Source organism: Strigops habroptila, chromosome 14 (genome assembly GCF_004027225.2).
Source record: "Strigops habroptila isolate Jane chromosome 14, bStrHab1.2.pri, whole genome shotgun sequence".
In the NCBI taxonomy this organism is placed as follows: Eukaryota; Metazoa; Chordata; class Aves; order Psittaciformes; family Psittacidae; genus Strigops; species Strigops habroptila.
In genome coordinates, this window is record NC_044290.2 from 1,237,867 (window position 1) to 1,503,385 (window position 265,519).

General features: G+C 45.8%; 1 protein-coding gene across 3 annotated transcripts; it reads left to right on the forward strand.

Annotated features, from left to right (window-relative positions):
- Positions 1-8,487: 8,487 nt before the first annotated feature.
- Positions 8,488-242,828, forward strand: SHISA6 (shisa family member 6). 3 transcript variants are annotated; one of them, XM_030506509.1, is made up of 7 exons: positions 8,501-8,573; positions 8,652-9,568; positions 24,194-24,354; positions 67,699-67,794; positions 217,464-217,526; positions 229,437-229,589; positions 236,629-242,828. In XM_030506509.1, the coding sequence occupies exons 2-7, from the start codon at positions 8,889-8,891 to the stop codon at positions 237,177-237,179; spliced, it is 1,704 nt and encodes a 567-aa protein (XP_030362369.1). In that variant the 5' UTR covers positions 8,501-8,573; positions 8,652-8,888; the 3' UTR covers positions 237,180-242,828. The 3 variants fall into 3 exon arrangements, with proteins under 3 accessions (XP_030362370.1, XP_030362371.1, XP_030362369.1); XM_030506510.1 differs by having other exon boundaries at positions 8,488-9,568; positions 229,437-229,562; XM_030506511.1 differs by lacking the exon at positions 217,464-217,526 and having other exon boundaries at positions 8,488-9,568.
- Positions 242,829-265,519: the final 22,691 nt, after the last annotated feature.

Consider the following 265,519-nt stretch of genomic DNA (forward strand, 5'->3'; position numbering starts at 1 on the left):
CTGAGACACGAGGAGAAGCAGCACATGGATCCCATAGAAGGGCTCTACGCTCTGAACCAGAGAGCTGCTGCAGTTATTATTTCTAGGTGTCTCAGGATGATCCCATCTACATACAGCACTGCAAAAACCAACCTTAACAGAGCATGGGTTTCTTGGCCCTGAATATGTGGATGTCAACTGGTCTCACAGCTGCACCTCCTTTGCATATTATAGTCTGCTTATTGTGCTGCAAAGGTGAGATGTGCCCATGGATTCATCAGAGCAATGGACTTCTACAAATCAGATGCAAACGTGGCTTGGTATCCTGGTGATGTCTCTTTACCCCTTCAGGGCTCCTGGACTTGCATGGTTTTTTGTACCCAAGCTAGACTTCGGACAAGGCCCTGTAGGGACAGGACAAGGGAAATGGTTTTAGCCTGCCAGAGGGGAGATTGAGATGAGCTCTGAGGCAGAAGCTCTTCCCTGTGAGGGTGCTGAGGCGCTGGCACAGGGTGCCCAGAGAAGCTGTGGCTGCCCCATCCCTGGCAGTGTTCAAGGCCAAGTTGGACACAGGGGCTTGGAGCAACCTGCTCTAGTGGAAGATGTCTATTTTCTATTACCCATTTCTAGCCATCGGGTTTCTGTCTCTCAACCCTCTCTTCTAACACTGGCCAGGTGGGTTCAGAGGACTAACTGTAGCCCAAGCTCATAACTCTCCGTAATGATGCAGCTCTGAATGATGCTCACTAAATCTGTGCACCCTGTGGTGAGTTCTCACAGCTGCATAGCCACGTTAAAGTGAAACAGAACTTGGCAAATAATGCCCTTGAACCATATGAGTATTCCTGCAAACACTGGCTTGGTGCAGGTCTTGGATTTGTCCTCGTTTCTACAGGCACACATCCTGCAAAACATGCTGGGAGAGAAAAGGGAATGTCAAACAAGACCCTCTTAAGTTTGCGCTGCACATCCCATCCTGAGCAATACAGCAAATCCACTTTTCCTTTCATTCCCAGTCCTTCCCAGACACCATTTCTGGTGGAGTCAACCGTTTTCTGAAGCCCACAGGACGAGCAGTCCCTGCACAGGGGGAACGATGCCTGCCCTCTCCTGGGCTGCTCTGAGAGCTGTTGCACTGGCTGCCGGCAGCAGCAATTGGACTGTTCGTGGGTGCTTTTCGCCGGTGAGAAGAGGGAAGTGGCAGGAGCACAGAGATTTAAGGAACAGAGTTCCAAAGGGATGTAGAGGAGGCTCCCTGCCCAAGCAGCAGTGCCTGCCCTCAGCACTTCAGCCTCTTCAGTGTCCCTTTGGGCCAGGTCTTCTCGTATTCTCTGTTACTGCCACCTCTCAATGTGCCCCACGGTACTTCCTCACCTGAGCTGCTTCACCCACTGGAACAAAGAGGAAGGCTTGTGGTCATGCTCCTCTTTGTATCTGGGTTCATGCTGGTGCTCTGAGAGCAGGGTACAAGGGGAAAATGTTGTGGCAGGCATGTGGTACTGCCCCCCCAGAGATGTGGTGGCATGGGTATCTCTTAGGCTGACCAGCCGGGTAGGAAGGTGACCATGGATCATGCTTCCCAGCTAGGCTGGAGGCTGAAAATCATGGAAATATGAAGATCACGGACCAAAGACCGTGGAAATAGAAGTCCTTCTCAAAGAGCACAGTTACTGTTAGGTCAGGAAAAGTCTCTGTAGGTCCTGAGGTTTGGAGGCATCTCAGCCTCTGCTCCTCCCATGGTCTCACTACACTTACCCCCTTCAGAGGCAGCAATGAGAAGATCCCAGCTGAAGCCCTGCCGGGGAAGGTACAATATTACAGCTCGTATGAAAGCTGGGTCACGTCATACCAACAGCAGTGTGGGAGCACAGGGAACTCACCAAGGCAGAGTGTTCGTTAATGGTGAGGAACCAAGCAGGGGCTGTCTCCAGCAGGCAGCCAAAAGAGGATGATGGATGCCCACACCTAAAGCAGACAGACCAAAGGTCCTTCAGCTTTCCCAGCATGTGCTGCCTCCAGGAATGGCTCCAGGGAAGCTCCAGTGGCTTGGATACAGCTGCTTTCTCTTGACACCATATTTCAGCTCTCTGCTTGTAAGCTGGACAGCAGGAACTGCCTGTAGCTACAGCACAGGGAATGAGAGATGATCCTCCAGCATGAGTCCCACTGCTGCAGCCACAGAATGACGGAGTCCGGGCCAATATTCCTGCCCTTCTCCTCCTGTGGGCTCTGACTCAGCCGCGGGGCTCAGCGGGATGGGAACAGCCCCAGCACTCACCATCCATGTGACACCCACTGTAACTGCCTCATACTTTGTTTTTCACCCAGGACTTGAGTTTCTCCTTAAAGAGCTATTGCAAATCCATACAGCACAGCCTCCCCCGTCTCTGCATGCTGACTGCAAAGCGAGCCTGATAGTCTAGGCATAAAATACAGCAATCCAATTGTTTTGACAAGCTGCAGACTCCATTTTAGCATCCTTCTAGTCCCACAATACCTCTAGCCTGGCCTACTTCTGCTCAACAGCTCTGTTTTCCCTCCTGCCCCATCCCTCTCTGTAGGACCTCACACTGTGCCCATAATGATGACTTCTGTGCATCCTTCAGCCGTACGTAAGCAGAACCTCTGTCCCCTTTTCAGAACTACTCATGCAGTTCAGAAGTGCATTTGGTACATTCTGTTTTTGTCTTCTGTGTTTATGTTAATGAGAACCCTGGAGCAGTAGAAAGGGGGCAATGATCTTCCACTGCTGGGAGGTGGCCACTCTGGACAACTGTCTGTACATGTTATCTGCTGAGAGAGAGAAGAAAGACTCGTCACCTATTAGAAGTGATGGAAGATCTGAACTGTGACCTCTGCAGTAGAAAAACTAAAGCAAGCAGAGAATGCTATGGCAACTCCAACCTAATGAAGGTGCTCCAAGCCCCTGTGTCCAACCTGGCCTTGAACACTGTCAGGGATGGGACAGCCACAGCTTCTCTGGGCACCCTGTGCCAGCACCTCAGCACCCTCACAGGGAAGAACTTCTGCCTAAGATCTAAATCTAGATCTTTTGGAGAAAAGACAAATGCCTGTTCAAGGTTGTCTGAGCGTGGGTTGTCCTTGGCAGGCTGGATGGAGTGGGTGTGGAGACAGGGCTCACTGAGTTACAGAGCCAGGAGGCCATCTCAACAGAGGAAGCCACCTGAGTGCCTCATCAAATTGCTGCACTTGGAAGCAGGCCTGTGATCGTCAACATCAATGTTAATATCTCTCATTTCATGTTATCATCTGCATCCAGTCCGTGGCTAGATAATGACTGTGCAAGGTGTTAGAGGCATGCAATCTGGTTCTTTCCATCTGCTTCTCTGCTGACTTGGACAGTTTCTCCTGGCTCAGACTGGTTGGTGATAAAGTGCCTTGAGTGGTAAGACAATCTGAATGGAAGAGTGACTGCTGGGTTTGCCAGGTCCCATGGGAAAGTCAGAGCTGTTGGGCACTGATGGAGCGGTGCCTGGCTAGGTGCTGGGAAGAGGTCTGCCCTTGTGTTAGTGAGACTGGTTGGTACCATAGTGGTAACAGAAACAACAACGGTGGCAGTAATGATATGTAAAAGAAAAGCTCTCACTAGTTTCCCTTCTATGCACATACAGCAAGATAAAGGAAACTAACCACCAGCATCCAATACAGGGGCAACATACCGGCATCAGTCATATGCTACATTTAACCTGCATATTGTCCTTCACGGACTGAGAGAGACTCAACCCATTGCAAAGTCCCAGTTTCAGTGACAAAGGTAGAAAGCCAAAGCAGTTTAAAATGTGTTTCTCAAACTGGTGGGTAGCCCTGGAGTCACCACTACACCAGCAAAGGAGAAGTCCATGCTGAGCTCTCTGTATTCCCTGCTCTCTGCCTGGATCCCCAGGGAATGACACATACTGCAGTGAGTAGCTGGAGGGTTTCCCCTGTGCTGGATTTTCTGTTCCTAACAAGAAGGCATCATAAGATTCGCAAAGTGCAGAGACACAACCAAGTGAAGCAAGTCTTTTTGGGTGAAACAAGTCTCTATCAGCTAAGGAGGGACCACAAAAGAAGTGACCCTAGAGCTGGCTTTCTACATGCAGATCTTCTTCCATGCGTGAAGGAAGGAGCAAAATACCTCTGGTACCCCCACACCAGTGTTTGCTGTGTATTTTAGAGGAGTTCAAACCAGGAGGAAAGGGAAAAGCAGTAATAAACAAATGTGTGAGCTATGCAGGCATCAGCACTGTCCCCTGACACACCACAGAGCATTACTGGAGGAACTTTGTGGGTCTGGCTGTTCAGTTTTGTGTCACAGCTTCTTGCACCAAGAGAAGATGCTGAACTTATGTCCATCCACCTGTTGGGACCTTTGGGTTTGCAGAGGTGCAGTGGTAAAAGCACTTTCCGAAGCCTTCTCTGTAAGCAGACCTAGATAAAAGAACAAGGAATCAATCATTTGCTGGTGAAGTTTCTTTGTCTTCCATTTACAGATGGCCCACACGGACATTTCCAGCCTCCTCCTCCTCCTCTCCCCCTTACTGGGAATGGGCAGAGGCTCAAGTGCTGAGAATGCCCCAAAGACAGACACACATGTCACTGCTGTAGGACATCACGAGCCTGTGACACTGACTGCCAAAGTGGCTGGATGGATAGGAAGAGTGAGAAAGAAACAAGATGTTCCTATGGGTGAAGATAATCACAGTTCCTCAAAGCACACAAACCCATATAAACCACAGAATTCTCTCAGGCACTGGAGAACAAACCAGCCACTAAAAGCTGATGAAATGTTCCTTTTCTGAACTAGGTTCTTGTCCCTTCCTTTGAAGCAGCTGCTCAGGAAGCTGCGTAAGAAGCTGCTCACATCTGGCACTGCTCGTGTTGCTGGGTGCAAGTGCCCTGACGTCCCAGGGCCTGTGGTCACTGCACAGTTTCCCCTTGCATTTCCCTGTCTGGTTTCCATTCCCTGTCTCTCTCGTACCTGGGAGTAAGCAGCCTTCTGCTTGTAACAGCCTCAGAATCCATCCTGTACCTGCACCACATTTATGAGCAAGCACATAGCTAGTCAAGCAGGAAGGAATTCAGCTTTACAGAAATAATCCCCCAAACTATTATTAGCTTTTTGTAGCTACATTAATTTTAGAAGAAAAATTAGGTCCAAAGTGCTGGGCTCATTTTAATAAAGATTCACGGTCACAGTTTAATCCCTGGAGCTTTGGAGCACATCAGACTCATTACCAACTCCTCACAAAGTCACCAGAACCCGACAAGTGGTGCCGGGGAAAGGGGACTAAAGGTGAATGGTTCCGAGCACCAATTAGATGAAATCCAAGTTCCTGAACCTGCACTTCCCTTCGCTGCCAGCAGCCGCGGCGCTTCCAGGGAGATGAAAGCGCCCAGCACAGCAGATAAACAAGAGAACAGCTCTGAAGCAGGCGCGCTGCTAAAAACAACCTGGGGAGGATGAGGCTTGAGATGAAAGAGAAAGGGCTGGAGGTGCTGTAGTGACTTCCAGAGGCATGAAGCCCGGGAGCGGAGCTGGCGTCAGCGCGGCCGTTCCGAGCACCCTGAAGTGCGGAGCACAGTTACAGCATCCCAGCTATTGTCCCTGCTGCAGCCAGGAGCGCACTGCAAGCCCCAGGGAAGTCCCAGGACTCTGACACTGCTCCTTGGTGACTGTTTCCTTCTTTCCGCATCTCCTTTAGCGCTTCCCATCCCCTTGGTTCAGCTCTGGGCAGTACAACGGGACTACACAGGAGACCCGTGGAGACTTTGTCCTTCTTTAGAATGCTCTTGGTATTGGTAAGTTGAGCAGGAGGATGCAGAGGCATCTGGGTGTTTCCTCATTACCTTGGTCTGATGCAGCCATAGCAGTATCACAGCGGCATGTGGAGCCCAAGTCTCAGCCAGTGCTGGAGGCTGCGCAGGCACACTAGAAAAAGACAAATCTCAAACTTCAGATATTCTGTTGGGCAGAGTATGCAACACTCGGTGCTGTTCTCCAGGGATGGAGTGTTTTCCTAGACATTTTCTGTGCCCTTGTAACATCTGGCATAAAGACAGAGGAGTTTATGTCTAAAGAACTACAGATCTTGTCCCTGCAGATTGTCTCTATCAGCAGGTAGCTTTCCCCATGTGGGAGAGGATGGTGGGTTTTCTCTAGTGATAGTCCCCCTCTGCAGAGACCTCAGCTCCTGTAAGTGTGCAGGGAACAACCAGATGAGGGGAAGGTGCAGATGATTACATCCTGATGACTCCTACAGTTTTCCTTGGAGAAGCAGGGACAGCGTTTCAAGGCAGCTCAGGGCTGAAGATGCTTGCTGTGGTGATTTTGATGAAGCCATGTTTGAAGATGGCCTCCCAACATCAGCCAAATCTGCTTTACAACCTTTGACACAAGGTTTTGGAGGACACCTGTAAGGGGAGCCTAATCCCTGAAGGGAGGACAGTTCAGCTGGGCTCACAGTAGTCAGGGCTCGGAAGGGTACATGGATTAAACCACTCAAACACTCATCTGTGTGATCTCATGCCACACTGGTCTCAGGCTATTTTCTTCTGCCTCACTTTTGAGTTTGGGGCCGGGGCGGGCGTGAGGAACCCATAGTGTTGATTTACCAGTGAGATCTGGGCACATCCCTTAAACCCAGACTCCTACAGTCTCCCAGGGACACTGCAGAGAGGGTCTTCTTGAGGAATGAAGCCATTGTCTTGTTTCCCCATGTGTCCCCCATCATCAGAGCAGCTTTAGATGATGAGGTAGTTTGAGGAGATGATTCACAGGGTGTGAGGTACAGGGACGGGATTTTTCAGGGGTGGTTTCCTCTTTCTCTCCATTGCTCTTTTCCCCTTTCAGCACCCTCCTACTCTCCGGAAAGCTGCCTGCCTATAGCTACAGGGCATCACTTCAGTTCCTGCCTCTTTGCTGTGATTCCTCCCTGTCCTCTGTGTGTCCTTACAGCTGGCAACGCCGTGTATGTCTTGAGGAAATGTTTGCAAAGGCTTTAATTTGGTTTGCAATGGGACACTGGGAAAGCACCAGAACTTTGAGGAAATTCTAGCATGGGGGCCCAGTGGCTCAGAGAAATCTTCTTCGCTCACAGCTTGCTCAAACTGCCTTCAAGAAGCATGTGGTGGCTGTGCCTGGGCCACTGGGTATGCCCAGGGCATTGCAAGCACATTCCTGCAGCATCCCAGAACTGCCCTGGAGAGGAACCAGTGTGAAGAGGTGGGGAGTGTGTCAGCCAGGTTGGGGTGGGGGATGCCGTCTCCTGCACCCCCGAGCACAATAGCTGAGCCCTTGCAGCAGGGACCTGGGTTGCAGCTGGACTCAGTGCACCTTCCCAGAGAGGCTTCATTCACCCTGGTAAACCTCATGGGTCTCTGGGGTCCCCGTCTCAAACAACTTGTGTGCATTCATAGGGCCTGCTCATACACATCCATGGGGATCTTGGGCGTGTTCAGCCCGGAGAAGAGAAGGCTCCTGAAGGGGACACCTTAGAGCAGCTCCCCGTGCCTAAAGGGGCTACAAGAAACCTGGAGAGGGGCTTTGGACAAGGGCCTGTAGGGACAGGCCAAGGGGAATGGCTTTAACCTGCCAGAGGGGAGATTGAGATGAGCTCTGAGGCAGAAGCTCTTCCCTGTGAGGGTGCTGAGGCGCTGGCACAGGGTGCCCAGAGAAGCTGTGGCTGCCCCATCCCTGGCAGTGTTCAAGGCCAGGTTGGACACAGGGGCTTGGAGCAACCTGCTCTAGTGGAAGGTGTTGGAACTGGAGGAGCTTTAAGGTCCCTTCCAACACAAACCATTGTGATTCTATGATCATACCTTCCCCAAGCTGTGGCAGGGAACACACCGCTGCATATGTCCAGAGGGTCCCTAATGCTCATGCACACCTGTAGGGTTATGTAGCCCTCAAACATCCACAGGGACCATATTCCCTGCACACATCAATCCAGAAACTAGTGCACTTACAGGAACAATACCCAGTGCACATGCTATTAGGGACCATGTCGCCTGCCTGTCCCTGTAGGGACCATCTCCCTATAGACACATGTGCAGACCATATAGCACACACACTCCTATAGACACTACACCCCTGCCCTCTCTTGCGGGGACTATAACCGCACACACCGCACCTCGCTCCCACCAGCAGGGAGCATGCCCCCTGCATGGGCCTATAGAGACCCTGCCCACTGTCACCCCTGCAAGGACCCTTCTCCTGCACCCCTATAGGACCTATCCCACGCTTACCCCTACAAAGACCCTTCCCCTGCACCTCTACAGGACCCTTCCCACGCTCACCCCTGCAAGGACCCTCTTCCCCTGCACCCCTACAGGACCGTTCCCGCGCTCTCCGCCGGCCCCATCCCCAGCAGCCCCGCCGGGCGGGCGGTGCCGGTGTCCCGGTGTGTGTCTGTGTCTGTGTGTGTATGGGGGGGGGGTGCCGGTCCCCGCGGTCCCGCCGCGCGCCGCCGCGGTCCCGGTGCTGTCGGGGGCGGTCCCGCCGGCGGTGGGCGGCGCTTCCGCGAGCTGCCGGTGCCCGGCCCCCGCGAGGCGCGCGGAGCCCGCCGGCTCCGCCGCAGTCCCGCTCCGGCGTGGTAAGGCCGAGTGCGGGCGGGGCCGGGCCGGGGGTGCCGGAGCACGGCGCGTTCTCACCCTCTCCCCGTCTCTCGCAGCCCCTCGCCGGAGCAGCCGCTCACCGGGTACCGGGACCCCGCCGCCTCCAGCCCCGCGCCGCCGGCATGAAGCGCCCGGCGCCGGGCAGCCGCCACTGAGGAGCAGCGGGACAACTCCCCCCCTTTCCTTACCCCACAACCACCACCCTCCCCGCCGCACCCCCTCAACCGCCACCACCTCCATGGGGCAGCGCCGCGGCCGCTGAGCCTCGCGCCGCCCGCCCGCCTCGCCCCGCCATGGGGCCGCGGCACCTGCTGCTGCCGCTGCTCCTGCTGCTGTCCCTGCAGCTCCTGGCCCTGCTGCTGGCCGCGCAGGCGGCCGGGCCCCCCCGCGCCAAGGGCAACCGGACCCAGGGGGCGGCGACGCCGCGGCGGACCCCGAAGCCGGGCAAGGAGCTGCTGAACCAGACGCTGGCGGGTCCCGGGGCTGCGGCCCCGACGGCGCTGCCCGGCCGCGGCAAGGGCGTGGGGAGCGGCAGGACGCCCTCCGGCGGCGGGGCAGGTGGCGGAGGCTCGGCCCCGGCGTACGAGACGTGCTGGGGGTACTACGACGTGAGCGGGCAGTGGGACAAGGAGTTCGAGTGCAACAACAGCCTCACGGGCTTCCGCTACTGCTGCGGCACCTGCTTCTACCGCTTCTGCTGCAACAAGCGTGCCGAGAAGCTCGACCAGAGCCTGTGCCGCAACTACAAGAGCCCCGAGTGGGCCCACCCCACCACCGCCAGCGGCGTGCTGCCTGCCGACGGCAGCGACGGCGCCGATGGGGACGCCAACAAATACGACCCGGACAAGGACAGCACCAACGCCACCGTCTACATCTCGTGCGGGGCCATCGCATTTGTGCTCATCGCCGGCGTCTTCGCCAAGGTGGCCTACGACAAGGCACGGCGTCCACCCCGGGAGATGAACATACACAGGTGCGACCCTCTCCCTGCTCCTGGCGCCCCTTCTGTCTAGGGACACCCTCCTCTCCCAAGGTTCCTCCGTTATACTGCCTCTCCAAGTGTTTCCCCTTTGCACTGTCTGTCCAAAGGCTTCCCTAGCTCACAACTCATTCAAGGCATCCTCCTTTCAACCACCCACCCGAGGGCTTCCCCTTGTGTGCAGCCTGTCCAAGAGTTTCCCCCTGGCGTGACCCCTCCGAGAATTCCACCTTTGAACAGGCTGCCCCAGGGTCCTGCTTTTGTCCCACTGTCTGAAGGTTCTCCCCCTGCACGACCTGTCCGAGGGGTCCCCCGGGAGCTGCCTGCTCAAGTCTTCATCCTCTGCACTGTCTGACCACGCGTTTTCCCCTTGCGCTGCCCTCCCGAGTGTTTCCCCTATCCAGCGGCTGCCCAAGGGCTTCCCTTTCGTGCTGCCGGTCCAAAAGAGCTTCCACTCGCTACCGCTTCGAGAGGTCCCCCCGTGAATCGCTCATCAGAGGGGTTTCTCCTTTGTGAGGGCTGTCTCAGCCTTCCCTCTCCGCACCACCCACAGCTTTTCCCCTTTTCAGCCTCTATCCAGGAGTTCCTCCTCAGCACTGCCCAGGGACAGCCCCACCCCGCACCCCCATCCTGATCCCCCCTCCCCGTCCCTCTTGGGAAGTCCCGTCCTGTGCCCGCTCCTGGCCCCGGGGTGGCACCGTGGGACACCCCGGCCTCCCCCGGTCCCGTTCAGCACCGCGGCCGCGGACAGCTCCGCACTGCCCCCCTCTCCCCTCCCGATCCTCTCATTGACCCCTCTATCGCCTCTCGGCTCCCCCATCGCCCCCTGATGCCCCCCATCATCAACCAGCCCCTCCATCGCTTCTTTGACCCCATCACTCCCCAAGTCCCCTGTTTCCCTCCAGTCCTCCCCACTTCTCCCATTGCCCTTTGGTCCCCCCCATTGTCCTCCAGACAGCAGAGACCCCCTGAGCCCCGCGGGTCCTGCCATGCCTGGCCTGGCTCGAGGGAGAAGTTCAGAAAGTGTGAAGGCAGTTGCTCCTCTTGGCCTTTGCAAGGGGAGTTCAGGAAAGCAGTGGCATCAGGGAGTGTTCTTTCTCTTTTTCCTTTCCTCTCTAAATCAGGATAACTCCAGCTAGTGGTCTGTCCTCTCCGGCTGGCTGCTTGGGAAGTGCTTTGGCATCCTTTTCTCTGTGGTTTTACACATTGCTGTGACAAGAGAGAACACTCTGGACGTGTCAGGGAAAATCCTGTTTAAAAGCGAAAGCTCAGGCTTTTCCATAACAGTTCTCCTCTTGGACAAATGCATGTACTCTCTCGGTTCCTATTTAGTTTTTGGTTTACTTTGTGCGTGCTATGAATCTAGGAGGTTTCTATGTTTGGACATAAAAATTACTGAGGAGCTTCTGTATAAGAGCAGTTGTGAGCATGAGTAGGGAGAGCCCTTATCTCTAGCAGATAATGCTTCATAAGAGAAAAGTAAGGAAGAAATTTTAGTCAAAACCATTAAAATCATTGACCATATTTTTAAGGCTGAACTTCAGTCACAGCCAACAGAGCCTGAGGGGAGAAATTGTAGCTTTATACAAAGAAAAAGAGATAAGTGACGCAGGTTTTATGTATTTGGGAAGATGTGTTTTATCTAGATTCCTCCCTTTGTAAGTGATGCTGGCTGGTGTGAATTGCTGTGTGTTCAGTGAGGACAGTAAGTAATGCAGGTTTATGCTTGCTGAGGGTCTTGGCCGTGTGTTCCATCACAAACCTGCTCTGCCTTTGTGAGAAAATAACTTCACAGTGTTAAAAACATTCTAATACCTTTTAGGTCCCTTGCGCCTGTGCAGTCAGGAGTCCTGAAAGTAGCTTAGAAAACAGGTTCTTTTAAGTGTTTTCGTAACCAGCGGCTCAGTTTCCCAACAACTGAGCTCTTTTGGCTTCAAGGCAACTTTTTCTGGGCCTTCTCTTCACACTGGATTTGGAAATCTGACTTGGGTGCCTGTATGTTGCTTCTCCTCTGGCTCCAGGGTTGGATCCAACACCCTGTGAAAGCAGAGACAGTGTTGCCAGACTCATCTGAATTATTCCTGATGCTTTAATTTCTTTGATGCTTGCTGTTCTTTATTTAGATAAGTTCTGGTAAAATGATTCACCTGTGTGTAGAAGTATGAATGGCAGATTGAGTGCTTGGAAACCTTGGCTTTCAGAGCATTATAAGGAGTTGATTGACTTCTATAATATGGTAGCTGGTAAAAGATTATACCTTTCAGAGCTGTGTTACCTGAACCTGATCAACATCGCACGATGGTTTAAATATTGTGAAGGGCATCTCTATCAGACAGGGGCTGCATCAGTCAGAGGTAAAATGCTCTCAGCGCCCGAAGCAGAATGTAAATATGAGGAGAGGAATGGTTTATCTTTGTCTGAGAACTGCTGCTGAGTAACAGGGAAGGAGAGAATCAGAATGTAGTCAGGTATTTGTATCTGTTTGAGGTTGTGTCACTTGGAGTTAAGTGTAACACCCAGAATAATTCACTGTGGTGATGGCAAGTGCATTAAATCTCAGCGTGCATCCCAGCAAAACCTCTGGGATGAGGAGAACGACAAGTATAAACAGAAATCATTGCAATGGGCTAGAAACAGCCCAGAGTGAACAGTATCCCATGCCCAGGGAAGATGAAGCAAGACTTCCGTGCTCTTCCCGTAAGCAAGATCACACTTTAAATTTTATGTTATCATAAATGGTCGGTTAGCAGTACTCTGTGTAGATTTTATTTCTCTGCTAAGTTCTCATCCAGCTTTTACAGAAGACCCTTTTTAACTCAGAAATAAGGTTTTGATGGAGGCAAGGGCTCATTTTATGTCCTTTGATCGAAAGGAGGGTTTGCAAATTCACAGGAGAACTGTCGCTCTCATGTGAAGCGGAAGGATGTCTGTGCATGGAGATATGCGTGTGCGTTTCCGAGCTGAAAAGCTGGTCTTGTTTTCAGGCACAACCACGTCCCTTTAAAGCAGAGGCACTGCTGTGATTCTGGGCTGAGCAGTGACAGTAACTGATCCTTAAGTTCCTTTCTAAGAGCAGTGAGTGGAAGTACTTTGAAAAACAGGAGCTAAAATATTCATATTTTACAGAAGCACTTGTAATGCTTTAAACTTGGTTGATTTTTTAATGGTTACAGGATCTTCTAGCCTGACTGTGTATGACTACCTCTTGTCTGGATCTTGCTTTGGAGTTACGCTGTCGGAACTAACACATGCTGGGCTCCACGTAGAAACTGGGGCTGATTTCTGAGAGCTATACCCAGCAATGCTTTGCCTGCTGATGCTCTTTGACTGCATTTGTGAGGAGGGTTTGGTTTTGTCAGTTTGTCAGAGCTTTTTCTTTTCTCAAGCCCTGAAGTATTTGCTTTACTTTCAGGATGGGAGTGAGTTAGGAAACCTCTGACGGTGAACGAGCTGTTTGTTTTCAATACCGAGTATGTTTTTCTGTAGCAAGGAAGGGTGACCCAGAATATTCTCTTTCTGTGGCCATGACCCTAAATCCCCACACTACAGTACATAAATAATTCCCTGCTAGTAGTACCGCTCTGTAACCCCTGTTTAACCCTTAGCAGCAGTCACCATTGTGCTCTCTGCTGAGTTAGGAATGAACAAATTGGAAACTGCTTATAGTTTGCAGCTAGGATTTGAAATGTTCCCAGTTCCTTGCTGCCTGGGAGCTGGAGGGAGGCAGTGGTGGTGGTGGCAGTGGGGAAGCTCAGCTGTTCTGTAGCTGCTGAGAAGCAGAGCTGGGATTTTTCCCTAGCAAACCAGCTCTGTATCTGCTAAAAGGCCATCTTCTGTGTCTGTCCTTGCATGGAGTGTGTCCAATGAGTATTTTGGCTTTTGAAAGGGAGAAGGGAAACAAGCACCTTCTGCTCAGAGGGCTTCACATCACCCTGCTCCTTAGGGCATCTCTGTTGTTACAAAGAAGAAAGATATTTGTGCTACTCTGGTCTCTGCCTATGCATCCTCTGCGCTGTGAATAATAGCAGTGACTGTTTTTATAAATTAACTTCCTTTTCCTATGTAGAGACCACAGTTTAAATCGATCCATTTCTTGCCATTTTTCCTTTGCAGCTCTGAATTTCAACACAAATTGGAGGCAGTGGATCTGTCTGTCCACAGACGCGGGAAGGCTGCTGTTGGGCGATGCTAACTGAAAACATGGGAGGCTTTCTCTTCCTGCAGGCTGCCCATCACCACGGCCCCTGGGCTCTGTGGCTTCCAAACTGTGGTCACCGCTGGCCCCTTCAGTTCTGCTCTGTGCTGGTGTGTGGTGCTTGAGCCAAACAACCAAACTTCACACCTCCCCAGAGCAGGGAGAGGGGGCTGTGAACACCAGCCTGGCCTTTGAGGATTTTCTTTCTTGGGTGCTGTCACTTCTTTCTTTCTCCTTCTCTTTGTTTTTATGCTCTGCTTCTTATTTTACTCCGCTCTGTCTCATTTATCTGACACACTCACGTGCCTTCCATCTGCTCTTTGCCCTGCTTTGAATTGCTTATTCCTGGTGTCTTCCGAGGCTCATCTCTGATGTGCCCTGTCCCTCTCCCAGGCACAGAATATAGGTCCACAAGCATGTGTCAGACTTGATTAAGGTAAAACGGAAAAAGGCATAATCTTGTGGCCTTAGGGAAGTTCCTCATGACTAGTTCTTCTGTTTCAAGCCAATTCTGCACCTTAGCGTAGTTGGGGTAACTCCTGTGCAGGGAGAAGACCTGAATCTTGTCCTGTTTGCACTGACTTGCTACTCTCAGAACCATCCTGCCTTCACCAAATCAGTTCAGTGTCTCCAATTCCCATTTATTTGCTATTTTTCTGCTTTCTAATTAACTTTTTCTATTAGTAACCCTCCATCATAAGGTGTCAAGGGAATCCAGTCAAACTCTGAACGTCTATTTCTTTTAGTTTTGTCATCTCTTATATCCTTAATTAACAGTTGATCTGTGTGCCTTTGGAGATCACACGCCTTTTAAAAACTTCTGCTTTACATAAGAAGATCTGAACCTTATCAGGAAAATGAGATCATGGTGCTTCTTTGCTTGCCTTTGCCCCTACTTACATGGGCAATCTGTATTTCCTTAGATCTGTGTGCGCTGCATTGCAGGAGGGTCTCAAATGTCTCATTACCCAGGCAGATAAGCCTGGAATTCTCTCACAATAAATATCTTGCTGTAGTTTAGCTCTTGCCCCAACCTCCTTTGTTGCAGTGGAAGAGCTTCTCAGAGGAAGAACAGTTTTCTTCAATGAGTTTAAAGTCCCGTAATTGTGCTTACAAAATAGGGTTTCGTGCAAAACCAGATACCCTGTGCATGAAACTTCTGTGTGCACTGCGGTGTTTCTCAAAGCACTGTGTATCCAGTGGGTGCTGTTAATCATAGAATCATAGAATGGTTTGGGTTGGAAGGGACCTTAAAACTCATCCAGTTCCAACCTGCTGCCGTGGGCAGGGACGCCTCACACTAGACTACAACACTGGCTTTGTGCATGCAGGTATCAAGCACAAACACTAACAGAGTAAAACACTGTACTGGCTGAGCTCTCTGCATAATTCCTGCAGATTTTCATGCCTGTGAAAAACCTGTCAAGACCAGCTGGTTTTATGTCTCTTTCCATGAGCACAACCAGTGCTTAGCTCCTTTTCCATATACGAACACTGCTCCCAGCTCTCCCCAGCACCCGTGCTTTCCTTACTGGGTGCATCTCTTCTACAGTCTCCCTTTTGCTCTCTGGAGCCTTGGACCACGCAGCCAGATTGGTGATGGGGCCGGAGCTGGGAGGGTGGAAGGTGGATGCCTGAAGGACCCATCCCCAGCACGGCAGTGGGTCTCTGCTCTGTGCCCTCAATGGTGCTGGGACGTGACTCTGGGAGGCACCAGCTTCTCATGCCACCCACTATCCCTGAGCAGCCCAGCGATGGTTTACAGGTAGACCTTGACCCTTGCTGGCCCTGGCTGCTTTCTGCTCACTGTAACAGCTCTCTGTGGAGAAACTACAGTACAGGACAAGGGGGAATGGCTTTAACCTGCCAGAGGAGAGATTGAGATGAGCTCTTAGGCAGAAGTTCTTCCCTGTGAGGGTGCTGAGGCGCTGGCACAGGGTGCCCAGAGAAGCTGTGGCTGCCCCATCCCTGGCAGTGTTCAAGGCCAGGTTGGACACAGGGGCTTGGAGCAACCTGCTCTAGTGGAAGGTGTCCCTGCCTGTGGCAGGGGTTGGAACTGGATGAGCTTTAAGGTCCCTTCCAACCCAAACCAGTCTGGGATTCTATGAAATATCAGCTCTAAGATTTATCTTAACTTTTTAATTACAAAGTCTTCACATAACCATTTCTTTCTCCTTGGACCTGCTGTGTAACTGTTCAAAGGAACTGGTATTACCCGTTTAAACCCGTGAGTTTAGTGACTGCAGTAAATTCCTTGCCTCCATCACAGCAATAGTAGGAAACTTATTCAATTTGTATATTAGTGTTAGATGTGTAAAGTACTTGCGTGAGATGTGCAGTCTAAGCACTGCTGATATTTACTACTTGATATATAGCCTCCGGAACCTTTACCTAAGGCAAGAGCTTTACTTTCCATTTGCTGATTTCACCTCATGTTATAGAGACAGGAGAGATGAGAGCTCACAGCGAGGGTTCTTTTCTCATTGATTCATCAGTGTAATTCCTATACTACTTCTATGTCAGGTGAAATGTATTTTCACATACATGCATTCATACACCGGGTGTGTATCTGTAACATAGTTATGTCACCTATGCATTAGTTTTGAGTTCACCAAGAAGACGAGTCAGAAAAACTGCCAGCCTCATTCTATTATCATCTGCTGTGATGGTATGGTCCTTTGTACATCCCTAAATAAGTTTTCGCTGAAAATTGTCATTAAAGCTGGTATAAATTCCAGGAGCTTCACAAATATATCTTGCATTTAGCAGAAAGGTTTGTTTCAAAAGACATCTGACTTTATTTTTAACAAATAATATTTCCTCACTTATGCTAGGTGCAGGTGCACAACTGCTTCGCTCTTGGAAAGGTGTCCTAATGCGTAGCCTTTTTCACTTCTTAACTCCATGGGTGCATTCACCTCTTCATATACACACATATATAAGTATCCACCACATAGAATCTTAGAATGGTTTGGGTTGGAAGGGACCTTCAAAACTCATCGAGTCCAATCCCCTGCAATGAGCAGGGACATCTTCAACTAGGTCAGGTTGTCCAGCACCACATCCAGCCTGGCCTGGAATGTCTCCAGGGATGGGGCACATGCATGCTCAGGTGAAAAACCATTTCCAGTGTTCCCCCCAATAAACCCTGCTCTGAAGCACCAGCTCCTTTTGTTCCTGGCAGCTTAGAGACCAGTTTTCTCTCTTGCTGACCTGGCGCACGCTGCTGAGCCCCTGCACTTTCAGAAGCAAGATCTACTTTGGCAGAGTTGCTTTCACGTGAAGGAGGCTGCTTCCCACAGGGGTTTGCTGGCAGCAGCATCCCCATCCCAGTGCTTTCCTCCACGGATCAGTTTGCAGAGGTGTTTGTGTAATCAATTAAAGCCCCGTCCCTCTTGTAGTAAGATCAGAGAGTGTGGCCAGACACATGCCCTGGGGGTGATGCCAAGGAGGCAGCAGGGATGGAGAGCCGATGAGAGGCAGTGTGCACTTGCCTTCCTCTCTGCTGCTTCACAACTAGCATGGGGGAGTGACATGGAAAGAAGCACTCAGCTGGCAGAAGCTGCAGTGTGGGAGCCCATCTCGTAGCATAGCACAGGTCAAGGGCAGCACTTGGCTTTGTGTGGTCAGCACTTGAAGCTTGACAAGGTGTGCAGCAGACCTGGGGACAGGCACGAACACAAGCCATGAATAATGCATGGCTGTGCTCTGTGCCACTTGCTGGTGATGGGAATCTCCTTTGGAGAGACCTGTCCCTTCCAGGTGAGCTGGACAAATCACCTCATTCTGCTGGGTTAGCAGGAGAGCATAGGGGAGTCTTTAACCTCACTCTTATTTTAAGGACTTGTAGTGAAATCCTGGCTGTGCTGAAGTCCATTGGATTTCTGCCACAAACTCCATCACAGCTATGCTTTTAGCAGGCATTCAGCTCAGCCAGACACTGCTCTTTTTATTGTGCTCTGCCAGATCCGTTTGGTCATTCTTTTTCCATTCTTCCCCAAATTCATAGGGGCTTGGAACAGGCAATTCTGTTTTCTGACACCCCATACGTGAGGTCTCCAAGAGAGGTTTTCGGAAGGAGAGATTTTCAGAGGGCAATAGAGTGAAATTCTGCATAGGTACAACCAGCACTGGAGGAAGTGGTCAGCTCTTCCCATCACCTTTTCCTGTCCAGCATCTGCAGACATCTCTACTCTTACTTCCCACAGGCCACAACTGTTGGAGCTGTCACCAAAGCTCTCCCTGCCCACACTAGAAGGCATACCTGTGCCCACACTATACGATCAATTAGTGCTGAAAATCTGTGGATATTGGGAAAACAGGACACTACTTTCAAAAAGGATGTGGTGAAGGACCTGAGAGCTGTTACCTCGTTGGTAATTAGCACAGCAGGTTAACTCTGGTAGCTGGGTTGGTGAGTTGGTCCTTCACAGCCTCTGCAATGTCACGTTCTCTCTGGCTACGAGGTCCCTTCAGCCTCTGCGGGTGGATATTACTGCTGCACTGTAGTCCCCCCGTCACACTATCTGATGTGTCTCAGAGCTCATTGCAGAAGCAAATGCAAACTCACTTCTTACGCCAGATACTCCTCTCTGTTTTAACTCTTTGCTTCTCCCTGTCTTCCCAGGATCTGTGTGTTTTCTTTCTCTCTAACCCAAGAGGAGAGGGTCATGTGTGGACTGGAGATAGCACCATCAGATACAGTCCATAAAGTCCTCGCCAGCTCTTGGGCACTGACATGAGTTCTGCATTTCCCCAGATAGCTCCTGAAAAAAACCCTGACAAATATCCAGGAATACCTGGGATGGGTTTATTCAGATGGAGCTTCCTTGGCCAGTGAAGGGGGCATGAGGCAGGGCATTAGGCTGGGAGCTCTGCCTCAACCTTTTTCGGTGATATCAGGCAAATCCTTCCTTCTTCAGTCCACAGAGCACTTAAGAGAAAGGAATTTCTCTACATGGGTACAGGGGACAAGCAAATCACCATACTGGAATTGCCAAAGTCAGGAAGCTAAGGCACTGATAGTGGCTGTGGAAGATGGGAGTGTCTCACAGTGTGAGTGTTACTACAGGAAAAGCCTGGGTCTGCAGTCAGTGACATTGCTGAGCCTGAAGAAACCCCACTGGAGTCCTTGCTTTAGTCTGGATCTAGAAGGATCTGGGTCAGGTTCCTAGTGGGGTTCTCTCTGCTGTGTTTTGAGCCTATTTCCTTATGGTGCTTGGGGCTGGACCCTCTAGTGGTACAGTCTGGTTTGGCTACACAACCTTTATGGAGTCACTGAATTGCTGAGGTTGGAGGTACCTCTGAGGATCCATCAGTCCAAGCAGAGTCACTCGGAGCAGGTTGCCCAGGACTGTGGCCAGTTGGGTTTGGAACGTCACCAAGGATGGCGGCTCTGCAACCTGCGGGGACACTGCGTCAATGTTCAAGCACTCTTAGTGTAGAATAGTTTCTTCTTGTGCTTAAGCGGCATTTCCTTTCAGCTTATACCCATCGCCTCTTGTCCTGTCACTGAACATCTCTGAGAAGGGTCTGGCTCCGTCTGCTTTACACCCTCCTATCATTTATCGACACACATTGATAAGATCCTCCTGAGCTTTCTGTTCTCTAGGCTGAACAGTCCCAGTTGTCTCAGCCTCTCCCCCATATATGAGATGCTCTAAGCCCTTAAGAACTTCTGTGACTCTTGACTGGACCCGTGGTGTGCATGAGGAGCCCAGCACTGGACACAGCACCCCAGATGTGCTGTAGCACTCCACTAGTGCTACCTAGAGAGGAAGGATCACTTCCCTCGAGCCTGAAAAATCACTCATGATGATTTACTTCCCTATTGCACAAAGAAGCTCCTCTCTCCCCTCCCACATCACCATGCTGGACTGAGACATGAATACCCTCCACACAGCTGCTGGGCTTCACGATCTGCCTCGTGTTTGCTGCAGTTTGTTCCTGCCCATTTCCTCCATTTTGTACTTCCTGCCCACTTTCTCCTTCTGTTCTGGTTTTCTGCCATTGCCCCTCTTCCAGCTTGCCTTCACTTTCTTTTCTCTTTTGCAATCTATTGATTTTATCTTTCAACATCAGGGTCACAGTTGATGCCTGACCTTGCTACCCTACTGCTTATACCCATCCCTTGTGGCCTTTTGTATTTCTAAATATTGGCCTCTTTGCATTCGGATCCCTGTGTTCATCCCACTGTGTTTCTTCCCAAAGTACTCACTTAGTGCAGAGTTGCAGGAGAGCCTTTGCTGCTGACATACCTGAGAGCAGGAGCTGACCTGCTCTGCCTTGGGCTGTCCTGCCATGCAAGACGTCAGTGGGTTTTTCTCCCATGCTGCTGGTCCAGCACTGGTGTGGAACAACATCCCTGCTGTCTCTATTTATACTCTGGGTTTACGTGGAAAGCAGTGTTAGTGTTCTCACAGGAATGACATGACTGAAAACGCTGTCACAAATCATTATCTCAGGATATGATGCACAGTTACGCAGCTCTGGCTACTCCACGCGGTGCCACAGGTAACGTGTTGCAGCGAGTGAGGTTTGTTTTCCTGATATAAGAGATGTGTTGTCATAGAGAGATGTTTGAAGTGTCTCACAGCCTCGTGCAGGTGATTAAGGTGCTGTTGACATCAGTGGGACTAAATGTACCCAAATGGCTGCACACACAAGGCCCAAAAGTGATTCTGTTACTGTTTTGTTGTTGAAGTTTTTGCAACAGACAATTAGCCGTACCTGAGAGACTCATACTGACCAAATCCTTCCCTAAGTGTGACTGACCTTCCACCAGCATGGGACTCACTCCTCTGTGCTTTATGGAAATAAACTGGATCCCACACAACAATGTGATTGAATTGGCAAGGAACTAACCAGTTTGATCCAAGTTTGACTTTCTTCTCCACCTATAATGTTTTGTTCTGCTGGTGCTGAACAGTCTTTTTTTTTCTCTCCGTTAGACATTAAAGAAGAGGACAAAGAGGGAGTACTCAGGACACACAGTTTGATGTGTTTAGGGCATAAGAAGATTACACCTTCAGTACTGCTGAACTCATGTTGGTTTAGTCCCATACGCTTATAATCTAGGTCCGCTTTTGATAGTTATGTTCACCTCATGTGTAGCCTGACATGTCAGACATCACTTTCCTGAGCATCACCTGTGATACCTTCAGTCCATCTGAGGATAGCAGTCTCCTTTCTTCCATGTGGCTGGCACCTGACTGGTGCCAGGAATCATTTCCTTATTATGCTGTAACCAGCAGCTAACCCAGAGAGCTGCTTTTATTACTAGTCCTTCAGGATGAAAAACAAAGAAGGGATTAAATTTGGTTTTATCACCTGAGCTGTATTGTTGTCTGTGGCCAGGATCAGTGAGTCCAGGTCCTGGCTGTAACCAAGGAACAACCAACCATAGTCTTACAAGAAACTGCTCACAAACTGAAGTATCAGCCTGGTTTTGTCCTTGTGGAGGGCAGAAGGCTAAGGGTCGGCTCTCAGATAGATCATGTCTGAGAGGATAAGGCTGCAATTGTTCCAGAGTGTATTCACTTCAATTGCCTCAATTCTTTTTAGTGAATGGAGGTGAACTGTCCATCCGGGAGGTAAGGAAGCTGCCTTCTTAGGACTCTATCAGTGCCTTTTCAGAGAGTGGTATCACTAGGAGAAAGGGTAACAGTATCAGGAGACACAAGCTGACTTGCAGTGTGAGGTGGTCCTAGACTCAGAATGGTAGCAGAATTTAGGTTGGAAGGGACCTCTGGAGGTCACTTGTCCTGCCATCTGCTTAAATCAAGGGCAACTCCAATGGTAGATTAGGTTGTTGGGACCTTTATCCAGCTGCATTTGAAGGCCTCCAAGCATGAAGATCCCTCAGCCTCTCTGGGTCTCTGTTTCAGTATTTTGCTATCTCACTGTGGCTTTTTTGGTCTTCTATAACCAAGTGGAATTGCCCTTACTACAATATGTGCCTTTTGTCTCCTTTGCCTTATACCTCCAAGAACAGCCTTGCTCTGTCTCCCTTGCAGCTCCCCATTAATGGGGTGTAAGTCCTCTCTTGGCCTCTCTTTGTCAGGTTAAAGAAATTCAGCTTCAGGGAGAACTGGTTTGTACTCTTCCATTTCCATCCCGCCAGTATCTCCAGCTCCACTTCCTCATTTTTGAGTTTCTCTACTGCCTTTCTCTACCTCATCCCGCACAGCCCTTTCTGAGTGTACACAAGTCCCTGACCTGACCTTTCCTGCCCAGCTGGTTCTATTATATTACGCGGTATATAGTCTTTTAGTGTTATCCGTGTTGTCATCTTCCTCTGTACTCTTGAGTGATTGCACTCTTGACACTAAGAGTGTCTTCTACAAGTGTTCAAAATGAGCCCAAGCCACTATGGGCTAGTAGATAATGGTCCTAATACAATCTCTGTGATTGAAAAATGACTCTTAGCATTTCTGTACTGCAGCTACCATTAAATGGTCATCTGATGCTTAATGTATCTTGGAAATATGTACTAAGGGCTCAGTTCTGCCAACCTGCTGTCTTTAGAAAACGTGTTGTCTCCAACAGGATGTACTGGATGCTGGTGCCAATAGAGACCTCATTAGTTTCCCACATCCTCCCCAATCAGCAAGATCTGTAATGCAGTGGGGAGCTATTTGTCTGGAAAAGCATCAGGATTACTGGTGGCTGAACGAATCCTCTCCTCAGGAGGGAACCGTGCAGTGTCACATAGGGCAGGGACCTCAGGGACCTCAGGCCCCAGCTTCTGGTCCTTGTCTTCCCACTCGGGTTCTGTATAACCTTGGGCAAGGGGCCAGGATTTCAAACATGTCCTTAAGTTGGTGCCCAGTTCGAGATACCTCAGGCATGAGTGTAAAAGATGGTGAACACCCGCAGATCTGTGTCAGTCCATGGGAATTCAGCGTCTTTTGGAGAACACCAAATACCACTTCCTTTTCTTCAGTGAGGAATAACCGGAGGGGCAAATAAAAGGAGCCCTGATCTGGGACAGGGCTAAGTTTCCATCTTCATCTTCATCTTCACCTCTCTCTGAGCCTATCTTAGCACAAAAACCCCTGTGCTCTCATGTCTCTGCATGTTACAACCCCTTTACTCCATATGTACCAGTATGTGTCACGTACACATATGATTGGTCATAATCTTTATGCCTGCTCCCTCTGCGAACAATAAATAATCAAATAAGGTTTTAAATATTCTTATTCTGTACAGGGTGGTTGTAAACTCATCTAATCCTCTTTTGGAGCCTCTGAGAACTGAGTTTCTTCTGTAGAGCACGTTAGTGTTGCAATTGATTATGCACAGGAACAGCAGTGTGCAGAGGAAACGAGCTGGAAAATGGAAGAGACTCAGGTCCCAAACTGTTTCTCATATGAAAGACCAGAAATATGGCATTTAAGGAATGCTAGTAGATATAAGCAACACCAGCATCATTCTCATCAATATGTAATGGAGGAATTTCTCCTCCTTACATCTCTCTTGATACCCAAGGTGACATTAGCCATATTCCCTCTGCTGAGAGAAAAGAACCTTTAAACTCTATCCCCTTGAAAATGCCACCCTCTCTTACAACCCACACAAGCCACCTCCTTCCTCCTTTTCCTGTGGCTCCAGAGATAACTTGTGGCTGCACTGAGAAAATCAGTGCGTTTCACGCTATAGTTGTTCCACTGTGTCCATGATATTCACAGAGGAAGAAATTTCTTAGAGTATCCACTCATCCAAGGGGAAAACAACTGTGACATTTCTTTTTCTTGGGGAATAGCAGAGACCTCAGTACCATTAAAGAAATCCCTAATGGACAAAAAGCTAAAGGTAGGCTAATAGCTGTATTAACCCATGGAAATTGCTTAATCCTTTTTTTCTGGTTCTCCTTTAAGAATCCCACTCCCACCACTGTGGTGTAGTGAGCTTCCTGCAGAAAAAACCCAAAGATTTAAGGAGTGTGGGAACCTGACTCTTAATCTGATTCAGTCTTAAAGAAGTCTGGTTTAGGCAGCGCAGTTTTGGTGTATCCTTTAGGAAATCAGAGTGCTGGAGTCTTAGGGCTCTGGCATGTTCAGTGGTGGCTCTGTCTGAAGGCTTTATGCTATGGAGAACAGTTCATCTGCACTGTCACTGACAGCAAGGAGAATGATGGAAAGATAACACAACCCTGGGGTGAAGTGAATTAGTGGAAGCATATGAGAAACTAAACAATAGCCAGGCCAGCCTATAAATACATGCAGCAGACACACAAAAAGAAATTGAGCTTTAAGCCATAGCTTTTATTTTGTTATTTTTGCCTTTTTTTTTTTTTTTTCTGTTTATGGGAGAAATCCAGCTCCTGCTGTTTCACAGTGACTGTGGAAGTGAAAATGCTGAATGCCATTCCAAGCACTGTGTGAAAATAACATTCCCCCCCCCCTCCATTTCTCTCTCCCCAGGGCTCTGGCTGACATCTTAAGGCAGCAGGGACCAATCCCAATAGCACACTGTGAAAGAGAGACTATCTCGGCCATAGATACCTCCCCCAAAGAAAACACCCCAGTCAGGACATCTTCCAAAAACCATTACACCCCCGTGCGCACCTCCAAGAGTAACCCAGGTAAGTGCTGCTTTCCTGCTCTCTCTCTTTTCAGAGGTGGTTGTACCAGGGGTATGTTAGAAGTCAGCAGAACATCGTGCTTTACAACAGTGGATTTTGTAAACCTGAAATTAGGGTAATAAATGGCTTTCAGAGGCAATCGGATGGAGCAGAGGAGTGCAAGGATCAGTGGTGATGGTTCTTCAAGGTTTTTGCTGAACAGAATGGCTCTTCTCTCCAGGCATTTTAAAAATTCAGAATCACTGAGGTATAAATTCAGTTTATACCAAAATGCTTGTATCCAGCTTTGAACATTTAGTATTGCCAACAAAACACATGTGCTGTAGAGCGCAATCGGGCTGCCTGCACACAGCAGCTGAGAAGAAAGAAATCCACAGAATTGGGGCCACCTCATTCATTCAGATGAATTATAGGCATGTGCTCAGAGTGTGGGAGGTGACCAGGAGCTTAAAGACACTGGCCTGAGGTTCTCCAGGAGCACTGCTCTGGGAATTTTGACACACAATGGTTTTTTCCTGCTTCTGCCAGCTGAGTAAATTTGGTCGAATCCTTTGACTGCTTTTTGCCTCTATTTCCCCAGTGGCACAAGGATGCAGCCTCTTAGTTCACAATTTTCTGGGGTTTTTTTAATGCTTCACATACTGAGAATTGTCAAAAGAACATCTCAGTGGTTGCTGATCACCTCTGCTGATTGGGATGTGGTAGACTTGCCATCACTTGCCACCTCTCAGTTGTGACTGGATGTGTGCCTCATAGGTGTGCCCTCATTCACTCACGAGCTATTCAGCTTCACAGAGGAGGGTGGCATTCCCTGCTCTGGGTCACCTGACAATCAGAGGAGGTTTTGCTAATGGTCCCTGCTGGGAAAGCTTCTGAAAGAAGTTGGCGGGAGCTCAGACTGCTCCAGAACCTGCGGGGTTTGATGTGCTCCTCTTTATGGAAGGGGCCCATGACAGAGGGCAGTGACTGTTTGGTTTCCACTGCCATTAGAAGGGTTTTGCTGCAATGTGCATAACCCCATGGAGACAGGACCAGGTGACTGTGTGCAGAAGGATTTCTTTGCTCTTCACTTTTCACTCAGAGGCCAGTGAACCCTGTAATTTAGCATGCCCGAGAGTTATAACTGTGAAATAAAATGTTGGGCTGGAGAACAGTACGTGAGGTGGTTTGTCTGGAAAAGGAAGGTGCTTTTGCATATGTAGGGCTTGTGACTGGCTCTTGAGAAGATACGTGATTCTGCCCTGGGTAGAAACACAAGAAATAAGGGTTTGTGGCTAGAGAACAGGTATAGGCACCATCAGAGAGCAACTCTGATGTAAGCCTTAAGATGAGATGATCCTTTTCTGAAGACACCTTCTCTCTTCCTGTTGACTCCTCTTGGTCTGTTAGGGCAGGCAAATGCTGAACGAAGATGCAGAAGAAATGCTTTGCTTGCAGCAGAAGATATCAGTTGGATACTGGGAGTTTGAATTAGGTGCCATGTTTAGGCACTGTCAAGTCTGAGAAGAGTCAAATGGGAAGGTTTGTGAGGGGGACTGCAGATTGCACTGTTCTTCTCTGGTGTTGGCAGCTGATGGCTCCAAAGGACATTTTAAATACTTACTGCTACATTAGTGGAGGCACACAAGGACCAGAGCATAGGAATCATGAGTGGGGTGCTCAATGCTCACGCTACAAAGTGGCAGCACCCATTAAGGAGTCTACTTGGTGCTTGCTGAGGACTGGGACATGAGATGAGCAAGGCAAAATGGCTGGAAGGAAAGGGCATGATGCTAAAGATGATGATCTCTTCATTCAGCCTCTGCTTGTCTGTGTGTTTGCCCTTATCATGTGAAGGAGAAAAGCCATCACAGTTCAGTCAGGGCTGAAACAGGCAAGCCACAGGCAACAAGAGCCCACTGAAAGAAGATATTCTGAAACCCAGCTACAAAGGAGAGGAACTTTACTTCCAGCAGAGCCCTCCAAAGCCATTGGCAGCTATAGGGGTAATGGATCACTTTGGCCTCAGGTAGCCAGTTGGACCAAATGTCACACTGAGCCCTTGCCAAAGCTGGGAAGGGAAAACTTGCTCTTGTACCTTGCCCAAAAGAACTTGTTCCTGGCTCAGTTGTGTCTGTTATTAACGTGTCCTCATATATCATGTGAGACAGAAAACTAATCACTTACAAAAGATCATAAGCTCATAAACCAGCTATACAGTTAATGATATTTTATATTGTTTCAGTTGCAGAATAGGGCAATGCTCCCTTATAACTATTCTCTGTTACACAGCTAATCTTCAGATTATTGTTGTAATCAGAAAATTGTAGAAGTGAATGCTAAAATGTTTTAGGTTAGGAGGAAAGTGAAAGTGGGAAAACAAGAATTGGTTATAGCATGTTAAGTTAGAATAAAACTGGTAAACCCCAGGATGGAAGTAGAGAGGGGTCACCATCAATACAGGCTTTTTGGGAAAGAAGGGAAGAAATAAAAAGGAGGGAATGAAGGATAGTTGCGGGGGGGGGAGGGAAAGGGAATAGAGGCAGCGATATGCAGTAGCAGGCTCCAGGCAAAGCGCAAGTCACTGGTGCTGCACATTGACCACAAGTGTAGCGTTTTGCTGCGGGATCTGAAAAGCATCAGGTCTGTTGGCTCTGGTTTGTCTCAGGACTCCAGAGTATGAGAGGTTAATCAAGCAGAAAGGACTATAGTTGTTACCTACAGGCTGAGATTGATTGAGTTTGAGATTAGTTTTACTTGGAACTTTTATTTTCAAACTTAAAATGAGAAGGGAGCCCTTAAGTCTTGCTAAATAAACCATAGCTTCATTTTTCCATTAGACTTGTTTGGTGTCAGTGAACAAAGTGATTGTGGGTGACAATGACAAATGGAGGTGGTCTGTGTCTGAGGGAGCAGAGGCCAAACAAAGCAGCGTCTGCAGGTGCTGCTGAGGCACTCAACTTGCTGAGTGGTGCCTGGTGTTCCCTGCTGCAGGTATGGAGAAGAGTCCATGTCCCATGGGCCGTCCTGCAAGCACCCAGGCAGCCCTCGGGTGGTCACAGCAGGAGATCACAGGATAGGAATGTGCAGCTTCCTCTGGTAGTCCACCAAGCCATGGGCACTGACTCTGACTGTCAAAGAGAGTTCAAGACCAAGCCAAAGTCCTCAGTGTATTTACCCAGGCACTTCACAGCAGGTAGTTTCAGAACTCTAAACTCTGCAGCAGGACAGGACCTTGGTGTTAGGTCTGGTCTGTACTACTCTGTTGAGCTTTGAGATAGAATAACCCAGAGTGATGAATGCTTGTTTAACGGAAAAAGAGAAGTAGGTCTCTTTATCCTAGACATAGAGACAATTGTCTCTTCAGACAAAGCAGCTGGTTTCAAGAAGGCTTCAGCCTACGATTTTACAGAGGCCACCTTCCCCAGGTGGTGTGGGAGCTGACTGTTCATCAGAACTCAACTGTCTAAAGAGCATCTCTCCATTGCCATTTTTGCTTCCCTCTGAGAATCAAGCTCATGCCCTTTTCGGATGCCAGGGGGACAGTTCAGCTCCCCTTCTACCCACCCTCACTTCCACTGACATTTCTATTCATAGCTTTTATTCAGTGCTGCTGTTTTGGCAGTGGTAGGCTCTTTGCAGATAAGAAAAGCTGGACGCTGTGCCTACAGATTGCTTGGGTCAGAGCACACCTCTCCAGCTGTGTGCCGCCTCATTAGTATGAGCTACAGCACTCGCTGTAGACAGGAATGCTCCTCCAGCCCACACAGACCACTTGTTAGTTCAGTGTTTGCTATTGTAACAGGTAAAATATGATGAATCTGAGATTACAGGAAATCCATCTCATCTCGCTATCTATTGGCATTTTTAATGTCTCTATTGCAGTAGCACATTTAGGAGTGTTGGAAGGAAAACTCTAGCAACATTTCCCCTGTCTTCTCTCCTTGGTCACTTTATCTGTCCTGATGTCTGCTGTGAAGGTCAGTGCCATTCATTTGTTCAGCGGATGGCCAGCAAACATAGACAAGTACAAGGAGAGATGGGAGGAAGGTCAATAGTTCCTGTGGGCTTGGAAAACGTCAAACCCAAGCAGCAAGATGCTCCCACAGAGGAAGGTGCTGCATTTGGCACAAGAGACAGAATTCGAGCCAAAGGCAACCCTCCTCCAATGGCCAGTCAACTGATGTGTCAGAAAAGATGAGGGAGTTCCTGTGACAGTGATGCTGATGGTCATTAGCATTAGTGGAAAAATTAAGACTAGATTCTCGGCTTAGATGACTGCCTCCAATACCACCATTGGATGTTTGAAGGCCTTCTGAAAATCAGATGCTAAGCAAAGCACCTGCAAGATTCAACCCCTGAAGAAGTCATCAGGTGGGAGTTTTGTGAGTGCCTTGGTGATGGAGAGAGCCAGCTCAGGGCTAGCAGGGAGCAGTCTCACTACTGCTTTCCAAACTGAGGCCAGTTGTGACTGGTCCAGAGGCTCCATGCATCCTTGGCATAGACTATCTCAGGAGAGGGTACTTCAAAGACCCAAAAGGGTACTGATGGTACTTTTGGTATCGCTGCCTCGGAGACAGAGGAAATTAAGCAGCTGTCCACGTTGCCTGGTCTCTCAGAGGATCCTTCTGTCGTGGGGTTCTGGAGAATGCACATCCCAAATTGCAATCTGATTGTAAGCCCTCTCTATCACAAAAGACTCCACATAAGGACTTGAAGCAGATCTTTGACTGCTGTAAGTCAGTGTCGATGGGACATGAGCCTGGTTTAAGTCAATCCTTATGGGTCAGGGAGGCTTATGTCCCAGGCTCGCAGCTGGTACAAATCTGTGCTGCTCCAGTACAGCAGATGATTGGAATTGATCTTTTACTCTTTCAGTCTCATTCTGGCTCATTTTCATACAATTCACCTTGATAGTATTGCCATAGTATTGCCATTGTGTGAGAGAGAGGACACTCAGGACCATCAAACTGATGTGGGAAGCTTATGGGAGGGGCATCTCTCCAAATATGTTCAGGACAAGGATGTTCTTGCTGCCACTGTGCAATGCTTTCAGCAGTGAAGGGTCCTCAGATGTCATCTACTTGAGCATGAAGCAGGTAGGTAAAATCTGTGCCTGGAATTATGCTGCTTCGGACTACCTCCAGGATGAGGAGGCTGGAAGAGCAATGACAAGACTTTTTTTGTACTTGCTGAAGAAAAGACTCTGGCCTAGTTTTATATTCTTTTGGCCTCTTAATTCTCAGAATATCAAATTGCCTCACCAACAGAATACGCTGGTCTGAAACCAGCTCCAGATGTGCCAGCAAAGAGCTGGCTGCAAGGATGAATTCACATAGTTTTCCAGTGTGAGAAATCTGCTATTCACTTGCACTAGGGACAGGGGTACCTGCAGGTGTGAAGAACAGCTTATTGACAGGATTCCCAGCTCGGATGCAGCAAACAACACAGGCTAGCACTCTGATTAGCCTGATATATCTGGGGAAGGCTTTTAATAAGCCATTTGAGTCAGGATGTTCCAGCGATGTACATATTCAAAGTGCTGTTTTCAGCAGTGCCTTCCACCCAGAGGCATATTCTGAGCTTGTTCTGAATGTGAACGAATGCAGGAGAGGCTTTTAATCTTTATGGAAATTGTAGCTAACATCTCTAGCCAAATAGAGGCAGAGCAGCATGAGGAATACTTCCGTCCCAAGCATCGGGTAGGGGAGGAGAGCACTTGGCCCTGCTGTCCCTGGGCTGTGGGCTCAGCACAGGCTCTGGCCCTTTCCTAAAGACCAGGCTCATCGACTCCATAGGTTTCCTCCCGGTTGTACCTGCCTTCTCTTGTCCATCCTTCTCCCTTTCCCCTCTCTCCCTTCCCCCAGGTTTCCAGCTGGTCTCTGCTTCAAATTTGCTTCCTTTATTCATTCATTGAATTCTCCAGCTTCTCCCCCAAATCCCCAGCAACTCTTTGAATTAATTTACTGAGGATCAGTGTAGAAATGTATGTCGAAGGCGTTCAAATTCCCTGCTGCTTCACAGTTTGTGTTGTCATTTACAGCTGTTCAGGGGAATACAAAGCAGGTTAAAATGATCCCCTGGTCCCCACAGTGGCATTTCAGAGCCCCTGAGCTCTATTGTAAGAAACTAGTTAAGGTGCAGGTGGGTGAAGAATTAGGGAAACCACTTGGAAAACACCCAGAGAGTTCCAGGAACAGGGTTTTTTTTTACTCCATGCTCCTGTTGCTGTTCACTGACATTAGAAAAGAAAGAAACAGGACCAGCTTTGAAACCTCTAGGATCTGTAGAAGATAAGGCAATTCAATGCCACGCCACCTGGTTTTTCCTCCATCACACCCCTGTTACGGTAAGCCCGCTTCTTCCCACAGTTCTCTCTCACAGGAAAATCCCAAATGGGTTAATGCATTTTCTGAGCCAACAGAAAATGTTGGATTTTTCTGTCTCAGAACGTTTTGAGGGTACGAGTTACTCAGTGTTTTGGCATGCAAAATACCATGGCCAAAAGGGAGAGGATCAGTCCAGCAGAGAGTGGGGAGAGGTGGATGCTGCTGGAATTGATGCAGGGTAGCAAAGATGTGACACTATCTGCTGTCTTCTTTGGTGTGAAGGACCTGGGTTCCTCAGTTATTTAGGACCTAAGTTACCCATACAGTGTTAGACATCACAGGTATTCACTCACCCCTTGTACCAGAGCAGCTGATGCCCTTTAACTCCCACTGTCTGCCATTGCCAGTCTCCATTTGACAGATGCAGAGATGGAGCACAGAGAGGCAAGGGACGTACTTTGAAAGGTGCTTGGGTACCAGCTTCTCTTGACTTCCAAATAAATGCCTAAGGCCTTGGAAGGATCTGTTCCTGAGTAACTGATGCCCTTGCCCAGGCGTGGAGAAAGCAGTTTTGCCCTGAGACCAACACTGTCCCTTCAGGCCAACACCTCTTAGAGGGAATGTGTGCTGTAGTGTGTGCTCCAGTCCTCTGAATCCACAGGGATGCTTCCTCTTGCATCTCCACAAGGACACAGACCTGACTCCTTCAATCCCATATCCTAATAGCAAGAGGGAGCTTTTACATTTACATTGGAAAGCAAATACTTTGTCCCAAAGTACTTGAAATCCAAGAAACACGGGAGAAAGAATGGGTTGGGGAGTCAGGTCAATGAGCTACAGTGCTATGAGCTTAACTGCCCTGATTCCAAACGGATCTGCTTATCCTTTCTTAATCTTACTGATTTGGACTCCCAGCCTCCCTCTTTTGTTGCTGCCAGAGGTTAGGACCAGCTGCTGTGGGGGTATTCAATCACGAGCAGCTGTAGGGAGCCAGGCTGAGAGAGCTGGGCTGGGTCAGCCTGGAGAACAGAAGGCTCCTGAAGGGGAGACCTTAGAGCAGCTCCAGTGCCTAAAGGGGCTCCTGGAGCTAAAAGGAAACCTGGAGAGGGGCTTTGGACAAGGGCCTGTAGGGACAGGACAAGGCCCTGTAGGGACAGGCCAAGGGGAATGGCTTTAACCTGCCAGAGGGGAGATTGAGATGAGCTCTGAGGCAGAAGCTCTTCCCTGTGAGGGTGCTGAGGCGCTGGCACAGGGTGCGCAGAGAAGCTGTGGCTGCCCCATCCCTGGCAGTGTTCAAGGCCAGGTTGGACACAGGGGCTTGGAGCAACCTGCTCTAGTGGAAGGTGTCCCTGCCCGTGGCAGGGGTTGGAAATGGGTGAGCTTTAAGGTCCCTTCAACCCAAACCAGTCTGGGATTCTATGATTCTATAACATGTGTTGCCCACTAATACTGACAAGTGCAGCCTGTGGTCCCCAGCACTCTCCTGAGTCCACTGCCTCCTCTTTCCCTTGGTGAGACTGGGGCTGCACCTACTCTGCCTCTAGTTATTGATTTATTCTGGTCTCTGGAGTATTTTACTGAGCTGTAAAGTTGTAGTGTAATGTGTGAAAAAGAACCTTTGGGAAAACTGTGACCTGCTAACAAGACACATGAGACAACACAACATCCCCACTGCAAATGTATTTACCAGTGAACTTACTGGAGAATAAAAAGCAACAACATTTGCAACAGTTTCTTGTGTGTCACTTCCAAACATCTCCCATGACTGATATCAAGGTTTTCCTGCATCAAAACAAGTGACAAATTAGGGAAAAGTCTAACTGTTGAGGAGGAAAAACAGGTAGGAGGAGTGTGTGTGTATATAGACACGTATAATGTCTTGATAAGCACATGAACCCACAGCCACAACAGAACGGTGACATCCAGAGCTACAGGATAAATAGGTGCCTGTTCAAAGTGTTTTGGTGAATTTTAGCATTCACTCAACTGAGTGCAGACCCAGAGCCACGAGGCTGGGCACAGCAGCACTTATCATCCACAGTGATATCTGGAAACGGTGGGTTCCTATGGTAACAGCATCTTTTTTAAGTGAGACTAATGCAAGTTGTGAGCAGCAGAGAGGATTAAGCATATAGATTTGCTCTGAAACAAAGGCTGACAGTGAGTTTCTACCTGCTGAAAACAATACAGCAGAACACAGGGATAATGCAGGAATTAATTGAAGCGGGCTCTTCTGGCACCATGCTCCGGTGGAGGAGAGGCATTGATGTGGAAAAAGTCTGTGAGTCTAACGTAGGTGTGTAACCAGCCAAGGACCTGCACGTTGCAGGGGACAGAGTGGCTGCAGACACATGCTGCTGTGTGCTGAGTGATGCCCCGCATCGCACCGTGCGGCATCAGCAGCTCCCCGTGCCCTGTGCCGCCTGCTTCCCATGGGCCTCCTTCCCAGAACCAGGCTGTGATATCAGGGACATGGAACTGATGGAGCAAGTCCAGAGGAGGCCACAAGGATGCTCAGGGGTTGGAGCACCTCCTGTATGAAGACAGGCTGAGAACATTGGGGCTGTTCAACATGGAGAAGAGAAGCTGTGTGGAGACCTCAGAGCAGCTTCCAGTGTCTGAAGGGGGCTACAAGGATGCTGGAGAGGGACCTTCATCAGGGACTGTGGTGATAGGACAAGGGGTGATGGGTTCAAACTGAAACAGGGGAAGTTCAGGTTAGACATAAGGAAGAAGTTCTTCCCTGTGAGGGTGCTGAGGCGCTGGCACAGGGTGCCCAGAGAAGCTGTGGCTGCCCCATCCCTGGCAGTGTTCAAGGCCAGGTTGGACACAGGGGCTTGGAGCAACCTGCTCTAGTGGAAGGTGTCCCTGCCCGTGGCAGGGGTTGGAACTGGATGAGCTTTAAGGTCCCTTCAACCCAAACCAGGCTGGGATTCTATGATTTGTAACAGCTGCTGGGTTTAAGAGCAAATCCTAGGGCTGATGGGATTGTAGAGTCCTGGGAGGTGGGACTGATGAATGCAGGAGAGTCACAGTAACACTGACTGGGAGCTGTGAGAAGGAGTTACAGAGGATGGAGACTGTGTGTGCATGTAGGAGGTCCAACCTGACACATTTGGATGCTTTCCAAATTCCTGAATCTGTACAGCTGGTTTGGGAATGGTAAAGAAACACTGTTCTCAAAACATACAAAAGCAGAGATGGTAACCAAATGGAAAAGAGGCCAGATTGTAAGGGGCTTGGAGCAACCTGGTCTAGTGGAAGGTGTCCCTGCCCATGGCAGGGGGTTAGAACTGGATGAGCTTGAAGGTCCCTTCAACCCAAACCACTCTGTGATTCTATGAAACAGTTTTGGAGCATAACTCCTAAGGGGGGAGGCCAGTTCATGCTCTCACACTGCAAAATCTGCGTGGTGAGTGGCAGGAAGGTACGATGTTTGAGCCAGGTTGTTCCTCTCATCCTGTGCTCTGTCCTCCCCCTCCAGGTCTGGTAAAGGATTGGGAGCAGATACCTGGCATAGGTGATCTGGAGGCTGTGTAGTGCCACGAAATGGGCAGGACTGGATGATGCTCCTTTCCCTGGAGAGCACTGTGTGCCTGAGCTGAAGCTGCTGCCATCTCAGCACTCACCAACTCCTCAGGCTCAGGTCCTCTGGGACCACCAGGGCTCGGGGGCTGGAGGGGGCAACACAAAGCTGAGCCTCAGCCCCAGCAGTGGGAGGGCAGCGGGTTGAGGATGCAGTCGGCAATGGGAGTCATGCTTCTTGGTAGGTTTTGTTTTGAGCCCTGACATTTGAATTTGAGCCTTGATTTGAATCCACAAGCTTGCCCATTCTTCCTCTGAAGCTCCAGTTTCACAGGCAGTTGACTCAGCCTGGTGGCTCTGCTGCCATCAAAGCAGAGGTCTCAATCCTCCTCTCCTCGCATCATCTGCCGTGGCCACTGCCCTCCGCACTGACTGGTGCTGTCACATCAGCTGGTTTAGCTCATTAACCCAGCAAAGGCAGCTCAGGAAGAGGTAACAGGATACAACACAGGAGTGCAGCCAGGAACAGGGCTGAGAGTGGTCCCGCTGTGTGGGTAGTGCTAGATTTGGAAACGCTGTGTCCATGTAACCATACACTTGAGTAGGATTTTAGAGGTTGCCTGTGAGCAAGCGTGCAGGAGAACCTGTGCTTGGATGCTCTGGGAACTTGATGTCCAGCTGGGATTGACTGTCAGCTCCGTCAAGGCTACAGGCACTTTGAGATAAAGTGGGCTGAGATTCAGGACAGCAGGTTTGGATCTTACAGGATTCATCTCTAACACCATGATGGCAGTTTATAGTCAAAATAACTGCCTACACTGAAAGTATTTTCCTTTTAAGCTGCTCGGGAGTTTTCTTGGGGAATGAACAGCTATGCCCACTGTCTAACCAGCTCTTCTACCCTGTGCCATCCTGCAGCTCTTGTGGAAGGGTAATACTGTTTCTTTAGCAGGTTTGCTTTTCCCTGTTTGCCTCAGTGCGTCTTGTTAGATCGATTATGGTTGTAAAATGCATTAGATCTTCAGATGAAAGGCAGAAACAGTGTGTTAGGGTTTTTTTTTTTTTCCATTAATCAGAGCAGTTTACAGAAAACATCAATTTAAAATGTTAAAGCCAATTTGCAACTGGTATCGACAACAATTAAATTGGTCTCAGAAAGTAATGCAACCAGTTGCTTCTGACACTGTGAAGAATGAAATCTTTATAAGGACATCCTATGCATTGAGCTTCTCCTATTCCGTGATTGCTGATCGTATCACACTCGATAGAAGCATAAACAGAGGTGAGGAGCTGGAGCAATACTCTATTAAGAATATGCCATAATCAGTAAACTTTCCTTCCCCTCTTGTTGGACCCTTGCCCAAATGTTGCAACTCAATCTCTGCTCTGCTATCATCACTCTCAGCTTCCTTGCTTTGCTTTCCAGCTGACTTTGCTGGCTTTAAAATGATGCAAAAATGTACTGAAACAAAGGTTCACTGCTTCATTCCTGGCATTATTACCGGGAGCAGTAAACTCCACCAGAACATGGCCACAGCCTCCATGAAGAGCAGTGGCATCCAGGCTTGCCAAAGCTGTAAGTACCTTTTGCAACCTTGTCATGGAAAACTACCAGCTCAGTTTCCAGGTATGTGAGAATGAAGGGGAATTCATGGTTAACTTCTCATGAATCAGTCCTTGAGTATGTCTTGAGTCTGACACCCAGATGTGTAGCTTTCAGGGACCTTGCAAGGCCCTGCTTAGGAGAAGTGGGAGCATTTACCAGCAGAAGATAGAGCTCAAGTCTCTGAAAACCTAGCTGATGAGCATTCTGGTTTAGGCATCTAAATCCTAAGAGGCTTAGCCAGTTGCCTCATTGCTTTGTCTCAAGCTCTGCTTGGCCAGAGCAAAGGGTTGAGGAAGAGTCTGCAGGGCTGCCTTCTCATTTCTGCCTCCAGTGTTTCTCTACATGGGACAGCTTGGATTCTCCTTCACAATGCTCATCTCTCCAGGGTGTTTCCCTGGGGTATGCCAGGGGTGTTTTCTGGTGGCTTTCAGGAGGATGCTTTTTCTAGTTTGAAAAGGTCCCGTTGAAGATCTGAAGACACCTTTTACTGTGGCTGCAAACAGCTTTTATCAGTGGTGCAGTCCCTCTTGCTTCTGGCACATGAGCTGTGTGTGTGTGGCTTGGGAATTTTTAGTGTGTCTTGCCTCACTTTACTCTTCTCAAGCTTTATTACCCTAAGACCATCTTACTTGTTGCAGGTATCTGGAAAGAGTCCCATGTGGCTATTTATATGAGCATAGCTAAGAAGGAACGATGCCCTCCTCTGTAAAAGGACAGATCTGACTACTCAGTTTCATTTCAAATGTTTGAGGAGGAAGGAAAAGGGAGTACATCTGTCTCAATCTTACTTACAATCAGAGAAGTTAATGGAAAGATTCCTTCTTGACTCTACTGGGCTTTGGACCAGGCTCTGTATTGCAACAGTAGCAAATAATGAAGTTCACATCTCATCAAATGCTTCTCAGGAAAATAATTCTAATATATGTGGGTGGCCTTTTGCAGCTCTTTCCCCAAATCTGTCCCCAGTTTGCCAGCTGTGCCGACACCTCTATCTTCTAATGTCGAATCACTTTTGTGGATAACTGTTGCTCTCTAAAACAAGCTCCATCCATTGCAGAGCAGTGCCCCAATGCTCAAATGACCCCTCTGAAAAGGCAGCAAGATAAATATTAACTCTTGAGTCTGTGGCTTTCTTCCTGATGTCTCCCAACTGCAGTAACGCAGCCTCTGTGGTGCTCCCTTTCATTCCACACTTCTCCTGCTTGGATCCACACCTTTTAACTACTGAGAAAGCATTTCCCAGCAAGCTCCACAGGCTGGGTGCAGTTATTCTGTCTACATCATGCTTGCCAGAGGGACCTGAAGTCCCAGTTGTTCCTAGGGCCATGTGCCAGGAACATCCCCGCACTGTTCACATAGGCTGCCTGCACTCAGAATTCATGTACCTATTCATCCCACCTTTCTGGTAGCAAGCAGTGCTGTGGCCCTTATAGGAAGGGTATTTGGGGAACTCTGCAAGGAATTAGCCTTTGTGATGGCTGGAGGGTGCAAGAAAGGTGTGAAGATGTGTCCATGCTGTGGGTTAAGTGCAGCATTAAGTGAACTGAAGTGCTGCAGGCTGCCCAGGGTCACAGGGGCGGTGATCCAGGTTGCACAGCTCAGCAGAACAAGTTTCTTTATTAAGTCCTACTTAAATATTAATATATTCTTGGTTCAGGAAGCAGGGTGGAGGAGGGGAAGTGGAAAGGGCTTTTGATGTGCAGGCTACAGTCAGATAGCTCCAACTACGACCATTTCCCAGTGCTGCCTTGAAGCTGGTCATTGTGATATCAGAGGTTTTCATCCCAGGTTTCCAGGGTTCTGACTACCCTTGTTGCATCACTTCAGTGCCAGGCACTGGCAGAACCCTGCAGCACAGAGTTGGCTGACGTCCTCTCTCTTCTAGGGCTAATTGCTGTGTGGGGGTCCTCCTCTTTGATGAGTATCTAAGAGGTACAGAAATCCCCACTGCTTCTGTCTGGAGATACGAGGGAAGGCAGCAGCAAACATCGCTCAAGAGTCTTGTACAAATACAGCTACAGCTTCCCAACCAAAAAGCAGTTGCTTCTCCAAGGCTCCTAGACCTGTTTATGAGGCAAAGTCACACATCTAAAATAGGGACAAACATTGATTTTGGAGGGTATCATTGGATATTTACAAGGGCCTATAGGGACAGGACAAGGGGAATGGCTTTAACCTGCCAGAGGGGAGATTGAGACGAGCTCTTGGCAGAAGTTCTTCCCTGTGAGGGTGCTGAGGCGCTGGCACAGGGTGCCCAGAGAAGCTGTGGCTGCCCCATCCCTGGCAGTGTTCAAGGCCGGGTTGGACACAGGGGCTTGGAGCAACCTGCTCTAGTGGAAGGTGTCCCTGCCCGTGGCAGGGGATTGGGACTGGATGAGCTTTAAGGTCCCTTCCAACACAAACCGTTCAGTGAGCCTGTGATATTTGTCACAGCCAAGACATTCAGTTTGGTGTGGTTTGATGCTTTTAGCCTCAAGATTTCAGGAAATTCCAGGTTTGCCAACATTCAAATTTTGAGTCCTTAAGTCCATCGGTGTCTGAGACCATCTCCCTCATTTATCTTTCTTTTTGTCCTCTGAAGTCAAGTTACACCTCGGTTCTAGCTGTGGTCTTTTTAGAAGGTCTGCATGATGCACCTATCCCCAGCCCCAGGCAGCGTGGCCACTGGTGGGCCTCCTGACTGATGGAGTTGTTCTATGTACAAATAACTGGGCTTCCCTATTAGCAGTGGGTTTATTTCTTTGGTCTGGAGGCGCAAGTTAAACTCTCCCACAATGACGCACTTTCTCAGTGGTATGTGATTGAGCATTGCAAAGATTTCTATTGAAATCTGTGTCCCACTGTTTGCAGCAAGCAGCAAGCTTCAGGTTCTATGGTAACCTCCTTTCTAACACCTTCTCCATGACTATTTGTGCAGAGCTGTTGGGTTTGTTTGGGTTTATTTTAATTCTGGGCTAGCATTTATTATTGCTTTGATTTGTTCTGTCCAAGTTGTCAACTGAATTTTCCTTTCCCATCTGGCACCTAGTGCCACTTACACCTTCCTTTCTGCCCCTCCTGAAGAGCACACAGCTTCTTGTGCTTCATAGCCCAGTGCTATGTTAGTGCTGCAGACACATGCAGTGTTCAGTTGCACACCCCATACCTGAATTCAAGTTCTGCTTGCTTTTAGCCTGGAATCCTGGCAAAACCACTTCTGTCAACCACTTCTAACTATACCTCATGGATTTTCAGCCCTGGCGCACTTGTTCGTTATAGTGCTTATCTAATGAAGTTTCTTCCACATGCCTCTTCTTCCTCTTTTTGTGCATTCTACATGTCACTATTACTGCCTTATATACTGTTGTGTCAGCTCCTCTGCCTGTCTCTGTTTCTCGAGATGTGTTTTGGATGGATGCAATGCAAAAAATGGACATTTTGTACAGGATCCCCAGAATCTCCAGCCAGGATCTTGGTGCAGGTGAGCATCATGATGAGTACCTGAGTTCAGGGTCAATATGACTTGGAGAACAAGGAATACAAGTGCCCAAGGCAGGGCAAGTAATGAACAACAGTGCTAGTGATTAGCATGGTTGAATCTAGAGGAGTGAGTAGCTGAGAAAATGATCAGGGCCCTCCTCCTTTCAAGTTGTGCAGTTTAGTAGCCAGAAAAGCAAGGGTTCTGCACTGTAAATCTAATTCCTTCTCTGTAGGAGAACCCAATGGTCTTGACACATTCGGTCCTCCCATGCTTGGACTTCCTTAGTGTTCGTGAGTTCAGTGTGAAGAGCTGCTTTCCTGCTGCTTTTGGAACTCCTGTTCTCACTTTTCCATGGTCATGCCATGCACACACACACATCCACACGTGTCCAGGCTCACAGGAGCTGACAGATCCCCACTGCCCAGTTGCTCAATGGAGATTTAGTTCTGCTTGCGCAGACATGGTGCCAGCGTTGTATGGAGTTGCCGGGTGACACCTCTGAGCATCGGTTGAACATCATTGTCAGAGTGATACTTGGTGGAGCTGATGAAATATTTACCTTTGAGCAGCTGTAAGATCATTAATGTTTCACTGTCTGCTGCCAGCCAGCCCTGGCCTGGTTTGCATCCTTGAATTGTTCACGAGGCTAATGGCACTGCCCTTCATCAGGCAGGGACTTCCAGTTAGCAACAACTCCTCTGCCCTGCTGGTGAAGGCATCCATGGCAAGAAACTCGGAGATGGAGGCTGCCACAAGAACTGACATTCCATGAGCACTCCCAGATTGCCCCCATCCCACCCCCATGGTGTGTGCTGCGGTCTCTAATGACCCCATGCTGCACAACAGACTCTCAGAGCACTGGGATATTATGCTAAGGCCAAGCTGAAAACACCTTCTGGACTCTCCATGCATCTTGGAGACACTGCTTGCATTCCAAGGGTGACTCCTTTCATACCAGCACTGATATCTTAGCACTTTTGGTATTGGCATGTGGGTGTCTAACTGAGGGATGTTGGCTTAGCTCAGGGGTAGTCAGGAGACACAGGGCAAGGACCACACATTACTATGCATTTGGAAAAGGTGAATCCCCCGAAAAAAAAGATCAAATGAGGAGGGAGGATGGGTCTTCCTCTTGAGGCAACATCCATGTTCTTTTCAGCAAGGCATTAAAAGCCACAGCTAAATTCAATTTGGGCTTGCATGTGTTGTTCTTCTCGCCCAGGAGGAAGCACAGTGAAATGTCTGCCTGTGTTAGGTTTGGGGATTCTTTTTGCTTCTGCTCTTGGTTTTCTGTTGGTGAGTTGTCAATTCCTCTATCAGAGCTGAAGAAATAGATTAAAATACCCCAAACAAATAAATTCCTTCCTACTGTCAGAGTTGCTCAAATCTGGAATTGCTTTTAGTTCTGAGGACAAAGCTAAGCTTGAGGTAGCTCTCTCTTCCAAACATGTGCTATGTGCACTTCAGGAATCTCCCGTGCTAAAGGAAAGGAGATTTTGCAACAGGAAGATGTTACCTTTTTTCTTGTGTCATCTGATGTCTTGATTTAAAGGAGGGAAAATTTCTAGGCAGAGATTTCTAGAAAATGATGGCAATGTGTGCCTTCAGAATAGGAGGGTACTCAAGGAAGACAAAGCCAGTGACATCTTAATCTCTGCACTGTTAGTCTGTAGCAGGAGAGGACAGGAGATTTCCCCATGCAGCATAGGGGCTGTTTCTGACGATCTCCCTAGTACTGAAGAATCGATGCAGTTTGGCATAAAACCTCATCCATGAGCTGGTAACAGGTCATCTGGACCAGAGAATATTCACTCAAGGGATTTTAAAGGAAAGCTGCTGAGTTACCCTGAAGTTAATCAGCCTTTGTGCCAGATGAGTGGAAGGTGGCAATGTTCATCCTTAGAGAGGCTTGTATGATGATAAGGGGGCTCGAGCACCTCCCGTATGAAGACAGGCTGAGGAAGTTGGGGCTGTTCAGCCCGGAGAAGAGAAGCTGCGTGGAGACCTCAGAGCAGCTTCCAGTATCTGAAGAACACCAGGGCTGTGCTCTACAGAGTCATAGAATCACAGAGTGGTTTGGGTTGGGAGGGACCTTAAAGCTCACCCAGTTCCAACCCCCTGCCACGGGCAGGGACACCTTCCACCAGAGCAGGTTGCTCCAAGCCCTGTCCAACCTGGTCCTCCTAGATGTGTACTGCAGCATCGCTGCTACAGCACCCAAAAGGGCAGCCTTGGATGGACTGTTCACGCTTCAAGCCTGCCTTGGACCACAGCCCTCTCCCTACCCTAGGCCTCACCGATGGTCCCTCAAGGCAGCCAGCTCTGCAGATGCTCAGGGAAGCAGCTCCTGCTTATAAGGCACATTGCTCTCCTTGACCTATTTGCTCATTACCTCCACAAATGTGATTTTGATTAAGGAATTTTCCTAAGTAATTACTACAGAGTTAGCAATTCAGCCAAACAGAAAACAGTCCAAAAAGCAACGTGGCATGGTATCTGCCCTGAATGCCAGCTTGCTGACTGCCAGGGATGGAGAGTGAACGCCAGCAGCGTAAGGCAGATGGAAAAAGCTTTGTCCTGCCCACCAGGACACAGGGTCCTCCAGGCCATGTACCAGGTCTGTGTGTGGCTTCTGCTACTCATCATTGTGCTCACCTGGAGTTAGGGAAATATTCTGACACCAACTGCAGATACACAGGTTAAAACCACTCTTGCTTCCAGTTGTCTTGATTCAAGCAGTAGAAGAGAAATATGAAACACCCCTTACAAAGAACAGGCTAAACCCAAGGAGCTGGTTCGGTGGTGGCGGTTGCACATCCCAGCCTGGTTCACAAGGGACAGACTCGTGTGTCCCATCCCTGACGGTACACCCTGCCCAGGGGCAGAGGGCAGCACACAGACCGAGCTGCTGAGCGGAGCCCGGCTCAAAGAGATGCTAAAGCAGCCCCCACTTTGCAAGCTGACCTTGGCATCCTTCCACATGCGCCATTGCGATGATGTTACTGACTCACCGCATACTTTTTGGTTAAGAGTTTGCCACCAGGGAACTCTGACAGAGCTTTTCCTGATGTGAGAGAACCAAAATCATGTGCAAGTCTCACCCAGGACTAGAAAAAGACAGGCTGAGAGTGACTCAGCCCAAGAAAATTGTCCCCAAGTAAAACTGCTTGAAAACAGGGCCAAAGCTTGAGCTCACACTCAAGAAAGGCAGGAAGATAATGGTGTCACCTCTAAGATCAAAGCAACTGGCTGGATCCTCTCTGTGAGAGGAACTACCTAGTAACAAAGCAGCACTCGCCTTCTGCAAGCATCTGCCTTTTTACCCTCAGCAGCTTTCCATGCAGTTCTGGGGTAGTGCTGGCCAAACACAAAGGGACTCATTCCAAGGCTTCGGCAGTGAAAATGTAAATATACTTGTTTGCTAATTTTGGGTACCATAATCCATCAGTGGCTGTCTTGTGCAGTTTAGGCTCCATGACATCTCCTGACAACATAGGCAGTAAAAGCATTCCCGTGCTAATGTAAAATAGCAGGTGCTGGGGCATTTTGTTTTCAGCTGCCCATCCATTAAGATGGAGGGGTGGGATGCAGGGGTGGGATGCAGGGATGGGATGCAGGGATGGCTGGATGTGTGACCATGGCCATTTAGGAGACAGATTTACCTGGTGCAGCCACTGCTGCGGCTGATGGGGTGTGACCAAAGGTGCAAACAGAGAAGGGCACAGTACACCAAGAGCTATAGGGCAGGCAGAGTCTGGCCAGCATGGCCTGATGGCTGGGCACAGTGGTCCAGAAAAGGGTTGGTCACTGGCTTACACTGTGCCATATGTTGTCCTCAAGTAAATCCTGCAGAAGATTCATTTAACACTGCACTAAGTGGTTTTCAACTGTGATGCCATTCTCATAGAGATTGGTGTCACATGGAGCAGGCTGGCACATCCTGCTGCACTGCAAAGGGAGGAAGCAGGCCAGTGAGAAAGGGACTACACTATGTAGAGAGCTTGCAGTGAAGAGCTGGCTTGCTCAAGGCAAAGGCAAAGCTGTGCTGTTGCTCACAGCAACTTATATAATTGGGCTTATGACAGTGCGGGTATAGAACAACTCCTCTCAGACCTGGAGGGAGCTCAGAGCAGAAACCTAGTGCTGCAGTCCTGTGTTCCCACTTGACTTAATGGTTATGAGCCCTTCTGTGTCCATACTCTAGGGCTGCAGCTCAGTAATGGCAAGAGAAGCAAAGATATAATAGCTGTGGCATGTAACTCTTCCTAAAAGATTCTTGTAGATCCCTGGAGGAAGAGCACCTATGACACCCTAGGATAAGCATCCAGGTGCCTGTCCTCCAACAACTCACCAATGTTAATACCTGTTCTTGGCATCAACAGCAGAAGGCTCAGCGTTTTGGCCAGGCAGGAACCCCTCAGGCTTTGCCTCCCTTAAACATCCTGAAGTGCCACACTCCTCCAGTTGTCCACACATACTGATTTAGTAGTGTTAGTTTAGCAGAGATGCTCATCTGTCAGTTCTCTCCAGTGTCTTCATTCAGCGCCAGCATGCATTAAAACACCTTTAGGAAGCTTTCCCAATTCTTTCTCATCTTCTCAGTATCCTTTTAACTTACACTGGTTTTCCTCTTTGTTTTTCACTAAAATTTTATTTATACCACCACGCTTGTCTTTTAGGCTTGGTTGTAGAACCGCGTTCCCTTTGTTCCTGTTCACTTCCAGCCCAGTCTGGACTGCTGTGCTTACACCTCTAAACCCTGTTGGAGCAACCAATGTCAAGCACGAAGTGTTTACAAAACAGTGGTGTCCATTCATGGAATCATAGAATAGTTAGGGTTGGAAAGGACCTTAAGATCATCCAGTTCCAACCCCCTGCCATAGGCAGGGACTCCTCATCCTAGGCCATGTTGCCCAAGCCTCTGTCCAACCTGGCCTTGAACACTGACAGGGATGGGGCATTTGCCATTCTCTGGGCAGCCTGTGCCAGGGCTTCACCCCCATGGTAAAGAACTTCTTCCTTATATCCCACCTGAACTTCCCCTGTTTCAGTTTGAACCCATCACCCCTTGTCCTGTTGCTACAGTCCCTGATGAAGGTCCCTCTTCAGCATCCTTGTAGCCCCCTTCAGACACTGGAAGCTGCTCTGAGGTCTCCACGCAGCTTCTCTTCTCCAGTCTGAACAGCCCCAATGTTCTCAGCCTGCCTTCATACTTACTATTCAACTTGAGATCTCCAGTGTGTTACCGTTGGGATACACACTGCACATTCACATTAGCAATTAAAATACACAGCAGGCCTTCAGCAAGCTGCTTTATGAAAACCACCTCCCACGCTTGTGGAGTAAGGGATTCTTTAGGGATCTCTGCTTTGGGATCCTGGAAGGATCCCTCTGCTAAAAAGCATCTTGGCTACTGTAGTCTGTGCAGTGTGTGTCAATGCATGGCTATGCCATGATCATTCCCTGCTTGTCAGTACAAGCTCATATAGTAAAGGATGGGGCTGTCTTCAAGGGCCAGCTGCAGAACAGTCCAAATCCAGGATTTCAGAGAGGCATGAAAATATAATCAGCTAATAATCAATAGAAGAATCTCTGATAATCGTGTGGGACCAGCACATCTCTTATTCCAAAGCCATTTTTAGAGCACTGACGTTCCCTTCAGAACAACCCTCCCTTGCTTTTAAGTAATATTTTTAATGTGTTTCCAAATACTTAATGATGAAAAGAATTAACATCCACAATTTACGGGAAACTGAGTCAGGAGGAGATATGAAGCATTTCCCCAAAGTCAACTAGCCACCATGGAGGCAAGCCAGAAACAGGAGACGGGCCCAGGTCTTCTGAGCCGTGGTGTTGATGTCTGTCTTGTAGGAGACAGTGTGTTCAGAAGCAACATGCTTGGATCCAGAGCTTGCATGACGTGGGTTATTGCAGATGAGTGAGTGTTTGAGTGAACAGGATACTGAAAACACTGCTCAGGTCAGCTCCTGTCAAAGAAGAGTTAGTATTTAGTTCCTATGAAACAGTAATAGCTTTGATGGAGGCCCAGTAGAAGTCTAGTGGAAGGTGTCCCTGCTCATTGGAGGGGGGTTGGACTAGGTGAGCTTTGAAGGCCCCTTCCAACCCAAACCATTCTATGATTCTATGACAGCTGCTGATCAGGACAAAGGAGGATGGGAAGATGTGAGAAGACAGCTTAGGGGGGATTGCCAGAAGGTCCCCAAAGGAACCTACTGCAGATGTCACAGGAAAATGAGTGGGTGATAAGATCCCAAATGCTTTTGAGTATCTGAGCATGATGTCCCCTGTCAAATTGATTTAAGAAAGGATCTAGACACTTTAGCATAAACACTTCCATAAACATTAGCAGGCATCTGTCTACATCTTTCGGCACATAATGTACCACAAGAGCTTTTCCCAGTCTTTCCCAATGTCAGCAGGATTTGCCTCCTGAGTACTGACTCTTTTTTCCTAACTGGGGCTCAGTTTGAGATGTAAGTTTGAGAAATCACTGTTCCTAACTTCTTTGCTTCCAAATGAGAGCAGGAACCATAAATGAGTACATTTCTGTGTGTGAAACACAACAGCTTCCATCCCGAGACTGTCAGTTCCACAGACCCATTTATTTATGTACAATTATAAACAGAGCACTTAATAAATATTTATAACGAAGCTCCCAAAGCCCAGCAGAGAAAATAAGTATTATCACCACTTACCAGTTGTCAAACTGAAGCACAGGCAGAGACAAGGCTTGTCCAAAGAGACCAGGCAGGCTGACATCACAACCAGGTGCAGGCTGTCAGCTTCCCTTCCATCACAGCCATCACTGCTGCATCCCCTTCCATCGTACTCCCCACATGTAGCAGTGCCTCCACCCCCCCGGCTCACACAGGTGAACAGTCAAACGCTTTCTTCATAGCACTGACTTTAGGCTTCTCCCTTGTAGGAAAAGGTTGAAGTATCCAGATTTGATAGCAAGTAAGGATGAGGAGCGTTTCAGTTACGTTTATTCTAGCTAACTGAGGAAAGTTAAATGAGTAAAGTTTTCCTAATCAGGTCTCAGAGCAACTGACAGCCATCAAATCCCCATGGGTCATCAGGCAAAGGTCTATTGCCTTCAGAGACTTACATCCAAGAACCTCCTCTTTGACAGACAAATTCAGAGCTCTAAGTCCAAACAGGTCACGAGGGTTCCTGGTGAAACGAAGTGTGCAACCATTGAGATGATTTCATCTGAGCTACATGGAAACGAGGATGTTCATTTGGAACAGGCTGCCCAGAGAAGATCTTAGGGGAGACCATAAAGCAGCTTCCAGTGCCTAAAGGGGCTACAAGAAACCTGGAGAGGGGCTTTTGACAAGGGCCTGTAGGGACAGGACGAGGGGAATGGCTTTAACCTGCCAGAGGGGAGATGAGATGAGCTCTTAGGCAGAAGCTCTTCCCTGTGAGGGTGCTGAGGCGCTGGCACAGACTTTTCCCAGAGAAGCTGTGGCTGCCCCATCCCTGGCAGTGTTCAAGGCCAGGTTGGACACAGGGGCTTGGAGCAACCTGCTCTAGTGGAAGGTGTCCCTGCCCGTGGCAGGGGGTGGGAACTGGATGAGCTTTAAGGTCCCTTCCAGCCAAACCAGTCTGGGATTCTATGATAGTTTTTTCCCACTGAATGTAGAAAGGAGTGGCCAGATGAAGACTTATGTATGTTGATGGCCAACTTAAGGTACATGAATGCCTTCTGTACCAGACTGAACCTTCTTTATCTGACAGTAAATATAGTGGCAGGTTTAATTCTTCAGCTAAGAGTGCTGAGCTGAGCACTTCCTTGCTCCCTCCTGTGCCAGGCACACCAAGGCATTGCATAGCTCGGTCTACGAGAGGCTCCAGGTTGGATGGTATAACCGATTTCGCACCACTCTCGAAAGAGTTGTACCATGCCCTGAAAGCATCCCAGCTTCTTGCCATCCAACTACTCCTGTTTAACTCAACCTGAGTATTTTCTCCAGCTCAGAAGAACAAAGGACTTCTCTCACTTGATACCTTCCCCCAGTTCAGCAGGGCAGGCACTGCTGTACCATGTAGCAACAGGGAAAATCCCTGAGGACAAGCAGCCCGGTCACGGTCAGGGAGCTGGGCAATGCCATGAGGCTTTCCTCGCAAGGCACAGCAGGGTGTGCAGAGAGAGGTTTCCACCCAGGCACATCTGGAGCTTCTAACAGCAAATGCATCTCACCACAGGCACCCATAGCAGCTGGCATCTGTCAGGCTATGGTGTTCATTTGGGAATGATAAACTGTTCCTGCTTTCCTTGAGGGCTAGATCTTCAGCATACAGATGGCTGGTTAGAGGGCTCACTTGCTTCACATATAGTCCCTTCTGAGCTGGGTTAGATCACTCATCCCAGCAGGTGACATTACACTGCACAGGCAAGACCTGGTTAAAGTATAATATCCTTTGCCCTTTCTTAATGCTTGGGTGCAGTGTGAGCATCCCATCAGAAGTGCAATGGAAACTGTGGCTCTTTCTTTCTGAGGACATTTTGGGACTCTTTGGAAATTGTCGGGTGTCTTTCTGGACTTTCAAAGAGAGCTGTGTTGAATTTTAAGCAGCTTGAACAATAGCCCGGAAGATCCAGAGGCAGATGATGTGACTCAGCCAGTGTTCCATTACCGCAGGTATGAGGCACCTATGGAGTTCTGTGTGCCAGCTTCTTAGAGGGCTGAAAGGAATAAATACTGCAAACAGAGCTTGTGAAACTGAGAGGAATGCAGTGCCAGGATGGATTGCTAGGAGAAACTGCCAGTGCCCTATAAAGAAGTCTGTTCTTTCCTAAAGACAGAAGGAAAGATGATTGCTGTATCTGAGATGTAATAGTATCAGTCCAAACATCTATCCCAAAGTGGTGCAGGCCTGCCATGGTCCTTAAAAAAGCCCAATGTGTTAGACATTGGCATTGAATCGATTGACTGCTGGAACAACACCTACTCCTATCTTGCTCCTACCAGCATGAAAAAAGACATCTCTGGCAGCCTGATCTGACCAACCCAAACCACTTACACACCACAAAGCTCAGTATAAGAAAGGGAAGGTTTGTGTTTCAGTTTGTGACACTTACTATAGCCTATCACCTTCACCCAGTTCTGTTAATGGTGCACTTTCACATCTGTGAACTGTAAGATGTCCCTTTCCCATGCCCTGTTCTCTTCAGGAACTGCCCAGGACAGTCTGTAACCTGGTTTGTGTGGACAGAGGTGCTCCTCTTAGGCGGCTTGGGTTACATCACAACCATCTCCTTCTCACCTTCATCTTTTCTTCACCTTCCTCCTTTCTCACGTTCTTCCTTTGTCTCCCCATGCCCTCTATCCTGTGTTTCCTACTGCTCCCTGGCTGTACGCTAGGAGGGGGAGGAGGGAATTACCCAGATCAGCTTGTTGATCTGCTGAGATCAAGTCTGAAAAGTCACTGAAACTCCCTGACATTTTTCACGATCCAGGTCCGAAAGTGAGGACAGGGAGAAGGGAGGGGTTAGGAGAGAATAGAACAGAAACACCCAGTCTCAGGAGAGGCCGGGGGGGCACCGTATGTCACCCCCATTGCACTCCAAGCCTAGGGACAGTGACACTGCAGTAACCCCCCCCCCAGCACCAGTAATTCACCTCTCCAGCAGCATCCAGCTTTCCTTGTTGGGTCCGTGTTGATCAGTTCATTGCCTATCATGAAATGAGCTGATGACTGGAAGCAGAGTGCCTGAGGACCAGGAGAAGCTTTGTCCCTGGGAAGGGAACAGTTTCTCATTAGTGTATCTGAAGAGCACACTTTGTTACTGGCTGGTTTTCATTAAGGGACTGAGGCTCCCCAAGGACTCATTTACGTCCTCCTGCAGCAGCAGAGGTGGAGAGCGTGCTGGGGCTGGAGGGATCACCGCACAGCGTGTGGCGGTGGCTGCAGCAGTGGCAGGGCAGGAAGCTGCCCACAGCTCTCAGCTGCTTCCGTGCTTTTCACACACACAATTGTTGCATGGCAATGACCATATCCACAGCTCTAATTATGTCAGGCTTTGGGGGTTAATCAAGTGGCTGCACCAACTGCATATCAGCATCGCAGGGTCTGATCCTATGAAGCTTTTGTGGTGTGTGTAAGCCAGGCTCTGTCCCTGCTCTCTTGTCACTCACAGCCGAGCAGTATTTGCATATAAGGCCTGGATTACTCACTTCCATGTCTTTCCTCTCCTTCAAGTAGCATACAGAAATTGAGGAACAAATACAAGCAGTTCAGAAACACAAAAAACTCCACCGGGAAGCGTGCGGATCGAGGATCTCCTGCAGTGCACAGCTTGTGATCCCCCACTAGCTATTGCCTTGGATTTAGAGCAGTGCAGCCTTTTAGAGTCAGCACAAGAGGCAGTCATCCTCCACCCTGCCATGTCCTGGACATGAGCAGGTGTATTTTCCAGGCGTACAGCTCACAACGTGATTAACTACCATTTGTACCCATTTTACAGCAGTTAGAGAACAACCCCAGATATGGGTGTACCTGGTGATCTTCCTCCTGAGACACCCGTACAGTCACAGAATTCTAGTGAAGAGTCTATGACAGAACCACAGATCAAATTAGGTTTACCTGTCTGTATTTCCAAAGCACAACAGGACCATTTGCACCACCAGTCTGCTCAGACCTGCTCTCCAGTCTCACATTTGACTCTTTCAATGGCCAGCTTCATAAGAAGATGTAAAACCAGCTAGTAGCAGACAGATGATAGTCTGCCCTTTTAGGAAGATCATCCCACTGTCCCAGAGTCAAAGTTTATACAGCACAAGTTTTTATAACAGTCTTCCAGTGCTTAAAGGGGCTACAAGAAACCTGGAGAGGGGCTTTGGACAAGGGCCTGGAGGGACAGGCCAAGGGGAATGGCTTTAACCTGCCAGAGGGGAGATTGAGATGAGCTCTGAGGCAGAAGCTCTTCCCTGTGAGGGTGCTGAGGCGCTGGCACAGGGTGCCCAGAGAAGCTGTGGCTGCCCCATCCCTGGCAGTGTTCAAGGCCAGGTTGGACACAGGGGCTTGGAGCAACCTGCTCTAGTGGAAGGTGTCCCTGCCCGTGGCAGGGGGTTGGAACTGGGTGAGGTTTAAAGTCCCTTCAACCCAAACCAGCCTGGCATTCTATATGTCTAAAATCTTTGGTTAGTATCCGGTATTATCAGGACACTCTGGGACCCCAAGGACAGTTTTCCTCAACATTTTAGGCTTCTTGTGCTCTCCAAATCCCAGCTGTGGAGCACTGTGGCATGGCTCTGCTGGCTCCTGCCCTTAGGGTTGGACCAGAAGGTGACAATCTCTCTAAAAGCAGCAGGCAGCTTTGTTACATTTCTCAGTGTGTTTTCTTTCTTGAGTTTCCTTCTCAATGCACTGATGCATTTAATGTTGACTTGCTCTGAATGAAAAAGGCAAGGTTTCCTGCTCAAAACAAGTGGTGGCTTCAATATGCTCTCACCTAAAAATAGCATAAAAATAATAGAAGTCCAGAATGAAGTGTTTGATGGCTTTGAGAGAGTCTTTCGTTTTCTTTCTAATGATCAGGCAATTCACTTTCTGTGCAATTTCAGCCCTGGTTTCAGCCAGCTTTGCCTGAGATCTCCAAGCTCAAAGCCTGTGCTGAATTAAACAGCTGGGGCTTCTTGATGTCTTCTGGTTCCTTTTTCCTTGTGGCTGAGGCACAAAGAGACAAACCCAGATACATTCAGCAGCTTAATGTCACTTTAACCCAAAATAGATGCAGAAACATTAGTTTCCAAATACCCTGTGTTTTATTTTGCTCACGCTGCCAGTTCTCCGAGCACGGAAGGGATGTTGATCTGGGATGACACAGCCTGGGTGTAGTTCCACCATACCCTGTGCTTGGATTTATGTTTGTTCCTAGTGCTGTTTATGGGGGAAGGTTGCCATACTTAAACAGGGGAAGTTCAGGTTAGATCTAAGGCAGAAGTTCTTCCCTGTGAGGGTGCTGAGGCGCTGGCACAGGGTGCCCAGAGAAGCTGTGGCTGCCCCATCCCTGGCAGTGTTCAAGGCCAGGTTGGACACAGGGGCTTGGAGCAACCTGCTCTAGTGGAAGGTGTCCCTGCCCGTGACAGGGGTTGGAACTGGAGGAGCTTTGAGGTCCTTTCTAACCCAAACCATTCTATGATTCTATACTGGGCTGTGTATCCTCCAAGCAGGCTGCCTGGCTGCATACAACTTCTCTCCTGCTCTACGAGTCCAAGTTCAAGCTATAAAATGGGAGGAATTGCATTTGGTGTGTGGGCTGCAGGAGCACGGAAGAGCCATAAAGACTAGTGACAGGACACAAATGGCCATAAGACACCTGAGAAATCTTTGGTTTTCTCCTAAAACATGCAATAACACTAGTGAAAACATTTCCCAACCCAAACTCGAATCTGAATTGCTTTTCCTTCCAAACCTTGTTCCTCTTTTTCACAACACACTCACTACGCTCCCCTTTCTAAAAGATACTCAGCAATACAGGCCAGGCACAAGCATGCTGGTGGACTGCTGAATTGGAAGAGGTCATTATTGGACATTAATGTCACCACTGTCAGAGTTGTGTCAGAGTTATCCATGTTTATGAGATCAAGGCCAGGTTGGACAGAGCCTTGGGTGACATGGTCTAGTGTGAGGTGTCCCTGCCCATGGCAGGGGGTTGGAACTAGATGATGTTAAGGTCCTTTCCAACCCTAACTATTCTATGAGTCTATGGTAACAGCCATGAAACTGTAAAACCAGCCCAATGGAAAACCAAGAAACTGGGAAGCAGGAAAACAGATCCACAGCTCTGCCTGGGACGGTTATTGTACCGTTAACAAGCATTATCCAATCCAGCTCTGTTTAATTAGTGTGTGATCTCTTTGTTTTGAATCTGTTCAGTGTTCTTTCTTCTCAGGCTTCCCAATTTGGTGCATTCTTCCTACTTCACACCGCTCTCCCTGGATAGCAAGTTGGTTACATTAAAATCTTGTGCACACATCTAAAATCCTTTCAAATACTGGGAAAAGGCCAAACTGGTGTGTGCTGCTGGGTAAAATCAGAGGCCATTTCCATGTGAAGGAAAAGCCAATGAACTAGGCTTTGACTCAGTGAAAAAACACCATAAGGATTCAGTTTTCTAGCAGGAAATTGGTGCCCAGGTCGTCCTGAGACCTGTCACAGTTTGTCAATTTATGCAGTTGTGTCTTCCTTTAGTTCTTGTTTCTCATTGTGATATTCAAATGGAACCAAGCTCTTAGAGAGCATCTCATTTTGCTCTCGAGCTCCGGAAGGACTCACTCGTGCCATCCTCCATGCTGGCAGAACCAGTTTCTGCAGCAGCCAAACCTCCCAGTCCAAAGTGCCCAGTGCCTCTGAGCAGACCCAGCAGCTTAGTGCATCAGGCGGCAGGGTAATCCCCGGCACATCCACCCGTGCAGACTGTCTGGGAGCCACCAGCCACTGCAGACAGAGGTGGTGAGTTGTGAAGCACCTCATTGCATTGCTGTTTTCATAGCAGCTTCTAGTTCTCTCTCATACAAACCTGAGAACATTTACTGCAGGCTCTTCTGGACCATGTGGCTGTGCTTTATTAGCTCTGCAAGTAGGGTAGCTTTGACCTCTCTGTTGGTTAAGAGGTGATATTTGTGGGGGAGCATGCAGACCTGGATATGCCTTGGCTTGCCACCTTCAGCTCAGAAGTAGGATCGCAGCTCCTCTTGCAGTGTCCAGCTGGTTGGGCTAAGAGCAGCAGTGTGGCTGCAGCAGCATAAAGCTCCTGAAAGCTTGTGGGAGAGATACTTTATTGATAAATCACAGGTTGTTTGGGGAGATGGGCCTCTGTTTTGCATCGGGAGGGGCTCTGAGTGACCCCCATCAGCTCCTCAATCAGGCAGACGTTATCACTGACAGTCAGAGGCAGCCTGACAGGAGTGGTATTTGTGAGACAAATGACTCAGGCAGGAATGTGTTTGCTGCACACTACGGAAGTGCTGATGTTCTACTCAGGGGTCCTCACTCAGCAGGGAAGTACTTTTTCTCTACTGCTGCCCTAAGGTGCTTGTTAGCACAAGGACTCTTCTCAACCAGCTACTGCTAATCAGGACAGCGACGGGATGCTCCACCATGGCAGATGTAGTCTCAAAATGTTAAGCATAATGCTATAAGCTTCCTTATCACTGTCCCTAGGTCTAGTGTCTCCTGTGGCACCAGAAAAATTGCTGGCAACAAAGCCAGCTTCTGCACTGCTTTCCATGACTCCTTGCTGCTGAATTCCCACCTGAGGATGTGTTTCTTAAGCAGAACAAGGCTTGTGTGTTGGGTCTGAAAAGATCTTCCGTAGTACGTGGCAGGCTGCTGAGTACCAGTGCTTCAACCAGCTTGTTTAAGGCAAAATCGTTGGACACAATTTTCTTCCATTTCCAGTTGGTTTAGAACTTAACCTGTTTGGTGACATTAGGGTAAGAATGCACAGCCTGGAAAACCCCCTCCAGGAAAGCCCTGTACATGCACCTCTTCCCCATTCCCAGTGTACCTTCACAAGAGGATCCTGCCGGTCTGGGAGTAGAGACACATTCCCTGTCACTGACTTTCCTTTACAGCCACTGTTTCTTCCCTTAGCCAGCCTTTTATGCAATTCCACAACTTTTCCCTGAGTAAGAGTTTTTCCTATGCCATGGAGTAGCGATTGGCATAGCTGTGGAGGTCAGACACTGGTGGAATTGTGCAATTTTGCACAGTTTCTGTTGAAATTTAGCCTAAGAGCCCTCACTCCTGCATCCCCTTCACATTTAACATCTGGGTAACTCAGTTCTCCTGCTGAGAACTGGGATATGTGGTCCAGGGGTCAAGGTAGCCCTGGAAAATGCCTTTCTGTTCAGCTCCTTGGTGGATCCTTTGCTTAAGAGATCTTTAAAGGATTAAAGAGCATCAGAATCGGGATCTGCCGCACAAGACCATGGGTGATGTGCAGACCTAATTTCACTGGAATGGTATCTGAGACAGATCTGAACAGCTCTAGTAATACACATCTGACCCTTGCAAAGGCATCCAGATATCAAAGAATGTTCATCTCGAACCTTAAAGTTCCTGCTGGAGACAGTCACTCCTTGGTGTCCCCCCTCCAACTGAGAAGAAGTAGCCTTCACCTTCCCTTCTGCTAATACCCTTGAAGACGCGTGTGGTGTGATCAGCCCTCCCTTTGCCCTTAATCACTTTCCCCTAGCCTATATAATTAAATTCCATTAGGTATTGCATCTAATTTTTGAGGAGCTCCCAAAGAACAAAAGGCAGTTCAGTTGCAGGCTAACAGAACAAATTAATTAGAAGGGGAATATTAGGCCCTCTCTAAATGAGATCAGCAAATCTTCAGCAGAAACAGCATAGCTTGGCTGACTGTGATGCTGTTCCCTTCCTGAGCAGCTGTTCGGATCCAGAGATCACATACAGCATTCAGAGGCACAGCATTGCTAGGGACGGGATTAGGCTTTGAGCAACCTATGCTAAAAGGCACTCCAGGGCACAATTTCGAAGTACAACACAGGGAGTTGCTGGCCTTGTGTCTCTCATTAACAGCAGTACAAGTTATGCCATTAGATTGCTTCACTGTACTTTGGGAATGTCTCCCTGTCATATTCCTGCATATCCAACCCCAATAAAAGTGGATGTTACATGAGTGTAGAGCTCTGCATAGTGCTATTTACCAACATTCCTCTAAGCTGTGGAGATCTTTGTGAGTAAGCACTGGAATTATCATATAAAACCAGATCAAATACCCAGAAGCCACTCTTTATAAGCATTTAAACAAGTAAACAGATGGCACCAGTGCAACTTAGATCTACCTCTAGGAATATGCAGTCTTGGGGAATTGTTAATGCTGCCTCCCCTTACGCACTGAAATGAGCATGGAGATTGTGCTGGAAGCTATAGAAAGGCACTCCACGCAGATAGCTGTGCATGTCCCAGGCTCCTGGTCCACCATGGAGAGCACCAGCATAGAACATCCATTCTCAAGTAACACACTGTTTTCACCATGTGGTGCAGGACCAAGAAGAGGAAACAAAAACCCAACAGAGATAAGCAGGAGCCTGGGGGGAGGAGGGGCAGATATAGGCTGCTGAAGCAAGTAATAGAACCCTAGAATGGTTTGGGTTGGAAGGGGTTTAAAGCTCATCCAGTTCCAACCCAGGGACACCTTCCACTAGAGCAGGTTGCTCCAAGCCCCTGTGTCCAACCTGGCCTTGAACACTGCCAGGGATGGGGCAGCCACAGCTTCTCTGGGCACCCTGTGCCAGCGCCTCAGCACCCTCACAGGGAAGAGCTTGTTGTTAATTCAGTACAAAGAAGAGGTTTTAAACCAAAACCAGTCTCATGTATCCTGCCCTCACTCATGCAGAAATGTCTGGTTGTTAATGCACCTGCAGCACTACCAAACACTCACTTCTCCCCATTTTCCCTGCTGGAAGGCACCTGCTGAGCTTACGAGCTTTCTACATGTGTCTGTATTAGGAAGCTCAGGATGTGCTGCTGAATGCTAGAGACATGTCCAAGTGGCCCCCTCCTGTGCTCCTGGACATAGCCGTGGTCCTGCAGCATCCGTGCAGCATTGCTGATGACAGGAGCACAGCAGGAGGCGTGAGAACCAGCAGTGGTGAGCGTATTAAAGAGGCAACTGCTAATGATTACTGTATTGAATCCTCTGGCGCTCTCACCTTCTGTTTGAAGAAAAGAAAGCAGCAACAGGAGAGTTTCAGGACAGAACCGAGTTAGACCAGGAGCCTAGAGGCTCAACGAGAGCTGTTCTCATTGAGTGTAATGTACTGTACCATTTGCCATTCTCCTTTTTCTCCAGCTGGTTTTCTCTATAACTTTCAAAGTGTGTTTGAATTCAGAAAAGATCCAGGACAAATAAAGAGTTGATCTCTCTGTAGCCATAGCCTGAATGGACAGGAACAGACTAAGGGTCATTTGTGGGGATTGTGTAATACCAGTGAGGAAATCAGCTCTGGAGCTCCACATGAGAAGACAGGATGGGGATAGAGAGTGGAACATCTTTGAGTCTCCATGCATATTTATTTACACCTGAGACAGGCCCTAGCATTTGAGAGTAGGAGCGTTCACAGCCTGCTGTGAATTCACAGGCTCAGCACATGAGCAGAGAGTACTTGAAGCCTTTTCTCCTGTACCTGGGGAGAATGGAGTGCTCCATCACTCATGCCACTTGGTCAACCCCTTTGTCTCCCCTCATAAATTCTCATTGCTTCCATTTCCAGTAATGTTCCTTAGTAAGCTGTGCGCTATCAAATCTTTCAAATGAAGGTTTTCCCCCACCTTAACAAGAAAAAACCCCACACATTTTAATAACAAAATCTCATTTTTTAATGACAAACCTGTGTTTTTACCTCCTCTGCCCTTTCTATTCCTAGTGATAGGACCAAGCCCTTCAGAGGATGGCTGAGGCTAAGATATGCATACAGTTACTTCCTCTCCTTTTAGCCCCGGTCTCCCAGAGACTTCCTGAGATCACGTATGTTAAGGTCTCAGCTCTTCAGAGTTAACTGAGACAGCAGCAGGAACATTCCCTTTTCCTGCCTTATCCAGAAGGAAAAATGAGTCACCATCATCCTTTTCCCCTGGAAGTCCTTGCACAATGTGCAGGCTGCAGTGCTAATGTACATGTGGACCATTTCTAAATACTCTGTTTATTGAGAAGTAACTTCATAAACCAAATGCATTTGGGGACAGTATCTGAAGTTTTGTAGCTTCTTTATTCAAGAAGATTATTGTAAATGCAAACATTTAAAACATTTCTGAAATTAATATCTTAATATCAAATTAAAATTGCTGTTTTAAAGTCAGTTAAGCATTGAGAATCAACCAGCTTCACTTAGTTATCTCAAGAGATGTTATTACTTGGAAATGAAGGGCTGAATTTCCAAAAGTCCATGCAACATAAAATCCCAACACGAGGCAAAAGAGTCTTGAAGTTTGAGTTGAAGATGATGCCATCTCTCTTAACCTCTGGAGACTTTCCATCTTCAGTGTGATCTTCTAACAACATTCTCATCTCCTTTGCAGAAGTGGGTTTCTCTGGTGTGTAGGTTCTTGACGTAATTTTCTGAGCACCTGTTGTAACAGAAGATCAACACTTTCTTGCTGCTTCCACTTGCTAAATCAGATCACAGAGAATGGGAAAAGCACTCAACACTACCCTCGGATTACTTTTCCATGCAGGTAATTGCTGCTCTTCCCATAGGAAGGCTGCAGAAGTGTGGTTGAAGAAAGAGGCACTGTAGGGAAATACAGCAAACAGGAGAGGCCTTGTGTCCTGGTTTCAGCTGGGATACAGTTAATTTTCCTCCTAGTAGCTGGTGCAGTGCTGTGCTTTGGCTCTAGTCTGAGAATAACGCTGGTAACACACCAATGGTTTAGTTGTTACTCAGTAGCACTTACCTTGATCAAGGACTTTTCAGTCTCATGCTCTGCCAGTGAGGAGGGGCACAAGAAGCTGGGAGGGAGCAGAGACAGGGACCAGACCCAAACTAGCCAAAGGGGTATTCCATATCACAGCATGTCATGCCCAGTATAGAAACTAGGAGGAATCAGCTGGGAGCTGTGGATCACTGCTTGGGGATGGGCTGGGCATCGGTCAGCATGTGTATTGTGCATCACTTGTCTGGTTTGGGTTTTATTCTTCTCTCTCCCTCTCCATTTGATTATCATAGAATCCCAGACTGGTTTGTGTTGGAAGGGACCTTAAAGCTCATCCAGTTCCAACTCCCTGCCATGGGCAGGGACACCTTCCACTAGAGCAGGTTGCTCCAAGCCCCGTCCAACCTGGCCTTGAACACTGCCAGGGATGGGGCAGCCATCATCATCATTATCAGTATTATTACCACTACTACTATTGTTATATTAATAAAAACATCAATATTGATGTTAATATTCTGCTTTATTTCTATTATTAAGCTCCTTGGTTGAGGTAAGGTTTTACTTTTTTCCCAGTTCTCCTCCCCATCCCACCAGGGGTTGCCGTTGGTCCTCCATTATTTCTATTTTCTCCGTGAACTATCAGTGCATGTGAGTTGTCCTCAAGAGCAGAGTTCCATCCCTTTCTCTTAACACAGCAAAAAGTCTGAGCCATGAGTACCTCCAGCATCCAGATCACTTGAGGTACCCTGGGTTACCTGGCGGTTCCTAAGGTCACCTGGGGCTCACCATAGCAGCTCTGCCACCTCTGTTGGTCACCTCAATTAGAAGCAGAGCATAAGATGTGTTCTTGGAAGCTTTGACTTCTTAATAACATCAATTTATTATAGAATCATAGAATGGTTTGGGTTGAAAAAGACAGTAAGATAATCCAGTTCCAACCCCCCTGCCATGGGCAGGGACTCCTCACACTAGAGCATGTCGCCCAAGGCTCTGTCCAACCTGGCCTTGAGCACTGAAGCTTATTGTGAGAAGCTTATAGGTACATTGGTGCTGCATGGACACAGACTAAAATCCAGCATAGTTTTGACCAGGAATAGGCAGAGACACCCAGCCTCCTATGGAGAGGAGGAGGAGGAGGAGTACTAACTTGTTACAGCGAGTGAAGCTTTTAGCTCTGACAACAAAGTAAGAAACCCAGCTTGCAAGTTAGTGCAGACACTGCCCCTGTGCTGTGTTGCCTGTGACACTTCAGCAATGAGGGGCAGTGGGAGCTCAAAATCCTACATAGCCAAAGGGAGCTCACCTTGTGTGCGAAGCTGAAAGTGTATTGTTAATATTTTAACACTCTCATCAAAACACACAAAATGGTTACAGCAGTACCAGTGCTCACAGCTCATATTAATACAGAAAGACTCATTTGAGCAACCTGCTCTAGTGGAAGGTGTCCCTGCCTGTGGCAGGGAGTGGAACTAGATCATCTTAAGGTCACTTCCAACCCAAACCAGTCTGGGATTCTGTAATTTATTTTACCCTCCAGATGGATGTATAAACTGATTTACTTGCCTGGGGTCTCTGCTGTTGTGCTCGTTCTTCCTGTGTCTCTCTGTTTGGTTCATCAGTTTGTCACCAGGGACAACCGGGCTTTGTCAGGCTGTTGCCATAGGTGGAGCCAGCCCAGAGTAGGTGACACACACGGTGTTGCTATCACAGCCCAGCCAGCCAGGAGCAGCTCAGGTCCAGGCAAGCCCAGCCCAGCCCCAAGATCCCACAGTGTCAGGTCAGTACAAACCCTGTGGATTTTCACTGGTAACAGCAGAACTCGTATTCACTGGGCTGCAACAGCAGCACAACTTAGGCACTGAAGGACAAGTGCCTGGAGATTACTGCCAGGGAAGTCCTAGCTTTTCCTCTTTATTATCTTTTCTTTTTTACTGCTGTTAACCAGGTGGAAACAGGGAGGATTGCCAAAGACTGGCCATCTCCCAGCAGAGCAACAGAGATTCATGCACTGGAGCCTGAGAGATACTCAGTCCTTCCTCAGGTGGGACTGGGTTTAAGTATGAATCAGTACTTCTGGGTATCATCAAATTCCCCTGGTTTACAGGCCTGCCAGCATGAAGGCATCTGGGGGCAAGTATGCTCACTGCATAATGTCAGCACTCACTCACTGCAGCGTGGATAAAGGATGGACTGTAAGTCCCACCTGGCAGGGATCAGAGAAGACACAGAATGGTGCTTAGGTGCTGACCAGGGAGGAAGAGGATGGCCTCGAGTGCTGGTTGGCAGGGAAAGCAATGAAAGCTGCTGCTTCTGAGCACTGGGTGAGCGGGCTAACCACGGAACTAGATAAAGCTGTAGACACATTACTGTGAAAACCCGCAGCATTTAATCGTGACTGATATTCTCTGTATAGAATAGTTTAAATCAACCTGCAGTAATTGTTTCCTTGCTACAGAATCCAGCAGGATGATAAAACATTCCTCAGTCTCTGTTTTGTTTCCCTGAGAGGGTGTTACGTGGTAAGCATGAATGTGTGAGTACTAGAGATAAATGAACTGATTCATGGCTTGGTAAAAAACAGAAGGAAACTTTTCTCCTTTCCCTGAGTCATGCTAAAACTTGAGCTCCTTCTGTATCACTGGTTGTACAATTACAGGATGTGCTTAAGGATGCAGAAGATTAAGGGCTGATTTGTCATTAATTTTTGACAGCCTGAGCTTCAAGGATCCCCTCGATGCCTGGAGCTGCACAGGGCACCTCTTTGGAAGTCGGTCATGTTTCTGCTCTGCTCAGCTCTGGTGCATCATTAGCCCTGTGCAACGTTGGAGCTGTAACATCACCACTGCAAGTGCAGAGGTGTAATAACACAGCTCTCCCTAATCCTGATGGCAACATCTGGTTTTCAGTCACACTGGGGTTTTAAGTGCCTGAGACTCCTCTGAACAGGAGCCCCAAGCCTATTTGGTTTCTTGTAGGTGTGGTAGTGGCTTTCCTCTACTCACTGGGCAAGGATTGCATCCAGGTGAGTTTTCTATGGAGGTATTAGCCAGTCTAGATTTGCTTGTGCTTTCACTGTGTTTTACATGATGGCATTGCTTCAGATTGCACCCATGATGAAAGGGGATCCTTATGTCCTCAAGGGAAAGGAATTAGAGTCCCTTTTCCTTCCTTTTTTTCCTTCCACGCAAAGGGGAACAGCTTCAGCACAGGGAATAGGGCTTACAGTAATCCAGGAAGTCTGCTGTTTGTGTGAGCCCCTCATCCCTGTTGCATAAAGGGCAACATCTATTGAATCTCTTCACTCTGCCATATTGTAGAGGAAAGGAGTGTCCTTTCGTGGCTTTTGGGGGCTTAATGTTTGCTCTGTGTGGAGCTTCAAAGCCTGCTTCAAGGCGTGTGTGTGTGACTGGGTACAGCTGATGAGAAAGACCATGGGAGCAGAGCTGTTCCCTCCACAAACCAGGGACTTCAGTAGGTTTTCTCTAACCAACACACGCATTTGGAGCCTTGAAGAGATGCTGAAGTTTATTTTCCTATTAATCCTCTCTCTTTGAAAGTGGTTTTAATTTAGGCATCCCAGTGATAAACTCATCACTGTCTCTCTGTCACCCCTGATGCACGTCATTGGCAAAACCCTCTAGCACTGCAGTCTTGTATTTTACTTTCACAAAGTCATTTTTACAAGTCAACAGAACCTAAAAATAATGTTTCCTGAAGCCTCTTAGAGCTTGTTGCAGCTCACAGGGGGTGCAAAGTCAAGGACAACTGCTATAATTTAATGGAGTCAACAGATAATGAAAGGAGGTCTTCTCTTGGTCACTTATGAGGAAAGCCAGCAGAGCTTTTAGCTTCACTTTCTCTATGCCAGAAAGATCCATGAGTACAACCTGGACTCATACAGCTCACTGCACTGGATTTGGCTTGTTCTGATCTGCATTAAGTGGGCATACTTTTGGCAGGGTTGCTACTTTGGACTGACACAAACCCCATGCCAGGGAACTGTTCCCCATCTTTGCGATGTTGTGGGAAGTCTTCCAGTATGCAACATTATCCATAAAGCCCAGTTCCTGGCCAGTAATTTTGCTTGAGAGCTCCAGTATTCAGTAGTCAATAGGAAGCTTTTACCCATCCTGGTTGTAAAGAAGGCTGGAAAGTATGGTACAAAGGCACTCTGAAAGCTGATAATGCAGAATTCACTGAAATAAATCAAAATGAAAAATAAGGATCTCCCAATTTACAAGTTGGAACAATCTGCTGCTTCTGATTTGAACATGAAGTTCCCCCTTGGCTTGGGAGTGATCCTGGCCTGAATTTTTACCATGTTTTCTGATGCTCTGGGCAGTCAGCTATGCAAGAGCCATGTGCTTACTGGAGCCCATGCCAGCTGGTCAAGTCCCTGATGACACAGGACTGACTGGCTCATATTGGGCAAGACTTGGCCCTGTCTGCTCAGGTAAGGCACCCATTCTCTTTCAGAAACATCACAAAAGCCTTGGGGATCTGTAGGGATCATAGAATCCCAGACTGGTTTGGCTGGAAGGGACTTCGAAGCTGATACAGTTCCAGCCCCCTGCCACGGGCAGGGACACCTTCCACTAGAGCAGGTTGCTCCAAGCCCCTGTGTCCAACCTGGCCTTGAACACTGCCAGGGATGAGGCAGCCACAGCTTCTCTGGGCACCCTGTGCCAGCGCCTCAGCACCCTCACAGGGAAGAGCTTCTGCCTCAGAGCTCATCTCAGTCTCCCCTCTGGCAGGTTAAAGCCATTCCCCTTGGCCTGTCTCTACAGGCCCTTGTCCAAAGCCCCTCTCCAGGTTTCTTGTAGCCCCTTTAGGCACTGGAGCTGCTCTAAGGTCTCTTCAGAGCCTTCCCCAGGCTGAACAGTTCCTTCAGTGATGCAGCCCACAGCCACATCTGATACCCACCAGTTGCTGCAATGAGACTTTCTTCAGATAGATTGATCCGGTTTGTGTGCTTGCTGGCTCCAAGAATTCCTTGGTTTGGCTCTGGAGCCGTGCCTCTCCTTGCATTCAAGGATGATTGCCTTTGATTGATAGGACAGCCAGAGTGGTGCAGAGCAGTGTGCCATGTGCTCAGCAAACACCTCACGGTCATTTTGGCAGCTCATGCGCTTTGTGTCAGTCTGTTGATATGTATAAAATAGCTTAAAAGACTCACTCCAGCAGAAGTGAGCAGCATCAGAGGCAGGTAGGCTGTGGGTCATATTTGTCGTCCCCCCCCCCCGAAAAGGTTTTATCTCGTTTTCCACAGAGGTCTGTTAGAGAATAACGTTGATGCTGAGGAGTTTGGGTATGGGGAGTCTTCTCTGGGGGTGGGTTGTTTTCTGGGTGAAATGTGTGACAAGGATAAGGTCAGAATCCCAGAGTGCACCATGCAAAAGGCTGTCCACAACAGTCCCTGTCTGCCCTTCTCAGGGTGATGTAATCTGTGCTCAGTAATAACATTTCCGAGAGGTGGATAACAGCATTTTAGTTCAGCTCTAATAATTCTGTTAAATCAGAGCTGGGGTTGTAATTGCTGTTTGTGACTGAGTTTGTTCCATATGTGTGTTATGCAGGATGCCATTGTAACGAAATGTTCCCTCTTTGAGCTGTATGCCCTAAAGAATATGCCTTTATTGTGTGGCAGGCAAAACACTCCTCTGCTCTTTGCCTTTGCTGTGTTTTATAACCAAAGGAGAGGAGAAAAAAAGTCATGTTTCGCCTTGTTTCAGTTTCTTCTGGAGATTTTAAGTTGTGTAAGTGTTAGTCTTCATTTGTTTTAGCTACACACGCAGCCTTGCTGGAGTCCTCTTCATTTCTTCTAGTGAAAAAGCCCGGGAGCTTGTATGCATCTGAGGGTTTATCACGCAGATAGGCATGTAAGCAAGGACAGGGAGTGAGAGGGAGGAAGAGCATCTTCCAGGGACTCAGACACAGGGCTCTGAAGCAGCATTTTAGATTTGATCCTGACTGTGAGAAATAGACCTTGGAGATGCAAAATTTCTAGAGAAATACTGTATTGCAAGGTAGCACATTCCATGCCATGAGGTTAGGTAATGTGTGCAAGGTGGGTAGGACACCTGGATATGGAAAACTGGCAGACAGCAACTAATCCCACCCAAAATGGGAGCTGTAGAAAGAGAGAAGGTGTGTGCTGGGAGCCTGAGAACACAAGTATAGAACCATGGAATCCCAGACTGGATTGGGTTGGAGGGACCTTAAAGCTCATCCAGTTCCAACCCCCTGCCATGGGCAGGGACACCTTCCACTAGAGCAGGTTGCTCCAAGCGCCATCCAACCTGACTTTGAACAGGAATATACTGTGCTGTGCTGCCTTGCCTTGCTCACAGGACTGATTGCCTGCTCTTGATTTATCTAACTTCTTTTAGGTCTCAGGTGCTGCCTCTGGGTCCTGGGTTTCAACTCCGTGGAGGCTGCAGCCCATGGAGTTTGTGTGTACTCCCAGGGAAATATACCAGCAAAGGGCAGGTTTTCTCTTATGCGGTCTCACGTGAGGGAGGAGGGAGAACAGTGTGAATAATGCCTGTAGACAGCAGGTAGAAGGTAGCCATTAAACTGTCCCCACTCATTCACACAGCAGATCTAGCTCAGAGATCTCCATTTGACTGTGTGCTTGGGGTTCTGCAGCTGCTCCATGCCTCCACCCCACAGCTTCCACAATCTATGGAAGGACTCCCAGCAACAGACCAGTGAGAGCACACAGCTAAAGGTAGAAAGGAAGGAAACAGCCCGAGTGGAGAATGAAACAGGGGTGGTTTCTGGTCTGGCATAGCTCCGGACAGCACTTCCACTGCTTTACAGCCTTCTCTAATGATGCTTGAGCTTCTGGGCACATGCATTTTGGTAAGGTACAATGCCGGTGTAAAACATCTCCGTCAAGAAGTGGTTATGAAGTCTTTGAATAACAGCAGCTGAACTTGGCCCACCTGCAGCCCCCAAGGTGCTTCTAAAAGTAAAAGCCATGTTACCAGCATTTTTACACTGCGGAGCCAAGGGAAATGATCACAAGTGAGCAGGAATGAAAAAACCCCATATAAAACAACTGTAGCATCCTATAATGTACCCATAAAAAGGGAAAACTCACTACTTGAAGTCTACAAATGCAAGTTTCTCGGGGGAAAACATAACTTCTGTTCAAATGCTAATGGGTTTTCATCACAAGAATGGTTTAATTTAACTACTATATGTACTATATGAAGGGGCAGAGCAAGGTTCAGAGAACAAATGGCTGATGGATGATCTTCAATCTGCCAGTAAATATTTGCTTTTTTTATATACTTCCACTTCTTGATCTCTGTCTTAAAAAAGATTGTCCAAAGGGACATATAAAAAGACAGCTGATTTCAGCTAGAGGAATAGCACATGTTTGTGTGTTTCTTTTAGCCTTGTTTAAACCAATAAATTCATGACACTGATAGAGTGTCAGTCACCAGAGTAGCTGGCCCTGAAAGCATAGAAAATTGATGGTACATGGGCAAAGACTGGCTTTCGGGAAAGAAAAAAATACACGCATTTTAGAAAGCAAATTGGGCATTGCAGCCACCGACTCTCTGTGAGCTTCTCAGGACAAGAACAAACACCTCATGAAGCACAAATAACTTCAGGGACTTGGAGGCAAAGTTCTGCCACCTTTTTCCAGGAACAGAAGAGCCAGAGCTTGCAGGAGCTGGGTAGGAAGAAGAGAGAAAGAGCCCATGATGTTCCCCATGGAAGCAGAAAATCCTTCCTTCTTATTTCTGGAAACTCCCTTCTCAGCCAATTTATGGGTGGGTGCCTCCACATTTGAAGGTTTTTGCTACCACCTTCCATTACTATAACTGTAGGAAGAAAACTGTCTTGCTGCTAACACTCCCAAACCTGCAGAAACACTTCATATGTGTTTTGAGAAGTTGACAGGGAGCACTTGACTGACCCTGACCAGAAAAAAGATCTGTGAGGGAAGAGAGTGGGATGCTTTTTCTATTAGATAAGAATAAACATTTGTCAGAAGTCTCAGCATCTTCTGCCTGCCATATGTGAGCCTCCTCCGAGGATCTTCACCATGCTCATGTGATGGTGAATTCTGTACTAGGCTCTTGGGACCAGGCAGTTGCTGGTGTCCAGGACCAGTGGAGGAGTGGGGTTTGGAGCCTGCTCAGATCCATTGCAGGGCAGAATATGGAACAGTGACAGGCTAAGAGAGCTGGGCTGGGTCAGCCTGGAGAAGAGAAAGCTCCTTAAGGGGAGACTTTAGAGCAGCTCCAGTGCCTAAAGGGGCTCCAGGAAACCTGGAGAGGGGCTTTGGACAAGGGCCTGTAGGGACAGGCCAAGGGGAATGGCTTTAACCTGCCAGAGGGGAGACTGAGATGAGCTCTGAGGCAGAAGTTCTTCCCTGTGAGGGTGCTGAGGCGCTGGCACAGGGTGCGCAGAGAAGCTGTGGCTGCCCCATCCCTGGCAGTGTTCAAGGCCAGGTTGGACACAGGGGCTTGGAACAACCTGCTCTAGTGGAAGGTGTCCCTGCCCGTGGCAGGGGGTTGGAACTGGATGAGCTTTAAGGTCCCTTCCAGCCAAACCAGTCTGGGATTCTATGATTTTGGGACAGTCTAGACGTGGGGGGATGCTTACCTTCAGCCCACTCATATGCAGGGTGGACTCTTATGACAGGAGTAATGGCCTGTAAAATCAGTAGTAGCTGCTGGGATACACGGGTGGGAATGAGTGGCTAAAAAAGACAGGAAAACTTCACAGACTGGTGAGATTTCAAAGTCTCTGTTCCTATTAGTTGTCACAGTGTGGCCAGAGAGCCTGGAAGCATGTGAGAACAAGCAGGATTTCATCTCAGTGTTGGAAAACTAGTGCAGGGCTGTATCATCTGTCAGAGGCAATGTGAGCCAGGCAGAACATGGCCCCAGGCTGCATTTCCACCTGGATCCCTGATGCCCCTTTGGCCCTCTCCAAAGCTTCCCAACTCACCTCCCCTGCTCAGGTGTGCCCTGGACCATCTGCCGTGATGGACTCCCAGCCACCGTGGCTCACAAGAACAGTGGTGCATCACGGGCTTGTGCAGAAGGGCGTGGAGAGGATGGAGAGGGAGCTGTATTCCTGGCCCCTGAGGCTGCCTTACTTCCCTCCCCCAGCACCTATCTTATCACTGCCTCTTTCTGAAATAAAAGGACTAGAAAAATGAACAACATGAAAGAGGGAGGAGATGATAAAGGGTATCTGAAAAATGAACTGTGTCCTCATTTCAGAGCTTTGCATGGTAAAAGGGAGGCAAATGGCCTTTGCTTTATTAATAAATTAAAGTATTAAAAAGCTGGGTGTCTCCTGAACCTACCCTGTTGTCATGGACTGAGAAAGCTCCTAGGAAGTGTTCTGCAGAAGGCTATTGAGAAACTATCCAGGGATGCTATGAAGGGCCAGAGCAAATCAAAGCTAAAAGACAAAGTTTGGTATCATGCTGCTAATGAGGACTTGGGTCCGGACTGGACAAGTGGTATTCGCACCTTTGCTTTTGTGCTGAGACTAGATCTCTGCCAATGACACATGACTGCTGTCAGAGGGATGGCTGGAATCAGGAAGGATCAAAGCCACATCGCTTCTGATTTCCTTTAGCTCCTCAAATCCTGAAGGTTCGAGTGAGACCAGCTCTTGGGAGTGCTGCTCCTGGGAAACCTACATCTGAGACAGTGATAATCAGAATTCCCAGTGATAGGGATGTTTGGTTTGGCACGTTAGTGATTCCCCTCTCAGCATCAGTTCATTCCTTGGCAGTTATCTAAATATGCAATTGTTCTTCTTAGTAAATCTTTGCCAATAAAGGATTAAGACTTTGATGCTACTATAGGTGTTATGTTCTGTTATATCCTCTGCTTGCCATTAATAATGGAACCGTGTGGTGGGGCTTCAGTACTCGTATCTGAGGGTTACATCAGGGCTGTATAGCATATATGTGTGTATAGATATGCACACACTAAATAACGGTTTCTTTGTTTTCTTTTCCTTGGCAGGTCCCTATGGAAAGGATATTTACCGAAGTGGAGGGCCAGATCTCCATAATTTCATCTCCTCCGGGTTTGTCACGTTAGGAAGAGGACACACGAAGGGTACAGTGGAAACAATTTTTTGCTAAGTAAAAAGATTGTTTTAAATAAATAATAAAAAAAAGAAAAAGCTCTAACTCAGAAGCTGGGTTCCGAGGGCTGGGAGATAACAGTATTGGACTGCAGTCAGTAGATTTAGCTTAGCAAATATTGCTGCAGGTAAAATACTGTGCTCCTGGCAGAACCTTTTAAATCCTAGCAAGGGAGATGGCGGGAGAGTGTCGAGTCAGGCAGCCAGGCTCCAGACTCCACTCTGACTTTGCAGTTCAACAATTTATACTGCTTTGTGTTTTCCTGAGTGCATGGTTGCAAACCACCATTGTGCTGCTGTACTTCTCAAAGGAAAGGGAAGGATGTCATGCTGTCCAAGGGCAGGCAGTTAGCACTTGAAGAGTGCATTTCTGGATTTCTTTTGTTTGACTTCTGAGATATTTTTTTTTGGGGGGGGTATAATGAATATTTTATAAAATTATTTCTTTTTAGGTCCTAAAACATATATTTTATGTGTTCATATAATCTGTGATATAATGTACAAACATGAAACCACAAAAATATACATATGCTGCTCTGTGTATGTTCTGTGTATATGTACTGTATATAAAATATATGTTGAGAGACAGTTGTAGCTCTATTAGACAAGTAACCGTATAACCCAGGAGTTGTGGTGACACAGAAGCTGTGAGATCTGACTCAAAAGTAGCTGGTCACCAGAACCCCAGCTCAATGTTCGTTTTCTGACGTTGTTGCCTATTTGGTGAGTTTTTTATAGTGTATGGTGAGACTGTGTTTGGAGCATCTTTCTGTTCACACCCTGACCGAGTCACACTGGTGCTCTGGCAGTGGGTTTGCGACACGGGGAGTGCAAAGCATGTGCCATGCCAGTCCTCGTCTGGTTCTGTGTCCTGCTGACTTCTGAGACTGTTGTACATTTATATAGATGCAATGTATGTGGAGATACCTATATAGACACGATGTACTGTATGTGGAGATGTGTCCATGTGCTCACCTGGTTGAATGCACCCGTGTTGTTCCTGTGGATGACCATGACTCACAAATTATTAAAAGACCTGTCTTTTTTTCCCTTCATTTCCTGCACTTTTTCCAAGTCTCCAAAGTGTCATCCAAAGCAGTGTCGGTCCTGTAGAACTGTCAGAGAAGAAACAAATCTATGTATATTGTCTGTGTATGTCTGTGTGTGCTTAAATAAAGTTTACTGAGGCTGAGGCAGCACCCGTGGGACTTGTAATGCAATACCCTGCAATTCCAGCCTGCCACTGCACCGGTGGAAGGAAAGCAGAGAAAACCACCATGAACCTTCAGGTGGGCTGGGAACCGAGATGGTTCAAGGAAGGACTCATGGATGGCATTTCACACGAGGTCTCTCCCTTCCTCCTCCCCATCCAAAAGGGATTTTACAGTCACGTCATAATCACATCAGGCCTGACAGTCTATTTAGGGTGAGATAGCAAATGCACCCCAGTAGAGGTATGGTGTACAGAGTGTTGTGTCCTGATAGCCATCATCAAGCACATACATAGATAACCCTGGGCAGGCCCATAAAACCTGCCTCTTTGTCTCAATTTGAATTATCCTCAAGCAGTTTTTTTGTGCAATATACTTTTCCCAGTTCCTTCTCAGCTAAGAATAAAACTTGCTTTCCTTCTATAACTGAAAAGCCTCAGGGGCTCTGTTCTTCTGTAGATGGGCCAGTGGTTTTCACACATTTTCCATTGGAAATTTTGCTGGAAGCCCCACAGAGCACATTTCCTATCCCTGGGAAGGTTGGGAGAATGGGGCAGTGGGAGTCCAGACTGTTCATATGCCAACAGCCATCAGATAGGGTGGTGCTTTCCAAAGGGAATAAAAGGCTTTTATTATCTGAAGAAATTAAACTATATTTTGGCTTTTTATGGACATAAAAGAATGAATTGGCCTTTGAATTAACGTTTCAGCTACCTGTTAATTCGTTTGAACAGTACCATAATGTTAACTTCTAACTTCTTCATGGTAAATTCACATATCCAACCATGACGACTTGGTGATTAACATCTCCACACGTTCTGCAGGCAAACGGCCTTGTTTGCTTGTGCAAATGTGGAGATTTGTGCTATGATTTGATTGCCCATTCGTGCTGTGAAAGCAGGGACTTTGGATGTGACAAATTACTTAGGGGCGCTATTGATAGGATTGTGCCCTATATCATTTGATTACTTCTGGAAATATTACACAATAGATTTCCTATGTTCATTTTGAACTGGCATCCCAGTTGTACATGTAGACAGGAGAGATGAGTGCTCCAGCAAGGGTTACAGTCCTGATCTTTGGCTGAGCAGCCTCATGCTCAGATTTTGTCATATTTCAGCTCTAGTGCATGTGTTAAAATCTCCACCTCGACTATCATTAGCCAAATAACATCGCCTTGTTGTTACACCACCATGGAAGAGGGTTCTGCTTTTAGACTGCACAAATCCAGTGAAGCTTATCTCAATATTTCTTTGCATTGGGAGACACATTTTTTGTGTTTTCTCAACTGTCTTCTGTGCTGTGGCAGAACTCCAAGTGCTGAGTAATATTTAAGAGCTAATCTATTTTGGGTAGAAGACAAAGATGTGAGACATGCCAAACTACCATGGATACCAAATCAGCATATTCACATGTCTGACATCCACAAGCTCCGGCAAGATTGTGATTTATGAGTCTTATATGACACTCCATTGGGCAATGCATCACTGCCTGGCATTTAAGTCTATAAAATCACTGCGTAGTGTGTTCTTCAAACCATGGTAAAAGATTTCACTGTCAGTCTGTCATGATGATCTAGGAATGAATCCAGAGTCTTTAGGCCACAGAAAGTCTCCATGGTGAGACAGGCGGCAGGGTTAATCTCATCTAATGATAGATAGCTGGAAGTTTGACATTTTATTTGGAGGTATTAGCCTTCAGTTCCATTTAAAGACTCCTGGGAGACATCAGCACCCCTAAATGTGTGTTCACTGGATGGGCAGTAGGCACCTCTTCACCCGCTGTACCAAGAGGGGAGTTATGGGAAGGTAGGTCATTCGGCCATCAGAGGAAGGCAGATGAATCATGCCTGCACTTGTTGATATAGGAATAGCTATTATTGCTGTGATAGTTGCTATAAGAGGGCAGTGCTGCAGTGAAGCAATTGGAATACTAGAGACAGGAGTTATCACATTCCTCTCTGCACTAACCTAATTTACAAAGCAGCTTCTTCAAGCTGTTCTCTCTCCAGGCGTCTTGCTACTCTCAGATGTCCCAGGTTGAGACTAACACGGGCCGTACTCACTGTCCTGCCAGGGCTCTGCTCAGTCACACAGGGTGGTGTAGAACACAAGTGCAACAGCACGTGGAGCAAGCACCCACAAAGATATTCAATCACAGTGAATAAAGTTTCCAGTTGAACTGAGTGCTAGGGGTCAGGGAACAGTGAGATGCTTCCTGAATATGGGGGGGGAATATGGGATTTTAGACTGCATGGTAATCTTGTAGGAAAAACCAGGACTTTTCCTACTTTTCCTTCCTTATAAGCTTATGCCAGATCCTTGAGGAGGAGCAGAGGTAGGGCTGTGACTTGAAAAGCATGTGTGGAAAACTCAGGAAGCATCAGGTGTCCTCACAGCCTGCCCAATAACACTGTCACAAATGGAACCTCTCACTTTTGGTTCAAGGCTGCAAATCTTTATTGTAGCTGGATTCACTGGGAGATGTGTGTGCTCTGAGTCAGGGCATAATATAGTGATAGAACAAGAGGTGATGGGTTTAAACAGAGGAAGTTCAGGTTAGATGTAAGGTAAGACATTGGAACAGACTGCTCAGAGAAGTGGTAAATGCTCCATCCCTGGCAGTGTTCAAGGCCAGGTTGGACACAGGGGCTTGGAGCAACCTGCTTTAGTGGAAGGTGTCCCTGCCCGTGGCAGGGGGTTGGAACCGGATGATATTAAGGTCCCTTCCAACCCAAACCATTCTATGATTCTATATGCAGGAGACTCTTTTTCTTCAAGTATCCCACTAAAACTTGCACCTAGGATGTTATCCAGGAGTGCCATAGGCAGGAGTTAAAATGAGCCACATATCCAAGTCAGTGTGATGTGGCTGTTAAAGCCTGACTACATTGCTGCTGGCAGCTGTGGAGCTTTACCAACATCCTTCAGTGTGGGCAACGTGAAGATGGTGTTGGTGTGGAGAAGCCAGCCTGGTGACAGAGCAATAAAAGCTATCCACATTTTATCTGGTGGTATTCGGTGCAGATATGGCAAGATTTACAGCCTGAGTGTGGGATTTACCTGCCTGGGCCTCTGTTCTCCCTAACCTGCAGCATGGTTGTACCTCACATACCTGCAGAGTGGCTCAGGACACTCTTTTTGATGGTACAGCCCTTCACATGAGGTACAGCTGGACAGCCTGAGCTGGTTTTGGTTGAGCACATGTGCCTGGTGTGTGGAAGCATGGTATATGGCCTTTAGCAGAACCTTACACCTGAATAGGCATCATACTCCCCATATACAACCTCATAGTTTGCCACCTTCTAATAAAGATCCCACTCTGTGTTACCCGAAAGGATGCACAGCATCTGCATGCAGGCAGAGGGGAAGGTGAGATGTCAGATGTTGATGACTTGTTGCTTTTTCACAGTTGACAATCATCTCCCTCCAATCAGCTTTTTTTTTGGCGCATATTCAAAAGGGGCAAATTGTTCTTGATCCAGTCTCACCTAAGGAAATGATCACTTTTCCCTCCCAGGCCATGTGCATGATTTGTTTTGAGGACAGACAGACCATATGTCCCATGGTGCAGGAGCAGTGGATGGTGGCTGCTGCCACACAGGTCAAGGTTTGGAAGCTGCAGGGTTTTTTTGTGAGGTTTATTGCAAGACAAGCTCCAAGAGTAAAGCACCAGCTTGCTTTATCTGGCAGTGTAACATTTGGGTTTGCCTGTAAGGGCACCTAAGGCAAACATGAAAGAGGACAAAGGCAGCTATAGTTTATGCTTAGCAACCAAGATCTTCCCAAGCTGCTTCAGTGCCTCCTCCAGCTGAGGTGGGTGGAAGCTCCCCTTTCTTGTCTTCTCCCCTGGGAGCTCCGAAATTTTCCAGCATCGTGTCCCTGCTGCTCCTGCTGGAAGGTGATGCCTTCCCCCTGTACGGAGAGAGGAAGCACAGATTAAATGACTCATGGCTAAGTCTGTTTGCCTAAGACAGTACTGCCAAGCTTGTGCTTGTGCGACTCTTAGAAAAGCTTGTTGATGGTGGTAGAGCTGTGGGTCCTCCCGTGTTAATATGAGGATCAGGTTATATCCTTCCTGAAATGTCTTGATCTACCCATCCATTGTGTTCCCTCATTTGCACATTCTTCCCACCTTTCCTGGGTTTTCTGCAAGCTGAAGAATATCTGTGTCAGGCTCTGTATTTTATAAAGGATGTATCTGTGTGCAAACTAATCTCTGTGCAGACACCTCAGTGGATTTATAATATTCAACATGCTGCAAGCTTTGCAAACAGACTAAACGTGATACAAGATGGGAAAACGGGATCAGGTATTCATAATGGCTGACACCGCTTCCTCCTGTTGTACACACATTGTACTCATCCCCCTTTTATACGCACCACTCTTCCTTTTGGGAACCCTGAACTGAACCCCTTTTACAAGCATCAACTCAGGAACCTGCACTTTGGCTGGTCCATTAGCGTGTAGATATGATTCAGAGATGAATGGGAGGAAAGAAATTTATGCCTTTAATCATCATTAGCAGTTGGAGGATTCTGATTCCTCTCTCCAACACTGCCCAGGTTCCCTGCTGTCATGGCTGGTTCCTTGTCACTTGGCTGACAGACTTAACATTCCAGTTTCTTTCCCAAAGTCCTGTTTCATATCCTTAATTTGTTATTTTGGGATCTTGAATTATGTCTATCGCAACCAACGTTGGCCCAGTACAGCTACAAAACATGCAGTGAATCAGCTCTAAGATGGAATTTACTGCCTCCCCCATCATTAGTAATCCACACTTGTGATAGACTCATTAATACAGGGAAAGAGGGAAGTTTAAGGGTCATTTTTTTCATACCTGCCTCTGTAACACACCATGAAGAGATTATGTAAAACCGAAGGGTTAGGTATGTTGGGCCCTTTCTCTCATTAAACACTTGTTAGACATTTCCTATCAATGGAGAGATGTCAAGCCAGAGCCCACTGCATCCCAATAAATCATTTTATGTTCACCCGAGATAATACCTAATGATCTTGATGGTGTCTCGCAGTCTGTGTGCTAAAGATCACTTGCATTCTGATTCCTGATGAATTACAACTATTGCATATTCTGGCATCTAATTGTATTGACTTTAGGAAAGGATCATTGGGATGTGGGAACTGCTTCATGGCTTTTCAGAAAGATTCCATGACGCAGTAGGGCATTTCAATCCGCTCTGAATTATTTAATCGACTCCAGACGTGACCGTCCATTTCTCAGCAGAGTCTGGACAGCCTCTTTTTTATAGCCCTTGGAACAGCTGGGTGGGAGGAGAGTGGGAGGTCATGGAAACCATATTGATGCCTGCAGCAGTTGTGCAGCAGTTGCTGTAGGCAAGGAATGGGGTGAACATGAGCAAAACTACATCCATCTCTGGTGTCACCTTCTTCAAAGGGTGCTGAATTAACTGAGGTGATGGGTTCATGCCCTTCTGCCTTCAGACAAACTGGCCACAAACCTGGCCTAAAGCACAACCTGGAGAGGCTGTTTTGGAACACAGCTTTCTAAGCTAGTGTTGCCCACACTATGAGCAATGAGCAGAAGGAGGATTGGCAGCTAATCTGAGAGTCTTCCTCAAGCTGATATTAAGGAAACAGCAGAGAAATGGCCACGAGCAGGGCACAGAGCACATATATCACTGCTAAACTGGGAGATTAAGCTTCCTGTGGCAAGGATCCCACACTTGCTCCATAGCCAGCTATTAAATGGAGACTGCTTCTTGCAGAAAGCAAGCAAGCTTCTCCTGCAGTCAGAAGTCAGCCTCACTTTGCATGTGAAGGGACATTTGTCAGCTGGAGATCACCATCTCAACTGATCGATGGCACTTTTAACTTGACCTGATCAAAGATGCTTCCTGGAGGACATGGGCAGGACTAAGGTGGGGAGAAAGGATGCCAGCCAGGTTGGGTTGCCTCTTCTTTCACACTGAGGCACAGTTAAACCCACAGTCTTGTGTCTGAGGGAAAGACCACCCTGTGCCTTTCTTCATGTGCACATTCGGGCTGGGATTGTGTTTTGGCAACTAGTATTGAAATATGCAATATTCATATAATCACAGAGTGGTTTGGGTTAGAAGGGACCTTAAAGCTCATCCAGTTCCAACGCCCTGCCACAGGCGGGGACACCTTCTGCCGGAGCAGGTTGCTCCAAGCCCCTGTGTCCAACCTGACCTTGAACACTGCCAGGGATGGGGCAGCCACAGCTTCTCTGGGCACCCCATGCCAGCGCCTCAGCACCCTCACAGGGAAGAACTTCTGCCTCAGATCTTTCCTAATTTTTCTCAATATTGGAGCTAAACTTGCACCTGGCACTTTGTGTAAGGTCTGTCTTTTGACTTCAGAATGTGGTCCCCTTTACAGGCCCAGGCATGCACTGGAGTTTGGGACTAACCTTCACCACTGCCACTCCTGAGGACCTTATGCTTCCATGTCAGTGTGAATCACAGAAGTTATCACTCAACTCGTCCATCTGTGGTCAGTGAATTATTTTGCTGTCCACTTCCTTGTCCTACAAACTCCAAGGCAATCAGCTGTGTGCTGAGTTCCCATGGATGGTTTTCAACAATCCAGTACTCCAGGATAGATTTCTCTTCTTTCTGCTGTGTTAACAATATATCAAAACAAATTACAGTAGCTGAGAGGAGAAGAAAAAAGCCCTGCCTATTATCAGATGACCTTTCCCAGAGATTCTGTCAACTCTCCATGATGTTTTGGCAGATACCTTTGAAAACTGAGCTGAATGCTGGTGAAAAGCTGGCAGTTACAGCCCAGCTATCTGTGAAACAGGGAGCTTCAGCTGCATGCCACAAACTTCTCTTTGAAGAATGTCTTTGTCTATATTTATTGTCAAGAACTGATGCATAAAAGAACTCTTATGATTTCCTGCTACAGTGTCACTGAGCATCTCAGGCTGGTTATTTCCCAAAGAGAGATTTTAACTGAAATGAAGAATCAGCCTTAGAGCTGGCATATGGTTTCTTTAGCAGATCAGTGGTCAGTCTGAATTATAAATAAGAGATCTGAATATTATGGAGGAATTTGGAGATTCCCGGGTGCAGATAGGGGACTTTGCAGAGGGATCTGTAATTCCAAAGCCTCTGTGATCTCACTGGAACAACCAGATTCTGTGGTCAGAGTCTGGCAGACGAACAGCTTGGGCATGCCCCAAAATCCATTGCTACAACAAAACCCAGTATGTTGTATACAGTTTATCTTCTAAAGTTCCTCGGGAGGAACATTGGCTCATTATCAGAGAAGTGTCTTTGCAGACACAGGCCCCAGGTTTGCTTTCCAGATTTACTTTCTAGATATGGTACTCACAGGGAAATTATTTGGTCTTAGGAGCTTCAGTTTATCCTTTAATAGCCAGTATCAAACTGTGGACAGTTGTAGGGGGTTTATACAACAAATGACACAAAAGTAATCACAGACAGTCTGTGAGAGACAGATTTGAGCTTACTGATTGACTTTTCCTACTCTTTGAAACAGATTAATCTCCATTTCTTGATAGCATGTGGGCCCCTGGCATTGACTAGTTTGTATTGTGGTAGTGTCTAAAGGCCACTGGTTGAAGATGAGAACCGTGATTCCTAAATGGGGACAAACCAGAGGGAGACATGCTCCAGATGTCCTATTCCTTCTTGTACTGGATTTACAGCTTGCAACAGCTGAGTATCTGTTGAAGTAGAAATGCCAAGTCTCACAGTTTACAACATGACTTTGTTGTCCCAGCCCTACTTTTACAGAGCTGTGGTTGTTTACTCATCCAGTTCCAATTCTGTTCCTCAGCTGGAGGAGTTCTTCTTCATGTTATTCCAAAGTCAGTTTTGTTTAATACTGTCACGATTTTGCTACAGGTCTGGTGCCCATACTCCAAGAGGTATATAGTAAAACAGCAGAATGAGGGCTTTTCCTATTGCAGCTGGTTTGCAGTCAAAAGGATAATAAAATTCTCTTTGTCTAAGCATAAAATCTGTAACTTTTAGTGCATTGGACCCTTAACCTAACCTTGGCTGAAATAACAGAAGCTGAACTGTAACCTGCTTTTATAAGGCCTGCTGCTGTTAGCATTGCTCTGCTGGCTCAGAGACAGCAGAAGTGGATGTTTTCTATCCTTTTTTCTCCTACGAGCAGCAGTTGCATCCAAGTAGGACTGCTTTACTGTGCCAGGACAGGACAAATCCTGTAGGTTGAGCACCTCCTTCCATTTTGATAGTCTCATAGTGACTAATGCTGGTGACATTTGTCAGTGAGCCATTAATCTTGCATTCATGGGGCTGGAAGGACACTTCAGAGGTCTGTAGTGAAGCCAGATGATTCCTACCCTCTCTCGCTTAAAGTCAGGCTTGTACTTTCAGCTAGGTACCAAAACCCTTCCCTAACTCAGTGGGGAGAGCCTACGTATCTCATTGGTGCTGACGCCACAGGCTGAGGTCACCAGCAGGACCAGGATGTCTGTTGCCCTGCTTCTCTTCCTCATTGTGTGCCAGGATTCTCCATGGACTGCAGCCAGCAGTTTCTCTCTGGCACATATATGAAAGATCTTGCTTTATCTGGAAGACATTCCTAATTGTTGAGTTACTCTTTGTGCACTCAGGGAGAGACAGAGATCAGTGATTTCCTGCCTGCCAGAGTGGCATTGCTGTGGCTGGGTTTAGGTTATGAAATCAGGTTGCAGCACACCATTTTTATGGGAGAGGGAAGTCTGTGCACTGCAAAATTTGCTACTGTTCTTCATGCACAAGAAGTGCAGGGTTCCCAAGGAGCAGGGAGGAGATAAGGGGATCAGCTACACTACAGCGTCCTTTGTAACAGCTTTGAGGATGAAATGAATTTACAGTTCCGTATGGCAGGAATTGCTTCTGCTGCCACAGCAGTGGGTAGGCGGTTGAGTCAAAGTGCTCTAGTCCTCTCAGGATGTGAGGAAAAGGAATGGGCATCCTTCCTCTGTCATTTTCCTGAAGATGGAGATGAGTTGCTACCTGGAGGTTTTCAGGTGATAGGGCAAGCAGGTTCTCCAAGAAACACTAAGAGAAGAGCAGATTATACTGGGAAGTAAGGGAGGGCTATGGACTGGAGGGTGAGCAGAGCATTTTCTCCTTGTTTGAACTTTCCAAAGCAATCCCTGCACTCTTCCTCCTGCCTCTCTTTTAGGGCACCAGCAACTTATCATCTGTTTGGAAGAACACACTCACAGCACTGATCAGAGGCACTGGTTAGGAGAAGAGGGGTTGCACTGAGTCCCCCAGCAGCTGTTCCAGCACCCCTTCAGAGGGCTGAGCTCCTTCCCACTGCTGGGCTCCTGTCTGTCACTAGAACAGCAGTTTCCTTTGTGGCAACATCTCCATTTCTCCTCAGAACCGGAGTAAACTCATTCTGTCATCCACAGTCATCAGGTTGTGGCTTTAAAATTCCCCAGGGTCCTGGAGTCCCTCATGCAGTGGCCACCACACTCCTAAAACAGATGCCCACAATCACTGCTTGTAGCTCTGTGCCCTTATTTTCTTATATGAAGGCAATTACAATAATTTCTCCAAAGGTTTTCCTGGACGAGGGCATCGTTTCCATGCAGTGCCTTAAGGCTGCTGCTGTCATGGAGTAAAGCTGCCAGAATGCAGGTCTGTGGCAGTTTCAGAGATTGGAGGGCGTATTAAACCTCCAGCCTCAGAGTTTTCTGTCTGACGGGTGAAAAGCAAGCAGCACCTCTCTTTCACTGACTCTCCTAAATTAGTGGCCACAGAACAGAAAGCAGTGTTTCAGATGATGAGACAATGCCCATAGCAACAAGAAGTGTGGAGCAGGAAGTCTTCAACCAGGAGCAGATCTCTTCATGGCAGTTTTTCTGACTCTTGGATAGTCCTAGTTCAAGTGAATGAAAAGAGAAACTGGGTTGTTGCCAGTAATTCATATAGCTGACATACAGTTTCTGGATGACAGCCCAGTTCCTCAACTAAAGAGCTCATTCCAAGCCCACTTTCTGCCAATGGTTGGTAGTTTTTAATTGATTTCAATGGCACTGGCTTGGATCTGCTGCAGAAAATAAACTTAAACATGCCAATGCAGACCATGCCATACTGCCCCTTGAGAAAATGTGGGGTTTGCTTTCCCAATGTGCGTTCCACACCCCACACCCCACACCCCCCCGAACAAGGAATGAATTAGAGGAGTTTATGGTCAGGCTGAAAATGGATCCCTGACTCAAGGAGTCCAACTGGATTTTGCTAGTGGGAGTTTGTCGGATTCTGTGATCAATGCATGAAACAGATTGAGCTCGGGGGCTTGCCTTCCCGGCTGCGACAGGGAAAGTGTTAGTGCAGGCAGTGAGATGCAGATCTGCTGAGTAAAAACCCTCATCCTACACAGCCATATTTCTGAGCAGATCTGCTCTTTATGTGTGGCCACATCTGTGCACACGACTCACAGATTCCTCTTTGGAAACAGAGCCCTTCAAGATTTTATTAAGGTACTATACTCTTATCTATTCTTTTTATGTCATCACTCTGCCTCTATTGTATAAAATGTACCACAAGTTTTATTCCAAAGTATATGTTACTGTTATTAATTTAAGATATGCTCAGATACCAAGAGTGTACAGTCTATAAAAGGCATGTCCTCATATTCATTTTAAACCAGGAAATAAAAATAGAGCCAGTTCAAATATAGGTGATGAGAATAACCTGAGGTTCGTCTTAGGAGGTATAATATGAATAAAGTCTTTATAAGTGCCTGGCAAAGTGTCTGTGCTGCGAGATAAAAGTTTGCAAAGTAGATTTGGGACAGAGAAGGTAGTTGGTGAGCCCTCCTCATCCACTTGGTATGGCAACTGAAAGGCATTGAATTAAAAATGCTGAATTCAGAACAGAGCAAGAAAGGCTTTTTGACTCAGTGTGAGTGTTAGCCCGTGGATCTTTGAGATCAAGAGTGTGGAGGACACGAAACACACATCATGGTGCTTTTGCAGTTAGTGAGATAGGCAAAGTTACTGCAAGTGTTAGGAGCGAGGAAAGTAATTCAGGTCTGAGGCTTAAAAGTGCCTCACAGTATTGGGACCGGAGGAAACCTCTGTGAGTTCATGCTGTCCTGTAAGCATCCAGGGCAGGGGTTCATCTTGTAAAACAGTCAGTGCTGTGTACCCACAGAGCACCAGAAATACCCTCAGTTCATCCCAGTTTGGTATGACCTGAGTGAAAAATAGGACACCCCAACTGAGGGGAGCGAGAACTGATCAACAACTGCATGGGAAGAGGTTGGGTCGCAACTGAAAAGCCAACTCAATGCTGTGGATGGCACGAGGTGGGGACCCATAGCTGACCCTTGCTGCTGCATTGTGGCCTCTGAACTCTGGCAAGAGGACACAGCCTTGATGCTTAGTGACACCTCAGCCTTTCTTCTTGGGGTTCCTCAACCTGCTTGAGCTCCAGGTCTTATTTCTCCAGATCCCTGAAGTGGCTGATAGTCCTTTGGAGTTCTTAATGTGCAAGCAGCAGCGATGCAGAGCCTGGCAGTGCGTGAGGGATGTAGGCAGCCACAGCTAGCACATGGCAGGAAGCCACTGGGACAGCACATCCATGGCCACCTATGCATCTCCTTCCAACCTGCCACAGGAAAGAGCTCTTCCTCCTGCTGTCAAGGGTGCTGTACACTGTCACGATCATGCTCATTACAGAGCATTCACCCCTTAGATGTGAATAAGGATTTGTATAGAGCAAGTGAAAACAAAGGAGATAGCTGCTGTTGGATTTTTCTAAATAAGCCTTTCAGAGCTGCTGGCTTCATATGCAGATAAGACGGAAGTACCTTGAAATATCCAGGCAGAACTGCACAAAAGGCACTGAAGTGGGGATGGCAATCTTAACAGAGTTCATTCTTACCATTTTCACAGCCTTTCCTGCACCAGTATTTCCCAGGAAAACCATCAAACAAATTGGAATTCATTTCGAAATTGGGGAAGGAGAGACAGGAACAGCGCTCAAACTAGGATCAAACATGAAGCATGGCTCAGAAAGTTAGTTTGATAGAAAAAAGCTCGAGACTGAGTGGGAGAAGGAGATGCAGTGATTGTATCTGCCTTGGATTGTGGCATTAGACATGGCCACAGTACACAGCTGAGGTGACTTTCAGAGCGTACCAGAAAAGGGGTTCTCTTTGTCTACTCTGTTCAAGGAAGATTAATTCATCTCGGAGCAGGCACAAACCTGTGCTGCAAAAAGGGGTTTCTGGGGAAGAGCTGTTCTGCTGGATGTGATGAGGCTAGAGTATCTTGTTTTGCCCAAAAAAGGAAGACCGGGAGACATGGGATCATCCTGCATCACAGTGATGGCTGAATACCTGGGAGGGAAAAATCATGTGTAAACTAAAGGACGATACCAGCACAAAGACAAGAGGTTGAAGACTGGTCATGGATACATTCAGTGCTAAAACCCGGGAGTTTGAGTGTAGTTTAAAATGACATCCTCTAAAACTACAGCTAGAAGAGACATTTTTCCCTGCTCGTTCATTCCCTTCCTCTCAATGCATCTTCCTTTGCACCAGCACAAGCACTGGTGTGGCCGCACCATGAGCCAGATCAGAGAATTCAAGTTGGATGAAAACAAACCCAGAATGCTTTGAACCCAAATCGGTTCCCTATGTGTCCCCATGGATGCTGTGCTGGCTTGAGGACAGGCATGGCAGGGAGCAAGCTGAAAAGTGACTCTTTCAGCAGCATTTCTCCTTAAAATGAGTGCGTAGCTCCAGCATGAGTTGAAGCCCACTCTGTAGAGTCACAACACAGTTCATCACAGTTAAAAGCATGGCATTATAGAAAGACCCCCCCAGATTTGTAGCTGGCATCACATGTTGCGAGTTATGTTATGAAGTACAAGAGTCCAACCAGCACAAGCTGCATTTCCATTGCTTGTACTGACCCTTGCTCTGCCACAATAATTTCTTGTCTTTAAGGATTCTCAGGTGTTTTAGTGTAAGTCTTCACTGATTGAGCTGGTTGCTATGTGCAAGCAGGAGAATTCCTGTTGGGGAGCCAGAAGGCTACAGCCACGCAGAGGATGGGGCTTAGGAGGGTGCTGATGCCAGAGCACTCAGAGGATGAGATTTCTTTATCTGCATATGCCAACATGAGCCTCTCTCACAAAAGGGTGGCTGTCTCCAAGTCTGCCCGCACTCTCTTTCTGGTACAGAGAAGGAGGACTAAAACACTTGGACCAGCAGCTTGTCCTACAAAGAGGGTTCACCAAGCCCACAGGCTCCATTGGCAGCAGAGGCTTCAGGGGTGCCCACTTCACATCTTTTTTTGTTCTGGCATGCTTTTTCTTTCAAAAGATGGCTGTGTGAAAGTGGCTGGAGGCAGATTTGTCTGAACGAGATGGATTTTAACACGCCTGTACTTCTACACCTCCCCACACCGTAAGCCAGCTACTGGCATCATGCTGGGGCTGCATGCAGATTTACAAACCATATGCTGCTAAATTAGTCTCACCACCCAGTGCGAGGAAAGTTCAGAAGAAACTCAGGCTTCTGCTTTGCATATCTCTAACACAGAGCTGAGCTCTTTGATGGGCTCCTCTGATGTCCAGGAGCTGTGAATGTTCGAGACGTCAACACCTAAAAAACAGGTTGGAGAAAACAACAGAGAGTATGTCCCATCATCACCACTGAAAGTGATGATTTTTCCCTGGCAAAGGCTGACATGACAACAAAGCATAGCTATCACTTCCTAAATAGGATGAGGCCAGTACATTTATCTTATCAGCTTAAACCACAGGCAAACAGGGCCCAGCTTTGTAGATGAGGGGGAGGCCCATTTTACAGGCTCCTGCTTTGAACCATGGGGGTGATAGCAAAGGCAAACTGGACAAGAGCTGCAGGTTTGCCTTAGTTGGAAATACTTCTCTCTTTTTTTTGTGTCACCAGGGAAACAGAAGCAGAAATGACAAATGCTTTCAATTTGTCAACATTTTCAACAGATATTTTTGGTCTTCGGGTGAAAAACAAAGCATACAGACGTCTCAGTTTAAAACTATCCAATTCCCTTTCCAGACTGAACGTGGAAATGCTGACAGAGGGCTGAAGGCACAGGACATTAAGTCCTGTACAAAGTACTATGTCCCTTGTACTTTGGACCACCTTGGCTGGCCTCCATCCCATGAGTTATCATCACCTCTCCGTGGGCAGAGCCCCCAGCATGTGTCACAGGAGCCTTTGCTTTCTCCAGGTTTCATCTGGCAGGGCTCCATGATGGAGAAAGGGAACATAAAACACTGGACTCAAAGCTCCACTGAAGACAAACTAACTTACAGTTTGTTTCCAGTGCAATATAATAAAGAGCTTATTCCTGGGTGGGAAACAGGTGCCTTTGTAAGGAAAAAGGATTTGGTAAAAGAATATGGTTTTCAATATATTTTTTAAGAGGAAAAAATACAGACTTCCCTTCCTGTAAAACTCTCTCAGTACAATCTTTTGATTTGTGAAGTTAACCTGGAAGAAATCATAGGAAGTGACTTGAGGAGCTATGACCTGCTAGGACTTCTTTAGCTAAGAGCTGTGTCCCTAGAGATTATGTTTAGCTGGACTGATAAATCCTGCTGAGAACTCTATAGAAGTGTCTTACGAAGAGCAAAGCTCTTTGATTATCCTGTTGCTATTTGTCAAATGCAAAGAACCATGTAAAAAAAATCATTTCCAGCCTTCAGAATTCCTGTGCTTTCCCTCTCCTTTTGATGTCTGAGGAGAAAATAGCCTTGTGAAGCAACTTGATTTCTTCAGAGCTATTAACAAACCTTGCAGGGTCCCAGGGCGACATAACAGGTCTGGTCTGACTCATTCCATTTAAGAGTATCTCCTTCCAGCCAGAAATAGCTCCGTGTGCAGCCATAAAAAAACGTGAATCAATTAATGTCTTTTATCAACTAGAAATGCAGATAAATCCCTTCAGCCAGGGGAACGCAAATCAGTGCTCCCGTTCCTTCTCCCTCCCCGTTCTCTGTATCTGGCTTCTTCTTTAATAGATCTTTTTGGATGTTGACTCCAGGTTTATGTGGCTGTTTTTGCAGCTGAGTCTCGAATGTTATGGGTTCAAGAAAGATATGTCAAGAAGATACTGGATCATGCTCTAAGAGATCATTAGCTTGCTGAGAGACTAAGGAATTTAAAACTTCTCTTGGCCAGGGAGCACCAAGTTAAATGGGAGCGTAGGCTGGACTGGGAGAGTGTCACCGAGGTAATGGCTTCACAGTGAGTATGTGGGTGTGTAGTACATGGGGAACTCAATAAAAGTGCATCCTATGCACATACATTAGTGGTATTTAAATTAGAGAGATTGGCACACTGCTCCTGGCTTAACTGTGACTACAGCCTCCTCCCTTGCCATGATCTGATCAGTTGGATCCCAGCACCTATTTCCCTGGAATTGAAGGAAGAAAAAAGTTTCATTTTCTTTTCCACTCTGGCCAGTACATTGTGTTCCTCGAGCTGGAGCTGGAGCAACCTGGGCTAGTGGAAGGTGCCCCTGCCCATGGCAGGGGGTTGGAACTGGAGGAGCTTCAAGGTCCCTTCCAACACAAACCACTCTGTGATTCTATGATGTGTGGGAATGCACTGATATGTTTTGGCTGTATCTTTTTGGTTTAGTATGCATTTATTTAAAGGCCTGAAAATGTCATAGTTAGGATCCATATTTCCATTGCAGTCTCTTATGCAGCAATCAAACATCATCAGCAAGCATTAACAAGGGCCTTTTAGCATTCATTTTTTTGCTAAGCTGGGCACCAACGACTTTGCCATACACACAGATAAGGCTTGGTCCAAAAACCTGCTTGCCGCTATTTCTAAAAGGGGAAAAAAAATACCTTCTCTCTAATGTCTACATGAAAATAGGTACATGAGTCAGAATACACCCTGAGAAGCAGGCAGGAAAAGCTTTAAATAATAGGATTCATTCAGCCAAAGCATCTAATCACCCCTGAAAGTGAGAGCTTAGTTAAAACAAAAGAGTTATTATCTAGCAAAGTACAAAGGGAATCTGAATTTGTTCCTTCCCTCACACAGTGAGTACAGAGAGTCTGCATTTCATTATACACTCACCTGAAGGGCTTCAACAGCCCCCATGGTGGAAAAGGAACCACAGCAATTTATGAATATCTGAGAAAATACCTCCCTGCACAACTGCTTCAATTTAACCTGCTTTCCAAGAGAGTGGCTTGAGATGCAGCAGCAGAGAAAGCTCTATCCAGGGCTGTGTCTGGGAGCATCTGGAAAAAAGAGTGCAATCCACAAAGAGCGGCTCAGTGTAAGGATTTTAAATCAAAGCCACGGTGCACACAGTGGGTTGAAATGCAAGTTCTCGGCAGGAGAATATTTAGGAAATCTTAATTTTACTCCTTAGAAAACCCCCCACAACCTACATCCCAACCTGCTGTGCAAGAGAAAGAAGTAAGAGTCAAGGAAATAGACTTTAATTAAAAAGAAAACCTCACCCCTGATTATTATTAACAATTCACTCTGCTTTAATAGCTTGGATTTTCCTCCAATCTTTTTCTTCAAACTTGAGATTTAGTCTGGTAAGTTTTTAAATTACAAATATGAATTGTTTGAACTTTGAGACTTCCCTTATTATCTGCTCATGCTAAAGAAGCTGCTGTAGCCTCTGATCTATGCTGAAACTCAGTGGGAAAATTGGCTTCGTTTTCCCCTCAAGTGTGTGAACTTTAAGGACCGTGTGATGCTGCATAACTGAGGGGTAGGAGGAAGAAAGAAGGAGAAAGCAAGCTGATATTACTAACAATTTATAAACAAAGCTGGCATCTAACTTCCCTGCATTTCAGTGTCTGGAAAGTTCGTATTGCTGCACAAAAGCTAGTTTGGTTTCACCCTTTGTAAGTAGGAGGACAGACATGGAAGAGTAAGGGTATTACACACAGTTGTACAACTCAGTGGTAGGGCTGGGACTGGGAACCTGTTTGGCTCTCATGATACTGGGTGAATCCAAACACAGGAGGCAAATACCAATTGATATATGAAGCTGCCATACAATGCACGTGCAACATCCTTACCTTTGATTTCATCATTCTGCTTGCCAAATGGAGAGCTCCACCAAGCTGCATCCTTTTTTACTTGTGAGCCATAAGACTATATTCAAAGAAAGACGTTATTCGTTGTTGTTGTTATTGTTGCTATTGTTGTTGTTGTTGTTGTCATTTTTATCATTATTATTATTATCAAAAAGATAAGGAGACTGTTTCTTGTGCTCAGGGCAGGTGGCAAGATGTTAGATGAGAAAGTGGCATTTGGTTTGACAAGACTCTCTTCCTTGGGGAAAGAAACAATTAATAGTCATACTTGTATTTAGTCAGTAGATCTGGATAACATCCACTTACTGTCAACAGAGTTAGCTAATAAGTATTCCACACCTCCGCCAACTCTATTGAAAAGCCATGGAGAACAGCAAGGTACAGGAAGCAGTCACATGTAGTACCAGTATTTGAGCAAGGGATGAACAGTTGTCCTGGCTGTGGTCGTCTGGGAAGTCTGATTTAATTCTCAGTACATGCTTCATTATTACAAGCAAGAAGTATAAACAACAATGGGCATGAAACCAGAATTTACAATACAAATGGGGGGAATCTTATGTTTATAAGGAAGGTACAGAATATCCTCAGAGGACAAAGAAAGATCTTAAAAAAAACCCCCAACAAATCGCATCCATCAGGTTCATGCTCTGCTGATAAGATGTGGCACAAAGAGGTATAGATGTCGGTTTTACCCCCCTTGGGTGAAAAACAACCTAAAAACCAATCAGTTGTTTGCAGCTCTGCCCACATCAAACCATGTGAGATCAGAATCGGACCCCCTCTCTCTTGATTTCAGTTGAATGTGTCTGAGTATTCCAGTCTTGTGAAATCCTTCACACAATTAATTCAAATTGTCTTGGAGATGAGTGCTGACTGGGCAAGAGCAAAAACTGGGCAAAAGACTGCAATCAACAGATAATGATACACTGCAGCATTTCAGCTAACAGAAGGAGCTGTAAAAGAGTGCTAAAAAAGGCCACTATTTGCTCCTGTCTGTTACTTTCCTATTAACCATCCCATGGAGAGCAGGACATGTGTTAATTACATCCACACCAAAAGCTGGGTACAAAAACTTGACTTTGGCTTCATGCCTGGGGCAAAGACTCAACAAGTCTCTTTTCTCATCACACTTTGAAGGATTCTGTCAAATCTTGATTTATCTTTCCTTGAGGAGTCTCCTGTAGTGGCTGGATAAGGTCTTTTGCCAGGGAAAGAGAGGCAGGTCCTGCCACGGGTACTGGTGAGGGGCAGAGATTAGCCTTGGAGCAGTTGTCCTCACAGTTGTAGGACTCTGAGGGTGCCTCAAGCATTTGGTTCAGATGATAAAGCTGCTAAACCACTTCTGTCTTCATGCCCTCCAGTGGGGCATGAACTAGTCAACCAGCTACCACTGGTGACACCAGTGTCAAACATGGATTTAGTGATGCTGGTACAGAGAAAGCTGCAACTTTGACACTTTACCAAGCGTCTTCAGTTTAGTAAATGCACCAATTCGCAGGAGCCTGGGCAGAGTTCAGGGAACTGCTAGGTTTTGTGATCTCCCTGCACAGGCGTGAGTTTTCATGTGGGCAAGACCTGGAAACACAGATTGCAATAGCTGCAGTAGAAGCCAGCAGGACTTCTGCAGATGCCACCAACAAAGCCATGCTCAGTCCTGTGCAGAAGGGAGAAGGTTAGTGGAAATTGCACTCAAGACAAGTCTACAAAGCCCTCATCTGGTCCCAGGTGAGACAATCTAGGACATCCTCAGTGGCAGTATTGGAGAGGTGGAGAGCAGGAGAGGACCTCATCAGAAAACATCCCACCTGTCTTGCCCAAAGAGGGTGGTAGAAAGCCACTGTTCAGCAGTGCTGGTAGGAGTGAGACCCATCTTCGTCTTACACAGTTTTGCAGGAGACCTCAAGAGCTCAAGTTGCACTCAAAAAAATTTATAGGAAAAACACAGCATCCAGAATGCCTGGAGAAGTAATCAGGGCCATTGAAGGGCAAAGGAAATGTCAATAGGGCTCAGGCCATCTGCCTTCCATCTCTTTGATCACTGTTCAGAAGTACTCCCATTTTTCGGAGAAGTACTCCCAGCTCTTTAGTGACCACAGAACAGACCCTGTGGCTCACGGGGTAAAAAAAGGTTGAGCATTGCTGATATAATTAGGGAGCTGAAGGAATACCAGCAGCTTATAAACTGTAGTTAGTCTCTCATTAGTATGGTTGAGGAATGACTGTATATATGAGTAAGGCTTATTTACCAATAAATGTCATATTTACATAACGTAGAATGATACAGGCAAATGTAACCAGGAAATACATTAAATTAGGAAAGAAAAATCGGGGTTGAAAAAATAGGAAAATAAAGGATCGCTGGTGCATGTGGTAAGCAAAAGCAGTGTGGAAGCATTTAGAAAGATGTCTGTTATTTAGATCCTAGTGATATCACTGCCAGTGAGGGTGTTTAAATCCCCTAGATGCCACTGGAATTACTAACCTCTAAGGTAAATTGATACCAGCTATATTATTGGGGCTGCCCTGTTTTACTGCTGGGGAAAGGAATGGTGTAGTACTGATGTTGTAACTTTGGGATTTGCATTTTGTGTGAGTGCAAAATCCCTTTTATGAAGCATCACTTGTCCCAGGTGAACAAAGATGATCCATCCTGGGTGCTGCCGTGGACTGTTGTGCCAGTACTCTTCTTAATGGCTTGAATTCATTGTTTCAGGTCAACAAAACTTCTAGATATATATAAATCATGTGAGGTCTTCTATTAAGCAAACCAGTTAGAAAGGCTCTCAACAAAATTACCAGAGATTGAGCACCTGTTCTAGCTAATAAAGCCTGTTGGAGTGGCTGTGTAGCTAAAATATGTTCCAACAGCAGCTTCACCTCATTATGGAGTTGATTTATTACCAGTTTCTGCAGACCAAGGGGACTGAATAAGCATCGTCCGGATGGGATTGCCAGAGTACCTCTGTGACTAGCTGGATGAGTGATGAGACTGAGCTGAGGACCTGTAGCAGCAACCACATATGACGCACCAGTTCCAGCTGGAATTATAGATCTATTCCTCCTTCATGGGGCTTTGGCTAATTGGCACGAATGGGAGCTAAAGATGACATTAATACTTCCGCAAGATGGATAACAAAGACATTCCACTTCACAGATTTCTCAGCTCAATGCCACCTACAAAGCTGTAGGGATGAAAATCAAACCTGAGCCATGCAGGAGTGGTAACACTCCGCATCAGGCTTACAGCAGAATATGCATTACCTGAGTACTCTCAGTGTGCTCAGTGCTCGGTGGAACCATGTGCTCAGTGGAACCTGTGAGCAAACTCAGTAGTTACGTGTGATTGGGTGTGCAGGCAGTAGCAAGACCTTGTGGCTGGGCAGTTCTGGGGAGGAGGAAGGATGGCTGTGCACAGAGCAGTGTTGTTTGGGTGAGATGGGCATCCAGGGGACTTCCACCCATTTCAAAACACGAAAGAGTCATAGAAACGTAGAATCAACTGGGTTGGAAAAGACCTTTAAGATCATCAAGTCCAACCATTCCCCAGCACTGCCAAGGCCACCACTAACCCATGGCACTGAGGGCCTCGGCTACACGGTGTGTGAGCACTTGCAGGGACGGTGACTCCAGCCCTGCCCTGGGCAGCCTGTTCCAATGCCTTAACACCCTTTGGGGAAGGAATTGTTCCTCATCTCCAGTCTAAACCTTCCCAGGCACAGATTGAGGCCATTTCCTCTTGTCCTGTCACTTGTTACCTGGGAGAAGAGACCAATCCAACCTCACTAGATGCTCTTCTCAGATAGTTGTAGCAAGTGAGAAGAACAACAGAAAACCTTTACCCGTACCCACTTGCCTGCCAGGGTGTATGCTCCAGTGTCTAAGCCGTGAGTTCAGCAGCAGCGCTCAGCAGTGCAGCTTTGGAAGATGTAGGTGTGGAAGTCCTCCTATCTACCTCTTTGGTACACCCTGCGTGAAACCCACTAATGGCACACACTGCTTTGGTGGCCGTTATTTTGGATTGATTGATCTACTGGCAGATCCATGGCTCGGCTACGACAGCAGCATTTGGTTTTGCATGGGCACTGTTTTTTGTGGCTTGAGTAGTACACCTCGGTATGGATATCTTTATCCCCAGTTTGTGATCTCAGTTGACAATTTTCTTCAGCTTGGCAGAGACAAGCTAATTAAACCTGAATTCTTTTTCTAACCTATGCATTGAAATGCTGTCCTTGGAGCCAATTCTATTCCCTAAGGGTTTGCATACTTGAGGTACTGCTCAAGTGGGCTGAATCATGATCTCATCAGAGACAATAAGATGCTGGGGACTGTTCTTAAGTGCTCAGTTTAAGCTCCTGTCAGGGAATCTGTCCACTGACATATCTAATGCGTTCTTCTTTTCCAGAGACATCATTCAGTTTTGTCCCAGAGTTACCCTTGGTCCATACTAATTTGGGGTCAACCTGATGTAATGTTGAGGAAAAATGTATTTATGCCAAAATTACAGGCTTACAAAGGAGGTTGACAGTAATGAACAATAGCACTTAGAAAACATCTATTATTCACACATACACATGTGCATGCACACACATACACATACACAAAAGAAATGCAAGTTTCTGAATAAAAATACAAAGCCAGAAAAGATGGGGAAAAAAAACACTGAAACAGGAGCAATTCAGAATTAAAAGTACCAATTTTCATTGAAAATATAATTTGCATTCAGATGCATGGCTTTCATCTAAGTCTCAGTTTTCTGTTGGAGGAAATAATGCTGATCCATTGTATTTCCTCTATCACAAATGATTTGATTTCTCCGGCTACCAGTGAAGCCCATCTTACAGATACCCATCATAAGCTGTTAGTTTACCCCCATATATCTCTTCTTGTGCAGCCAGGGAGGAAAGGGGCTATCAGAAATACCAGCATACCTTCAGTAAGGTTAACTGTTAACAGTCTTCAAAGAAGTGCTGTGAATCTCTGATGTGTTGATCTAAAGTAAGTGGAGTTGACCTGAGGCAGGATCAGACAAGGGAAAGAGCAGAGGAAAAGTTCTACTGCATACCCACATGTGAATCTACTTTGCAGTAAGTACTGGGTGATGGGCAACTGAATGGAGGAGTCAGATGTAAATGAAGACTCATTCCTGAGTGGTGGAGGACAAATGAGTTGTTGCCATCCGGGGATACAGCCTGTTGAATTTATGTCTCATTCCCTGCTCAGAGACCCACCACACAGACTCTATGCCAGTTTCTCTGGATGAAAATGGTTGAAAATTTGGCCCCTAAAAATACTAAAAATAAATATTGCCCCCTCACTACAGGAGGCATTTTAGAAAGCTGTTTTCAACTCCAAACTTACCAGCTACACCAGGTATTCCTGCAGCAGTAGCGGGGCGCTGGGTCAACTGACTTCTGCTCTGATAGATATAAAGTGCAGCTGAGGGCTCACAGATAGGTCACTGAGTATGTTATCAGCCGCCATCCTACACCTTGGAAGACATTATTCGACAGAAAACAGAGAGCAGGATTACTCATTACTCATCTAAGGAAGATTTAATTCGTAATTATTGTTATTGTTGCCTAATGGTACTTCAGTAGGATCTACAGAACCCAAGTAAGATCAGGACTTTGTTGTGTTAGTGGCTGCAGGAAAAGAAAGAGTTGCTCCCCAAAGTGCTAACCATTTCAATGGAGATGACAAAGGAAGTGTTTTTACACCCCATTTGAACATGGTGGTGTGAGGCCCTGAGACAATAAATTGCCAAAAAGTTAGGCATGTATTTTAAATTCAGACATGCCTCTCAGGACAGGATGATTTAGCCTTGAACGTGCCCACATGGGGCTCCTTATTGTCAGAGTGTAACTTGGGCAGAGAAATTCTCCCCAGATGGCCCGTTTCAGTCATGCACTCCTATTCCAGGCACCATCTTCCTATCTTCCCACACAGAACTGCTACACTCAACCACCCAACTGCCTACTGAGACATTCAGCGACAAACTGCACTGAGGGGAGGTACATCCACTGCCACCAGCTCCTCTCACATGGATGATATGATCTGTTGCATTTTGGCACCTTCCCCTTCTGAACTCGGCCCTCTCATCAAGTCTGCTGAACTGTCAGATAATTATAACTAATACCATGGCTATAATTATTATTATTATCATATTACTAGTGTTACTTCTTGTTCTATCATATCATTTTCATCTTATTATTATGCTATTTATGTTTTGGCCATTATTCAAATAATAAAGCCAGATGCTTTGACTTGCTTCAGAGCTTCCTTGTGCTGGATGCTGTAGTGTGTCCCCTGTGAAAAGTCAGTCCTCACCCTGAGGCACTTAAAAATCTAATTAGAGAAGACATCCCAGCATTACCTTCGTCTATCAGAAACCAGTAGCAAACCCCCAGTCTTCAGGATATTCAAGGTCACTTTACCAGACTTCCTGAAGAATTGGTAGAACTCCCAATATCCTGGGGGCCTGTGCCAACACAGCTCTAGAAGCAACCTTTTTTTCAGGATTGCTTTCCTAATTCCTCACAAAAGAACCACACACACAGACAGACCCAAGCAGATATTTACCCTGGCTCATTTATTCCTTTGCACTATTCTCATGGTCTCCCCAAGAGATGTGTTCTTCCACATAAAAACAATTCTTAAAAACACCAAGTTATAAATAAATGGCTTAAATGAAGTTCATGAATGGCTGATGAAGTTCATCAAGGCTGAACTGGATTGAGAGCAGCCCTGACTAGAAGGACTTGGGGGTGGTGTTTGATGGAAAGCTGAATATGAACCAGCATTGTGCATTCACAGCCCCAAAAGCCAATCTCATCCTGGGCTGCACCCCCAGAGCGTGAGCAGCAGGTCAGGGAGGGGATCCTGCCCCTCTGCTGCGCGCTGAAGAGACCCCCCTGCAGTCCTGATCCAGCTCTGGGGTAACAGCACAAGAGGGATGTGGAGCTGCTGGAGCGAGTCCAGAGGAGGCCCCAGAGCTGCTGCAAGGGCTGGAGCAGCTCTGCTCTGGAGCCAGGCTGAGAGAGCTGGGCTGGGGCAGCCTGGAGAAGAGAAGGCTCCCGAAGGGGAGACCTTAGAGCAGCTCCAGTGCCTAAAGGGGCTCCAGGAAACCTGGAGAGGGGCTTTGGGCAAGGGCCTGGAGGGACAGGCCAAGGGGAATGGCTTTAACCTGCCAGAGGGGAGATTGAGATGAGCTCTCAGGCAGAAGCTCTTCCCTGTGAGGGTGCTGAGGTGCTGGCACAGGGTGCCCAGAGAAGTTGTGGCTGCCCCATGCCTGGCAGTGTCCAAGGCCAGGTTGGACAGAGCTTGGAGCAACCTAAACATGTTTCTGTGATTCTATATTGTGTCCTTGCCCATGGCAAGGGTGTTGTAACTAAGTGATCTTTAAGGTCCCTTCCAACCCAAACCATTCCATGATTCTAAATTACTCCCCAAAAAGGATGGCTGTTACTGGCATTACAGTTTCTGGGAACTGCTTGGGTACCACAGTGCCAGAGAGATACAGGGATACGCAGAGACCACTCTGGTGGGGAGCATCCCCTACAGCCGTGGACATCCCTCCCCTGGCAGGTTCCCCTGTGCCATGGGGTGGTGGCTTACCCTGGTGAGGCAGAGGAGCAGCAGCAATGCTGGCCATGCCCTTGCCCCAGCTATTCCTGATGCTTCACTTTCACAGCACAGCCGTGCTCATCCAGAAGGGCTGTTTTGTCCAGACAAAGCCTAGGCTCTCTGATTCCTCTGCCTGCTCATTTAATAACTCAGATGTGGTTAAAACACCAGGATTAGAGCCTCCATTTCTTTTGCAGGTTCCCATCTTTTCCAAAAGGTGACTGTTTAGAATGATGTATGAGCCATGAGCTACAGTGCTCATTTATGGCTCTTGCGAAGCTTTCCCTGTGGCTGGAAAACACTGGACATTCACAATCAATAAGACTCCTCCAAACAGCCCTGTCTCCAGTTTCATTAGGAGGTTGTCACAAAGTTATTTCAAAACCCTGCTCAAGTAAATTGGCTGCGAGCAGGGAGTGCTCCGGCTGCTGCTGCCCAGCACCCAGCTCTGAGGAGCAAAGGTCCGAAAGGGATTTGTTTCACCTCAATATTACATTCTGACATGCAATAAACACTGGCTAGGAGAGCTCTGTACCTCCTGACCGTACCACGTATAAATACCTACTGCATGGCTTTGCAACAGCAATACCTGATGGACAGCTGTAAAAAGGGTGATTTTCAGATGGGATGTCACTTACAGCTTACCTTTTGGGACAAAAGGTTCTGATCAGGTAATGTTGATGTTCCAGCACATCACTCTAGTCCTAATTTTTTCCTGCTGAAGTCAGCAATACAGTTGCTGTTGGTTTTAGTGAAAGCAGAATTAGGCTGAATTTTTAAAAGATACCATCTAATTCTCAATCAGAACCCTTTTGGAGGAGATCCAGCACATGGAGTGGTCGTTTGCATTCTAATAAAACATAGAAGGAGTTATTGTTCCCTGAAATCCATATGTATTCTCCAGATCTGCCACTTCACATTAGAATGCTGCAGAAGCCCCGGGAGAATGACGACATCTTTATTCCAAAGGTTAAGCAAAAAGTAATGAGCAGAAACTATTAGATTTGACAGAGCTGAAACAGAAATATTTAGATTTCAAAAATCATCCTGATATTTAAGGCTTTTTCCATGAACTTGCGATGTTTTGTTAAATATGTTTGCTGTGTGAACACTGAAATACACTTTATGTTTCAAGCAAAGCAACCTTCTTAAAATACTCCACAAGCAGTTTGGAAACGTAAGCGTAATCCTTCAAAACCAAAACCTGAAAGTCCTGCTGGTACCTCCAAAAGCCAACAGCAGTAACCCGAGGAGAGCTGCCAGGTTTGCTCTCCAGGTTACCCATGTAAAGACATCACTGGTAAAGCCCTGGGAGGATACCAACCGTGTCCCTGAAGTCGGGTTTCCTTTCCTTCTCAGAGGATGATTAGTTGCTCTGGGGTGGGTGGAGATGGTCAATCATAGCTGCTGCCAAGAGATGCTTCTTCACAAGCTCACGCCTTTTGCTTTGCTGCGGGAGGTCATTGCCCTCCTAAGCAGTTGCTGGGGTAACAGTGAATATCCTTCATCTGGGTTTTCTTAGATATTACATCTTACTTGTTTCTAAGCTTCTTCTTGTGACGGGGACATTTCATGGAATCTTACTGACAGCTCTTCAAAATTCATTTTCCTGTATTTCAAGGTAAAAAAACCCAGGTTTTGGGGCTTGAGGAGAAGGCAGGAGACAGACTGTCACTTGTTTTCACTTTGCAGTCAGAGGAAGAATATTCATTCCTCCTACAGCAGGACCATTATTTCAACAATCCACATTTTAACTGATGAAAATTGAAATGGCTGTTCAGCGTGAAAGCTCCAATTTTTCTTATATAGGGAAAACACGTCTGAATTGCAGAGATTGCACTGAGAGATCTGTAGCTTGCTCTGGGGAATGTGGGGATTTTTCACATGCCACACGAGTGCTGCAGGTCAGCTGGGTCAGAATTATGTAGGAGCAAAGAGATTCTTGGAAACAAGCACAAAGAGGAGTCTGTGGAGCTTGATGGTGGATGATGCTGTTCAACATCCTTCCCAGCATATCTGCAAGTGCCTCCTCACCAAGTCCTGGAGAGAGGGAGCAGCCAAGATGATAGTTGCCTGGTTTACAGTTTCTCAAAAAACCTAGTCTTACTGAAGTTGGAGAATTGATTTGGGACAGCACACACACAGATGTGATGGGTCAAGTTCCCAAGAGTGAAATCTTCCTCCCAGATTAGAGGGAATTTTACCATTAACTCCAAGAAGTCTGCCAGATTGTCCTGGAGAGGCTTTAGAGAATGTCAACCATGTGGTGAAGTGGTCTTTATAAGAGAAGTCAGGGCATGCCTAAGAAATAATTGATGCTTGACATTTCCCCCTTGTTTCTCCATTCACTTTAGCACTTGAGGGAGGGAGGGAAGTCATCTTACTAAACCTCAGCCATCCAGGATTCACTTAGTCTCCTTGCTACTCACTGAGAGAAAGCCACCTAAAAGACACAGAATTAACTACAAGAGATTCCTCTTTCCTCCAAGTAAGGGAGTCCAGGCAACTCGATGAGTGCAGACATCTAACTTGTGTGTAGTTCACATTAGAGGGATGAAATAATCCCAGTGCTGGCAACCAGAAGAGGCTGCACGTGTTGTAATTAGCCTTTGGCTAGTGATTTACCCCTCCTAGCCAGTGATTTATCCCTGGCTAGTCAAAATCCTTCCTCCTGTTTGCAGAAGTCTCAGGGTGTAAATGTGGCAGCATCCATGCAATAAACCCCTCTTCATGTCCCAGAGTGATTGACCTGCTGGAAAATATGAAGGAGGGATGTTAAGTTGGGCTAAGCTGCAGCGTTTCCTAGCTGCATTGTGGGAAGGCTGTATGGCTGGAGCCCCAGAACCCCATCTCGAGGACAAGAAATGGTTCCAGACATAAACCTGGTGCTCACGGAGGTGCCTTGCTGCCCTAGTACTGCCTACCACCATGAGTTCTGGCAGCGCTGGACAGAGATGCCCTGTGAAACTGATACAGACAGAAACACTGACTCGGCAAAATACTCGATGTTCTTATTTTGAAGTTGTAAGTCTGTAGAATTGCTTCACAGATGTGCCCTAAGGTTATGAAAAAGAACTGCCATGTAATCCATCATTAGCCCTCCACATGGCCTTACAGGACAAGTTACAAAGGACCTGTGGGGTGACCTGTGCTCACCCTTCATAAAAGCCTGGCTGCCCTTCCACAGCAAAATACCCACTGATCCTAGTCAGAATCCAGTGTTCTTAAATGCTCTGTCCTCAAATCATAGAATCATAGAATAGTTAGGGTTGGAAAGGACCTCAAGATCATCCAGTTCCAACCCCACTGCCATGGGCAGGGACACCACACACTAAACCATGTCACCTAAGACTCCGTCCAACTGGACACTTGCCAGGGATGGAGCATTCACAACTTCTCTGGGCACCCTGTGCCAGCTCCTCAGCACCCTCACAGGGAAGAACTTCTTCCTTATATCTAACCTAAACTTCCCCAGTTCAGTTTGAACCCATCACCCCTTGTCCTATCACTACAGTCCCTAATGAAGAGTCCCTCTCCAGCATCCTTGTAGCCCCCTTCAGACACTGGAAGCTGCTCTGAGGTCTCCACGCAGCTTCTCTTCTCCAGGCTGAACAGCCCCAATGTTCTCAGCCTGCCTTCATACGGGAGCTGCTCCAGCCCCTGATCATCCTCGTGGCCTCCTCTGGACTTCCTCCAACAGCTCCATGTCCTTTTTACATTGAGGACACCAGCACTGCACACAGCGCTGCAAGTGGGGTCTCACGAGAGCAGAGCAGAGGGGCAGGATCACCTGCCTTGACCTGCTGATCACGCTTCTTTTGATGCAGCCCAGCACACGGGTGGTTTCTGGGCTCAAGTGCACACTGAAGCGGCTCGTGTTCAGTTTCTCATCAACCAACACCCCCAAGTCCTTCTCTGCAGGGCTGCTCTGAATCTCTTCTCCGCCCAACCTGTAGCTGTGTTATCTGCCATCCAGCAGGTACACAGGGTACATCCAGGTACAGCTTCTCAGAACTGGAGGGCAGCAACCAGTTGCTATTTCTTGCACTGTGCCCTACTTATTACAAGCAAAAGTTTGTTGCAATACCCCAGAAAAAGTGTGTTTATGCCAGGCTTACCAGTGAAGGAAGGAAGAACACTGTGCTGATCCCACCACATTGCCTATTTGACAAGCCAGGTGAAGGAAAAAGCCTACCTGGTTGCGAAAGCAGTCCCTGATTGAAGAGGCTTGGAAGCTGACACATTGTCAGCTATCCAAGTGACAGGTGGACTTGTACAATAGCAGAACCTAGCTAACAAAGGGATATTTGGCAGGATAACTGGAGGGAAGGAGGGATGTCTCCAGCACCTCTCATCCCTGAGCCTCCATCTATCTGCTGTGCTTGCTGATGGGGACACACAGCAGAGCAAACATCCCTCATCCAGACCTAGAAGAAGAGCTGAGTTACTCAGGAGAGGGCACCTCAAATCCTGTGTTGGTTAAGGTATGGCTCTGTCCTTACATTTTCACAGAAACTGCACTATGTGACAGGTTTTGCTCCAGGAGAGAGTAGACTCAACCAGGTGACAATCATAGAATCACCTATGGGTAGAAGGGACCTCAAGGTTCTTCTGGTCCAACCTTTCTTGCCAAAGGACACACGACACGTGGGTCTCAAGCCCTGCAGTCAGCAGAAGCTCCTTCAGCAGGTCCTCAAGAGGACACAGCTGAGATCTTCAACGTGCTTTGTCTCCCAGCAGAGCCAGTTTCTGCACAGCACAGGGTTGTATTCAGTAACATATTGACAGCGCTGCTTCTGTCCATACCTTCCCTTCGAGTGTCTCGTCTTTCACTTAGGGTGAATGCCTCAGTGAAAGTGCCCCAGATCCAACAGAGTCATGTGGCCCAGGCTTTATTTGCTGTTATTGCTGCTTTCAAGTGGAAAATTGATATAATAGCAGTCCTTTCTCAACACACAGCAGTCTGCACATTTGTACAATGTTCTTTGAGGACGATCAGCATCCACTGGCATAGAAAAGTGACAGATGCTGTCTGCAAATAATGAGCTGAAGCAGTTTCCTTTGGAAGGGAACTTAAGCAAAGTCCCTTTGAGTTTGAAAAGCCAATGAGGTTCCCATGTGGCCTCAGAAGCTGCTCGCAAGCCTCTGCCGGAACAGACATATTCTATTAGCTCATATGGCATAATTATTTTTCAACTGTTTCTCTTATACAGACTTCTCTGGAGAAAGGAAATGGCCAATTTCCTGTTTAGTGAGCATTTTTTACTGGGGACAAATACAAAAAAGAATGAAGTTTATGGCTTCCTCTGTTCACTCCTCTAGTGTTCCGTATGGTGTCTGCAAAAGTTACAATGATAAGGTATAGCTGTATGCTGCATAATCATGTGATAAAGGATATCACATGCCTTTGTAATCCCCTTCTTTGTTCTTTGCATCTCACACAAAAATAATTTTGACCATCTAGGCCTATAAGGAGTCTCACAGTTGTGAGATTGAAAGAAGACCACTGAGCTGTTCCCTCCCAAGACTTTGGTCCTGTCTCCTTCCTTTGTGCCTTTATCTAATGCAGACACAGTCGTGTGCCAGAGGCAGCTTTTCCAGATGTAGCAATATCAGGTGTTCAAAGTCATCCCATTACCTCATGGTGCTACCAGAACTGAGTCCAAATTATTGAAAATGAAGGATTCAAAGCTTCCCAGCCAGGTATTTCCAAACCCGTAAGTGGACCAAAGGCACAGTTCCAATTCAACTGTGCAGATCTTGTTTCTATTGTAACATGTACATTTCAGAGCTTTATAATTTGTGATTATTGCCATAGTCCTGAATCCTGAGAATTAAATAAGGCCTGTTGAGGTCTTAGAAAGAGAGATCCATGCTTATATACATAACCGAATCTACAAAGGGATACCAAAGGCATGGGGCTTCCTTACAGTAAAAATAGTTCTTGATTTACAATCACTCTTACTAGAGGCTTTAGAAAGTCTGTAAGAATTTATTTTCTTCCAGCATGACCTGTTCTCTTGGGCTCTTTTACTAGGGAGAGTCCAACCAAATCCAAAGTAGGATGCTGTAATTTTACCATACATTAGCTGTATGAATAATGGAAGTTGTGTTGCACAGCACATTAAAACTACGCACAAATGCATCAACATAATGAGACACCATCCTTTAAGGCGTGAGGAGGTAGTGCAAAAACACAGCCTCAATCTTAATTCTGTTTCTTAGTTTTAAGAGCATGATTTCCAAAAGTTTATGGGGCACTTTTCTCAGGATTCATTTTACCTCTTTACTTTTTGTCTCTGTGAACTCTTCCTCCTGCACATCTAGAGATGAAAAACATATTTGGACAAGGTTAGAAATGTGCAGTGTAGTGAAAAATGAATCAATGCTAATAATCATTGGTGGGTCCTATAGATGAAACACATACAACAAAGGAAACCAAAGAAGGGGATCCTGTATTCTCTTACAGCAATAATTCCCTGTAGATGATCATAGGGATCATCACACAGTAGGTGTCCTGATCCTATGCACAGCAACAGCGGTGTGAGCAGTTGTTAAGAGTGGAGACTTCTGTACCATGAAGTCAGATGTGGAAGACCTTAGCAAGCTGCAGAACTGCCCTTCCTGTCTGGTGCCTCTCCTGACTTCCCTGAACTCCTCGAATCCCCAAGGATTTCTGCATAACATATCTGTGGCGTGGAGAGTAGCTGCTGATGTGGTGGAATCACCTTCTCTGGAAGGGTCCAAAAACTGTGTAGACAAGGCCCTCAGTGCCATGGGTTAGTGGTGGCCTTGGCAGTGCTGGGGAGCGGTTGGACTTGATGATCTTAAACGTCTTTTCCAACCAAGTTGATTCTCTGATAAATAACAAATGAAACATGAGCTCTGCTCACAGAACATTCAATTCACATAAACTCAGTTCTGTTGTCTTTAAAATCTTCCAGCTCTGGACCGGAATGCTGAACATCCCTTTTGTTCAGGGCTTTGTTTGTTTGTTTGGAGTTTTCTTCTGTTATTTGTGTTTTGGTGTTTGGGCTGTAGTTTGTTTTGGGGGTCTTTTTTGAGCTCTGTGTTGTTCAATGAACTGTAGGTACTCCGTGAGATGGAAAACCCTGGCATTGAAGGGATAATCCTTTAGTGACAGGAGAGGACAGTAAAGCTGCAAATCATAGTAAAAAATCCCCATCCCTAAACTGACACCCCAGGTAAGATCCATCTTGCTGCCTTGGCTGTCAGGTAGTTAGATGTTTGTCTTGGGTAGGCAACCTACATGGTTAATGGGGAAAAATTAGCACCTCGAAGAAAAAATTCCACTCATCCTAGGTCTGGAATTGTTAGGGTGAAAACACAACCTCAGAGTGGAGATAGATAGAGCTGTGAGTGCTAAGGACTTTGCAAATGAATCTGTAGGTGCCAAAAGCTGAACAAAGGGAAAACAAGTGACTGTGTGGTGACAGGGTGAGGACTCATCTGACATCACACGGTAATGCTGGCACAATGACAGGCTCCAGGTCTTCAAAACAGCTCCTTAAACACAAACCCATCTTTCCCTTCCTGCAGTCCCTGCATCTGTTATTATCCTCCTTCAAGCTTTCACCACAAATGAAAAAGACATCTCCTGGCTGCAGCTAACCCCAAGCACTGTGACGACAGAGAAGAGCATTCTATAAAAGGGTGTTACGTGCCCATAGAATTAAAACCTGCTTTCTACAGCAGCTGCTCTGAGTCCTCAGGACCTGGACATGCAGGTCACACATTCCCACCAGGAGAAACTATATGAAACCATATGAGAACAGGAGGAGACTGATTCAGAGCCAGCAAGCTGTTTAACCCTTACTTGGGCAAGAGAGAGGAGCTGTAGTTCTGGTGAGGCTCAGGAGGCCAGCAGGATGTGGATAACAAGCCACAAGGCATCCTTGCAGGTAGGGAGGGAGATCAAAGGGACAAGGATGGAGCCTGAAAGAGATTTCTACATCTGCAGATGGAAGGTCAAGGGAGTAGCTGCAAGAGCTTGTGAATCCCTAAAAATGGGCTCTGAGGAGGGTGCAGGGGCAAGCTACAGCCTTAGGCATGGACAAAGAGATACTCTGCCTTGTCTTGTTCTACCTTTATCTCTATTTTGGTGTTTCCAAAGGAAGGCTTGGAAACTCGGGCAGGATCAGTGTTGCTGCCAGTCAGAGAAACCATGATTTGCTTTCTCCTTCTCTTCTCTGTACAGTTTCCCAGATGAATGAGGAAAAGGGGACTTTGGGAAAAGGATTCCCATGGGAAAAGCTGGTGGAGTTGTCTCTCCCTGTGCTGCCCTCCCTCTGTAGGGCTGCAGCACAGGGTGAGGGGGGTTCAGTAGGTCAAGGACCTCCTTACCCCTGGGTATCTGAATAGATGTGTCCTCCTGTTGCCTGCCCCAGTCACGATGCTGCTGAGACTCCGGAGTGAGCTCTCATGGGGAGGGAAGCTGGAGGGTGGTTGTGCAGGGGCAGTTTGAGATCCACCATCTCATTCAGGGGCTTTGGCTTCCTGATCTGGATAGACAGATGGGGCAGAGCTTTGAGAGCATCCTTGAGGGCATCCAGATTAGGTGCTGATTGAAGGGAGCCCGGAGGGCTGGGAAGGGAGCGTGGGACCGTGCAAACCCAAAGGCATTTGTGCTGAGACAGGGAATAGCATGAAGAGGCCGACAAAGCAGTGGAGGTTAAATTGCCTGCCATCCCCCACTCTCCTTAAAGCATCCCTGCCCACACCAGCATCGCTCTGTGCCTACAAGCTGCAGACAGCTCCGTGCTGCTGCTTCCCGTGCCTGCAGCAGCCTGTCCCGAGTGTGGAGAGGCCTTTGGCGCAGGAGCCACCTCATTCTGCCTAATTGCACAGCCAAGAATTAACGTGAAACAGAGTCTTACCTTGCATGCCATGCACTTTGTGAGCCGTGGAGCAGAGCCCAAGTGAAGCAGAAGGCTGTGCATGTTTGGGCCCTTCAGCCAGGGCAGCTCTGGAGTCCTGATGCTTCCTGCAGCACTGACACTGCTTCACTGCCTCTGTGCAGCAGGTTGCAGGCACACAGCAGTGCGTCTGCTGGACAGGGTCCACCATTTAGAAAACACAGGCACCGTGACCAGCGTCGGACCAGCAGAGGTGATGCTGGGGCAAACATGGTTTCTCCCTGGGAATAAAACCTGCCCTATCCAGGCTCCTCTGTTTCCTCCTCATTATCTTGTGTCTGACTGCAGCAATGCCCTTGTAAGACTGCTGCCAGGACAGCTGGTTGCCAGCGATGTACAGAGTGATCGATATGTTTGGCTTTTCATGTTCATCCATCGTGTGAATCTGCTTTCATGCTTTCATTATGTGAACACGATTTGAAGGCAGCCCTGAACTTTGTTCTCATGTCATTTACTATCTTTGGCCTTGAATCCAGAGCCCATGCAGCTCCCTGCTGCTCCCCTGGCACTCTGGAAAGCAGGGTTAGTTACAACCCCTTCTCATATCCCCCACAAGAAGCACCAGGTCTAAAATCCTAACAATCTGCCCAACGCAGCTGGGCATCTCCTCCACAGACAGACAAGGCTCTGGAGTGAAAGCCAGAGGAAAAACAGAGCTCCCAGTTTGTTTACTACCTCTTGGCACACATCCATACCCAGCTTTTTATATACCACTTCCCAGACTTTGCAGCCTAGTGAGCAAGATGCAGTTTTGTCCTGGCTATTGACACACCGATGGTTACCAGCAACATTTTGTGCTGCTCCAGCCAGAACACTCAGGACCCTGCTGTGCTGAGATTTGCAAGGGCATGTGTGCAGCTAGTGCCTGCAAAGGAAAGTTGTAATCTGTAAATACAAGGGTGTGAGCGTGTGTGTGGTAGGGGTGGGATAAGAGATTTCAATCCAAACTGCATGGTAAAAAGTTCTTTTTTGGGTTTCTGAGCTGTCTATCATGGGGAGGAAAGCGGATGTCAGAGGAGGTTTCTGGATAGCAGAAGGAGAGAAAGACTAATCCAGAGGTACTGATGGACAGGACCAGTTCTCCTAGATGTAGCCCAAGGCTCACAGAATGTGGTGTTTTGGAGAAGACCTTCATTCCCTGCGTTAAGGGGGGAAATGTGTTAATTTTTCTGTAATTCTTTTGTTTCTGAGACAGTAGGAAAAACGGGACCATCTTTATTAAACTAGAACGTAATGCTAAAATAAGTAACAATCAAAAACTTGAAAACCCATCCATTGATTTAAAACCAATTTCACTAAGGACCTGACTCCAGCCCTGTTCCACTGTGGGCACTGACACTGTCAGAGTTGCAGCCTCCATCCAGCCACTGACCACGGTCTCCCTGCTTGCCACTATGTCCCTTTCAGAGTGTTAGCCCCCAGGGTTTCTCCTGTGCAGCAGAAACATGGTTTCCCTGTGAAAGCATTAGAGGCATGATGGGACCACTCACCTGCCCCTTCTCTCCACCTTTCTCTTTGGTCTTCAGGGCTCCCCAGACATCCATGCTGGGTGCAATCAGTGCCATCAGTGATAGGTGACAGTCCCAGAAGTGCCCCAGACAGGCATGATGAGTGGCAGTGGCAGTTCTTTTTCTACCACCCACATTACTTATTTCAAGTCAAGATGGCAAACCCACAGTAGTTTATGGTGGACATTTTAATTGGGTTGTTATGGAGGTTAATGACTTCATATACAAATCAGTTACCATAATAAGTGGAGTAAAGAGTCAGGAAGAAAACAAAGCTAATATAAATAATCAGCTTGAGTTTGATGGGAACTGGCCTGGATCCTGCAGCACTCGTTGAAGGTCGGTGCTGTAGGCACTATCCACAGCCTGGCCGTGGGTGTGTGTTGCATTAGCAGGAACAGTGGCGGAGACACCGCACAGGGACGCACATTCACGTGTTGCCTTGTTTCTTGCAATGTTTTCATTTTCTTGCCTTTCATTCTTTACCAGGAACAAGGGAAAAAATATCCTTGAAGCCCTTTTTTAGCAGTCTCAGGCAGCATCCAAGTGATGTCTCTGCTGTTTGTAAGAGAAGCCTCAAGGACAAGTTTAGAGGTCAAGTACAGCTGAAGAGCATCCACCCCGCTGCCTCTGGAACATCTTTGGGATGAGGTGAAATAGCACATGGACTGGCCCCAGTGCACATGGTTGTGCAACCACTGGCATGCTTCTCACAGCTGCCTCCATCCCTTCTGCCTGGCCTTGAAATGATAAAATGTGGCAGGTATCAGGCAAATACTAAATCTCAGGGTGGTTCTTAAACATGCCCCCGTGGTGGTTACTGTGAGACCTGTTGTATTTGAGTCACCATGAAGACAGGCCATGAGGTCTTTGGTTTTAGAGGGCTCCTGGGAGAGGATGGCTTTAGGCTTTTATTGGCTCCCAGCAGTATCGTGCACAACAGTTGCTATAACATCCATTAACAGTTTCTTAATGTTCCTCACCCTGACAGCCATTATAAGGGCAATGTATGACATTCTTAAGATCTAGTCTTAAAACATTAACATATTTATAAGTAATGCCCTAATTTGAAGGGAAACCGAGTTCTCTTAGATGTAAGTAGTTATTAATTACAATGCAACAGGAAAATTCATTAGGGAATAGAATCAAACTTTCAATTAATGTCATTTTTATCTGGGAACATTAGATGAGCTTTTTTTCTTTTTTTGCCTGTAACAGGAATCTGGAAACATTTGCTAATTTCCAACTATTATAGTTACTTCTATGAAATAATGTGATCTCTCATTTGCATATAAGAAAACATTTTCTGTATTCACTCTGGCTCTGAGCTGCCCTATTTATATCAGTAAATTGAGCTGAAGACTGCCTGTGCATTTAAAGAGGAGTCTTTTCTTATGCAGAATAGCAACACATTTTACCAGTCCCTTGGTGAACATCTAGCATTATTTCTGGGGTTTATTTAACCTAGTCTCTAATATTGGTCTCTGCATGAGTCTTAGCAGTGTGGCTGAGGAAAAAGCCAAGTGGTGTCTCTTGCTGACTGTTACACACACATTTCCTTCAGTCATTTTGGAAATGCTCTCTGCACTTCTTGGTCCAAGTGTTTTACTTTCAATTTCATTTTCAATCCCAAAGCAAAACCTGCTTGAAATAAGAGAGTTTTCAAGTGCCAGGCATGAATTCTGTATCATTCAAAATTGAACAAATCAGCCCCCTCCACACTTCTTTGGTAGTGGACATAGTTTGCTTTTTGGTCTGTTTTCATGTTTGGTGTTTGGTTTTGCTTGGTTGCTTATGTATCTAAGAGGGACATTCCACAGCATCTCGAATCTGCAAGTTCCTGAAAACTGCAGAGGAATGACCCAGTGATATTCCATGTCTATCTAAGTTCTGAATGGCCCAGGGAAACCTTAGAGCAGTCTTCAGAACCCAAAGGGTGGTTATAAGGAATCTGGAGAGGGGCTTTTGACAAGGGCCTGTAGGGACAGGCCAAGGGGAATGGTTTTAACCTGCCAGAGGGGAGATTGAGATGAGCTCTGAGGCAGAAGTTCTTCCCTGTGAGGGTGCTGAGGCGCTGGCACAGGGTGCCCAGAGAAGCTGTGGCTGCCCCATCCCTGGCAGTGTTCAAGGCCAGGTTGGACACAGGGGCTTGGAGCAACCTGCTCTAGTGGAAGGTGTCCCTGCCCGTGGCAGGGGGTTGGAACTGGATGAGCTTTAAAGTCCCTTCAACCCAAACCGGTCTGGGATTCTGATGAATCCTAAACAGCCACATTTAAGAAAAAGCAAACCTTCCTTTGCACCCTATTTGAGAGTATCTCATACAAATCTATTGTCTCCCAGATTTGCACATTTATTCTTGTTGCAAACATCAGATAAATCAGCTGTATTTAAAAAAAGAAAAAAGAAGTAACAGTTACCATCATTTCATTAGTGATCTTGGCCAGAGAGCAAAGCAGATAGCCCCCTGGCTTATGCAGGGAGTCAAGACATCTCTGAAGTTAGGTTTACCAGCAGTGGGCAACTAGCTCTCCTGACTCAGAAGTCCTGGTGTCCGCCAGGACTATAGCCTCCTTCTAGTCCTGCTTCTTTCAACACCCCTGCAGAGCCCATAGCTGCATTCCTTCGCCTTTCACCCCAGACAGAACCCCCAGCTTGGTAGATTGAGGTAGATCAGCTTGATCTCATGTTTCGGATGTTAGTTCCTAGCTCTTTTGATGTGCTTCTCAAGTAGCTATCTCTGTGGGCTTTGACAGATGTAGTAGGGAGGGTGTGCACTTGCTGGAGCTCTCCTCAGTTCTCCCCAGGTTTATGGATATTTAAACCTTGTAGAAAAGGATAAAAACATGAACCTGGGGTCATTCTCTGCTCATGATTCTCCTAAAGACTGGAGAACCTGTCTTGAAGTTGTCTTCAAGAGCCTGGAAAACTGCTTTGTGCAAACTTGTTCCAGTGGAGAAAAATGGCACTGGTCAGGTAAAACAGTCTGGTAGTTGTACCAGGAGGAAGGGAAGGGATAAGAAAAAATGGGTCCAGATGTTTAATTTCCCAGATTTGAATGCAGGTATCCCAGATTTTCCATTTGAACTGTGTTTCTATTTGAAATGCTTCAATCCAAAGTTAATTTCCATTTTTTAAACAAACCACCCCCATAAATGTTTCATTTTTGGCATTTTTGTGGGGTGTTTTGTTTGTTCCTGATTAAATAAAACAAGCCTCAGATCACTGGAAAATGACTTTATTGTTCTCTTTTTCCTGAACTTTCTCCAGTGTTAAAAAAACCTCAAACCACCACAGGTCAAAAATCCCTCATCATTAATCCCATTATATTGGTGAGGAGAGGTGCCCCAGGCCATCGGATAAGTGAGAACAGAGAGAAACTGAGCCAGGACCCCTGCAGGTAAGGCTCACGCTGTAAAACAAGAACCAGGGTTTCTCTGAAAAACCTCTTGATCTCTAAGCCTGGAGTTCAGCTGCCAGACTCATCACAGCTTCACACTGATGGCATTAAAATGAGCTCAAAAAGGCAGCAACCAGAATTGCTGTGACCTCCACAAAGTGTTCTTTGACCCACTAGTTAAAGAAAATTAAATGTCAGGGAGGAAATGTCATGTCAGTCTTGGAGGGAGGTGATTGAAGAGGGATGGACAGGATCTCGTGGTCACATCACTCCGCGTTCACATCCCTCAGTGAGCTCCCTGGGGACCAGAGTGGTACCATTGCACCACCAGAAGGCCTCAGACCCTCAGGACATGGTTGCTTTGCAGGACTAGGGCCACAGACTCACTGTAAAACCTTGGAAGCTGCTTTCTCCCTCCATGCCTTTCTCTTGCCCTTCAAATTAGATCCAGCTCCTTCTCTTCCTCCTGCTGCTCCCCGTGCAAGCCTGTTCCAGGATTGTGTTCCTTTGATGGCTGAAACCTTCCTTCAATTTTCCAGGTTGAATTTATTCATGGCTAGTGTATACTTTCTGTTCTTGTGCCAGGTTTGTCTGTTAGATCTTCTCCCTCCCCAGCACTTCCCCTGCCCACATTTATTTATAGAAAGCAATCTTCTTTTTTTTTCTCGTTTTCTTTTCTTTACTCTCTCTTCTTTCACCCTCCCCCTCCCCACAACCTTTTAAGTTCCAACTTACTTTTCCAAACCCCCCCTTTTGGGCAGTTGTCCAGCCTTCCCCTTGAGCCATCTTTTAGAGTTGTGAACCTTACCTCTCCTTGGACTCCTGAGGTTCATTCGTACAACCCTGAGTCCAGAAGGAGTATGTTGCAGACTTGTTTTTCTTGGTGAGACTTAAAAGTGCCTTTCAGCTGTCTCTGAGCCCTATGTTTTTCTTGTCAGTTTAATATGCTTAGTAATAACACCTACCACTTTTATATGTCACACTCCGCGCTCCTTAGTCAACTACACATTGACTGGCAAAGCAACACAAAGAAATTGGATTTAACCAGAAAGGAAAAATGTTTCTTTTTTAACCTTTGCCTCCTCCAGGTATTTTTGCAGGTCACAGGATTAGAGCTCCTTGGTGACTCACAGTTTTCCTGCCTGGCAATTATTAGTCTGTGGACCTCAAAGCAATTACTGGAGCCTTAAACAAACCTTCTCTGGGTGCAGGAACCTCAGTGACACTATTAGCGTCTTGCCATGACTGCAAGTCTTCTGGAATCGCTGCTAGGGAACGTGCAATAGGACTGATAGAAATACTGTTTGCTTAAAGTGAGATAAGTATAAATAGATATTTTAATATAACTCAGTAATACATATTTTCACTGATATTTTACAGACAAGGATGGGTAATAGATTGACATAATATAATAACAGTTCCTGGGAAAAGTGTATTTTTGGACAAAAAGTGAGAAAAAAAAACCTGTTTTGAGAACTGAAAAACGTTTCAGGTTTTCAAAACATGAAACCTACCAGGAGGATATTTCAAAAGGAATTCGACTGTTCATGGGAAATGTTTGTTCCATTTGAAACAACCTTTTCCCTTCACAAACTGTTTTGGGCCAACCCTGTTCAGATGGTTGTGTCTGAAAGAAAAACCAAAGGAGACTCAGCCAGGGGAACTGTGGCTGATCCCAAGCACGGCACAATCTATGGGAGTGTTTCTGTTTAAAGCAAGCTGTGGATATGTTCCCATTGGTGTTTAATGCTAAAACTGTAGCAGCTGCTTGCAAAAATGGAGCTGTATCTCTGGCGCGTCTCTCGCTGCGTTCCTTATGCTCTCAGCTTGGCACTCCTGGGACATGGATCATGTTCTCCTGGATCTGGGAAAATCAAGGGTCTTGGAAGTTTTGGAATTTTGCTAGAAATGCAAGGCTGGGGAGAGTTTGGGAGCCCAATGGAACCTGAGCTGGGAAAATGGGAGGGCTGGAGCAAAGGACCGAGGCGAAGAAGAAGAGTTCAGTGTCTTTCCTAGTGTCACCCAGGGTGTCGCAGGAAGGGCTGAGAACATATCCCAGCTCTCTCCTTCCGTTGAATCCAGCTGACACAGGCTTGTATTAAAGGTGGTTACACTGTTCAGCGTACCTCCTTGAGCATAAAATGTGCAACAGCAGTGACAGGCTCACATAGAGAGCAAAAGGAGGGAAGGTGCTCACTGCAAGTCCCTTTGCAGCAAAGCTTGTGTAGCCAGTGGAGAGGTTTTCCATGACACTGTGATGGGCAAAGCATGTAGGATGCAAATTGGCACACAGATAAGCAGCCCTAATTACTTCTTACCTTGTAAATGTCATATTTTGTCAAACTGGAGGTAAAATGTATCATCCAGCTAAGCTAGAGGAGTGCTGTGAGGTGTTAGCACAGAGATTTTAATGCTCAACTAATTAAAAAAAGTCATCTTTCACACTCCCGGGGGATTTGATTGCTTTTTTTATGAAGGCTGGAGGTATCACATCATTTTCAGATGATGTAATTAACCCGACCTATTTGGTGGCTCCATATTAATGTTTCTTTGTGATAGATTTACAATAAAACCTCATTATTAAAGACTCCAGAACAAGATTTATTATTATCTTGTTTCTTTCCATTCATTATTTCATTCTTCTCATTTGAAAGTGAGTCAGGACCCCAAGGCACTTTTCTTGTGCCTCCCAGTAATCTTCACATCGCTCTGGAGAAGACTTACAGCTTTGACCTCTCTGTTTCACCATTTACTGCATTGCAAAGTGGGTGCGGAGATAAACCACTTTAGAGTTTCACAAGGCTGACGTAACTCATCTAAGGGATCAAAGCACCTGAGATGAGACAGGCCAGCAAAACGCTGGGAGTTTTTCAGCTGGGATGTATTGTTATTCATGGTCATCCTTCTTCTTTCAGTTCCAATCCCAAATCCACTGTTTAGTGGAACGACTCTCATTGACTGGCTTAGTTCATTGGAAGAGTTTCAAAGGCACCACATCGTGTTGGGCACCCAGTTGCCATGGAGGGCAGTGAGAGGTTATTCATTAATCCCCATTTGTGTCTTAAAGAACAACCTATAAAATCCCCAAGCTCAGCATTTCTTACGGCAGTAAAGGGGGTTTGGTCTACAATAGGTTTAGAGAGAATTCTGTATTAGAATCAGAGCATAACATTGAAACTTCTTTTCTATTTTCTTAAAACAAACTGGTACAGAGGGAACTGCAGACGGATTTCCATACCTGTCTTAACTTCCAAGATTAGAAATCAGCCCAAACCCTTCTGCATACTTTGCTTCCTTTATTGCCAAGGGCACAACATTCTTCATGTCTTGGTATTAAATAAACAGATGTAAAACTAACCAGAGATTTTAATTTCTGTTGAGACAATGATGAACGTTGATTGACCCAAGGGTGATACTGATCAAGTTACTGTTACACATCAATAGCCGTGGCCAGGCCTTTTGTTGGACACTGGGAAATCTACTCAACATTTTGATGCCTCAGTTGGAGCTGAGCTTCCTACTAACAGCAAATGTGCTTCCTTTGGTCTGCTGTGTGCCTGTCTTAGATACAGGATCACCCATTGCTTTCCACCAGCAGAGTCCAGCCGTCAGGATGAAACCGTGAATATTTTGGGTGGTGCCAAATGCCAAATTCCCTTCTCTCCATGTGGAGGAGGGATGCTAGACAAGGCGTACAGTGCAACACGCAACACAAATTTAATGAGCAGAAAGTGTTCTCTGCAGTGTCTGGCTAAGTCATTCCTGGCATCAGAATACCTCTCCCACAGTAGAGAAAGCTATTTTCCAGTGCAGAGCTGTCCTTCTGTGTTACGCCTGTGGAATAGGAACTCTTTCTGTCACTGGACACAGAAGATTTATTTAAGAGATGAGGCGGCCCTGAAACACCATCCTTGCGATAATTAATTGGCTACTGCTTTAAAGCACAGTAGCAACATTTTGAGAGACATTATCTGCTGTCCTGCTTGAATTAAGAATTCATAAGGGCACAAATCATTCCGCAGGCTTTGTTTTGCTTTAAGTTATACTATATACAAATTATGTGAGAAGAGAAGCTGATTAATAACATAGAAAGAGAGAGCCCAGAAGACAATACATCTCTTCTCTATCTAATCTCTTCTACCTTCCAGTCTGCCCACCTGCCTGCAGGACAGTGCAGTGGAGAACAAACCAAATACTCAAACTCCTGCCCCAGGCCCCTTTTCTGTTTCTCTGTTTCTCACCAGGGTTATGACAATTACATCCTTCTGCAAAAAGCTTTCAGTTCTGAGGCCAGAGGAAAGCAACTGTCATCCTTAGTGTCATCTCTATTGTGTTCAGTACATGCATCATGGCAGGAGGCTGCTTTACCATGTGCTAAACACCTTCCATTTGCACCAGTTATGCATTGGATTTTCGAGTAGTAAGAAAGATGGATGTTTAGCTTGTCTTTATCCTGCAATCCATTAGGTAACTAGATTTTTACTTTCCCTCCCGTTTAAGGTTTCAGATCCATATCTCACTATCAAGCATGGTGATAGTGGTTGGCACGAGCTGGAGCAATGGATGGGATAGAAGTGGCATGAGAGTGAAACATGCATTTGCCAGATGCACTAGATTCTTCATTCAAGTGTTTGCAAGGCCAGACGTGTCTTCCCAGCCTTGTTAGATGGGGATGTAACCTGCATCTCCCAGACAGATCAAGCACAGCTTAACATAACTATCACCTGCACCTTTCCAAATCCCTCACAGCTCCTTCCATCGTGTCCCCAGAGGAAGGCAACTTGAGTAATTGTCCAGAGGCTTGCATAAGCATGTGCTCAAAATGCAGCCAAAGGACCTTTTTTGTGCATATCCTTGCCATCAAAAGAAGGATGTATAGAGGCTGTGTCACTTGGAGCTGCTTGGCTATAGCCTTTTCTTGGCTACAGCTATGAGTGGCTATCGCTTGTATTCACACACTGGGCAGACTGCAGACTCTCTGCAAGTTGGTAGCGTGGCCAGCTGGTAATCCCAAGGGATAATAGTGGATGAGGGCTGTTACAGAATCTGTTGCTGTGGCCCCTCTTGCCCACTGCTGTTGGTACAGTGCCCACCAAGCACAAGTGAAGCTGTTGGGGCTCTGCCTTTCCTGGACCAGCCATGAACAACCATAAAGTTGCTCAGCTAGTGTCCTTCGCCAGCCTGCAAGGAAGCAGTGCCAGGTCTGAGTGTATACATAAAAGCCAGGGAGAGAGAAAAGTGTCCCTGGCAGAGCCACTGCAACTGCCTCTGGCCTGGGTGTAGCCTAAAGACTGAGACTAGCAGAGCAGGAGCTGTTTTAAACAGAGGGATGTGCCACAGGATCCCTCGAGTGGAGTAGACCCTGTGGGTGTTGGAAAGGAGCTCGCAGCCCCTGGCCAAGTGGCAGAGCCATCCTGGAATGATCTCAGAGGCTTTTGACATGGCCAGTGGGAACAGAAAGTTATAACCTATCCATTCTAACCTGTCCCACAGCATCTTCCAGCCTTGCAAGGAAGACAGACAGTGCCCATGGTATAGGGATAAGGAGTGCTGACTCAGAGCTTCAACTCCGCCCAAGGGCTGAGGATGAGAGATGTGTAATTCCACCGTTGGTGCTGGCTCTGAACAGATTCCTCAGCCTCCTGAAGGTGTTCAAATCCAGGCTAAACAGATGTGTCAGAGTTTATACAGGGAGGGTCAGTACCTCCTAGCAAGGGGATCAAGTAGGTGACCTCTTGGCAGCCACTCCATTTTTGATGAGCCATCACTAATGACTTAACCTGTTGCAGCACAGACCACTGGGTTAATATCACTGATTACAGCAGCATTGGCTTCCTGACAGTCTTGTGTGTCATGACCAGGTCTGACTTGGTTTGTCTGGTGAAGATCAGCAGAATCACAGAGCACAGTTTGCTCTGGCTGCAGAATGATCTATGGAGCACCAACTCAAGATAAATTAAGCTCACAAAATGAGCTTTTCAGTGGAAACAGAGCAGAGCTGCAGGGACTGGAATTAGACCAGACCAAAAGTGTCAAGGGAAGAGGCAGGCTGAACCAGAGCTTATTTACAGAACTTAAAATGAATCGCAGAATCATAGCATAGTTTGGGTTGGAACCTCTTTCCTGAGCTACCTCAAGGATCTGAGCTGGACCTTCTGACCCACAAAATACAAATGCAATTTTGCCACCATTCAAAGTACCTGGAGAGACCAGAACTGGGGATATCAGTATGTGGTAAGAAATCAAAGCAATGAATCTGCTAACAAGTGAGAATTGCAAGAATAATTGATTCTGAAAGAGGAACACAGAAAACAAAGCTCAACAAATTTATTTCTGCAGAACATCCTTACTTCCATAAAAGACCATTTCGAGGCTCATGAAACAAAAAAAAGTGGGCAGAGGGAAAGGTGATTCTCAATCAAGACCACAAATTCATATCTGTAGAGGAAATAGCAAAGGGAACACGAGATTCTTCCCTGTGAGGGTGCTGAGGCGCTGGCACAGGGTGCCCAGAGAAGCTGTGGCTGCCCCATCCCTGGCAGTGTTCAAGGCCAGGTTGGACACAGGGGCTTGGAGCAACCTGCTCTAGTGAAAAGTGTCCCTGTCTGTGGTGAGGGGTTGGAGCTGGATGAGCTTTAAGGTCCCTTCCAACCCAAACCAGCCTGGGATTCTATGATTTGGGGTAGGATATGGACCTAAATGTAGAGAGAACTGGTTTCTGAGAGATTAAGAAGGGAAAAAAAGAGCAGGGGGAGGAAGACAAGGAGGTGGAGGAAGTACTCAAGACCTCCAACAACCCTGAGATGGACAAGTGCTGAGCTGCAATACAGCCTGCAAGAGAAAATCAAGGAAGGTGGGAAAATTATAGGGGAAGAAAATAGCAGATGGTTCCAGAAAACACAGTGTGATAGGCGAACTTTATGCCAGTCTATTCTAATATGGTCATTGCCTATAGAAATACTGTGATAAAAGGGGAGAACAAGCCAAAGATCCAAAACCTCAAAACCCTACAAAGTGGGAAGCAGAGGCTCCGCACAGTTCACCTGCTTTCAGACCTTGCAGGACTCTGCAAACCTGCAGACTTTGCTGTGACCATAGAGCTACACATTGTTCTATAGGGGGTTTTGGAACAAATATAATTAAAAATAAGAAAACCACATCATATCCAAACTAATGGGGAAAGGGCAGCAAATATTCTTCGTATGGGGTAGCTGAATTAACTACAGAAAGAAATAAGCGGAAGTGATCTTTGCAGCTCAGAGGCAGTCACTGAAAGACCACAAGGGAAGCCAAAGTCAGATATTAGCTCTCTGATTTAAAATTAAAACAATTGATCAATTGTCCTTGCTAGAATTAATAGCAAAACAAATAAGCCTGCGATATTAAACTGAAGTTCATTGTCTAGATCTGGTGAAATCCAAATGGATGGGTCTCTCAGGACTCTTCTGTGTATTTATTCTGATTGAATGAATCGCGTTTTTTAGTACGTAGAAGACAGATATTGGACAATTGAACAGTAAAAGTAATTCTGAAACACAGCTGGGTTTTGATTTTGGTTTTGTTTTTTTCTGTGTGAATTAGGATTTTCCAGAGCTGGTCAAGCGATATGCAGCAAACAGTCTACTGAGAACCAGGCAGCAGTATCTGTGGGGAAGGAGGTGAAATCTCAGCTGGCTTTTTATGCCGCAATCAGAATTAAAGAAGCTGCATCATCTCAGGTCTAGGTAGGGAAAGCAGCTGCTCCCAGCGTTCAGCATGAGCAGCCACTCATTAGCTTCTCTTTAAGCCTTGGTGGCAGAAGTGTTGAGATTGCTCTTCTCTTCCCCAGAGAGACCAGGCTTATTAGCAAGCATAGGCATGTTAGCACGAGCAGAGCTGATACCAGCATATGCTTCCCAGCCTGACCTGAGAACTGCATTCCACACAGCAAATGGGGATGGGGTCCAAGACATCGCTGACTCTTCATCAGGAATTATAGTGATAGGACAAAGAGTAAGGAGTTCAAACTTAACCAGGGGAGATTGAGATGAGCTCTGAGGCAGAAGCTCTTCCCTGTGAGGGTGCTGAGGTGCTGGCACAGGGTGCCCAGAGAAGCTGTGGCTGCCCCATCCCTGGCAGTGTTCAAGGCCAGGTTGGACACAGGGGCTTGGAGCAACCTGCTCTAGTGGAAGGTGTCCCTGCCTGTGGCAAGGGATTAGAGCTGGATGAGCTTTAAGGTCCCTTCCAACCCAAACCAGGCTGGGATTCTCTGATTCCATGACTACCCAGACTTTCAGTACTTGATTTCTCATGTTGTTCCTTTACTTCCTGAAAAGCAACAGGTTCTTTAAAATGGAATAATATGAAATTCTTGCCTCCTGCTTTATAGTTTTGTTCCTGAGGGTGAATTACTCCAGCTTGGTGCTGCATTATATGTCCTGGTCTTGGGACTCTGCCTGTGTTTGTCTCTCTTGCAGGCTAAAGCATTTAGACATGGCCCTTTGCATACCCTGCTGCCTCAGCATGGTGCTCAGCATGGGTATATAGCCAACATACGTATTTTCTCATAAAACATATATAATGTATAAGGAATCCCACCAAATATAGAGCTCACTGGGAGTAGGCACCAAAATGCCTTTTGAAGTGAACAGCGAAAGGGAACCTCAGGGAAAGGTTTGGGTTCAGTAAAATAAAGGGTAGCAGAGTGTATCTGCAGAGCATTTGGATGAAGCCAGATAAGAAGGAATTAATGACCCAGAACTCAGGCTTGTTATGGCATCCCACCTTTGTTATTGCTCTGTGCAATTTCCCTGTTTGTTGTATTTAATCTCTTCTTGGATACTGATGCATCCTTCAGGTCTGCATGTTTGAACAGGGGGTGCATTGTGGTTCTTCCTTGGGCTGCCAGGACTGCAGGTGCTGTCTCTGAGTCAGCATTTCCCTGGATGTGGTTGCAGAATGGGAGTGATGGGTTTCCTACCATCAGCTCCTCACTTTCAGTTCGAAGTCTTTTGTTTTATGTGTAACGATGTATTTTGCTTCAAATTCAAGATTTTTCTTTAAATGACAATTGAAAGATGTTTCCTAATGAGCTCGCTCAGAATGAAAATATAAATGATTTCCCTTGAAAGACTTCAAAATGAAACATTTCATCTGGAGTGGAGGGAATTGCTTGTTTGCTTTTCTTTTCCTTAAACAGATAGTTCAGCAAAACTAAGGTAAGTTAATAAAATGTTTCTCATTCTGCCATTTTTTTCTTTTCCAAATAAATCAAGGACTTGCAAAATGCTGCAAATACCCAGGGCCTGCCAGTTCCACTGCATTTAACAAAGATAGATACTTCCTAGGGCTTTCTGAACCCCAAACACATTTCTTTCCTTCTGCTCCTCAGCTCCATAACTCCAGTTCCTCTGCCACCCCTCAGATCAACTTCTTGGTGACTTTGTTAGAGTCACAAGGATTAGGTTTTCAGATCTGCTGTAGTATATGGAGAAGTGGGTATGACAACTGCATGGGTGCACATGTGGGACAAGAGTGCCCTTTCATTTTGAGCTGTATCCACATGGTAGTTCAGCAGAGAAGTATGAGATACAGCAGATGTGGGAGGCATGGTCGGTGGCTCCCCTGACTGACTGTGCATTTCCTGCAGAGGGAAGGGGATCATTCTCTTAGTAGTATAAATCAGAAATATCTCCTTAGCAGTGATGATTTTACAGCTGTGCAATCTTTTAAGTCAGTAAGACTGGAAACAAATCCAGGGAGTGATTTTTGAAAAGCTGTTTCTCCTTTATGTTGTTTGGTCATCTCCAAGATGGAGGAAATTAAGTGCAAGAACAGTTCTAAAATGATGGTGAATAATGAGATACACTAAGGAAATTCTGCTCACGCGGTATCTCATCTCGCCCATGTTATGAAGCGGTAGGTAGCTTCCAGTGCATCAGACTGGGAACAGGCAACAACATGATGCTACCAAGATGCTCAGTCCATCCGCCCCGGTGCTTGTTTGTCAGCCAGGTGAAGCAGCCCATGCTGCTCCCACCCTGCTCCTCCTGACCACAGCAACAGGCTTGACGGCTCCAGTTGTGGTGATCAAGTCCTGATTCTCCTTCTTGGCACCTGTGTACCTCTGTACCTCCCCCCCAGCCTCCTCCCAAATGATAAGTCTTGCCCCAGTTACTATTTCACTGCTCATACGAGCTTTGCTACGTATGCCCTGAAATCTGGCCTTTCTGATGCTGGCATGTAGGTAAGTCTTGGCCTTACATACTGTTGCCAATATGGTTATGCAGATGCTGTGCTGCCCAAAAGCTCCCCAGGGCTCCCCTCAGGTCAGCTGTGAAGTCTGGCCATTTCTCATATCATTCCCCCTTAACCATCCGTGAAATCCAACCATCCTTCGCACGGCTGTCTGTAAATGTTGTTGCATCTCACACAGTAATCAAACACATCCAGCCCCTTCTCATGTGATGTCCATCTGTGTTCCAAATCCTCTTCAGTTAGTGCAACCACAGCACCGGTCAGGAGCTCAGGCTTCTGCCTGCAGCCCTAATAGCTTCTCCTTGAAATGGTATGATGGAGGGACAATGTCCAGGCAACCACAGAGGAGGCACAGGCTTTTTGGCAGATACTCATGAGTAGAGTATGAAGAAAAGCTCTCTGGTTGCAGCAGAAATCAGTTTAACATCTTACTGTGTTGGTAATAATACTTAGACTACAGTATTTAACAGACCAGGGTAAACCTCCTTCTAAAAAGGACACATTACAATACCTTGTAAGACATGCTGAAATCTGGGACGTTTGGGATCCTTGAGACTTTGGGCAAGGTAATAGGATGCAGTCACCTTGGGATGGAGGGCTAACTGCTCTAACATAGCACAATAGCCTGAATGAAGCCAGTGAGGATACCTTGCACTGATACCTCTGAGAGAGGAGAACTGGGAGCAGTGATTGCTGTTTAGTTCAAAGTCTGCACCCAGTGCCTCGGGGAAGTAAATAAAATATTAAATCAAATCCTTCAAAGCTTCCTGTGCTCCTTCCAGAAACCTCAGCAACATCAGGCTGCCCTGGAGCAACCAGGGCTTGGTGAGCTTGCTGGGAACTGACTCTTCCCAACCCCCTTTGACTTCAGCTGGAGTTGTGCTTGATCAGCATTTCCAAGCACTGCCTGCCAGAGGAACCACACTAACTATAGAGTCTAACATCTTGCACTCAAACCAGAGAAATCTCTCCATACAACATCTGCAACAATACCCTGGCTTTGCTGGAGTGAGGACAGCTGCTTTGTAAGAATACCTGGTTTTGATTTAACGGCTTTATCTGATGGAGACTCGACAACATGCCCAGATTATTTATTCCATCAGTGAGCCTCCCTCATGTGTGCATATTTGCACCATACTTAAGGAGAGTTTTGCCTGTATCGGTGGATTTTGCTGTGCTGTTATTCAGAAGGATCTAGAAAGGATGGTGAAATGGGCATAGAGGAACCTTTTAAAATTTAACAAAACCAAGTACAAGGTCCTGCCCCTGTGGAGGAATAACCCCATGCACCAATACAGGCTGGGGGCAAAGCAGTTCTGCAGAGAGGTACCTGGGTGTCCTGGTGGACAATGAGTTGTCCATGAGCTGGCAGCAGTGTGCCTTTGTGGCCAAGAAAGCCGATGGTGTCCTGAGCTGCATTAGGAAAAGCATTGCCATCACGTTGCGGCAATGCTTTTCTACTCAACCCCAGTGAAGCTTCACCTGGAGCACTGTGTCCAGTTGTGGTCTCCCCAGTACAAGAGAGACATGGACATACTGGAGCAAGTCCAGCAAAGAGCTACTAGAATGGTTAAGGGTCTGGAGGATCTCTCCTGTGAGGGAAGTCTGAGGGAGCCGGGGCTGTTCAGCCCAGAGAAGAGAAGGCCCAGGGAGGATCTGATCAATGTGTGTGAGTATCTGAAGGGAGGATGTCAAGAGGATGGGGCCAGGCTCTTTTCGGTGGTGCCAAGTGACAGGATGAGAGGGGATGGGTATAAACTAAAGCACCTGAACGCGAGGAAGCACTTCTTTACTGTGAGGGTGACTGAGCATTGGAATAGGTTTCCCAGAGAAGCTGTGGATTCTCCTTCCCTGGAGATATTCAGGAGCTGCCTGGACACAATCCTGAGCAATGCTTAAGCAGGGAGGTTGGGCTAGATGACCCCTGTGGTCCCTTCCAGACTCAACCATGTTGTGATTCCTGTGAGAAGTGGGGAACTGACATCATTCAGGAACAAAGTCTTGCAAACAAAATCTGAACATTGCTCTATTGTTTGTTAATCATTTGTCTGAGTTGTTCTGCACCCCTGCAGCATCCTGCTGAAACACCAAGCAACTAGATGGAGGCAGGGAAAGATTCTCTTACAAGGACTACAATAGATGAAGGAGATTTAAATAGGGCTCAGAAGCCCAAAGTGCAATTTACAGATGAGCGGGTGTCTGTCTGTGGAGACCAACTGTACTGTAAAGTCTAGGTGACCTCTTGATGTCAGAGAGAACAATCCATCTAGCAAGGTTAAAGGACTGGATTTAGATTAATTCAAGAGCTTGCCCAATAAGATAAAGCACTATAGTGAAGGTAAATATTTGCAGCTTTATTTGCTGCGAGATTAATGTAATTGGTTTGGATTCCTTCACATCCTCCAGCCTCTTCATAAACACTGCACACTGTTAAATGCTACAATAATGAAGGCATTTTGTCTTCATCATACTGGAGGGCAAGAGGCAGGGGAGAGCTATTCCTGCAAAATATTAGCCCAGTTTTGCAGACCCCAGAGGATCTATTAATTTAGGTTAGAGTCTCTGCATCTAAGCAAGGGCTGAGCTTGGTAAGCATGTGAATCTTTCCACAGCCCCACCTCCATCTCCTTCTGGGCCTTTCCCCCCCCCCCCACTTCCTATCTTTTTTCATATAGCCAGCGTAGAACCTGGGCACGGAGTAACCCAGAACATGGGGAGTTTGTCTGGAATTGCCTCCCCAAGGGCTGCCAAGTAGGGCTTTAGATTGCTAGGAAAATTCCACAGCTCTGCTATCTGGCATCAGTGCTATGAGATACTGCACTCAGAAATCCCGAATCTCAGCTGCCAGATGATAAATGGAGCAACTGATCTTAAGGAAGCTGGAGATAAGAGGGAAGAGAGAGTTTGATCCTAGTCCAGCCCCAGTAACCAGCGCAAGTGTTTCTCTGTTACTTATAATGGGAGAGGAGAACATGGCTTCTCTGGCAGAAACTCAAGGTAATCTCAGCATTACCCCAGGATAACTGTTATTAATTAATAGTTGATATTAATAGCTATCTACCTCCTGCCAGCCCCAGTATCACAGTATCACTGGGACTAAAGGCAGCTCTGGACACCACCTAGTCCCACCCTGCTGCTCAGTGCAGGTTCACCTAGCACAGATTCCCCAGGACTGTGTTCATTTGCGTTTAGGATATGACAAGAAGAAAAGATTTTCTTGAGCTTAAATGGAATTTAAATGTTATTTCAGTTTTATATTCATGTTTTCTTGTCCTTTCACTGAGCACTGATGAGAAGAGTCTGGTTCCATCTCCTTCATCTCCTCTGTCACTGCAGAGTTGCTACAACCACAGTGATTTGCTCCCTTCCTCTCTCTGGCCAGGGCAGCCCCCTGACAGTTTCATCTAATGCGAGTGGAAATCAAAATAGATTCCATCTCTGTTATTCAGAAAGTTTGGCTCCAGAAAGTCCTCCCAACACCAACCACCAGAAACAGAGATGGACAATGACAAATCGAACAGAAAGCAGCTCTCTTTCACTGTGGAAGCTGCTGGCAGACGGTGTTTGGGTAAATGAAGTCCAGCCTCAAAGTAGAACTGGCTTCTCAGCACACAGCCAAAGTACTGTCTGTGCGGGTATTGATAGGCATGAGTCCCAAACTGGCTGCTGCTGGAAGCATTTAGGTGATCAGAAAAGTGCATCTGTACCAATACATGCAAAATGAATTCAAAGCTGCATGTCTCCAGCGGAGGACAGGCTGGATCCTGCTCGTGTTTCTCCAGCCCATCATGACAGCCCCTAATTACTCGCTTCTTGGGGTTTTTTTTAATCAACCATTCAATGGATGTTTCATGCTCAGAGACTATTAAGTACTTTGGAGACTATTTTAAATATCCACTTGTCTGTCTCTCTGCTCTGTGATTTCCTTTCCAACCTGGAGACATTCATTAGTGGGACGCTTCACTAGAATTCATACATATTCTGTGATTATTGTTATCAAAATGACACTGTCCACATTGTCTTGTACAAAAATAATGATACATGGCTTGATGAGATATTAAGTCCCAGCCAGAGATATTGATTAGGTGGTTTTGGCTTAGCTATTGAAGAGTAGTGAAAACGGTTTATTGCAAATATTCTATGCAGTGACAGGGGTAATTCTTATCATTCCACAAACTATCACATGAAAAAGCAGTTATGTCTCTAATTTTCCTCTCTCGGAGTGTGTGAAAACCAAGTGCAGGGGATGTGGGTAGCTTGCGGGGCTGAAGGGTAGGTTGCCACATGAAAGCTGGAGGAAGTGCTTGCATAGAAAAGGAGCAGCACTTTTCAAAGGCCCCACCAACTATTTCCACATTACTATTTCTGGAATAATATCAGGCTTTCGTATACTGCCATTGGGTGGATTTTGTCTTTCCAGACTCCAATCTGGTTGGGCGACTTGAGCACCCAGAGGAATTCTGTTGTTTCAGTAGTGCCTGGATGAGATAATGTAGTGACCAAAACAAATCACCGGTCAGATAACATTCTCTAAAAGTGGCCCTTCGTCCACCTGCCTGTGCTACTGTCCCTGCGGGTACCAGTGGGGTGATGAGGACTGATGAGGGAGTGAGGGACTGCTGTTGTAGGGCTGCTGTCTCTCAGCAGTGTCTCCAGTCCTCCACATGCTTATCATGGGCCCTGCTCATACAGCTTTAGGTCTAAAAGTTCCCACTTCAACCCACATGTAGATGCCAAGATGCAAACATCACACTACTAATTCTACAGGCTTACTGCAGGTGACTGTCTTCTGACTGTAATGTGGAGCATATATATGCCAGAATGTGAGCATAAGGCAATTTCAGGTCTGTGATTTCTATATAGAAATTATCATCACATTTAGATCTGTTGCCATCAGCACAAACCACCCACCCAGAGACCTTAGTTTTCCAAAGGTATTACAGAAATACATGGGTGAGACCATGCAGAGAACTTCTTGCAATATAGCTTCCCAATCAAACCTATAAATCATCATTGGCATAACATTGGAGCTGAAGAACATCTGGTATCTGCTAATGCCAACAGTGTGGCAGAAAATAGAGCTATGTGGATTATAGAGAGAAAGGAGCTGTGCCTTAAAATAATGGGGGACTGAAACACAGCTGAAACATTTGATAGCAACCCAGCCTAGTGCCATGCTGTGTAGACTAGTAGCTCCAGCTCTGATTTTGTGAAGCGCTCTCTGCTAGAGATCAATAGATCCTGGTAACTGAACAAAGCAGGACTGATCACAAGCTTCCCATCTGAGCATCTGCAGTGATTTAACACAAGTCCTCCTTATTATAATAGCACATAGTCAGGACTGGTTCTGCTGACCTGGGGATCTGATCAGCACTAAGTGGATTATATTCATCAAACCCTTCCTGATACCTCTTGGGAGTGAGTGCCAGGACCTACTCTCAGGATTCAAGCTTAGCATTTCTAAAGGGTGTATCTGCACAGAAGAGGGTCTGGATGGCTGCCATCAGTGATAAATAGGGTCTTTAACTAGGAGTCTAAACAGTTCTGCCCTGCCCACAGTGATGGCCACTGCTCTTGGCAGATAGATTACATACCCTAGAATCTTCTTTACTGGCTGGTATAAAGAAGTGGTAGCCTTGGCTAAGGTGACAGTTCCAGATCCTCTTACAATCAAAAGGAGGGAGAGTGCTGGATCAGTCCCAGCTGTGGAGGAGTCTGGAAAGAAGGCTGCAATTATTAGGAAGTTTGAGGTGAGATTTAACACCACACATCACAGACATTTCCCAAGGTACTTCTGAAATTTCAGAGCCAAAACCATTCCCTGCCCCCTCTGTATCCTGTGTGTGGCCAGCGCAGGATTCATCAGGTTTATCCTGAGCTAACAAGGAGCCTGGACACTAATGCTGGTGATAAATGAGTGTTCAGTAAGATGGAACAGTGAAAAGCCTTTTTTTTCCTCTGTCTCATCCTCAGGAGCCTTCTCATTATAAGTAGAGAACATTGCTTGAAGAAGTCAGGTGAACAATTAGCAGTGCTCAGCTGTTGTATTTGCAAACATGACATTTCTGGCCAGTTTGGGGAAAACCTCTTTTCCTTCCTCTACACAATTTCCTTCTTCCTCTATGTCTAGCATAAGGATACTTTAGCAGGGATACCTTAGCAACAGGTTCCACCTAGGCTCAGGTTTAAGGTGAGGGTTGGCGTTAGGGTTAAGGTTAGAATTACAGTTGAGGTTAGAGTTAAGGTTAATATTAGGGTTAGAGTTAGGGTTACGTTAGAGTTAGGGTTAGGTTAGAGTTAGGGTTAGGGTTATGGTTAGGAACAGGGTCTGCATTTACAAGAGAAATATTTGCAACATTCCAAAAGCTCAGGCAAAGGAAAATGTTCCTGGCACAGGGAGAAGGAGACACTGTGTGGGTGTCCTAGTACCCAGAGGACTAACATGCAGGACTTTTTCAGTGGGAGTCTTCCTACCTGAGGGGGTGAACCACTCCAACTCCAGAAAAACAGCAATGAAGAGAGCTGGGTGTCTCCGATCACCCTGGGTCTTCCAGCCTAAAAGGTGCTGAAGACACGGATGGGGAAAAGAGGAAGGACATGTGGCTACAAAGCAGCAGATGCAGCTATCAAGGCACTCATGACACAGGTGCACAGAGCCCTAAATGGCACGTTCACTGAGTGTTCTCTCAGCAAGCCCTGTGCAGCATAGACCAGCAAGAAACCCCAGGGTTCACCCACAGGGGTAGCAGCTGCCCAAAACTGATGATAGCCAAGGCAGATACCAGCATTTACTCACCTGGTCTTGAGCCTTCAAAGCTAAAAGGAGAAAACTTTGGTGTTCATGTTAAGAAATGGTTCCTCTTCGAGCAAGGAACAGCAGTAGCATGTTCTGGGGAAACGTTGGTCATCTGTAGCTCACCAGTGATGATAAAGGGGAGCTGGGTTGTCTCTGTGACAAAGGCAAAAGCGGCCCTGGCTGCAGTTTCTAGCCTGCAGAGGAGATGACCAGAGTGCCCAGTTTAGCATGCAACCAGCACACCCACTGCAGGGCTGGCTGGAGGTCACAGCCAAACCTGGTGCCAGAAAGCAGGGCCTGGAGGCTCTTTCAGAGGGAGAAAGCTGAGGAAATGTATTTTAGAGCTTGTACCAAACAGCACCGTCAGATTTAAAGTGCTGGCATCAACCAAACCATCGTGAGGACCCAAGAGAGGAGACAGGAGATCCCAGACTCTTGTTCCCTCCAGTCCCTTATCATCATTTGCATGTGCTGGATATGGACACAAGGCCCCTCCAGTGCCTATTTCTGGCCATGCCAAGAGGTGGTGTTGGCAGCCTCACACTGCTCCAGTGTCTGAACTGAGGGACCGCTTTTCGCAATACTTTCTTTCTCTGGGTTTTCTCTTCCTGAGCTAACCTGGTTTTTAAACTGCTCCATCCCCTGGTGGCTGCTACTAGGAAACAGGGGGGTCCCCAAATGTTTTCTTATCAAAACCCCCTGCCTTCACATTGACTGCTTTATCACTCCCAGGGGCTCTGCTTGCTCCAAACATAGGTTCAGCCCTGGGCTGAACTTGCTTTCTCTTGTCTTGTGCAGTATTCACAGTCCTCCCTGAAATGCTGGGGACTTAGCAGAAAATTCAGGAAATTTAATTCAAGTTGCTTTCAAAACATTTAATTCACTCTCTGAGTTCCTGGAGCTGAAGTCCCTTGAATCACAAAGTGATAACACTTTCCTTTCTAAAGGGAAACCATCATACGATCTTACTTAGTAATGTCTTTATCATTCTTTAATTGCTGCTTTTGTTTTTCAACAAAAAAATAAGCATGAAAAGAAGCCAAGAAAAGTATATATTTACATAAAAGTAATTCAGATACATGAATGAAAGGAAATGAACCAATTTAACAGGCAGGAAAGGTTAGAGATGATTACATGCCTTATAATCTATGCAATCTCTTTGCAACACTGCTCATTCTAGACCATGGTTACTGTAACATAAATAGTCCTGTATTTTAGACCATTCTTTTTAAATCACTTTAAAAAGAAGTATTTTTAATGCATTAGGTGGAGAATGATGCTGTTTAAAGAAAAGGGTTGGTGCCAGGGACCAGCACATACCTGGCTTTTTTACATGTTATGTAGAAATACCCCTCTACTCTGCTCTCATGAGACCCCACCTGCAGCACTGTGTGCAGTTCTGGTGTCCCCAACATAAGAAGGACATGGAGCTGTTGGAGCAAGTCCAGAGGAGGCCATGAGGATGATCAGGGGCTGGAGCATCTCCTGTATGGAGACAGGCTGAGAACATTTGGGCTCTTCAGCTGGAGAAGAGAAGCTGTGTGGAGACCTCAGAGCAGCTTCCAGTGTCTGAAGGAGGCTACAAGGATGCTGGAGAGGGACCTTCATCAGGGACTGTAGAGATAGGACAAGGGGCAATGGGTTCAAACTGAAACAGGGGAAGTTCTGGTTAGATTTAAAGAAATTGTTCTTCCTTGTGAGGGTGCTGAGGTGCTGGCACAGGGTGCCCAGAGAAGCTGTGGCTGCCCCATCCCTGGCAGTGTTCAAGGCCAGGTTGGACACAGGGGCTTGGAGCAACCTGCTCTACTGGAAGGTGTCCCTGCCCGTGGCAGGGGTTGGAACTGGATGAGCTTTAAGGTCCTTTCCAGCCCAAACCAGTCTGGGATTCTATGTTTCTGAGACCTGAACAGCAGCAAGCTGAAATTTCAACCCCTGCTAACAAAGACATTGTTTTCCTCCTTGTGTTGTTGAAATGCTTCATTAAACAAGCACAAATCAGAAGAAATCCCATGTAGGTCCCCTCTAAATGTGGTTGGTCAGCTGAGCCTGGAGGAGATGTGTACAGGGGAATTATTACAGTCATTCAGGGACTGAGATGGGCACTGGCCATACACAGCACAAAGACATATCCTGTCCTGCAGAACAGGCAGTCCAAACACGCAGCTTTTGGGGACAAACACACAGAGAACTGGTGAAACCTGTCCGAGCTCTCCAGTGGCAGAAATAAGACTTTGGTCACTGGGATCCCTGACCCTGGCATCTTGCAGATTTGTGCATGGAAGCTCCTTCCTCCCTCTCATTTTTGCCTCCTCCTCAAACCTTTCCTATGTTTCCCTCCTCAGTTTTATTTCTGTCTCCCACTCAAGTCTTCAGTGCTCTCCCAAGTTGCTCTTAGTGGTGATTCGGGGTTCAAGAGGAGGAGGCTTTTCCATCTTTCTGCTTGTCTTTAAACTCCTATTTAAGATCTTAGCACTCAGAAGCCCTGATACCAACCTGATCCTCTATTGTCCTGCAGAGCTCCAAGTCAGAGGGCATCTCTTGGACATGAGGGATCAGAGTCCATATAAGTGGGCCAGCACAAAGCTTGCACAGTGGCTGTGATGTGACAGTCTGCTCGAGTCTTGATGCTCTCTGGAAGCAGGCTTTTTCAATCTCATGGTTACCTTCAAAGCAACACCGCCCAGAGCCTGCCCCTTTCCAATGCTTACAGTCCCTGCCATGTCCTGTTTGCTGTGGCACCCCAAGGAATGAAGATACACAGATTTGTATTTTCTTCCCCTGTTCATGGCATCAGCAAATTCATGCCCACTTCTCTTAGGGAAGCCATAACTGTTGCAAGGCAGTTGAGACAGCTCATCACCATGTATTCATGCAAACCACTTAATTCTGTGGTATTTCCTCTGTTTCTTGAACGCCTCGGGCATTCTTCTACACCTCAAAAGAGGACGAATGGAAATGGGCCTCAGAAATTCAGGCTTCTCTTTCAGTGGAAAACAGTTCACACATTTCAGATATGAGATCTCAAGTGCACATGTTCCGTAGTACATTGAAAAGTATGAATGAAAAGCAACACATTGGAGCTTCAAAATAGCCTGGGGTGAGATTTTTTATGATGAGGAGGAGGGGTAGTGAAAAAAGCAAAAAGAAAAGATACTGTCATGCGCAACCCTAGCTGGAGCTGGGTGCCTTTTTATGTCAGAACCTGAGCATCCTATTTTTGAAACAGTGCCTCTTTTTTGTCTCCGTGAAGCAGGCCCACCAAGGGAGGACTGTAGCTGAACTATTCTCTTTTGCATTCTTCTCACAGATCGGTGAGGTAGTCAGCAGGGCAAGAAACTGAGAATTTGATGCCGAAAACAGAAGTCAGCACAACTAAGAAGAAATTCCCTTAGGCCCCAGGAAACGAGAGTCATTCTTTCTTTGTTGAAGCCCATCACTGGAAAGAGGCAAATGTCATAGCCCCAGCTGGAAGGTTTCAAGAAGGTCATTTGTGCTGTGCTAGGAGCAGTGATAGCCAGACCTGTGTTTTCAGTCAGTTCCAGGACTGCACAAACTACACTTTAATTCCTAGGACGTACTCTTTTTCACTCGTCTCTGAGGAGTAGCTGTCCAGGCTGGCCCTCAGACCGTCCCTGCTTGGCCCCACTCCTGGCTGCCATTCTTCATGCTGCTGGTGGCTTTACAAAGCCCCAGAGTTTAGTTGTTCATAAAGAGGGAACAATTTCTGCCTTCCTAAGGAGTGTTCATCCTGACTTTATGTGCAACAGAAGGAAATTATTAATGGGCAGATTTACATCCAGCATGGTTAACAAGGAGGCACACAGGGTGATCTGTGAGCAGAGGTTGGCAGTGAGGGAAGGAGATGCCAAGGGCAGGATAAGACAGAGAAAACTGTAAAAGTAGAATAAGACAAGGGGATACAACTTTGTATTTGCCTCCCAGGACAATCCCCTCCCTTGGAAGCTGTGTTCAGACTCTTCCAGGATCCAGAGTGATCAGTTCACCTGACTATAGGGGCTGTGTAACAAATACATGCAACTGGGAATTGCCACATGTGTACTCTGGAGCTCTGTGGAGGAGAAGGTCTAGGAATGATTCACAGTTGAGCTATGCCCAGCACTTCCATGGCACGACAGACCTGTGTGCGGAGCAAGACTGGCAAGTGAGACTGATTCCTGTACAGCCCTCTGGAGACTTCAAACACCCAGAAACTCCTGTATCAGAACAACCTTGTTGCTGACCACAGGATATAACCCCAGCCTGAAGCTACACATGAAGTGCTGAAGAGCTGGAAACACAGGTTGATGATTTCAGGGTAGAGGCATGCAGGTCATTAAAAGGTTCTCCAGCACCATCAGCTGGGCAGCAAGGCAGCAAACCATTGGAAAGTTAGCTAAAAACATTAATAATTGATGGCACAATGCTCACGCAGTGCGTTGCACTGCATTAATGCACTGCATTGCTCAGGCATGGCATTAAGGACAGGTGGCCTGGATGCAGAAGATCATTTCACCAGGCAGAAAACAGACAGCAGTAGCATGTACACTGCAAGTGGTTAAATTACAGAGCAAGCTGAAGAGTTGGCATGATTGATTAATCTCTATCAGAGAATCAAGAAACTACGAAACAAACATACACTCTGGTGGGCTTTATCTCCCAAGTGACCAGCAGAAGTGTCAGGTTTGGCTGTTGTTTATCAGGAAGGTGATTTGTATGCAGCCAGGGTAGTGGGTGCTTAGCAATCCATGCAGAATGTTTTCTAAGGGATACAGGCTGCATCTCCACTCCTGCAGACCCGGAATGGAGATGCAGTCTCAGGCCCAGGGGATGGAGCTCTTCCATGACTTTGTGCTGCACAGTCAGTGTCAGAGCCACTGCATCTTAGCATGATGGCTGCAGAGCTGAATTTCTAAAGCACCAGAGGTTCCAGTGGGAAGCAAAGGGGAAACTGCAGTTCCCCCAAGGCAGATCTTTATTAGAATCCTGGTACCTGTGCTCATTCAATAGCGTAGTAGAAAGGGGCATTTTAATACTTAGAGGAACAGCTAATCTCATGGAGAACAAGGGAAATTCCCACCTGCAGCCTTGCTCCTTGTGCTGCGCTGCCTCTCCCTGCTCTAGCTGTGCAAGCAGTGCTTCCAGGACCTCTTCTCAAGCTGCTTTCCTTCTACTGCCCATAAGCCTGCCACTGGAGGGCTCACTAATGGAGAAAGCCTGGGCTCCACCTGAACCCTAGCTGCCTGCAAGCCCCCAAAGTCCTCGAGCCAGGCAGTGTTGGGGTCCTCCTAAGCAGGATAGGCCATGGATCTCCATGTTGTCTGGGTGCTGAGCCCATGAAAGGATGGTGCAGGCAAATGAAATAGGTGAACGTAGCCAGGCTCAGCATGGAGCTCTGAGGATGTCTATGGAGCGGAGAGGGGAGCACCTCCAGGCACATTGAAGTCCAAAGCATGTGCTGGAGGTTTCTTGAGTGGTCCAGTGGGTCACACTGGAGCTTCTCCTGTAGAGATGCTGCAGCCTTAAGGCCACTTGTTTGTGACAGTAGTCACAGCGTTATCACAGCTCTTGGTGAGAAAAGAGGTCCTGGGAGCAAAATTCAGAGTGATGTAGAACAGAGGTTTAGGGGAATTTTCTGGTTCTGCATGCTAAGCATAGAACAACAGTGGCAGAACAAAGGGTTTGAGACCTGCTAGGCTCTGAGGAAGGCTTCACTGTCCTGTACAGCATAGCCTCTAATGGTGAAGTGTTCTGCTTAGATTATTCTCCCTGTGATATTGTCACTGTTTCCAGCCAGAAGGTGACAAAGGATGCTCCTCTACTGAGTTGCACTGTTATAAGTGCTGTGGCTGTTCTTCCTGATGAGTCAGAACAGGGAAAGAAAGCACAGTAAACCCCTACTTATCCCACGTCATGGGGATGCCAAGTCCCAACCTGTGTTTGTAACTAGCACACGGTCAGGGTAGGATGCTCCACTTCTCCCAGTCTTGATTTTGCTGGTAGGCACAGAGCTATTTTCTTTCTTACCACCTTGTTTTATTTTTGTCCTGCAGAGGCGTCTGTACTTTCATTTCTTTGTACCTTCTTGTTCCACTTCTCCAGCCCTTTACCTCTTTGGCTCTGGTTCCAAGTACCAGGAGTAAAACACACATTTATGGAATAAGTAATTTTAAGATTTGATCTTTCTAATTATTACTTTCATTAGAGCTCAGTCCCAAGGGAGCGTGTGAGGTTTTGGGAGCTTTCTAATCAAATTGTTCTAAAGCTCATTTTGAGGTTCATTAAAACATGCGAGGATCTTTCATCTTTATATATCTTCTGAAATTGCTCATGCTCTGAAATAATAGAGGAGTCTCGTGCAAAATGCAGCAAGGAACCAACGGTAGCCCATGGTAGGGCTGTGAAGAAAGGAGCGAAGAGGGTGGGAATTTCAAAGTGTTTGTGAAGAAAGTTTTCCTTATTATTTAAAGAAAATGAAATGGAAACAGTTTTGTGGGTTCATCAGAGAGCAAAATTAGCTCCAGGACTAAGGTGAAGTGTGAACCTGTTGGAAACAATCTCAAAAGGCTGACATAAACCCCTACAAAATCACGACTCTCTGACACTGAGTCACCAGCACTGTATCCAGCTCGAGGAGGATCAGTAGTCCATGCAGTGAGTCGGTGAAGGAAAACATACCAGAAAGGAAGAATGTCAGTTACATTTCAAGTCACCTTCATTCATAAAATGCTGCTTTACCTGCTGGGGATGGGATGTTGGGAACCAACTTTGTTTCTTTGCAAATACATTCTGCACATCGCCAGTTTTTTAATAGCTTGCATGTCTGCAGCCATAAGGGAATCATGACCATATTTTTCCTTTTAATTTACAAGAATGTTTGCACACTGGGATGCCAGATGGCCTGAACTTTAAGTTAGGAGATAATGAAGTCAAATACGAGCCTTCCATCCTAAGAGAAGGAAAGAAAATCCCTCTGAATAGAAAGCTTCTTGCTGAGTGCTCACAAACATCTCCATAAAGGGCTTAAACACGCTGCAGGGGCAGCAGTCACACCAGCAGGTTAAAACATCGCTCCAGTCCTTTCTTAAGCTTGACTTCAGGCTATATTTAAGAATACCACCTGCAGAGCCTCCATGCCTGCTATGGGACATCGGTTGGATATGCAATTATAGATCGCCAAATCTTACTTCCAATCAGCACCTCTCTCTGTCTCTGCCCTTGTGCATCTCCCATGAGATGCATAGCCCTCTGTGGCCAAGCTGACTCTGATCTCTGTGACCTTGCTGCAAGGCTGGGGTAGGTGGAGTGAAAGGTCCCAAAGATTCCTCCCAGAAAGTGTGATTTTCACCTTGATGGGTATCTGTTCAAAATGAGACATTGCAATTCAGATATTGCACCAAGCTAGTTGTGGACAACAGAGGAAGGAATGAACACCACTTACAGGGTGGATAAGCCTCTTTGGGGAAGGGGGTGTTTGCTTCTACCTACTTAGGAGAAGCCTAGATTGGTAGGTCCGGTGTCTGTGCTGTCATCATTTAGAGACAGCAGAGAAGAATCCTCTCACTGTCACTACAAATTGCAGGTTTTCACACACCTGAAACATTATTTATGAGATTGGTTTTAAAGAGGTGATGGGCATCACAAAGATAGGGAACGTGACTCTTCTACTTAGGCATTTTAGTGCCATTTCCCACAGTACAGGTGCCCCTCCAAGCAAGGAGTGAAGCCTAATGGAGCTGGGTGGTCCAAGCCAGACCATGATATGGCCAACCTGCAGACCTCTGCCAGTAGGAAATGAAGTTTGGTCTCCTGAACCCAAATCACTGGATAACTCCCCCAAAAACTCTTTATTGCTAAACTTTATGTTGTAGATCTTTTCACTGCCTCCAGTGGAGCCTAGTTAAGTGTCTATCGTTGTAATACAGAGGGTCGCTGTCTTCAGACTTTTCCTGTGTTTCTTTTCTTTCTATATTATTCCAGTTATGATTTGGTTTTCAGCTGCATTTAGTGATTTCTATGGGGAAACGATTGGCACTAATTAATAAAATGCTTTCATTTTCTTGGTGACAGAATTATTAGAGGCTGATAATTGATGGAATGATATCACACAGTTTTTTTTCCAATGATCACAGTAATTATATATCCCTCCTGCTTTCTAGTCTACAGCACTGTTGCTTCCATTCATGCTCATTTAACTAGATCATGCATTTCATTAGAAAACAATAATGTATGATTAAATATAGGAGGGATCCCAGCCATAAATACTGGCCTGACTTTTGCAATTTAACATTAAGAAGGCAATAATTTTTTAGCGTGTATGTTGGAGAAGAGAGGTATTTGCTTCATTTGGTCAGTGACAAGCTGGTCCAGATTCCATCGAACTGGGGAAGCACCCTGTCACTTCAGTCTGATATGGATCTGTGTGTTAATGAGGTGATCACAGTGAAAGGGGTATCAATAGGTGTTCTGTAGCTTTCCAGCTCTTTTTAATAAGGGTTAAGTAGAAGTTCAGTCTTGGGCGGGCACACTGTGGAACATGAAGGATTTATGTTAGAGGACGTGACTCTGGAAAAGGGGGTTTTGGGAGGGCTGTGACAGCACCATGGTCTCTCATCAGAGTTCCTAAATAGCTGTCTTGTGGAAACCAGAATGCAGCGCCTGAGCTGAGCCTGCAGAAAGTTACTGCCATGCTGTTAATGACAAGCTTTGTCCCAGAACTCATTTCATTCATGAGGGTAACATGTTACAGGTAGGATGAGGTCTACCTCTGCTGATTATTCTCCCTTTACAAGGTTCACATTACTGCTGAACAAGCCAGAGTGAATAGAAGACATATTCTTGTTTTTGCAACATGCACTCACAGATACAGATCTCTGTGTATGGGCAAACTGTGGGCTTTGTAGCTCCTCTGCTGATGCTACTCACTCTGCCTCCAGTGCCAGCAGGCATGGGTAGCTCTGATCCCAGGCCAGTTCTGAACTTGTCTTTCTACTTTGCATATCCCATCCTCTTAGTCCTAACCATTGGACAGAGGCTTTGGAATGCCTTGTTTTATGTAGTCTAATAGTCTATGTGAAAAGAGGCTGTGCTTCAGCCAGCACCAGGAGCCTTGCTGTGGCATGGATAGCAGAGGTACCATTCACCTGGTAGGTTGCTGACATCAGGGTTATGTTATGCTGACCTGAAGGTTGCTGACATCAGGGTTATATCTTGCTCCCTGAGCAGCTGCAATCCTGCTGCCTTCTGCAGTACTGTGGTACCCCTTTCTGATCTGGGTGTGAGAAAGCCACACATGAAATTTGCTTTACCTGGGGAACTGAGCCCACCAGACCCCTCAGGGACAGGTAAACACAGTGGCTGTGTCCTACAGAGAACACCTTCTTTCCAAAGTGCAGAAAGAAACAAAAGGCGTTTGTAATGGTATGGCAGTGGAGGCACAGGATGGTCCTGCTCTGAATTGCTGCATGTCAAGCAGCTGCCACTCACTCCATGAGTTTCTGCCCCACAGTTCCCTTAGGAGGACACATCCCATCACTTGTTCATTTTGTTAGACATGAAAATCAAGACATGTTCCTATGGAGAAGGGCAGTCCTGAGGGATTTTCTTGCCTTCAGATACACCCGGCTGCCTAAAACCACAGGAAAGCTTTTAGCTGACATATGGAGGCTGTATACAAACCTGAGGGGAGAGCAGTGCTGAGTTCAGAGCCACTGGAGATGAAGGCTACGGGAAGAAATTCAGGCTTGGTGTTTCTCTTTCAGTACTTTCTGCACAACATTTTTACCCAGTCAATTCATTTAAGAAAGAGAACAGGCAACATGGTGTGTGAAGCTCTTGTCTTTGCAGACTGCAATGCTCCTGCAATGCCACCCCGAACCTTCCTTTTTACTTCTTCCTTCTCACGCATGTGAGTGTCTATCCACCTTCATTACTCATGGAGGTCCCATCTTAGGAGGGAAACAACTCCAGCTGGGCAGAATTCGAGCAAATGCTTAGTAAATTGTGTTGTTAGTACAAAAAAGACAAGTGTTGCCTTTTCTACAAGGCAAACATACTTGTATTGGATTTATGGAGTCACCATATGGTTACCGTTGTGTAACAAACCGCACATCTCTGCTGTGAATTTCTTTTTAAGGTTTTTCATGCTGGGCCTTAAGGACAGTGCTCTTGACTCCCAGCAGTATTGATGGGAGCAGAGTTTGCTCTCACACAGACACAGGCAGCACTCCCACTCAGCACATACCCCACAGACAGGAGGAATGCAGTAAAGGATAGCACTGAAAATCCTTCTTCCATCCTTCCCATCCTGTGGTCTGCCCTCTGCTTTCTCTGCCTTTTTCAAATGTGACTGAGAGGTTCACTGCATCTGGTGTTCTAGTCTTCAGTTCTTAGAAGGCAATGATTATAGATTTTATGTCTGATCTTGTCTTTTAGTTAAAAAGAACTAAAAAGTTCATTTCTGGATTTCCTTGTTAGGAACAATTGAGCCATGAGAATGATGAAAGTCTTCCTGCATGACTGTGAGAAAGTCAGTTTGGGATAAAACCAAGAAGAATAGAGCATTGGCGGGCTTAGGTTACTCCCCAAGGGACTTAGAAAGCATTTTTCACACTCAGATGGTGCTAGAACATAAGCCATGAATGGAGTCTGAGCCTAGCCTTTTCCCACTGCCTCCCATACAAGTGAAAAAAGGAAAGAAACACTCCAACTGTCTCTAAGCTATAGAACAGCCATAGAAGAGTCCTGCAGAGGCCATGATGATGAGTAATAACTTGAAGGCAATAGAATGTCTGTAGTTGGCCACAGTCCCACCAGTCTAGAGAGATAAGAAATACAATTCCCTGTGAGGATGGATGTCCTGAGCCTGAAGTTGCCTCATTGGCAACCTCAGTTCTATCCTAAGCCCCTCTCTAGCCTGCCTATACTTCTTAAACTCCCCATAGCCTCTTGACTCTAGAACTGATCTCTGCTGTACACCTTTGCCTCACCCACAGCAAACTCTCAAAGACCCTTTCATTTCATGCCCTGACTCCTTTTATAAGGAGCTCCTTTTCTGGGATGGACCAATTAAGCTGTTCCTACAGGTACTGCACATTGTAGGGCATAATCCTGCTCCAGCTGATTAGGGAAAAATAATCCTTCAACTCAGAAAAAGCTCTCAGTAGATGCACCTTTAAATCTCAGCTTTCTTGGTGGGGCAGAAACAACCTGCCTTTAAACTGGGAGGTGGGGGCAGGCTCATTTAGCAGTGTGCAAGCTGCAGATGTTCCCTCCTGAAACGAAGAACCAGGTGCTCACCACCAAGTTCCCAAGGTCTCCAAATCTTTGTTGCACAAGGTAGAATAGCCTCATCTATCCAATCCTCCAAATGCTGGCAATTTGCTGAGTTCAATAGGCGTGTTCACAAATGATTGTAGCATTGCTAATTCATTTACTGCTCGCTGCTGTGCCAAGATTAACACTTCATTAGAGACAAGGAACAAAACACGCTTTCTCATATGCAGTCACTGCAAGCCTCCCTGATTTTGCATGCTCTATCGTATTATGCATGCCATCCTGCTAACTTGATTTAGCATAAGTAAAAAGCTTGTATAAAGCAGAAGTTAAACCCAAATCCTACTATACAAATCTTCCCTTCTATCTGCAGGGTCTGTTTCCCTTTCAAAAATGCTCTATCATACACTCCCGTTGTAACCTTTACTAGTTCTAACCACCTTTGCTTCCCTGGGACTGGTTCACTCAGATTCAGTTACAAATACTCAGCTAATATTTTGCCTCTAACTATGTCTACAAACCCAAAACCCTGTTCAGCAGCAGTGGCAGGGCAGTTTGCTAGTGCAATGCCTTTAAATTATATGTCCATACTCCCTTAAATCTGCACCATTCAAACAAGTTCATGATGGTGTGAGTCAAGGAGGGATTCTGGGAGTGGCAAAGAGTTGGTGATGGGGAGCAGATGAACTGTAAAAGAAAGAAGATTGAGAAAGGTGGAAAATGTGGTGTGTGGTACTGCACATGCATCCCAAGTAAGACAGAACTGCAGGCATGATGCTGAACTGGAAGCAGGAGCGGGTGCAGTACTGTGAAGAGGAAGCTAAGCTCCTTTGGCAGGAGTGGGGCTCACCCAGCTCACAATGGCATTGAAGAGACTCTTCACTTTGGTTAATCAAACCCTGAGTCTTATCCCCTGCAGGACCACACTGTATTTAATGTACAGCTGAGTTGGATCATCTCTAAATTGTGATCTGCAGTTCCCCCTGTACTGTCTTTGCCCTCTTTCATCTGCAAATTCTTTAAGTCTGGCATGACTGTGAGTACATGTAGCTCAAGCACAATGGATTATCTAGGGGTACCTACTCACTAAACTAAAGGAATTAAATACATTTATTCAAACATTACTTCTTTCAGCAGCATTTTGCTGCTGTTCTGGCTTGGGAGCCAAACATATGGCCTTCCTTGCAATGGGAACAAGGATTCCCCTGACAGTTATTGCTGCCATATGAGACAGAAAAAACTCTAATTTGCTCTCCCCTGGCTGCAGGAGGCATCTGTGGTGCTGGGAGCACTGGGACACGGCAGGAAAACCACAAGGTAAAGGGCATTTCAGGGAGAGAAAGGGAAAAACTGCTAATTGGGACAGAAAACAATGCTTTGGTCAATCTGAACTGAATCAAAGGAGGTTCCAGTGTCAGGTAGAACTGAAGAGATATTGATAAAAAAGCAGAATCACAGAATCCCAGGCTGTTTTGTGATGGAAGGGACCTTAAAGCTCATCCAGTTCCAACCCCCTGCCACGGGCAGGGACACCTTCCACTAGACAAGGAAAATGGCATGAAAATGGCATAAAAATGTCCTGCATGGGTGAGCTCGGGAGTGGTGATCAGAGGAGACAAAGTCTGTGCAGAGAGTGGAGTGCATGGAAAACTTCAGTTTCTTCACAGTGAAGTCTTACTCTGGAGCTTCTTTACTGAAGTGCTGGAGAAATATCAGGGTGTACACCCCTGCCAAGGGATCAAACAGGACAGGAAGAAAGTGAACCAAGCTGACAAAGATATCAAGAGTCCCATATGAGCCCCTGCTCATGGACATCTGTGCTTGAGTGGCCTCCTGCAGCACTGCCTCTAACAAAGAGAGTAACCAGATTCATTCAAGGAAGGTTCAAGTGGCAAAGTTCTCATCAGGATTATCTCTGACCACAGCCATGCTCTGCTTTATAAAGTGTGTTCAGAAACCTGGTGGGCCTTTGGTGTTTCATATTTCAGCAGAACAGGTCACTCAATGTTCCTTGAAGATTTAATTTTAATCTCATTTCAGAAAATAACTCTACCTTTTCATCTCCTTGTATGTTTCTAACTGTCAATGACACCAAAGTCAGGATCTTGTCGAAGGCTATAGAAAAGGATCTGGACTGTGCAATATTAAAACCAGGTTTTCTGTGACACATTTGACTTCTTTGCCTGGAAGCAAACCTCCTCCTGGACTCTGAGTAAAAAGGGATTTGTACTATGAGTAAAAAGAGATGTCAGGTTGATGGAATCAGCAATGGCTTTATTCAAATTATTTATATAGCATGTTCAAGATGATGCCTCAGAAGAGGTTTCTAGAGCTAGGAACAAATACTTGGTGTCTCAGAGCCAACGTGTGCAGCAGGGAAAGAAAGGTAAAATTTCATGGAGAAAAAAGCAAGTCACAGAATTAAGGCATGATGGGGAAGAGATTTGTATCAAGGAAATATAGTAGTGCTGTGCTGAGAGGCCCTTATAAATAACTTTCCTCCCAGGAATGGCACACATCAGTCACACTGACTCCGGGTTTAGAGGTTGTGTACTGCTCTGTCTTTATGTACCAAACAATCTGAAGCTGAGCAGCTACACTAAGTGCCAGCGAGGAAGATACTGATATTATTTGTTGCCTGTATTGCGCTAGGTGCTGATACCCATGGAGATGCAACAGGAGTGGTAGGAACAGGCTTCCACAGGCTGTGTGTGGGGCATGGGGATTTTCCTGTGAGCAGCTTCCATAACAAGCACAAGAGACAGTGGGTGGGTTAAGAATAATGAGTGTGAATTATATAGAGCAATTTTGCTGCAAGTACAGACCATGTCTACTGCACGGATTCTCATATGGACTTGGTGGACTGAGAGGATTCTAAAGCATACAACTGTAGAGTAGACATACTGTCCCCAAAGGGCTTAGAGATAAGAGACTGAAAGTCCTGAAGCCTGTAGAAGAAAATGACCCACCCCATGTTCTGACCAGTGTGTGTTCACTGTCTGATTCACATTTCATCGTTCACCACTTTGGACTGCAAGAAGCTTTGATTACAATCTGCTCTCCTGTGGTTGGGATGATTTACATATTGTCACAATGTAGTTATGACTTGCCCCAATAGCAAATAGAATGATATCGGCTGGACATAATCCTGGGGGAGCTTAGTTTCAGTTGCCCAGCAAGGTGTCCTGAGTGGTACAAGAGAAGTCACGTCACTTCTATCCCTTCTTTCCTAAAATGTGATAGCAAGTTTGATTCTGGAATTTGTGTTAGACTGCTGTGAAGGATGGTAGCTACTAGAATGATTAAAGAGCATCTCGCCTGTGAAGAGATGAGCATCTCTCCTGTGAAGAAAGGCTAAGGGAGCTGGGGCTGTTAGGCCCAGAGAAGAGAAGGCTCAGGTGGGATCTGATCAATGTATATGAGTATCTGAAGGGAGGGTGTCAAGAAGATGGGGCCAGGCTCTTTTCGGTGGTGCCAGACAATGGCACAAGAGGCAACGGGCATAAACTAAACCACAGGAAGTTCCACCTGAACGTGAGGAAGCACTTCTTTACTGTGAGGATGACTGAGCATTGGAACAGGCTGCCCAGAGGAGTTGTGGAGTCTCCTTCAAGAGCCGCCTGGACACAATTCTGAGCAACGTGCTGTGGGTGACCCTGCTTGAGCAGCAAGGTTGGACTAGATGACCTCTGTGGTCCCTTTCAGCCTCAATCATCCTGTGAGTCTGAGATTCTGGGATGGTGATGAAAACTCTCTGGGTTAGGTAGTCCAGTTAGTAGGGCTGGTGCAGAGAGAAAGCCAGAGCAGGAGAAATGCAAGCAAAATGATTGCATCTTTCTGTTATCCCTTAGCCCAGCATTAAAACATCAAAAAGCTGTTCTCCAAAACTCATGAAATTTTAAAAGATTTTTTTTTCTGTGTAAATCTGCTGAATTTGTGCATATTTGTGTGTTTATCTGCTCTCTCCAGCCAGCAGGACTGAAAACTTTTATTTGTTAATAAAGCTGAGTTACTCAGGGTGTAGATAGAGTCTAGAAGATGGAGTATTAGAAAGCAGCAGGAAATAATGCTGCATTTCACTGGGTAGAATCATTGGATTCAATACCATTATTCCTCTTTATTGAACTACTGAGCTTTTTGACTGCAATAGGCAGTGCCACACTCCCTGTACCTGGCAGTCCCAAACGGGTATTGCTTAAAAACAGAGAAAACATTTTAACTAGGGACTCTCACAACTGGCTGTTCCATTTTTTTTCTTTATTGAAACTTACATTTCATCACTGACGAGAGACATGAAAAATCAATTTCACAAGGCATATTTTTTAAAGCAACATCTAATTGCTTGCAAATAGGGACTTAGACGAGAAATGCCTCCTTCAATTATACAGCAATGGGATTGCAGAATTAGAACACGATGTATATTACTTTCTTGACAAATCAATAAGAAAACAAACAAACAGCAGAAGATTGGTCCCATGGTGATGCCAAGTCCACTCTCAGGAAGAATTTTATAGGCTTTATAAAAACAGAGTTTATATTACAGCATCTTAATTAGAGCAGCACTTCCAATGCTGCCGTGTATTTATGTAAATGGTTGGTTTCTGTAGATGGGACAGCCAGGCGGAATCACTGCTCTTCCTGGTGCTTTTATAGCTATGAAGAGCTGCTTTCTTGCAGTTTTGGCTACTTTAAGAGAAGATGAGACGGGAAAGTGAAGTTGGGTGTGAAGATGAGATGAGAAATGCTGAGATTTTGATGATTTTTTCCCTTTCTGAAAACAGAAGAAAAAAAAAGATATTTAAAAATATACACTTTAACTGATAACAGAAATGTGGGAGAGATCTTGCAACATTTCCATTGCACTTTCAATCTTTGAAGATATTTATTTCTCTAATATGGCTGTAAGTGAAATTTTAAAACAAGTGTCATTTAGAATTAAAAAAAAAACCAAAACCCTGCAGATCTTTTTCAAAATCTGAAGAGGTGTTTAAAGAATTTATGATTTTTTGCCTTTAAATGTGTGATTCAGATTTGTCAAAATCATCTTTTGTCATAAATAGCTATTTTTTCAAGAAACCATCATTTGCTACTTTGAGCCAATAACAGGAGAGGGATTTGGAGGTCACTCAGCAGTATCACTAAAGAATTAAACATTAACAAGATTCATTTGGTGTATATGGAATGCTTTATCTGTAATCTGAACCCAAATTTTACAGATTCTTGCTAAATTTTACTGTAACTATTTCCTAAAAAAAAAAGAAAATAATATTTTTTAGTTCTAGCCCTAGAACTACACATACATAATATTTTGTTATTGTAGAAAGTAGTGTAGGGAGTTGTCAGATGAAGAGATGTGTCTGTGCCACATTAATACACAGGCATTTCTTTTAGTGCTATAGCCGTTATGTAGTTCAGAACAACCAGGCACCTAGGAAGAGAGAAACTCTTTTGGTTGACCCAGGGAATCCAGGTACTTTGAATGTTTGCCCGGAATAACTGCAGGTAGCAAGGCAGGACTATTCACTGCATTTGTAGAGAGGAAGGAATTGGGAAAGGGCTCTGGAAAGTAGGTAATTTCCATCAGCATCAGCGATTTCGCTTCCCTGGAGGCTCAGGCATTTGCAGGGCAATCACACCTGCTGCAGAGGTCATAATGGAGTTTTGTTTCCCAGGGGACAAGCAGGTGGATGGGCATGATCCAGGATGGATCAAAGATGTGACCGGACTGACGATCTGGTGGTGAAGACAGTCACAATGTTTCCTCTATGTGCCAATAGTCACAGAAGCGTCAGTGTCTGTTCCAGAATCTGAAGATGGACAGTGATCAGGTTTATTTAGTTCAGCCTTTTTGGTCATGAAATTCAGTTTCTCCGTGTTTGGAAATGTTTGTTGGTGGGGTCCCAGCCCAACCTCTTCACTTGTTCTGCTGCTGAAGGTTAGGTCTCATACACAGATGGCAAAAGATGCTGGGTGCTGGTCGCTGGCTCTCTGATACAGGCAAGGACGTTTCTCCTGCAGACAAACTGTGCTGCCCCGAGAAGTCTCAGACAGGATGGTCTGTTTGGGCCACACAGGGAGAGGATATAAGGAACAGGATAGTCCAGACAAGCGCCAAGGCCAGGGCAAGCCCAGCAGCGTGCAGCACTGCTGTAAGCACTTGACAGAGCATCGTTAGGACTGCACACTTCCTCAAGACGCTCCCACATCCCTATGCTAGTTTTAGCTGTGCTACAGCAGATCTATAGCAGACCTCGAATCCTTTTTTGGAGTCTGTCTTCCCTTGGCATCTGAAGCTTAGCTGCTTTGAGGTGGTAGCAGGGATTTACTCCTACTAAGAATTGTTCCCCTGTGGGGTAGCAGCTTGGACATACCTGTAGGTTCTTTCCTTGCGTTAACCTCTTCCCCTATCACTTGAGGCAGACCCGTTTGCCGGCAGACTTCTTCACTCTGTCAGCATCAAGTGATGCTGAAAGCAGCCACTGACCACATAGCATTACTCCTGCACCTGCAGTGTCTCTTGGATTCTGTGGGCACTGGAAATGTTCGGACTCCTTCACCCAGCCGATCTCAATTCCTCTTCTAGCAACACCCCTCCATCCACTGGGAGCCATCCATCAGCGATAGGAGCCTTTTCATGAAACTGAGATTTGTGCTGGAGTGGTTAATTTGCCCTCATGTAACAACCATCTTCCTCCCTCTTGCAGTGAAGGTTGCCTTTCGGGCCAGTTGAGTAACAGCCAAGGTGCAGATTTACATGTACAAATACCTAGACAGGCAGAGTGGAAATCTCACAATATTTGATTAACCTGAATTATTTGCTTTCATAAACAAGTAGGTTTTGAAGATCTCTCCAGGACTGCAAATGATTTTGGCAATTATCTCAGAGAGATAATTACAGATTTCAAAGGAGGATGCTCTAACAGGGATAAGGGAGTATACAAGGTGACCTACTGCAGTAATCCACCATGAAGATTAGGGAGGAAGACATCAAAAGGCACTGGGTTTGTTGATGCAATTTCTATTAACAGGATTAGTGGTGATAGCAGGAAAAAAATGCCCCAGACAAGACACATTTCTCTTCAGAGATCTGGAAACAACGGTCATATTCACTGTCCTGGAACTGACAGATCCTGCACGAAACACCCCCTGGGTGAGAGGCTGGTATCATCCCTTGGTCCTCACCCTATCGGAGACTGTGGTGGAGTGCTCCTGCTGAAGATAAGATATTGAGGGCTGGCCATTACTCTTGTTAAAGCCCCCAGAGCTAGGAGATGGATATGTGAGCCTTGGCACTGTGACTGTCCTCCTTCCAGCACTAGGGCGTCTTCCTGGCCCATTCCTCATCTGCCCCATTAAGACGATGCAAAAGCTGGGGCCCCTCTGAGACAGTTGTTATTTCAGTACATGTTCTTTAATAGGAGAGCAAGAAAGGTGCAGGAAAAGAGGGGGCTGAGTTTACATTTCTCTAAACTGTTGACAGAATCTGGTAGGTTGTGCATTGCTTTTCAGGGGCAAATGATCTTGTCTACTTTCAAATGCTCAGTATCTGGGTTTCGATGAAATGGAGAAAACTCAGCCCAATAAACTCATAATGAGAAAAAGAGCCTTTCTCTGATTCACATGCAGCTAACCAAGTTTTATGTTTCCTTCTCGTTTAGTTGGAAAACTATTCACAGCAAGTTAAGGGTTGGGAAGGTGCTTCTTGTCTTTGTTCTGTTCTTTCTGTCCTGCAATACTGTGGTCAGGAGCAGTCTTCATCCCAGCAAAATGGCAGAGCCTGCCGCAGCTCTCCCTGCCCATCTCCAAGGTGATGCTTCCACCACCTCTTCCAGTGGCCCAAAAACTTACATTACTCCAGATGTCTGCTAAAGCAAGCAAGCAAAAACAAGCAGGTTGTCTTGAATTCATTTTGTACTGGCAGTATGCACAAGGTGCCATGAGATGTTTTGGCTCCTGCTTCATGTGGAAGAGATGGTGTGAATACATTTTTATAACAAAGCTTGCTATGAAATGCATGAGAAATACTGGGTTTGGATCCCAGGCTGCCCCTTCCCAGGTCAGCTCTTGGTGTTTTTGTGTGCTTGTTTCCCTTCTAGAGAGCCGGGACCTTTGGAAAAACTTGATGGGTTTTTTGGAACTCAGGAGAGAAAACTCAAGAACTAGAAAATCCTCTTGACTTCTCAAGCCATTGAGTTGGAAAAAATAGAAGAAGTTGGGTGGTTGGAGATGCCAAAATGGGGATTCTTGACCCCATTTCCCCAGGGCACAAACCTGTACACACAATACAGAGCCGGGTAGTTTCCTATGTACCATTTCATTCTCCTCCCACTGCTCCAGTGATACTCTAGTTTGTCTCTTCTCTGGGGGTGCTCCATTGTGCTCTCCCCTATGCAGGAGCAGGGGTCCACTTCAGCACGAGCATCACACCCTGTCCCCTCCTGAGGTCTGTTTGCATAAAACTGATGATGTCCCTCCTCATTGCAGGGGGTTGGACTAGATGAGCTTTGAAGGTCTCTTCCAACCCAAACCATTCTGTGATTCTATTCTATGAAAGTTCTGCAGTTTGTCAGGCTAAATGAGACCAGCTGAGTGCCCAAGGTTTGTTGGACAACTTTGACTCTTCTGCATACATAAGCTTTCTTTATCCCTGTGCCAGGCTGTTGTAAAAGGGCAACAACTCCCATTATTAGAACTCTTGCCATGAGATTTATGAAGTGTCACATGCCAAACAAGGTACAGTGGAGTATCCACCACCCCTCAGGTTTCTGATGCATACTTCATAGTACAAACTCCCACAAGCAATGACTGGAACTGTCATTTGTTTTTTCTGTCTAGGATAGCTGAGTTTTTAGCAATAATTGCATTTTTGCTCCCATAGCATACTTGAAACCATCTGATAAAACACATGAATCATTCTTGATTTTGGGTATGGACCCTCAAAGCAACCACAGGTTTGGAGTGAGAGGGATCTAGTGTTGTGCTCAGAGTCTCTGATTACATTTCCAGATTGCAGAGCTGAAATGTAAAAGATAGATGGTGACATAGAAAGGTGTCATAGTGGCAGATGGTCAATACATTTTCCACATAGCTTTATGTGGAGGGAAAATGGAATACAGAACAATAACACAGTGTTCTGGCCTGCACACCTTGGCCAATCAGACCCAGATAATTCTGTCAAGTTAAAAATGGACATAAAATTTGCTCCCCAACTTCATATTTTCAAGCAAGTGTTCATTTGACGTAATACAAAAAGACAAGTTCACTTCTTCAAAATATCACCAAAATCACCAGAACAAAAGGTATTTGAGTTGAATAACCTGAGAAACAAGGAACTTCAGGGTTTGAACATACATTCTGCCCCCCAGCCAAGGACACTGAGCCTCCAGCAGGGAGGGAGTTGCTCAGTTTGTTTTCTGTGGACAGCTACAAGGTGCACCTCTCCGTAATCTAGGATCTGTGAGATGTAACAATACAGGCAATAACCTGCTTGTTGCTCCTGGATAATCTGATGCTTTATATGAATTCTGGGACCAATACTGAGTACAGATGAAATCTCTTCCTGTTCTACAGTTCTCCAAGGGAAATTTTAGTCCTTGCTGGGCATAAAAATAGAATCAGAAGGAACAAACAGTAAAACTTTTGGAAGTAGGGATTGTAACAGCCGTGGATTTGCTGTGTGATCCTGCTTCCCAGCAGAAGCAGGGTCCAGAGATCTTTCATATTCGTGCCTTGTGTGTGATGAGTTCTGGATCTCACCAGCACTGTACCAGCCAGATGTGGGATATTTTGATATGTGGGTCTCGCAGGGGATCAGAATGCAGACATGATACCTGCAGCGTCTTCCACTCATGGTAACATTTCCCATCTTGATGGTAACTGAGGACCAAAAAAATCTTAGAAATAATCAACAGAGAAAGTGTGGCAGATGACCCCTCCTGACACTCTCTGGAGGCAGTGCTTGGTAATCAGAGACAAACCTTCAGCAACACACAGGGCACGTGGCCTCCTGGACAACTTTCTGGCCTCTTGGCAGCACCTTCAGGAACCAGAACTCGTGGTCCACAAGGACGTCATGCTCTAGAGAGTTGGATTTAGGTTTTTAGACCTATCAGGATGAAGTGCTGATGGTGGAAATGGGAATGTGCCTAAAATATGCCTACACAACATGAAATGGGGAGCTCACATCACCTCCAAGGAGAGATATATTTGGATTCCTCCCATGCCCAGACGTGGGTGATAACCTGGGTGCTCCCCAGCTCCAAGAGCTCCAGGCCATGCTAGAAGAGCGGTAAGGTATTTGGCTCAGGGCACTTATAAGCAGTCTTGAGTGGCAGAGCCATGTGGCTTGAAGAAAAGAGGGTGCAGGAAGGGATTTTGGCAGCATCTCACGATTTGATAACTGAAGGCTGCCCAGACACTGGTCTGAGAGATTCTGCTTGGAGAAGACTTGCTGGAGCCTGCCCAGCCTGTAAGAAGCAGCATAGATGAGAGCAGCCCATCTTCAGAGCTCCAGCACTCACCATGTTCTGTCCTAAAGGATCTGCTAATGGGACCCTCCTTACTTACTTACTCACTCACTCCCTACTTACTCACAAAAACTGAGGGACCCAGCACCCAGTCAAACATATAAAATGTCTCCATGTACATAACCATAGAATCACTTTAGCAGATGGAGACTTCAACCTATCCTGGTACCAAGGCCAGTTGCAGGATAAATTCTCCTTGAGCAGCAAACCAAAGTCACAACACAACCAGAAGTGCTTGAATCTCACACCTGCCCCATCCCTTTCACCTGCTGCCTGGCCCACATTAGGAGAGGAGCCCTTAAAAACAGTCCCATTGCAAAAGCTGCGCGAGACAACCCGGCTTTAGTGCAGAGCAGGTTCACACCTCTCCGCGTCATCTTCTCACCCCAGTTACCCTGCTGGCCTCCCACCCCCCTCCCCAGGCCCAGCACAGCACTGGCTCCCTCGTGCTGATGTGAAACAGGCTGAATAATTGATGATCTAGTTTGCTGACTGAACTGAAACCCAGGCGGTTTGGGTCAATCTGCAGTGTAATGCTTCTCTCTTCTTTCTCCCCATCCCAAGATCTGAAAAAGAAACCCACAGACAAACACATATAAGAGTGAATTAAACATTTCATTTGAAGTTTAGTTAAAGCTCTTTCTTGTGTCTTCTAGAGTCAAAGCAAACAGAGAAGGAGGAAGGGGAGAATAACAAGAGGTAGGAAATAAACAGGTTATGTTCCCGAAACCTGTGGTTCCATGCTTGGCTACCCACAGACTGGGCTTATGCTATGTGACCTTATCAGCTATGCAGTGTCCTAGAAAACTGTGAAGCAAAAACTGAGCTACAGCAGCATCCTGCATGTTGACTTAAAGATCCTTGCAAAGTCTTGTGAGAGTGACCTGACCTGCTGTGGTGAGCATCGTCTCTTTATCCAGGGGATGAAAGAAGACACATTAAAAGGAAAAAAAAGGGGGGGAAAAAGGAAAAGAATGTATTAAAAATCACCAGCAAAACTGCAAGGGTTTTGCTGGGACAGACAGCAGGAGATTTGGGATGTCTGCAGGGCTGCTGACCCAGCTGTGTCGAGGAAAACCTCTGTTCATCTTCCTGATTTTCATTTAAAGCCAGACTATTCCAAAGATAAGGAAAAAGAGATGTCTTGAGCGTGACACCCTGTGTCATACTTGCAGGAATAAGGAAGAAGGAGCAATAGTTAGCATTGTGATGGCTCTGTGTCAAGGATCCTTCGTATCTCTATATAGGCTGGTGGGAGGTCTGTGTGCTGGGCCCAGCTCACTGTGACTGCTCTGCTGTATCCTGAACTGCTCAGAAATGGAGCAAGCAAGAGGGGCTGTTAATAAGAAATGTAGATTCCTGGTGAAAAGCTGAAAATGAGACACATTTGTCTGAAAGCCATTTTCTGGGGGGGGAAAAAAAAAAGTAAATATCCCTTTTTTATTCCAGAAAGTTTTAATTGGAAATAAGGAAAGATTTCAAAGAGGAAAATATATCATCCCTATTCACAACCCCACCTTGCTGCTTTGTTAAACTCCACTCTACAAGGACCAAAGGGGTGAATCCTGGCATGACATGCCTTCCTGCAGGATGCTGAGATCACTCTGCTCTTCTGTCTCTTCAGTCGCCACGATAATTGGGGCCATTTAATATGCAATTAGAAGGAGAGGGGCTTTGGACAAGGGCCTGTAGGGACAGGACAAGGGGGAATGACTTTAACCTGCCAGAGGGGAGATTGAGATGAGCTCTTAGGCAGAAGCTCTTCCCTGTGAGGGTGCTGAGGCGCTGGCACAGGGTGCCCAGAGAAGCTGTGGCTGCCCCATCCCTGGCAGTGTTCAAGGCCAGGTTGGACATGAATCAAAAGTACCAGAAGAGGCTTGCAGGTAATGCAGGGCTGCTTGTCTGCTGCAGGCTACCATTGCCAAACAGCATTAACTGGGAGGCAGGTTGTGGTTGTCCATTTCTCTTGTCTGACTGTGCAAGGGACCCACGCACATGCAGTTTTCCTCAAGGATTTTTCAAGCAATGAAAGCTTATTGCCTCCTTCTGAGAAAAATGCTGAAAAATGATGTGCTTGTCTCTCCCTGAAACAACGCAAACTCTAAATTCAGATAAGATGCGAACTTAGAATTAAAGGTAATAAAATAAAGAAAAATAAAGCACAATATTTTTACAACCAATACAAAAAGAGAATTTGCTAAACAGAATATGCTATTATCTTTATTGCATTGCTGAGACTCCTGCAGAGTTTAGTACTGCACAAATCTATCATGAAAGGCTTGATTTTAGACCTAAAGCTTCCTGCTGCACAAGAACCTGGGATTATTGACCCCTGAATCATGCTATAATGGCATAAATATTGACAAGGATGGAGGTAAACATCAGGGTTTATTGACCAAGGTGTAGTAGCTACCCAGGTTTACAGAACTAGAAGGAATAGTAAAACATGTTTCATGAGACAGGCTGTCAATATAGACTTTTATCACTTAGCCTAGCTAAAAATCTCTGCCCTGAGCTTTCATGTGGAGAGAGCTCATCCCCATTCCTGGGACAGCACACTCCCAGGCAGAGCTACTCTTGTCCCATCTGAGCCTGTTCCTCCTCATTGACTCACAACAACACATACAAAGGTGGTACCTAATACATGATAATACCTAATGCAGGGTAACAGAAGAGAAAGATCTCGGGACTGGAACAGTCCTGCACCTTCAGACTCCTGCACATGAGCACACTGTGATCCAAATGGCAATTAGGGAAACCTGAATGACATTTATTAGCCCAGCATCCCGCATTCCATTACATTATCTCACATCTGCTCTTCAAATCACATACCTATTTATACACCACTGCTGGAAGCTTATGTAAACTCCAATTCACACTTTGCTTGTGAGTGTACACATGGAAAATATTTCTGGGTCATAATCTGTTCTCTTTCAGAGTAGAAGCCAACTGCCAATAACTGATGCAGTTCAAAGAGAACATTCTCCCCAGGCACTTTATTTGATAATTATCCCCCATGGGGTTCCTCATCTGCCACTGGCCTCTGTTCGGACAGGAAGCCAAGCTGGAGGGAGTCCTGTTGCAATCAGGTCTAGTGATTTCAGTTATTTCAGGTCCTACATGACTACCTTTCCTAAAGCCTTTCCTCTTCTGAGGAGGCTGTAAAGAGATATTATTGCTTGTGATCATGACTCCAGACAGTCCTGAGTGAGGATTTTCCTACTCTAAAAGGGGGATTTAGCTTAGCCCATGCCTAAATGCCTCCTGCATCCCTCATCCATCCAGAAGCATTTCCTGTGTATCAAAACATCAGTGGTCTGAGATATTGTTTCACTGGCAATTTTTCCTATTTACGGAGGTGGAACAGAACTCAAATGTGAGGAGGCAGAGCAAAGATCTCTCATTTTGCACAGCAATTTTCCTTCTGTCACCCAATACTGAAGCTACTTCAACATATGCATAACTATATGACATTCATAGGGGTGGAAGCTCTCACAGTGTCAGTTATTTTGTTTCTGCCCATGGACTCTGATGATGGACTAGTCACTGTGGAAACCCTCCCTGCCTCCTTCCTTTGCTTTCTATTACAGATTGTCACTATCTATTTGCCACTGGTGGCAGACATCCTATGCAGAGATATTCAAGAAGATGGCCTGGAAGCTCTGGGGCTGCTAAACAAAGAAAAAAGAGGACACCTACATGCCTGGCTTCCTGAGGCAGCTCCACTATCTTACTGATACTGGTAGCACACATTTATTCTCATTTCATGAGAAAAACTTCTCCTGGATTAATGCAAATTCAGGGAGGGCAATGAATATTCAACAACTTGAAAAAAGGAAAAGGGAAATACAATGAAACTTCAAGCTGAATATTAAGCAATAATTCCTATTAATTAAAATTAGGCTTCAAGGATTTGAACAGAGATCGTAGTCAGCAGTAGTTAGATGGAACTGAATGAATATTCAGCATCTCTTATTCCTATGATTCAAATTCTCACTGAGCTGTGTAATATTCTGACTCCACACTGGCCAGAGTAGTAGTCTGAATTTGAAATATATTATGAGACTCTTACAGGAAATGGCAGAAACAGTCTCATTATTGCTGAAACATGTCTTGGCAGATTAACTGCTTTGTTACAGCAAAATAGGCCCCAGAATTACTTGATTATTAGTTTTTAGAATGTTTTGCATTTAGTTTTGCTCATTGTCCACATTCCTGTTTTTCTGCTGAGATGTTATAGACACTAATTTGGCAAATTACTGTGCTTTTCACTAAATTCTTTGGTCATGATCTATAAAGATGGTGTGACAGTGTAAAGGCTCTCTCGTTAAAGTAGTTTGGCTCAAGAAAGTGCTGGATCATATTTAAGTACATGCTTAAGTACCAGGCTGAAAAAGGACCCAAAAGGAAGAAACGAGAAAATCCTCATTAGCATTAAGTCAAATGGGCTTGAGTCACAGTGTTCATACCTACTAGCTCTGAATATCAGCACATATTGGACTCAAAGGCAATCTCAGCTTCAGGACTTCTGGTGTACGTTACTATTGCTATTGCTATTGCAATTGTTATCAATATCAATATTTTAACTTTTCTATACCTTCCCCACATGAATTGCTATTATTCCCTACATTTGTTATTAAGTCTGAAATGAAATCTTCCTATTACCATTACGTAATGTCTAGAACAGATCCTGTAGTGGGGACAGATTCACATCTCTTCTGTTGAAGTTTCTTCTTCAGCCAATATTAATAATTTTTTAGAAAACAGAAAATCTGCATCACAGCAGAACATGCTTGGAACTAGATGAGCTTAAGGTTTTTTTCCAACACTTCACTATTCTATGATTCTATGCTTTTCCTAACTACCTTGGTGACTTTGCATACAAAAGTTGCTTTGTCTGTTAGTCAGCCCAGAAGTCTGGAGGTCCAGTTTGTCATTACAGTTGTTCAGCTCATAGGAAATGATAAAATATTAATTGTTTTCTTGCTTTTGCTATAATTTGTTTGGACATTCATATTTGCCCTGCAGCTACTATGAAGTACAGCTCTAAGTTCACTGTAAGGACCCAGTAGGATATACCCTTGAACTGAAAGTTTAAGCCAAACACATTTAGGTAGTTCAATGGATACCTGTCTCATAATTTTGAGATGGTAAGACTTGGGCCAGTGCATCCCTTTCTCTCATGGACCATGTAATGCAGCATAGGTGAGACACAGTTGTGCATTAAAGCTTCTGTTGAACTGGACACGCCTTGAAGGAAGGTGCCATCAGATCTCATCTTCCTCCAACATGATCTTTAATTAATGATTTAAATCATGATTAAACTTGAGCTGTGAGGTCTGTGGTCCCACCTTGGTGCTGGCTGACAACTGTTGTGGACAGATGACAGCCAAACATGCCAAAGAATAAAAGAAGAACGAATTAGTCAGGTGAACCTCCTTGCATGTTTTTCTTTTACTTTAATGTCACCAAACGAGGTCCCAAACACTGAACTAATGCCTGGTGCTGAGTTTATATTTGCTTCCATCAGTACAGTCATGGTTCATTTCAGCTCAGCCACACAGCGCATGTGATACTGTTACTTACAAGGCAAATTCCTTCTGCACTATAATTTCTGTGCAAAGTGCAAAGTATCTGGTTCATGATGTTTGACCTTGGCCCACTCTTGGGTTTGAAAGTCTGCCTAGCACCACTGGTTTGACAGATTAGTTCTAAAATTAATTAGCATTCTAGGGGTAATGCAGAGTTCCTCTCTTGCACTGAAAGATTCTTACTTCCTCCTCAGTGAATTAATCCTTTTAATCTTCAGGTTTGAATTTAGTAATTCTGTGGAATGACCCCAAATCTCTTCAGGGGCTTTCATTAAACACGCATGGCTCCTCCTCAAAAAATTGCTATTCCTGTGCTGAGCAACGCTCCAATGTTGCAGCTCTTAACCAGTTTGTGGTGCCATCCATCCATCCCCCTCTTGGGCCACATATTTCCAGTGACAGAAAACCCTGTGTTTATGTGTTCTCATACAGAGGAATCGAATAACCTACCCAGCAATAACTGCAGTTGAGGACCCTGCTGTCACAGCTTGCTAAAAGATGCACGTCCATCCCCTGAACTTGTCTGCTGCAACTCCCACTCACAGACTGCAAAGGCAAAGCATTGTGAAAGCTTTTGTGAGCTGGTGAAGATCAAAGAAATTTGGTTGCATAAATCATAATATTTCTGGAATACTAAATGGGATAAAGGGAAGGTAGCATTGCAAATGAAGGAAACTGTAAATAAGGAATGTTGAACAACCTCCCCTAATGCATGTCACAAGCTCACTGACCTCAACCATTGGATGTTCCTGGGGAGAAGGTGATATTGTTGCACAGAGCCCACAGGACTGACCTGTTGCTTAACATGTTGACTGTTATCCCAAATCCCCAAAACTGTTTATTGTGGCAGGTGAAAGAAATACATGGAGACCCTGATTCAATGTAGAGCTGGAAGCTGGCGCAGCCTGGAGGGGTTAGTGATGTGGTATTGTGCGAGTTAAAGGACCACAGACGTGTAACACAACCCAGAGCTGCAACCAGGCCTCTTGCATCTGGTAACCTGCATAAGCTGCTTGAGATGAGCTCTGCTTCCTCCTGCCAGTCAGACAATAGTGTTTGCTCAAGCCAGAGACTCACTGACTAGAAGGTGGATTTGCACAGAGGGACTTGGGAGTCCTTGTGGGCAACAAGTTGAACATAAGCTAACATTGTACCCTTGCAGTAAAGACAGCCAGCATCCTGGACTAGATTAGGCAGAGAGTACTGCCAGCAAGTTGAGGGAGGTGATCCCTCTGCTCTGCTCAGCATGGGTGATAAACATCTGTAGAGCTGGGTCCAGTGATAGACTCCCCAGTCCAGAGCAACGCAATGAAGATGGCTGAGGGTCTGGAGTATCTATGGCATGGGGAGAGGCTGAAAGACCTGGGAGTGTTCAGGCTGCAGAAAATAAGTCTTAGGGGCATCTTATCAATGTGTATCCATGCCCTATGGGACTGTATAAAGAAGACATAGCCAGACTCCCTGTTATCCAGTGACAGGACAAAAGGACATGGGCACAAACTGAAATACAGGAAATTCCATTAAAAATAAGAAAGACTTAATTTTCTGTGTGATTGAACACTGCAAGAGGTTGCCCAGATTGGTTGTAGAGTCTCTGACCTTGGAGATATTAAAAACCCAGCTGGCGATGGTCCTGGGCAACCTGTTCCAGCTGAACCTGCTTAGAGGAGGGGAATGGGACTGGAAGATCTGCAGAGGTACCTCCAGCCTCAGCAATTCTGTGATTCTGTGCTTCCGTGATGCTTCTAACATTGTTATTTAGATTGTTGTTCTGTGGGACAGTTGCTGACATTAAAGGTTCTCATCTTATCTAAAGCTTTGTGCTCCCAGTAGGACAAACCTAACCCTACGCTAGGACAAATGCCCTGGCCCAATGGAAAACAGCTTCCCATTAAATCCTCAGTACTGAGCTTCTTAGGTCTTTGGAAAGGGTATGAATTCACCAGCATGGTCTAACTGTGTTTGCATCCATTTCTGACCATAGCAGATAACAATTGTGTCATTTCTACAAGACTCAAAAACAAGTAATTAACTCAAGAGCCCTCTTAGGTTGGTATTTCAAGTAGATAATAGGCAAGTCATGGAGCTAAGCAGGAGGTTACAAGCAAAAAACCCTGTTTTATTCCTCCCAGAGGTAGCATCAATGATTTACCTGTCAAATCACTTCATATTACTATTTTGAATACCTCTTGGAAGCTAAAACTGCCCCAAGCAAAGCCAAGTCATTAACTTGCACATAATAAAAAAGACACATTTTTGAAAAATCAGTGTTCTGCTTAAGAGATGGGGCTGCTTTATAGTAACTCTATCCATAAAGGGACCAAAAGAATTACCATGAGCATGCAGACACCCATGTGTAGGTATCAGTGAACACCATGGAGCAAGGATTTCTGTTATAATCTAGCACCTCGGCAATTTGCTTGTCTAATCATTTGTATAAAAGAAGTTTAACCCTTATTCCCTGCAGAACCAGGCTTTCTGTGCAAATTTCTATGAGACCCTGTCAAACTAGACTCTGTCCTCTGTCTGTGAATTGGTCCCAACATACTTCTGTGGCCAGAGAAATGCAAGAGCTTCAGGATGGAGAACATGGTGGAAGGATGGTTGGTACCAGCCAGGGTTCCTGTTGTATCTAGGAGCTGTGGCCACACTTCAGCAAGCATCTGGTAAGCAAAAACATCTTAAACACTTCCAGCAATGCAGCTTGACCAGCAGCCTTCCTCCCAGGCTGGAGTAGCTCTGCTTGAACCTAGAGGACTCAACCTCCATGTTCTTTACAGAAGGTGAATGCCTTCACTACAAGGCCCAAAAAACAGTCTGTGCTCAAGTCTCAGCTCTCTCCTTCCCTCTGATTTTTACTAGAAATTCCATCTAGGTGCCAAGACATGTTTCCCAATTAAGAACGTGTTGACACTGGTACATTCCCACAAGCAGCATTAGGTTGAAAACATATATGTTTTTTGAGGAAAAGCTGTTTCTGGGAAGGCTCACTTCCCCACTGTGATCCTGCACCATTCTGTGAGCCATCTGGGTGACAGTTCCTCCCATGTACTGGGCTAACACTAGTCCTTCTCTCCACTTACCTCTACCTCCAGCACACCCCCCCTGTATCTCTGGCCAGAAGGTGCTTTACACCTCTCCAAGGTGCTGCAAGTGATTGTGCTCCCTTGACAGAGCATGCAGCAAGACATAAGGTGGTCTGTGGCCTATCTCTGTTGGATAAGGGCTTCCATTTAATTTGTCATCCATGGTCTCACTGCTAACTATCTGTGCACAAAGATCCCTTAATAGGGCAACACATGATTTGCCCACGTTAGGGAAATGAGAGCAGAATTGCTATCTGTCCATTACATTTGCATAGGCTGCGAGATCATCTTACATTCAATTAAAACTCCTACTGAGGACATGTATGGCTCTGCAGAAATGCAAATACAATCCCTTTTCATTTCCGCAGGGATGACTTTCTGAACTCATAGTTTCCTAGAGCAGATTTTAATGCTGTTACAGTTAGATACCCCATCTGAACTGTCTGAATGGGATAAGAGTAGCTGTGAAGTAGGGATCACCTTTTGTCTCTGGTAGAAGGACAGAAAACAGTTAAAACCTGCCAGAACTGAAAAAACAGAAGAGATCAGGAAAACCCACAGCAGTGTCCAAACTGCCATTGGCAGGTTCTGCCCTGCTTGAGTCTTAAGGGATCTTCTCAACAAGAGCTTCACAAACTGCCTGACCCTGTGAGCACTCTGCACAAGACCAGACTCTTCAGCAGCAAAATCCCACTTCAGTTCCTCCAGCAGGACAGAAAGAAATAGTGAGAGCCAAGAAGAAGTCAACCTCGCTTCAGAGGGACAGACTTAGAGTCAAACGTTTAAGGTAATAGCACCTAAAGATGAGAGAGAAATCACACTTCTGCTCTGTACATACATTGCACAGGTAGGACTGCAATCAGTTCATTTCATCCACAGTGTGCTGTGACATTGATTCTACCAGACATGTTTAATGTGTTCAGGCATGTTAAGGCTGATTCAAGTCTGTTTTATTCAGGCTGATCTGGAGAACCATCTTTAGGACTTGGCAAGGTGCAGCATGGTCCAGTCTCTTGATGTAGTGCAGGCCTCAAGATTGTGTAGGTTTTTCTGTCCTAGGATTGCAGGCAAATCTCAGCATGCTTTTGTTGAAATTTGGGCACCCAAACTAAGAGACTCGGCTCCCTCTCTTCAGTGGATACATCATGAGTTGGAGGCATTGCCAAATGGCCATTCACCCTCCCCAACCCTGCCAATGTATACACCAACACCCTCAGGGAATTTGATAGTCATAATTTTTAAGCTAATGCCGTGATTTTGAGGATCTATTTCTTGCTATTTAAATGCCGAACAATAGTTTTCAGATAGTTGGTTTCTGCGTGAGTCATGTTCTTTCCCACTCCTTCAGGGATGCAGAGGTAGGTTTACTCCAAGACTGGAAAAAGTGCTACCAGATGTTCTGTCCACAAGTGCAAGGTGATTATAATTTGGGAGAAAAAGAAGGAGCCAAAGCTCTTGTTGTCCACAGGATCTGTGAGTCTCCCTCAGGGACCATCAGAAGACACCAGACTGTTGGGGTTTGCAGTCCCTTCCAGTGCAATTAACGTAGCTGAGACATAGGCAGTGAACCACTAACAAGACTCAAAGGGAAGTCCTTTGTGCTTTCAGCTCAGGGACAAACATGTCCTTGCTCAAGAAGTAACAAGTTACAAAGTGCCAACTGGATACCATGACCTTCTGCACTGGGAGACACTAGGACAATGTTACGAGTACAGCTTTCCTGTCCTTCAAGGATGAAAGCAATATAATAGGCTGCTACAAGCTCTAAAATTAATTATTTTGCATATGTCTGACAAGCTTTCACCAAGACCTGGGAAAGCTTTTGACATCTTCCAGAATCAAGGCCAAAATCTGAGTTACCAAAGAATAACTTTCCATCCCAAAAGGAATCCTTTAAAAGAAATGAATCTGACCAGGCGCTCAGGTCTTGGTGGGCTGGGGGTGGGTAGGACACGGCTTTTTTCTGCAGGGCATGTGTATGATGTGGTTTAGCCTGCAGGGATTTGGTGGTCTAAGCATTAGCATGTGACTTCAGCTCCTCATCTTCCATAGGCTGTATAGGGATGTTTGTTCTGCCTCAGTTTGTTCTGCCTCAGTTTGTTCTTGCCTCAGTAGCAGGGAATGGTAAAACCAGTTCTTAGTGCCATGGACAGAGAGGACTTTCAATACTGTGCTGGCTGGCTCTTGAGATCTATAAAAGATGGGGCGTTTATTTTTCTAGCAACATTTAAACCAATGATTCAGTGTCTTCCTCCCTACTAAACCCACACAGAGAGTACCACTGTCTTATTATCTGCCTCAAGAAACTGGTTTTGACTGACATTGATTTGTGTTTGACAGGATTGTTACCTACAGTATTGTTCATCAAGTTATTTTCTCTAGATATTAGTGATGGACTTGGTCTTATTTCTCTCAAAACCCCAAAGATAAATGCAGTGTCCTATTATTACCTGAAGTCTTTTCTTTGTCTTTCGTAACTGTTTCTCACCCCTCTCTTCCCACCTGAGCTGATGGCCAGTGAATCCAGCTATTTGTGTGGAAATTTGCAGGCATGATTCATGAGTCCTGAAGCTACAGCAACCTTCAGGAGGGAAAAATGTTCCTTTGGTCTTGATAGATATGGTGATGGGATGAGGATCACAACAGGGGAAGAGGTGTCTGTGCACTGCCTGCACACCTTTGAATGAGCTCATGAAGCTCATCTGAAGATTAGGGAACTGAGCCAGATGCTCAGTCACATGAGCAGCTGTTTTATTTAATCAATTAAATTTATTTAGATTAATTTATTTAATCAAGTGAAATTGATTATGTGATCCAGAATGACTGAAAATGGCTGTATAAGAAGTTGCAGTAGGTTATGTCTGAGCGCACAAAGATTATATACGCAGAATGCTTGGTCTAGGATTTGATTCACACACAGGTTATGATCTTCAGGATAAAAAACATTATTGCTTGGCTTGAAGTGCCTGTGCATTGTGTGCTTGGCTACTATCAACTTGAACACAGTGGAGAAACAAGACAACTTTGTCAGGAGCGATCCCACAGAAGTTAGTAGTTATCCAAGCTACCTTCCCACTTACTATTTTAAGAGTCTTGCTCCGCTGCAGGCCAATCATGACAGTTAAGAAAGATTTTAGATAAACATTATGAGATTGACATTTACCTTATGGTTTCTTTCTGTTGTCCTTATTTTGGTATGGCAGAGAATTACCTAGGAGCATGTACTGGTAACGTTAAACTTGGGTACCTTGCCACTGGTTCACAAAGGAGAAGTAGTTTGAGGATATCCTTACAAAACCATCTTAAGATAAGGTTATCTTACAAGACTTACCTTAAGTCTTTTGGTATCCTCTCCACTTGAACTAGCTGCCTGGCACATGAGTGTCCCCTTTCATATCTCATCTTAATAAAATCCTCTGATTACTCACCCTATCTGCTAGCAGCCTTTCTGTGTACCAGCCATCATCGAAGGGACTCTGTCATGATCCAATAACAAAATGGGACATACTGCAAGGAGGAATGCTAGTTTCTGGATGCATCTTGTTATATCTGAAAGGTTTGTGGATTATCTGAAAGAGTTTAAGATTTCTTAACAACAAAATAGTGGTTTATCCTACCAAGAACAATAATATATATGCTGCCGTGATTCTGCTGTTAATGTGGTTTATAGACTGAAATAGATAAGAATAAGAAAAATATGAGACATTTATTCTCTTACCGTAGCTTCAAAAGCTTAGGTCCAAACTAACTTTAACTAGATGGAAAACTTTGTATGTTTGGGAAGTGGGACCACATTTCCCAAGAGAAAGCCCAGTCTTTCTCAGATCAAACAGATAAAGCACATGCTGCCACTTAGCTCACGGAGTAATGACAGATGACAAGGAAGTGCCTGCAGACATTTATTTGAACTGTTGAACTAAATTTCCTTGGTTGTACTTATGACAACATTTTGCCTTGGATTTCCAGGCATTCTTGTCACCTGCCTTTTATTAAGCGAAGTTACAGGAAGGTAATTTTAAGACTTTGGGTTTGAGTACTGGCACAGGAAACTTGATGATGAAAAGTCCAGTGTCTGAAAATGCACAGAAATGCACTGCTGAGCCTGAGGTACCACAGCACTCATAAAAGCTTGGTTCGTCTGCAGTTTTGAAGTGGTGCATCAGGGGATGTGCGCAAACAACCACAAGGAAATAGCACAGCTCTTCCTCGGAATTTGAACCAATTAGCCATGAAGTAAATGAAAATTGTGAATATTAGAGTTGAATCATTTCTTGATTTGAGAAAATTGCCCTTTTTTCCACAAAGAAATCAGGTATTCAGACAGCACTGAATATACTGAATATAAAGCCAGCACACACCTATCAGGTAAGATGAGATGAGATGACAGATATAATAAATTGTCTCTTTAATAGCTAAGCCCAGGCAGATAGAGAAAAAAACAGCTCATGTCAGGAAAGCAATATGACCGATAAAGTCTGGAGGTCCTCCATCCCTGAAGGTTTCCAAGACAAGGCTAGAACTAAGGCCAAGTTCACCTGGTGCAGCTACAGGCATGCAATAATTCACAGGGACCAGGATCTGGCTGATCACTGGTGAACTTCAGTGATTTGCATAATGTGCCCAAGTTCCCAGTCTAGTCTCAGCCAGGAGCCAAGGTGCCTTCTTCGGTCAGTAGATAAAAATGGGACCATTCTAAGTACAATTCCTCTTACCTAAGATCAAAATTGCCACCTGGAGGGGGTTGTAGAGAGAGCATAGGCTCCTGGTTTTCAGATAGCTAATGTCTGGTGATATGTATCCCTTCTGAGTCTTATCCTAGCTGTACAGTATTTATTGAAGGAATGCGCTGAGAGGAGAATTTTGCCCAGGTTTTACTCTACCTTCTCGTACTGGGAGCTCAGCAAACTCCCAGCTGCTTGTGATAGGAGGTTAATCTTTTAATGAGATTTTGGAAGACTTTATTGCTGGTTTTATGTACAGAGTCCAGAATCCCAGTGTCAGGAGATTAATAAATAAGGTTTGTTGGTCTGGGAAATTCCATGGATCTGGAGCAAAAATTACAAGAGATTTTCCTCATACATTAGGCTGTCTGATAGTCAGAAGCTTATTCTCCTGTACAGGCAGTGAAGAGAAGGAGGCTTCTCTATTTGGCAATTCAGATCTCAAATGGAGCCTATTTTCTGTTGCTTCAGCAATTCTTATAGCATATTAAGCCTTGAGCTCCATCTTTATGGCAGAGACATTGAAAGCAAAAGCATTATAGACATTTTTTTCCATTATACCATTACTATATGGAACAAATGAGTTCCATATAACGATAAAATTCATGTTTATTAAATACTATTAATCAGCTGCAAGCCCCATAGTAGCTTAATGCTGAATGTGGAATGAAGTTTTTGTCTTGGATGTATGATTACCTGGAAGTACGTAACACCTGCTAACTGTAACTAATGGTAACTCATGAATATCTCAAGAATGCAAATTCTTCATGAAGTATCCTCAGTTTACTCTGACTTTCATTGAGCCTTACATGTTTCAAGTGAAATGGGAACTACATGAAAAGCATAATTCCTTCTCCAACTTCAGAGGTTTGGAAGTTGCTAAAAATGTACAGTCCTTTTCCACAGAAAAGATCTTTTGGTTTCATTGGAAGGCCATTTCTATAGCTCTAAGTGGAGGGAAGCTCACGTGAAAGGGACTGCAAGGAAAATTTGAAGCTTCATTTCCATTTTTCTCCATGAATTATGCATCGATATCAGTCATTGTATTAAAATTCCACTCTCTGCTGTCAGGTAAAATAAGAGCCCAGGATGGTTTCATCAGGAAGACAGGACTAAATGGCAATGACACTTCTCAACGCAGTAGGATCTCAATTGGCTAAATAGAAAGCAGCTGCTGAATTGTTTGTTTAAACTCCAGCTTGGTAGGCTGCTATTGCACTTCCTATGCTTTCTAGGAATTACTGTCTGGAAAAGGGAACTTCTCTGGCAGCAAAGCTGGCTTTTTGGGCACCTGCAAATGAGAAGCTAGTAGGGATGTGCTAGTGCAAGACGCAACTGTTAGAGCGGTTGGTCTGCCCTCCATGTATGCTGTACCTCACTCTGTGCAGTGATTCCACTCTTTATGCAGAGTGTTGCCACCCACTCTTCTGTCCTCCCATGATTTTGCAGTACACTTTAATTCTGGCTTGAACTGAAACATGTGATTATTCCCAATGAATTGTGTGTTGCGATTCCAACCTTCTCTGCTGATTTTCTGCCTATGTTTCTGGCCTCTCTTGATCCTTTAATATTATTTCTCCTCCTTTCTCATGTTTGGATTACCCCTCCATGCAGCTCATCTGTGAATTTAATTAATGGGTGATTGCAGTGGTATGGGAAGTAATAGACACAATGTGACATAACATATTCTGTCCTGCATACACACAGCTTTATCTGTTACCGTCCCTCCCCATCCTGCTCTTGCAGCCCTTCATCCACTATTCAGAGCTTGCAACGTTGCTCCTGGGTTTTCTCTGTAGCAGAGTTTTGAGATGTTGCCTCCCATACCCTCACACGCCTGCCCCACAGGCAAGACACCCAAAACTCAGGCTCTGCCACACTCAGCATTGCAGGGCGTAGACTGAGATTTAGCCATTAAATCACCTTTTAAACAGGAAACTTAATTGCTAGTAATTTCGGAATGTTTCTCTTCCAATTACATGCGTTAAGATTCCAACAGCTGGAAGAAGCATCGCCATCATTTCTAAGCACCAAGCTAAGAAGAACAGAGTTGCCTTTTAAATATTCTTTAGCAGAAGCATAGTGAACACCCTCAACAAATTCCCACTTCTTGGCTTCCCTGTGACTTCTTTTCTATTTCTACACACACACACTCCTTCACCCTTCTTCTTTCTGCTCTCCAGGAGATTATAACAGAGGTTGACAAAGTGCTAATCTTGCTGAGGATTACACACAAGGAATCTCTATTGATTTCCTTCTTTTCTTTTACAGAAATAATAAAAGCCTGCATTGCAGGGTTTTGGGAGCTGCTGGGGATGATAACGCACTTTTTTCCTAACATCAGCTTTAAGGTTTTTGCTTGCATAAAACACTGATTTATTAAAGAATCTACAAATAATATCCTTAGTAGAGAACATGTTGCATTTATACAACTGGAAATCCTCATTAGTCTATATAATAGCTGAGACATAATGCAGGCAAAGAAATGTTATTAGCATTATTTTCATACAGTGCTTTAAGTTTATACAGTGCTATACAAACTGTGTGTGTGTTCCCTCAGATACTTACTATATAGTGTGATGTGTCTGTCCTTTGGGCAAGTATTTGAGTTCTAGCAAGTGAATGTAATTCTGTAGTAATTTGATTTCTTCCATTGCATTTTCATGAGATTTGTGCTGGTTTGAAAAGAAAATCTGCCTCACCACCAGTCATTACTATGGCTGGACAGGAAAAATTGTAGATTTGTATCTGGAAGAACGAGATTATCGCAGAAGCATTAGGCAAAGGTGTCTCACACTGCATGGGTAAGAGCATGAACTCATGATACTCAAAATCTTATAGAACAATATGAAACACCACTGGGAAGGCTGTGGCTTCAGACAGTTACTGATCAGTGTACCCACATATTCATGCTGCAACTGGAAAAAGACCTGGGTGGATACCTCCAGCCTGTGTCTCAGACCCCAAACCTGAAACCTTTGTCCTTCACAAAGTGACAGTGTTTCTGGAGGGCAGGCAGGTGTGGTGGTTTTGGTGGGGATAGAGTGAATCTTCTTCATAGTAGCTGGTAAGAGGCTGTGGTTTTGATTTGTGCTGGAAACACTGCTCGTAACACAGGGGTGTTTTCATTACTGCTAAGCAGCGCTTACACAGCATCAAAGCCTTTTCTGCTCCTCAGTGGGGAGTTTGGGGCTGCTCAAGGAGTTAGGGAGGACACAACTAGGACAGCTGACCCCAACTGGCCCAAGGGATGTCCCATACCATGTAATGTCATGCTCAGCAATAAAACTTGGGGGAAAGTTGGCCAGGGGGATGGCTGCTCTGGCTGGACATTGTTCAGCTGGTTGTGAGCAATGGTTTTTGTTTGCATCACTTGTCTTTCTTGGGTTTTATTTCTCTCTCTTTGTTATTTTCATTTTCACTGCAATTTTTTAGTTTTATTATTACCATTATTGTTGTTGTTACTATTATTACTAAATTATTAAACTGTTTTTATCTCAACCCACAAGTTTTCTCACTTTGACCCTTCTGATTCACTCCCCCCATCCTGCTGGGGAGGGATTGAGCAAGCAGCTCACTAGGTTGGATGGGCTTTGAGCAACGGGGTTGGGAGTTGGAACTGGATGAGCTTTAAAGTCCTTTCCAACCCAAACCAGTCTGGGATTCTATGGTTCTATGAAATAGTCTCAATTCTTACCCTCCTGCCCTTCCTTCTCAGAGCTAGCACAGGTACTGGGGCTTTCAGAAAACCACAGGATGTAACAGTTTCAGGTCATTTCCTTCGTGAGAGGCTCATACTCAAATTAAGGGCTTGCTCTGGAAAGTGTCACTAAAGGGTAGCTTACTTGCCTGCCTGTTGCAGAAGGGTCCCTTCTACTGCTTTCGCCAGTGTGAACTGTGCAGGATGGGAACTGTGCAGGATGGGATCATACATGGTGCACTGGAGCTGATGACGGCACTGCCAGTTGAGAAAGCCAATTGCCAGATTGCTAAGAGAGCTCAGACCTTAAAAGATCAGGTTTTTAAGGTCTTTCTGTAAAGTCAATGCCTATAACAAAAGTCACGGTAGTATGTAGTACAGTGATCAGCCTGTCCATCCTGGATGGGATGGGAGTTAAAATGAACTCAGTAATGTAGGCCTCTTTCAAGGACTATAACTGGCTAGGTGATGCCTCATGTCCCCAAAGCATCTGATCTGGTTCTGAACATTATAGGACATTGGGGAATGAAAATTTATTGCTTGATGTCTCCCTAGTGTACCAGCTGTTAGATCTGTAGCTCCAAGATTTACCATTCCGTAAGGTTTTTATTCCTCCTCTTCTCATTTTAATTAAAAGATTCCTAGTCACCTCTGCAGAAGAAAACACCTTGTCATTTGGAAGCTGAAAAGTCCTGGATACTGGGAGCTTTTGGAATGCTGAACGTCACTGGGCAGTCATTTCCACATCTGGCAGCTGTTCCATCAGATGTTTCTTTATAGTAGACTGCAAATCGTACCATTCAAATGAAATATTTGGCGTGTCTGTATCATGTCTTTTGCTCCAATAATAGGTTATTTCTCTAGGATGACCACAGAGAAATAAGGGTGAAAGCTCACACTACTAATCCCACTTCAGCTGTTCTCATTGTCTTTTAACTTCCCATTAGTTCTGTTTTCTTCCTATCAGCAGCTCCAGAGGCTGAGTCCAACTAGCTGAAAGTCATGAAAGTCATTTCCCATCATGAACGGTGCAGGTTTGGAATTCAGCATTATTTTTCAAGGGAACTTTCCCAACTATTTCAGCAAGATAATAGTCAGCAGATTATTGTGAGAGATTTGCTGTTTACTGCTAGAATTGCTCACCACTTTCAAGACTAATAAGTAATTGTGATAGCTATCAATACAGTTATGAGGCAGTCACAATGTTAAATCCAGGAGAAATTGTCCATCCAAAGAGCTTCTGAAGCAGTTAACCTTGAGTTTGTGGAATATATAAAAAAACCTTTGCTATTGGGGCATTATTTGAACTATTTACTACTACAGCTAAATTTATATACCCCTTTAATCTGAGCTCATTCCCCCAAATTTACAATGTACTTAAATAAATAGATCCCATTTACCTGAAACTCTTGAATTCAAAGTAATTCAAATGGCAATCAGTACATAAAATCTGTTCCTCATGGAGATTCAGCGGAGAGACATAATTTGTCTCTTTATTTCCACACACAGTTCTACATTATGAGTCCCAGTAACACAGCTATATGCTGCATTTAGATCTTTAGAAACTGCCATGACTCCTTTATGGAGCTTCCACTGTATGGAATAAATGTCCATGTATGGAATAAATGTCCATACTGACTTCATGTCACCTACCCAGAGGTTATGGAATTTCATGGAGAAATAAGCTAAGAAATGAGAGAACTTCCCACATATGAAAAGAAATACTGGCTTAGATTTAGGGTGCTTGGCCACCTACACAAGTCAAGGATCCTGCCAATATATAGAATCCAAGACATCAGCCACCTCCTGACTTCTGCTATGATAAGGAGATGGGCACCTCCAGAAGGTGATATAGCACACCTTAAGGCTGTTCCATGCCGTCCTCTGGGGATGCTTTTCTTTCTCTATGTATGGTGGGAGGAATCCAGAAAACTAACTTAAGACACCTAACTTTTAGTCGAATAAAACAGTGGGATGAATCCCACGCATCTGTGTTCAACAGACATGTCAATGCATGCACAATTTTCTCACAAAGAACTGGTTTAGGAAGACCCAAGAACAAGAAGCATAATATGGGAAACACAGCTGCTGCTGATGTAGATCATGCCTCACATTGGGCTCAACTCAAAGCTGCAGTGTTATTCCATGTTTTCTCAATGCATAATGACATGGAAGTATACCTAAGGATGAAACTTACATATTAAGAAAGGACCTGAAGTTACATCTTCAGATTATGGTACCTATTACAGTCTACCTTAGAAAAAAGTGTTTGTTGGAGCAAATTTTTTCACATTCAGGTGTATAGATACCATAAAATAGCATAATTGCATACACAGACATCCATAATATTGCACATAATGGATATACCCTATTAACCTGTGCTATTATTAAAATTTCAGTTGTACAATTCATACCAAGATTCCCCAAGTACTCACCGCCATTGGAATCAGCCAGAGTGTTCTAGTTAGGGCTAGCCAACATGAATACAAGAATTGCATTCTAGCCAGAAAGAAGTGAAAGTCAGGCTTCTGGCTTCACTTGTTTACCTGGGACGTAGTCTGTATTCTGACATTGCAGTGGATTTCTAGAATGCTTTGAAGATAAAAGCAGTCTGAGGGCAAATCTTAAAGCAGGATGGTGGGGAGGGGAAAGAAGAAACACCTTGTCACCCCTTTCAGGTCGTACTTTGTCAGTCTTCCCATAGATAAATCAAAAAGGGAACCAAGATGCCAGCTCATGTCTTGATTGTATTAACTGAAGATGGATTTATATCAAATACACACAGAAATTGATTTTTTTAAGTCAGCTATGCAGGTGGTTGCATAATGTTATTGATATTTAAAGAGACAGAATTTTCTGTTCATTAAAAATGTTAGAGAGACCATTCTCACATTTAATATCCCTTTAACAGACTGATTTACTTTTCTAATGTATTCTATTAACAAACATCAATACATCTGCCTTTTTCCTGCAACTCAAAGCTTGGAAGGGCAAAATTTTCCAGATAATTGATGGACCATTTAAAAGTCATTATGAAGAAGAGGACAAAGCGGAGTCATGCTGAAACAGTGCAAGGCTAAAAGTATTCTGGACCAATTCTGAAGACGTAGCCAGAGGCACTAGAGGACTTGCTCCCATCTGATGCTTCTTTATGAAACCCTTGTCTTGTATCACTTGGGTGAGATTTATCACACCCAAAATCTGAATTGTCCTTTGGAGACAAGTCTAATTCGTCACTGACTGCACAGAGAACTGGTGTTCCCACTGTAAGGTGGGCTACTTAAGGAAGTGCCTGTGCCCTTAGCTAATACCCAAATGATGTGGGACTACTCCAAGGCCTGGACCAATTGCTGATCCTGGACGAACAATTTCCTTAACTTGACTAACCAGAGTGAAGGAATAGGAGACTGATAAAAGCACCTCATAACTCACAGTGAAGTTTCAGTGTCTCAGGAAACACCTTAGCAACTTGTACACACAGACTACTCTTCTGCTCACATCTCAGAAGAACTTAACTTCTGGTGCAGTGCTGTCTGACCTTCACTTGCTGTATGGCACCCACATTTCTGAGCATGTTTCAACCTTGTACTGAAGGAACATGTTGAAGGAGCTACTATTTTCGTGTTCTTGTTACCTAAAATGAATCATCCTTCTAGCAGCCATTGGCCAGCTGTTGAAGAAAAGATAGGAAAAGAGGGGCAAAGTCTTGAATCTAGCAGAAAAGCTGAGAAAGCAAGGGAGAATGACAAGGTCCTCAGATAGCACTGAAAACAGAGCTGCTATGGTGGCCCAGCACTTAGAGATGACTTGCCATGTGATCTGTTGCAGATTTACCAGATTTGGTGTCAGTGCACTACATAGCATTCAAAGAAATAACTAGTTCTGGTGGATTTCATCCTATTTCAACATGTTTAATTGTATCTTAGCAAAGGGATAACCTCTGTCATCCTGCTTCTCTGGAAGAAAAGTGGTAGCTGTGTCTTCCATGATAGTCATCATAGATGATGGTGAAGATGTTTTTCTCAGAGCCCTGTGTGCAACAGAAGACTGGAACCACTGGTCACCAGTATTGAGATCTAGGCTGACCTCCTGAACGACCAAGCCAGACGCTTCATGCAGTAATCCGTACAGCTTTCTTTCCTCAGCTAGCTGAGCTAGAACATTTGGTTTAATAACAGACAGTCAGATCTTTATTTATTAAAGGCCTGAAGGGAAAGAAGACTCTACCATGTCTTTTGGGAAGCCATTCCATTTATCATTAGACATATCTTTTACTTAATATCATATGATTCCTTTCATTCCTTGCCTGAAGAACATTCAAACATATATTCATTTTCCATGAACCCAGTATGAATTTAGATCACCACAGTGATGCATATGGTAGCTGAGATTTACTCCCAGAGAAGGCTGGGTGAGTATATTATTGATGTGGTAGGAGAGGGATAAGAGCTTTCTCTTTCCAATCTAGGCTGTGTTGCTGCCATAGCTGGGTTGTGTGAACTGGAGTTCTCACACAGGTTTTTTAGTTCGGGGTAAGAAGTATCCCAAAGGAGAACAACAGCCCTTTCTATACTGAGATGGCTGGGCTCCATTTTAGAAAGGGGAAAGTTGAGAAATAAGGGAGCTTACTATGGGATTGATTTGAAGAACTCCTAGATGGTGGCTGCTGAAATCTGAGCTACACCTGGCACGGCAGTGGGGAACCTCTGTCCTTGCCCAGGTTTTTACTTTTATTTTGGATTCCTAAAGAAATCTGTTTTCCAGGGATGTTTATTTAGTTACTTTGTAACACAAGGAGTATTTGGTGCTATCAAGAAATTCCTCCTTTTTGAAAGTATTGACTAGATTCCTAAAGTGAAAATTGCATGTAAGATAGTTTCTTCCAGAAATGACCAGGGGTTAAATGCTATGTTGTTCACCATCTCTAAATCAAAGCAGGTGTTATGACTCACCCCTGGCCAGCTTCATTGTTGTTCTTATTATAGGATCTTTTACAAAGGTCACATTTAACTACTAAAAATAAATCCATAGCCCAAAAAACATTTGTTCCTCAGCAAACACTTTGAGAAAATATAGGCTACTCCTGTATTAAAAGTACAGATCCAGGTCACGAAGCTGACCTAGTTAGGGGATATTTTAGGGCTTCCCAAAAGATTTCACGTCCTCCAAATGTCAATCTTATTTCAGTTCCATGCAACAGCATAAGTCTTCTTACTTCAGAGGAGACTGTTATTTAGATGTTGATTTTATCAAAGTTTAACCAGCTTAACATTTCTTATGAGAAACTCACAGAAAGTTGAGATGAACTTGACTGTAGTGTTTAGCAGCAGGAGGAGGTCTTAAGTAAAACCTTATTTTGGTCCCAAATCATACTACTGATTCACATCTTAGTCCCTTTGACTACATGATGTGTAATTCTACCAAACCAGAGAAAATCTGATATGTGAACAGACTCAGGCTTCTTTGTTTAAATGCTAGTTAGTGCTGTTTTGAGAGCAGTTTCTTTTTGAATTCAGACAAGAGATAGGACCCAAGGAGCAACCTGATTTTCAACCTTATGCTCCAGGTCATAGACTGGTGAGATGTTTTCTCTATAGCATGAGCAACCTTAGCCTTTGCCTTTCTCTTGTGGTGTCAACTGGGGAAAAGGCATCCTATCACTGATGCTGTAAAATCAGGCCAGCATGAGCACTGGTCTTCATTTAGGCCGGTGTGGTTGGACTATCGATATTGGGTCATCACCTACACCTGATGAGGTGTAACTTTCTCTCAAGACATGACTTTCACTGACCATGGGCTTGACCATGTCACTGGTGATGTTACAGTCATCCAGGCATCAAAGTCTTAGCAGCTTTCAAGCTGCCCATTTCTTCATGGGTTGGTGCAGGATGACTTCTCAAAACATACTTACTGAGCTGGGCTCTTCATGGCATACTGCGAGGAGAGGACAAGGGTGCTACAGCTAACAAGTAGGAGGAAAAAGTGTAGGAAGTCACAAGAGAAACCTGAGGGGAAGGAGAAGCCAGGAGCAAAGCATGAAATAACAGAGGTGGACCAAGGCTTAGGTCTCTCTCTTCAGCATTTCTTACTGAAGTCTCTGTGCACTGGTTTCTCTGCATTCTGTCTTGAAGTGCTGAACTTTCTTTCTACCTTGTGGAGAAAGTCTGGCATTTCACTTCAGGCACAAACTAGTAGGTACCAGTCTGAGGTACATGTGTGACCCTACTTCTCCTGCAAAGCAAGGAAACAGCTTGCAGCTGAATGGTCCTTGGCAAAATAACCTAAAAGACCTTAGTAAAAGTAGTCTAACTAACTGTGAGCAAGCTGCTTTTCAAGACCCTATCAAACCCCACAGAAAACATTTAGTTACTACCAAAATCTGATATTGTGCACCCCCTTGCCAGCCTTCCCCATCTTACATCAGGAAGGACAGAACTACCCGTCCTCTCAAAAAGGATATGAGGGAACATGAGTGACAGTATATGAGCTGAGAGCCTCTCATGATGGGAGCTGATAGGGGCACAGGTGCAGACACAGTCAACTGGAGTGGAGAATCCATTAGGATTACTCTAGTAGTGGCTTGCATGGGGAACAGAATGGAGCCCAACAGCAACCCCTGAGCAGTGAGCTGGAGACCATCCTGCAGGGCTCTGCACACCCCTTCCCTACCTGCTGCACAGTCCCTGCCTTCTGCTGATTATATCCAGAGGCCACAACCCACCTCCTGGTTACCTCAAAAATAGATAGCTCAGGATTGCTAAGACTACATTTTCCCTGTTGGTAACACCTCACCTTTCTTCTGTGTTCTGTGCCCCATAAAGAACAAAGACCATTAAACCGAAAACTCAGATTTCTTACCATATGCTTCTAAGTGGCAACTATTGCACTGTTAAGTATAAAATACATCTTTGGGGAGAAACTGAGATTTATGGGACAATATACATGAATGAGTAGAGTCAGGCAGCAGTTTGATGTGTGAGAGACACATCACAAATGGATGGGTTGCTTACTGGAGCCTGCTGTAGAGGTGTTTCCTGGTGGGAATGAAGGATAGCACAGCCGTGATATCACAAGGGATTCTAATTAACTGGTGACATTACTAGAGCAAGACCATTAAACACAACCTTCTGCATTTCAGTCTAATCACATCAGATAGAATAATACTTCAATAAGCCTTAAGCTGGAATTGATTTTTTTTTTCATACACCAGGAATTGAAATCAAGGCAAAAATGGTTGGAAATTATTTAGCAGTTACCAAGAATTAAGGAAAATCCTTTCTTGTTAATCAAAGTGGATTAATTTTATTATTTTTTTTTTAGTATTGAGCTATAATACATTTTACCCAGTTTATTGACTAAGCACAGCTGAGAATCAGTTACTTAGAATGGCTGTCATTGAAGATGACTGCTGTTTGCTGTTGTAAGATTGTTTATCTGCCTGCATCCAAGCAGCCCTCTGATGGATAAGTTTCCTTCCAGTGCTTTCAATTTGTATAACAGCATGGTGCATCAAGATGCCATTAACACTGAACAAACAAAATCTATAAATAGAGAGGTCTGGATGGTCAATAACTCCTCAGTCTGTATGCGTAGTAAACGCTGCAAATGACAGAATCACAGAATCAACCAGGTTGGAAAAGACCTTCAAGATCATCAAGTCCAACTACCACCCCAGGACTGCCAAGTCCACCACCAAAACAACGAACATTATAATGTCCAAGTCACTAACATTATAACATCCAAGTCATATCATCATATTCCTTTCATTTGAGCCATAATACGAACATTTTCATTAACCTATTTGAACTTTGCGATATTAAGTACACATGAAAAGTTAGATGTTCAATAGAAATGCATTTCCGATAGTGTTAGTTAACAAATAACTGTGCTTTCCAAAGTTGTTCTCATCCAGGTTATATTAAGGAATTTAAAAGAATTCAATGCTTGCTGTAACTCACGACTGGCCACAAACCCCTTTGCATTTAGGGTTCTTCACTGAATATTTCTTATAAACATTTTTTTGTCAGTTGCAGAAGAATCATAGAATCAATTGGGTTGGAAAAGACCTTTAAGATCATCAAGTCCAACCATTACCCCAGGACTGCCAAGGCCACCACTAAACTATGTCATTGAGGGCCTTGTCTACACGGTTTTTGAACACTTCCAGGGATGGTGATTACACCACAACCTGTATTCCCATTGGTATTGTGATCTAGCAATGTAACAATGCCCATACTATCCATGGTTTGCTATGCTTTGAGTCTCTGGAGATTACTTTCTGTAGATCAGATATCTGTGTGTGGCCTGCTACAACAGCAGAAGCCACCTTGCAGCTATCCATCAGTCCCAAACCGCAACATCTCAGCAGTTCAGTATTGACCAGAACCCTGCAGCCTCCTCTCCAGTCTCTAGCAGGTGTGGTGATCTGTCTGTTTGATGGATGAAAGTGTCTCAAAGAATCTGTTCTGGTCATATCTAGTGTAGGCAATGCTGTGACCATAATCCATTCATAATCCCTTGTCCCTCTTCACTTCTAGCTAAATGCTTTTCTTGAGGAAGTTTGTGCTCTCGTGTTTTGCTGCGTTGGCCCAAGATCTTTTATTGTTACCATGACATGTGCCCCTACGCCTCTCCAAATGGCAGGTTTTTCTTTAACCTTCCTTGCTCTCAATTCACCATCAGTTCTGCCTCCTGACCTTGCCAGGGAATCTCATTGGGCCAGACTGGCTTCAGTGACCATCCTCTGCAGAGCAATCCTCGCAGGCACCTCCACTGAGGTTGGTCTTACCTGAGCTCTCTCTAGCCTGTTGATGCTCACCTTGGCATAGAGACTCCAGTCCTGAAGAGAGCCACTGCCTTTATTAACCATGCTGTCCAGCTTCACAAGGAGAATTCCTGGAGTTATTTCACTCCTATTTGGTCCCCCTAAATTTTGCTCTAAAACCCAGCTTTTTTTCCACTTCACTTGTGACTGCTTTACCCATAAGAGACGCCCACTGTACAAGGGCACTGTGCCACTATCAAGCAGTTTAATATAGATCTGCAAAAAGCAGACTTGCTTCACCAGTGCCAGAAACTCTCATTGTCTTTCTGAGGCTCCCTATACCAAACCACTTTGATGAGAAAAATGTCTACTGTGGAATCCCACGTCTGCAACACGTCATTCTGCCATGTGGCTCTATTGGCATTTTCCATTCCTTAGCTCTTCCTCCTGTCTCTGTTGGTAATATAACCTATTAGGAAGTCTGTCAGATTTATAGTTATTGCTGGTGCAGATTTCCTGGAAAAAGAAGAGTTCAACAGTATTTTTTACTCAGGGACACTTGCTTCATCAGGCTGTGCACTTATATCATGGTGTTTCCTACATGACTCATGCGAAAGCAGCTGCTGATGGTGAGACTGTAATTGTAACCACTTAGAAATGATAAAGCTCCATGCCTGCTCTCACACTATTCTGGTAATTAATCTCTATTAGTGATTAGTGTTGAAGGGATTGCAGACCTGTGAAGTCAACTTTCACAGTCACTTTGGCAAAGGAAGTGCTGAGCAGCCTGGTAGCTGTACTACATGGCCCAAGAGTCAGATGTAGGAATGGAGTGGTTGGCCTGCAAAGACCAAGTGACTCAGGACAGTGCTATCTTGGGAGTCTCTGGACCATCCACTTTATAAATGGCCATGGCAAGTTCTTGACTGTATGTTGGAAACACCAGGCACAGAGTACATCTCTCTCTAGCTCTCCTGGTCTGACCTGGCCAACAGCATTCTTGTTCTGCTGTAGGAGAGACCATTCTTTTAGATTAGTGTTAAGAAGGCTTTTTAAAACAAATCAGAAAATATCTATAAACCTGTGAGAAAGTGGTAGCCTACAGGCCCAATTCCAGAGCCATCAATCTAGGCTTGAGTTATACCAGATGCCAAGGATAATGGGAAGTAACAGATTCCCACTGGAGTACTGTGCTATACTTAAATGTTTCATCTCAACCAAAAGTCAGAAGGCTGTAGTTGGGTTGAGCTGGTCTAACACCTCCCAGTCAGTTACAGCCTGTTGAGTGCACAGTCATCAAAGCTCAAAGAGAAGGTATAAAAGGAAAGACTGAAGACAGATGTAACAACAGGAATAGCAAAATATCGGTGAGCTCACAGTGCTTATCCCTGATCTCTGTTATGGCAGGTACTCTTATGCACCAAAAAGAAATAAAAAGGCAATGATAGGAATTGTTTCTGTTGGTCATCAAAGGCGTTCAAGGAAAACATGGGGCGACTGAGCTAACTAATCTGAATTGGACTGAGGAATCCCAGGCCCTGTTGTAAATGTTCCAGTAAAATAAAGCTTTGCAGATTAATCAAAATAATAGCCGATCCAGCAGCATTTCATTGGATACTTCTGAGCTGAACAAACCTTTGCAGAAAACCAATGTTTCCAGGAATCCTGATAGCCCAACTCAGACACTTCTCCTCTCATCGGCCATCCTAGATGCCATAAGTCTGCGTGAACCCACAAGGAAACCAGTCCAAAGCTGGAAGACTTTATTTCAGGGTATGTGTCTCTAGAGCCCTGCAGTAGTGACTCCCTCAGGACTGTGTCTCAGAGTCCTTGTCTCCAGGATAATAAGCAATACAGGGGCTGCAAGAGTGTCTGTGCAAGTAGATAGACGAAAGTCCAAGAGCCTGAATTTACCTGGAGATGCTGAGCAGGGAATCCGAGGGAGGAAAAGGCATTTCTGTCTGCTTCACTGCAGCTTGTACCAATTACACTGAGCACCTACCAGGAACAGATACTGTTTTGTTAACACTTGTTGCCAAAGTGAAATTTTCTCTGAATTTCTGGTTTGCAAGATGTTAACTTCAGTCAGAAACCAAACTTAAAAAAGCCAGCTCCTGTGAAGTGTAAATCACAGGTTTGTGGCTCTTCTCCCTAAGATTTTGTAGACCAGATCTCTGCACATTTTGTTGTGATCAAGAATTTCTGGACATCAGGTTTGTGTTTTGCTTTCAGTCTATTCTGTGCATCTGTCAGTTTCTGTCAGGTTCAAATGCTATCCTTTCACTCAAAAATGAGATCTGAGGCTTCTGTCTCGTATCCAAAGGAAACCACACTGGCTTTGCATTTTTCCAGGAAGGAGTAGGCTGACCAGCCTTTCTGAACTCCCTTACACATGCATCCTCTGAAAGGCACGAGATGTCACAGTGTGCCAGGGACATGTGCCCAGGAAAGGAGGGAGATTGTCCGTGTGGGACTGATGCCCACCTTCAGAGGTAAGAGGCCTCGGTGCCATCCTGCCCTGCAGCCTACGTCGCAGCATCTCCTTCCAGGGAGTCAGTTGTCATCAAGCTCTTTTTCTCCCAGGGAAGCTGTTTCTTCACAGCTATCAAGGTCCCTTCTTGCTGCCTTCTCTTACTCAGAGTGTATCTTGTGCACAGCAGGGAACAACTTCAAAGGAATCCTTTTATTTTAGGCTCCAGTTAGGTTTCCAGACAGCCCTTCCGCTATCTTCCGCAGAGCAAACTGAATGGTTCAGCATTCACGTGTCTGCTTCAGGGGCACTTTCTGACCTGAGCTGACTTGTATCCTCAAGCTCAAAGAAAACAGGCTGAAGTTTATGCCTGCTATAAAAGCAGATGCTTCCAGGCTGCTGAGCAACCAGCTGCATTCTGCTCCCAGTCACATGATGGTTGAAATGTGGAGTGTCCCTCTGGGAGCACCAAAGTATCCAGGGCTTGCAGAATCTGCACTAGAGATCATCAGTTACTGCCTTTGTTCTGAGCTAGTTTCGTGGAGAAGGGTATTGCGACTTTGAGAATGAATTCTAGTCCTTCACTGTCATTTTTGTTAGGGCAGTAACAATATTGAGAGAAAGACCCAACCTGCAGGAAGAAGCACCTCAAGGATGCTACTCTGGGACACCCAGCAGAAGATGGAAACTTTCCACTGTGTCCTGAGAGAAATGGCAGAGGAACGCAACAGGATTTTTCCCCCACTAAACACTGTGACTCCAGCCTGCCTTGACCAAACTAGATTAGCCACACTAGTGTGACCACCACACGGCAAAGCCATGTCATCCCCAGATGTGGGATCTGCCCCAGAGCTGGCTTTGTTCCAGGCAGGTGGAGCAAAATCCACCCAGCGATGACACTGCACATTCTACACTTTGACATCTCCATCTGCATTAGTGTGGTTCACCCGCTGGCCTTGCCTTTGGCAGCAATACATCTGAGAATCAAAGACTTGTGGTTTGAGGCTAGCTAGGTTGTGGTGAGCAGCTGAGCAGGATGTGGCTGCCCCATCCCTGGCAGTGTTCAAGGCCAGGTTGGACACAGGGGCTTGGAGCAACCTGCTCTAGTGGAAGGTGTCCCTGCCCGTGGCAGGGGCTTGGAATTGGATGAACTTTAAGCTCCCTTCCAACCCAAACCATTCTAGCATTCTATGATCATCACTGTTTTGCTCTTAGTCCTGTAGCAAAGTCCTGTTACTCTTTATGCCATGGTAGTGTTGAAGCAGGAGCAGTGTTCAGACACCATTGCCTTCTGAACCCCTCATAAGAGAACATGTGATGCAGTGTTGAAACAAAGGTAAGGCATTTTAAAGCATAGGCCCTGGTAAACACATTTCTCTTACAATGTGGGAGCTCATTCTCTGCTCCTGTAACAGAGAAAATGGAGGAAAAAAGTAATCTTGGCTCAGAAATACTCTGTCTGGCGTCTCAGGGGTCTGCCCAGCCCTTCTCACCTGATAAAGCGGTAGTCAGGGTCTGAGGAAGGCCTGAGTATCCTCAATGGATATTTACAGAGAAGACATAGCCCCTCTTCTTCCTCACCTCATGCTTCCCCTGGCTTGGCCTGCTGCATCACTACAGCAAAGATATGATGATTCAGCTGTACTTGGTGACATGGATTGTCCCTTCAGTACTTACTTGTCAGCAGATGCCTTCCAGAAGCCGACCTGCAGCTGGCGATAAGCATCCTCCAGATGTTCCCTGCAGCTTGGAAAGAAACATGCCAATATACTGAAATTCCCTAATTCATTCTGGAGTCCGACAGCCCAGGAATTCACCTGTATAGGGGGGTTAATTGCTTTCAGGCATAGTCCCTCCAGCTGTACTTGCTCAAAATGGCAAGTGAAATCTTACATGAGTTTATCTATATTATGAAGAAGATTAAGTTCCTGGTTACAAAATTGGAAGTACAGTTGTAAAAGAGGAAAGTAACAAGAAAGAAAATTGCAATCTTAGAGCACACACCCCCCCCCACACCCCCCCCCCCCACACACCCCCCAAGCTGCTTACCCTGCTCTCCTGGGGTTTCTGCAAATCAAATCTGAGTTGCAGGAGGTGAGGTCAGCTCTGAAAGCTGGTCTCTTCCCTGCCCACTTATATTCATAGTTTCCTTGCTGCTGTTGAATGTAAATGAAGTTTCAAAGCACTTCGGAGGAGCTGCCTCTCTCCTCCCTGTCTCTGTTCTATTTGGGGGAATTTGCTGGGCTTCAGCTTGTTGTGAGTTCTTGGTGCCTGAGACTGCAGATGAAGCATCCTTAAGCTTCTCTAAGATGATTGTCCTTTGATGTTTAAGAGGTTTTGAGGAATGTTGACTCCTCTTTTCTGTTCACCTTTTTTTCCCCCTAAGGAAGGCAATTGACTTGTAGGCATATCTGCTTACCTTGTGAAATACCCTGGATTCAGAACCATGTGCCAACTTTATATCCCAAATATGCCAACAGACTTTGTTTTTCTTCCTGAGACCACACATGGCATATTTATCACAACAGATGTCCTTGCATTCAAGGAGTACTTGAGCTGCCTGCACTGTACCTGTGCTGTCAGCTGCTGGGGTGCAACCACAAAGATCTTTGGGCTGTAAGAGCCCACTTTGTTTAGGTGATGTGTAACTCTGCGGGATGTCTCTGAGGTGCCTTAGCACTTTTATTTCATATGTTTATTGGGAAATTAATTGCTAAAATACATATAAGCAGCCAGAAGGGAGACTAAGATGAGCTCTTAGGCAGAAGCTCTTCCCTGTGAGGGTGCTGAGGCGCTGCCACAGGGTGCCCAGAGAAGCTGTGGCTGCCCCATCCCTGGCAGTGTTCAAGGCCAGGTTGGACACAGGGGCTTGGAGCAACCTGCTCTAGTGGAAGGTGTCCTTGCCCATGGTAGGGAGTTGGAAGTGGATGAGTTTTAAGGTCCCTCCCAACACAAACCATTGTAGGGTTCTATGATTTTGTAGGACCCTGATGAATGCAGCGTCCTGAGTGCTCTTCCCAGGGCACTGAAAGCAGGATGCTTTGCTGGGTCTCTGCACCAAACCTCACTGACACCTCTCGTTGGCATTTCCAAGGAGACCTTCAGATATATGATAAACGAGTCAAAAATCGTTCTAAATCTAGAGGATTTCCCAAGCTCTGCAGAACAATTACATAATGACAAAAGAGCTTTTAAGCCCCTCAAAGGTGTTTTTTTTTCCTTTCTGTGTCCATAAAATGAAATGTTTTATTCACATCGATACTCCCATGGGTACAATTTCTGTAATAAAAGATGCCACAAATGAAACTCTAACGCCAGCATTGGATTAGAGCATTTTGTCATTAAACCGCTTAGAATTGTTTTCAGTCATTTGCTTTAACTTGGATAAATTAGTTCATCATTAGTTTCCACAGTGAGATTTCCATTTTCCTTTCTGCGTGTTTAACACCAAAGTGCTTCAAAACAGCTTTCCTAGTGAGATACTGGATCAGGAAGGAGACATGCTGTTCCCCAAACACTGTTGCCTCTCATTTCTTAACCAAAGTAAGTCAGAAAGAATAGTTCCAGAGAAAAATATTGTTGTGTTTGCTATTAGGCATGCACATCTCATTTTAATATCAATGTCCAAGAGTAATAATAAGTCAAAAATGATTTTTATTCTAACAGGAATTATAATTTTTTTGTTGTGACATTTATGAATTAAAATAATTCTGAGCAATCCCTTGCATTAAGATGTTTCCCCTGCTCAGCAGCAGACATGAGGCAAAGCGTGCTGACTAACAGCCCTTCCAGCACTGAAGCACGTACCCTGGTGGGCTATCAGGGCACGAAGATTGGTCTAACCTCCTGCTTTCTTGGAAGTCGCAACTGTAACCTTATCAGGATATCAGAAATATCAGTCTGATTATCCTCCCTCTCCATCATTATATCACACATGTGTCTATAGCAGCTGGCAGCAAAGGCGATCAAAGGGTCAGAAGTGAGCCCTGGTCATTGCTTGGTTGACCTTTTCAAGTGCTGGAGGCTCTTTTAGTCAAATCTTCTCATTGCTGGGTGCTCTTCTGCAGTGCTGATGCTCAGCCTGTCACCAGTAATCTGTTCCTGCCCCCTGTTTAAGCTGTCCTCTGCTGTTTCACCTCTTGGGTCTTTATTCAGCACAATAGATCGCACAGGAAGGCAGAGGTTCATCAAGACCAGTTTCAAGGTTTCAGTTGAAGTAACTCACTTTAGGAGCATGCTGTATGTAAGGTGCATAGGCTCCCTCTTTAGTCAGTGAAGAGAAATTGGCACTTTCAGGAGAACAATGAATTCTTTCTGCAAACGGCTGTCAGTCTTGGCCCAAGCAAAAATTGGGAGTGCAAAGGGCTGCTTGTGGTTTGGTCTGTCAGGGTTACCACTGCTGGACACCTCAACCAGAAAACTCTTTTCACACAACTGTATGTCTAAGCACAACTCATTGCTGCTGTGGACTCAGGGCCAGATTGTCTCTCTTACACACAGGTTTTAGGTAACCCTCAGTATCTCTCCCTGTGCCTCCCCCTGTGTCTGTACATGGAGGTGGCAATGAACTGCGGAGGAATAAGGTTTGATGTAAACACATCAGAGGCTCTGCATACTCACTCCATCTGCAAGGACACAATGGGGGTTTGATGTTGTGGCTGTCTATGATCATTCCACTGGTTAGAACAGAAGGTGGGCATCAGGTCATAGTTGAGCATCTCAGAGCAGTAGAGCCAAAGAAAGTCAGTAGAGGTCTGTGGGAGAGGGGCAGGGTGCTGGGGCAGTTGCTCAGCACCCTGCCCCTTTTACCAAACCATAGCACCAGGTAGAAGCAGCTGGGGAGAAAAGGAAGCTATTTTAATCCATCACCCATAGGGTACAGGGAGGAGTAGCCAAGTAGTTTTTCAAATCATTACAATATCATTTCCCAAGGTAATTTGACAAACTGCTGTGTGAAATACCTTGATGCTTATTTGAGGAGTTCAGACTGCTCAAAAGCCTAACAGGATTCTTTGGCTCAAATACAAAATATGCTCTTTGTGATCGTGATGTAAAGGGGGTCTGTGTCTGCCTGGTACCAAGCGGTTTGGGAGCAGCTTGATAGCTGCAGCGACTGGTCTGTGTAGCTGATACAGGCCAGTCGGTGCTGGTCTGATGCTTGGAAACAGCACACAATCTAGGGTGAAGGTAATCTTCACACTCAGCCTGTTAAATGTAGTTGGTCTTAAGGGGACTTATCACGCTGTTAAGAAGAACTGGTATTTTTATGTCAACCAGTGTTTTCAGATGTATCCTGACTTTGAAATAACTTCTTTCTTCTTATTTGGATTTACGGACTTACTAGTGCAATTTCTGTCTCCCCATTTGTGTCGCAGTGGGTCATGTATTTTTTCCATCATCAGCTTCTGTGTAACTTCAGTAAAGAAGACTGCCCTTGCTTTGGCCCTGTGAAAGCAATCATTCCATCACATAGGTGGGAGATCCTGTGGACAGCCCAGATTTGGGTGTTGCTGGTCTGACAGTATCCACAGCCTCTGCTAGCACTGCAGAGTGGATCCTCATAAACTGAGCAGGCAGCTTGGCTGAAACAGAGGGAAAATGATGAGAAAGAGTATAAATGAACCATAAACATCATATCTGGTTAGAAAGGAGTACCAGGACAGATTTGTGCTTCAATCCATACAGCAGCCTAAGCCGTGAAAACCGCTCCTGAGAGTTCCCCAGTGGAGTTGGTGGCTTTGGCACAAGTTAGGTCAACTATGTCCCTTACCTGTGATGTGCCATGGGTCAGCAGAAGTAGAAACCAGGCAACATTCAAGATTAGCACTGTGTGAAAAGTGGTCCTCTGTTATACAGCCTTAATCTCCAGTGAAAAAGGAATACCTAAATATACCGGGGAATTTAGGCCTTTGTCTCCCTCAGAAAAAACCCTCATAGCTGTGTTTTATGTTTAACTACACAACAGGCTGTGAGGCATCTAGATGCTGCATTAAGGGATACCAACAACTGCATGAGCTGGGTAGATACGGCCCACAGCAGAGCCAAATGGTATGCTGATTGCAAATATAAATAATAGAAGTCCCTTGAAGATTATAATGAATGTGAACAGAAAATGTTACCTGGTGGTATAATTTTCAATGAGTAGCCAAAGTTGTGTCCTGTAGCCTGGCTTCCAGTTATGCTTTTAGCATATATTTATTACTGTTAAGTAGCACGAGTTGTTCAAGTGTATCTGCTAGAAGGCAACATCAGCATCTCTTACACTGATGCCTTTCTCAAGGAGGACTCAGTGCAATACCTGAGAATGGTCATGCTGATTCTGTAATGAGATCTTTACTATTCCAATAATTATCATGGGTGTGAATAATATTTTACACTTAGAAAGAAAGCTTATTCTTAAAGGATCCCCATAGTCCTTCCAATCCTCTTAATTTCTAGAGTGCATCCTCAAAAGACCAATGACTCAGTCCGTGTGGGCTGCATACCACATGCAATGCTCAGAGATAAAGGACATCAGGACACTTTGCAGCTTGACCAGTGCCTCTCAGAAGTTCTCACTAGGAAAAGGACCTTTTATTGCCATTCTAGCAGTTTTTTTAGGAATGTGGGGATCACTGTGAGGCATCATAAGATTGTATTTATATATCTATTTCACAAAGAATTCTCCATCCTTGGAGGCATTTAAGATCTGGCCAGGCAAAGCCACAAACCCCTGACCTCCACCAGGCTGTTTCTCTCTGCTATGATGTTGGTAATAATGAGACAACTCAGTCCAAGCTTGAACTGCATTTTGGAGACCTTCCTTCCACTGCACAGAGCCTGTCACAAGGAAGCCTTTACTAACGGGATCAGCAATACCAGAACAAGCACTGAGAGCCATAGTGCTGCTTTCCTGGGCAGCTCCGGTACTGTGCCTTGGGCAAAGCACACTTCTCCCTGTGCATATGCTCCAGCATTTTGTCAAGTCCTGTTTTAGATAACCAGATTTCCACCACCCTTCAGAAATACAGTATTAAACAATATTAAAGCTTTTCTTAGAAAACTTTTCCTGTTGTGCAACCCCCATTTTGCACTATGAGTCTCACCTTTTAACTTTCGGCTGTCCCTCATCAGACCACACTTAATAGTTTTGCTCCTTGCCTGGCTATTTAATCACTGTTTGGCCAAGCCATGCATTATTTAGTTCCTTTAATCTTTTCCATTTAGCTTGTCCTTCAATCATTTTGTGGCTATTCCCAACATCCTCTGCTTTCTCTATGACCTTGTGGTGCAGACATACACAGACCTCCTACCGTGCTCCCCTGGATATGCAGGATTCTACTGTCTCTGCCTACAAATCTATATCGGGTGATTCTTTCATGAGGCCTGTATGTGGAGCTGTGTCAAATTTATTATGCCCTTCTACTCCAAGATTTGCTTGCCCATAATCACTGCACATCTTTCCCTTCCTAACAAGGCTTGTCAATCTGTGCTATTTCTTTTGCAGTTCTTGAAATACTTTCCCTTTCCCAAACTTACTCTGCTTTGCTGCTTCCCACCCTCTCTCAAGCTGCCCTTGACTCCTTGTATGCCCTCTTCTACATTCTCAGGCCTGAGGAATAACCACTCATTCAGTTAGAGACATATGTTTTCTAAAAATCTTAGGCTTTTTTGATGAACCTTTTTGACAATTCTGGGGTCAGTATAGACTCACCTTTTCTGGACATTCTTATATCTGCTGCTAAATGGGAAGTAGAGCATCTTACAGAAAAAGTTAAAAGAGTTTTGATGTAATCCATCTTGGCTGAATTCCCCTGGCTAAGAAGGAGAAGAAAGAGTGTGAAAGGTAGCCACACCCTGCTGAACCTTTCAGAGAGTTTCAGATCCTTTTAAAGATCTTTAAATACTTTCAAAGATCTTCTGGAGCAGAACCTTCTACACTGAGAAAAGCTCCTTTGGAGGGTCCCTGCACTGTGAGAAGGCTTCTGAGAAGTAACTCTGTTGTATTAGGCTTCCAGCTGGGAGAAGACCTCTGAAAATAAGAACATGAAGACTTCCTTCACACATTCCTATCAGAGCCTCTGCAAAGGTATTGCCTCAGCAGCAAGACTGTATGCTTCTAGAACACAGGAAAGGATGAGTGCTGCTGGAAAAGTGCCAGGTACCTAATGTCCGTGCCATGGAGACAGGCAGTAGAATAGGACTGCATCTTACGCTGGTTCACATAGTCGGGGAGCTAAGAACACAAGTTCTTCTCCATGAAGATTTGGAAGGGAATGTTAATATGGGAGCCAAGAGGAACAAACACTCTGAGACAGGGTTTGTCGCTGTGTCCCCAGCCAGAGATGAGGGCTTCTCATGCTTCAACCTTCTCATGCTTCACTGCAGTTTTCTGCTCTTCCTCCCATGGACTGAACCCTGAACCACTGGACCCTGAACCGCAGTCACTGGGGTGGCTCCTATCCCTGCCTATCTTGCTTAGGGGAAACATTCATGCACTTCCCTAAGGAATATCAGCCGCTGTGGCAGCTCTGACGCCTGGTAAGCATGTCAGCCAGCCCATTCAGCAAGGCCCCAGCTCCACCCAATGCTGAAAGGACTGAAACAGCTCTACAGTAAATACAAACATCTAATGGAATGTAATTACCGTCTGCTGCTTTCCAAGGCAACACATCCGAATTACCAATTGGGAAATAATTACAGCCCACAAGTCTCCATCACAAGGCCCTCAGCTTCCCTGTTGAAGCTGCAGAACTTCCTGATTCCTCACAAACTACAGCCCTGAAGCATCTCTCACCTTTCTTTGGTTGCTGTAATGCACCAAACATCAGAAAAGTGTTTCTTGAAGGAGTAAATAGTGAGATCCATTCTCTGAAGGCTTCTCTTGTATCAGCCAGAGGCATTTCATAAGCATTTGATGTTACTTACCCCTTAAGCAGGGATTTGAAGCTGTGAGGGAAAGCAGAGTAGTGCTAGCCCAACTTCTGTTCACCTATTTTAAACATAAAGAAAGGAAACCAGTCACTTGCAACAGGATCCTTCAGGGCGTGAGTTCCTCAACACTAATCACAGCACCAAATCCTCTGCACAAATGACATCTGCCCACATGAGATCCCAAGCTAAAAACCCTGGGTGTAAATTAGGCAAATACATATGTGAAAAAACGGACTGCTTTGATTTGCTTTGATTTGCTTTGATTTGCTTCACTCTTCTTTCAGCCTGGCAGGACACAGTGTGAATGGTTCTGCCTCCCTGCACAGAGCTGCTGTGTGCACTGGGACATTTAGCTAATGCTCCAGATATGGAGAATTGCAGTCATCTGAGGCACCTCTTGTGGGGCGTTTAGCTCATCCAACAGCAGCGCAACAGAACTGATTTAATCATGGCAGAGCCTCCCTAATAGCTGGCTGTATATCAAAAGGGAGGTGGAGAGAGCAGCTTCTGATCTGTGCACTGATAATAGAATGACTAGCGAAACCTGACTCAGATTTTCACTCTGTTGCAGGCTGAAGACTTCATTTGCCCACAGTTAAGGATGCAAATATCTGACAGTTACTTGTACAGTGAAGCTTTTAACTCTTTTGAGTGCATTGTGCTTTTCTTATACGTGTCCCCAAGTTAGCAAACCCGGATCAGCAGGGAGGCTGGAAAGTCCTTCACAGGGAATGGCTGCAGAAGAGAGAAACTTTCCAGTACAAATTCCATTTCTACTTGATGTGCAACTTACACTCTACCAGGTCCAATCTTTAGAAGGTTATTTTTGGAAGTGCTGTTTGGAGACAATTGCCCTCCATAGATCTATGAGCAATGGAAGAGTATCTTTGTCTGGTGACTGAAGACCCAAGTCATTTGCCATATGGTGTAGAAGTGGACTTTATTTTAAATGCCAGAGCCAATTCCAGCCAGTTTCCCAGAACAAGTCTAATACAACTAGATGGAGTCCTCAGAAACCAGAATTGCCATGATGTGTGCCTTTTGCTAGAAGCTGTTTTTTCAGCTTTTTTTCTGTAGCTTACAGTGTGTAGTAAAGCTAAGGTTAAGATAACTTTTTTGTTGTCGCATTCTTCTTACATGTTACCTTCAATTCACAGACATTTGTCTTTATAGAATGCAATGAAAAAGGCTGTACCATGACCTAAAAAACAGGTATTTGTGCTGAAATTGTGCCTAATGGGAAAAGGCCACTGTTTAATCAGTCAATGACTGTCCAAGAAAGTAAAAATTTGCAGAAATAAGGTAATCAGGACAATTTGGAGGCCACACAGCAGAGGAAGAGGCCAGATGCTGGCAAAGAAATAGATCTAAGGAATAGATTTGCTTCATCAATGAATATGCAAAAGGAATGGGCACAAATGTAGCTGAGGTGACTGTGGAGCAGGGAGGAGCACCTCATCCTTTAAAAATAAAGGGGACAGTAAAAGTAAGAAGAATTGGAGCCCAAGCAAAACAGAGGGCAGAATATAAAGAAAATGAAATAGGAAAGAAGAAAGGAGAGTGTTCACAGATGGAGACAAAGGAAGAAGAGTGGAAAGACACAAAGAATGGTAGAAGTGAGCTGATAGAGTTAATAAACATGGAGGATCAATAATCTGTCATGGCCATCTGTGATCTGAGATGGAATGGTAAAAGAGGTTCTGTTGGAGAAGTGTTTATGGTGATCTGAAGACTTATGAAATCATGAAATGAGTAAACGTTTATGGAGTGTTAGTGGAGGAATTTTGTCATCATAGGGGGATCTTAATTTCTTAGATAATAATTTACAGAACAAGAACAACTCACAGTGGTAAATATCTCTGGTGTCTTGGACATGATGACTCATGAGGTTTTTTACCAAAAAAATCACTCCATAAGTAAGACGTAAACCATATACTTGGGAGTTGTAAGGCATTGCAAATAGCAGGTTGAACAAAATGACTTTGGGTGGAATTACAGAATCGTGGAATGGTTTGGGTTGGAAGGGACCTCATCCAGTTCCAACCCCCTGTCACGGGCAGGGACACCTTCCACTAGAGCAGGTTGCTCCAAGCCCCTGTGTCCAACCTGGCCTTGAACACTGCCACAGCTTCTCTGGGCACCCTGTGCCAGCGCCTCAGCACCCTCACATTAAATAACTCAATCCTTATATCCAACTTGAATCTCTTGTTCTATAAGCAGTGCAACCAGGATAGTTTTATGCTCATAGATACGTGTTTTGTTTCCTGCAGTCCATCTACCCCCCAAAAAACCCGACAAAACGACCCAAGCAACAACAGAAACCCCATCCTCAAAACCTTAAACAAACTCTCCTGCACCACTTATCCCCTCCTGGCAAGACTCAGCAGAAGCTGTGGATAGGCGGGATGTGCCCAGCAGAGCAGGCTGGCTGGGAGGCATGCACTGGCTGCCATGAAGGCCTCTGCCAAACAGAATGTATAATAGCTAAAACATGCTTCATTTTCCCTCAGTGGAGACACTAATTTGAATCTCTCTGATCTACTCAGCTACCAATTTAAAAGAAGAAAAAAACCCTTACAGAATCTTATCTCAGGTGCTTCTACCATCCTTTCAGGTGGGGTTGAAATTGGCCATTGGGTTTGAAAGTTATTGCAGGAGAGGAAGGTGGGGAATGAAAATCTCTTTTTCTTTCTCCTTTGGAAACCAAGCTAAAAGAGGTTGGTCAGCAAAATAGTACATCTTAGAGGTCAAGAAGCAGAGTGAGGAAGGAAGAACTGTCGAGTGTCAAAGTGATTTACACGTTAAGCCAAAGAGAAAAAACCTCTTTGGTTATGTAAATGAAATGAGGATGAGAAAAGAATAAGTGAGGCTGCTGTGAAATGAGGGGGATGTTAAATTAAAGACATGCTCAGTAAGACTCAAAAATAAAAGGAGGACTTGGCTTCCATTTTTAATGATGTGGATGTTCACCAGGATGTCAGAAACAGGGTGGACAGTAGGAAAACAAGGACAGAGACAGAGCAAGTGTAACCAGGCAGAGCTAATACTTCAGGAACTAATGCACAACCTGCAGGTATTCTATCACAGGTTCTGAAACAAGCAGCAGCACTGTATACTGCAGGGATTATGAATCTCCCACATCAGGCCAGTTGCTACAGGCTTGGAGAATGTCAATTTATGGTTGAGTCCCCTACCCATCTGCAGCTCTGAGGTGTATCTCCGTAGACATTGTCCTCAAATCAAGCTGGCCAAATCAGACGAACAGCTTTCTAACTAACTGAAGTGGGTTTTATGTGAGCAGCAGCTGGGACAGTCAGCTCCCCATTCATTCAGACTTGTTCTGTCCACCTGCCTGAAAGAAGGGGCAAACTTTACACAGTCCCTCCAAGGGACACTCTTATGCTTGTGTCTTGGTGCCACATCTGAGGTCTGTCTGTGAGCCTGTTTCCAGCAGTCACTGCTCCCCAGCCTGCCAGAAACTACTCTCAGGTCTGCCTCACCAGTTAACCTCCGGAAGGTTTGATCTCCCCTCCTGGTCCCAAGCCCAACAGCCCAGCAGAGAGCACACCCCACTCAGATGTGCCCTTGCTGAGTGACCATGGTCACAGGGTACTGATATGGAAGGGCAAACAACATGATTTGGAGCCTGAAAGATTAACTCAGCTTGATGCAAGCTTTGAAATAGATTTTGAAGGCAGAACTAATTAAAGGCATAGATAGAAATGGGAAATGGGTTACAATGAAGCATGGCTTTATCCAAGGGAGGTTGTGGGAGGCTAATCTGATATCTTTCTCTGATAAGGTAATGGAGGTTTTAGACAAAGGAAACACGCTAGATACCATCTTTGTGGACTTTTAGAAAGCATTCGATATGGTGTCACATGAAGAACTGATTAGTGATGATAGAGGAAAACAAGGATTACAGAATTAGAAGGGAAAGAAGGAACTGCATACAGAAGAGGCAGCAAAGGGCTCGTGTTAAAGAGAAGAGTCAGGCTGGAAGAAGGTTACCAGAGCTCCTACAGTACTAGGCTTAAGGCCAACCCCCTTTAATATTTGTATTGAAAATCTCAACAAAAATATATAAACCACTAATAACAAATGGTTGGGGAGCACTGAAAATAGAGCCAGAATCTGGATGTTGTGGCAAGAACCAGACAATCTTGAGAACTAGAGAAATCAAAATTGGAAGAAAGATCCTTTGGCAAGAAAATTCCCACAGAATCTGGTTGTGGAGGAGCCTTGGTGACCCAGGAGTCTGTGTCTAGGTCCTTCTTTGGGTATAACTGCTTGTTGCTGCTTTGGAGTTTTCTATTGCAGCACTTAGTGTAGGTTGCTGAAACGCCTGCCGTTTCTCAACTTGGGGTTGAGCTTTGTGAACTACACCGTTCTTGATGGATTTTTCCCCCTTAATGAGCTCCCTGTAGATATTTTCAGCTTTATCAGCAAGATAATTAGTCTCTGTATCAGGATATCCTGCAGTTATCATTTCCATGCTGGGAACACTCAGACTCTCCATCCTCTGGATGTTTTGTCAGGATTGACAAGCGTGTCAGGACTGTCTTTAGTTTTAGCACACAACAAGCTCAGGATCCGAAGTGTGGAGGGGGAAGGAGGTGGTGAAGTTTCTTGCCATGGATGGCTGTGTGGCTGAATGGCTCTTTGGCTGAAGCACCACCACGTTTTGGAACAAGAAAGTCATATGGAGCTCTGTAAACCCTAGAAATATCCCCTGCATGACCAAAAGTATCATAAACACTTTCTTCACTTTTTCATTTTCATTCTGACCTGGGCCACATATGAATCATTTCAGCAATGGGTCCTGAACATACTGCTCAGCTAAGTCTGGGTGTGAATCCTGACTGCATCATAGGGTGGATCTGGTCACACATCTCCTCTTTTGTGGTCTGTTTTCTGAACAAAAAGACTTAGTCCATGATCTGGGGAGATGTCTGCAGTAAACTCCACAGTCCCTGTGTCAGAAAGCCCATTGCAGGGCCCCTTCTGCAGATTAGAGTCATCTGGAGCAGCAAACCTACAGGGAGAGTGTGCAAAACCCATTTCCATTCCTCTGAGCTTATGAGCCATAATGCCTGTAAAGGAAGCATCTGGCCACATGCAGAGATCTCTATCTAAGACAATCCCTCCAGGCTCTCTTCAGAGTCACCAGAAAGAAGCAGGCGTTTCTAAGGTACAACTCAACACACATCTGAAAGAAATGCTTCCCATTTCTCCTGCATGTAAAAGGAGTCTGTGTGGACAGGCTCAGAGGAAGATGGCTGCATCAGAGGTGTCAGAAAGTACAATCTTGGAAGTCAGGGTTTATTTCACCCAGCTTCCAAGTGTCATGATGCTGAAACAGCCTCTAATTTGAAAAAGGTCAGGTCCCTTATTCCTCATTATTCATTATCTTTTCATATCTATTTAACATCAGCTATTTGAAAAGCTATTATTATTCCAGCATGTTTAGTGGTGAAATGGATGAAGTACTCCCCCCATGCTGTGACCTCTGTGATGGTCATGAGTAAAACTAATGACAATAAATTATAGAGGTGTTGCTGGATATTGCCAGAGGAGTGATAAAATGTGCTGGCAGTTAATAGAGCATGTTTAAAAGACACAAGGCAACTGTTGTCTACCGAGAGACACCCAAATGCATTAGTAAATAGAAGTGGCATTCTGGTGCTCAGGGCTATATCACCCAAAAGCTCCCTGTGGCTTTTAGCTCTAACCTCTGGTGTTCCACTTCGTAGGGCACCTGTTGCACAGCTATATGTGCTGCTTCTCAGCCCAAAGGCTACTAAAAGCACATCTGGGCATGGAGCTGCCAATTACACCCCCAAATTCACCCACAGCTCTCTGCACTGTATCAAGCATGTTTGACATATGCTAATGCCGGATACAGGTTTCGTGATCTGTACTGTTCTGATAGGTTGTAATTAATTGTCTGTATCAAAAACTAAGTGAGTCTTTCCCCCATGGATAGCCTAGCAGGCTAAGCATAGCCCTCAGCCCAAATGAAGAAGATTGTATATGCCTCTGTTTAGCTCCGCTGTTGACCCAGCTTGTAATCTGCTTGAATGCTATCCCTTCCCCAAGCCTTGCTGCTGGGTGGCTCAGCTCATTTCTCTGTTGACTGCTTTCCTTCTCAGACATTAAATCACTAGCAGCTGAAGTGCTGCCACAAATGGCCACACCAGGTCAGTCCAAAGGGCCATCAAGCCCATGACCATCAGCTAGCAGCTGAGGCCAAGGAAAGATGAGAGCAAAGCACACCAGGGTGGATGGTGAACTCAGATTCCCTTATTCTCCAGCTGCTCCTGACCACAGGGAGCCTCCTGCTCACCTTCCACCACCTGAGTGTTGGCTCAGCCAGGCCCTGTATCAGAGGACCCCAGGCCCTGGCACCTTCCCTGCACGGGAACCTGCATTTTCCAAGACCCTCGAACTCCAGGGGCCGCTCTGACTTCTTCCCATCAGTAACTCACCAGACCACGGTTTTCTAGCATCTAACACTGTACCTGGGATGAACAAAAGCACTAGCTCCCTTATAGCATATTCCATCACCTCCTATTTGTTTCAGTGACCTGGGTAATTTGGCACAGACCTGCTGCTTTTGCAGTGCCCAAATGCCAATAAGGTTGTAAGTCCCTCCCCATCACTGTATTCACCTCACAAGCCTGTGGTTTCCTCTGTTACTCACCTCTTGTGCTGTCCCATTCTACTAAATAAAGACAGCCTCTGTGCCTGCCCAGGCCAATGCCAACTCTCACCTCCCTCCAAAACTTTGGTTTACCCCTTGCTTCTCTGACGTTAGGTAACTCTTGCTGCTACTCTGCCTTTATAATCATTGCACCCCTCCTGCCTACACAACCTGTGCCTCCATCAGCACTGCTGAGACCTTCTTTCTGCTTATAAACCTGTGTGCACAACCGATGCTTAGTCCCTGTCTCTGCGCCCCACTTTTGTTATACACATTGACTTTCTATTCACACCTCTCCCTCTGTATCCCTGAGTCAAGCTGAAACCCCACCACGAACAGCACAGTTAATCTGCAGCAGCTAAATCCACCACTGGTCCAATGCAAATGTCCACCTCCTCACTCCCTCCACATCTTCCCCAAAACATCCTCTCTGTAATCCCATGGGATCCCCTGTGTTTCTGCTCCCCAGAGTCCTGTCCCCTCTGTGTGATGGGGATGTGTCTGCTGCTTCATTCCTGTGCCTGTACTGTTTTTCTGAAGGTCCAAGGCCACTGGAAACCAGTTCAGACACTGAATCAGCCAGCTCAGCGTTCTTTAGAGCCCAGGGCTCCCCAGGAATTGCTGTGTGTTGAAAAATATCCATGTTTCCTCTTGCCATCCTGGCAGTACTAAACAGCAGTACATCACCTCACTCTTTGCTGTCTTAACCTTTCACTTGACCTGGGATGTGAAGCAGGAGTCGGGCAGTCAGCGTGGATTATTATGAGTGATCTCTGCCCAGGATTAGCACCACAAAGGCACGAACTAGGGTTATATTGTTCTACAGATGCAAGGTAGTAACAGACCTTTTCTACATAGAAAGGCAGAATTAATTTCTCAGATATGCTACTGTCTAGCAAAGAAGTAGCTGTGGGTGTAAATCAAGCGCAATTCTAGTGCTCACATGCCAGGCTGCAGAGATGGAGAGCTTGGAGCAACAGGGAAGGTGACACTAGACAAAGGCTACACCCACTCCCTTCTCACAGGCCTGTGCCAGCCCCTGCAGCCATCCTGCCTCTTCAAAACACTGTCACAAACATGAACAGCCACCTCCTTTGAGAACTCAGAGCTCAGGCAACTCCCCACACTTCCAGATGGCTGCAGTTACAGGAGGCTAATCTTTCACCAGGTAAATACCCAGCCTTACAAGCAACGGTGAAAGAGCAGAGTCAGTTCTTCCCTGCACATCTTTGCCTAGCACATTCTTAAATGTCAACTGTCTATGAAATAAAGTAATTTCAGGCTATTCTTAAAAGAATCGATGGTAGACATCAATGCATAAGGTTTCTACCTGCCACAAAGGGCCTGAGACTTCCACACCACATAGACCTCTGTGGTTTATAGCACTGAGGATGACTGCTAGGAAGGAAACAGTACCTTGCCCTAGATGGTCTGGGTTGTTATTATTTTCAGTCTGGGTAACTGCAGGCAGTTGGAGGGCAGATTCATTTGAGAAGCCATGTCAGGGCTTGATCTGAACCAGGCAGAAGTTCTGCTGTGAGATAGGGGAGTGTGTGTTAGCTGAGGAGTTACAGCTTCATAAAACTGCCTAGTAAATCTCTGTCCAATGGAAATGATTTCAAATACATTCCTCCCAGTTTCCTGGGTAGGCAGTCTGGGAATACAAAGGAAATGAGACAGTGACTAAATTTACACTGAAAACAGCTACCTAGGAAGTTCTGAGCATTGGCCAGACACAAGAAAGGCTTTTCCCAGAAGATAGTGCACAACCAAAGGGCTGTGCTTGCAGCTCAGAACTTAAACATAAGGTCTTGTGCCCTGTAATGTCCCCACAGAAACAGTGTCACAGTGACTGGCACACTCCTGTACATCACCAGTACAAATGGAGTGGATCTGGGTGTCCTTCCCACGCTAGCAAGAGCTCTTGTAGGCACGTGTGACGGAGCAGTACTTCTGTCCCATGGGAATCCCAGGTTAGCCCAGATGTGGCAGCGTTGGTGGGCCAGCTGCTTTGTGCCACACACATGTGCTCTTGCCTCAAGAGCTGTCTGCCAGTGCAAGGCCCTGGTGTGCCTCTGCAAACCAGCTCACTATTCCTCCACTACAAGAGCACAGATGGTCTCCACGGTGTCAAGTTCAGTTCACTCTTGTCCTGATGGCTGACACTAGCATGAAATTCCCATTGATCATTGCCACATATCATGGCCTTTCTGGGTCTAGCTGGTATGAGATATTGCCCCAGTGATAAGGCTGCTCTAAGGACACTTCTGTGACCAGCTTCCAGTCTTGGCAGAAGAAGCATGGGCAGACAACATGTTTGGCTGTTATAGACAAACACAAAGAGAAATAGTGGGGGGGTTAGGACGTTCTGGGTTTCTTTCTGCTTTTCTACATACAGTCTTCTAGCAGTACCAACAGCCCTACCATAGTCTAAGTGAGAGAAAGCAGTCTCCTAACGGATTGTTGCTCCAGAGTTTGGTTTGTCAGAGCATGTGCATGCTCCTTTTCTGCAGGCAAGAAATGAGATAATCACAGGCTGTGTCTTAGGAGGCTGCTGAGGGATTTCAGTAGCTCTGTGTTCAACAAACATCAAGGACAGCAAATCTGGGATACTGGGAACAAAGACCCATAAGCATGTCTTGTTCACTATGATCATACCCAAGGCTAAAGCACAAAGTGCAGGAGCCTGCCTGATCTCTTAGCAAACCTGAGATCATCTTGAGACTTCAAAGGTCCTTCATACCCCCTCCTATAGGTCCTGTCCAACTCCCTGGATGTGTGAGGAGCTCAGATACTTCTGCTTTTGTCTCTGGCTTTAAACCATACTCCCTCAGCCCCGTTACTCCCTCCATTAGCATGGGGTTGCAGAGCCCAGTCACAATGGGTTTCCTTCAAGCAAGGGTTGGTCCAGCTCATTCTCCTCTGTGCTCTGGTCTGACCTCTAGACTCAGATGGCTTAGGCTGGACTTCCTTAAGGAACTACCTGCCTTTAAGTCTACCCCAAATTCGGGAAGGTTGAGGCATTTCCATCGGTATGAACTTACTGTTCTTATCTCTTCCACCCTCTTGCCAAGATGTCCTTAGGAAGGACAACATTGCTGAAGTGCTGTGGCTCAGCACTTGAGGGCTTCAGCACAGTGGTCATGGAACACAGTGTAAACCACAGCCAGAGACCTAGCAAGGCAGCTGTGGTTGTTACATGTGAGAAATGATCCTGGATGAGAGCATCTCAAACAGTGCCCTGCTTGCTCTGTGGATCTGAGAGCAACTGCAGATGGGAAAGGCCACATCCTGCTCCTGAACAAGAACAGGGAAAGAAGCAGGAAGGGTAAATAAAGCACAGCAGCACTCGTCTCCCATTCCAAACAGCAGCAGCCCAGAGGCTGTGATTGCTAATTAAACAATATCTCCCATGCAATGCAGGCAATGAGGGTGACATTTACCTCTTGTAGGCTATAAATATCCAGCCATAAGCAAACATTTCTAATCAGTGATTATGGGTGAGATTATTTTCCTTGACGTTCTAAGTGATTGTTTGTTTATGCAGAGTTAATGGGCAAGATCATGCTGGAGGTGCTGGCCAAGGATTCAGACCTAGCGCCTGCACCACTGCTTTAGCATAATGCTGAACTGGGTCACCAGGCTTGGGAGGAGATCCCAGACCCTCCAACGTAAGCTGCATCTGAGCTATGCAGCCTTTGTTTTCAAGATCCTGAGGCACAGTGTAGAGTGGTAATGGTTCCATCCCAGGGAGAAGCAGTTCCCTCAGGGAGGGTGGCTATGCATGACCTCCTTGTTTCAGAGGCTGTCCTTTGAGCCAGACATGGAGGATCTGCCCTTGCTTGTGAAGTGAGCAGTGCATGGGGTCATTGCCTGCCCACCTTGCTAGGTGCACCCCATCATTCAGATGGGAGGAAAACAGCTAAGATAGATAGAGTTGAGAGGAACCGAAGTTGGGATAACTGCTGACAAATGGATAGAGGACACCTTTGCCCAGCCCACATTCAACCCCTGCAGAGTCTGAGACCATGCCAAGGTGGCAAACTCCTCTTCTCTTGCAGATTTCTGTTTAGGGACTAGTGTGAAACCAACGGAGACAGTTAGTATGTTCAGATCAGCCTTTATCTGTTGTCATAGCCATATGGGGAGGTAGAGACATATTGCATTACCCCAACCTTTTCCGCTCCAGTGAACACCTCTGGGCTCTCCACACCACCCACAGCCCTCAGCAGCTGTATTTATTTCCCTGCTTAGTGCAAGGAAATCCAAAGGGTCTGCCTGGGCAAACTCCTGCATAGAGACAAGCAGTGCCCACAGCCCTGCAAGGGATCCAGGGTGGTATGGAGATGTGCATTCTGTAATGATTTGTGACAGTTCCCATCTTACTTCAGGGAGTAAAACACGCCAGAGTGTGGGGAATGTGTGGAAGCAAATATAGAAAAACAAGCTCGGAGAGCTGGGACCCAGCGGAGCCAGGGGAACTCTTATGCCAGCAGCATCTTTGCTGATGTGTCTATATTTTATTCAGCATGTTTTTTCCTCTTAAACAAAAAGGAAACTGGAGGACTGAGACAATGCCCTTTTCAGAGGCATGGCAATGTAACAGCTGGGCTTATCCCTCCTGGGAAAAGTGCATCTCAAGCTCTCCCTGCTGTAGCCTACATGTTGACCTAGCAAAGCACTTGCTGTACTCAGCAGTCAGAAACATTCTCTGACCTATTCACGTGCTCATTGCTAAACTACCTGTCATCTGCCTCACCTGTTTAGACTGGAAGGTTGGTTTTGCGCAGTTCTTAGCACACTGGGCCCTGGCGTTGGCTGGTTGCTCTTTGCACTAGTGTCATGCAAAGGTAGTAACTAATCTGTTTCACTGCACAAAGTAGCGAATGGCATAACCCACAGATCACCACTCTCCTGAAGAAGCAATGGCTGGGTTCTAGATACCGATCTTCTTGGTGACAGTGCTGCTGGTGGAAAGCATCATTGCCAAAGCAGGTCAAGTTCCAGTGCTCAAGTATCATGTATTGCCACTGAGTAGAGTTTCAGAGACTAACCCACAGCTGCCTCGGGGTTCTGAGAGCCTGGGAGGGCTCATTCTTAACCTCCTCACAGGGACCTTGCTAGTTGCATGAGCCCTGAGGCATCCCTGTTGCAGCATGGATTGCCTACTGATCATGAGTTGACAACTCAACTATCATGTCATTCAGTCTGGTGTATTCCTCAGGTATATTTGCTAGCTCCTGATGAGTCCTTCTGAACAGCAAAGAGATGAGATGAAGAACTTTAATGTCAGCTTTAAATACCTCAAATAAAACAGAGGTTAGTGAGTTGGAAGGTCAAAGATAGGCTGCAGGCTGGTTTTCTTTATACTGTTCCTTGCAAGTAGCTTCAGTTCTCTGTGCTGAGAGAAGTTGTGCCCTTCTAGGGGATTTAAGCAACTCAGTGAGCTGGTGTCCTCCCCACACCTGGAAAGAGGTGTCTCCTTATGCCTTTACAATTCCTTTGAATGGCTTTGATGTGCACTGAGCTGGTTCAAAATATTTTTGAAGTATTTTAGTTGGAAGCTGAATTCAGAGCAAAGTGAAATCTACCATAAAAAGTGTCCGCTGCCCGAGAAAATGCTGAGGCTTTGGCTGAAAACAGAGTCAAAGCATTTCTGCTTCCCTGACAAATCACATAGCCATGTGATATGCACTCTTGCTCAGTAAGAGGGAGAAAGTGGTGCCCCACTGGAGGAGTCCAGCCAGAAAGTCCTCATAAAAACCCATAACTGCGGCCAAAGGTAGTGTAACATGCTCCAACACTGTTCAGAACTGAACTTTGCAGGAGCTTCTGTGAGTTCCAGAGAAGGTGGGAATTTATGCAAATAATCATAGAATCCCAGGCTGCTTTGGGTTGGAAGGGACCTTAAAGCTGATCCAGTTCCAACCCCCTGCCACGGGCAGGGACACCTTCCACTAGAGCAGGTTGCTCCAAGCCCCGTCCAACCTGGCCTTGAACACTGAATGTTTGCAGATGAATGCCATGGCTGTAGATGAATGTGGAGAAAGCTGTCCCACCTAAAGTAGTGTTCCTGCATACAGCATGAGCTACATGCTTGCTTCTTTTGCCAAGTCATTAGTATCTGATATTCTTCTCTTAGGGTCATTTCTTCTCACTTCTCCCTTGGAGGTCACAGTGGGGTCTCCAACCCCATTCAGAGGGCAGCAGGGAGTACCCAAAAGACCAGAATCCTCAACAAAAGTCTGATGTAACATGCAAGTGCTGCCTAGGTCTGATTTCAGATCAGACCACCTCTCTTTTCTCCAGCCAACCAGCTTTTTTTCCTATGATAAAGCCACTTGCCTTATGGTGACTATACACTAGCCAGAGAGAAATACATTTGAATACCAGCAGCTCCCTGGACTTGGGAATCAGTTGTTCTCCACCTCCCCAAACTCTTCTGGGCACTGGCTACAGAAACTTAGCATATATATTGCTGCAAAGGAATATTACTACTTTATTTCCAATGCCCATGTCTCCATCACAAGAGTTATTTTCCTCGATCAGTCAGTGACTAGCAATGCTGTTAAAGAGGTAATGAGAAGATAAATTGTGCAAGGCAGCTGACAGCAAGAGCATGAAATTATGTCTCTGAGGCTTGTTGTCCTCAGGGAAAGAGGCCCTGATTGCCAGCACTGACTGCAAACCGAACTGGGTTGGTAGGAGCGCTGGGATTGCCCTCACAACATCATCCCTGCCTTTCCCACCAGGGCAGTATTGAGGCTGCAAGGAATTTTTAGCAGGGACTAACCAACCTCCTTTTTGAAAGTACAGTTGAAGAGGCCAAGTAACTAAGAGGGCAAGAAGGAAAGGAGAAGACTGTACTTGGGTTATAAAACTCAGTTTTATAAATAGAAGGAATATCTGGCTGGGTTTTGACACATGGACTGTGTGCCTCAGAAACCAGTCTCCATGTGCTGATGCCTGTAAGAAAAAATAAGCAGAGCTGGGCCACAGAGTCCTGGAATGCAGCTAGTGGCACAAAAAAGGTACAAAACCCACAACAAAATTGAAACTGTATTGGGGACATAACGGTGCACCTCTTCCTGGAGCACAGGGGGACTCACTCTGTGAAGTGACTCACTGAGTGAAGAGCTGCCTGGCTCCTGCCTAGTGGTTCAGTGGTTGCACGCTTAAGTCCAGCCTGGACCTCCTGGTCTGTGCTGAGCAGAATCTTTTGCATGTGCAGTCCTGGTTGCTTTCAAAATGCTGGAGGTGGACTTCGGCCATGCCCAGCAGAGCAGTTCAATTGCCCTGTCTGCAGTATTCACAGAACAAGTTACCCATCATCCACACTTCTGCTGGAAGCACTATTATCTACTGCCATCTAAGCAGGACAAGACTTATAATTTAGCTACAAATGACAGAGCTGGAGGTTTGTCCTCTGTCCTGGAGGTATCTTGGCTAGAAACACAGCTTTTTATATCTTGGCTTTGACCATCTAGCTCAAAAGCAGAGAGACCTTCCTTAAGCACATTCAGTGAAAAAAATAGCATGGAAGGGGAGCAAGAAGAAATCAAGTGATTTGGATCTGAAGAGGTCGTGCCTGGACAGGCATCAAGGGCCAAAGACATGCAGTGGGTGATGATAAGAGCTATATATCACAGGTGGTAAATAATAACATGTGGGCAGGATGGGTGCATCAAAGACAGCAGCCTCATACATACTGTGTGGAAAGGGACATGAATATCATGGACAACATAGTGTACAAACTGAGGAAAAGATATGAATAGATCATGAAGAGTATCTATAGGACTACCTAGATTTAGGTACAGTGCTGCACTCATTAAAGGGATCTGGTACCAAGGGAATGGGGGAAACACTGCTCACAGGGCTCTGGGAAGCAGACAGTACAGAGCAAGCAAAGATTTTCTTAGACAACAGCAGTTTGCAATAATACTGACTTCCTGATGGGGACCAAGTGATGCTGCTGGTCCGTGCTGTCAGCCTGAATGCTGCAGACTCCTGTCTGGTTTCCCAGCTAATGATTCATCTGGCAAGAGGGATGCACAGGAGAGCAGCAGGGGTAGTTCATGGAGAAATTGCATTAGGAGCTTTTAAATATTGATGTCTCTGTGCTCTGCATGAACTGTCCCCCCTCCACTCCCCGAAGCAGGCGGGGGTTGTTTGTGAGCAGTGCCTCAGCAATCAGAGATGCAGCTCTATAGACTGCAGTGTGCAAAGCACAGCAAAGGGCTTTTAATTCATGAGTGACTAGAGAGAGAGAGGCAGAAGCAGGACAAGCCTGTCACTGACAGATGGGAATTGCCAGGGGACTCAGATGCAGAGCTCATCAGGGACCTGCTTCTCCAGCCCTCATCTGCTGAAAACAACAGCTCAAATGAGGAAGCAGAGACCACCCAGATGAGGTGGGGGCTGCTGGCCCCTGACAGTGAGTCCCACATCCAGGCACCGCACCACTTCACACAGCAGTTAAGAGCAAGGTTTGGGCTGTCTTGTCATAGCGATGAGGGGACACGCTCATGTGGAGTGTGCTGTGCAGGACTGGTGGTGAGCAACATGGCTCAGCATGTGCATCAAAGCGCTCACCTTGAGCACGACAAAACAGATGAGAAATGCCCATCTTTGGCATTTTGCTTCTCTGGGCAAGCAGGGATGTGGGTCTGTGCTGTGACAGTTGTATGAGCTCTAATAGAGTGTGACCTACATGGGAAGATGCTCATGCATGGGAATTCCATCTTTCATAGTGAAGTGTCCCTCCCTGAGCCTGTGAGGAGTTTGGCTTTATACAAAAGAGTTGCTCTGAACCCCATGAAATGTGTTGCAAAGTTAGAAAAGCCGGCACAAGACTGCCCTGTTACCTCATGGCATACTCTGAGGTACAATCAATCATAGAATCATAGAATGGTTTGGGTTGGAGGTGACCTTAAAGCTCATCCAGTTCCAACCCCCTGCCACGGGCAGGGACACCTTCCACTAGAGCAGGTTGCTCCAAGCCCCTGTGTCCAACCTGGCCTTGAACACTGCCAGGGATGGGGCAGCCACAGCTTCTCTGGGCACCCTGTGCCAGCGCCTCAGCACCCTCACAGGGAAGAGCTTCTTCCTCATATCCAACTTAAATCTCCCCTTTCAGTTTTAACCCATCACCCCTTGTCCTATCTCTACATGCCCTTGTACAAAATAGTCCTTTGTGTCTTCATCCACACCCTTGGGGCAGAGCTGCCTTGGTCTCGGTTCAAGCAGCAGCCTCACCAATCAGCTGTTTTGTCTTCCAAACACTCATAGAGCTCCAGTGCGGAAAGGCAAGGAGAGTGAGCTCTGCTAGAAACTGCATGTTATCTCAGGATCCCCTCACAGGAAGAGGTTTGGATCTTCAAAGGCTTCAGAACATAACGGATACTCAGAGGGGCTGCTGGCAATTCCCTTCAGGAAGTGGCAGAACCTTTCTTCTGCATCCCAGACTCTGGATCAGGCCCAGAGATGATGGCCTGGATGCTCAGCATTTGCTGCAATGAGCCCTCAAGGCTCCTCACCATGTCCTGGTGAGAAGAGGCCACACCTGGAGACCTTCCCTGCAAACCAGAGCTGCTGCTGTAGGGTGAGCAGTCAGCGGCCAAATGCCGTGGCTGCGCAGCAGCAGAATGGCTGTGCCCTTTGGGCACTGCCCTGTACCTGGAGCAGGAGGGTGAGTAATCCTTCAAGAGGGCAGGGAGGAAGCTGGTGATGCCAGAAAGGTGCCTGCAGCTCCCTTTGGGCAAGAGGAAGCTCTACCCGCACCCGTTCCATGAAGCCTGAGCCCATGGCAGACCCCTCCTGGACTCTTGGCTGCATCCTCACTGAACCTCCTAGACTGCTTGAATAGAGTGAATCTTTATTCAAGATTCCCCCAAGAGATGCCATCTGCTCCCAGTTGTCACACTTATCCTCACTGGCAGACACTGCCAGAGCCTTTTGGCTCCCCAGAACCCATTTTTCTACCTACTGGCATGTCTGTGATGGCAGATGGGACTTGGCAGCTGCAGAGTCCTCAGGTCCATCAGCACAGAGGGAGTAACAACTCTTTGGAGGACACTGCGGGCAGCAGCAGCATTATCTCATCTCTGGTCCCAAGGGCAGGCAATGTTTCTGCCTCCAGCGGAGAGACAGCTGATGGCACTGGATGGTGGCCGTACCTTGGAAGCACACAGGGTGCACATCCAAGGTCTCATCCCACAGGCTGGTCCATCTGCAGGTGACAGAGCTGGAGCAGGAAGGCAGCATGTGACAACATCTACCTCCACACCTACACTGTGGAGTGCCAGGGGACAGCTGGGCAATAAGTACTGTGGGGAAGGGGAGATGTGGGGTTGCAGGGACAGTGATGTGCTCTCAATGAGGTCATTCCCCCTCCATTGCTGGGGTTGATTCAGGGATTTCCCACCCGGGTATATTTAGCTGTCCCCATGCTGCACAGTCATGGTCTATACAGGCCACACCAGCTGGGAGAGGCCAGTTGGGGTCTCTACCAGACGGAGAGAAACTGAGGATCTGGACAAAAAGCCCCTTGAGGAGGGAGCCATAGCTCATGTGTCCTGCTGACATTGCCAGGAGCTTGCTGGGCAGCACCAGGAGCTGCGGGAGAGCTTGCTTTCAGCTTTCAGCCACTGTCCTGTTTCCTGTCTCATTACTGCAGACAGTTGTTGAGGGGTCTGACAGTCGATAACTCTTTCTTCCCCTATGAGGGAACACAAGCCAATTTTGAAAAGTTCAAATAATCCAGAGATGGCTGTTCTGCCCAGCCTCAGGGACTATCTGTGAATGTCAATAGTTTCATCTGGCAGCCTTATGCTGGGACACTGTAAATGCTTCGGTGCTTAGGCAGCTACTCGTGGCAGTGCAAGTCAAGGAGGAGCAAAACACATTCCTTTACCCTGGCTTCACTGCTGGGCAGGCACTCCTGGCAGAGGTCTGGGATGGCTGGCTGAGGGCACACAGGCTGCAATTTACAATTCTTTTATAGCTTCTGCTCTGGTTTAATGCTCATTCATAGGTTGCATGTTGCTCGCCAGGCAGCAGGCTGGACTTGTGTCACTTACAGCAACCTCAAAGACACATGCTGTTCCTGCAGTCCTTCCCCTGGCAGCTAGGAACCTGCTTGACAATGATGAGCTGAGCACCATGGAGTCTTCTTCAAGCAGGAGCATCTTCTCTTCTCCACTGGCCCTTCTACCTCCTCAGCATGCTGCGTCCCCTTCCCCAGAGAATATTGACCTCTAGTTCCAGGTTCTCTCTTGAAAGCAGCTATCATACCCCCTTTATCAGAAAAATTGTCCATGGTGATGTTAGTTCTATGCCGCACTTTCCACTAAGGAGCCCTTGCCTGAAATCCTAGCCCAAGCACTTCCAACACCCAGTGAGTATCCTGGAGTTCCCTTTGGAACCCAGCCTTTGTATCCCTCTCCAAGGCACATCACTTCACTCCACCCTGCAGCTCAGCTCCTTGCAGCTCAGCCAGAGCAGCCTTATCCAAGCCAGCAAGCCTGACCTCTGCAGGAAAAGAGGATTTTGCCCTAAGCATTGGTGCAGCTCTGTGCCATAACACACCCTGCCGCGTGTCTGCTTCTCATTGCACAGGGGTGGGGAGATGATGGAGAGGAGAGGACAAGTCCTGACAGCTACTGCTATGGGCCAGGTCACATCTCAGACCACACGGTACTTGGGAGCCTGCAGCCTTGCTTCTCTGCTTTTCTCCCTACTGCCAGCAATCCATGTTGGGAATCCATGTCCTTTCTCCTGGAGAAAGGAGCTCTTTTGCAGAGTGGGAGAGAGATGGAAGCAGGGGGAGGGGAGAGAGAAGAAAAAAAGTCTAGATGAAATCCTCTAGACCTTACGCACCCAGGTTATGTTCCTGCACAAGAAATCCTTGTCTTGGGCATCACTCACAGTGTGACTTGCAAATGCTGCTCTTAGTCCACATCATGCTCCTGTCTCCCAAGAGCCTGAGGAGTTGCTGTCTGCTGAGCACTTGTGTCCTGAAGCAAATTGTGCTCACGGTTACTATGATCCATCCATTTTTAGCAGTGTCTTGAGCAGCTGCAATGTTCCACCCCAGAGCAGCTGTGCTCAGGTGGTGGCTGGTTATGGTTTAAAACAATGGTTTTATTCAAGTGTGCTACAATCCTTTGTAAGATGCCATGTTCGTTCACTGTTTGTCAGCTCCCACCATGCAGACGTGTCTACGCTGCTGGCCGTGGCTCCTTGCTGAGCTGTGCTCTGCTCTGGGGAAGCAGTGCAGCAGCGTAGCCCCAGCACTGTACAGCTACAGCATGGCAGGGAGCCTCTCCATAGAATTATGGCACTTTCATCACCCGTTTTTATGACGGCCAGACCCAGCCTTTGCATTCCAGTCAGGAGCTAATGAATCACTACTCATCGCTTCACTTCCAGAATGCAAAATATCCAGGAGAGAAGAAACAGGAAAAATCTCAGTGCTGGCTCAAGGGTCTGTTCTCAACCTGCCTCTGGTGAGCAACACAGAGAGATGCTGGTGTTCACGTCAGAACCCAGCAGTGTGCCAGGGGATGCTGCCTCTGTACACTCCTCTGCCTGGGCTCATCAGGCTCAGAAGGATCTCAGGGTGTCACTGAGGGCTGTCATCAGAGGAGACTTTCCTATCGCCAGCCATCTCCTACTTCAAAGGCATCACTTTCCTGTTTAACTCTAACCGAATGGGTTTCACAACCTCACTGGGTGGCTTGTCAGGAATTCTCCTAATTCCCAAATTATTTGTGATCAGATCAGATCTTGTATCTGCTCTGCCTTCATTGCTCCTTAGCACAAGAGACATTCGTTTAGCATTAAAAAGGAAAAATGGAAATCGTTAGTTCTTTTGACCCAAGCCCATATAAAATCCAGAATTGCGAAGCCAAAAGTTACAAAAATAATCCTGACAACAAGAATCAGGGTCTCTTGACATTAATAAAGAGTAACTACTTATTAAATTAATAAATGCAGAATTGCCAGCAAAAACTGGCAGGCCCATTAAAATCTTAGTTCCAGAGTTCATTCAGAAGCTGTGCCCAACTCCTTAAGACCAGGCAAGACCATATGTGGAAAGTGAAGGACCCCTTTGCTGTGGCTTTGGGCTGTCGCACCCAGCAGGAAGCTGGTTCTGACTGTGGGGACAGAACCTGGGACCTGAGGGACATCTTTCTCCCTGGAAGTCTATCCCTGCCATGCATGGGTGCCATGCACAGGGGAGGGCTGCTCTGAAAGGAAAAATGACTCTCTGATAACTGTGTCGTGTTGCCAAGAGCAAGTTTGCAAAAGGATTTCCCCCAATTCTTGTCTTCTCCCATAGCCCTCCCTCCTGCTACCAGTGCTGGGTGGGGAGCAGATCTCTCTGAAGGCAAACCCTGGCATCTGTCAGGCTGCTGGCAAAGCAGAGAGCAGCAGAAAGAGCAGGGTATGATGAAAATAGTGAACCTTATTAGCTGCATGTGTGCAGGTGGGGACTAGCAAGAGAGATTCCCAAATCCCAGCGAGTCACTGCTGAGCTTTACAGAGCAAACAAGCCTGATCCAAATATTAAAGAAAACACAGTGATATTTTAAGCAAGAAGAACCAGAAGCCACCAATCTGTGGGTGCAGAGGGTGGGCTGTGACCACAGGTACTCTTAGAAAAACTGTCTGTACAAGCTGGGCAGCAGTGCAGCTGGTTTGTGGAGCATGCAGGTCCCCAGGGTTAACCTGCACCCAGGCAGAGCAAGCCAAGAGGATCCAGGATCGCTTTATGGGAATGACACATACCCCAAGACCACCGATCTACAGAACAACCCCTTTGCTCTGGCCACCAGCTCTAAGCAGAAGGTTTCCTGTGATGATGCTGCCAGGCGGAGTGCTCGAGGCCCTCCTCGCACTCGCCAGCTCAGCCCACAGGCAGTGACTACCCAAAGTCCTTCTGGGTAGGAGGCAAATCTGAGTGTTTTGGAGGGACTGAGTTTTGGAGCGCATTGAGAGGCTCTCATTCCTGGATGTCAGGGCTGCAGACATCCCTTTCCACATCCCTCCCGGGGAAGATCTGGGAGGAGGAGGGAGAGATGAGATCAGACTTTCAATGAACTTTCCCGGATGGAAAAGGCAAACCAATTACATTAGCCCTTTTGAGTAGTGCTCCTGCTTACCAGGGTTAAGAGCTTTCTCTTTCAAATGCAGATGAAAGCACTGCCTGGTGCTTTTCCCTGGAGGATTTCAGGGTGGGTGAAGGTGGTGAGGAGAGGGCCGTTAGAGACTCCCATCCACTCTTCTGCAGTCTGCTTTTGGGGTACAGCAGAGAAGACAACAATGTGGGGCTGGTCTGCCTGGAAAGCAACTAGGAAATACCTGTGCTCAGTGAATTCCAGTGACTCCCCAGGGCTTGTAACCCAACAGCTGAGCTAAGGGGAGTAATACCTGGTTTGCTTTTCAAAGCACTCTGAGCTTTATGGATGCCAAGTAACCACAGCAGAGTAATGTCCCAGGTCCATCCATGGAGTGGTCTGAACATGGTAAATTATCTCATTGCTCTCTACAACTGCCTGGCAGGAGGATGGAGCGAGGAGGGAGTCAGTCTCTGCTCCCAAGGAACAAGGGATGGGACAAGAGGAAACGGCCTCAAGCTGCACCAGGGGAGGTTTAGATGGAGATGAGGAACAATTCCTTCCCCAGAGGGTGCTCAGGCATTGGAACAGGCTGCCCAGGGCAGTGCTGGAGTCACCGTCCCTGCAAGTGTTCACACACCGTATAGACAAGGCCCTCATTGACATGGGTTAGTGGTGGTCTTGGCAGTGCTGGGGAGCGGTTGGGCTTGATGAGCTTAAAACTCTTTTTCAACCCAGTTGATTCTATGATTCCAAGTGCACCCGTTACTGAGGACAGGCTATTGGTCAGCTGATTTCAGCTCATTTCAGCTCACAGGAAGGTGTTCGGCGTGAAGGTGTGAGGAGACAGGACTGTAAAAGGACAAAGAGCTGCTCAGGTTGCTCCTCCCTGGCTGCCCAGGAGCAAGGTCTCCTCTTTTAGAAGTGTCTCCCCAGTAAGTTTTGCAGCTCCTCTCTTGGTGCAGAGGGAGTCACCTTCCTCAAGGGACATGCTTTGCATCTGGACTACATACACTGCAGTGTGTCAGCACCATCTGGACAGCAACTTACCACAGCACTGAAAGGGGGAAAGCAGATGGAGAATAAAACAGGGAAATGGGAGAAGAAAAAAAGGGCTTCTCTGCATTGGGAAAATGTTCTGCACGCCATTACTGTATCCTGCAAGAATGACTTTGCTGTTCAGGGAACTTTTCCCCTTCTTTCTCCCAGTTTCTCAGTCCATAAAACAGATAAGGGATTTCCCCCAAACTCTGGAGGACTCTTGGAGCCAACAAGGAGAAAAAGGAATGCCCACACATCTACAGCTTAACGTGGTGATCTGCTTTGAATCTTGGATGAGAAGAAGCATGGGCTCACAGTGTCTGTCTCTGTGGACCTTGAAAGGAGTCCAGTCCAGTCCAGCACAGAGGAGGCAGCCACGTTTGTTGTGTAAAGGTCACTCCAGATGTCTGTCCATGAGATTACTCCAGACAAAATTGCTCTTTCTCAAATTGAAACCTTAACTTACTGCATGTTTATTCTTCAGGGGAGTGATGTAGAGAGGAACTTGTACCGTGTGCCAGTGTGGTTTTGCAACCAGGCTTTTGCAGCCCTACCACCACAGCACATCTTGCTTGACTTCATCTGTAGTTCAGTTTTCTTTGACTTCTGTTTCACTTCTTTACTGTACCCCCTCTCCAGGACAGCCCTCGCAATAAGCAGTGTAAGTGATTGTGAGGGATCCATGTCTCAGGGATATTTGACCCAAAGGCTGTAAACGGGACCACTTGCCACATTCAGAAGGATGCAGTTGGACTCCTTTGGTCCAGCTGGGCCCAGATTTTCCTTCAGCTACAGGGTGGTCCTTGAGCGGTTATTGAACTAGAGGGTTTTGCGGGCTTTCAGAGGGTTGTAAGGCTTGAGAAAGCTTGGACAAACCCCATTTTTCCTATTGAAATGCAGTTGTGTTCTTTACTCTGAAGACATGGACCATGTGTTCATGCAATTTTTGTTCCTGTAGCAGCTTCACATTTGGACCAGAATCACTGAAGTAAAGCAGTCACTTAGCACGCCACACCAGTCCTTTCAATCTGACATAAACCTCATTCATCTCTGAAAGATGCAGCTGCATCCTTGCTCTAATCTCCATCTGCTCACCATGCCTCCCACTCTGGTGCAGAAGGCAAGATCAGGAACCCGACCTGGCCCAAAACTGACCTGGATAAGGAAAACAGACAAACAACAGCAGTGGGAATTCTGTGCAAGATCTTATATCCACTTAGCCGGGCACAAGAGAGGCAGGAGAATCACATGGCTGAGAGCTGAGGAGGCAGCAAGACCATTATCTCCTTCAATAGCTTCACTCACTCACATCCAATTCATATGACCACAGAACTGCTTTGCTTGGCCTTGGTGAACTTGGTGCAGGAATAACATAAAATCAAAAACCAATAAAAAAGTTGTGTTCCAGCAAGCATCGGATCTGCTAACAGGAGTATTCCCATGGAAGGCAGTGAGTGAGTAAATAAACAGAAATTGCTTTACCTACAGGAGAGTAGTTCATACTGCTATAAATATTATACTCTGCCATACTGCCAGGTTTCAGTACAGAAAGGTAGTAAATATTGCATAAGTTACTAGGAGAGCTTCAGTATTGCCAAGCACATGTGGTAAAAGAACCACAAATGAGTTCTGAAAACAAATCTGAGGTTGGATTAAAATCCACAGCTTCCAAATAAATTAATGTTGATGCCTTGTGCTTGCTTTTTGCCTTGAGGGCCTTCCAGGGGCAAAGTGCTGGTGCTGCCTCTTCTTTACAAAAAAGGAGGAAGTGATCTCCCTTTAATGGAAAGACAGATGAAATTCTTTCCTCATTACATGATTCGAGAACCTGGGGCTTTAAAGATTTATGATAAAATACTACACTCCTGCTGAAACTGGGACAATTGGACACACAAGCATTTGTGTCAGGGGATGCTCATTTTCTATGGGAAGAGGTACCAGGATACCACAAGCAGCAGTGCTAGATTTAAAGATGTTACTTCAGTATTTACTATAGGATTTCCCAAATTAGGACCTGTTTGAGCAAACCCAAATACATACTAAATACTCTAACTTACTGTCAATATAGAGACACTAGACAGAGAGAGATGGCACTCAGCCCCTGCTTGTGTAGACCTCCACCTTGCTTTCCCAAAAAAGAAAGCAAGTTCTACTAAGCAAATCCAGATTTTCTCCTTCTAAATGACTTTTTTGTGGTCCCCTGTAACAGGAATCCAATTTCCCCAACATTGAAGTTGCTCTGAGAATTACAAACATACAGAAAGAAAACGATTTAAAGAAATCTAGTTGTGTATCATTTCAGCTGGTTTTGAATTGGCCAAGCAGAAAATGTCTGATTGCAACGTATGGAAAAGGGCTTTTTAATGAGGTATTTATAAAAAAATGTAAATAATATAATAATTAATAATAAAATAAATAATATAATAATATAATAATATAGTAATATAGTAATATAGTAATATAATAATATAATAATATCCAGGCATCTGTGTTTCATCCAAGGAAGGTAGTACTGCTGGTGGTCAGACTTAGTGCATCTGTCCTCATCTCCTTCAAAAAGTATGTGTTACTTTCTCCCACATCAAGCCTGATGGAATGGAAACACTGAAAGGTAATCAGTAGCAAAAAGCTAGATTTTGACATTGTCATATACAGGTATTTCTACAGAAGTGCTATTTTGGAAGCTACTATTTAAGGAGACTTCAGTAAGACTTCAGGAGATGCTTCAAGTTAACCATCTGCTTAATTGCTGCTAGGATTATAGATGGATTTAAATAGAGCTTTTAGTTCTTCCTTAACATAGTGCCACTTTCTTTTCACCTTAATAAAGCACTTATGCCCATGGTTCATTTTAAGTGCTTGATTAGTGCTGGTGACGTCACTTAAATGCTTCAAGTAAGAATATGATCTGTGTTAGATTGGATCTGGATCTTAATTGTCTGTAAAGTACTGGCCCAAAGCCATGTTTAGCAGTCAACAAGCATGCAAACAAGTCCTGCTTCTAGGAATAGAAAATGCCAGAAATCAGCAAAAGCATGAATTAAAACAACTGTTATACACATTTTCTTGTTCTTGGCCCTTAAAAAAGAGCTCTCTAATATAAAGTCCCTGCTTCAATGTCCAGGCTGGCCATGTCTTGCTGGCAGATTAAGAGCAAGTGAATTTCTGTGAGTTGAAAGTGATTTAAAATCAGTTGACAAGTTAAGAGTCCGCTTATCTTGACTATCATGTTGGTTGTAACGTGGTGCATTTATCACTCCAAAGGCAGAACAGAGGCTGGAAAAGCTCTGCTGGGCTCTGGTCTGCTCTGGGAAGCCTTGCAGCCCATTCTCCTCACTGTGGTCTCTCGCCATCCCCTTGTAGTTCCCTGGGCAAGAGGCCAAGTACCAATTCTGAGCCATTTAGTTCCATGGTAATCCAAAAGAGATTTTGTGCATATGTGTCAATTATGCTAGGACTTTAACAAGCAAAGAGGGTTCTGCTTTTGTCTCTCTACTATATCCTGTGTCTTTTCAGTATAAAGAGAAAGATGGGACAGCCAGGCACTCCTGGCTGTTTCCTAAGGTACAGCTGTGAACAAGGTCTTTGACTTCTTCTCTCCAAGTGGAAGCACAGTCCTGCCCCACCAGACTCACTAGAGAGCCCTTCTCACAGTAATTTCACTTTGCATTTGTTTTTATACTATGTGAAAGAGGGAAAAACAGGGTGAGGACTCTGTGTTCCCTTTGCTTCTCTTTACTGCCAATACCATGGGGTTAAAAACGACCATGTGTTTCTTCCAAAGGTATTAGCATAATTATCTCTCCACTCTGTGCAATAGCTGGCTGTGTTCCACAAAAGATTTCATTTAACTAATCCTGCTTTAGAAACTCATACTATTTATATCTTCCAAAAGCAACTTCATCTTCAGAAATGCCCTTTAAAGGACACATTTTGTTCTATTCTGACCATATGTTTTCACGGTGATCTGCCTATTTTAAAGGTTTTCAAAGTTTAGCATCCAGGCCTGCTCCCCCAGATGCTGCTTGTGTGTTGCTGTCTAATGTTAGTCATGCAGCCTGCTCAGCTGTTTGGTTTCCGAGCAAACCAGTCTGTATTTATCTGATTACTTTGTGTTTGGAAAGTCAGTGTGAAGTTCCCAAACACAGGGGGGATCCCCGGCACTGACTGTCAACACCAGCTAAGTTTGTCCTATGGGCTTTGCCACCAGCCGTGCTGGGCTTTCTCTCCCAGAAAGAAGGTCCTTTTTCTTTCTTTTAATTGGGATTTCTTCTGTTCATTTCTCCACTTCTTTTTCCTGATTTATACTGGAATGTGTGAGAAACTGCAGCACTGAGTAAATTCAAACCAAAGAAATACAGATCAAGAGTTCAAACATTCCCATATGGGAGGGTGAGGCTCATTGCAGTTATTATTGCCTCTATAGAGGCAGAGGCACTGCTGTTGAGAAATCCCCATGCAGGATATGTCTCTTTTTGTGCTGGTGAGCCCGGTAAGGCTTTGTTAACACTGGAAAAAGTTGCCCTTTTTGATAGACCTCATGGTCTGTTGTCTACACAGAGGAAAAAACATTTCTTCATGGAGAAAATAGCCGTTGCAGAGATGCTTCAAAAGTTGTCAGTTTCCCTGGGGGGAAATCTCTGGAGCTCTGTATAACCTTTATCTTCACGGTGGTTTTGATGCTTTTTAAAATAACATTTTAGCCAAGACTGGGGATGTTCTTCTTGCCATTTTGTTTTTCTGTAGCTGCACTTTTCAGCTGTAGTTGCTCAAAACCAAGAATAGTATTTTCCTCATACCAAGCTCCTCCAGGCAGTTTGCTTTTGCAGTTTGGCACCTCAATGCTTTTGAAAGAGTCAGTGGGTATCTACATGAATGCACTGTGAAGGAGAAATATGCTTGTGTATAGGGAGCTCATGAGTGGGCATGGTTTACATGGTACTTATTCCATCATTGGAGATAAGGTGTATGTGGGAGGAAAAGAATCCTCTGTGAATGAGTGTGTAAGTTCATGCGTGCTTTGAATAGAGGAGACATTTCTGTGAGTGAACTTGAAGTCCTGTTGCATGAGACAGTCCTCCTCATGCTTCCCATTTTTATTCAGATGTTTGGGGGAGAAAGGTGATTTTCCCCATCTTTTGGCATAGCTCGCTGGGCCAGACTGGTTTTCTGGAGTGGTCTGACATAACCACTAGAACTTCAGTGCCCATTGCAGCTGAGTAGTTTCCATCTGCGACTGTACATCCGCTGCTCCTTGATTTCTTACAGTTCATTTAAGCCTTAAAATAACTAATGAACAACACCAACACTGCTGTGAAGCAGTTATGGCTGTAGTGTGCATACCTACCTGTTGCACAGTCACAAAGATAAAGTGAGATCACACATCACCACATACAGTCTGTTCTTCTGTTGTGACGACCAGGTCATGTGCACATATCAGTGTCCTCATGCACATAGCACATGCACTTAAATGTTACATACCTGTAGGTGTACATGACTACTCACATAAAAAACCTTTTGATAATAAACACTGTTTGTATCAAGCCCAACAGTAAAATCAGAGCTTTCCATCAAGAACTTGTTCAGTTACAGGAAGTACTTCATCCAGAGCAATGTTTTCTGCCATTTCCTTCAGTTTCTGGGTAGACTAAACTCTGCCTGTAACTACATGTAAATACTTGCAGTTTAGAGACTTCCATTTAAAGTGTAAAAAGAGGTCAAAAAGTAGCAAATGACCAAGTTGAAATGTTAAATTATACAGGTTTTAGTTACTTGATGGATATTTTCCAAAGGAAATACCTGCCTTGGGCACTGCTTGAGCAGAATAGCTCTGGGCATGAGGCAGTGCTGTGCAGTGAGGGGGGTTTGTAGGAGTACCAAGATGTGGGACACAGGACGCACCAAAGGACAAGTCCAGGAGATGGGCATGGTGAGCACTTGATTAGTGTCCAGGGAGTACCAGTTGAGCTCCCACAGCCACGATCAGGCAGGATGTGCTCTTGCTGCTGTGGCTTAAAGGGATGTGATGGGGAGAACTGGGCTGGGGGAGCATCTCCAGTCCTCACATTACTGCTTGGCCATAGGGAAATGATTCCACCTGCCTTCATCATCATTTCCATCACATGTAAGCCAGGAACAGTTGCACCTGCCTTCTCTTCCCCACAGAAGTGGTTAATCAGCACCTGATTATGCTTGAAAAACCCTATTAAAAATCCCCTATGTGATCTGCAAAATCTGACCCAAGTATTCCGTGTCTGTTCCTCAAAGTAATAAAACGTTTGCACATGCAGATAAAATTGCTCTCTGGCACAGCTTAAATCTGGAGCTGACAGACCCCACCCTACCTGCAATGGGAGTCTGGAAGCTGTTTGTGAGGCTTAGGTGAGCATTAGAGGAAAGCCTGCGTGGAAAATAACGGTTCCATAATCAGTGCAGGATTTGGGTGGTGTGGCATACTAAAGAACAGGGCCATTCACCGCCTAATGAGGATTAAAATAACTCTTGAATAGCTGCCTTATTCCCCGAGCATCCTGTTCAATGAATGAGTCACAGGATTACAGTTGAAAAATAGGCTGGAATGGTAGAACAAAAACCTGACATAATGAATATTGAATTAAGGGTTTGAGGACAGTCTTTAATCTGGCATTTCCAACCCCTTTAATGACTGACATGCTGACTTTACTACTAGCTTCATTTTTGGCTTTGTCTTGCTGCAGTCTCTGTTTTAGGGTCAGTTTGTGTGGGTATCGTTAGCCAGGTGAAGAAACACACTGCAAGCAGGATACTCACAGCAGAAAAGTACTAAGAAATTAGTTATTGGCTAATGTACATGGAAGACAGCTGGGATTTAATGATTTATTAGGCTAAGTGCTCACCACCTCTACTAAGGCACTGCAGGGTCCTGGCTGGCTTCAGACCGCCCTTAGGAGAGATCCACGGGCTCAGCCTCCTCAATTCCCTGGGATGGTCCCAAGAGCTGGGAGCTGATGTCTGCCACCATCTCTGTCTACTCCAAACTCATGGGAAAAGGTTTTGCACAGCAAAGGGATGATGCTCACTCCCCTCACCCAGGCATCCTGCTCAGCTTTGCTTCACCAGGGTTTGCTCAAGTATAGCTTCATGCTGAAAATATTTATATTCCCATGATCAGTTTTTGGTCTGCTTTCCCCCTTTTTCTCAGGGTCTGCAACTCTTTCAGTTCCTAAAGCCTGAAGTCTCTTGTTGTATTTAAGTACTCTGGAAGCTTAACCCTTAAAAGGGATTTTTCTCTTCATTAGTGCAGATGCCAAGCACTTATTTTGCCATCAGAAAAAGAAACCACTTGTTACATCCTTCTCTGAAAACCTCAGCTAGGGAACAAGGTTCAAGGTAGGCAAATGCTGAGGTTGCTGAAAAGACCAGAGTGGCAGAAGGCAAGGAATTGTATTTCATAGGCTAATTGCTCCTGTTTAGTCCTTTTCTTTTGTCCTGTCGACTATAGATTTCAGAATAGCTCCCAGTACTTCAATAAATACTGTGAAACTAATGCAAAATACTGTCAGAACTATCATGTATCTGTAATGTAGTTGACATATATTAAAAATATCCTTGCTTTCAGTTTTTATAAGGAAACATGTTAGGAAAGACAGGCTAAAAAACACAGCATTTTTTTCCATATTCTGACACTTGTTATTTTTTCCATTCTAGAACACAATAAATCTAGTTTTTATTAGCAACAAACACATACAAAATCCCTGAGACTGAAAAAATATCCCCTAGAGAAGACTAAAACCAAGTATCAAAGGAAAGGGTAAGTCTACGCAAAAAAACTTGTTTCTTAAGAGGCTCTCCAGGATAAGGGCAATGTAAACTCATTTGGGGCTACTTACAGTTGTCTTTGTCAATTATCCGGGATTTTACATCTTGAGACAGACAATTCATTTAGTTAGTGATTTATGATGCAAATCAGAGCTGTCTATTCTGGACCAAGGGAAGAGGAGTTCCTGTCAGTGCTGAGATTGGTACCTTGGCAGATGAGGAGAGCTGCCTCTCTGAAGAAGGGGATGAAGGGCTGTCCAACAGCATTCCCTGGAGCTAATCCAGATGCTCCATTCCAGTTGCCCATCAGGGGTGTTCTCAGGTCGCCAGAGGCAGATCCTGGTTTACTGTGGGCACTCACAGTGACTGTTGCCCAGAGATGTCCAAGGGAGCTGCTATTGCCCCATAAGGACCATAAAGCAATTTCCATATGCAGTGCAAAAATTATAGTTTCATGTTTTATCATCCTCTGTGAAAGATGGTTGAGGTTCTTGAAATCAATTGTTAGATGCCACGTCTGACACTTGACTGAGTCTCTTAAAAAATGCATGTGCATTTTAGGAATTAATAGAGGGATCATCACCATCATGGAATCATCATAGAATGGTTTGGGCTGGAAGCGACCTTAAAGCTCACCCAGCTCCAATCCTTTGGAAAGCTCACCCAGCTCCTTACTCCTTTGGAAAAAAACCGTGAAGCCCTAAAAAGCCCTGTGTGTCCATATGTCTTCCCCGGACTGCAAAGGCATTGGGAGCACTGGTTTCACATCTGCCAGCAAAACAACTCATTCTTTCTGCTGATTATTGTATCTGATCACTCCTCCAGCTGTGCTAAGAGGTTTGGTATTGTGGTCTGATGATGCAGAGCACTGCGAATCCTTTATTGGAGTTTTCTAGTAAATAGCTTTGAACTCAAATTCTTGTCTCTACAATAGCTACGCTTCCGCCTAACTGTCACTTCACAATTAACAGCATTATCTTGTTAAACCTGAAGAGGTGCAGGAAGGCTCAGCCATTGTTGTAAAGCATTTTATTGCTTAGAAAGTGTTTACAATAGGCTACAGAAGCGGTAAATGAAGCCCAGTGCTGCATTCAGATGCCTGATTAGCTCAGCCACATGAAAATGCCAATAATTCAGGGTCTGACTATTTTGGATGCCATTTCTTAAGCAATAGCCTCAAAGCACCTGAGGTTTTTAGAGGAAAAGGAAGGGAAGGGGGAAAGCAAGGGGGAAGGGAAAGGGGAAAAGGAAGGAGGAAGGGAAAAAGGAAGGTGGAAGGGAAGAAGAAAGGGAAAAGAAAAAGGAAAGGGAAAGGGAAAGGGAAAGGGAAAGGGAAAGGGAAAGGGAAAGTATTTGGGGTGAAATGGAATGCCAATTAGAACCAGAAGGCAAAAGTTTCTATTCATGTAGGCGCAGGTGTAACTGTTCTCAATGAAGACGTACTTCACTTCCATTCAGGAGCAAGGTTGTGAGAGTAAATGACTGCAATGGAGTATTCAGTGTTTTCAGGAGAGAGAAACCTCTGTTGTTTCCGTTCAGGAACAATGAATGTGTTCAAGTTATGTCAGCCACTGTTTTAAATGCTTGCATTTCACACACACAAGTGTCTCCATCTCTGTGTAACCTTTTATCTGTCAGCTCCTGCAGTGTGTAAGCAACATTAGTCGGGAAGAAAACAAACTGTTTGGATGTTTTCTGTGACTTGCTTTGTAAATGTAGCTTTTCTGTAACCAGGCTGGAAGTCCTTGCTGTCCTTAGCTACCCTGCATGACTACAGCCTTACCTGCCTGAAACCCAGAGGGACTAGCACAGGAGCCACAGGCTACTATACAACGGACGTGGAAAGTTGGTGACCTCCTGGGGAAACATTTCACTCTCTAAGGCTTTCAGGAGAGAAGTGTCTGTATAGCAATTTAGTCCTGTTCAATGAATTTATCAACTGCTAATGTCAAGGAGAGGTCCTAAAAGTGTACAACAGGCTCATTACTCACTACGTAGGTTGCAACTTTCAAAAATCGATTTAATAACTTATAAATAAGGTAATAAATGGTGGGTAAAATAACCCAAAATATGTGATGGACACCAAGTTGAACATGAGCTAGCAATGTGCCCTTGTGGCGATGAAGGCACCAGCATCCTAGACTGCATTTGGAGGAGTGTTGCTGGTGAAGGGGGGTGATCCTTCCTCTCTGCTCAGTATTGGTGAGAAACATCTGTAGTTCTGGGACCAGTCTGTTGTCATCCAAATAAATAACCTCTGGTTTTAATCCTGGCTGTACACAGACATTCAATGTACTGTGCAGGGAGACGAGTTTCCAGTGAGACAAAGCAGCAGCCAACATGGACTTATCAGAAAGAAATCATGTCAAGCTAATCTTAGTTTTCTCTTTCACCATGGTTTAATCCCTGGTTTGTGGCCAGGGATTAATAATTTATATGAAGAAACACGACCTTAGCAAGATTTTCAGCAGTTTCTGTGAAGATAATGTGAGACTAATCTGAGAAACATGTTCTTAGTGAACCTCTATGGGGTAGATGCCATAATAGCTGACTAAACATAAAAGGTAACTAAATATTGGAAGGATGAACTGATGCGGTTCTGCTTTTAGTCTTTTTTTCTTTTACAGGTGGAAAGGAATTTGCTTCTTAAATTTGCAGATGATAATAAGCTTGGATGACCAGGAGTCTATTAGAGGGCGGGATTAGAATTTAAAATGTTCTTGACAAATTGGAGAAATAGAATGAAAAAACATTGATTAAATGGAGAAAAATGCCACACATTGGACTGAAACAGGAATACTAAAAAGCCATCTATTTGTTAAAGACCCATTGGACATGCAGCATGTCTTTGAAAAAACAATAAGAAAAGAAAAGATCATGCAAGTTTCTGTGAAGAAGAGTAGATGATTGGGAAAAATCAATTCACTCCACTCTATACTGGCAAGGTGTCTTCCCAGAAACATATTTCATATTGTATTCCAGATTTGAGGAAGATCAAGGTCAACTGGAGAGAGCACAGGATGCTAGAGTAACAATCATCAAAGGCAAAGCAAGTTTTATAGGGAAACATAAAGGATATGACATTGTTTATCTTGAAGAATAAAATTAAGGAAACGCATAGTAAAAGCTTTGTCATAAAGAGCTATTGCAGAAACAAGAGGGATTTTCTCCATGTCCCTCCTGGACACGAAAGACACAATCGGCCAAAAAGTTAGTAAGAAAGACTTAGTGAACAAGATCTTCTGGGAAGAAAGCAAAATATCAGTGACAGGGTTTTAAGAATATCAGACTAGATATCAGACTAGCCCATCCTGCACTGGGAGAGCATGAGATGCAAGAAGATTTCTTGGAATCTCTTCTCACCCGACATTACTACAGTTCCATAATGGGTTTTAAAGACCCAGTCAAAGAGTTCACTTCTTATTGAAGGCTTGTCTGGAAACTGAAGATGACAGAAGTTTATCAGGAGTTGCTTACTTTATTACAGTGAGAAAGTTGTTTTCCAACCCAAAGGGTAGTTGCTAACCACAATGGTAGCAGTCATTCTGCCATTGAGCACTCTTACTTTGCAGCACGATGCATTTAAAACCGAATGCATCAGGTCTTAGAGCATTCTCACTTCTCAGGGGAAGGAAATGTGCAACTCCACCTCTCTCATTTATGAGGCCACTTATTTCTTCTTTCCCTGTACTCGCACTGGATGTTGTTGTTGAGGTTGTGCTCACAGAAGGAGAGTGGTTTTTTTGTGTAGCTGGGGCTAATGTCCTGAAAATCTCCATGCTGGATGGAGATGGAGTGGTGGACTGGGGGCTGTGGGGTTTCAGTGGTTCCCAGGAACACACCACTGATGTTGGTACACCAGCGGTGGTTTGCTCCTGTCTGGCCACGCTCCTCACCTTTGCAGATAACTCAAATTTTCAGGCTCAGCACAAGGGGAGCAGTTTCCCATTATCATGCTTGTCTTGCATCTGGAATTTTAAGTGAACTACATAACAGACTCTTCTGCTTTCTTAAGCATTTTCTCCTCCTTTCTTTAATCATGCTGAGATTTCCTGTGAATGCTGTGAGCTGTAATTATCATCTGCAGATCAGTGGCTATGCTGGGCTCTGTTTCTTAAAGGGATTTTGTTTTTTTCTGTGAATTTCAGATGACCAAGAGCAAAATTATAATCACCTGATACTAAACAGTGCCACCCAGACACCTACACATGGTAAGAGAAAACAAAGAGCAAAATTACACATGTTGTAACTTTCCTCTGCCAGCCAGTAGCATTTACTGGTATTGAAGAACGTTTAATGTTAATAGAAATGTTCCTATAGCAATGATGCATGAATGATTGTTTCCATTAACATTAAATATAGGACCATATTTTAAAATCGGGCTTGCAATGAAATATGGCTTAGTCTTTTACCTATCACCCTTGTGTTTCCCCATGTCTGATTGCTCTTTTCTCCCTTCCACATCAGAAAGGTGCTGTCAGATTTAACCAACCAAGACGATAAAAATGACAACCAAAGAAAAGTCCATCTCGTCAGCCAAACCGCTCAACTTATAGTGCTGCTTGTGCATACATCTAAGATAGGTTAGAAGGACAGTGAACAGGGGGCAAGGGCTCCTAAGATTACATGATTTGGGCATAAAAGTATGTGGCCAGAATTTCTGTTCACAGCTAAATCCAGTCCATACTTGCATGGGTCCATTTGGGATAACCTGCTGATGCCCCTGATTCACTACACAATGTCTCTCCACTTTCTAATATGCACGATAGGTGAAGATCATGGAGAGATTCAGGACTCCCCTTGCCTACTTTCATAAACAGAAGTGCCTCCTTCTCAACCAGTTCGAGAGGTTGCTCTCACACCTTCCAAATTCTCTTTATTTTATTGTGGAGAAATGACATTTCTCTGACCTTGGGAACTTAAGAAACCCAGAGCAGCTTTCATATCCCTACGCCCCCCACAAACCTATCCCCATAGCCTCAAAAGGGACACCTCAGGAAATGTCTGGGACAGCCTGTCACCACCATATAACCTGTCTGGTCATCCCTCTAAAGGGTGAGAACAGCCCTTCAGAGCAATTCCAAAGCCTCTCTGGGTTTGGTCTTTGTACCCAAACAGCTTCATGTGTGTTAATACCCCTTCTGACAGTGCTTCTACTGAGCTCTGGAAAAACACTCTATGTACCTCACCTCTGCACATGGTTCAGCACATTTATTGGCACCTCTTTATCCAGCCCTCCTGGTCTAATAAACTTGGGAATGCCCTATGTAATCCTTTAGCCAGTTTCAAGAGTTCATTCAAAGATACTGCTTGTTTTCCCATTTGTTTCCACCCTCTCATCCCAGCCAGGAGATGTTCCATCGCTTCCTCCATGGCCAGAAACCCCACTCCTCTCTTCTCAGCCCTGTCCTCCAGTCCCTCCTCCTCCTCTGCCCTAGCTCCCTCCTCCTTTTGGTGTCCTTGGCCCACCATAAGCTCTTGAGTCTGGCAGCAAGTCCCTCCCTGCATCACAGAAATCACAAACCATACAAATCACTTGCAGCTTCCTGGCTCCATCCAAATCCAGACTAGTCACTGCCACCCAAATCAGTGATTTCCCCTGTCTCTGTGCAATCAGTCCAACCTCTGAATGAACCCCCAGGTCCTCTCTGCTTTTTTCCCTCTTCTGCTGCTACCTTGTTTTGGTCTTGTCTTTGTTCTTCCCTGCATCCTTTACCCTCTGAATGTGATATATTCCTCCAGGATTTGTAGCTGGAACTTTCCTTCTGCTGAGGAACCAGTAAGGGATGGGTAAATCTCATCTTGATATATACTTCTTGCAGCTCTGAATCTCTGTATTTATTACTATTTTTGTTCTGGTATTTTTTTTTAATACTGAAACTTCATCTTGATTATTATTCTGGAATCGATTGTGTACTTGTATGGCAATTTCCATGTTTCTTTGCAGCAAAAAAGTGTGAGAGAACAATTGCCCTTGAAAAGGTCACCAAAAACCTTTGGTGTTTCTCCTTCTTAGAGGATGGGTCAGGCAGCATCTCAGCCTGCAAGTTGCTTTCAGTTGTAAGACTACAGTATTAGCAGTTGGATTTTTTTCCATGTCCCCCAGAACTCGGAAGAAATGACGTAGGCTTTAAACCTGGAAGAAACAGAGGAGTATTTAGTGAACCTGAACTGACAGACTCAAGTGCTCTTCAGGCTACTGATTTTAAAAAGAAGAAGAAGGAAAAGATGGCGTAAATGGGTTAAATTTATTGCCTTTTCTCTGGTCTTACTACCTGTTCTTCACATCTAGCACATGCTGGGTTCTGAGAACTACCCCAGCAGAGCCAGATGAGTCCCGTTTACCTGTGCCTCTGCCCAGAAATTTTAATGCAGCTCCATCATCAGGTCCCTATTGCATTCAATAACTCAAGGTAACAATATGTGCTATAACAGATAACTTCCCTCTGGCCCTGGCAAATGCTTTTCTTTTTTATGTACCTGAAAGACAAAAATCAAAGCAGATGTACAGAGATCTTGGATTAGAAACTTTTACCTTTTTCTGCACTCATTTCTTGCATTTACTGTATCTTAATAGTTTGGTTGTACAAAGTGACTTGAATAATCTGACTAAAAATAATTGTATGATTGAGAGTTATACTTTATTCTTGGGTGATATTTTATTCCTAATTTATCCATATGGTCATAGATACTTTTGTTTATGATATTCGTGTGTGCTGGTGCTGGTGATCCATTGCTTGATGAGTGTAAAGAAGTTATTTGGACTTTTCAAGTAAGTCATCAAAAGATTGTAGTATTCACAATTACTGTTCAGATTCTGACACAGCTGGGCAACATGACAGATTTAATATCGTTCCCTTCCTGGGTAGGACATGGGGTACATTTTCTTGTGATTATTTAGATTTGTAGGTGGACATAAACTGTCTTTCTGAGCATCATGTTCATGAGCTCTGTCCCTTAGCCTGTCTCTAGCACCCACCATGCAGTGACACACCTGAAAGGAACAGGAAGGGAATGATGGCAGCATGAGGCTCAAGACATGCCCTGTGTTGCACACGACCTGTGTTCGGTTCGCTCTTCACTGAGCTTAAACGACCAGAGAAAGGTTCTCAGGCTACCAGTGCAGAGCAATCAGGGCAGGAACTGTAGGTGACATGCCACCAAACGAACAACATTTCAGCCTGAACAGCCAGCAAATCCCTCCCATACCTGCAGGAGCTCCCTACAGCCTCCCTAAGTGCTGCCTCACCCAGCAAGGATGCACTTGACCTGGTATATGTGAAGGGAAACATGAGCTGTTGAAACTTGGAATACCTGTCAGGATGAGAGCTCAGCTGCTGTGGACTGATGATCTCTCTCCCATCTCCTATCATCATAGGAACTTCACAGGTTTCTTATCTTCCCCTGTAATTCCCATTACAATGAGCCTACAAACATACAACCCTGGGACTGAGTGTTGTGGCAGACATGGGGCCCTACAGGAGACCTCCTTGTGGAGAAGGGATGAAAACCAAGCCCCCTGTGCTCCGCTTTCCCCTTTCTGTACTGGCTAGTTCTGTGCAAAAGTAAAGCAAATGGCATCAACCCATTTGTTTCCTCAAAGGTCTTGGGAATCATGGCGGGACCATAGTGTGGGGAGTGATCCAGATGTGCAGTGGGACAGTCATTCACATTGGGTTGTGCAGCTGTGAGATCACTGATGTGATTACACTGAACTCTTCTGATGCAGGAAGGAGTAACTACTAATTAATGGTGGGATCACATATAATCTGTTCTGTCAGGCTGCTATGATTTAATTAGCATAGTGCTATTTGCAGCACGGTTAGCACAGAGTGAAGAAGAAAGTCTCCCTTTTCTCCCCACCTATCTGACACAAAGGGTTTGCAGAGGGGTGAAACATGTGTCTGTCCTGGGTTTGGAAAATGTGATGTGTTGGGGAAGACAATTTCCAATGGAGATGAAGAGAAATGGCCACAGGCAAGTGAGTCCTTCAACCCATGGTCTGCAATACCAGGACTTCATTTCCACTGTTGTTGAGGGCTCTGAATTAGCCAGCCTGACTATGAGATTCCCACATCTGAAGGAAGTCTCTCGATCTTCTTCTGGTGTCAGTCTAGGACACTGAATATCCCATTATAGAGGTATCTACAGGCCTTTAGAAACCTCAGCCTGAATTCTGCTTTTAGTGACAGGCTTCAGACCCCTGAGTTCAGAAGGTTAATGTGGCTTTCCTGAGCTCTAGACTTTTGTTCTGCAGCAGCTGCAGATTTCAGCTGCAAATGAAGAATTTGAGAGCAGGTTTTGGAAATGCAGTGATTTTGTGTGTAAAAGGTGAATGTGAGTGCTCAAGTACTGGTTTCTAAGCACAGTAAGTTTTACATATGAAAGCAGGTAAATCCTTTGATACATGAGCTTATCTCACTTAGATATTCAGTCTTTATACAAATTAAGCACATAAATTTATTTTCCTAAATTTATTTTCCTATTAAAACTCCCAAAAATTAAAATGTGAAAAAAAGCAAGGGACACAAACCAGAACTGATGCAGTGAAGCATTGGCTATAACAGGAATATAAGCTGACTGCCTGGGCTCAGGTTCTGTAAAGCTTATTGCTTTATTTTTTACTGCTACTGGAGTTTAATCTCGTCCTCTTTAGTGCATATTTAATTATGGTAACCAAGAGAGTCTTGTATAAACATTTTTTACATCTAGATAAATCACAAGCACATTGCTAAATAATCTAGTTAGTAGGGAGTTCATATCATAATTTTTATGTCAGTTCATTGCATTCAATAATCATCTCAGAAATACCACTATAAGCAACAAATTGCTTCACTTCAGGGTTTTAATTTGGCCAAGTATTTTTCCATAGCTGATGCCTGGGTTTACTCTGAGGCAATGTTATAGCTGTACCCGTGTAGACTTTAATCACATTCTTACATGTTCATCTATGATGTGAATCCTTCTGCTTCTTCTTTTTATTTATCTATTTCTCTCCTTTCTCTCTTTTCACTCTCCTTTCTGTCTCTCTTCTCTATTATCTCTAATTCTTTTCTTCTTTACTTCCTTCTTTCTCTTTTCTTCGATTCAAAATCCAGGGTATCTTCCTTCCCACACCGTAACAGGGCTTTGGGGGATATATTGCTGAAATAATTCTTGCATCAATTTTCTAACATCAGACCAGAAGCTTCAATTTGAGACAATCCCAGAAGATATGAAAATGATTCCCTACACTGCCACATCTCCTCCAGCAATTTGTTAAGAATTTTGTGTCCATTGTGTTTAAGACACCGTTTACAAAATCATAACAATTAAGGACTGTTTAAATTAGATTTATCCCCAGTAGAAATATATGTGAGGAAATAAGAAGATAATCAGATCTCTAGAATATAACCTACAAAACAAATAGACACATTATGTACACTGCTCTTTCCTCAAAGCAGCAGAGCTTTAATGAAAGCTGGAAGAGGGATGAACCAGGTAATCTGCCAGGACAGGACAACACGGTCACAGCTTTTTGGTGCATACAAGATGCCATTTGTGATGGGGATACCAGTTCATGATTTGGCTGCTTTGCAAAGCCAAATACACGGGTGGTTGTATTGAAGTATAGCTCCAGTTACACAATTACAAAGCACATTGGAGCAAAGTTGTTAGTGAATCAGGATCACCATTCGCCTGTCTTGACCTGAGAAGTTGCTAACAATGACGTCCTACAGTGCAGAGCCAACCTCTGTGCAGGGGATGTATTGGTTTGTTGGGGCTATGGGTGGACTTAAGTAAGTAATGGGACTAGTCTCTGATGACATGTGTGCTAATTTTCCTTTAGTCTGTGATGTTGAGAGCAGAAAACAGCTCTGGGGCTGAGAACAGATAGGCTTCAATGGCAACTTCCCTTAAAGTGCTCAGAGCTGAAGGAACTGGTCTTTGCTTTCTATACTAAATATATTGTGGGTTTGGACAAAGAAATCACTCTTTTCATGGTCTTAGAATGGCAGGGCTAACACAGCCTCCCAGCTTGAGGAGCAGCTCAGCTCTGAGTCTGGAGGCCTTAGCTTGCAGATGAATCCTGTTATGCCACCCGTGAAATGGCCTATATTCCACCCAGCAAGTGACTATTGCAAATAAAACACTGAGGCTCATGGAGTAAAACTCTGTGGTGTAAACGTGTCTCCACCCTCACCTGTGGGAGGAACCTGAGGAGCTTCTCTCTGTGACAACAAGGTTGTTTAAGCAAAGGGCCAACACGAGCTGAATAGCTCTGACCCTGACCTCAATTTCCTCTTACAGAAGCTGAAGATCTCAGACCATAAGCAAGGGGAAGCAGTATCTTTATTCCTAGTGAATATGAGACCACTGAAGAAGACCAAAATTTCTGGATGCAAAATCACAGTGTCATAAAAACCAGAGCATGTGAAATTGCTGAGGCAAAGCAGGGGATTGCCATTTGCACTGCTGGAGGTGCAGTCACAGTGGAAATAACTGTGCCTCTGGCAGAAGGTTGTGATGGTCACTGCACTGTCTTCAGCCTCTCTGGGGGCTCGTTCCTCACCCTAGTCCCAAAGGACTGAGACAGATTGGTTTCTCTCAGAAAAGAGCTCATTTTGGATTATTCTCCTTGTTTGTCCACTGCCAGGACCAAACATCCTGATGCATTTTCCTTTCTGAACAATCTTCCCTCTCATGCAATGTCAAGCCTTGAGCATGAGGCACTCACAGAGGTGGAAGGAGTTAACAGGCTGACAGTTTTCAATTGCACAGCCTCAAATTCAGTGAGTCCTAGTCCTCAAAAGAATGAGTCTTAGTCCCAGTTCTGCACAGTCCTATATCCTGGCTGCTCTGGTACCAGAGCCATGTGTTGTTTTCTGCATCCCCCATGAAAAGGCAGCAAACTCAAGGAAAAATTAATATGTCTTTTGCTGTGATTGCCAAGAGCAATTCTACTCTCTGTAGTTTCTCCTTTCATTCTAATTGGCAGCATTATTTGTCTTGCCCTGTGTTGCAGTGCGTAACAGAGTTCAGTTAAGCACCTTATGTACAGAAGCGTCTTCATGTTATTAGCCCCTGGGTAATATGATTCAGGTATATTATTATGCTGTGCATATATATTGTAGCACTTAAGGACATCATCTTGCAATGTGCTGGTGTGCCTCATCCTCTCTGCATCTTACCCCTTCAGATTGCTGCTCAGTTCTCAGCCATGGGCCCTGAAAGACCTAGTTCTAGCACCATCCTGATATGCAGAGATTTGTTATCACTGACTGAATTTAGAATCCCACATCTCCAGCTCATATAAATGAGGGCAGCTACTCACTGGAGAGCTGCTGATTTACACTATGGAGGATCTGACCTGGAAATGTATAAACCTCTTTGAGATGCTTCATTGGCGATTCAAAAGATAGATTAATAACAGTGTTTGTAACATAAAAGGAGTGTGAAAACACAGATCGTTCCCCCTGCAAACACAGAAAATGTATGTTGTAAATTGTAATCGAAGTCTGTTCACATCAGTTCCTTGCATGCTGTAACAGTATGTCACTTCCAGGATGGCTCAGGAGGTGCTAAGTCTTGGCACAGAAGGCTACCAAACGTCATCAGCTGCCACCAGATTTTCCTGAGGAACACAGTCCTTTGCAAGAGCTTGCATCAGAATAGGAGATTTTGTGTCTGAGCCTTCAAGTGGTTGAGCAGAAGGCAGTGCTGGGGGAGCAGTGCGTGCTTTGACAGGGGACTGAAGCGATGCTGAGCTGAAGCTGAACAGCAGAAGGCTTGGTTGTATCAGCTACTCCTAGGTGACATTGTTTGCTTTCTCTGGGTGAATGTTTTAAAAGGCATCTGTTGAAATGTCTTGCAGAATTCACACAGCATATGTGCAGGCTCGTATGCAAATATGGAGCACATCCCTTTTGCCACTTGAGCTTTGTTTAAAACTTTGTCATAAATTCACTTTGGCGGTGGGTTGTTTTTTTTGTCCTGGGTATCATCTGCTCCTGCCCTTATGCACGAAAAGTGCTGCACCTCATGTAAACACAATTTGAAACAGAAATTGCCTTCCAAGAACAGGGGCAGAGCAAGACACTTCGAAAAGAATTCAGGTATAATGTCCACAACACAAGTCTCCAGCTTTAGAGATCCTGAAACTGCTTCTGAGCCCTGTGTTTGCAGAAAGGCTGTGAAACATCAACAGTGAAATGAGGCTCTCCTTCAACTTAGAATGAATTTCTTTCCTCCACAGAGCAGGCAGCAACTTAGTGCATGCATAAAGCAGAGGAGTGAATCCGTATGTCTACTCGGAGGCCAGTTGTAACTGCAATCCCAATGCACAGAGGGAACTGCAGTCCCCTGACCTCCATGGGGGTGACATGATCACCACAGGCCATATACCCTGAAATGGGTATTTCAGGATACAAGATGTATCAGGAAACATGTTCCTCTAGCAGTCCAGCAGTGCCAGCAGTGCAGGAAGAGTGCAGAGCTCTGACACTCTGCTCCAGCGCATCACCTTCTCAAGTTTTTAAGCCAGAGCATGGTCTGAACCTTCTGAGCCCCGTCTACCAGTTCTCATGGAAATACAACAGGGTTTGGACTGGCCCAACAGATCTGGCTCATGAAACAGAAGAAATGCAAAGTTCTTGCTTGGTACGTGTCCAAGAGAGATTAGATCTGCAAAGGTAGAGTTTCTCCACAGAGATGCCTGCTCCCTTCCTGAGTGAATAGTATCAACACTGTGCAGCATAATGAGTTCTGGACGGTGCTGGGCCATGATACCAGCCCCACCAGTGGCTGGAGCAACACGGCACTGTGGTCAGAGTGCTCTGAAACCACTGATGCTCAGTGGATGAAGGAATGCTGCAAAGTTGAGCTGCCTTCTGCTGAATTAATGAGACACAGGCAGAATTTTAAGATGTAGCATTGGCTGTAAAAAGATGCTTCTGCTTCGAGGCTGTAGCACAGAGAATTCAGAAAACAAGAGAAATGGCACTGCTGGATGATAGTCCCAACTCTGGTGTATGTGCTATGCACTGGGTGAGCTTTATTTCCTCCATTTCCCTCTCTAAAGAGCTTTGCAAATTGTGCCCAGAATGCATGATGTATCAGAGAGGCATTAAATGGCACCTGGCTGCAGGATGGTGGTGAGGAAGATGTGCAGAAATATTGGCTTTCAAAAGTAATCCCTGTAACCATGGGATGTTTTCTTTTTTCCAGTAGTCATCTCCCATTGCCCAGAATGTAGAGCTGGGCTGGAATGAGTGGGAATGCTGGAAAACAGAGCAGTGTACAGCCTCAGCTGCCTTGCGGGGAATATGGAGATCTTCTTATTTACACCCTTTTCATTAATTATGTCCTGCATCTCTGTAGGAACCAACAAACACCACAAACAAAAAGGAGAGATGCCTGAGAAAAGCATGAGTCAAATCCACTGCAGGGGTGGAGAACTACTGCGAATCTTCTGCCTAACGGGTCCCAGAATACAAATTACAGAAGATATTTCTCCTTCCTAGAGCCTCTCAGTTCTCTGATCTTGCCCTCAAACTACATTATGCAAAAGTCATCTGAAATTATCTTCGGTCATTTCAGTTTATCTCTTATTTTCCTGAATGATGGGTAGTGGATTTCAAGGTGACTTCTCATTTGCCAAAATCATTACAGTCTGTTCCTGACTGACTGGATGGAAAAAGCAGTACGAAGATGCACTGTTTTTGCACAAGCCCATCAGATAAATATGTGGCACTTTTAATTTCACACACCTCATGCAAATAGTCAATTAATGCTCCTGCTTTGGCACTGAACACACATTCCATACATATGACTGGGCTTATTTCAGCATGTCCAACCCTTCATGCAAAATGGAGATTAGAAACAGGTTCTGGCTGAGAAATCTGTAAAAGGATGTTACCCCAGGGTCCTTGCCACACAAGCGCAAATAGGAGTGGGGACATAGTTTCAATGCTAATACAGTCTCTCTTTACTGGATAATATCTAATCAATTGTTTCCAGCACCCTGATGAATATGATGCACTTCCTAATAATGCAGTCAGTCTATTAGACATGGATTGAAGTCATCAGCAAGAAAATAATGTTCTCAGAGAGATGACACATTAGCTATATGCTCACTTGGGGCTATGTTCTTTTTGCTAGCAATAACCCTGCTCCAGGAGTGCAGAGATGTACATAAGCAATAGGAAAGAAGAGCTTATTAACCAAGATGGTTATTGCACTGTTAAGAGGAAATTCTCACCATTGCTGAATTCTGTAAGAAAGTACCCATAATTTCTCAGACCTGGGAATGAAATGATGCTCTGGCAGAGAGCTGGGCTGTTCCCTTTCTGTGGGGTGGCTGACGTTGGCTCTCAGGTTTTAAGCCCAGAGGACAGCATTCAAATGCTTGCTGAAACAGGCAAAGCCTCTGTTCCTGATGGAGCAGTTTGCTTGCTGCCAGCACTGGGGGATCGCACAAAGTTTGGGTATCCCATGCTGGTGCCACACTGGTGCTCAAAGAGAGGGGAAGCTGTTCCTTCACTCATGATCATACCCTGGCACTGTTGTGATTTGTTCTGCAGAAGCTTCGTTGTGAGGAAACTCCTGGCGCAGCAGAATACACAGACTCAGTGACAACAGGGGCAGGAAGGAGCAAGAGTTTAGTTTGTTGACATGGTAGTTGTAATTCAAATGCTAAAATATGGGTGGCCTCAGATCTCTGATAGGTCCTGCCTCACTCAGCCTTTTGTGTCTTGGATAACCTGGCATACCCCAAATGGCACATATGCCTCTGAATTGAGGACTGGGCATGTAAGTCTGCTGAGAGCTGCAGAGGAGTGCTCTGAACACACTGGCTTTGGGAAACCATGAGCAGGTTTACACTGGAAGACAAGACTGTCTCAGCCCATCTTTAGGAAGCATGGGTGCAATATGAAGGTAGGTGACAGGAGGTTTAAAATATCTAGGGGAAGTCACAGTGGGGGAGAAGTTGCGGAGGCAGCTCTGCATTCCCATGTGCAGGAATGTATGAACCCAAGATCTGGGAAATCTGACACTCCTCACCTGTATTGGAGAATTTAGCCCTCTGGTTTTATTTTCAGACCATACTTGAAGTGTCCACCTCCTTGGCCTTTAGACTTAGACTTGTGCAATCCCATCACTGCTGCAAACTCCCACAGAGCCCACTGTAGTCTGATCTAGCTTTGCTACTCATAATTGAAGATCCTGCTATTTTTAATACTCTTGTACCTGCCTGTTTTAACATCTGAACACTTGGGATTTATAAATGCAATTCAACAGGTCCCTGTCCCTTGGCTGAGCTGATGAAAGATCATTTTCCATCCAGCTTGCAGCAAAGGAACAAGATTTCAAAACTCTGCAGATGATTGTCTGGATTTGAATTTTAACGTTCATGCTCAGTGCCAATCTTTATTGACAGTGCCCTCAGCATCAGCATCCTGACAGCGGGCATTTTGACACTGGCTGGGGACTAGCTCAGGGACCAACTCCTCAGGGGTGGCACCTCCTTCCCTGCATCAGTAACCTCCTCAGACCTTGCCTTGATTTCTGACTGCACCCAGATGCGCACCTCACAACTGTATTTCACACTTCCCTGGGGCCTATGGACTGACTTTGCCAGGAGCCTCCAGGGTCAACGCGTTCATCAGAAATCTGACACAATGAGAGTGCAATTTGATCATCAGCCTCAGTTAAAATAACCCCGTAGACCCATTTCTATGTCTCTGATGGTGGGGAAAGCACAGCTTGCTGTGGTGAAGGTAAGTGACACTGCCTGAACTCATGCAGGCTGCAGTGGGGCCTGTCCACAGCACCATGACATAGCCCACAGTAAGTGAGGTGACTAACAGTCCACCAGATACCCCATCCTGCTTTGAGGAGAGCTGGTTGGTCCAGGTACTTCTGAGGTCCGGTTTGCTTCTCTCCATAATCACTGTGGACAAGAAAACAAGCCACAAAATCCATTTTCACTGATCAGCTGGTGCCCGTTTGAATTATGTCCACAGCCTGTCACCGAGGCTGGCTCAGATACAGCTCTTCTCCCTTCCAGAGTCTGTGGGAATGGCTTGCCTCTCAGCTTCTTGGGTGCACACTGTAGACATGTCTTTGTTGTTTCTTTTCAGACAAGCCACGAATGAACAACATCCTTACTTCTGCCACCGAACCCTATGATCTGTCCTTCTCCCGGTCCTTCCAGAACCTCTCTCACCTCCCACCATCCTATGAGTCTGCCGTCAAGACAAACCCAAGTAAATATTCTTCTCTGAAGAGACTAAGTAGGTGTCTGCTCATTTCATTTCTTTTGTATCTCATTTACTGTAAGCCACATCGGGCACAATGTTAAGGCAATAACCATCTTCCCTCTGTCGTTGTACTGCCCAAGTTGGTGTCTCTGGTAATGATTCTTCTGGCTGTCACTTCCCATTAAGGAAGAGTGTAGAGAAAGAGTCATTTCATCACTGTGAGACCGCATGTGGTTATTTGCTTACTGGCATCCTCCTGTCCCACTATACCACATTGTATCTGCTCCTCATAGAGTCATCTTTCTGCTGGAGTCGAGATGAACCAAGCTGTCTTCTCTGGATCAGCTGAGTTCACTTTACTGTACCCAGGGGAGATATCGTCCCATCCATGGGGGTAGCTGAAACCAGATGACAAGCCCATATTGATAGAAAGCTGCTGAAATGGTTGGGAGCATCTGTTTCAGTAGGAGGACAGTAGTGTGATCTACCGTGTTTCATGGTGTATGTATCTGGATCTGGTCCTGACTTGTGCCATACACTGGTCTGAGGAGTGTCCCTGATACTGCAGCATGTTTGCTGACCACCCTGTTCACACTAGTTTGTATCTGTTCTTTCTTGCTGTTTTATATCTTGCATTGTTCTGCCAGCTTTCCTGTAAATGCTCCAGCCCATCACCTTTGCTGATGGCACTCCAGCTCTGGTGGGTTTATGAAATAAGTGGTATTTCTGCAGGCAAATGCTCTCTCCAGACTGACACTAGGTTTGTAGTATATATGTTTTCATGAACATTTTCTGGATGCAGCTTGTATTCATACTGCCAAATTTAGAGAAATATCTTAGTTGTTTATCCTTGCAATATCTTCACTGAAGGTAGGTCAGGATGAGGAGCAGATCCCCCTTCCTTTGTATGTATAAAATCTGCATTCCCAATTTAGCCAGCTGTGTGATATACACAAAATTAAGTGGCAGGGAAGCCCTCGGACTGGCAATAAGAAACCTCTGTGGAAGATTTTTCAGAAGAGAAAATGAAATGGAAATGTAGCACATAAAAATCTCAGCCCACTCCTTGGTAGTTCAGCATGGTACATGTTTAATGTTGAGGCAAATACATTTGATGTGTTTAAAAGTGAGCATGTGCTTAACCCTGTTGGAGAACAGAGGTGAGTTATTTTGTGACTGGAGCCTGCCACCTTCACTGTTCAGTGTGCCACGTGCACAACTCTGCTTCTAACCATGAGCTTTGGTCACTGATAACATTTGGATTTCACATTCCCAACCACAAGCATTTTCCCGTCGCTGTAGCCCACAATGAAGAGTCCATGTTCTTGATCAACTTTGATGGCACTATCTATTATTGGAAAACACTAGAAATCTCAGCACTTTAATATTACTGCTTTAAAATGTGATGATTTATTTTCATTTCTTAGCTGAAATGAAAATTTCTCAGCATAACAAATATGCCCTCTAGATAGCCCTGACAACTGCTGTTTAATTTGTAATTGATTTTCAATGCCTGGGATTACCTGGGATACATACTTCCTGTTCAGAGTCTGGGACATCTCTGTTCTGGCATCACTGAGAACAGGTTAGAAACGATGGCTGCTCCTGTCATGCAAAGGATGATCAGGACCTCTTCTAGCCTGTGGTTTGTTTATTCCTTCATATATTGTGCATGGATTCTCAGTGAGATCTCCTTGAATTCTGTTAAAGCTATTGATGTATCTCACTGAAACATTAAAAACCCACAAATGAATCCTAACTGAAACTCCCACCCCTTCCACAGCCAACAGCTGGAAATGTATGTCATATTTGAATCCCCTCCTCTACATACTCCTACAATGCTTACCTGACTCACTCTGAGTGTAAATTCACCCACACCAAGCAATGCCATCTGTTCACTGAGCAATACCTTACTAAGTGGTGTCTCAGCAGTCTGATCCATCGGCTGCAGTAAATTTTGCTCAGCAGTTGATGAAAGGACAGGCCCTTACTTGTCCAGCTTGCCCCTCAGTAGATTACAGAAAAGGGAATAAATATTGAACTCTAGCACTGCATTTCCAAGATATTTGTCTAAAATTGCAAAAAAAGGATTGTGTTAAGGTGCCAAGATTACACATCCTGAAGAATGTGCTGAGTATAGTGAGCATCCCTCTCTTGAGTTTTTCCTGACAGACGGTGGCCCTGTCCCCATTCAGAGGATACCTGACAGTCAACGTGAATCTAAGAACATTACAATTAGTCTTTGGGCATTGGCTGGAGGGGCGTTCATTCACCCCCTTAGCTTTTCAGCAGCATCCACCCTAGAAGGGGATCCCTGCACACTGCAATGGAAATAGCAACTATTTACCCATCAGCGGCAGGTCTAGTTATAGTTTAGTTATCTTTGCAAGGCACCAAACTATCCTTTTGCAAAGCACCTGACAAATGTCAAACCAAATGCCTCACACTGTATTTTTGACTAACTAAACAGAAGTTTCAGCTCTAAAAGTGATAAGCACTCCATGCTCCCACTGCGCTTGCATATGCTCAGCTCCTCTGGAATCACTGAATCACTTTCTTACGGCTGGTCTTCTCCAGAGCCGAAGGAAAATAGGCACTCAGGTCCTAGACCTGCCCTTGGTAAATGCCAGCAATACATTTTCTAACTCCATATGAGGGAGCTAAAGGCAACGCAAATTCCAGAAAAAGTATCTAAATGCTGGGATTTGCAAAGATTTTTTTTTCTTTTATTTTTCATATTTATATTTACTTATTTCTAACAAGCTCTCTGCCACGGTTATAAAAAAAAAGAATGTTGTGAAGAGCTCATTAACAAACATCATATTTCTGAGTAAAACTAAAGGAATTAGATAGATAGATACTTTTTTAATCAGCTATTTCAGTCGTCAGGCAGCTAAAGGTCACTTATTCTCCCACAGTTAGCAGAGACAGATAGTGAAATGCAGTTTCTTCCCAAGAACGTCTAAATTGAATAATTAAGGCATATCCAGGAAGAAATAATGTTTAGTTTAATATCTCCTTGCCAGAGATGAGGAGAAAAGCTCAGCAAGGCTATGGTCAGATCCACCTCACCCAACTTCAGCCATCCAGCAATCAGGCATCTTGTCTGTGCATTTAATGGAGGCATTTCTACAGCCATGTCCATGTGAGCCCTCCGAAGATCCCTCCAGCTTGGGGAGGAGACCTCCTCACCACTGGAGTAGCAGGCTGGGTACTCAGCTCTGCTGGATATTTGACTAAGAAAACAGGACCATGGCTTCTTCCAGAGCAAGAGCTTGAAGAGGGTCTAGGCCTTATAGGAGCAGTAAGAAACACGTCAATCTGGCATAGCAATCAGCAAGAAGCAGATCCCGTGCAAGCAGTGGTATTTCTGCTTCCATGGCTGCTTAACTCCCCAGCTTTTACTTCAAGGCACAGACAACAGGAAACCCATCTGGAGTTGCTACCTGTGAAGCCAAGGAGGAGCATCTCTGAGGGGCAGGGTACCACATCCATGGGAAGCCCTATGCCCTGTCAGGCTGGAATGTGGGAAGAGCAGCTGTGGGTGGATGTGGGAATATGTGGCTGAGCAAGAGCAGCCAGATTAATTCTTATCTTGCCTAGCACTCAAGGGAATTGGTGCCTCCAGCTTAGAGAGAAAGGTCATTCAGGAAGGAAGATAATATTTTCGGGCATATTAAGCCACTTGGTATTGGCTAAAGAAGCATCACAAATGACTAGGCAGCTTGGAAATGTTACAGCCAATTAAAACAAGAGAGACAAGCCCAGAAAGGAAATACACTGGAGCTGCAGAGAAAGAAAAGCAAAGAAACTACCTTTAAGTAAAGCAAAGAAATTACTATGATGGTCTTACATACATAAAAGTATGCATATATTTTAACCATATTAGCGTACAACCACAGGAAGGAAAAATATCCTTGGCTTTTCCACATTCTCTTTGCAGAATGTCACAAACATAACATACCTCATTTCTCTAATTACAGTGTCAGAGGAGCTGTGCTCTGCCTTTCTGTGATGGCATCTTAGACATGTAGAGGTGAGATATGTGAGTAAGATCACTCATTTGGGGCTCTATCTCCAAATGGAAGGAAGGAAAAAACCCAAAAAAGCTGTCTGAGGGCAAATCAGCTTATTTAAAGCCAAGTCAGATGAAGCACTCGAACACTCCTCAAGTTTGATGAGACCAGCCACGGTCAATGTTATAGAAATTGCCAAAGCAAGAAAGGGAGGAAAGAAACAACCAAAACTTATGAAAGTCCTGAAAATGTGCAGAAAATGTGATTTCCAGTAATTCCAAATGTATGAAAAACGTGAGTGAAGCCCCAGAAGTAGAAGGTTGACTTAAAACAAGGAGAAACTTCTGCCAATCAAAAAGTCAGTGATTTTATTCTGTTTCCACATAGTTTCTGGCCTTTTGGAATCCACTAAGGACACATTTTTGAATTCTTAAGCACAGCCATGAGGCAAAACCATGCTCGATTGTATTTTTATTTTGGCTCAAAACACAAGTATCAGTTTTCACACGAGCATCAATGAAAAGATAAGGGGTAGCAGTATCAGAGCCTCACTAGCCCAGTGACCTTACTGGTACAATGTGGATGAGATGAATCAGACTGGATGATTTCAGTTACCAGATACATATTCTAATTTTAGCAAACTGTGCAATCAGATGTCCACCATTCCCTCTAGGTGCTAGGGTGAAGCACCCAGTGTCGCCAGTCTCAAAAGCCTGGAGCTGTGTTGGTTTCATTGCTTTCCCTGGGTGCAGAAATGCTGCGGTTACAGAGCTGTGCTGAGCTTCTCCCTTGGCATGAAGGCACATGTGTGACCCAGCACGCTCGGCCTCTTGTCAAGCTATGTTCTCCATGACTGGTTCTGCAACACTCATGAACTGACACCACATTTCAGAGGCAACAGCCTGTTAAATATCTGTCTGGTGCCTACTTAAACCAGCTTGTTGTTCATGGGAAAATGCCATTTCGGGTTTGATTCCTTTGAGATGGAGATGTGAAGTCTGTCTACATCTGAAAATGTTCCTAGAATAACTGTGCCAACATCTACATGTGTCTCAGCATCACAGGAGGACAGAGTCTGTGTGAGCTTGGAAACACCTTTGAGATGAAACCAGTTCCCTGAATGGTTTAGCCACTGCCAGCAAAAGGCCACGCGGACTCCTACGCTGTGTACAGGGATGGAAGAAGGAAGGAAAGGATATTTTTAACACTCTTAGTTGTCAAAAATTTTAAAGTCCAAAGCATGCGGCATTTTTTAATCTAAATTGGCAAGGAACAACTTCAAAACACTTTTATTCAGTTGATTTTGCCACCTCACCAGCAGTCTCAGACCACTGTAAAACTCACATAAGCTGGTTTAGCTCCTGCTGGCAATTACCACAGCCAGGTTTGAGCATTCAACCACATCTGCATTTGGGATATTCTCTGCTTTAATTACATCTATTTGGAGTCACTTGGGCAAATCCAGTGGACCTTCTGTCATGCAGAGCAGAGGCCAAGTGCCAGAGTGCTAATTGCTTAGCTCCTATTGTGCATCCAGCTCCCAGCATCATTATCAAGCTTATGCACACCAAGTGTATGCAAGTCTATCTATGGCCACATTATAGAATAAAAATGTCTACAATTACTGTGGCCATATGAATTTTCCCAGTCCTTCTCAGGCTTCCTAGAAGGTGATTTTAAAGACATATCTGACATTTGCAATGACACATTCTTCCAAGAAGCTTAAAAAGAGACTTGTTTCTACAATTTATACTTGGGAGAGCAAATCCCATCAGCAGCAAGCATGCCAGTAGAGGAGAGCTCTGGGTAACTCTCCACCAAGGAGAGCCTTGGTGGTGTGTAGGCCGTAAAGAAGAGGTTGGCAGCAACAATGCTGCCAAAAGGCTGTGCATTTTGGCACATATATTCTCACCTTGTACTTTTGGATGCTGAGACGGGGGATCAACCATCCTCACAGACCCTCTGGGTTACGTGGCCTGTTCTCAGGACCATGAGGAGCAAGGTCCAGGAGGCAGTGAAAGAGCGCTGAATGTTATAGGAGGTGAGGAAATCAGTGCATGAGATCCAGCACAAGATGCTTACAGCACTCAGGGTTTATCTGAAGGCCTTAAGGCACAAATGCATAACTGTTATCTTGTGAGCAAACTTCCGGGATGTTGTCAGCACCTATCACACATTATAGAATCACAGGATGGCTTGGGTTGGAAGGGACCATAATCTTCAAATTCCAAGTTGGTTGAATCAGGGCATTCCAGCTGCTGTAGGATTAAAGTGATATATCAGGGTGCATCTGCAGTAGCCAACATCCTCTCTGAGTCTAAATGCCAAAAAGAGGAGGGTGGGTGGGTGTACTAAGTTCCCAAGCAACAAAGAGAAGCAAATGAAGCAAGAAACATTCCATAGAATAAATTCCATTGTATCAACCAAGGTGTCTGAAAAATGGAAAATGAGACCTTAAACAGATGATTCAGTATCTCAGAGAGAGCATCCCATGCCCACTAAACCTGCTTTGTGATCACATTTACAAAGATTTAGAAGTAGTCATTAAAGATGTGATGAAGTCAATCATGGATTCCAGAGCACACCCGCATTCGAGGCCAGAAGCGAGGTATGAGTTTCTCCAAATGGGGAACTTGCCTACCTCAGCTCACCTTCCCTGTGCTTTCTATGTAAGTGTATGGTGAAGGTGACATTTGATAATTTCTCCATGACTCACCGTTTGTGTATGTCAACCAATGCCATAGTCTGAACTCGACAATGTATGATCTGTTGTGTCATGGTGCAAGATATGATGCGTTGCATAGGGTCTTATACCTGTCTGCGTGCAATTATAACACTCTCAGTCTGCCATAAGACCATGGTGACACAACCCACACAGGGCTGGCATCTCAGGCAGCACCCTGACATGGATGTCCATGCCCAGGTCCAGCTGCTGGTAGATGGTCCCTTGGGTCTCAGCAGAAGGCTGCTCCAAGGCTGTGTGCTGTACACGGTCCCTTTTTACCCCATGGGACAATGCTCTGACATTTCTAACTCTGCCCTTTCCTTTCCCGCAGCTGACAAAGAGGCTGATGAGTACTACATGAGGAGGAGACACCTGCCCGACCTGGCAGCCCGGGGCACGCTCCCTATCAATGTCATCAAAATGTCTCAACAGACCAACCAGAGGGACAGGCCCCGCCGTCCCATTAGGGCCATGTCCCAGGACAGAGTGCTGTCTCCTGAGAGGATCATGCCCGAGGAGTTTAGCATGTCCTATGAACGGATCCTCTCAGACGAGCAGCTCCTGTCAGCAGAGCGCCTCCACTCCCAAGACCCGCTGCTGTCCCCGGAGCGGTCGGGGTACCCTGAGCAGTCTATGTCACGGGCATTGTCACACACAGACGTCTTTGTATCAACACCCATCTTGGATCGCTACAGGATGACAAAAATGCACTCCCATCCTAGTGCCTCAAATAACTTGTACAATACCTTAGGTATGAACCCAACCTCCGCCAAGCGCCAAGCATTCGCCTCCCGAAGGCACAACACGGTAGAACAACTGCATTATATTCCAGGACACCACCACCACTACCGCACAGCAAGCAAAACAGAGGTGACTGTTTGATATGACCTCGTGCATTGTAGATACTCATTAAGGACTGGGGTGGCCACAGCACCCCAGACTGCAGTGGCCTTATAGGCCAAGATAACCTCTAATAACTCAGTGTCTGAAAAGACTTCTCTGACAGTCCCATCCACGTTGTTGTTTTTAAAGCCACCCCTTCATCGGTGACATAAGAAGAACCCAAGCTAGCAAGCAGATGGCAGTGAGGGATAATAGCAGAAATTTCTTGATGTGCATCAGTTTCTGTCAAAGAAAGCCATAGTAGTCAATGGCTCCTTCGAAGGGCTCACCTGCATTATCTCATTGTTCTTATGAATTTAGGACTTTTCAGTTACTACAGGTAGAAGCAGTCTCATGCAGCCCAAGACAGGGAGGAGGAAAAGCAGCACCCTGTTCAGGCAGGAAGGGTTACTACTCTTGGTCCTCATGCCAGCTCTCATGTTTGGCCTTTCTGTAGCAAGGTAAACTTCTGGCTGCTGGGGATCACCTCCGGACTGCTTGCTATCAGTCAGCACCCGTGCATCTGTTCTTCACCACCCTTGGAGTGAATTCAAGGGCAGACTTTCCTAGGGGACTGGCAGATCTAGGGACCAGAATAGCCTGGCTGAGAAATAAAGTTTTAGTTTATATTAAATATATTCATAAGATAAAAACATACTAGTGCCTACAAATCGCCTGCTCTCTCAGTGTAGGAAGTAGTGGGGTTGATGTGTTCAATAAGCACAAATATGCTGAAATGCTTGTTAGACCCTTTCCCCCGCTCATTCTAGTATCTTGGTGTCTCCAACATGTAAATAGGAAGGAGGAAGAGGGTTTCTCTTCCTCCAGCTTCTTGCCACTGCTGAACCTAAAGCACCAGAATTCGTCCAGCTTCGCACTGCTGACCTGTGCTGGGGGAAGTCTTGACTCCACTGAGACCCCTGCAAGGCCAAGGCTACCACACACTCAGTGAGCCTATTTATTTTCCTGAAAGCATTTTCTACTGGCCCAGTTCCCCTGTTTCTGAACAAACTTTCTCTTAGTTAAAACCTAGAACTCCATATGTAGCAAATCTTTTTCTAGCCCTTAGCAGAAGCACAAAGCTGAGGGTGTCTTGTCTACAGAAAAAGAGGTCGGTAATTTTCCATTATCTTGTCTCCATCTAATGCCCCCCAAGAAAACCTTCCAAATTCTAAATCCACTGAGTACCAATCCTAACCATGAAGACAGTTACATTTCATGCATATAAACTATATATCCAGCATAATTATACTAAGTGGGCATGTTGTATATCTGATTAATGCTAATTAGATACTGTATATTTGTAAAATCTGTAAAACATAGACTCGTGGGCCCAGAATTTGTGAGGGTTTATCTTTGGCTTTCAAGACAGATTGGGCTTTGCTTTGGTTTCTGTTGGTTTCCTTTTGGTTTGGTTTGGATATTTTTCCTTGTATTTGTGTTCCTATAATATTCTGCAGAACTAACTCAAACTAGAGCGTATTCTGTGGCCAGGAAAGGATCTCAGAGGTCTTGAAGGCCAGCAAGACCCAGTGCTGTAACTGTTAGTGCAGGACTCACTGTTCATGGTGTGCACTCAAAGCCCCACCACGTTGCACACACTCATGCTGCTAATGCCAATGGCAGGCATGCTTGTCCTCCAGGTGAAATGATGACTAACTTCAGGCTTTAAACACATTCCCATCCAGTATTTCTCTCTTCATGTCCTACTTTCCTGCACTGAGCCTTTTCGTACATGACTTTTAACTTAGGTCTGCCCTTTTTAACTGAGGTCTTAAATTAGGTCTGCCCTTCTCCCTCCCCTCAAATACCTCCCACCTCCTGGCCTTAATGATGTTCCCAGCTCAACACATCTTTCCTGTAGCATACAATGACTGTAGGTTGTTTTGAGCTTGCGTCTTGTGTGGAGGCTTATGGTACAGCAGCAGGTTTTTCTGGTGTGGGGTAGGCAGGAAGAGCATGCCATCTTCCCCCGGTAGGATTTAGAGGAAGGAGGCCTCAGTGGGGTTGGCATGTGGCCTTTTCCATTCCCAGACTGTCTTATTTCATGGGCTTTCTTCTGCCCTGCCTGATGGAGACTGTTCAGGAAGGACTCCAGCCGTCAGAAGTACTGGGGCTTTGTTTGATGGAAACGGAGCTGGGAAGGAATGAAGAAGTCTCCATGGTTCAGATGGTCATCACCATGCAGCCTTGGGCAAAATCAATCTGGGCAGCAACCAGGATTGTCTGTAGATCAGAGTGGCAGTTCATGCCATGGGAGGGATAAGAGAAAAAAGGCTCACTCCTCATCTCCTTCCCTTGATGGACACTTCTCTCCCCTGACTACCTCCAAGCTCCTCAGCTCAGTCACTGGTTACTTCTTCACAGAAGGCAATCCCTGTGAAAATATTGCCCTTGCTGACCTTCCCACAGACCGAAGTTTGTGTCTCTTGTGAAGAGAAACACACATGGCTCATGTGGAGGTAATCCTTGCTGAGGTTCTGGGGCTCTTCCGTTCTCTCTTGGCCCAAGCAAACCAGGATTTTTGCCTTTGCAAGCAGGGAAATGTGAACACTGTGGGAGAGGGGAGTCCATCCTAGAGTCTCCAGGAGTTAAGATGGAAGAGTCGGAGGAGCAAAGGTGACCATGTGAGGTTGCGGTTAGGTGAACAGTCCTCTCTATCCATTTCCATAGCTGTACGTCTCAAGCTCTAGTCTTCGTTTAAAAGGTCTGTTCGTGAACATAAGAAGCTGCTGGACCAGATACCAATATGGAAATTTTTCACTCAAGTAGCTCATGCTGTGCTGTGCTCCAGGCCATTTAACCTCAGAGCCTTCTCTTATTCTGACCGAGGCCCTCTGCTAACTTGTCCTACCTGGGCAATAGTCCTCCAAAGAAAACTTAGCCCAATTTCCTCATCTTTGCTATCAACTCAACAGTTCCAAGCAGATGTGTCCCACAAGAACCATCAAAAAGACTTTCTAGGCCAAATCTCTTCAGGGACTCTGCCACCACCACAGAAAAATTTCAGCAAATTTCTTTGGGAAGGCACTGTGATCAAAATTTTTTCCTGGGCACCATGTCTTCCCATGGCTTGCTATGTGTGCTGGAATGGGTTAGTAGCTAGAACAGTGACATTTCAGCACACTGAGGTGTTCTTATGTCATTTTTTACCTTATTCCTCGTTCTGAGAGTTTGTCACTGAAAGGACACTTGGTTCAGTACTGGCTGTCACGATCCACAGCCTGGTCGCAAGCACTTCGGTTCCCCGTGGTCAGCATGTGTGATAATGGTAACACTTTCCTATTCTCCAGAGGCATTATGAGGGTTCATACCATAATGTCAATGAAGTGCTTTGAGACCCTCCCACAACAGACACCGTAGAACAGCAAAGCAATTTTATTAACATTGTTTGTCACCATTATCCTGCCACATCACGTCTGATGTGTCGCAAGCCAGTGTCTGTCCAGAATGAGAGTGCCGAGGTGGGGGGATGCAGTTGCCAAAATTTCCCTTTGCTCTCCTTCTGGTCAGGGTCCCTCACTGGCAAGCAGCTCTGAGGGATACTGTGACCTGCATCTGGACCTTTCTGTTTTCTTCTCCTCATGTCTGAGTCACCTTAATATTCTACGCTCAGGAGAAAAGCAGGAAGCAGTCACTTTCCTCTGTACAGAAAAATATAATCTGCCTTGATTCACCTAATATACTCTGAAGAATTGATCTGTCTTTTTCTCCAACCCACAGGTGGAAACATATATCTGTGGAATGTCCAGTTCCCAGAGTGCATGTGCAGGGACTGGGGGAGGGTGATGTAGAAAACTTTATATTATTTCCTAAAAACTGATATCGATTTGCGTTTCCCAAGCAGCAACACATAAGAGTGAGCTGCACTGATTTTATACAACTCTCATTGATAGAGATACATGTATGTATATGTATATACACACAAATACATGTATATACATACATACCGTAAATGCAACCATTAAGCTCTGACTAACCCTGTACCAAGCTAAGCTTCAAAACTATATTGAATCATTCTTTGAAACGTGGAAATCTATTTTTAATGAATCACACAGGGCACCACATGGAATGGAAATTTTGTCGTAAAAGTCTTCTAATGCCACTGAATGGTGTTTTAAGGAAAAACAAAATATTTTTCAATGTTTTAATGTTGCTTTTATAAATGAGAATCTGTTACTTAGGGGTTGGGGTGTGGGGGTGGGAAGAAACAGGGACAGTTACCCAGGAGTAAGCCCTCCTTTCCTGGCCTGGATTCCATTTCTGTCTACTGTTCTGCTAGCCTGGCTAGCTGCAAAGTTGGTCCCAGGAACCTGGGCTTCCCTCATGCATATTTCTGTTCAGAAGCATTCCCACCAGGAATCTGCAAGAACTTTGCATCAAGTTTTTGTAAGAGATGGGTAGTTCCTGGTAGCTGGGAAGATGTCTTCATCTTCTTCCACCACAACAAATTTAACTATCATGAAACAGGATGACTTTAATTTTATTTGAAGTAAATGTTCTGATTTGTGGTCAATATGCCATCTTCAGTTTATGTGATGATGAAAAAGATCATCTTAGTTTTGTTTCAGATTTAGTGCTTAACCTGGGAGGAGGGACTCTGCTGAAATACACTTAGCATACAGATGTCATATGCAAGTGTGTTTCAGAGGAGTTAAAAGCTGGTAGGGGAAATATGTGAGAAGGGGGTTAAATATTTTGATAAACAGTGTTGTTAGCAATAAGCCTGTGTTGAGGCTGCCTCTTAGAGAACAGCCACTTCTGTGTTGTATGTCCCTAAGTGGATGGTTGAAGGTCTTGTTCCCAGCCTCTCTTAGCTGGTTCAAGGAGGTGCCCAAATCCAGCTGGGAAAACCAGCCTACGCTTCACCCACTGGCTGCCCGGGGCAAGGGGAGAGTTGGACAATCCCGTTCCAGCACATTAGTGTACACCTGGAAGAGGTCTCTGCTCTCTGCAGCAAGTGAAGAGGCGTCCCGTGGCTCCAGCAGGAGGTCTCCATCCCCACCACCTCCGCTGCAGGCAGACGTGCGTCACACCACCCTGACCCTCGGCCCATGTGCTCAGTGATGGCTCTTGACCTTCTGTCTGCAAACCCCCTAGACATTTTTGTAGCAAGACTTTCTTGGCTCTGAGAAAGACACTTCTTACTGTAGTCTTTTAGTTTGGGGGACAATATTTCTGAAGAGGGAGTAAGTGGATATTTTTGTGCTTTAGCCCAGTTTATGGATTCCATGTTTATTATACAGTAGTACTGAAGAGGAAGTACATTTGTATCTGTAACTTTGCACAGACTCCTGGTTAACCATTAAACAAGCTTCAAGATGAGCAGTATTTGACTGTTTTTCTCTGTATTATTCTTGTTGTTATACTTACCTGTAAAAGCACATTCTGTATGTACTGTAAACAAAAATATTATCAGTTTAGTAAAATTTAGAGTCTTAAGGATTTTTGCACTTTTGTCAGTAACAAATATTTATGGATTAAAAAATAAAAGCAATTTCAACATATAAATTGCTTCTTTTTTGATATCTATTGGGGCGGGGAAAGGCCATTTTCTTGGCAGGCTTCCCAATCTTTGTAACCAACGTTTGAAAGGTAGATATCTATATTTCTGTGTGTAGTTAAATAGCATCTATTAAAATGAATGCTACAAGGCCTGGAAGAGTCATTATTTTTATGTATTTCTTTACTGCATTTCATCATCATCATACCTGAAAATAGCAAGGGAAGAAATGTTCCTATTTATTGTCAAATTTTATCATGCAATCCCATAAGGTTTTATTTTCAAGTTGTCTTTTTTTAATTTTCCATTCAGAAGCCATTATTCATTCACCATCTAGGAAGCCTTGTATTTAAATGCAGAGCTTGTGAAATGTTCCGTGATGCTGGAGGCTTCAATGGGCACTTTGCTTTTGCTGTTGGCAATACTGCACATGCAGGAGTTTCCCCGTCATTCTTCCAAGATGTGGGAAGTGCCAAAGAGGCCGGGGTGTTTCCTCACTAAACAGCTCCCACTACTACCACTGCAGTTTCATTTCTGCAAGCACCGAGTCCGGGATTTATTACTACTATGGCTGGGTGGGAAACATGGCAGGGTTTTTCTAAATTTTATACTTCCATTTTCAAGCCTTCAGCGTTTTGCAAATTTCCTTACATTAAAAATGTGATAGTTTGGAATGGAGAAAGGTTGCTGGAAATAAAAATCATTGAGGCATCAGAACCATTTCACAGCACGGCACCAGGAGCAGATGAAGGAGGGCAGACACTGTGGTGGTGCTTCTTTCCCACCATGGAGCTGCTGGATGCCTTCCATGGGCCGCAGGGCCTTGGGAGAATCTCTCCTCATCCAGTTGTGCCACATCTCTGCCCCTGTCCCTTCTCTGCTAACTTGCAGCTCTGGCACTGAGTTTCACAGGAGTGCTACTGAGATAACATCACAGGGCTAATGCCCCACAGGTCCTTCCCCACTGCTGCCTTAGTGTGGTGCAGAAGTTATCACATCCCCATCATTTACCCATCAATCCCAAGCACTCATTCTCACTCTTTCCTTGGGAATAGCTTTCCCTTGCTTTGCTGCTCAGCTTAAATAGATTAAACAAGCTTTGAGGAGTAATGCCCACTACCACTAACAGAAGACAATTATTTCCCAGAGTAGGTCCAACAGGACGACGAGGTCCTTTTGTAACCAGGTTAGTGCTTGAGGTCTCCTATCTCCCTAAGATCAGAGCTCAGAGTCAGCAAGACATAACCAGCATTTCCTAAGAAACACATGAACACCGAAAAGTGAATTAAAATGCATTTTTAAGTGAGAAGTTTCATTTTTCCTGGCAGTTGTTCTACTTGTAACTTCCTAATCCTTTGTAGCACCTCTAAGTGGGGAGAGAGCAATGGTGAATTACGGTGCACAGTGCAGAGCTGTTCTGTCAGACCTGCCTGGTGAGACAGGGGCAGACTGAGCAGGTTGTGAGACCCTGCAGGTACCTTCACTGAGGGCCCAGAGGCAACAGAGCACAGAAAGGGCAAGACCAGCTGTGGCAGGGCTCTGCCAAATGAAAGATTTGTATCTGGAAAGACTTGGGGATGGTCATGATGGGGTGGGATTCCCTGAGGCACAAAGAGCTGGATTTTGCCAGCTGTTTCTTTTCCTTAAAGGAGACAGCTTGGCCACAGTAAGCTGTCTCCATTAAGAGAGACAGCTCTTAATGACCAGGAACCTGTCCTACAGCAGGGCCCTGGTATCACCTCCTCAAACCAGACTTGGCTCAAAGCAAAGCCAGAGCTGCAAGGAAGCAAAACAACAATTAGCAAAGCAGCAGTCCCTCCATCTGGGAAGGTAAAGATCCTCACACATGAAAAAAGACAGGATGGTGTCACTGAAAGGCGAAATCCAGAAACACTGCTCAAAGATGTGGCGAAATTTGAAGGAGGACAGAAGTCCACGAGGGGTGGCCACTCCATCAGTGACATCTTCCAGCAGATCTCCTGCTGTTCCTGAAATCCAACATGATATTTGGGAGTGTTTTCCTAAACCTAAGGATTAGCACAGCTCCCAGTTGACTTGGAAAGATGTTGAAAAATGATGGAGAGTTAAAGGGCTGCAGGATAATTAACACCTGTCAGCATGGATCTGAGAAAAGCAGAACTTGTCCAAAACCCTGGAACTCATTCTCTAATGTTCTTACAATCTGCACTGGCAAGGACGAGTGTAGCTGTAATACATTTACTGTAGGAAACTACAGTACTGGATTGTGTGCTGCTTGATAATCTGATTTCTATCACTTCACATCCTGGAGAAAGCGGATGTTAAAGGGGTGCAGCAGAGTGGAATTGGGAGACCTCAAAGAGTTGGTTTCAGTGGGTTTTACCCTTTGAAGAGCTGTTCTAAGTGGCATTTGGCAGAACTTAGCACATGACCACGCACTTTTCAACACTGAGCTCAGCAATCCAGAAATAAAGATGAAATTGCTGCTGCTTTCAGGAGACACAGAAGGTTTGGGGTGCAAAGAGCCAAGAAAAAATGAAGTTCTGAGTCAAGGGTGGGCTGGCTCCTTTGAACACGAAGTGCCACAATGCTGCAAATGAAATCAGACCTGCAGGAACTGGAGCAGGGCTCATGGGGTTCCTATAGATGCCTTAGTGGAGAAGCAGTCCAGCTCAAAACTGAGTTGGGGAAATGTTTTTACAAAGCACAGCACTTTAGGTCATAGTGAGAAGCTATGATGTGACTTGGTCACCAGGTATAAGCACTTTTAGGGGGTGAAAAGTGTTAAAAACCTCTTCAATCCAGCATCAGAAGAACCAGCTGATGAAAGCTGAAGCCAGATAGACTGTCATTGGACCAAACTCTCAAGGACAGACTAGATGGGCAGTGGTTTTCTTTGCTCTAATAAATGCTATGTGGCTGCTAATGCTAAGTCTTACTGCCACAGTAATTCTCGGAACAGGTTACAGTCTTTCGCTCAGCTATTTCTGTAGCTAAAACCTACAGCTCAGTGAGCTCTTTCAGGAGTTGAAGCTCACTTTAAACCTGGAACAGTTTTCTGCCCAAGAACGAGGGATCTGTTTCCACAAGGTGTTTCCTCCCAGGCAGTTACACACTTAAAGGCTTTTAATAACTAATGGAGCTTTGCAAGGGCTTTCAGGAGCATTACCATTCCCTGCAGAGCCGAGAGGACATTAGAAGGAGACACCTTTGGAAGTGACTCACGCCAGGCAGAGAGTGAGTCAGGAGCAGCCTGGGAATACGATGCAGTCCCCCATCAACCTCCTTGTTGAAATGCCAGGAAGCAGCTTTTCTTGTCTGCCTCGAGGTTTGGGAAACACTTTCTGTGTGTTTTAATTTGACCTCTGGGCTGCCCACAAAGCTCAGCATCTGCCCAAAGAGCAGCGTGCTTCAGCTGTGCCACAGCCACACAGGGTTGCTGTGGGAGAAGGAGGTCTAGTGGAGGGCAGAGGACAAGTCTTGTGGGTGATGTGCACCACATGCCCATTTCACCATCCAAATAGGGCCAGAAAGCTTTTTCTCTCACCTTACTGTCTCTTCTTACTTGACACAAGACTACATCAACACAGAAATCAACTTATGGCTGACTTCATGGTCTTTCAGAAGTTACAGTGCCAAAGTGCTGCCTCAGAGCTCCTTAGGAGCTGGATGTGCTCAGGGAATTCATAGGGTTAAATGCTGAACTGAAGTCCCTGCAGCGATCAAAACTCTGTTTAGCTTCAACAAAGCTCAGGAACTATTTCAGTCCTTTCAGGCCAGGAGTCATCTGTCCCTGCTGCAATAGGTGACAATGAGATGTCTCTGTGAAAGCTGCATTAGCTCTCTGATACCAACAGTCCTCTGGGGAAGCCCATAGAAGGGTTTGGTGTTCTTTTGATTGGGGAATATAATTGTGATATATTTAAGAGGTCAATGACAACTGCACTGCTCAAGCTGTCACCAGCAAAGTCTCCCAAGACTCCATACTTTCTCTCTAGCTGGATGTGATCACCCAGGTGCTCCAGATCTCAAAGGTTTCCCCAGCAAGAAGTTCTCCTACTTCAGCTGCCAGGTCTGCTCCATCAAGCTGTCCTCAAAACACTTGGCCTTGTGTTATCTAACCCTTACCTATCTTCTGTGCTAGTGACAGCAGTAGCAGATTGAAGGAGCCTGAGAGAAGACTTGTTGTGAGAACAGCGTAGGTTTCTATGGCCTTTGGTCATTACTGCACCTGACACCACGAGCAGTGATCAAGCACTTGGCTCAACCAGACCTTTATGTTCTGTAGATCCAGCACTGTGCTGGGAAGTCAGGAAGGTCTGTGCTGCTTGCAGGATCTGTGGTGCAGGTGATTTGCCAGGAGCAGACCTATCTAGCACTGTTTCATTTGGAGGGTCCTCCAAGGGGAGTGAAATACTACACAGAGGTTTCTATTCCGAGCTGTATTGGGAAATAGAAGAAGGATAACTGGGCCATGTTTTCAGGACAGCAAACATTGGATCTGCTCACACTAGCACCTAAAAGTAGAAGCTTCTTTGACCCTACCAACCAGCCTGCTGCTCCTGTGCTCCTGTGGTCATGTGCTGAGCATACCTGTGTCACAGACTCAGCCAGATGGTCTTCTTTGACTGATCAAGTCTAACATTCAGGTTTTTCCACCTTGTTATTGCCCTTTAACAAGAAAAGGACTCCTCTGGTCCATGCAGCTTTCCTGGTCAGCAGGAGGTGTGTTGCTTGCTGAGCAATGTGACTCAGACACTTCCACAAAGCACACAAGGCTGGCACTCACTGGCAAATCTTCCACCAGAGAAGTTGAGTAGCAACTCCAATAAAGATACAGTCATAAAATCACATTTAGTTTGGAAAAGACCTTTAAGCTCATCCAGTCCAACCGCTCCCCCACACTGCCAAGGCCACCACTAACCCATGGCACTGAGGGCCTCATCTACACGGTGTGTGAACACTTGCAGGGACGGTGACTCCAGCCCTGCCCTGGGCAGCCTGTTCCAATGCCTGAGCACCCTTTGGGGAAGGAATTGCTCCTAATCATCTCCATCTAAACCTAAAGAGGCACAAGGAAAAATCTAGTGCCAGAAGCCCAGCCCATACAGAAACACAGCAAACAGACATGCAGACAAGCAATCATTATGGCAAGATGCGACTTGAGAGAAAGCAGTAATCCTTTTTCTTTTATTTTCTGCATCAAAAAAAGTACATAAAGTTAGTTAGAATTTGAAGCCTTCATTTTTGGCTAGATGCCCTTGTGATCCTGGTGCCTGGACTGTCCCTCTCACCCCAAGGAGTGCACATGCCCGCTGGTCAGAGGCACATCTCATAACCTAATAATGCTGATGGTGACTCTCTTTATCTAAAACGGTGGGTGCTTGTGCCTTCTGGGATGGTCAATTCTTGCTGTCTCTGAAGTCCTCAGAAAGAAAACCTTTGTTACCCCTTACCTTATGTCTCAGCTCCTAAAGCCCAAGTCGTGTACCACTTGCATTCATCACCATCCTAAATGGTGCTCTCTGGTGGAGCAAATGCCATCCATTACTGTTCCTGCTTGGCTGCTATTCACAGCAGATGAGAGAAAAATTCCCAGTCTGGGTCCCAAGAGAGGATGCCTATTTCACTGTGTGTATTTCACACCCACCTCTGGAAAAGGAATGACTCATTTCCAGAAGTCTTTTCTGTGGCATTTATCACCAGCATAGATGCGGCTGTACATAGCTAACTTTATCTGTAGACACCCAGATGAAGCTCCAGCATTATCCTCACCATAAAGACAAAGAACTGAGGCTTGGGAAGGCAAGAGTAAATGTGTTGGTGCACTCTGAGGGCTGGGTTTATAAAAGAAACAGGTTTTTAGAAAGTCATAGAGCACCTCTGGGGATTAAAGGAAAAGCCTTAGCTGAAGCTATGGATTTGGAGACCATGACCCCATCCAACATCAACCAGTAGCTCTTCCCTACACTATGCCCAAAGCTGCTTCTAAATTTGAAGTAGGGCTCTACAGGCACCAGTGTCCCTTTAACACGAAGCTCTGGAATGTCCCTGGAGAAGGTCTGTTTTGAGATAGGACCACAAGCAAAGTTATCTGCAATCATTTAATGGATCCTCAGGCTGAAAAACTGCTTCTGTGATGGTATTTCCTAATTGTTTTAGAGCTATGGGGAATCACCTCATTCTTTTTAATAAACTCTCTAAAATACAATCCCAGCTTTATCTTCCAATCCTCCCCTACTTTTCTCATGCCAACTCACGGCTTAGACACACATCAGCTCCCGTTATCTTTGCCCAATTCATCCCAGTTCCTCTCCAGACCTATTCTGACTCCCTACAAGCCAACATGCTGGGCATGCAAAGCAGGTCTCTTCCTCCTCCTATGCTGTGTAGGCTCAACAGTGGCTCTGTAAAAGCACAGGATACATAGGAAACCTCTACCCATTTCTCGCTCCAACTTGGTGAAAGAAAAAGAAGGAAAGTAGATGGTGCAGGGTAGGCCCACGGGTCAGGAGCAGCAAGGGCAGGTTGGGCAGCAGTAAGCCATTCTAATTATATTAGTGCTTATAATGTCACCTCAATGTGAGTGAACTCAAAATAACAAAACCCTGGCATTGGACAAACCTCCTGTCCTGTCCCCATTGGCTCCCACCCCCAAAGTTCACACTCCTGAACTTTATCAAATAGCTTTTGGCCAAATTTTGCCCAGATTTTATTTCATTTTGATGAAGAATCTTTCCTGGAAAATGTCACCTTGAGTAAAGTTTGGGAAAATGACAATCAGCTGTAATAAGTCTCTCCGTGCAGGACATACTGAGCAGCCAGGATCATGTACTCCTCACCAGCCCCTACTCACCTCACCTCACCAGCCCCTACTGCCCATTATAGCTTTAAACCAACCAGCACATGCATATTTACATGTGCGTACTACACAGACAAAGCAAGCACAAAAAGGAACTGTTGTAGCGTTAAATATTGGGATATCTCTGCTATAAACCATTATATAGTTGGTAACAAAAACCTCACACTACTTTTACGCAGAAGCCATCCTTCTACCAAAAGACCGACTCTTGTTCCAATTACTGTGCCATCAATTATGGTATCTTTTGCAAGGAGCCTTCTTATTATACGAGCCACCTTTGATATGTGGCTACTCTGCTCCCTCTCCTTTGAAGCCCATTATAAATATTGACTAATTTAGGATTCTTTGGATCCCTGACTGTAATAGTAAAAAATCTCAGGCAGGAGGGCTGGTGCTAACCTTTTGTGTTGTCCTCAGGTCTGACTTTGGGTCACAGTTGAAGGCAAATTTCGTTCCTGGCTTCTCACTCTATAGTACAACCAAGCACTTATGGAAAAGAGAAATCTGGTTCTCACAGGTTTTTAAGTGTACCCTTTTTTGTGTGTAGAGGGAGGTAGAAAAGTAGCCCAAGCAGCAGGTTATATCTAAATCAACTACTATGGCAGTGTAGCTCCATGTCTTGTCTGTGAATAAGGAAGCATGAGGCTTTATATCCCGTATTTGTAATATGGGACAGGGTAGCAGGTTGAGAGAGAACTCTAACTTATTTACAAGTCTCTATTTTAATATTTGGAGTACTTTTGGGACCAACAAATATTATTTTTACTGGAGTGGAGCTGTCCTTTGGACCAGCTGAATGGAAATGGAGATACCACTGAAACACACTCTTCACTTCTGAGCACTTTTCTGACTGAATGGCTGAAAACCCTGCTGAGCTCATCCTCACACTCATTAGGAGGATGTGCCTGTGGGGTTAATGAGAAGATGCCATTCTGGACATGCAGAATGACCAGTGAAAGCTCCACAAATACTCATTAGCAATTCTCCAGGGACCTCGAGGCAGTGGCTCTGCAGGGATTTGTCCTGTGCTTTTGGACAGACAGGACAGCAGAGACTATTAACACGTTCAAGCCCTGTTGAAGACCTACCGCAGGGATGTGCTTTCAGCTCTGCCCATTCAACCTGAAGCAGCCACAGCTCTCATATCTTCTGCAGGCCACGTCCAGCCAGGGCAGTCAGCAGGGCCATGAGCCCCTTGACCACATGGTGGGCTACCACTTGTGCTTCATCTGCAGTGTCCCAGGGTATGGTTGAACGGAAGTAAATGCACCTAAACACAGGCAGCAGTCATCTTGCTTCCAATCTCCAGGTCCTGTCTCTTCCTCAGTCCCAAGGAGAAATCACAGGCAGAAATTTTGTCTTTGTGTGCAGAAAGGGGTCTTATTATCCCTTGCTGGATTTGTGCCCCCAGCCTCTAACCTAACTGTTTGTTCATACTGCTCCTCTGCAGTCCCAGGTGATCCACAGAAACTTGCGTTACACAGTGCTAAGAAACACATGGGTGAGGGGAAAAAAACATGGGTAGGAAGTCTTAAAATGAAGGGGACATACTGCCTGCTCGCATGCATGCAAGGTCATTGACTTCTCTTGCCACAGGGCAACATCTCTGCATGGAAGCATGGGGTGGGGGGCTGCTTCCCAAAACCTACTGTTCATCTGTGGAAGCTACCATGAAGGTGAGAGCTGCCAGCACAGGAGCCCAACTTGTCCCTCCATGGTGTGGCAGCCTGCACCCATCCACTGCTGCACTCCAGCAGCCAACAGCCATCGCTGGTGCTGCAAGCTAGAGGTGACACTGTTCACCTGAGGCAAGAAACTCAATGTCCCCATGCCATGTCAGATTAAGCCTCTTCCTATATGCACAATGGCCTTGTCACAGTGTTTATCAGGAATTGCCAATGAGGGCCTTCCTGCGTGGCACAGGCTACTAGCTGCTTATCCTAGAATCCCAGACTGGTTTGTGTTGGAAGGGAGCTTAAAGCTTATCCAGTTCCACCCCCCTGCCACGGGCAGGGACACCTTCCACTAGAGCAGGTTGCTCCAAGCCCCTGTGTCCAACCTGGCCTTGAGCACTGCCAGGGATGGGGCAGCCACAGCTTCTCTGGGCACCCTGTGCCAGCGCCTCAGCACCCTCACAGGGAAGAGCTTCTGCCTCAGAGCTCATCTCAATCTCCCCTCTGGCAGGTTAAAGCCATTCCCCTTGTCCTGTCCCTACAGGCCCTAGTCCAAAGCCCCTCTTCCAGATATCTTGTAGGTCCCCTTTAGGTACTGGAAGACTTCTATAAGGTCTCTGAGCTTTCTGTATGCAAGTAGTGAGTCCAGAGTAATTGCTATGAGTGATAGCAGGAGAGCGTGTTAGTGCTCATTAGAGACAAATTGTGCTTCCTGCTGTGAGTAAAATAAAGAGGCATTTACCCAAGTCTTTCTTAGCGGCTGTGTTTACACAGAAACATCCCCCTGTCTATGGGATTGAAAAGCTGTTTTTACCGGGGTCTCCAAGGAAGGGCTGGGTGGGTAAATGTGGACTGCCTGGGAACGCTGAACAGGGATGGTGTGTGGTCTATCTGTTCTGCCCGTGTTTGAGGGAGCGTGGCCTGGGGACATGCATAGCTAGCTTTAAATACAATCAGCCAACCACGGTGGGAAAGCTTTACCACCAGGGAATCTGGCAGCTGGCTTGGACTTTGGTTTAATCTCCTCCACTAACTCAGCCCCCTCAGGCTGTGTACGTGCTGAAATTAGTTTACTGCAGCGAGGTCACCCATCAGCTCTGTCGCTCCAGGCTGGGCTGCCTCCCAACATGCACAGCCAGCTCAGTGCCACCTTTGTTTGCAAGTGGGTTGGTAGGAAAACAACACATCTTTGCTTTGGATAGAGAGGGAGAGGAACCAAAGCATCTTAGGACCTCTCTGAGTTGAGCTGCACGTCACTGGTGGTTTCCTACCTCTGCTCCCAGGACACGCTGCTGCAAGGCAGAGGCTGAATGCAGTTGAGGGGGTCTTGATTTCCTGTTTTCAGGTCCTATCCCTCAGCAAATAGTCTGTGCAGTCAGTCCCATCCCCACTGCCCAGAGACCCCACGGTTATCCTAGATACTCCAGTGATTTTGCTGCTGGGGATTCAAACCCAACCCACTGGAGCATCTTCCTCCTGCATCTTCTCTCACAGCAGCAGAAAACAGCTTTTAAAGTGAGACAGTATGAAACATTTTCCTGTCAATCATGAGGGACTGCATACTGAAACTGAGGAAGGAGGCCAAGTGTTCCAGGCATCTGCTGGCTGTAGATTTGGCTATAGAGACAGAGAGCTTGCTGGCTGGACAGCTTGTTCAGGAGCCCTGCAGGGTGCTGGTCACATATGGCCTGGCTTTCTCCCCAGAGAGCTCATTCACTACAAATATTTGTCACTGGAAAAGTGTGTGCACTCAAGGATGTTCCTCTCTCCGTAAGGCACAGCATTGTGCTGGTTCTAGCACAAAGAGCTCCTAGGCTCTTCCATGGCTTTGCCAGGAACACATTCCCTCAGAATATGAAAGTCCACTCATATTTACTACTTGCATGTATGCATGAGGGCCATCTTAGGACTGGGGGTTTGGGTATTCCCTGGAGCCTGCAACATGCTGGTGGGAGATGGCATCACTGAAGCAACCTTAAGGATAGCATTCGCTCATCCTGTAGGCTGTGTTAGACCTGCTGCTGCCCTTACTGTCCCAGCTGTGGGCACCAGGGGTGCTAATCCATGAATTTCACCCATCCCTGCAATGGTTTGAAGGTATTTTCTCCAGGGCAGCCTGGTAGCAGGTAATTGGACAGATCAAAGAGCTCAAGAAATGGATTTAGTCAAATGTTGGATTATGTGTTTAATCTGCCTTCCACATCACATCTTTTTCCCAAGGTAAAGTCAAATTAGCACCTGGTATAAAGCCTATTAGTCACTGTCTGGGCTCTGAAGCATTGGAATTCAAAGGTTTTCCATGTAACACGAGACAATTTCTCATTGTCTCTCAGAAGCCAGCAGTCACCTTCTTGGTTTGTACTTAACAAAAGCACTGCATAGCCACAACACGTAGCCACCACTTCCAAATGTGTCCCCCCAGCCTGAACAGCCTGCCATGTCCTCCAGAACATGATGGCTGCATCCTCGCTTCAGCCAGTGTGGTTTGGATAACTGAATCTCAAGAGTAGGCATTGCCCTCACAGAAGGGCTCTGTTGCCCAGAGTAGTCCTAACCCAAACAATAAAGGGTTTCAGCATGGAGATGTAGGAGAAAGATACACAGGCAGTTGCGATGATTGTGGGTATAGTCATATCACCCTGTGGAAGCTCAAGCTGTCAAAGAACTTGTGCTACCACAGGCAGGACATGTTCCTAACCACTGGGACATCTGGGCACAGCTGATCATGCACAGCTGAGGTCCTCCACATCTTAAGTGGTTGGAGCCAGTGGTCTTTTATCCTGGCTGATTTGTCCCAAGCTGTGAATCACATTTCCAGGAGCAATCCAAAGCCCAACTGTTATGAAGTTCTTCAAGGAAACTAGTTCCTCATCCCATGTGGAAAGCCCTAAAGGGACATCTACAGGTTGCAGAACTTGGCCTCCTCTGTGTTGTGTGTGGGGAGGTGGGACCCAGTGCTGAGAATGCCCCAGAAGACTTCATACCACCTCAAGGGCATGCAGAGTGCAGAGGCCATGTCCTGCCAGGCTCTTCATCATCACCCAGCCAAACAGACTGTAACTCACATCTCATGACAGGGTACTGGGAGCTGGGCTATTCTCCCAAAGGAAAAGAAAGTTCTCCAGCTCTGTGATCATGTATCCATGTGGGTGCATTTGGAGAAGGAATTCTGTGAGGGAGACGATTTTATGGCATGTACCCAGCCCTGGCAGTACAGAAAGCTGAAAAAGTTCTAGACACAATCCCTTCCCTTTCTGTCAATGTCTATAGAGCACTCGGTCTTCCCTATTTCCTGCCAAGGAAACTTACTAAAAGACTTGCTGATCAGGTATGGAAAAAGAGTCAGGGTTTAGCATGGCTTTGAGGATGGGTCCATGGGGAATGTTTGGAGGAATTTTTGTTACTTGTCATATTGTGATCTGCTCGTCATAAGCCCATGATGGAGGAATGAGCATAGGTGACGAGAGATGGCCAGAGTAGGCAGGAAGCTCTCTTTCCACTTAACAGCAGACCCAGCCTATTCTTTAGACACAGGTTTAAGCTTAAACCAGACAATCCACTGTGTGCACATGGACGCTGAGGGTGAAGAGATGGCCCCTGACAAAGCACTTCTCTCTCATCCTTTGTCACTCTTAATAGACCTTTTTTATTGTTATCTGCATCAGCTCATACCAATGATCCTATTCTGCCTACTGGCACTGGTCCCAGACGCAGACGTCACCTGAAGCAGAGTATATCCCAGCTGGCAATCAAATGTCTCATTAATTTGCAGAGGTGCTTCTCTTTCCTCTTCCCACACACCATCATCTGTGCAGTGAGCCTGACACTGCTCCAGAAGTTCTCAGTCACATGCCCCAGGTCTCTTTTTACCTTGTCCCACCAGCCTGGCCTGGGTAGACACCAGATGCTCTCACTGACTCAGCCCAGATATACCTACACCAAACAAGCTGGGGACAAATGAGTAAGAGCCAACAGATAAGGAAGCTGGCCTGGCAGGCAAAGAAGGGGCAGAATCAAAGACCTGTGGGCAGGCAAAGTAAGCAAATAGGTTTCCTGAACACAGGTTGGTGCTGGCCCCACTGTGGTCTCCTAGGAGAGCAAGGATTGGTTCTTCTAATTAGTCTTGGAAGCACCTTCTTTGAGGAGTAGATTCACTCTTTGTGCTAAAGCACAGCAGTCAGAGCACCGGGTGAAGCACATACAGTCCAGATGGTTTAATCTCTGGAAATAGCCCTGCGGTGACTTACCTGCAAGGGTGGGGAGCAGAAGCAAAGACAATCAATCAATCACTCTACTCTCCTTATGGGACAAGGAGATCTCAGCTCTGCACCCAGGATTACTAACTAAACTACTTAACTAAACACAGTGTACTCGAAAGCAGCCCTGGAAGCAGGGGTCAGCACTCCAGTATTGCTATCAAACCCCGAGCTGTTCCCAGGTAACTGCTGGGCTCTGAACACCCTTTTCCAACTCTGCCAGGTAGGTATGCTGCCAGCACTGGTCAGATCCCTTTCCACTGTGAGAGCATCAGCCCTGATGGAGTCCTTCCTCCTAATCTCTGTCAAGCCCACCCCCTCGCTCTGCATTCCCTGAACTAAGATTTTATTAGCATATTATGCATTATTAAATGAAATGCCTCCAGTGGACTAAGTCTATTATGCCTGTGCAATTACCTTTGTCAGCCCAACCTGTAATTGCATCATTCATTTGTTTGACAAGACCCATGTCCTATAAAGCCTTGAAGTCTGGCAATAATTATATTGCTGGCATTTAATTCAACTTCAGAGGGATTCCATATGACCTTTCCTTCATGCTCTCTTCCCAAGCACCTCATCTAGTCTGGTCATCCTAGGTGGCCTTTTCATCATATTCACATACTTTGGGGCCTTTGGAAATTCCCTTGTGTTCAAAGGCAGCTCAATGCTGGGAGAGTTATGGCCCCAGTTCTGCCTTGGGAGAGCCATGGGCAAGTCAGCCGAGTGCGCTGAGCCCAGTAGATGTTAACACCTTGTCTAGCTACAGGTGGTGGGATTCATTCCCCTGCTTTAGGGAACACAGGTAAATGTCTCACACATGAAAAACCTGTATCAAAACCACAAGGCTCTGGTGCCCATCTCTCCAAAGCAGGGACTTGACCAGAGCACAAGTCATGGCTCCCTGTAGGCTTCCTCCGAAAGAAAAAGGGAGAGGTGGAGGGAGATACTCTGTGTCTTTTCACCATCCCTTGACACAGGGCCAGAAGGCACTTCCACACCTGATCCCAGTGTAATAGCTTGGATAAAGAGAAGGACAAACCAGCCCTGGAGGCGTTGGTGTCTGCACAGTCCAGAGACCGAGCCCATATTGCAAACTGTGAGCGGAAACATTCCAATCTAACCACAACAGGCTTCATCTTCCTGACTTACTTCTGCCCTTCCTGATTTCTGCTGGAAGTTATCCCCACTCTTTGATGTGGGACCCGACCCACTGGGAAGGAATCCCATGACTGACTCTAATTTTGCCTGCTATGGGCTTTCTCCCAATGTCTTCAGCTTTCCTTAGGGATTTCCCACATCTCACAGTCGTGGTTTGTGAAAAATTCTTTTCTCTCCTTTTCATTTGTTCTGTATTCAGCATTATTCTCAGTTGTTAACACCATCCATCCTCCAGGCTTTTAGGCAGAACTGCCTCTCTGCTTGTGGCTCTTTGGTTCCAAATACCTTTCTTTAAAGGATTTTTAGGTTTTGTTCATTTTCTTTTCCCCTCTATAATTTTCTATTCATAATTATCATTAATTTGGAGAACTTCATCCTTTTGAAGAATGGATAATTAATTTCCAGGGTTGCCATCTTTCCCCACTATAATCAGATCCACATCCGTGTTCCTTTGTGCCCTTTGTGGTGCCTTTTGTGCTGGAAAAGTGAGGGCTGGATCTTGTGAAGCTTTCAGCTTTCTGCTTGCAGCCTCCAGCACATCTCCTGGGCAGCATGTGTTGTAGCAGCCCCTCTCCTCTCTCTGTGCTCTACGCAACCAGCAGTGAGAAATGCTCCCCGGATGGTTGGATCTCCAGAGCAGTGTGATGCACAGATTAGGGACATGAGTGGCAGGAGGGGTGCTGGAGTCTCCACATTTTGGCAACAAAGGGAAGAAATCTGTCAATAAGAAGCTTGTTTTGTGGTGGAGAGCTGACAGATCTCAAGCTCTCAGCCTAGTCCAAGCATGAGTTTAAACCTCTTAATGGATTCAAAGCGGCCACACCTAGCTTATCACAAACCCATGTAATGTTACAGGGTTGTTACAGAGAGGTCAGCTCAGCCTCCTGGTATTGGGTGATGTTCTTGATGGGATGGATGATGGTGGTACACTGGAGGACTGGAAGAACAGGATGCTCTAATGCACACAGGCTCGTCAGGATGGGTTCCCAGCAGCATTGTCTAAGACAGGAGGGGATGGAATGGTATGCGATGGGATGAGATGGGATGGCATGGCACGGCATGGCATAGGATGGCATGGCATGGCATGGGATGACATGGCATGGGATGGAATGGAGGGTTGTTTTTGGCATGCAGGTTATTCTCAGCAGTCCTGCATAACCCCATCAGCTTTCCATAGGAAATGCAGCTAGAAGCCCAGCAAGGAACAGCTCAGGGGAGTCCTAACACATTGGGCACAGAAGGTGAGACAGGAGTGCTCAGGACATGGTGGTGGTGGGACACGTGTAAGCACTGTAAAGCAGTCATGCCCTGTGTGATGTGTCACTGATTCCCCAGCAGAGGGGTGGTAGCAGAGGTGTATGAGCTGGCTGCAGGGAGCAGAGCCCACCCAGAGCCTCACAAGAAAACTAACGAGTGCTCGGTCAGAGGCTCCAGTCATCACTTTAAGGTCCCCCCCTGCCATCCTACCCCCCAGGCAGCTCCCGAGCCACTGCCCCAGAGCAACCCTTTGGGTGTGTGTGACCTGTAGGGAGCAGGGATGGAGACATGGATGGGGCAGTGTCCTGGGTTCAGCTGTATCTTCTTTTTCTCCTTCTTAGTAGCTGGTGCAGTGCTGTGTTTTTGATTTTAGTCTGAGAACAGTGCTGATAACACACCAATGTTTTTAGTTGTTGCTAAGTAATGCTTACTCTGATCAAGCACTTTTCAGTCTCATGCTCTGCCAGTGAGGAGGGGCACAAGAAGCCAGGAGGAAGCAGAGACAGGACACCTGACCCAGACTAGCCAAAGGGGTATTCCATACCACAGCACGTCATGCCCAATATATAAAGTGGGGGGAGTTACCCAGAAGGCCCAGATCGTTGCTCAGGTCGGGCTGGGTATCGGTCGGCAGGTGGTGAGCAATTGTATCCTCTCCTCTTGTTTTTATCCTTCTCATTATTGTTACTGGCAGTAGCAGTAGTGGTTTTGTATTATACCTGAGTTACTGGACTGTTTTTATCTCCAGCCGTGGGGTTTGCATTCTTTCCATCCTCTTCTCCGTCCCTCCGGGAGGAGGGAGGGGAAGAAGGAGGAGAAGTGAGTGAGTGGCTGCGTGGTTCTGAGTTACCAGCTGGGCTTAAACCAGGACAGGCAAGTGTCCCCTGCACCCTTGAGCCCATGCGACCTTCCTCAGAAGGGTTAATCCCCAGCTAGAAAGAATTTGGGGAAAGCTGCCCCTCTGCTGCCATTCACCTGCCTTCATGACCCTGCTAAAGGGGGATGTTAACACATTCATCTCCTAGGTGCAACAGGGCACGCTGGGGAAAATGAGGCATGCACAGTGGTCATAACAATACTGCACACACAACCCCAGGTTGTAACAGCAGGTGTGACTGAGGGGCTGGACATCCTCCATGGCAGTGTGATCTCCTCATCTGGCCGGACCAAGAATGCACCATCTGCATCCCAGCCAGACATGGGAGATGGTCAGTCTTTCCACTATCCAGGAGAGGAGAAGCCCAACATTCCCCCATGGCCCATCATTACTCAAAGCCCCATTATTCCCTCATGGCCCTTCATTCCCCTAGACAGCACTATTCTCCCTTGGACCATTGTCTTTTGCTGCACCTACAAGTGTATATGGGATCTCAAGCCTTGAAGCACCCAGGACTTAGGGTTTTCCATCACACTGTCTTTAATCTATGGGCCTAGGAAGAGGCTTGCCATCCTCTTAGGCTTCCTTGAACACTAGCCTGGACCAAGTGCTGCCCACAAGCTTGGTCTACCTTTGGAGATGGAGGCAGAGAGTGCAGGCAAGAATGGGTCCATCAGGATGCACCAAACCCCACTCTGCCTTCTGAGCTGTTGTACTGCCCATGCTGCCTCCTGGGAGGGGCTGATGGTGCATCTGGAGTGTGTCCATCAGGAGGCTGGTGTGAGAGTGGGAACGTTCAGATCTGCACAAGGACGAACCTGCTGCTGAGGTCATCCCAGCTTCCAGGGAAATATTGCAATTAGGACACTAATTACCTCAGCTGGTACCAGCTTCCTTGGGTGGAGGTGCCTCCATGTGTTTACCACAGCATCTTCTCCCAGCTCCAGCTTGAGCCACCACCTCCACTTTTATTGAATCATTTTCTAGAGAGGTAAACCTGTGTTCAAGCAAGAGACCTTCAATAGGTAGCAATTTATCTCTCATTATCTACTAATTCCCCTTCTATATGCTGCTTCTTCCCAATGATAACATTACAGTAATGAATTAAAACACTTGTTAAGTAGACAGCACAAGGCAATGTCGTCACAATCCAGATCCATAAAAAGCACACAGCGATGGCAGATATAGGAAGCAGGGCATGATTTCCAGGGATCATTTTGTTCAGATTTATCCTGTCTCTATTCTGACAAACCACAGGCACACATCCAGACGACTCATCTGCCAGGCTGCAGCTAACAAAACCTCTGTTTCACTTCAACAATTATCAGTAGCTGTGCCATTTTCTAAAGCCCTTTGAACTCCCTCTGGCTCTTATAATCATTCCCCCATTTGCACAGTCCCACGTGTACCTGGGGTTTTGATGACTCTCAAATATGATTCTGCAGTAAGATCTCTGGTAAGCAGAACAGATGATGGGTTGCATGGCTTGGGTTTGTCTCAACAGAAGTGGCCCACAGAGGTCCATAGCATCCCACTGCTTGTCGGCTCTCAGTGCTAAGTCCAGCAGAGCATCGTCCACTGCTTTCTGACACAGTAAGGACAAGTTATGTGGGCATCTGGAGTGAGATACTCTGATATGCAGTGCTGTGGGTGCAGAGAAGAACCACAACCCACAAAAAGGAACGTGCAGCTCTTGTCCACAGTAGATTGATGGGCCAGTGGTTTAATGCAAGTTTGCTAAGGTCCAGATTTGGCAGTGGGGGTGTGCTCCAGATGCGAACAAGGGCAGATGAAAACCCCACATGAGCTTAGTATCACTGAGTTAGGAAATGATAACTCGTGGTGGGCAAAAGCAGTGTAGAATCAGCAACAATAATGGATGTGGTTCTTCCCAAGGCAGCTGGAATTTTAAACTCTAAGGTTTTGGTCATTTCCTTTGCTTGTGCCTTGTACTGGAAGGGCAGGAGGATGCGTCACCATTTGTTTCTCAGCCCCCAGCCCTCCCCGGGGCTTGTCCAAGACCAGATCAGTTCTATGGGCTAAAAAGAAATCCCTGCAGCTTCTTCAGCCCTGAGTAGTCAGTCACAAAGATCCTGGAATTTATTCCTACTCTATATTTGGTCTATCCTAAGACCTTCCCGACTTTTTTATGAGACATGGGAGCAAAGGCTTTGTCAATGCTCTTCCACAGGATGGAGCAGTGCCATGGTGAAGAGAATGGAACAGCCAGTTGCCTGGTTTTATCTCCAGAGAGATGTCCCCACATGTTTTCCTCTCCTGACTGCCTCACAGCCTGGTGGTTAGCCCCAGGCACCTGGAGATCAGCACCCACATCCTTATGCTAACCCACTGCAAGACTGATTCTCATGCGCGTACCCTCAATACCAGGGCCTCCAGGGCTGTGGGGCATATTTGCTGACCTGGATAAAACTTCCATCACAGACATAAGGCAATTTTCCTTGTGCAGCTTTCATCAAACTTCACACAATACTACAAGTACTCTGATTTCTCCAAGACAGCATTTTCGGCGGACGGGGACCTGAAATAGCCCTTCCCACAAGCTGGAGGTACTGCAGACACTGGAGCTATCACAGGTGACAGCTTCCCCCATCCCAGCTCCTGCTGTACCCTTGGAAACACTGAGCCAAGATACTGAATATAAGCTTGGGATTTTGCCTCATGGCTTTTGCCACCAATCAAAATGAATTCTGGAAGAGTGTCCTAAAAGTGAACCTTAGAGTTTGCAGAGGTAAGTGGGTTTCCAAACCATTAAGGCTTTGAAATCCATTTACCTCTGTGGGTTTCAAGGCTTTAAGGCAGCCTCGAACAATCCTTCTGCATTAACAGGCACACTGATATTCAAATTAGAAGGACTGCTTATAACTCCATTAACATCTTCTACAGTCTAAAAGCTTTGTAAACGAGATCCACAACCATTACCAAGATATCTGTAGATTTGTTTGGGCAATTACAGTCATTTTAAAAACAACACATAATAATGGACAAGACTCTCGTAAGCCATCACTAATCTAACGTATTAATGTCACTTTATAACATGAATGCATCTAGCTGACAGCACTGATCCAGCTAGCTTAGTTCTGCGAATAACTGAGCAGTGATGCATGTAGAATTTGCATCACTGGGCATTGCCAATGACTGATAACAGAGGCAATAAATGTGCCCTTGTGGAACTGATCTACTGACTACCAACCAGGTCCTCCTTTGACATGTCTAGTCAATTTTCCTTTGCTCTGTGAGAAACAGTTTGAGGAGAATGGAGCTGCTTAACCCCGGCATATGGGACACCATTACAAAGGGTTTTTGAAGACCTGACTTTGAAGTGTGCTCTCTGCCAATTATAACTTGCAGCAGGTACGGCACTCCCAGCCTGTGGAAAAGCCATTTCCCTCTCAGTTTCTCCTAATATTTTCAATAGCACAATTTTCCTTCTTTCACTTTCATCCCTTTGGAAAATGTCACCAGTCTGAGTTAGCTAATTGACCACAGACCTTTTGAAGAGCCAGGCCCACAGGAGCACCACAGGTTGCTGTAAAGTGTCAGCAACTGCAGAGATACACAGAAAGGATAAGAGCAAATCTGGGCTCCCCTTGGCATCCAGTACCTGGCCTTGCATGTGAAATCACAGGATGCAGGATCTGGCTGAACTCCTGGGACAGGGCAAAAGGGAAGGACACAAAGGCTTGACCTTCAGTGTAAGAAAGCTTCTCATTTCAAGCTGAGCTGGTGTCTCCTGAGCTCCATGTGGTGTTGGCAAAGAGACTCGGGGCAGTTTGGCAGATCCTGATCCCACCATGCTATCACTAAGATGGGTCAGATGGGTGACTCGCTGTTTGAGTCTATTTCATTCCATCAGCTATAACGTATGCTCAGAAACTAGCTCACACGATGACACCTTTCCAGAGCCCAACTACCCTGCCCTGCTGCCCTGCTCCAGATCAACCTCAGATCTGCCTTGGATGTTGTACAATGTGCTGCATCTCTGCCAGCCCCAGAGCCTCAGCTTTGTGCCAGTTTTGGGGATGGGGTTTTTCAATGCTCACTCCCTTCCACTCAAACAAGAGCAAAGAATGGGAAGGAAATGCCAAGTGGGCAGCTATCTCCAAGAGCTCATAACCAGAAATGGTCACCTTTGACTAATCCATCTCTCCTAATGAACAGCCTGGCCAGCTGTATTTAACTGCCTGGGTCAGGCAGATAGAGGTGGAAAATCTCGTGCCTGTCAGACCTTTTTCTCCCCGTAAAGCACCAAATTATTCACCATCCTCTCATAGCATTTTGCAGCCAACCCTTTCCTGGGATGATTGTCAAAGGATGAAGAATGAGGACCCTGGTGACATTTCTAGTGTCTATAAATATCTCCCCACTACCCTGCCTGCCCAACTGGTGAATTATGCAGGAAGATATATATAATAAAGAAATCGGATACATTTTGTTGTCAACATCCCATTCTTCTTCAGCTGGCAAGAGAACAGCGGGCTGTTGCTCTGGAAAGAGCAAGTGATGCCTGGGGAACTACTGAACTTCTCTTTGCCTGTAGGTATGGGGCATGTTGGAGGGCAGCACTGAGCAGGGAGAGGCCCTGGTATGCTGGAAAAGGGAAGATGGGCTTTAAAAGAGAAGCAGCGTGAAGCTTAGGACAGTAACAGTCGCCAGAACGGCAGGAAATCCCACATCCAGAGCACTGACAAGCTTGTGCTAAAAGCAGCACTGAAGAAACACCAAAGAAGGACTAATCCAGCAATGTCATCTGGAGCTTCACGCACTTACTACACATTCTGGTCCTGCTTTTATGTGTTTAATTCAGCAGTGCTCTATTTATGCACCTAAACCTCCTGCGTGGTAAAATCCATGGAGAGTTTAATGCTCCCAAATGTGCAAAGCTGAGGGAAGTGACCAGTTTACATTAATATCTTATTGGCAGGTTGTCATTTAAATTGGGAGGGATTTAATTTACTAGCAGAGCTTTCCCTAGCTAACAGCCCTCCTCCAGCCAGACACTGATTCTGTAGGGTAGCCTGCAGAATCCAGTGCTTCAGTTATAAGTTAAGAGGCATTTTAAAATAGGAAGCTTAAGATAGCTGTATCTCTTGCATTACATATCTGCAGATGTCTCCTGCTAAGCCATAACTAGCTGCTTCATCATTAGTTTCCAGCACTGTGCCTTGGAGATGCTGCCTGGCAATGAAACCAAGTTCTTACCTGAAAGATTTCCCACCTTACCTTCATTCGGAAGGTGGTTGTTTTCCAGAAGTGCAAAGACAAGATGATTCCTGAAGGATCATGCTCAGACCATGAGTATTGCTGTGGATGTCCTGAGGAAGTAAAGCCTGAGGACTTCACCCTCCTGCATTATTCTGGGTAAGAGAACAATACACTGTGTGATACACTGGACGGGCAGAGAGTTGACCATGTCCCCATCAGTGTGTGCTGAGGCCATCCATAAAGTTGTCCAGCTTGATAGGAGGCTCTGAGAAACCAAACACTACCCACAGAAATGCTGTTTTGGTTTAACCCCAGATGCAGCCAAGCATCAGACACCCTGCTCCTCACTCACTCCCACCAGGATGGAGCTAGACAAGGAAGGGTAAATGTGCAAAAACTCGAGATAAAGAGTTTAATGTAAAGCCATAAGTGAACGGCATGTAGGACTGTGCAGAGCTGCTCTGAACACAGGAGCATTTCACAACAGGCCAGGGAAGGGTGGTAGTGTAAGGTATATAGTGACAAAAGGATTGGCTGTGGTGCCTCTGGGTTGTTCCTTGGGGTATGGCAGAACCATAGAATCCCAGACTGGTTTGTGTTGGAAGGGACCTTAAAGCTCATCCAGCTCCAATCCCCTGCCATGGGCAGGGACACCTTCCACTAGAGCAGGTTGTTCCAAGCCTCATCCCAGGGCCAGGCCTCAGCACATGTCCCTGTGAAGACTCACATGTCAGAGAAACGATAGCTGCTGGCCTGGCACTGCCAGGAATGGTCTTCAGCAAGGACCTGCCTTCCCTCAACTGAACTGACCCAGGGACAAGTGACGTCCAGGCACCCACATGTGCTGCAGCCAGGGATAGGTTTCAGATCGCAGAGCAGCCTTATGGCTTGTCCCCCCTCTTATCCATTTCACATCCATCCCTCCACCACTCATGCAACTACCAGGAAATTTCTCCCAATGACATGCAACACACCCATGCTTCCAGGCACCGCAACACATGGAGCAGAGGGGACAACACTGTTGCTTCCTAGATTTTTGTTTTCTGTCTGTTAGGAGACTTCATACGTACCCATCTCTTTAGGATGCTCTGGCTGAGGAACAAATAGTCTGTTGAAGCCTCTGATTCACAGGCTTCTCTAGGAAGCTTTGTCTGTAGAGCTCTCAAGTGATGCTGGTGGGTTCCTGCTCCTTGAAACACAGCAATGGGCTTGGCCCACCTTTTGGAGGAGCCTTTCACAGCATTCCTGAGTTAGCCAGGGTGCACTTGGTGACATGGCAGGTCAGAGGGCGCTCAGTAAGATACAGTGAGTGACCCCCAGATACCCTTTGTTGCCTCTTACCCATCTTCCTACCAAGATCCGCTCCACCATCCTGAGTACTGCACATGCTCCACAGCTACATTTCAGGCCAATGGACCATCTTGTTCTGCTTGCTGCTTTTATTGGTGCAAATACATTGCCGGGTGACCCAGAAGACAGAGTAGGTGGTATGGATGCACTGCCCTTGCCAACCCACCACTCATTCCTGCCTAATGGTGTGCAAGGACTCCAG

What these genes read in the sequence shown, in the direction of transcription:
- SHISA6 (XM_030506509.1), top strand. Translation starts at nt 8,889, where the DNA reads ATGGGGCCGCGGCACCTGCTGCTGCCGCTGCTCCTGCTGCTGTCCCTG. An exon ending in CGGGAGATGAACATACACAG is followed by an intron (nt 9,569 to 24,193) that starts GTGCGACCCTCT and finishes CTCTCTCCCCAG; the next exon opens with GGCTCTGGCTGACATCTTAA. An exon ending in TTCTTCTCTGAAGAGACTAA is followed by an intron (nt 229,590 to 236,628) that starts GTAGGTGTCTGC and finishes CCTTTCCCGCAG; the next exon opens with CTGACAAAGAGGCTGATGAG.